Here is a 266939-nt window from a genome sequence, read left to right as displayed (position 1 = left end):
CCCTGGCAAGTGATTTATGGTATTGAAAATATTCCTTAACCCCCCTTCATCAGAAGACTCCAGGGCTGGGTGCAAAACTGAAACAATGTACACCACATATATAAAAAACCTAATAGCAGAAAATGAAAAACAAAAAGTCTAAACACATAAAATGAAGGGGAAATATTTTTATTTATTGTTTACATTCAGTGCTTTTTCTGGGGGTATGCAGAGGTACGCATACCCCAGTCTAAACATTTGTGAATCTAAGTTTGGCCTCATTTCAGTATTGGCCTCATTGGCAGTATTTCAATATGAGTAGGAAAATGAGAGTACCCCTAAACATTTTTTAAAGAAAAAAACCACTGTTTACATTTATATCCTGAATTTCCTGCAAAGAACTCAAGGTAGCACACATGGTTATCTTCTCCATTTTTATTCTCAAAACAACCCTGTGAGGCTAGGCTAAGAGACTGACTAGTCCAAAGTCAGCCAGTGAGTTTCATGGCTGAGTTGGGATTTGAAGCTTGGCCTCACAGGTCCTAACCACTATTTTTGGGGTCTCAAAAAAGAAGCAGAAGCAGTTCTGCCTAAAATTCTATCTAAAATTTCTGGTCAACAGGAATTGGTGTCAGACAATTTTTTTTAAAAAAAATTATTTATTTCCCACAGCACCATCAACATTCATATTGTACTCCACAGCTCTCCATTGGAATTTATTTCAACCATTTCTCACATGGAAAAAGGTAAATAAATAGAGTCTGGCATATCAGTGAACTGGAAATAAAACCTGCAGCTGGTGACCATTAACCATAGACAGTCAAGTCTGCTCCAGCTCCTACCTGCATATCTTCCTGGGAAGGAATACAAGAAGCTGCCTAATACCAAGTCAGACCACTGGGTATATATGATCCTTTTCCAAAGTCAGATTTCAAGCCTAGGGTTTACACATTCTCAGGTAATTTCTCTATGCCTTTACTGCTAAGCAGTAGCACTCAGGTTTGCTAATCCTAACCAGGCAGGACTGGCACTACCATTAGGCAATGTGAGGTAACTGTTCGAGGCAGCAGATGTGGAGGGGACAGCAGCAGCAGCAGCCGCAGCCCCTGGCTCCTGTTCTTTGGTTATGCTAGTAGAGACAAGGTAAAGGTAAAGGGACCCCTGACCATTAGGTCCAGTCGTGACCGACTCTAGGGTTGCGCGCTCATCTTGCATTATTGGCCGAGGGAGCCGGCGTATAGCTTCCAGGTCATGTGGCCAGCATGACAAAGGCTCTTCTGGCAAACCAGAGCAGCACATGGAAACGCCGTTTACCTTCCCGCTGTAGCGGTTCCTATTTATCTACTTGCATTTTGACGTGCTTTCGAACTGCTAGGTTGGCAGGAGCTGGGACCAAGCAACGGGAGCTCACCCCGTCACAGGGATTCGAACCGCCAACCTTCTGATCGGCAAGCCCTAGGCTCAGTGGTTTAACCACAGCGCCACCTGGGTCCCTGCTAGTAGAGATAGCCAAGTACAAAACCAGGTGATAAGATACAGCCCTTGAAGGCTTCCCATCTATTTCCCCACTATATTCCCTGAGCTCAACGCAAACAAAATCCAGAAGTATTCATTGTGTTTGCAAATATTATCATTGTGAAGAAGGATGCACGATGCTATGTACTACAGAGCTGAAATTGCAGTGGTGATTTTACATTATGGCATGTTCATCTTACAATCAGGGTAATCTGAGGATTTTAATCACTTGGATGCAAACTCTTGAATCTGAAAGTTATGTTACAAAAATATGTTGCGGCCATAATTTCAGAGCTGTCTATGCCTACAGAGTAGTATTTTAAAATAAGGAAAGAAAGAACATTATCAAATAATGATCTTCCAACTACGGTATTCAATGCTGGTGTGAAGATGAGCTCTAATCACCGCTAGAGGGAGATAAATCAGCAGACAAAGAATGCAAGAGGTCTACTCATCACTGAAGACATCACTGCATGCATAGCTATGTACCTATCTATGCTGTTACATCATGGAATAATTCTTCAGTAATTTCTGTGTCAAAGTTGAGTTGCTGGATTGCTTTCAAGAGGATTAGCAAATTCATGAAGGGTAAGGCTATCAATGGCTAGTAACCACAATGACCGCTCCACACATCAAACGTGGGGCGACCTTTGTGGGGGGGCACGCAGCCCCCTGATCCCATAGGGCGACTCCCTGTTAGTTTGGGGCTGGCACCACCTTCCCGGGTAGGATGCCAGGGATCTCCGCCTACCCCAGCCTAGTGTCCAATCCTGCCTGGGGAGGTGTTGCCAGGGGATGGCCAGGTAAGGGGAGGGACTTTCTAGCTCACACAATAGAATTTGAATCTTGCCTCCAAGCACCAGTTGGTCCCAGAGCGTCTCCCACCCTCCACACCCTCATTCAAGTTTCTTTTGCAGGTTAACCTTTTTCCACAGGTACACAGGCACTGCTATGTCAAGGTCGCTGTTGAAGGGCCGGAAAGGAATTTTCCTGCATTGGCAGATTTTGCCTTTCCCGTAGCAATACGTCACAAATTTGGCGGTGTCAGGCCTTGGGTGGAAGTCTTTGGCGATTTTCCTAGAGGGAGGGGCATGAGGCGGAGACCCTACCCCCTTGCGGCAACAAGATCAGGGTATTGGGGGAAGCTTTGGCCATACCAATAGGCGTCATGGCTTCCCCCTTCCAGCAGCAGCGAACGGGGGGGCGGGCTCTCTCTGCTTGAACATATGTTCTCCAGAGCCAGCCCCAACCCCCCATACATGTGGATAACCCCGAAGCCTCCCAGAACCCCGGCTGGGGACTGGGACTTACCTTCCAAGTCCCAGACTGCAGAATCCGGGACCGGCAGCCTTGTGACACCGGAAGTTGCGTTCACGCAACTGCCGGTGTCACTTTGCCCTTCTATGGGCACAAAAAATGGCCGCCGCTGGCTTCAAAAGTCACGTCTACGCATGTCCGGAAGTGCATAGACCATAGCTGCCAAGTTTTCAGCATAAGGGAAAATCCCTTTAAAAAAGGGATAACTTGGCAGCTATGGCATAGACGCAACTTCTGGTGTCGCTCTGCCCATCTATGGGCACCAAAAATGGCCGCCAACAACACCGGAAGTCGCGTCTATGCACTTCCGGACATGCGTAGACGCGACTTTCAAAGAAAATAATGGAGAAAAACGGGAGACGAAGTGATACGAGGGATCGCCGGGAAAAGGTAAGTAAAAACGGGGTTTCCCGGGGAAAACGGGGTACTTGGCAGCTATGGACTGGGAAGGATAACGCCCAATGCCTGAATCTTAATAAAGTTGTGGCCAATTTGAATCCCATAGCATGTTGTCTTGCGTCTTTATTCCGCTCAGGGGGTCGCTCGGGGTTTTCAGGGACTCTGCCTGTCCACACAACAACTGTTTTCTCCCTCCACTGTCAGAAGAGGCACACGCCCCTGAATACCAGGTGCTGGGACTCACAAGTGGGGAGTGTTGCTGTTGCACTCAGCTCCTGCTTGTGAGCTTCCTATCAGCATCTGGTTGGATTCAGGATTCAGGATTCGATGGGCCATTGACCTGATCCAGCAGAGCTCTTCTTATGTTCTTAATTGATTTCTTCAGGTTATTGCCACTAAAAGCATCAGAGCAGGACCAGTGAAAAGAAAAGTTGGTGACCACATTGCTACATTTTATTTTTTTTGCACTAAGGCTGTGTACACGGTATGCCTTCAAAGCACATTCTTTCCCTCAAAGAATTATGAGCACATTCCCCCTTAATATGTACATCTTTGTTAACATTGCATGGAGAACTGCATCACACAATAAGTGTGAAGTTCAAAGGATGACTGTGTTTTGGTTCTCATGTTGTTTTGGGAAGCGTACAATTTAAATGCAAACTGAATCAATATCCATTGGAAACAGAATGGTCATTTTTGAATTATTATAATTTTTTGAATGCAGGTCAAGGCAGAGAATTGTGAACTGGCTGAAGGTGAAGTACCTTTCTCAGAGAATTTTGTATACTCTATTGGATTCAAAATGTCTTCTGAGACTCTTCAAACTTCTTTGCAAGGGCTCCAACATCAAATTGCATGAGCAGCATTGCTGTTCATCACACCACCTTACAGTTCCACTTTGGGGGAATGCAATCCCACAGCTAACACCAGTGTTAAACACAAAAGCCAAGTTCTGCAAACAGCGAGAAGTTTCAGGAGGAAGCTGGTTTCCTTTGCCAGGAGGTCGCTGCAATCTTATCAGCATTCTGCAATATTTGTGTTTATTTACAAATATACAGGTGGAGCACAGCTAAAGATGAAGCTTGCAGATTCCAAGAGACAGTAAACAAATTCATAGGAGAAGCTGACCTTATACTGACTCAGATCAGTGGTCCATGTAGTTCAGTATTGCCTACACTGACAGGCACGGACTCTCCAGGGTTTGAGGCACAGAGTATTTTTCAGCCCTACCTGGTGATACCAGGATTGAACCTGGGACCACTGAGCTACAGCCTTTTCCTGGTGCTCCTTCATAGCGTCTCTAGGGAACCACTAGCATCCCCACAATTCTGAGCCTAAACCTCAGTTCTGTGTCCTTCTCCAAGCTGTAGCCTATTGTTCTTTGTTTTCACACCAATTTCTTTGTTCTCTTCCCCCTGGCTGGCATGGATGGGTATCCGGATGAGTAATCTCTTCTGACAACCATCTTGCCTTGTTAGAGTCCCAAGAAGACAAAGCGCCAGAATCGGCTATCAGCATTCATTTGTCAACTTTCAGGAAGCTGCCCACATATTTGCCTTGGTGCAGCATACACTGATAGTCCTGTTTGGAGAAATCTGATAAAAACAACACACACACATACACTGTATTTTTCTGGTTTTGACATTTTGCAAACAGCCCTGGAATTTTTCACAAAAGGCAGGAAATCAGGGGGAGGGCACCTATGACCTACCAGGTGTTGTTAGACCACAACTCCCACAATCTGGCTGAGGCTGATAGGAATCGGAGTCGAGTAGCATCAGGCAGTGATGGCTAGTGCCTGTTAGATCTGGCAGGGTAGAAGGCAAGGAGACAAACATTAGGTGGAGCCAGAGCCAGTGACAGGCAGAGCCAGCTACTTGTAGTTTTTCCCTTATCCTCTTCTTTGCTGAGTTCTACAAGGACAACTGATGCCCAGGATGTCAATATTTATTCTTGCCATCTCATTTTTGACCACATCCAGCTTACCTCCAACCATGGTTCTTACATTCCAGGTTCCTATGCAATATTTTTCTTTACAGCATCGGACTTTCCTTTCGCTTCCAGGCATATCCGCAACTGAGCGACCTTTTGGCTTTGGCCCAGTGTTCTCGAAGCTACGAACATGAGTTTGACCAAACTGCGGGAGGCAGTGGAAGACACGAGTGCCTGGCGTGCTATGGTCCATGGGGTCACGAAGAGTCGGACACGACTAAACGACTAAACAACAAGGACAACACTGCATCTAAGGCAGAGCAAGCTGATTAGCCAATGGGCACCTTCTAGACCGGTTTTAAGAAGGCAGACAGGTGGGGGCTGGCTAAGGGCTGACAGGTTGGTGGGGAAGTGCCCCATTTGCCCTGATGGACTAGTGTCAAATCAATCAGTCAAATTTGATGTGGAGCAGATCTGCAGCCTGTTTTTTAGGGATCACTTTCAGTGCTTCTGCTTGTACAGTACATTGATGCATGAAACAAATATTGCCAAAGAGACCAGAGGTTGCCTCAGAGCTCTCATCCAAAGGCAGTTAAACACTATCATTGCTACACTAGGTGCTCACTGCCCAGAGAAGTGGGGGTAAATGTAACAGAAGGCAGATGTTGCCTCCATGCTTCCAAGATCATTCCACAGTAATTCTCTTTTGCCCCACCTTATTTGGGGAAGATAACCAGGGGCCAGCAGATTAACAGGAAGCAGAGCATCAAGATAATCTCCTGTGATTTATTTCAGGCAACTGTGTGGCTCAAAGTAATCTGCAGCTGGTCCATTGATTGGAGCTGGTGGGTTTCCATTCTGTATGTAGACTGGAGTTGTTTCAAAATAATATTTCACAGTGTAGGGCCTAGGCATAACTGGCCAAATATTTGATGCTGATGAACTATCACTCCAAAACTCGTGCCACTTGCAATGAATAAAATTCTGCATTTTTTTTGAAGGGGTAGTTATGGACAGGACAGGAACATTCATCACTTGTTGGCTATGCCCTGGAAGCCTCTAGGTTACATTGCTGCCTCATGTTATATGTAGGCCTGCCTTTAAGGATGGTTCAGAAACTTTGGCTGGAGCAGAAATTGGTAGTCAGGTTGCTCACTGGGGCAAGGCATTATGAGCATATTGCACGGATCTTGACCCGACTGCACTGGCTTCCCATTAGTTTCCAGACAGACTCTGGTAATATGATTATGGCACCATGAGTGAGGTCAAAATTTGGCACCCCCTTCCCATATTTCTTTCACAACAATTTCTTTTGGTACAGTTGCTTTTTTATGCATCTTCTCAGCAGGTACCTGTATAAGTGTAGGTTGTTGTTGTTGTTGTTGTTTTGTTGTTGTTTTGCGCTCCTCTGCACAGCGTCCTGTGCAGGGGAACCGCCCAAACCACCCTAAACCCAACACTGTTCAAAATGCTAGTTTTGACCTACAGTATAAAGCCTTAAATAGCTCAGGACCGCAATACCCCAAGGAGCATCTTCCCATAGGCCAGTGTTTCTCAACCTTTTTTGGGCCACGGCACACTTGTTCTGTGAAAAAAATCACGAGGCACACCACCATTAAAAAAGTTTAAAAAATTAACTCTGTGCCGCCCTATATTATAATTATGACTGTAAGAAACACTTGCCAAATATTGCTTTCCGGCGGGTCAGCGCTGCCGAGTTCTTAAAAGATCCGGGTTTCTGATCCACCCCACCCGACCCCACCGTCCCGTATCTTACCCTGTGCGTGTTCTCGGACTTGTGAGAGGACGATTTGGTCTTCATGCCTCCGTGAATTAGCAACAAACTACCTTTTGAATGATGGAGATTGAATATTTTAAAAGTAGCTACTTGAAGTCCGCTCGATTTTCCAAAAAAGAGACACACGTGCGGCACTATTAGCTGCTGGGGGCTGCCATCTTGGCTAAAGGATTCTGGGATGATCCTGTCACATGAGGCATGGGGAAAATGGAAATACTGTAATGAAAGCTGATTGGTCTGTGGAAACTAGAAGGGGCGAAGAAATAGGACGCCCAGGGAGGTGGAGTTTGCAGCTGCAAAATCGCCCTTCTCGTCGCCGCACGTCGCGGCACACCAGCCAGCGTCTCGCTGATCCACCCCACCCGACCCCACCGTCCCGTATCTTACCCTGTGCGTGTTCTCGGACTTGTGAGAGGACGATTTGGTCTTCATGCCTCCGTGAATTAGCAACAAACTACCTTTTGAATGATGGAGATTGAATATTTTAAAATTAGCTACTTGAAGTCCGCTCGATTTTCCAAAAAAGAGACACACGTGCGGCACTATTAGCTGCTGGGGGCTGCCATCTTGGCTAAAGGATTCTGGGATGATCCTGTCACGTGAGGCATGGAGAAAATGAAAATACTGTAATGAAAGCTGATTGGTCTGTGGAAACTAGAAGGGGCGAAGAAATAGGACGCCCAGGGAGGTGGAGTTTGCAGCTGCAAAATCGCCCTTCTCGTCGCCGCACGTCGCGGCACACCGGTTGAGAAACGCTGCCATAGGCATTTGGTTGGCCTCTGTGAGAACAAGATGCCAGACTAGATGAGCCTTTGGCCTGATTCTGCAAGACTCTTTTTAACATTTTAACATTTTAAACATTCAGTTAAAAAAAAAAGTTGGAATGAAAAAATACATTTCAGAGGACGATGGATGCATCTTTAGGTCACTTCTCCATCTTTACACTCGCTGACCTTTCCCAGAATGCATCTGCTTTAGGTGGCAACTTTGTGAAAGCACCCTTTGTTGGTAAGGCCTACAGGTACAAAAGCCTGTGTTGTATGGTTATAGCCACATTTTGGAAAGACTTAAAAGATGCAGACTTTGAATACTTGGCATAAGGCGTATTGCCGTTATGGAATAGTATTGTAGCCGCACCAGCTGAGACTGGCAAGAGGAACGAAGCACAAAGACATCTTTCCTGCTTTATTTTGTTTGGAAAACCAAAGACCAGTTCCAAAGGTTTCTGCTAACTTGTAGATCACTTAAGAGCATGTTTTACAGTTGTATACTGTTATAAATCCTGGTGTATGTATGGGAATGCTGACTTTCATAATGTGCTTTAGGAGGTTCTCCAGGGAAAACTCCATTGGGTTTGTTGGGTTATCTTTGTTTCCCAGACAAATATGCACATGATTTTGAAAATAATAAAATTAGAAGAGGAAAACACAAATGCCAGCTTTGAAATTTTTTCTGCATTGGGGTGGAACTTGGTTCTCCTTGGATGGTGTGAGCAGCACAAAGCCCTCACAAGTTTTCTTTCCGCAACCAAAGCCGACTCCTCTTCACACGTGGATGGTGTGCGGTCGGCAGAGCAGCAGGCACTGATCTCTTGTGACAGCTGCTCCTGAGGCTGGCTGTGGAAGCGATTGTCATCGGGCAGCGATGGGAGGAGGGCAATATTTAAGCGCTCCCATAACACACTTGCCCGACTGTACTGCTGGAACGCGACACACAAGGAACGGGATCTAGAAGCTGGTGAGTGGTGGGATGAATGCTTATGAATATCGCCCTTGCATCTGAGTAAAAAATGAACAGGATGAGAGCAGGGCAGGCTGAAGAATGGGGAATATGGTTGGGAGCAATGGGGGAATGTAGGACGACGTTCCACCGTGCGCCGCTGTGACCCAGGGAGTAGGCGACTGATGTGGCTGAAATGTGAATTGTATTTACTTAACTCTAAAACAGTTCATGCAGTTAGCCCTTAGCAATGGTGGGCACTCCACAAAGATAATTCATTGATTGCCAACTGGGCTACCCATAGACAAGATCTATAGACAGTTCCACTGCCAAATTTCAGGGAGTGTTTGCTGCAACCTCCTCCTCTTCCTCTGCCCGTTCTTGGTCACCATGTTCTAACGAGCTCTTTCCCCTTCCTCCCGCAGCCTGAATCAGCCTAAAATAACTGGACAAAGCCACGAGGGGGGAATCAGAGGGGGGAAAGGTGACAGCAACCTATCCTTTCTCTCACTTGCTCTGGGCTATGATCTTCCGTCTGAAGTGTTTAACCCCAGGGTACTTCCGCCTCCTACAAGTAAGCTCAATACTTCTTACGTTGCTGAGTGTTAGAATATTTTAAAGTCTGTGATCTTGAGCAGAATCAGTTCCAAAGTAGTATATTCAGTAGTGCGGTTAGGTAATTTTAGACTCTGAATGAATTGTTACCCTGCCCTTTTGACACCCGTGATGTATATTTGCAGGACCCACCCTATATTTTTGTGATTGTATTTTGTGATTTTAAGTTTCAATTATTTTATTAACGTTGTGTTTTAAATTGATATAACCTGCCCTGGGTCCTTATGGTGAAGGGTGGGCTAATAATAATAATAATAATAATAATAATAATAATGGGAAAGTCTTTAGATCTCAGGTGGAGAACCTGTGGCCTTGCGGCTGTTGCTGGACTACAGCTCCCATCATCGCTGACCATTGGCCTCGTTGATTGGAGTTGATGGGATTTGGAGTCAAACAACATTGCTAACAGCCATGGCTTGTCAGTTAATGCTAACCCTGCCCCACACTTGTTGCACTCTTGGGTCTTCTTTTCACCAAGTGCCAAGTGCTCTATCAAGCCACGTTTTTGTCGATAAGTGGTTTCTCCACTTTCCAGTTTCTAGCAATTTCAAGGTGTGCCGCAACTAAACCTTAGGAGAGCCTTGAGTTTTTCAATTGATGCATTAATTGAAAACTTGCCATGATCCATCCACAGAGTAGCCAAGGAACACTTAACACTGAGGTTCAGTGGGGCTTACTTTCACGTAAAGATGCAGTTAGAAGGGTTGCAGCTCTCGGAGCTAGAACTTATCTCTGTCTTAACCAGAAATTCATTGATTGCAATGGAACTTGTGACACAGCAACAGATACGTATCAACAGTGAGGATCATTTTAGTTTTGCAGTTGACAAAAAGTGACCATAGGCTGCTGCCACTTTAAGCTGGGGAACATCTTGCTTAACCTTATCACCTCTGTCTGTTCTGTTTTATTGTACCAAACCAGTTACCTCCCAGCTACTTTTCCTTGGGGAACAAGAGAGGTAAGAGCCAAAGCTCAGCCACAGAACATTTGTTTTTCAAGCAGAAGGTGCCAGGCTTGATCCCTGGTGTCTCCAAGCAGGACTGGGAAAGGCTCAGCTAGGTGGACCAATGGTCTGACTCTGTTTAGGGGAGGGGGCACTAGTTCAGCAGTTGAATGCATGATTTGCCCACTGAAGGTCCCAGGTTTGATCCCCAGGTAGGCCTGGGAAAGACCCTGTTTGAAATCCTGGAGAGATGCTGCCAGTTAGTGTAGACAATACTGATCTAGATGGACCAATGATTTGAAACAATGTAAGGTGTCTTCCTGTGGGACGCGGGTGGCACTGTGGGTTAAACCACAGAGCCTAGTAGGGCTTGCCGATCAGAAGGTTGGCGGTTCGAATCCCCGCGACGGGGTGAGCTCCCATTGTTCGGGCCCAGCTCCTGCCAACCTAGCAGTTCGAAAGCACAAAGTGCAAGTAGATAAACAGGTACCACTCCAACGGGAAGGTAAACGGCATTTCCGTGCGCTGCTCTGGTTCACCAGAAGCAGCTTAATCATACTGGCCACATGCCCCGGAAGCTGTACGCCAGCTCCCTCGGCCAATAAAGCGAGATGAGCGCCGCAACCCCAGAGTCGTCCGCAACTGGACCTAATGGTCAGGGGTCCCTTTACCTTTAAGGTGGCTTCCTACATCAGCATGTGGGATGGGTGAATGGGGAAGCAGCATTATTCTCCACCCCCATTAAGAAATTGGCCTTCCTTAGCCTAAATCCCACTTGCACATCTTCTGACATCCAGCTTCCATTGTTGTTGTTTTTTAAGCCTGAATATTAACTTTGCACTCTCTCTAAAACACACCTTCACACCTGCCTTCAAACCAGGTTGTCAGTTTAACACTCCAAACTCACATGAACAAGAGCTGGCTAGCAACATGCATCTCTTAGATCACACTGCCTGCTGAACAGAGCTGTGTGTTTCTGGGCAGGGGAGGAGAGGGGAGGATGCTGCGTATGGCTCTGCCACGTGAGATGCTGGCTGGTTCATGCAAAGCCCTGCAGCGCTGGAGACTGCACTTAGTTTAACCATACTCTAGGGTACCCAAATGGGATTTTCAGCATCATCAAAAAGGAATAGATCCACTGGCTATTCCTACACTTGGTACCTGTCCCTGGTACACGAGAGACATTTGAGGAACTGCTGGGAATACCTTTTTAAAGCGTTATTAGTGCAAACACACACAAACACACACCCTCTCACTACCGCCACCCCTCTCTCCCAAACATGCCAGGTAGCTTTCAGATTTCATCTCTGCCTCCCTCCCTCAGGTTTCTATAAATTCAGCTTGCAATCCTATAACCACTCCCCTAGGAATAAGCCACACTGGGACTTGCAGGGGTCCCATTACCTTTACCTATAAAGGATCATGCTGTAAATTTCTGGTGTTCTTGGCTGTAGCACGCATGCGCATGAACTCACAATGTGTATGCACTCTCCTCCACCACCTACCTGGCTGCCAACCGTGGCTGATTTGCTTGACCTGCAGGCAAGGTCCATTGCAAAATTAAACATGCAACCCTATTTCTCCCCCGAGTGTCATATAAGGAAACAGCTCTAATCACTTAATTAACACAAAATTGCTCCAGCAGCCTGTGTAATATCAGCTACTTCAAATTTAATGATGTACAACTAACCAAGATGACAATCCCTGAGGCAAACTCATCAGCAAAGTTCTCTGTTTGCTAGGATGTCAAGAGAGGGTGTGTCTTAAGTCTAAACCGGTGATGCACAATGCAGAAGGTATGGTCTAGTTTGCCAAAATACGGTGTAAAAGTAAACAGAGAAACACTCGTTCTTGAAAAGGGATTTAGCAATTGTTAGCTACTGGAGAGGTTTCTCCCATCAGATGTCAAGGAAATAAACAACTACCTGACTTTTAGAAAACATCTGAAGGCAGCCCTGTTTAGGAAAGTTTTTAATGTTTGATGTTTTACTGTGTTTTTAATATTCTGTTGGGAGCCGCCCAGAGTGGCTGGGGAGGCCCAGCCAGATGGGCAGAGTATAAATAATAAATTATTATTATCAATCATTAAAAAAGGTAGAGGGTTAAAACAAAAACAAAAAAATGGAAAAACCTCTCTCCCGCTGCCTAAAAATGTAATTTGTAATATGGTTTCGTATTTTGGTGTTGGGGTATAATTCATAGTATGAAATTGACCGATTTGCCCTATACAAATGCTGGGTTTGCTTTTGACATTCTAAGGCAGCAATGGGGAAGTCATGGCTCTCAAAATGGTGGCTACATTTCCCATCATCCCTGATTACTGGTCATCCTGAAGGAATTTGGGAGTCCTGCAGCATTAGAAGAACCCATTAGATGAACCCATTAGATCTGATAATAAAGGAAGGGGATAGTCTGAATCTGAAACCATATGAAGAAATAAAAACATATTGCTCAAGCTGGTTACATTATAACCAGATACAAAGTTTATTTAAAACACATATAAAAATTGGCTTCCCTAAAAAGGAATCTAAATTGCAAGAAGTAATAATAAATAATGACAAGAAATTATTGGGAAAAATGTACACATTTTTACTAGATTGGGAATTAAAAGACGAATTAACTAAAAAGGTAATGATAAATTGGGCAACAGATATTGGAAGACCAATCTCAGTAAACCAGTGGGATAAATTATGGAAATTAGACACAAAATTTACAGCCTGTGTAACAATTAAGGAAAACATTTTAAAAATGTTTTACAGATGGCATATAACCCCGGAGAGGATTGCCAAATTTGACAGATCAGGGGATAGTAAATGTTGGAAGTGCAAGGAAAAGACGGGGTCTTATTACCATTGTTGGTAGACATGCCCCAAGGTGGCAAAATTCTGGAATGAAGTATATGAAAAATTAAAAAAGATGATAAAACATACATTTGAAAAAAGCCAGAATTATTCCTTTTAAGTATGGTCCCAGTAGATAGAATAAGAATTCTATCTACAGACAGAATAAACATTTTACTATACGCCTGTGTGGCAGCAAGGATATTGATTGCCTCAAATTGGAAAGAAGAAAAGGTACCGACAGTCCAAGAATGGCAAGAAAAATTAATAGAGTATTTAAAATTGGCGAAACTAACGGCGATAGTAAGAAACATACCTAAGCGCAAAATAATAGAAGAATGGAAATATGTACAAAATTAACTGGAAAAAGAGAATATAGAAAATAATATAGTAACGTGTCTAGAATAGAGATATAAAAGGAGAGGAAAAATGACCAGACAATAGAAAAAATCCAACAAAGAAAATAAAGAGAAATAGCAGAAAAAGCGATTAGATAAAGGGAAGCGTGTTGTAAATAGTAGGAAGGAAATTTTTATCTGTTTTCCACTTACCTTTTTATTCTTATGTTGTGGACCTGTTGTTCTTTTCTTTTTTGTTTGGACTTCTAACTGTTTTCTTTTTCTCTTTTTTTTCCTTTATATAATTTAAGTATTATGATTTTGTAATTATTAGTTATATTATGTTGGAAAGTTGGATATGATTTATAAGACTTACTTTGAGTTAACAAATATTTATGTTTGTATGAACGGATTAGATATGTATGAGTTAAATGGTTTATATGATTTATCTGATTTAGTTAATTTTTATGTTTTGTATGAATGGACTTGATATGTATGAGACATATGATTTAAGGACTTGTAATTTTTTTAAAAGATCAATAAAGTATATTTTTTAAATTTTTTAAAAAAATAGATGAACCCATTAGATGAGACCGAAGGTTCGCCTACCGTAGTTCAGTATCCTGTTCTTACAGTGGCCAACCAGATGCCATCAGGAAGTCTGCAAGCAGACACGAGGGCACCGCTTTTGATGCCCAACAACTCTGGAGAGCCACTGCCCGCCAAGATGGGTCAAGTGGCTTTGACACTGCATAAGGAGGTTCTCCACCCCAGTTCTAAAGGTTTACACCTCAACTTTTCCATCCCTACAGATGCAACTGGCCAGTGGACTGGAGTCGGAACCTCAAGACCGGCTGCTGAATCACCTGGCTTTACTGCTGGCCATTATGGGATTAAGCCTCTCCTATTACAGCGCCCGGCAAATGAGTGAAGAGACCAAACCAAATCCGGAACCTTGACACTTGGGCTGCCAAGCGGCAGCTGCACGGGCCAAAGAGGACTCCAGGAACGCACAGAAAAGAAACAAGGTTGGAGAGAGACCCTGGCATGCACTCTTCGGCACAAGCAGCATCCTTTAGGTTTCCTATGCATGCGCCGGCTGGGTGGCTCACATTAGAAAGCTCAGCGCCAACTTTCCTTGTTCTTTCACAGACGGTGTGTTCCCAGTGCCTCTTTAGCCATGCTAGTTTCATTCTCTCCTCCTGGTCAACCCAGTTATTGCCCAACTTGCTTCATTCTAGTTTCAGGGGGCCACTACCAGGGTTGCAGCCCCCTGCCCCAATTCACCCCTTGATCTGATCCTCATTCAAAGCCCAGAAATGGATTTAAACCAGGATGGCCATGCAGGAAGGAAGCTGAAGAGCTGACCTCATTGCTTGGGTCTAATATTGCCTTAGCTTGTCATAGGAAGCTTTCTGCCTGGGCATGTTAAGATTGCCCTCCAGGGGATGCAGCAGGGAATTATTATTTTGACACTGGAAGAGAATTGGGTCTTTTCTTCACAGGAGATTAACAGCCACACATGGTGGCAGTTGAGCTGGTGTCACCTGCCCACCCGTCAGCAGGGGATGATCCTGCAGCCCAGAACCTCCCTGCTAAACACAAAGGCCACCCCACTTGTTTGATGAACCACCTGAAAGACGACATACATTAAGCGATATAGCTGAAAGATCATGATGAGGCCCAACGGAGAAAAGGGGAAATTGCCAGTTTCTAGAGCAAGCACCCCCAAACTCGGTCCTCCAGATGTTTTGGGACTACAACTCCCATCATCCCTAGTTAACAGGACCGGTGGTCAGGGACGATGGGAGTTGTAGTCCCAAAACATCTGGAGGGCAAAGTTTGGGGGTGCCTGTTCTAGAGTATCAACAACTCAGCTGCTCAGTTTGTGAAGTCAGAAGCCACCTTGTCACGGCAGAGCATGCAGGTGCTCCTCTTAGCATCTTCCTAAGCTGCTAGAGTTACATGCACACTCCTGCCAGTTGCTACCTTAAAGCAGGTATGGCAAACCTTTTGGACCTCTAGGTGCTGCTGAAGTACAACTCCTCCAGCCCCAGCAAGCATGGGAAGCATGGCTGTTATTCAGCAACACCTGGAGGGCCAGATGTTCCCTGCATCTGCCTTACAGCATTGATCTTCAGTGTGGGGTTAGGACCCTCACATGGGTACCAGCCTGACCTAGAGGGGCTGGACCAGTGGTTAAGACAAGGATGGGGAACTTTCAGCTCAGAGAACAAATGTCTGCCCTCCGAAGTCTCCCCAGGCTACACCCCTCCTCGGACCTGCTATACACCCCAGATTGTGTCCTAGAAATCTGATGAAGCCTCTCACTTGTCCAGATGGAAGATGTAGAGGGGTATATGCAGGTACTGTACAAAAGTTAAAATTTGCATTTGTTGCTCTGCCCACTTCTGCCTCCGGCCCCACCCACCACCAGCATGTGGCCCTCGGGAGCTTGCCCAGGAGAGAATGTGGCCCATGGGCCAAAAAAGATTCCCCACACTTGTTTTGAGAGAATAGGAAAGAGGGAGAAAGACGTCATAGATCTACAGTAAGAAATTAAATATGGATCCTTTGTTACAGATGGAGGTTTAAAGGTGGGTCTTTTAGAGACTAAGAAAAAAAGGGGTTTATTCCTGAAGGGCCAGGCCCACCCCCTCACAGTATGTAGAGGGGCAGGGAGAAAAACTCGGATGTGAATAATGCACTGCATTAAAAGGCAAGCGAATGTATTACAGACGGTTGAACGAGCGCATTCGCTGTCTGCTCCCTCCCACTTGACTTGGCCAAAGCAGTGCATCATGGGAAAACCAAAAGGAACTACAGACTGCCTGTTACATAACGGAATATGTGGCCAGACAGCTGTGACCTACATCATGCTTTTCCATGAGCGATTAAGGAGAGGGGGATTTTTAAAGGTTCTCAGCCTTCCGTTTTAAAAAATGCACCCATGGTTTGGGTTTTGCAAGGAGTTTCAAAGGGTGCAAAGGCGCGGGAGGTGAATCTTTCACCTCTTACAGGAAGAGAATTGTTGCCTTCCTCAGGGAGGTTCAGACCAATTTACCCACAGAACACAGGAAGCTGCCGTTTACCAGAGTGGTTTTTGCATTTTGCCCAGTATTGTCTACTTTTGACAGGCAGAGGCCTTTCTCATCACCTGCTATCCACTGCTCCTTAAGCTAAAGATACCAGGGCTTGAACCCTGCATACAAAGCAGGTGCTCTGCCACTCAGCTGTGGCCCTCCATTAAATCTTCAACACAAAAATCTGCCCTTGTTCCTCTCTGGATTAGGCTCTTGCTAAGGCAGCTAGATCTCAAACACCACACTAGCAGATTCATCTGTGTCATACCATCAATGCTAGGAATAAACGTGTTGCACTGTGTACAATAAATCTCTGTTTTAAAGAATGTTGCCTGTGTCGTTTTTGCACCCTGGGAGCAGCTGTTTGCTACATGACCAAAGTCAGTCTTTCCTTAAGCAAGGGTGGGGGAACCCCAGGGGTCAAATGCATAGCTGCCAAGTTTTCCCTTTTCTCGCGAGGAAGCCTATTCAGCATAAGGGGAAATCCCTTAAAAAAAGGGATAACTTGGCAGCTATGGTCAAATGTGAGCCTTCAGACCTCTCTATGTGCTCCTTGGGACCCTGTGCAGGCCACGCCCCTCCCAAGTCACACCCCTCACCAGTTAAAAACAAACACCAAAGATTATCAGAGTTTAGAGACTTGCAACAGATTCCATGATCGGAGCCATAAACAAAGGCTAGAATAGTTCTTGACTCTGTGTCCCTCCTAAATAGATAAGGGAGAGGCAGTAGAGGCGATTAAAAGCATCCCTCCCTCTTCTTCCAAAAGCCTTTTTGTATAGAGGCTTAATCTCTGCTGATCCACAGCGAATGATGTGCTTGTTTCAGCAGATGTCAACAGCTAAACGCATTGCAGCAATATGCACGAATGGCTGTGGCAAAGGATTTATTTCTGCTCCTAGGATGCCAACCATTTATAGCAGGGGTTGGAAACCTTTGGCTCACCAGGTGTAGTTGGGCTCCAGCTCCCATCAACCCTAGCCAGTGAGGCCAAGGGTTAGGGATGATGGAAATTGTAGTCCAGAAACATTTGGAGGGGAGCACGTTCCCCTCCCATGATTTCTAGGGTCTAAAAGGGCTAGCAATATCTCGATTCAACAGGCATTACAAGACACACTGTGTATACAAGATGTTAGGGCCTGACTCACTCAATCACACCAGAATTAAGTTTAATGATACTTTCATATGGCCTAGAACAGGCATCCCCAAACTGCAGCCCTCCAGATGTTTTGGCCTACAACTCCCATGATCCCTAGCTAACAGGACCACTGGTCGGGGAAGATGGGAATTGTAGTCCAAAACATCTGGAGGGCCGAAGTTTGAGGATGCCTGGCCTAGAAAGTGGGCATGTAGTATACACCACGGTGTAACCCAAAATGATTCAATTACTTCCAAACCACCCAGAAATCTGAATATGGTACACAATTGCATGCTTGCCTAAATGAGATGTACATTTGCAGTATCTCATTCAACCACCTAAATAGGTTTTAAAAAACCCCAAAAAGCATCCAGACCTTGCAATGTAATATTCCTTGTTGTGAGCTAGCAGACCATTTGTAAAGAATTATCAACTGATGTTACACAACTACCCATGTCTGCAGGACCCACACTTTGCAACTCTCTCTCTATTGACATCAGGCAGCTGCCTTTACTGTTCTCTTTGCAGAGCCTGCTAAAACATTTTTGTTTAGGCGAGCCTACCCAGACATGTAGATTGCTGACAGGTGTTTTAATCTGTTTTTAGATTATCACTGATTTTTACTACAGTATGTTTTTAACATTTCCACTTGTGGTTTTTTAAAGAGTTTTGATTTTTTTTTCTTTTTTGTAAACCACTTTTGAGGGTTTCCTCCACTTACAATCCAGTGGTATATAATTTTTTTACTAACTAACCAACCAACCAACCATCCTGTGGGAGCAAGTCCAAAGTTTTACTATGTGCTGTGTGAATTGCTCCCTTTAATTGAAATAAGCTAAGGTTGTTGGTGTTGGCATCCGTCTGTCTCGAGAGACAACAGAGTGTGCCTGTGGGCGTGAAGTCAAACTTCTGATTAGCAGCACCGAAGTGACCTCCCTGGGGCGCAAGCCTGGGCTGTGTGTATGGAGGTTTTGGGGCTGCCCAGATGACAAGACTGATGTGGTCTCTGCCTCACTGATGTGGTCCAAATGAAAGCAGAACAATATGTTTGGGCACCAGCTTGGCTGCAGGACTTGCTGGAAGGAGGCGTACAAGGTGCCATCCGTCTTAGGGACTCCACTCCAGATTTGTATAGGGTTGACTCTTTAGCCTTTTCTTCTCCCCAAGATATCCCACAAGGCAGCAGAAATTTAGGACCATAGTTCTCCTTCTCCTGGATGAGCTACCTTCCCAGGTGGACAAGCCCCATCTTCCCAGGGCAGAAGCAACAAAACCAGGCATGCGATGAGGAGGGAAAGTGTGAGGAGGGCACATGCAAGAACATGGCTTGTTCTCTCTTCCACCTATTCTCCCACACAAGAATACCTCATCCCATTCTAACTACAGTGGAACCTTGGTTTACAACTACAGTACCTCTGTTTATGAAAGCCTCTGTTTACGAATGCTGCGGACCCGGAAGTGTTTACATCCGGGTTCCACGGCATTGGATGCGCAGCTCGTTTCTGCGTAGAAGCGATCTATGCAGCGTGCGCAGAAGCGCTCTATCGACGCTTCGCACACGCGCAAAACTGTGCCTTTGGGGAACGAATGCCTCTGTTTATGAATGCCTCCGTGGAATGGATTGCGTTCGTAAACCCAGGTTCACTGTATCTGGCTGCACTCAGAATAAGAGACGCTAAAGTGTGGCAAGATTTCTCTGAACCCACCAATGCACACTTAATGGAGGAAGTGGAGAGCTCTAAGCCAAGTTAGTTGTTCTGAACACAGAACCCAAAGCAATTGTTCCTCAAGTAAGTCATGCAAATTGAATGGTTTCTGGTGTGGCATTTGCTGCTCTTCTTCAAGGCTCTTGAAAGTCTACTTTAGAGCATTCAATCAAACCAAGTGAAGCACACAGCCCAGGATCAGCCCAGCAGGTTGCCAGCTCATTTATTAAAAGGGACTCATTTGGAAGCTGCAGAAAGGTCACATTCAGAGCAGAATGCTGAAAATCCACAGTCACGGCTTACAAACATGAGCCGCTATAAGAGAAGCAATTAGTTACATAAGCAGGTCAATAGGACAGTGGGGAGGTCTGCTCATCCGCTCCCAGACCTCCAGCTGAACTCCATCTTCTGATGAAAGGACAGGATAAGAGTGCTTGTTCCGTCACAAAAAATAAAAGCGACGCTTATGTCCACTGAAGCCATTTTATGCCCCAGATCTACTACCATAAAATAGTTGTGGTCGAAGCCCTATGTCACTTATGCCAAATCACACACCCCTCACCACTGTCTCAAGTTATCTACAGAATTTTCAATTGGGCTCCACTTCTCTCATCCAGATTCCTCCATCTCCTCCAACGGCTGTGTGTGGACTTCGACTTTCTTAGGAGGTATATAGGACCCCATCCCAGCCGCTCTCTCTGCTTCCTCCTGGGTGTATGGCTCCTCACTCAGCTGCTTCAGTCTACAAAGCAAATAAAATCAACTTAATTAGCTGGCAAACTTTGGCGCTCCACCTCCCACCCCACCACTGCTCAAAGTAGACCCATTTAAATTCATGGAGCTAAGTTCGTCACGTCCATTAATTTTAACTAGCATTGGCTACAGCCCATATTCTACCAACTGCATGGCTAAGAGCCATTTAGATGGCAGTACTATAAGTCAAAGAGGATCCACTGATGTACCGAGATGGAAACTGTTCCACTGCATTCTTTCCCATTTCAAGAAATGCACTTGTTTAATAAAATAAATTAGCAACACAATGAATACACTGCAAGTCAAACTGGACATCTAGAATGGATACCATATGATATCAGTCAAATGTAAAATCAAATCAGTATTTTGCCGTTTGTTTGTTTTTCAGGTGACTCTCCCAGGAAACAGACATGCTAAAATGAGTTAACAGTTTTCAGAAAAACAATCCATGAATCCTGGTTTGCACACAATACTAACTCCGGTTCCTTTCCTCTTCTGTGGGTCCTTAAAATATGTATCACAGGCTAAAGGTCAGGGAAGAGAGAAGTACACCATAAAAACTATGTTGTGAAGTGCCAGACACATCTATGCAAAGAGGGAATCCCACAGAGAATGCCCTCTCCCAGGTCACCCCCCCAAACCTCTGACAGTAGCACAACTGCCAAGAGGGCCCCCACTGCCCATCTTTTTCACTTATTTTATAACAAACATGTATTATCTAGACAGCACCCAGGCAACATACATAAAATTAGTGAAGTGCTTTTCTAAAACGTTGGAAGGTTAAGAGATCAGGGTGCATAGACAATCGTATGTGTCTACAGGTGTTCATTCCCTAGAGAAAAAGGCTATGCTCTATAATACGCTGAATTCATATTACCTCTTTTTGTGAACCTTAGATCTGAAGTGATCCTTCATACTTTTTAAATCAACGAAGTATCGCCTGTTGGGGGAGAAAAAAAGGAAAAAAGTTAAGTTGGTTGATGCCTATTGAAAAATAGAAAGTTCATTCCTACAAATCATTTTGTTGAACTACCTTTATCTGTGTCTATTGCAACAGCACCAAGCAAATATTTGAATGCATGAAAATGGCCATCAGAACTGCAGGCTGAGCTTTCATGTCATTTCACATCACCTCAACCCTCTAAATCAGTGTTTGAAACTCCCATTGTTCTAGGCGCATTTTGCAACAGGTAATTTCATTAGTGCGAGCAGCTTCTGAGCTCTGGGCACAGTACTGTGCCTAGGATTTCAGATTAAAACTGGAGAGTGGAAGGAAAGGAGGACCTTTTTATGCCTCCCTACGGTACTTCCAGCTACACTCTGAAGACTGGAAAAGAGACCCTTTTAATAATATTAGGAGGGTGAGCAGGGGAAGAACTAGACCTTGTGAAAAATGAACATATTTTAGCTGCAGTTCATTCATTTTGAGTTTTGTATTCTTGTTATTAAAAAGCGCATCTAGACATTCAGTTGTTGTGCCCGTAACCCAGGTTTAAAGTGCCATTTAGCTCCTAGCTTTCATATTTCAGTTTCTAGCACTGCTCTAAACTTCTCCACTTTTCTTGGCAATGCAGAAGAAACTGCCCAGATTCTCTAACTACAGTTAGGAGTGTGGGATCCAGCAACATGTGCTCTCTCCCAGGAACAAATAGCCCTTCTCATTTTAACCAATTAAGGGATACATCAGTTAAGGTCCTAATGCAAGGGCAGGAAACCTGTGGCCTTCAGGTGTGGTTGGACTCCAGTCCCATCATCCCTGTCGGATGCTGGATGGGGATGGTGGGAGCTGGAGCTCAACAACATCTGGAGGGCCTCTTGTTGGTTACTCCTGAGTTAAGGCATGAATGCTTATCCCATTGTTTGAAACAAAAGATAGCAATAAAGAGAAGAGAGCAGGAATTCTGCATTCTTTCAAAATCCAGTCCTAGCTGTGTGCAAAATATTGTTGTTTTTTATATATAGAAAAACCACAAGTGCAACATATCTGAGTGGAAGGCAATGAAGCACAAATAGAGTACAGTGGTACCTCTGGTTGTGGATGGGATCCGTTCCCGAGGTCTGGCTGGATCCTGAGGTTTTCGCAACCAGAGGATCGCTTAAGCGCATGTGCACGCAGCAAAACCCGGTAAAATACTTCCAGGTTTGCTGCTTTCGCACCCCGAAGTTTACGTAACCAGAGGGTTACGTAAACGGAGGTACTACAGCTGCTGAAATCCACTCTTCTATTCAAGTGTTAAAGGTGCAGGAGATCTGTCCTCCCTTGCATCTTGCTATGGTAAGCACAAGGCTTCTTCAGACAGCCAAAGATTAGATTTGCATCAGGGATAGGAATTCAAGTAGAATAACATTTGCTGCAACCCAAGGAGTATTGGGAGGGGAGCGGCAGTGGCAGGAAAGCCAAACCAGCTCCACCTCTCACCTGCAATATTAAAAGAGGGAAAAGGCCACAGCTCAAGAGAGCACCAGTTTGCATGCAGAAGGTCTGGAGTTCAATCTCCAGGTAGGGATCTGGCTCAGGCAGGCTGTAAACACACCATACATTTAAAGCATATTTCTCCCAAGAGAAATTGTGGGAACTGGAGTTAAGAGTTCTGGGAACTGTAGCTAAACTACAGTTCCCATGATTCTTTGGCGGGGTGCTTTAAATATACGGAGTCTGCGCAGCCCTTCCTGCGTTCCAGTGCACTTACTGCAGTAAGACCCCTCAATCCTACCCCATATGGATATAATTGGCTATTCTGGCACAGGAAACACAACTTAAGAATCTAAAAAACTGCGGCGGGGAACCGTGTAAAAACCCAAGGAAAGGCGTGAGTTAGAAAAAGATAGGCCTCCTTGGGTTTCTGCATGGATAAAGGTAAAGGGACCTCTGATCGTTTGGGCAGGAGCTGGGACCGAACAACGGGCGCTCACCCCGTTGCGAGGATTCGAACAGCCGACCTTCTGATCGGCAAGCCCTAGTAGGCTCTGTGGTTTAACCCACAGCGCCACCCGCGTCCCTTCTCTAGCCTTTCGTATCTCTATGCTGAAAAAAAGGCAGGGTCAAGCCCGAAGCAGCTTTCTTCATTACACAGGCGCAGTAAGCAAAAACGAAGCCGTACGAGAAGCAAACCGAACCCCGCCCCGTCTTCCCCCTTTACGCACGCGCAATGCAGGCAATAGTGCTGGGCGCTCCCAGGCATGTCAGGGTCCGGCTCTTGGCGCAGCAGCTTGGCCGATTTTTCAGGCAGCATATCCTCGTGGATCTGATCCAGATCCCGGCGCCGCCGCTTCGTCTTCCACTGGCGCGCCAAGGAATGTGCCTTGTGGGAGCCTGTCCGGCGACATCTGCTAGGGGCCATACTTCGCTCAAGAGGCTCACCAACGAGAGAAAGGAGGAAAGGGAACTTCCGCTTCCGGTGACTGTTCACGACGTCATCACATGCCGACACCCCCGAAACTATCATAATTTTTTTTTTTTAGGTAGCGATATGTAAACATCGCTTATTAATAAAGCAGCTGTCTGTGCCTGCTGACATTTATTATTGTGGATACCATAACTGAGCTCCCCTGTGTACTTTCTGTCTTCCCTCCTCCGCCCAGTTTAATGGGGCATAACTTGAACTAATATATATCTATTTGAATTATTTATACGTATATCCTGCCAGTCAACAACTTAAATGAATAAAACATATGTAACATAAGCTCAAGAAAACAAGCTGGAATAAAGGTAACACAAGTAGGCTTGGTTTTTTAAATGTTTTTTAAAAAATGTGTGATATCCAATATCATTTCAGTAGGTCTACTCTTGAGTATGTCCTGCTTTGGATGTCACTCGTTAAGTTACTGAAATTCAAATTAAGGACAGCAAGACTTAATAAAATAGACTTTTGACAAAGTCTCCCATGATACTCTTGCAGAGAAACTGGTAAAATGTGGGCTGGACGAGGTAACTTATCTTAATAGACGTAAGCAGTTGCAAGAGCAGAGCATTTTTTATTTATTTTAACAAAATGTATATACTTTACTAGAACAAGATACACCTGAGTGCTTGGTACATGGGATGGTGCCCGTAAATGGTTTGAAACACTGAATGATGCTGGAACCACTGCCCCTCTTGTCCTTCCAGTGGTTTGCTTGGCTGGTCATGGCCGATGCCCATTGGGACTGGTGGGACACAAAGCAGGGAGGTGAACAGTGATAGGCCAACCACCAGGAGCAGGCCCTTTTTAGTAGTGCCACCGACTCAATGGAATGTGCTTTAGAGGGAGGCCTTTATGGCCTCAACACTGACTGCATCTGGGTGTTAGCTAAATACCTGGCTTTTGAGGTCAGTCAACCTGCTGACAGTTAATTTCTTTAAACATAGGGTTTCCCCTATTTTTGAGTGATTGCTGTTTTCTATTTATGCTGACCAAACTGCGGGAGGCAGTGCAAGACAGGAGTGCCTGGCGTGCTATGGTCCATGGGGTCACGAAGAGTCGGACACGACTAAACAACAACAACAACAATAATTTATGCTGACAGGGAGGTTAGGAACATAGGAAGTTACCTTATATTGAGTCAAACCCATTGGTCCATCTAGTTCAGTATTGTCTACATTGCCCACTGCCTGGTGGCTTCTCTCCAGGGTTTCAGACAGGGAAATTCCCAGTCCTAACCTGGAGAGGCCAGGGATTGAAGCTGGGACCACCATCATGCAAGACAGATACTCCACCACTGAGCTATGGCCTTTCCCCTAAAGGCTAGCCTGTTTATTTTTAATTCTGTTCTGTTGTTGTGTGTAATTTTTCAGCTGTTGATGTTTATTGCTCTAATAATTCTGCTATTAGCCACTTGGCCACTTGTTTATAAAATAAAGCAGCATCTAAATGTTAAAAAGGAACTAATATACTGTAAATATAGTCTTGGCCTGTTGATTTCTTGGCATGACTATGATTCTGGATCCACAGCTCTGCCTTGAAAACAAAACATCCATCCCAATTCTTTGTCCTTCCTTGGAAGTCCACTTTAAGTCTTGGAGATGAAAACGAGTGGAATGTAATTCCATAGGGAGATCACGTTGCAGCTCACCACTGATTAATGGCCAGTCACTGCAAGGGATGACCCTTTGACCTGTGTAACTGTTGTTTCTGGTGTTCAGCTAATCCTTCGTGAAGGAAATCTAAACCCTGAGGGCTGGCCATCAAAAGATCTCGTAGCACTCTTTGCAAGCAAAGGGCGATAACCCCAGTGTCCTGGCCAGGTTTCTGTGTGGGTCATTAGATTCGGCTGACCTAAATTTCCCCTGCAGTTTGAATTGGATACGGTGTTCTTTGTTTCCTGTCGTACAACCATTCCTATATATTATTGCCTAACCGAAATAGCAGATTTATGGTGTCCCTCGAAAGGGCTTCAGAATGCCAGTGGCACTCTGGTGATGTAAGTGTGCAAAATTATGAGCAATGTTTCACACGTGGATGGAAGGAGCATAAAAGTCCCTGGGGAGGAAGACTGGACTAGAGATGTAGTAAGAATTGGTCTTGGGGCAATTCCATAGCAAGGTCCCACTGATGGTGCTGGGACATTGAGAAATCAACATTCCATAGATTCTTTGGGCTTCTCCAGAAGTGAAGTTAAACAAATGCTGTTTATTGATTTGCCTGCCTGCTAATTCATTCTCCTGTTTGACAACAGCAGTTCTCACAAAATGGCATATTGGTAACTACAATCTATAGATGAAACATAGAGTAAATAGTAGCTAATGACTATGGAGAATTACAGCAGTCAATTTTACTTGAGAATTCATTAATTATTAATATAATACCACCACAACAGTAAAACTAAATAAATCAACAATTAACAGTTCACTTAGATATATTTTGTGTATAACTTTAACTGGTGGTGGTAACTATTAGCTTTGTGGTGAAAAATTTCTTACTTTTTCTACCATATCTGTATTTTCTTAGACCAGAACTTGCCTGGTACAGGAAGCTGCATAGCGGCTATTGAATAACTTATCTATAAATTTTCCACAACTGTGTTGCAAATTTTTTTTAAAAAAATTAACACTTCACTTAACACATCGGAATTTAAGTGAGCATAACGCTCGCCAGTAGGTCAATTTAAAATACCCAAAGTATCGTCAAACCTAATGACTTTTGTACCTAGCAAATCCCCCCTCAATCTTTTATACCTCAACTGTGAAGGTCAGAAAGCCCCCCTCCCCTTAATTTCTTTTGGAAACAGCCAACCCATGATGGCAAGAATTTAGTCAGGTCCATTAATTTCAACGGGTCAACTTTGAGTAACACTAATATGAATACAACCTATAGTGTCCACCTGGCCTCTACCAGCCAAGGGAGCATCAGCGTTTCTGGATAAGCCCATCCACACTGTCACTGGGCCACAGCTCAGTGGTGGTAGAGCATCTGCTTTGCAAACAGAAGGTCCCAGGTTGAGTCTCTGGTAATGTCCCCTGTCTGAAACCCTGATGAGTCATTGTTAGACAATGCTGAGCTAGGTTTGACTTAGTATAAGGCAGCTCCCTATGTTTCTATGTAGGTACTATGCTGAGAGTTCCCTTAAGCCCAGAGTCGACCCTGGATGAAGAACCTTTGTTCAAATACTGGCTCGTTTTTGAGTTTATGAACAGCATTGTGTGTCCAGTTCTAACACAAAGGATGTGATTTGTAGGCACAAATCTGACCCCCTGCCATATTTTTTTCCTCCTGAATTAAGCACTCACACAGCAACAGTGGTTTCACTTTGAGTGATCCTTGAAGGACGAGAACTCTGTGGGTCACCACACTGCCCTGAGGACTACTGTTCCCAGCGCAACTCAACTCGGGGAGAGGCACACAGTGGAGCATTATTGGCAGCATCAAGCGTAGCCAATAGGGATTTGTGCATTTAGGATGCGGCTGTCAGAGCAGGACAAAGGAACAACCGCCAGTCAGTTAACTACTCGCGATCACGTTACTTGCACCAGGCTGGGAAATCAATAATACATTTACAGGCATGTAAAGGCAGCAGACAGGAATCTGTCATTAGCCACAGGGAGAAGAAAGATGGGCAATTGAAAGACAACCCATCCTTTCATCACTCCTACAATCGGAGCACGAGTTGGGGGTGAAGGAGCTAAGAGAGCTTGATAGTTTTAACAGCGAGCAAAGAACCCGCACCCCTTGTTTGCAACTTGCAGGAGTCGAAGCTTCCTAAACTAAATCTGCAAAGGAGAAGACGACACAGGTCTGTGAGGCTATCAGCCCTAAGAAATAATTTAGCTGCCAGGCACTATTTTGAGAGCCTGTTGCTGAGCTACCGCATTCCAAAGTCCTTTTTTCCGCTGGAGATCAGTTACAGGACTCAGACAATGGAGAGTAAGTAATACAAGAGCGTAGCATTGCCAGAATGAGGTTTTCCTCAAGACTTGAAAGTAGAAGATTCTGCATGGGGGTGGTAGGGGGACTCAGGAGCTGTGTGGGGAGCACACCACTCTTCTGAATAAGAGAGGACTCTACACCAAGCAAGGGTGCAGACAGTAAGCTCAATGTTAGCGAGAGAACTAACTAACAAAGATTCACGTCTCAAATCCGGAATGGAAAGAAGTTCAGTGGGTCTTTTTGGCAAAAGAGCCTGGATATGGGATGCATAAAAGGTGATCAGAGGAGTCAAATTGTTGGGATCTGTGTCCACTGCACTTTCATGTGTTCCAGGGGCATTCATTGACAGAATCCATTGGTATTCTGGGTCAGTCATGGATCCGATTCCTCTCTGTTCTTTGAGATGTACATTGGAAGCTTCTGAAATTTTAATGAAGACACCAGATCCGAGAAAGAGGCAGCCAGTGACAGGTGTGAATTTGCAGGGCGCACAAGCATCTGCCTGAGCTCCTGGTTCCCTGCAGAGCCTCCGAAGCAGCTGGGGACAGAGGCCCAATGGCAACCGGAACCTGACCCGCTTAGACTTGGAAGAGAATCCAAAGTGGTGACTGTAAGCCGTCAGGCTTCCAAACTGCCGGGATCTCAGTTTGGAAGCCTGTTTGGAAGCCAGTTTACTGTGCGACCCTCTAGCTCCTGGGAGAAGAACCTGAGAGTGAGCGGGGCTGTTGCCAGGATGACTCAGGGATTCTGGAAGGTCTACAAGGCCAAAGTTCTACAGACCCTTGGCGGAGAGCTGCCGGATGAGGAATTCCAGGATGAGGTAGAGGCATCCTCAGCTGGGCTCTTTCCCCTCCTTCGGTCATTGAGCATGGGGTAGCAGCAGGCAATGGGTTGCCCTCTCTTAATTTATGGCAGGCAAGGGGAACCTATGGCCCTCCAGCTCCCATCAGCCCCAGCCAGCATAGACAAAGGATGATGGGAGTTGTAGTCTATCTGAAAGGCCATAGGTTCTCTGTGCCTGATTTATGGGGAAGAATAAGAAGTCTATGAAGAGGGGCCATGCCCCCTGGTTAAAGAAAACTCATGATCACATGCATTTTAGTTGATCCATTTATTCATTAACCTACTTCTGGCACTCTCCAGGTGTTGTGCTGGACTTCATCATCCCCGACCATTTGTTATGCTGGCTGGGGTAGGTGGAAGTTGGCAGCCTAGTGACATCCAGAGGGCACAAGGTTGGGGAAGGCTGGCTATTTAAATCTAAGAAATGTGATTGGGGGGGATGCTAAAGGAAGGGGCATAGACCTAAAGAAAGAAAAGAGTCTGTTCTTTGTTTTCAGATGACACAGCTGAGTCTGTCTTGTATATAAAAGCCATTGTCTGAGGGGAGGCATTCCCATTCATTCTCATACCTGACAGAATGCTTCTTCTAAGGTGGAGTTTGCCATCTGTTTGGTTTTGTTTGTTTGTTTTGTATAAGAGCTTGTATTGCAAATAATCAAATGTTTATTAAATAAGTAAATAAACACCTGCTGACCGATTATAGCCCCCCCTTTTTTTTAGCTGATTGAAATATTTCAAGTGATTTATTTAATGGATTAGTTGACAAAAGGCTAAGGCTTTACTAGAAAGGAAATGGACTGTGGTAGGGCAGAAACTACATTATGAAACTGGCGGAGGGAGAGTGGCAAACGCAGACGGCAGAGGAAGGACAGGAGGCCACACCCATAACATACATTTAAAACACTATTATACCACTTTAACAATCAGAGAATACTGGGAACTGTGGTTTGTTAAGGGTGCACAGAGCTACAATGCACAGAGTGGTTCAATAATCAATCCCTCTTCAGTTCAGGCTCTCAGCAGGAAAAAGCTTTTCCCACACTGCCATAGAGTGTAGTCCAAAAGGGCTGGACTATTCCATCAAGTCTCCTCCAGCATTCCTGAAGCTGATTTCTTGTTTCAGAGAGATAACCCTGAACTGATGGAAACCACAGACTCAACCCTGCTGACAGAGGAGGGGTCAAATCCTGTTTCTCAGCTGGCACGGCGGGTAAGGACCAGTACCGGTAGTTATTTCTCTCCAGAACTCAAGTTGCTTTTGAGCTTGGAGCTGCATTAGGTGGTGACCTTATTAGACCCCAGAGCAGGCCTGGTTGGCATAATGCTTGCCTCAGCCAATCAACCCACTAACGCCCTATTGTGTGGTTTGCTGAGTGACTGACAGGTCTCATGTAACCTGCGTTGGTGGGTGCCCATTGGGGCTGGTTGCGCAGAAGGCAGGGAGCTCACAGTAGGTGGCACCAAAGACAATGTCCCCATCCTCCTTCCTGCAGAGTTCTACCAGGCAACACTGAAACTACTGTAGTGACTAGGGTTGCCAGATTCAGTAGAGGACAGGACTTCTGTGCCTTTAATTGCCCTGCTCTCTTTTGAGTCTGGAAACCTTAAAGAGAAACCAGCAGACCCTTTCCTTGGAAATTAAACAAAGGGTTCTGCTGGTTTCTCTTTAAGGTTTCCAGACTCAAAAGAGAGCAGGGCAATAAAGGCACAGAGGTCCTGTCCACTATTGAGTCTGGCAACCCTACTAGTGACTGATGCCACTCCATGGACTGGTTTGTAGGCGAGAACGCTGAGGGCAGACTGAGGTTGGTGAGGCAATGCCCCATTCACCCCAAAGAACCAACCTCTACTGCAAGCAACTAGCAAAAATGAGATGTTTACTGACACCCCCCCAAACAGACTGTGTTCAGTATGCATCAGCATATGACTGTTACCTATGGGGTGGGGTCAACTTATTTGCATTGAGTGTCAATTGCTTATCTGTTCGTTCATAAGTCTATCCTACTCCATTTCTGCATGTATCAGCATTTAAAATAATACTAATAATAATTTGTATGAGAAACTATATTTAAAGACATATTGAATTACATATGTAACTGCATAGCAAAATTTAGATGAGGGCAAAAACATTGAGTGCATGCTCCTGAAAAGGCCACATGAGAACCACTGAATACTGCGTGAAACGTATCTAAACTGTGGTCTATGTGGAGCTCCACTGAGCCATGACCTTGTAAAATAATTTCAATTGCCTGTTGTTTCCTGGGAGGGCTAACAGGACTGCAGACAGAAATATGAACGTGTGGTCATCGTGTTGGGGAAGTGGGGCAAAATACTGGGTCAAGGGAGGGGCTCTCAATGGAAAGCAGCCACCCAACCCCTCCAAGTCAGCAGCATAATAAGTTTAGTAAGTGTCCACAGGCTTGTCAATCATCCCAGGGCTTTGCACACAGAGAAAGCAATAGACTGCAGCCGGAGTACAGGAGCACCTCTCACTAAGCAATTGGGTTGAATCCTGTTCCTTTCGTTTCAGCTCCACAAGTAAAAAGGAATAAAGACTGACTTTTTGTTTTTAAATGAAAGCTAAAAGTTCAGGGAAAGGGCCAGGAATTTCCCACTATCTAGCAGGTATGGCCCTGGGTGTGGCTAGTAGACCCTGATCTCCCTCCTTCTTCTCCCATCTTCCTCTGCAGGTCCAGGGAGTTGGAGTCAAAGGCTGGAGAAGTGTCTCATCTTTGTTCAGCCGGGAAGACGAACATAAGTTGCTGGCTCCTGAGCCTTGTCCCGACCAGTAAGTGAAATCCTTCCCTAATTCCACCCCTCAGGACCAGCTAGTTCACAAGACTGTGTTTATCACATGAGAATCACAACTCTTCCATGGTAGTTTGGCTGGAAGGGACAGAGAAGCTTCCCACTGTAGCATATCCACAGAAGCCTCTGAGTGCCTAGAGTGGCTGCTGGTTCTCACAGCCACAACAGGCTCTCATGGCTGGAGAACCTCCATCCAGCCCTCAAATTGCCCCACACTCCGGGCTAAGAGGGAGCCACCACCTACTCACACACTCATGGCCATGTTTTGAGGAACAAGAATATTACAGTGCTGTTTCCTTTTTAAAAAAAACAACACAAAACTTCCCAGCGTTGGCTCCTCTCTTGCCTACAGTTGGCAAGGAAAAGAGCGGGAGAAAGCTGACATTAGAAGAGAGAGAATGTGGAAAGGAAAGTACGGGGGCAGAATCAACCTTGCTCCTTTCTAGAAACTAGCTTTTGGGTGCTTCCTGAGAATCGGTTAATTGAGCATGCATCAATAAATTGCACCTAAGGAAGTGTTATCCCACACTTTCCAGTGCATTTCCCCGTAACTTTCCTTACTGCAAAATGTCTGATCTTTAGGGGAAGCAGGTTGTTTGCATAAGACCTCCCAATCTGGGTGATTGGCAGGTGGGTGTAGCTTGGGGAAAATGGGGAAAATGGTCTTCCGGGCCTAATTCAGCCCATGGGCCGGAGGTTCCCCACCTCTGTTCTAGACAGAATGCCACAAAGGCATAGGTAGGTTTCCGCTGTGGAACCAGCAACGCTCCTGAAACATTCTTATCGGAAGGGACCCTAGCTCAGTGTCAGAACACAGGCTTCGAAAAAGGTCCAGGTTCATCCTCTCCTCTCCTCTCCTCTCCTCTCCTCCCCTCCCCTCCTCTATTTTATTTTTTATTTGTTTTACCAGGTTCACTCTTCAGGTAGGGCTGAGCAAGACTTCCTATCTGAAAGTCAGGCCCCTTCTGTACTACACGCTTAAAGCACAACCATACCACTTTAACCATATCACAGTCATCAACAGGTTTACCACTTCTATCAGCCAATCACCCATTCCCACCACCCTTCTGAGTAATACCCCTCCCCACCCTCTGACTATACATAGGGTCTGGTGACTTCTGTTTCAGTGTATCTGAAGAAGTGTGCATGCACTAGAAAGCTCATACCTATGACAAACTTAGTTAGTCTCTAAGGTGCTACTGGAAGGATTTTTTTTTTAACCAACACGGCTACCTACCTGTAACTAATACCACTTTAAACAGTCATGGCTTCCCCAAAGAATCCTGGTAACTAAGGGTGCTGAGATATTTGGGGGGGGGGCTATTCCATCCACACAGCTACAAAGTAGTTTAACAATCGCTCCATCTTCCCAGGAAACTCTGGTAATTGTGCTTTACTTGAAGGAGCGTCTCCACCCCCATCGTTCTGCCCGGACACTGAGGTCCAGCTCCGAGGGCCTTCTAGCGGTTCCCTCGCTACGAGAAGCCAAGTTACAGGGAACCAGGCAAAGGGCCTTCTCAGTAGTGGCACCCACCCTGTGGAATGCCCTCCCACTAGAGGTCAAAGAGAACAATTACCAGACCTTTAGAAGGCATCTCAAGTCAGCCCTGTTTAGGGAAGCTTTTAATGTTTGATGGATTTCTGTATTTTAGTGTTTTGTTGGAAGCCGCCCAGAGTGGCTGGGGGAACCCGGCCAGATGGGCGGGGTATAAATAATAAATTATTATTATTATTATTATTGGGGGTGGGATTCAACTGAACTGATTAAAAAATTGCCCAAAGTTCCACTGGAACTTAATTCACATTCATTTTGCCCAGAATTTACAAGAACAGGCATAATTCAGAGAGATTTTAGAATTATGTGAATTAGCTAATCTGAACCAGTTCATTCAAAGCCACTGCCTGCATCTCTTTCCTCCCTAAATTCTCCTCTTGCTTTCACAGCCCACTGGCAGCCAGGCCAGAAGAGGACTCCCCTTCTGAAAAGAAGACATCTGGCCTTTGGGACGTCTTTGCCACCAAGTGGCAGCAAACTTCAGCTCTGGAAAAGGCAGCTTCAAAGGCTGAGAGTGGAGACCAGATGTCTGAGGGCGTTGGGGCAGCAGGAGAAATGGCGGACGAGGAAGCCAGCTGCACCAGCCTGGACAACGACCTCCGAGACGCTGAAGGGGTGGCCTTCAAGTGGAGCTTCCTGACCAGCAAGCTGGCCGAAATAAAGAACAAAAGTGCCTCTAAGAGCAACTAGGAATGAACGTGAAAGAAATGGACTTTGTGACATAAGAGACAACCTATTTCCAAGCAGGGAAAGTGTTTTTAGCCTCTCCGCACCCCCATTTCTCCAGGAATCTTTGACAGAACAGTCAGAGATGATGTGAAAGTCCCAGGGCCAGAGCTCAGTGTTATCTAACCCTCAAAACATTAGGATGCCCCAGATGTGTGTGTCTCGTGTATCAAACCATATCCATTCCATCTCTCCCCTTCTCTGAACATTGTTTTCTTGAGATAAAAAAAATAGACAGGTTGAAGCTTCTGCCAGAGGTTTTCTGCCCAGCAGTCTCATTGTTTTCCAGGCTTGCATGGTTTGACGACACTCTTGTGTGTTTTCTAAGGAAGCTTCCTCCTCCCAAGTGCTGATCACCCAAGCGTCCAATCAAAGTGTGGAGGAGGCAGCAGGGGATCCTGAGTCAAAATAGTGCGTTGGATAGACTGAGAAGTCCTGGGTTCAAATCCCAGATCAGTCACAGAAGCTGTGGGCAAGTGACCATCTCTCAGTCTAACCTCTCTTGTAGAGTTCTTAGGAGGACTGAATGGGATAGCTCCAGGCATTTTGTTCTTAGAGGATGACTGGGCTACAGGGGTTTTCAATAGGAAATAAACAAATCCTTGCATCAAGACCCTTCCTAATGGGACCAGCAATGGCACCCCAACACTGACAGGCTGGCCTTGCAGTTGAAGAATGGCTCTGCAGTGTTTGAATCCCAGGAGCCCCCTCTCTTAAGCAAAAGGGCCTTAGCTCAGTGGTAGAGCACCTGCTTTGGATGCAGAAGGTCCTGGGTTCAACTCCCTGACACCCCCAAGGTGGGGCTGGGAGAGAAACCTTCCTGAAATCCCAGGGAGCCACTGCCAGTCAGTGTAGACAATACTGAACTAGGTGAGCCAATGACCTGACTTGCTAGAAGGCAGTTTCCTAAGATACAGGCTGCTTGACTCTGACATTTAGATGGTCTAATTTGGTATAAATCAGCTTCCCATGTTTCTAGCCTAGGAGGATCTGGCTATCAGCCCAACTGGGCAAGAAGCAGGAGCATAGTCTAAAAAGAGCCAGGTGAGACTGACCAGGGGCTGACCCCTGGAAACCCCTCTACTGGGGCCTTACACTAGATCAGGCATAGGCAAACTCTGGCCCTCCAGATGCTTGGGACTACAGTTCCCATCATCCCTGACCACTGGTCTTGTTAGCTAGGGATGATGGGACTGTAGTCCCAAACATCTGGAGGGCCGGAGCTTGCCTATGCCTGCACTAAATACACACTTGCAATCTAGAACAGTGGAGGATTGGGGCTGCAGATCTTGCTATGGTTATCATCATGCTCTAGTCACACAACTCAAGGCAAACTCCTAGTGAACAACTTGCTCTGACGAAGGCTCTTTCTTGGGCTTCATCACCTTGTGGGGAGCTAGAGCCTCCTAAAGATGGGCATTCTTCTGCATTCCACGGACTCCTGCCTGCCACGTTCTCTGCACAATGGAACGGACAAGGCAGTTTGGGTGGCACTCAGATACTTGAGCCTACAGGAAGTCGCCCAGGGGGATTCAGCTTCAGCTTCTGTCAGCTGCTGATCACCAACATCAGACTCAGAGCCAGGAATGCAACGTCTTAACCAGTGACACTGCAGCTTCCAACTCATTGTCCTGGTTACTGCTGGACTCTGGGATTATGAGACTTAATCCATAGCCTGTCGACAGCCCAGGACTACCACTCACATCAAGGAACTTAGCTTCGTTGGTTCATCCATCCGTCCATCCCTATACCACATTTTCTCTCCTGCTAAGGTTTTCCTTCGGCAGCAGGGATGGGGAACCTGTGGTTGTTGGAATACAGCTCCCATTGTCCCTGACCATTGGACATGCTGGTTACCTGGGCTGCTGGGAGCTGGGGTCCAACAACATCTGGAGGACCATGTTAGCCACTCCTGCCTTAGGGACATGGCTTTGGAATGGCCAATAGATCAGTGGTAGAGCATCAACTTTGTACACACAGAAGGTCCCAAGTTCAACCCGTTTCAAAGAACCAGCTGATGCAGGGGAGAGCTTTGCCTGAAACCTAAGAGCCACTGCCAGTCAGAGTAGACAGTACTGGATTGGATGGGTTAATGGCCTGATTCAGTATGAGGCGGTTTCATATGAGAACTTCCCAAATTGCCCCAGGAGCAGATATTCTTCAGTTACCAAAGTTTCCTCTTTTAGCTGTTGTTGTTGGACTGCAGCTCCCATCATTCCTGATCATTGACCATGTTAGCAGGGGCTGATGGGAGCTGGAGTCCAACAACAGCAGGAGGGCCATGGGTTTCCCCAGCCCTGTTCCAAGGGAACAGAAAGTCACCAAGGGAAGACTCAGGGTTTATCTACACTTACCTTTCCTCCACTCTTTCCATGCATGGTCTGTGCTTTAAAGCTTGGTCGGAGCAAACGCCAATCAATGGAAAACCAAAATTGATATTTGCTCCGATTGAGCACTAAAGAGTGGCTTTTCACAGGGAAAGCTCATGCTTATATATGTGCTTGGACGCAGAGATTTCAATTGTGGACCTATGCCTGGAAAAAGCGAGAGGAAAGGTAAGTATGGATAAGACCAGAGAGAGCATTGGCTTTGCATTCTTGAGTCCATCACTGAAGATGCTCCATTATCCAACTCTCCTTTCACAAAGTATCTCCATCAGTGCTGGCACCATTATCCAGCAAGGAAGGGCCTTTGGGTTTGGGGTGCCCTTTTGCTGCCTTGTTGCCAGCTGGTGACTGGGTGAGCGTGGGCAGTTCAGCAGCCTTTCCTGGGTTCTGGCCCGCATGCTGAGCAGAAAGGGGGCATGCCTTCCTTGACCGTTCATGGTGACCCTTTTATTTGCAGTATCTTTCTTTGGATTTTCATTGACAACTGTATAATAATAATAATAATAATAATAATAATAATAATAATAATAATAAACAGGAATGAGCAAAAATGGTCTCTTAAAATTCTCCATGCCATTCATGGTCAACAAATTTTGAGACTGGGGTTGTTGATGCATATTCTTGGAATGGGGAGATTAAATTCACATAATAATTTTAAATATATATACTGTATATATATAGAAAAATCTTTTCTGGGAAATTTTGGCTCACTTGATGTTCAACAAAACTCTGCTGTTAGGAATGGGAATTGTCCCCTGCCTGGAAGTGCTGCTGCCAGTCAGTGTAAATACAGAGCTAGATGGACCAAGCAGCCTGACTCCATATACGACCGCTTCCTGTGTTGTTCTATGTTCTTTTTGGTGGATGAGCAGTGGTGGGCTGGTGCCCATTGGGTGGGAGGTGGGGAGCCCAACAGTAGGGGGAGGCAGTGCCAACTGATTTTGGTTTTGTCCCCATCCGCCTCCCTGCTGAGTTCCACCAGGGCACTTGGGTGCTGGCTGCCCCATTTGCTCTGTGGCCAGTCTCCACTGGATATGAGAATCAACAGACAATGAGAGAGGGAGCTTCCCATATCCAGTGGAGACTGGCCAGTTAAACCACTTTAAGACTGGATCCGCAGTTGCATCCAAAATACATGGATGACAAAGTTGTAGATGCCATTCTACTGAATGTACCCCAGCTATTCAGGAGAAAGATGGAAGAGGTTGAATTCAACTTTAGTTGTAGCTGAAGATTAGGAGTGCAGCTGAAAGCAAGAGGAAACCAATCACAGGGTATTGAAGTAAAAGGTTCAGGGTGGAATGGATCAAATTGTGCTTGTGTTTTTAGGGCTGTGCTGAAATTTATCAGAAAATAATTTTCTGGCAAATTTTTGAATTCAATCTCTTCTAACTTTCTCCTGAATAATTTAGTCTGCATAATTTAGTCTGCTTCTACTAATTATGGGGAACTTATGCAGGGCCCTGAAGGCCATTAGAAATCCAATTCAGCAGTCCTTTGGGCTTTTGAGATTTGCACTCTTCAAACACTTTAAAAACATGTTCTGCAATCATGAGGGCTAGAAACTTGGGTTTGTTTTAACATGAAAGCAAAGATTATCAGGAGGTGGATTTGAAGAGAATCCTGCTAGTCTCCCAATAAAAGGCAGGTGCAGTTTTGACGTAAGATGATCTTCCTGTATTCCTAGGGCTGCCACCAGGTGGCAGTATTTGTACAGTCTCGGGAAGCAAAAGAGGAACACCTAGGACTCAGCTATACAGCTGAAAACAAAACGTTTTGAATGTATTGTAAAGTTCAATATAGAATTGTGACACTAGATGGCGACTGTGAGCTATAGCAAACTCAATGCATTTTTCAAAACGGTTTTTTAAAAAAACATTTTCACGTTTTTAATATGTGTGTAGATTCCACCCTATTTGCAACTTTCCATGCATTACATGGCAGCAAACCCAGGTTTGTTACATAACACATACGGTTTTAAGAAATAAATAAATAGAGGCAGAGCCTAACACAATGAGACTTGGGACCACCAAACCTTTCCTCCTCCCCATGCTGCGGTCTCATGAAAATCCCCACATTCCCTGAAAAATGTCTATTGATCTGGGTGGAAAGCTACCACTGCTTATTTCTGGAGTGAACAGCATCATTGGGGTGTGTATGAGGGGGTTAGTTTTGTTGGAAACATGGTACAGGATGGAAAAGGTTAAACCCTCCCTTCTCTGTGGTATTGATCACCGGAGCCCTCCTGTAGCTGCTATTTGACAACTACCACCAGCGGCAGATACGTGAAAGGTAATCACACGTTTCATATATCCATTAGTTTGGCCACAATCAGGCTGTGAAGCTCTTAGGGTGCTGAACTTTTACAACAGTATCCACATTTACAGACTTTTCAAATGAAGCCCAGAGCCAGCCCAACCATTGGGTAAAATGGGGCAGCTGCCTCGGTCAGGTGTCAGAGTGTATAAAACCCTGCGTGTCACATGTCTTGATATTAAACTAGCTGTGGAGAGACACCAGCATGATACTCATGGATGATAAGGTACCCACCAGTACTGCCTATGGTGCCCACAAAAGGTTTCAGTAACTATCCCCTCAGAACCCCACAGGGCACAAGAGTCCACTTGCTCTTCCTGCTCAGTTCCTATTTGCACTGGATCAGCCCCTCCTGCAATGAAAACGCCCCCTGAAGCAGGCCCACATTTCTCTGTCTATCTTCCTAACCATTATGAAAAGAGAAGAGGTACAAAGAGCTTCTCTCTGTGGCCATATGTGGCAGTGGGCAGCATAGGTACCTTTCCCTCTCTGAAGTGCCAGCTAATGGGAGTTGCCCCATTATTTTGTGGTCTAGCTTCATTTTCTGTGCTTTCAGATGGGGTAGCCATTTTGTGTTCTGCCACGCCTCACAGGAGCAGCCATTCTGTAATGGGCCCTCATGACACTTGCTCACAATTCCAAATGCACCCACTGGCCCCAAAGATTCGACAACCCTTAATAGTAGCCTGATGCCCCCAACTGCAGTGCAGGATGTTGCCTTTTTGAACCCAATCCCTTGACCGAAGACGACCTAGCAGCTGTCCTAACTGTTTCACCCAAGCTTCATAGAGGGATGCTGGAGCTGAGGAACCCATAGTTGAAGGAGATGATTGGACTAGATGACCCTTGGGGGTTCCTTCAAACCCTGCAATTCTTTGATTCTATAATTTATGACATTTCTGCCAGAAACCTTCGAGATGGAGCGATTCTTCAAAAAGCTTTACTTTTATTAAGAATTCAGGGACAGAGGTAACAGTTCTTAATTGTAAATAAGATGTTAGCTGGCCCTCAGGAGGACCCATCAGTTTCGGATCAACGATGACTTTGTTCTGCTTTGGACCGTTGGAAGCAATATGCCTCTGAATACGAGTTTCTGGGAATCACCATTGGGGAGAGTGATGTTGTGCTCAGGCCCTGCTTGTGGGCTACCCATGGAGGTGCCTGGTTGGCCACTGTGAGAACAGGATGCTGGACTACTTTGGCCACTGGCCTGATCCAGCAGGACACTTCTTACGTTCCTGGCCGATCATTAAGAAAAAGGTTGAGCGCTTCTATTAATACCCATTCATAAAGCTAACCCCATCTTCCTGAGCCATCAAAGCTAGTTCTGAGGAAAAAGAAAAGAGATACGAACATGGATTTTGCTTTGAATATCTGGAGACTCTCTGAGGAAGGAAGGCACAGAAGGAAACAGAATTGGGTGCAGTACTGAGGGCCTGCTCTAGAGATTGTGCAAGTTCAAAGATTGCGTCTGTTCTTCCTGCTTTCATTTCACGGAATGGCTCAGTAGAGTAAGAGTCAAGGGCCTGGCAACCACAAAACGTTTCTCCCAGACTGCATGAAAATCACACAGTCTGGACTGGAGCTTGTATACACCCCACTAGCCACAGTGGTGGCTCTCTGGCAGCTTGTTGCTTGACAACATAGAAGGGCTAAGCCTGAGAAGTGCTTTGTAACACTAATGATCTCCTGTTGATCATGTTTGCATCACGTCCCTCCACAGAACTTCGGGGTTATCCCATGAGATGCTCTGGTTGTATCTTCATAACAACCCTGTGAGGTAGGCTAGGCAAAATGCATATGACTGGCTCAGGGTCTCCCAGGCAGGTTCATGGCCATGTGGAGGATTTGAACCCAAGCCTTCCCTGTCCAACACTCTAGCCCCCTACACCATGCTCGCTGTTGAGAACTGCGGGAGGGGAAGATTTACTCACACTCCTGCATGGGGAACGTATGGCTCTCCAGGTGTCGTTGAACTCCAACTCCTATCAACCTCAGTCCACATAGCCAAGAGTCAGGAATGATGGGAAATGTAGTCCAGCAATATCTGGGGAACCACAGGTTCCCCATCCCTGCTATAGAACGTATACTTTATAAGCTGGTCACCACTACTCACAGCGGGGAAAGAGAGGAGGAAAATTCTTTGTCCCGAACCCCCAAATTTTGCCTTCATAATTTAGGCCTCAGTTGAAAATCACATTGGTCCTGACATGTGTATCCCTTTCTACTTCACAGGCAATGCAGGACTGTTTTAAACAGCATCCATCATACACCACCTGCCATAATTCCATGGTGAGAGACACTCCCTGCTCGGCTTCCCATGTTGGGAATGTTGCCATCATCAAGATGGCATGAACTGGGCCCTTACTTAGGCACAAGACTGGCACTTGCAAGGTTACAGGAACAGTGAGGCCCAGCCGCCTGGCCTTCCCTTTCCTGTGGTAAGAATTGCATTTGAGACCATGTTTCCATTCACACAGTGGACTCCTTGGCCACAGACAGGGCCTGCTGGCAGCTGTACAGCCATTTAATGACACGGGCGTTTCGCTCAATGACAGAGACTGACGTGAGTGGCTTCTCGCTCAGCTCTTCTGCAGACAGCTCCTCTTCGTTGAGTGAGAGACGGTCATGCTCAGAACTGGCTGACCCCACACTCCCCAGGACCACACAGGAGGACCCCAATTCCCAACTCCCCGGCTTGAACCGCTCAGCTCCCAACATCTCTACCAGGTTCTGGTCCAAGCCGCAGTAGTTAAAAAAACGCTCTTTCTCTGAGAGAGGGAGAGAATAACTTGGTGCCAGCTCTCTCTTGGAGTCTGATGGTTCTGGGCTCGTGGAAGAAGAGGTTTGGTCCATAACCAGCTGGGAGCTAGGCTGGTGTCCCAGGCTGCGTTCAGAAGCACGTCTCACGGACGTCCTCATTAGAATGCCTACTGAATTTATGGTCCTCGTTTCCTCCTTTTCTGCCGGCACCCAGACCATGGAGGTTTCTTCCTGCGTGACTTGTAGCTGTCCATCTCCCAACATGCCTCTAGAGGAAGGGGAGGCACCATGCCCATCTCTCAACGGGCTTTGAAACAGCCGCCTCACTAGGCTGTAGCCTTTGGCGTTCTCCTTGTTGACAGCCGAACAGTCCCGTTTCTGCCGGTAGATGACAAGCGAATCAGGCCTCAGCATGCGCCTGCCACCCCCTCTCCGTGCTATGGGCAACTGAGGAGAAGGAGGCAGCTTCTTGGGCCCAAGGCCATCTTGGCCTACCTGAGAGAACTCGCCTTGTTGGTGGAGGGTCAAGGCTCTTCTGCCGCAAGCAGACGACTGGAAGGTGTAGCAGAGCAGCACTGGCTCTTGGCGACTGTTGATAACTTGTTGAGATTTGACGTATTTGGCTTTATCAGCCTCAAGCCTTTCCACGGCACTCGGGGTCCGCCCCCCGGTACTCCCCTCTAGCTGCTTACGGAGGTAGTCGGGCCCTCGGTTGAGCAGCCCAAGAGGGGAAAGTCCTTCTCCGGGAGACAGAGGCCTCATTTTATGTCCACAGTAGTGGGATAATGAGCAACCTTCAGTTTCAGAAGGAGAGTTGTGAAGAGACTTGCAATGTCAAGCTATCTCTGGGAGGTTGGGATGGCCAGAGCTTTGCCCTGAATTGGGCAATAGGTTAAGTTGGTGGTTTCACCACTCTAGGTTTTGGCTGGCTTCTTCAGAATCTGCAGCTGAACTCCTATGGCAGCACTTGTAACCAGCTTCCTGCTTCCTACTTCCTGTCATTAAAACTTCACGCTGTGAAGATTAGGAAAATTCCTTTTCTGTGAGTAGAGGAGTGGGTGGGTTATCAACAGGTCAACAGTCGCCCTAGAAGCAGAGAAGGTGGTCAATTAGTGAAAGAATACAAACTCTGAATGAGATCTGTCAGAGGAAATGACTCTAGAAAGAATGGAACAGTTGGTGACTAACAATAATAATCCTAGCAGTGAATGATTTTTGTTGAATGAGGTGAGCAGTTGTTGGCGTTGATACACTGTTGACCTATAACTGATTCGGTGAATTGCTATGTTTTGACTCAGGCTACATCCACACAGTATGTTTAAAGCACTATGATACCACTTTAACAGCTATAGCTTCTCCTAAACTAAAGCATCCCAGGAACTGTAGTTTGTTAAGGTTTCTGAGAGTTATTAGGAGGCCCCTATTCCCTTCAGAGAGCTACCATTCCTTATGCCATTTAAATGGAAATTGCTATCAGCAATGAGTTTCCTATGCTACCCCTTGTTCCAAGGAAAACTAACCCTGGGTAAGTATCTGGAAGCCAAGGAATCTTGCACCCCTCAGAGGCTGGGGTGGCATGCGACAATATTGACCCTCTAGAGAGGTGACTCACAGTCTTGGAAGCATGAGCAGGGGAAGAATTTCAGTGTTGTGTTCTAGCATCAAAAGACTCCATATTTGAAAACCAGGCCAATGCACCTGCCCCAAGGAAGGTACAGCCAAGAGCCAAGACAGAACTCTAGACAGCAGCACTTGAAGTGGGAATGACCTGACCAGGAAAAGGAAACTCTGCTGGGCATGTTGTCAAAGCGCTCTGATTTTTGTGTGCTGAGGTTCCAAAAGGAAACAAAGCAGGAAAAAATAAAGGAGCCAGCAATCTTATCTTTACAGTCTCAGCCATCCACAGGACAATGCAAACTCTGCCAGGGAAAAGGGGTATCTTTGCACTCCGCTCCAGGCGGTCAGTTATAGGAAGGAGGAGACAGCGGGAGGCTGGAAAAAGCCACCACAGTGTCATGGTTTCGCCTTCACTTCTATGCAGCTTGGAATAATCTAAAGGGGTTTTGGCTTACGCGGGACCTTGATGTCCGCTTCCTTTTCAGAAAGAAATGCCAAGAAACTCGGGAGGTGCCTTTGGACAGGATGGCTTGCCTTTGATCTCAGGGCTAGCAGGGAAGAGCTTAGAGGATTCTGATGAGTCCAGGGGAGAAGCAGGGAGGAAATATGGCAGGTCACTGGTGGAACCTCATTGGTAAGACCCACTAATCCATTGGCTAAGCATGGCAGAATGGGAAGCTTTCTGGCTTGTCAGATTTCATGACTGCTAACCTAGGGTCTAGGGCCCTTCCAGACTGAAGGGGATTGTGTGTGCGCGCACTGTGCAGGTTTATTCTGCAGCAGTGTAGCACTAGCATGTCATTAACACATTAATAGGGCATTGTGGTGGATTTCAACTGAAATGTCCATGCACTAATCCCCTTTATTAGTTGTTCTATGATGCTTCCCCAATGTTATTACATTCATTGCCATCTGAAAGTGCAGATCCAACCTCCAAGGAATGCATTGCTGCTGCCATTGTGGCAGCAACAGCACTCCTTGGCAGCGCATCTCCACCCCTCATGCCACCTCTACGGTGGCCTCTGGGTGAATTGGAGGCTCAGCTGGTCTCCTCCCAGCTCTAGGGAGGAAATGGTGGGGGCTGCCCTCTGCAATCTTCTGGGCTCTACACCTGCCTGGCATAATTCAGAGCAGGCCCCTTTCCCCCTCCCCCCTGCAATGGCCTTTGATTCCCACTTCAACCACTGGCTAAGGTTGATTTGATTACCTCAGAGAATTCTGGGAATTGCATCTCTATGAGGGGTAAACTACAGGGCCCAGAATTCTTTGAGGTGGGAGAATGCATGCTTTAAAGCAGAGTCGGCAAGGCTTACCTTGCCTGGGCCGGTTCACTGCCACGAAGCCCCCTCCGTGGGCCGGATTGTGGGCGTGCGTGAGCACGCGTGCACGCGATTTCCTGCATCTGCAGAGACGCAATTTCCGGTACCATGGAAGCAAGTCCCCGCGCTATGCTGCGCCGGTTTAGTGCAGAGACTCACCAAGTGGCATAGCTGCCAAGTTTTCCCTTTTCTCGTGAGGAAGCCTATTCAGCATAAGGGAAAATCCCTTAAAAAAAGGGATAACTTGGCAACTATGCCAAGTGGGTAGCTCTGTTTGGGGGTGGCTCGTGGGCCGGTTAAACGACCCCTGTGGGCCGCTTGTGGCCCATGGGCCTTAGGTTGCCGATCCCTGCTTTAAAGGTACAATGTGTACGCAGCTAGATTGTAGAGTTGGAAGGGACCACAAGGGACATCTAGTCCAGCCCCTTGCAAGGCAGCAATCTCTTGCCCAACGTGGGGCTTGAACCCATGACCTTGAGATTAAGAGTCTTATGCTCTACTGAGCTATCCCTTGAGTTGTTTTTAGCTGCAACCTCACTTAAGAACCAGTATATATGCAAATATAAATTTTTGTCTCATTCTCATGGTCCTTCTTGTTGGAATAATGCACATCTTTGTTGTTGTGTGGACTATTAATATAATTTGATATAGCTGGGATCTCAGCAGGCCTTAACCAGGTCCTGGCACTTACCAGTAGTTCAGAGGTGGTAAATGCCTCCCCCTCTTTCACTCCTCCCACCCAGTAGGAATCACAGGTGGTTACTTTTCTATTAGTAGAGACACAAATGGTTCAGCAACAGCCACTACACCATACACAGGGGGTCCTGAGAACAGAAGGATAAATGGGATTCACACCAAATATCTGGCACATGCTAAGTAGCCCAAAGCCATTTGTCTCTGGGAAATGCAATGAGTATTTCCTTGCTACGTTAATCTAAATAGATTTAAAGAGTTCTCAGAAACAAATTTAAAAAGCCACACTTGGCCACTTGTTTTTGCAAATACAGTGGTACCTCGGGTTACAAACGTTTCAGGTTACAAACGCCTCAGGTTACAGACTCCGCTAACCCAGAAATAGTACCTCAGGTTAAGAACTTTGCTTCAGGATGAGAACAGAAATCGTGCTCCGGCGGCGCAGCGGCAGCAGGAGGCCCTGTTAGCTAAAGCAGTACCTCAGGTTAAGAACAGTTTCAGGTTAAGAACAGACCTCCAGAACGAATTAAGTTCTTAACCAGAGGTACCACTGTAATGTGTGATGTAAATAGCGGGGCTGGGGGGGGCACTTTTGGAACCTAGGAAGCTGCTTTTTACTGAGACCTTTGGTCTATCTAGTTGAGTATTATCTGTGCTGACAGCAGCAGTTCTCCAGGGTTTTGGAACAGGGGACATTCCCAGCCTCACCTAGAGATGCCAGGAATGGAACGTGAAACCTCCTGCAGGCAAATCATGCACTCTCCCAATGAGGTACGGCCCTTCCCCTAAACATAAAGCGAGATTCTAGTCCTCATCATTCTGAATAAAGGTCTGAGTTAAAGAAGAACGTAAGGCAGCTGTCTTACACAGAGTCAGGCCTTTGTCCATCCAGCTCAGTTAAGCAGGTCAGTGTAGATCCAGCCTGGCTCTTTCTCCTGACTGCATGGGCTTGTCTAGGAACCGAACCCAGGGCCCTCCTGAACCCAAAGCAAGAATCCTACTCCAGAGACCGATCGACCTCAAAGACCAACAAACAATACTGAGGTAGATGAACCAATGGTCTGAAATTCCTCTGGATGCAGTTCTCAAATGTAGCTCCCTAGGGAATTAGGCCAGGGCTTTTCGTCATCCATGCTATTCAAGATTCCTTAAATGCAGATATTGGGGGAAGGGGCGGGTTTCAAAGGAGAAGCTTTATATACGGAGAACATTTATTCTGTCACCAAACCGTGCATTACTAGTTTATCTTATTTAGGGAAAATTATACATAATAGTAGTAAAACCTCTCATTGTTATATATGAGAATGAATAGGGTCACCTAACACCTACCCAGTGAAAGCTATTATCCTTCGGGAATGCCATAACAGACAGGTCTTCAAACACAGCTTCTGCAAGTGGCTTGAGCAACTGTCTGGCTCCTTGAGTCACCCCAAATGTGAGTCCAATGTTAATCCTTATGCAATCAGCCATGTCAGCTTTCCTGTAGCTTCCCAGCCCTATTGCAAGAGGAGAGGAAGCTGCAGAGGGTCCCCATTGCTCCATCCCTTGTAGCGAAAAGACCAGCTGTTTCCTGAGCTGTCTGCTACCCACTGCCTCTCCCTTCCTCTTTGCCCTGTGCAACTTTTTACTTTTGTCTGGTATTTGCCCATGGTTTTGGGCAAAAAGCAGCACTAAGGGCCTCTCCAGACCGAAGTTTTATTGGGGGTGTATTATTTAAGCCACAGAAGATGTGCTGATTGGAAGTGAAGCAGTGTAACTTTGGCAGGAGCAAAGAATATTAAAAGCAGGATTGCATATGGCTGCCCCAATATCATCATGAATGTTGAATAAAAGGGACATCTAGTATATCTGGTTATCAGTACAAAGATAGAAATTGCACATCCTGGAAAAGGCCCGGATTCCTTTGTACAGCCCCTCAAGGGATGCCCCTTTCCTTATACTGGGTCTCCTGTAGAGCCAGCCTTGCACCAGGCAGAGTGTCAGATGCTGGGCAGACTGCGTCTCCTGCGCCCCAACTCCTAGTCATTCCCACCCTTCTGAGCTGGCACCTTCCAGACAACGTATTTATTGATCATTCCTCCTGGCTGTGGGATGTTTTCATGTCTCCTTGTTAATAATCCACTCACCTCACACTGCCAAAGCATTTCCTGTCACTTTTTCAAACTGCAAAAAACTCCGGTATGGATAGCCTTAGGTAGGCCACCATCTTTCATCATGTGCTTCCCTTCAACCCCAGGGGAATAATAATACTAGATTGGCTTATAGGGTTTGAGGAAGGATTGCCAAGATAGTTTATGCCTTAAGCATAGAATCAACTGTAGAGTTGGAAAGGACCACAAGAGTCGTCCAGCCCCCAACCCCTGCAATGCAGGGATATTTTGCCCAACATGGGGCTCAAACCCACGATTAAGCGCCTCATGCCCTACAGACTGAGCTAGCCCAGCACTTAATAAAAGTGCTATATAGGAACACCAAGTCTTCCTTTCAATACTGGGCCATTCTACAATATATTTAAAGCAGTATCATGCCACTTTAAACCATCATGGCTTCCCCCCAAAGAATGCTGGGAACTGTAGTTTGGTAAGGATGTTGAGAGTTGTTGTTTTTTGTGGGGGGGAGGGGCTATTCCCCTCTCACAGATACAACCCCCAGAGTTTCCTGGGAAGAGGAATCGATCACTAAACCATGCATGAAATTGTAGCCTTATTATTGTGTCCATAACATGCTGCAGAATACAAGCATGGGGTTGGGATGGGTTTTTGGAAGACGCCTGTGCATGAATTTGTTTTATGTGTGTAGATCAGTGTATGCTGACCAACGCACAGTCTTTGCACACCCAACAATTTAGAGGAGCCCTCAGAGAGCCAGGACTGGCTGCAGCCGCCCATCATTTTTTTACTCTGTGGCAATGCAAAAAACCCGATTCCTTGCTGCCACGCACTCTGTAGGCTGACCCCAAGAGGAGGACATCCACCTCCTTCTAAACCTTGCAAAGGTCAGCCAGCTTTCTCCCTAGGACATCCTCTCCAGGCTACAGAACAAGACCCCCCCAATTACGGCTGAACTTTTTGCCTCTTGAATCCACAGCTATAAATAAGCACGCCTGGGGCAAGCAGCCTCCCTCCTCCCTGCGACACACCCGCCAAAGGCGGGTTTTAACTACAGGGCAGCCCTGGCCAAATGGGATACCTACGTGCAGCAGACTGAGAAGAGAGAAGAACTCCAAGAGTCGCATTCTGGGTTGCTCACCACAGGAAATACCTGCTAGCAAAGCAGATGGGTGGTCTGTCGAGTTCTGCCTGTAAGGACAAAAATGAAAATGGGGTCTCAAGGCATTAAGCAAAATAGAAAGCTGCCTTATATCGAGTGCTCAGCAATGTCTGCACTGACTGGCAGCAGCTTTCCAGTGTTTCAGGCAGGATTCTCTCCCAGCTCTGCCTGGGGACCTTACAATATTCTACCACTGTGCTATAGCCCATTTCCTGGGGACCTGACAATATTCTACCACTGTGCTATAGCCCATTTCCAGAGGGTGGCACACAACAAGTTTATTGTGTCCAGTGCTTCTGTACACTAAATCCCATTTTGTCACATGCATATAAACTGTTTTCCTGAAGTTTGTGCACTGGTCTTTATTGATTGATCGCAGGGATCTGCCTCCTGCCCTTCAGTTGAATTTATAGGGCATGTTATTTTCAAAATATATAAAAATGTTAAAAGTGGGCAAAAATACACCAAGAATAGCAGAATCTACAAGAGCAACACCAACCTAAAAGATCCATACAATGCAACCATCAGCAAAGATCAAATAGATTGCGGCTGAAAGCCTATACACACACGCTTTCCTAGGAGTAAGCCCTATGGAACTCATTGCATAGGATTGCTCTGTAAATGAAATTAAAAGATCTGAGAAAACAAGAAGGTGTTCACCTCGTACTCATAAAAACCCGTTGTTCGAACCTCTCCATTGTGTCTACCAAAAGTTATGCTACAACGATGCATTTGTTAGTATTTATTTACAGTACACAAGACTCCTGGTTTTTTTGGGGGGGGGGGGTTTCATAGAGCTCAAAAATCTACATGCCATCCAAATTCATACAGCACAAGATTCCTTTGGGGAGATTTCCTAGAGCAGGAAGATCCTCAGTTCATCCAAGTTCATAAAGCACCCCCCCCCCACCTGAGCAGCTAATCGGACACCACCACCGTTCTAAAAAAGTATCCTCTTTGAATGCAGAAGGTCCCAAGTTCAATCCCCGTGGCATCACCAGGTAAATCTAGAAAGATACCCTGTCTGAAATGCTGCATAGAAAGGCAGCCTAGAAAATCCTGATGAGCAAATGGCCTGACTCGGTATAAGGCTGCTTCCTATGACCCAACCTCGCTGGCTTTGGAGGCAGGGAGCCTCTAGAAACAGGTAGGGTTATACCCAAAGAGGCACTCACCTTGCTATCCTGGCCAAAGACATGTCAACGCTGCTTTGCCATCTCCAGCAAAAGATGGGCAGACAGACCAGCAAAGTGAGCTCAGCAGCCGCAGCAGCAGGCTGGCTGGTAAATATGAGCAGGGCAGGAAGACACAAACAAGCTCCCTCCCTCCCCTGCCTTAACCCTTTCTGAACTGAGCTGCCCCAGGCATGATGCTATTGACCCCTTCGATGCCACAGTCTTTACAGTATTGGCCCTCAGAGCCTTCCTGCATTTCTGCCAACATCATTAACCCTTCTGCTTCTCACACATCCCTCTGTGTTGCATTAATCACTTTTGTTTTCAGAAATCCAAAAAGCGAGGAGGACTTGGGTGTGTGCCATTTTTGCATGTGCTGCACCTGCAACAAGTGTAAAACTGACTTGTTGTGTCTGTAAGAAGCTGGTGAAGTATACTGATGGTCGATTCCACATTCAAAACATGTGTAAAGGACATGGTTCCCACTATGAAGCCTGCAGACTAGTTTGTTAAAGGTGCTGGGAACTGCAGCTCTGTCAGGGATAAACAACAGTTGTGTGTGTGTGTGTGTGTGTGTGTGTGTGTGTGTGTGTGTGTGTGTGTGTTTACACACTCTCACACCCCTAAATCAAATATTTTGAGGGTTGTGGGGACATTTGCAAATTGGAGATACTGCTGTGGGCATGACATTCCCTACAACCAAGCTCACACTTCAGCGTAGTGTATAGGTTATAGTACAGGGATCGGCAAAGTTTTTGTGGCTTGGGCCAGTTCACGGTCCCGCAGACGTCGCAGTGGGCCGGAGTGTGCGCGCGCATGCACACGCATGCATGCGCAAGCACTATTTCCGGCACTCCTTCTGGCGTGGAGGAGGCATGCGTGCGCAGCTTCCCATTGGCTGCAGGAGCTTTAGCGCGGTTTAGCACGGGAGCCGACTGAGCGGGCGGCGGGGTCCATGGGCCAGTTATACGACCCCCATGGCCACTTGTGGCCCATGCGCCTTAGGTTGCCGACCCCTGCTATAGTGTATAACACTTCTTTCAAGCTTAATTTCAGCACATGGGATGAGTAGGGAGAGGGGACTTTGTGGATAGAAGGAAAGGCCTTTTGGGGCATATGTGTGTCCACAGGTGCCATGGCAAACTTTGCTGCCCTGAACAACTTGGGCCCTAAATATCTGGACATCCACCTCCATCCATACAGACCCTCTTGATTTTTAATATCGGCAGAGGGGCCCCTCATGGTAGTCCACCACCCTCAGAAGTTCAAGGAATGGCAGCCCGGGAAAGGACTTTCTCTGTGGTTTTTAATCGTATGGTTGTTGTAACCTGTCCTGAGAGCCCCATGGTAAAAGGCTGGTTTGATCAAATAAATAAATAAATGGCCTTGTTGTTGGCATTCGTCCGTCTCAGGAGACAATGGAGGAGTGTGCCTTTAAGGGCGAAGTCCAACTGTTAGAAGATTGCACCATCTGCTGTAGCTGTAGAGACCAATACAGGCGAGACATGTTTTGTTGCAGCTGGGGCAGATGAAGGTATCTGGTTGTGCTGCTGCAGGTGTACCACGGTGTTTCAACTCTCTGCACTCCTCCCAGAAGTCATTCTCCTCTGGTCACCACTATGGATACATGACCTGCCTGTCTGTCCGTTTCCAGGCACTGCAGGGTCATAGGTGCCAAGTTCTGGATTGAAAAATCCGGGATCAGCAGCGCCACGGCACCCGAAGTCGCTTCTACGCACTTCCGGACATGCGTGGAAGTGACTTCTGGCGCTGCGGACATTTTGGGAATGGGCACAGCGGCATCGGAAGTCGCTTCTACGCATGTCCGGAAGTGCGTAGAAGCGACTTCTAGTGCTGGCGTGGCCCCAGTCCCCTGTCAGTTTCTAATATTTTCTATTCTTAGGTTCAGTTCTCCACATTTCCACATAAGTTTAATTTTTGAACAACAACAACCCCCAAACATATAAACAAACACATATCCTCATTTTAAAAATCACCAGCATAAAGTGTACATTTGTATGTGATTTTGCCTAATATATACATTTTTGCACTTCAATTATCCCAAATATAACACATTCTTGTATGTTACTTTCACCAACATGTGCATCCTAATGCACACTTTATACTGGTGGGCATTTCCCTCTCTCTCTACGGGTTTTCTCATACCCCCTCCTTTTCAGAGGATCCTCGATATAAGAAAATCCGGATTGAGGGATGGGAAAGTGCGGGAAGGGAGTCTTTTGGAAGAGAACGTAAGGTGGACAACAGAGAATTAATGGAAGTACAGAAAGCTTACTATCCACACCAAATGGCAAGTCTGATTGGGTGAGTGGAGCCCTGCCCTGCGAACCTCAGACAGCTCCCACTGGCCTGCTCTCTTACTTACAACCTGGCATGAGATGTCGGCTTTCTACCCCTTCTTAGTACAGTATTGCCCTTATAGGGAGGAGAATGGAGACAAAACTAGAATAAGTTGTCTCTGCCTGTTATTGGCTCTGGCGCCACCTACTGGGATCCTCCCTCCCTACAGTGCTACCAGCTCCAGTGGACACCAGTCACCACTGGCCCTGAGATTACAACAATCTACTATATAGGGACGCGGGTGGCGCTGTGGTCTAAGCCACTGAGCCTAGGGCTTGCCGATTGGAAGTGAGCTCCCGTTGCTCGGTCCCAGCTCCTGCCAACCTAGCAGTTCGAAAGCACGTAGACAGGAAGGTAAATGGCTTTCCGTGTGCTGCTCTGGTTTCGCCAGAAGCGGCTTAGTCATGCTGGCGACATGACCCGGAAAAACTGTCTGCGGACAAACGTTGGCTCCCTCGGCCAGTAAAGCGAGATGAGCACCCCAAGACTGGACTTAACTGTCAGGGGTCCTTTACCTTTTACTATATAGGGCAGGTATCAACGTGAGTCTCTTATTGCAGCAAAAGCAGCGTGTTTTAGCACCTTAAAGACAAACATATGCATTCAATGTCCTAAGCGATTATGGACCAGAAAGTCCACTTATTCAGATGCATTAATATCTAATTGTGGCCCTTGGGTCTGTCTGGCACTGACAGGGTTAAGAGCCAGAGCCTCTTTTCTGCCCCACCCTGCCCTGCTCCCTCCCAGTCAAGAGGAAGTTTTGATCATACTCTTTCCTGGGGAGATTTAAATTGCAGGAAGCCTCAGTAGAACCTATAGCAGTTGCCAGAGGTTATTTTTGTGGCTGGTCTTTGAACTGCTCAGAATGTGGCTCCTTTTTAAGAAAAACAATTAGAATATTCTTTTCCCAGTAGAGTTACTATAGCAAATGGAAAATAAAACAAGAGAAATGTTTGAGATATAAAAGACAGGAGATTACTTTTAAACTGTTATCACACAATATATAATATACAAAAGAACTACAAACTGTTTTTATAGATTTTTTTATTTTTATTTTAGACCACTTAAGAGATTTTGTTACAATCAAACAATAATTGACATAAACTGCAATTCCCCCAGCACCAATACATAACAAAGCAGTTCCATTTCTATAAAGAGCCTCTGGACATCCTTTTTATGGTATATTCATTATATACATATAATGTGGTGGTATCAGGGGGGTTGTGCGTAATCCAGCTTTCAGAAGTTTGGGGGCAGTCACACTTTGTTCCCCATCAGTGGACATCCCATAGTTTCCTGCTGAAATCATGTCACTTTTTATGCCGCAAGTGGTCTGGAGGGAATTTTCATCTGGAGATCAAAAGGAGACACAGATGACATTCATGGGCACAGACTTTTGTTAGGGGGAGCAGAACTTCAGATTTGTATTGATTTGCATTGATTGGGGCGGGGCAGCTTCCCTCCCCTGGCTACGCCCATGATGAAGTTGATTAGATATGCTGTTCCAACCCACTACGAAACTCTTGATCTGCAGATATTACAGCCCTAAAGCTAAAATACCCAGACTCTTGTCCTGTGTTAGGCACAAGGCATCCCTTGAGACTGGCCTGGAAGCTGCAGCTAATGTGGAAAGCTGTGGCCAGGTGACTGGAGTGGATATGTACACATTCAGCCTGTGCTGAGGCCAGTGCCAGATTTACGTATAAGCTAAACAAGCTACAGTGGTACCTCGGTTTACAAACACAACTGGTTCCCCAAGTCTGTACTTAACCTGAAGCGAACTTTCCCACTGAAAGTAATGGAAAGTGGATTAATCTGTTCCAGACGGGTCTGTGGAGTACTCAACCTGAAGCGTACTTAACCCGCGGTATGAGTGTAATTGGTCCCAGAAGTCCGTACTTAACCTGAAGCGTACTTAACCTGAAGCGAACGTTCCCATTGAAAGTAATGGAAAGTGGATTATTCCGTTCCAGACAGGTCCACGGAGTACTTAAACTGAAAATACTCAAACCGAGACGTACTTAAACCGAGGTATGACTGTATAGCTTAGGGCCCCACTCTCTTGGAGGCCCCCCAAAAAATTAAAGGAAAAAAACCAGGATGTACATTTCCAAAACATAAGATACAAAACAAATAAAATAAAACCTACAAACAGCAACTGTGTTTTGTGCTGTGTAGGCTTCTATGGTGTAAGTAATGGGCCACGCCTGCTAGCCTGCTCCCTAAAATATCACTAGTTTGCTCATTTCTATATATAGGGTGCCTACATTCTGCATGTGCAAATGGCTTTAGATACGTATTAGGTCCATAAATTACCATATAGCATATATTCAACACAAAAAAGCAGCGACAATTTGTTGTTGACAAAGGACAGCTGAACATATGAAGGGCCCCATTACCTTCAGGAGCTTAGGGCCTCATCAAACCTAAATCCGGCCCTGGCTGAGGCAACTGCACAGGCTGCCGATCAGGTACTGGGCAACGTTCAAGTTCTTGTTATTAACATATGAAGAAAGCCCCTGAACAGCTTTGGACCAAGTTACCTGAAAGATTGCCTGGCCCTGTATAGACCGCAAAGATCACTTAGATCATTTGGGGAAATTCTATGGGTGTCACCACGCCCTACAGAATATCACAGGGCAGTGACCCCAAATGGGTATCTCCTGCCATGTGGAAGGTCCTGTGCTCTGCCAGTCATGGAGCATCACCCATCCGTTGCTTCAGGTGTCTTTTAAACCTATCTATTTTGCTTAGGCTTCCTCTGTTACCTGTTAGGCTTCCTCTGGACCCTGCTATTTCTGAATTCCTCTTTTAACCTGTTTTTGATGTTGCATCTCTGCTTTTTATGATGCTGGGTTTTCTGTTGTTTCATTTTGTATGCCGCTTTGAGATTTTAAATCATTCATTGGCTTTGAAATGCTGCTAAATGAATGAACGAGCAAACACAGACAAACTGGTATCTTGCTCCTTAACCTCCAAAGATTTAAAACTCGCCAGCCAAACCAGGGTCCCTAAGCATGACTTCCTGCTGAAAGATCCCCTTTCCTTCTTCCATTGCTATATCTCCAAAGTGGAAGATCCCGCATGTCCCATCTGAAATAGCAATCTGGGGCTGGGGTAGGAGGTCTCGGTGCAAGGAAACCTTGCAAAAGTAGCTTGAGTGACAGAGACAGATGCTGCCACCGAAGCTTCTCCAGCTGTCCAGATAACAAGGCCAAAGGGCAGGGGGAAATTGCACACAGCTATGTGGAAGGATATATGGGCATCTCTTGCTGAGAAAAGGAAAAGCAAACCATCAGCAGCAATCTTCTTCTTCCTTTGGTGATCACTCGTAGCCGAGTAAGATTGTCTTCCATAAACACGATTTTAACAATGGGTCTGTAAGTGACTGTGGAGGCCAATTCTGGATCCACACGTCCTTTCACAGTGGGAGTTGATCACGGTGTGGATTTGCCAAGCGTGCCTTCCTCTTAGCACGTTTATCCCTTGAGTCCTGAGATCGAGTTTCTTCAGCTATGGCTAGTCAAAATAAGTAGCCTCCTAGAGTGCAGCCAAAGCCTTGATCCGTGGTCTGGCTTGCACAGCACAATAAGCCAAACAACGGCTTACCCAGACTACATAAACATGCATGCTCCCTAAGAGGAGCTTGCATTCACACCTGCCAAGTATGAGCTAAGCCAAGGTTATCCTCACTAACCATAAGCTGTGGCCAATTGCAAACCTTTTAAGCCATGTCTATTACTAAGAACATAGGAAGTTGTTCTATAAAGAGCAAGTCCTTTGGTCCATCTAGCCCAGGAGTAGTCAACCTTTTTATACCTACCACCCACTGATGCATCTTTCTTGATGATAAAATTTCCTTACCGCCCACCAGTGCTCGATGGAAGGAGGATTCAGTTTGTGCCGTAGAACGCTCTACCGCCCACCTAGAATCCTGAAACGCCCACTGGTGGGTGGTAGGGACCAGGTTGACAACCCCTGATCTAGCCGGTGGTGGATGGTACCCACTAGTAGGGCAGAACACAGGGAGGCCAACACTAGGGGGAGCCGCAGCCAATGAAAGCCAGAGTCAACTGAAAAATTCCAGTTTTCTCCCCATACGCAATCCTGCTTTCAATACTATTTGCGCCTGCAAATGTTCTGGGGTGGTCATACTGCTTCATTTCCAATCAGGCAGATCCTGTAATTTGCTGATGAAATCCCATAAATGTTGTGTGTGTTTTGTTTGTTTGTGCGGCATTTGTAGTGCTGCAGCCCAGCGGTGTAGGAGACCGCTCAGTCACCCGGGGTGGCATCCCGCTCCGTAGTGCGCATGCGTCGCGCCGCTACGGAGCATGCACACTCAACGTCGTTCCGTAGCGACGCTGTGCATGTGCACTATGGAGTGGGTTGCTGCCGCCGGCGCTCCAGGGTCAGCAAACCGTGAGCAAGCCATGGAGCGAGGTTTTTAAAAAATCCTCGCTCTGCAGCTTGCTTGCTCACCTGCTAGGCGCGCTCAATGCCCCTCCCTGGCCCGCCCCTTGCCTCTGCCTGAGCAGGAAGAAGCAAAGCACGCTACGGACCGGGTTGCCGGTGGCAGTGCCGGCAAACCGCGAGCAAGCCGCGAAGTTTTTTTTTAAAAGTCTTGCTCTGCAGCTTGCTCGCTCACCTGCTCGGCGCATGCTTTGCTTCTTCCTGCTCAGGCAGAGGCGGGCGGGCCAGGAAGAAGTAAAGCGCACCGGCCAAGCAAGTGAGCAAGCAGCCATTCGCCGAGTGAGGCTTTTTACCGGGCAGCGTCTGACTGCTCGCTCGCAGCGGGGCCAAGTGTCACCCCTCCAGGGTGGCACCTGGGGCGGACCGCCCCCTACGCCCCCTTGCTATGCCCCTGCTGCAGCCTCTCCAGGCAGCAACAATGTGGCAACATTGGGGAAGTAAAGCAGAACTAATAAAGCAGAACAAATCTACCACTGGTGCACTATTCCTGTGTCAAAAAATGTGTTGCAGAATACACCGGAAATAAAACAGCAATGTGAAGGGGCTCCAAATCCACAGGCTAGAGCTGATGTGGAAATTATTTCACACCTAGACTTTAACTGGAGGGGCTACTTTCCCTGGGTGATGATGTTAATAATGATAATAATTATGCAACTTAAGGGAAATGGTCAGTGATAGGGAAATGAGGCATTCAGGCAACAGAGCACACAGGCTTGGCAAATCCTACTTTTGGGAAGCGAGAGGATGCTGGGCTGGAAATAGCAAGCCAGACAAGAACAAACAAATGTTTAAAATAGTCTGACTGCTGCCTCCTGTGGTGTGAATCATCTCAGTTTCCAATAGTGTCTTATTTTCAGTGCAGCAAAACACTCACAAAGGGAAAAGTAAATGACACGCATATCTGAGTGAGGGATTCCCATCAGGAGGGAGCTAAGGATTTGAATTATATATTTGTGGGAAATTGCAGTGGGGGGATGGGCCTAATAAGAGGCATGGGAAAACCAGCTACTATTTTTTCTCTCCCTTTTTGAAGTTTGACAAAACTTCAGGGCTTTTTTTCCAGCTGGAACTCACTGGAACTGAATTCCAGCACTTCTCAAGTGAGCACCATTGCCATTATAAGAGAACAAGGGAGATGTTCTTGCACCTCTTTTTTCTAGAAAAATAGTATCACACAACTTTATTACATTCACACATGGATCTGTGATGGAATATCTCTTATCACCGATTGCTACCGGTATATAAAGATGGAATTATTAACAAACCGACATCGATGTATGCTTGCTTGCTTGCTTATTTATAACAACATTTTTAATACCCCTTGATTGTAAAAACAACAACAACCTGTAAGCAGTTTACAACAATATAAAATAAAGCATTAAAATAATTAATAAAAAGCAGTTTAAAACAGGTATTCAAAGGTGATTAAGATCAACAGTAGCTAGAAAGAGATAAAATGCATGCAAACTTTCCACATGTCTGGATGGGCTTGCTTAAACAAAAATGTTTTAAGCAGACGCCAGAAAGAGTACAATGAAGTCTCTGCCTGATGTCAATAGGCTGGGTGTTCCAAAGCATAGGTGCTGCCACAGTAAAATAAAAATAAAAACGATTTAATTAGTATTATGTGGAACCATTAACAGAGGCAGTTCTGCAGACTGAAGCAGCCAAGTGCGCATATGAAGGATAAAGTAATCCCACACAGGTAAACGGATTCCAAGCTGTTAAGGACTTTGTATGCTAACAGTTATACATTGAACTGGGGTCAGTAGCAATATGCTGACAGGGTCTCACTCCTTTGTGGAGTCACTGTTAGCAAAGGCACTTAAATAACGTAGATGGAGTCCAGAAAGAAGAGCCCCGACTAAACTTTGCTGAGTAAACTGAAGAGAATCAGTGTATAATTTGAGGGGAAAGGGACAGAGAAGTTTCGTGCTTATTAGGTCAGGTTGTATACATAGCAGGGAGGCATTCAACCAAGCAAACAGAGGGAAAAACATATTCTAAAAATCTCTCAGAACTACACAACCAATCAGAGCACTTGCTTCCTCAGTGAACTCCTGCCAGTCTCCTTGGTTGCTGAGCAATAACTCCACTTGTCCCTCTCTTGGCTAGTTGGCTTTAACACTAACAGAATTAACCCCTAAGTTACAAACTGAATGATCCCTGTTGTCACACTTCCAACAGTCACAGCATATACAGAGCCCAGCCTGCCCTGGAATGAGTATTCGGCTTGTGCCAGCAGAGGCAAAGGGCCAATCTTCTTCTCTTCTAATAAATGTAACACAGGAAGGTTTGAATTCCGGCCTTTGTGTCAGTGGACAGCATTGGAGATGAATGGCAAAACTATCTATTTCCCCCAAAAGTATTTTCCAAACACCATAACCGTAAGCGTGCTGTGAGCAGGCATTGTCTAGTTTCTTCCTTTTCCCACACCACTGAGAACAAGACTAAGTCAATGGTCCATCTGGGCTTGTGTTGGGAGCCCGTTCTCCATAGCTGCCAAGTTTTCCCTTTTCTCATGAGGAAGCCTATTCAGCATAAGGGAATTTCCCTTTAAAAAAGGGATAACTTGGCAGCTATGCCGTTCTCTCCTTATATTTTGAGCCACTTCTCAAGTTGTTGCTGTTTTTAAATATAGGTTTACAAACTTTTTGAGACTATAGCATTAAAAAGTCACTAAGATGTGCAAGTCAATAAAAAAATAACTGTAACCATAACTGTGACTACGGTAAGTGACGTAAGGCCCACCTCTCACCCCTAAAATTAACAAACTATACAAGTGTGGCTTCAGTCTACACAGGAGAACATAGCAGTGGGTGGTGGTCGAATGAGCAAAAGCAACAACACTATCTGGATTTTTTGCCATGGACCAGTGTGAAATCTCCATCCCATGGGCTAATCCTGATCTCCCAGGGGGTTCAGTTTGGTCTGTGATGCCATTTCCTCCAAACCATGCCCACCTGTCTATCAGAGCCCCTGAAGGGAATGCACTGGCAAAGCAGCACCCAGCAGGGAGCAGGATTGTTGATGAGCCGAGAAGCCAATCCTGGATGCCCCTTTCCTGTTGGGAACACACTGGTGAAACAAACCCCTTCCTCCACCCCGTGGGTCAGCTTTGGCAGGTGGGCAGGAATACCTACTTATGGATCACCTGATGCTATCGTGACATCAGCAGATTGGCCAGGGACCCCACTTACCTGCCAAAGATGGTCTGCCGAGTAGGGGGGATAAAGATCTGGCCCTCTAGCCCATCATAGTTCCTGACTCCCTGGCCTGGGACATAAAAGTCCTCAACATTCTCATACAAATTGGAAAGTCAATTTTTTAATGGGAGAGGCCAAACTTAGTTAAGAATTTACATATTTTTGAGGCTGCTTGGCTCTGTTGTTTTACTCTATTTAGGATGGGGGTGATACTCAAATATGTCATTTCAACCTAACAAGTAGTGGTTATTTTTGTTTGTTAAACCAAATTATTTCCCTCAATGTCTCAAGAAAAGCAGCTGTTTGGAGGTTCAGCAAAATGCATACTTTCCCCCTAAATTTAAGCTCCCTTAACTGGTTTGTCAACAGATTAAAAAGTCTTTAAATCAGTAGATATAACTGAATTAACTCTGTTCTGCATAACATTCTATTTAGGATCGGGAGAGATGGCTTTGCTGTACTTAGTAAATAATATAGGAGCAAGCAGTGACACACACACACACACACACACACACACACACACACACACACACACATATATATATATATATATATATATATATATATATATATATATATATAAAACACAACTAACTGCAGGCCAACATTTATTTATTTATGTAAATACATTAATGTAATGTGGTTTCCTTGGGCAGTTTTCTGGTTTTGTGCAACTCTGAGGGATCAAAAGTGGATAAATAGACCTAATACCGGGTACCTGTGCTTTTGCACACTTCCTTGGCAGAGTATTTCTTTTTTTAAAGCAAGGTGTACAAAACTATCTGCATGCATGCATGGCCTGTTGTTACTTGATCGGTATGATAGAATCAACAAATTAAAAGGCGGAGACAATTACAAAAGGGAACATCTTCTACAGCTATAAACAGAAAAGACCAAAGTTGCTACTCATATACATGCTCTGGTCTAATTCATATGGCAGGTGTGTCTCTGCCTGAGGGGAATTGGATTAACAACTAACTAGTTCTCAAATGCAGACAAGCCCCAGGTTGTTCTTTTTCTCAATTTGGATCACAGCTATTTTGGGGTGGGGAAACATATAAAACACAGTATTTCATAAGAAGCTACTGCACAGATGTGTATAGTCGCTTACATAGTTTGTACGGGGCTTCCCAAATCAGCGGTAGGTGCATACTGGATGCAGAGTAAAATGTTCAGTTGGTAAGCAGCTAAAATTGAGAGTTGGGACTGCTGAAAGCAAATTTAAGGGGGAGTGTACCACCTTGTGGCTGGCCTGCATATTGCAATCCTTCCAAGAAGCTGCCCCTATGCTGTGTACTGTACATTTATCTATGTACTGTACTGTATTTATTTCATTGATATTCCATCTTTCCCTCCAAGGAGCAAACGGTGGCATACATGATTCTCCCGTTCCTCATTTAATCCCTGCAACAACCCTGTGAGGTAGGTTAGGCTGAGAGGCAGTGACTTACTATGGTAGTTGGCTGGCTGGGTGGCTAGCTGCCAGTCAAGCCCTCTTCCAGGACCTCCTTTCTACCGCCTTCCCCACTTTCTCCATTTACCCAGCCCCACTTCTGTGGCCACTAAGCATGCTCAGTCGTCAGTGAATTCTTTGGGGGCCTTAAGGATTGATTGATGGATTGATTGATTGATACTATGGTCTTCCCCCAACCCTGTTGATACCTTCCTTTTGTGCCTGGGTTGAGTCATTTTGGCTGCCTAAGGATCCATGCTTGGAGATGGCTGAAACATAACTATGCCTGACAACCTTGGAATCATTAGCTGTGACGATATGTGACTGCTTTGAAATGTTTTATTTCTTTTGTTTTATATTGTATTGTTTTGATGCTTTGTTGTTTGCTGCCCTGGGCTTCCCTGGGAGAAAAAGTGGGCTAGAAATGTAATCTATCAACCACTGAGTTCTCAGTTAGCATGTAGGACCTGAGGTAGAGCTTGGGAAAGGGGAGGAGTTTGATTCAGTTTGTTTTTAAATGTGAACGTACCTAATTTGCACTTTCTGAAACAATACAATTAAGTGCATTGCATTAGGGGAAATTGGTTTGCAAAAATGTGTGTATTATAGGCACAATTGCATATAGACGTGTGTACATTAGGGGAAAAAACCACACACTAAAATGCTGGTGAAGTTTCATGAGGACTTTTGCAAAAAGTTCACAAACTGGAGAACCAAATTTAAGCTTTGAAAAAATGGTAAATTGCATTACAAGGGGTTGGACTAGATGACCCTTGGGATCGTTTCCGACTCTACCATCCTCTGATCCTTTGATAAAAGGGGAGAAATTGAAATGGACTGACTCGTCACCATTCCCTAAGCAGAGCACAGGGAACTAAGTTGAAACCTGTGCACTCCGTCATACATTGCCTGTTCTTTCTCCATACCTTAACACAGACTTAGCAAAAAATATGTGCATTTTAAGCACAAGCTAATGCATGAACCAAGTGAGAACAGCAAATCCTCAGTCAGCCTCCAAGATTCAGAACTGAACAGGATTCAGTTCTGAACAGGAACTGAACAGAACTGAACAGGGCGTGACTTTTTATGAAAGCAGTGTTCCAAGAAGGTGCAGCCTCAGCTGTTGCCCAACTTGCCTTCAAAGTTTATCTAACTAACCGCACAAACCAACGGTCTAGCATTACTCTGCAGTTTCAGACGGAAGCCCCGATTGGCTGGCGCGGAGGGGAGAGCACCATTTGAAATGTGTATAGAAAGGAAACAGATTGAAATGAGGAACGAGCGGCACAGTTCTCAACACTAGCCAGGCAGAGTCCACACCTGCAGGCACATACAGGGTAGACAAAAGGCAAGGGCAATCTCTGAATACAGGAGAATCAGCAGAGTACCGCGGTTAGAGCGTTGGACTAGGAGACACCTGAAGTCAAATCTACATGAGGCTACCCCTCTGCCCAATCCTGTTGAAGTTAGTGCAGAATGCTGCACCAAGACAGAAGCGAGACTTTGTCTGCATGAAACACCCCTATGCTCAGAGATCTGCACGGGTTGGGACGAAGTTAAAGGTGTAACGATTGGTATATTAAACCCTTCTAACTTGGGACCAATTTTCCTACAAGATTACCTTTCCCCATATGTGCCCACCTGACCACTTTGATGCGGGGACGGGGACCAGACTGTTCCCAAGGCCCTATGTAATTACCAACACAAAATGTCATAAATTAGTGAGTGCAAGCTTTTGAGTCCAACAGAATTCTGCACCAGGCTGGATTCTGAACAAAACTGGTATGTGTGTCTGAGGGGGAAAAGGCTACCTTAATACTGAAGCCATACTTCCTGCATTGGTCATAAATTTCATTATTATTATTTTGTCGTAAAGCAAGGACAGTTTTGTGAGTTGTCTGGAATAGCACCTGCATTGCCTCTTTTGTGGGTGACTCTTTCAGGAACCACATTTATTCCTCAGCCCCCCCCCCCAGCGCATACACACCATCTGAATAACTGTCCTATACCATTGGGCTTTGGAGCCAACTTCATAATTGGGCCTGAACATCTGAGAGGGTTGCGTAGTCCTTTCTCTCTCAACAAGTTTCTGAAGAAGAGAATAATTGCCAGAAGCACAGCACTGGGTTAAACTTTAAACTGCTGTTTGATTAAGGATGCATTGTTTTACTGTATGGCTTTTTTTTTACCATGCCTTACCTCTCAGTTCAGTGCTTGTTTTTCATCTCTGAGGTTGAATGTCAGTGTCAGCTTCTGACGGACCAAGAAACCCCCATCTAAATCCAACTTCTTGTTTCATTATACATTTCCTTCAAAAACAGTAACGTTCAGTTTATTTATTTTTATTTTCAATTTATTTTTATGCTCAGAGTAGGAAACATGCAAAATGCCACTACAGTTGTACCTTGGAAGTTGAACAGCTTAGTTCCCAAACGTTTTGGCTCCCAAACAACTCAAACCCGGAAGTGAACTGTTCCGCTTTTTGAATGATTTTTGGAAGCCAAACGTCCAGTGGGGCTTCTGATTGGCTGCAGGAGCTTCCTGCAGCCAATCAGAAGCCACACTTTGGCTTTTGAACGTTTTTAGAAGTCAGGCGGACTTCCAGAACGGATTCCGTTTGACTTCAAAGGTGCAACTGTACTCTACAGCTTGGAAGAGGCATTTGAAGTTGGGAAATCAGCACTGGGGAGGATGGGAATGATAACAACCAGATCTCCTTATTGTACCAGACACAGGTCATTTCTCGGACACCAATAAGAGACACTCCAGGTCAAAGCTTGAGGAGCACTGCAGAGCTCTCATCCGCAGAGGTTGCATTTCTCTGGCTAAACCTGATTGGGCAACCAGAACAAACAATGTATATTAAGTAACATACCTGTTGGTGCTTGAACAGGGATAGCATTACCTGAAGAACAAGTATTTATAGGGTGGCTCATCAGTGTTCCCTATCAATAACAATGTTTCCGCATGGAGATTTCAGTGAAGCATGTGCAGAAGTTGCAGATGGGTTACATCTCATGGGGCAGATCTGTTTCCCCTACTCTGTGGCTCTTATTGGCACCCAAAACCAGCCACTTGGAACAGCTGTCTCACCTTGCCTCTGTCAAGCTGCCTCTAGAAACAGTAATACTAGTACACAACAGGGTTTGCTCAAATGGAGCTCATTGCACTCCACATACAACAAACCGAACATTTCAGGGGTTAGGAACGATTTTCTTTCTTTTTATTAAATTTTCATTCTATTTTCTTTTTCTATTGTCACATACATCACATATCCATAACATTCATATTACATTCCCTCTTCCCTCCCCTCCTGGGCTTCCCCCAGCTTCCACTTCTGATTTATTTTTCCCTTATTTCATACTGCTGTTTCTAAAAAAATACACTATATTATTTATCTTCTATATATATTTGCTAATAAAGGTGTGTTTATTTAAATCCTGCCATCAAGTCAATAGCCTTCCTTAGTTTCTGCAAATATACTATAAATGGTTCCCATTCTCTTTCAAAGTCACTGTTGCCTTTTCCCTGAAGTCTGTCCATCAATTTTGCCAGTTCTGCATAGTTCATCAGTTTTTCTTGCCATTGTTCTTTAGTTGGCATTTCTCCAGTCTTCCAATTTTGTGCTATCAAAATTATCGCCGCTGTAGTAGCATACATGAATAACGTCCTCTTCTCTTTCTTAGGAACTATTTTCAGGCTTCCAGGCAACCATCTGGGGGTGGGGAATCGCATGCCAGCAGCAGGAGGGGCCAGAGGCAAAAACAGGCAGTAAAACTATGGAAAGTTTATCTTTGTCCCATGGGCTAGTTTCTACCACATTCACACACTCTTATCTATCCTCTGCCTAGACAAAAAAGAGGCATTACCGTGTTTCCCCCTTTTTAAGACACCGTCTTATAACTTTTCCCCCCTCAAAAAACACAGGGTGGCTTACTTTCGGTGGGATGTCTTATTTTTTTATTACCGGTACGGTTTTTACGGTTCAGGGCACTGGCTCAGGGCGCTGCTGGGCTGTCTTGAGTGCTCGGCGCTGCAGCAGCCCCCAGTTCCGGGTGGCGGGGTGGCAGGCGTCTTTGGCCGGGCCAGGCAGAGGCCGCTGGCTCATGCGCTCCGCCCGCCGCTGCAGGGCGCTCCAAGCTCCTTGGTCGGGCCAGGCAAGGAAGAAGCAGTGAGCCCAGCAGTGGCGGCAAGCACGGAAGTGGCAGGGATGGCGGTGGACGAGAAGGCAGAGCGCGGGGATGCAGCCAGCAAGGCGGGAGCACGATCAGCTGTTAAGCGGAGCTCTTGGAGCGCCTCATCATAGCTGATCGCACTCCTGCAGTGCTGGCTGCATGGAGTGACTCTGTGAGTGGAGGTGCCTGTGGAGGTTGGTTTCCGCGGCGCGGAAGTATGGCTTATTTTCGGGGTATGTCTTATATTTCTCAAATACTTAAAAACCCTGCCATGGCTTACTTTATGACTACGTATTAAAAAAGGGGAAACAGGGTATCTGAGTTCAAAGACACATTCCAGACAGACAAAAACACTCAGGGTATGAAGCAGAACTAATAAAAAAAAATCCAGGAGGATGCCTTAGCCCCTGGGCCTGAGGTTCTCCCACCTTTGCTACATAACAAAGCCACCACTATCACACCCCAAAATCACCATGTGTTGGTCCCAATGCTAATTTTGTGTCAAGAGAAAGTTGGATAGTTCATGGAAATAAATTTGTACAGTATTTAGCACAAAAGAAGCATATCAAACACAATTAATTTCTTTCAATTCAGACTTTATTTCTTTTTAAAGTCACAAACTCAATAAATTACACAATCATTTCTCCTTCCACCCTTTTAAAATAATTTTTTCACAAAATAGAGTTTACAATTTTTAAGGAAAAGCTTTAAAAGTTTGCTTTCTTTCTGAAGTGCTGATGAGTATCTCAGCTGATGAGTATCTCTTTGTTACGCTGGTGAATTGTTTTGTAGCTGCTACAATAGTTTTGATTTTGGAGATTTTACAAGAACCCAAAGCAAACACAAGCAACAACAACAAAAATCACACACAGATCTCAGGGACAATTTTTCAGTGGATAATTAATGAACAATCAAGTTAGCATTCAATGCCAAGGGGCTAAGCACCATGAAAGGAGGTGACCTGGTGAGGCCTCCCCAACTCTTTTAAGAAATAGCAGTGCATTTGGGCGTTAACAGTTTTACTGTACGATAAATATAACTTGCTCTATTACTAGATACTGCACTGTGTCTATGAAGCACATGCAATAATGTATCCAGAATCTGGATTTGCTGAGGATTTGCAAGTGCCAAGAAATTGTACACAGTAATCAGACTAGTTAGGACGTACATGACTGAGAGTTCCTGCTTTTCCAGTCCTCAAAGAAAAGACAGTCAAACTCCTGCAAGTCGTGCTCATTTGTTTGACACATTTTTAAAGGAAATTTGTTGATGGATAAAATTGCAGGAGTGCTTTCCTACCTGCAATATAATCAGGTCTCTAAAGGCACAGGTGGTGCTTTAAAGAGCTTTTTCCCGCCTCTGAACATTTACATTGTAACTGCACAGAAGAAATCTGACTTGTGTATTACCTTTGCATTCAAAGAACAGACATCAATAGGATCCTCAGTTGACAAAATATACTATAGCATAGCATCACACTGAAAGCGGGGCAGACAGATATATGCCAAGTGATACAAGTTGATATTCTCCTGAAGCTTGTCTCTGTGAAATCCAAGATCATTAGATCTCAGTTATTTGGGGCAAGATATAATCTGCTCCAGTGCCTTTCATGGAGGGGGGGGGGTGAAGGTCAATTTACACTCCAATTTCTAGGTTGTAGCTGATGGCATCAAGACTATTTCAACTGAGACAATATAGTTATCTTCCCCAATGAAATCAACACACATACTATGCCAGTTTTCCCTGTGGAAGTTCTATTTACTCATGAAATGAAGAAGTCTTTATTCCTGTCTGCTATCAAGTCCTGTATATGACGGTAATACAAAACAACATAGTGTGGAACTTTTGTTTACCCCGTGCATGGAGAGCCATGGGCAGAGTAGCCTGCATACCCAAAAACCAAAGGGGGAGAATCAAAGTTGCTGAAAACGTCAGAGTAGCAGTCAAGAAAGGGAATGGCTTTCTTGCAGAGTAAAGGCTTCAGTTGTAATGTGGTGCACAGAGAGACAGTAGTGAGGGAGCACCAAGATGGTGGAGGAGGGGTCTAGATTGGCCTTTGGTTGAGTCACTTCTCTGCTCTCTGTGCATGGATGGAGCTGGCTGGGTTGTGCCAAATGTTCTGCATCTACTACCCAAAAGTAATTTAAAAAGTGCCTCTCACATGAGAGCAATAGAATAATCACTATTACTTTGTGCAGAGAACAATGCCCACCCCACCCAAACAGGCAACATTTTCTAGCAAGAAAGAATCTGGATAGTTCAATGGTTATGGTACACTAAGCTTTCAGAGTCCTTCTTCCACAAAATAAGTGAACAATACAAATATCCCATCATCAAGACCACCACTAAGAAGCGACCAAAAAACCTCTGCTAAGAAGGGAGTGGCTAGCATGACTGGCCTCTAAAAGCCAGGGCAGAAACAAAATATGGGAACATTTTTCTCATTTGCAAAGTTTTCAGCAGAATTTGGGAGGTTTTTCTCTTCCCCATGATTTACATTTGTAAAAAATTAAAATAAAATAAAAAGTTGATAAAAAGAGACACAATGCATTAAAGGTAATGCTGGATGTCAAATGCAAAGGATGGGGGCAGCTAGAGACAGATTTAGCACAGATTTAGTCTTTCTTTACCTAAAAAAAATGAACCTGAATGCTCAATGAACTAAGCAATGTGCCACCAGACTACCTATTGCAGCATTTCAAACTAAGAGATTTGCCCAACAGTAGTTTAGTGCTTGAACCAGAGGTTCCCTTTGCATCACATTTGTTTTATCATGTTTTGTGCCATCAACTTTTTTTTCTAAAAGAAAAAAGTGGAGAATATCTATGATGTGGAATTTACGGATGACCCAATTCAATATGAGACAATATAAATAATGGGGATATTTTCAAAAGATGGGGAAGTCAAGTCACTCATACAGACATAAATATATACATGCTTACTCTACAAAGTTGAATAATTTGCATTACCAGCATGCAAACCTTATCTTCAATGGGCATGTCAAATTCTGCAGTATGAAACTGGAATGTTTGAAATATTCCTAGAAAGCAATCACCTTCTAAAATGTCAAGTTTCCTGGTCATGTGGATAGCATTACAGCTGCAGCTTGGAAATATACACATATGATTGTGAAATAAGAACAGCCACCTTGAGCTTTGTTTACAAAAATCAAGAGAAATGCAATGGGGGGGGAATACTGAACCCTGACACCTTAAATTTTGGGTTAAGTCTGTTTTTTGCTTCCACAGAGTGCTGCCCTATTGTTAGATACAATCCTGACAAGTTCAAAGTACTACAGAGGTCACGTGTCCCAATTGCTGTCTTTAAAAGCAATTTTAACTAACCGGAGTTCCAACTCAAAAGCATCTGGGCGGTCCTGTGGATTAGCAGCAAGCATTTCCTTAATCAGCTGCTTCATACGAGCATTCATTGTCTTTTTCTTAACAGGAATGAGTAGCTCCATTTTTGGATTTTCCAACAATGCCTCTCCAACAGGTACAATCGCAGTCCCTTGTTTCACATAACTCCCCAACAGTTCTTTCTTGGTCTCTGTATCTATGAAAGTGATCCTTTCCAACATCGCCCAGATTATAATCCCTAATGCAAAGATGTCTGCTTTGGCAGTATAGTGACCTTCCCAAACTTCAGGAGCCATGTAGAAGTCTGTGCCACAAGCTGTAGAAAGAAAACATTTATTCACGTTCACTGGCTCTTCAGGGTTCTGTCCTGACGCTGAACAAACCTTACTCAGTCCAAAATCAGCTACTTTCAAAGTGGGTTCCAAGTCACTAGCATCCATCCTGGATTGAGAGATCAAGATGTTGTCAGGCTTGAGGTCACGGTGGATGATCTGGTTTTTGTGCAGAAAAGCCAGGGCACTGCTGAGTTGAAGCATAAAGCTAGTATTGGTCTTACGACTAGGCTTTCGAGACAGGAGATATTCATTCATATCACCTCCATCACAGAAATCCATCACAAACCAAAGGTAGTAGGCGCTTCTGGGATCAAAGGCAATTTCACCTTTCAAGGAGGTCTCTACAAGCTGTAATAAGAAAACATTTAAGGAATCTGTTCAGCAAGTAGGAGTCAAGTTAAGAAAGTAGCTGATGAAAAGGAATGCTAGAAACCTATTATCTTTTAATGCATGTATTATAAATACCCCTTTTGTGCTCATCCAATTTTCTTCTTTAAACAGTATTTTCAAAACACAATTGATGCTACCATACATTCAACCAACATTCTCCGTGGAAGCACAGACTTAATTCTAAACCATAGTAGTTTAGTACAAACTCATGAACTTCCAAACATGCAGACATATCATGGTTTGGAGCTGCTTATCTGCTTTTATTTTCTATCTGCTCAGCATTCCTTTCTACAGAGCAAGGGACTCTAGAGGTCTCAGCTGGAACCATGGCTTGTAAACCCACTTCAAGGCATGCTTTCCATTTCTGGCTTGCTGGCTGATTAAAGCAATAGTGTGAACCAACAAACATGACAACAAACCAGTTAAGTTTCCTTTGATATGGTTTGGTGTATTGTGTGAATGAAGCTACAGTATTCCATTATGAGTACTATTATGAGCACTACTGACTCTGGATTAATGGAATATGTATCTGGTGGGACACTGATACACACTTTCCCCTCCATCTGCATGAATGAATGCCGTCAGACTAACCTAACAGAACAATAAAAATGCACAACTACAAAAAATTAGAGGCCTTTGCTTTTGTTCTCAAAGTTATTTTTACTGCTTATTTTACTGCATGAAATGCAGGTTGCTGAGCAGCTGTTTTCATGATTTGCTTGACACAAAGATGGAACTATCTCGTTCTGCTGTCCTTTAAAGAAACTGTTTTTCCTTCTTTAGAATATCAAGTGGGAGGAAGGTGGTAAGAATTAACTGTAGAACATTGATTTAGCCTATAGAAAGACTTTAAAAATATGATTAATTTATTCTTTGACTGGCTTTTTATTTTTAATTTTGTTGTTATAGTGCTGTTAGACAACACAACTCTTTGGAAATAATGTAATATGCATTCAAGGCATGGAAAAATGTATTTCATTAGAGATGATTTGATCATAACATTGCCTAATAAAGTGATGAAGCGGTCAGATACAAAATTATTGAAAGGGTTATTAATGCTTCTTTTCCCAGAATGATCCCAATAGTACTTATTGCTATAATACCACTAACATTCCTGCCATGCAAAAATAATATTATTCAGTGTTGTGCTGGCACGGCTGTCATTTAAGACTGTTGGAAGACCTATTACTTTTGGACAGCGGGATAGTTTTGAGCTGTGGGAAAGTTTTTAATAGCAGTTTCCTATATCTCACTCCTCTTTCAAGCACAGCCAAAGTTTAGAAAAATCAGTTGTATTTACAATCTCATGTAGGTAAAGGTAAAGGACTCCTGGACGGTTAAGTCCTGTCAAACTAGACTATGGGGTGCAGAGGTCATCTCACTTCAGGCTAACGGAGCCAGGGTTTGTCAGCAGACAGCTTTCCAGGTCATGTGGCCAGCATGACTAAACCGCTTCTGGTGCAACGGGGCACCGCGATGAGTGAAATTCAATGACAGCTTTGCGTACAACTGTTTTGTGTGCTTTCACTGAAGTTTCTGCTTCAGGAAAACTGCTTTTATTAATGTTTCCAAAGTGTCTAACTGCAGAAAAACAGAAAAGCAAACACTCTTCTAAAGAACACTGTAGTATACACACTTCTGGCCTCTGTGTCTTTTGTTGCCCTTTCTGCTTCCCTTTACTTCTAACCCACTGTGTTTCTTCAACTACCTGCAACTTCATTTACCTGCAAATAAAGCGAAGAGCTGGAGCCGTGGGACATCTTCTGCACCATGCCATCTTTTTGCAAAACGCATTCCTCCAAGTGAATAACATTTGGGTGTTGGCTCTTGATGCTGCTAAGTGCCCAGAATTCACGCAGGGCAAGCTCTACATTTTCTGGAGCATGGCACCGAATCTTTTTCACCGCAACACGTGCAGATGTTTTCCTCACTACTGCTTCATACACCACACCATAGCTGCCACGACCAACCTCCCGTATTAGATCGTACTTTGGCTGGCTACTCACCATCTTCAAGGTCAAGGTATCTATAAGAACAAAAAGTCAAGCACAACTAATAAATTTCTGGCAGATCGATGTCCTATCACTGATTATGCCCCATCACTGCCATCCCAATGCTATAAATATACACTCTACCCCAATTATGGACCGCACTTCTCAGTTCAGTTCTGTGCTACTGTGTATTGTTGTGTGGTGGCTGTATCTATTTGTCCATGTAGTAATTTCAGACCACACATATTTTTCTTAGGAATATCTATATAACCCACCCCACTTCTAAACATCTGTTAGTATTTAAGACAGGAATTTGCACCAATCTTTTGTTATTTTAACTACAGACTGGCAGCTGTTCTTCAGCAGCAAACCATTTCAATACTGAAGATGAGCATATAAATATACAAGAAACTACAAAGCAGATTTTAACCAAAGACAGAACTCCCATATAGCATGAGACACATACCAAATGTTTTCTATGATGCCATGGTTTTGACAAGAGTAAATGGGTATGATCTTTGGGAAGGGGCATTTTAGTTTATACAGTAGGAGAAACAACTGTCAAAAGCATGTGGCAGGTACAAGATTGTTGACGAGGAGGTGCTTTATTAGATAATCTGTAGGTAATCCTTGGAAACCTTGGAAATCGACAATGATGATATCATGACAACCGTCAGGTGCCTAGAAGTTGGGTGCTCCTGCCCACCTGTCAAAGTTGACCTATGGGGCAGGGGGGGTGGTTCTGTTTCACCAGCATGTTCTCTGCAGGGAATATGTTAAAGCAGCACCCTGAAGGACTGAACTCTCTGCTCATCAGCTGATAGCAGTGTGTTCAATAATGTTCTCTGCAGGCATCTGCTTCCTCAGCACGTTCCCTGTGGGGATCGTGTTCAGCAGGACTGAGGACTGAACCTTGACCCCTTGCCTATGTCACCCAGTGATGTCAGCTGATTGAAAAGTGAGTATGGTTTGGGGGAAATGGCCTTATGGGCCAAACTAGACTCCCTGGAAGGCCGCGGTTGGCCTGTAGGCCAGAGGCTCCTAACCCCTGCTACAAAACACAGAATTCTGGGTCCACTGAATTACACATACCAATTTGGTTTTGCTCCAACTCTCTTAGCCCCCTATCAGCTAGACTTCTCCCTATCTTCATTCCCCAAGTGTCACTTTGTTTATATATACTAGACATTGCTGTGTATCACATCACTGTGAAAAGCAGCATACTTTTACAATTCACTGAAAGGCAGCTCTTCCATATACAGTAATTTAAATTGAGCATATCCCTGTTTTAACCAGTGAAATAATTCAGCAGAACAAGGTCAGGGTTCCATTCCTTTGATTAGTTATGCAGAAGGAGAACTGCAAGCAGTATATCTTACATCACTCTTTCCCAGCCTGGTGTCCTCCAGATATTTTGTACCACAGATCCCATCATCCATTTTGACTACTAGCCATGCTTGTTGGGGCTGACGGGGAGTTGGATGTCTGAAGCATCAGATTGGGAAGGCCAGCTTACACCATCCCTCCATAACCATTAAAAGATACAGGCACCCATATTTCTCTTGCAGAAGTTGGAAGATATACAGAGATGACACTGCAGCTCACCTGCAGCAGTCTGATTCTATTCAACAGGTTAGTGTGCACAGGACTAGATCCAGATTTAGCCAAGACTAATTCAAGCCCCCATAAACCTACTCTACTTATGACAAAGTCTGGATCCAACCCATATAACTGCAGCCTCCTTTGCCATGTCAGTGTTTTCAGTCAACCTGTAAATGGCACAAAATACTTGTTTGCAAAACACATTCTTCACACAGGCATAATGATAAGAAAATGAGGACTGCTTTAGGAGCGGATGGGTGCCCCTATATATATAAAATCACCTGGAGGGAAGCCTAGAAGGAAGGAAATAAAGACAGACAGCACGGGGCCTGGCCTGCTCTTGCACCTTTAACAGTCGCTTACTCCAGAGAAACCAGCAGGCAAAGCTTTCCAGCAGAATTATCACCAGGCAATAGCCGCAAAAGCAGCAGCTGATTAGGAGACAAAAGCAGCAACCCCCGCCCGATGCAAAAAAGTTGGTGACAGACCTACGGGGCTGACAGCCGGTGGCCAACCAGGGATACGACATAGCTGCCAAGTTTTCCCTTTTCTCGCGAGGAAGCCTATTCAGCATAAGGGAAAATCCCTTAAAAAAGGGGATAACTTGGCAGCTATGGGATACCACCGCCGCTAGACCTGCAGCACTGAGCAGGTGGCCGTGTTTACTTCCGTATCATTAAAAAAAAAAAAAGTTCACCTGCTGGTACCCCATCTCTCTTAAAGCGACAGAAGGCCAGGCTAGGACAGCTTGTTTCGGGCTCCCTCCCCGCCCAGCCCCTGGAAAGCCAACCCGGGTATTCGTCACGTAACGTGTGAACCGGCGCTCCGGACACGCGAACACCCGCAATTTCCCACGACCGCCTTCCCAAAACAACACGAAGGCGTGTGAAGGGAGCTATGAAGCCTGCCGGGCGTCGAGCTGCCTGCTCCGAGCGCCCAAGGCCAGGGACGCTAGCTCGGGGCTCCCTCGGGCCCAGGCCCCTGGGACGCCCGGGACTCTTGGCTCGGCCTCTAGGGCCTGACGCGGAGCGTCCTCGGAGCTCCGGGCGCTGCTCCCATGCCAGGACTCGGCGCCGAGGCCCGAATGTGTCAAACATTTACCTCAGAGGCGCTGCAGCGTTCTCTTCTCCTGGCCGCCATTATCATCGGGCTCCCTTCCCCCCTCCTGCCGCCGCCGCCGCCGCCGCCGCCGCCTTCGCTTCTCCCGGGTTCGCCGACACACCCCCTTCTGGGCCAGCTTGCGCAGGCGCGCACCCGCGCCAAGGACAGAACGCTTGCGCGCGCGCACAACCAGACAGACATGACAGGCCGACACCAAACTCACCGCCCCCTCTTTTGATTGGCTGCTGAAACGGAGAAAGGGGGCGGTCCGCCTCCTTTCCCTTCGCAACGCGGAGAGCGCGCGCGCCGCTTCTCATTGGCTGCTGAAGCCGCAGAGCCGGTGTTTCGAGCTCCGTTTCCCACCCTGCGCTGAGTTTGGGCAACCTTGGGTTGCTCGCGGAGCGAGAACGGCTCAAAGTCCGCTAGGGAGAGTTTGGAGGGGGGCGGTTTGAGGGGCGAGGGAGAGATTGCATGCACTGCGTGGAACGTTGCTACAAGCAAGCAGCATTCTTTGCTACGGGTTTTGTTTATTTATTTAATGCAGTATTATTTCCCGTGCTTTATTTGCGAGACGTTTTATTACGGCTGCTGCTATTAATTGCTCCTGCCTGATGCATTTGGAAAACCCTTCTTATACTATGATGATGATGATGATGATTAATGCGGATTGCTCCTGACTTTGACTAGCACGCTTCGTATATTCGGGATCGCGATGCGCAGCTCCGAGGAGCGCGCCGATGGGCTTGCGCGGCGGGCCTTGTACATTTGGCAAAGCTGGGGAGCGTTTGCTTAGTGCGCGGCTTGGGAACGGGCCTGGAGCATGAGAGCTCCCTGGTAGAGGACGGGAAGCGGCGGGGAGACGCACGCCGCTTGCCTTTGCGTGAGCGCAGCCGCCGCAAACCGCGTTAAAGCGTGCGGAGGAACGGCGGATTATGCACCGCTTTCGAGGCGGCTCCTACAGGCGATTGCGGAGAAGTGCACGGCGCCTGGTGAATAATGAAAGAGGTTGCGCAGAAATGGGGAGCCTATCTGCACGCACCGCCACCCCTTCCTCCCGCCACCGCCACCTCCCAAATTAGGTGCTGAGGCCTATTTGCAATGGTGCGCTATAAGCCACTTGTCACCGCTCTGCTCCCGGCTGCCTCCTACTTGCTGTCTTGCCCCCTGCAAAATACCTACCGTAGCTGTCACCCAGAAGTCTTGCTGCTGCATTCCCCGCTGGATTTTTGTGCATTTCTCATATTTATTTTTCTTCTTTCAATTAGATTCCTAGCCAATGTTTTCTTTTTGTTGTTGTTGCTGCTTAAAAAAAATTGGAATCTCTTATTTGTCTGCCTTTCTTAAAGAAAGGAAGAAGAGAGGAAAGAGTCAGCTGTCCTTATATAAACAGCTTTTGCAACTGAGGAAGCTTAGTGACACCTTTTGTTATCCCCCCTCTCCCCACCATGCCATGGGGACATGCTTCTGTGGCTGCTGCAGACACATGAAGGTTGCAATCTGATGGTAAGATCTTTCCCACCCCTCTCCTCCTGAGAATGGAGGGCTGTTGGTATCTTCCCTTAAAGGGACACCGTCTTCCCATTTTTCTCGTATTAAGGGAGAATGGAATCACTTTTATCTATATGGCATCTGGGGTGGGGGTGGGGGTCTGTGCTTCAGGGAGAGAGAAGATGAAGTGCAGCTTTGCAGAAGGACCTGCTGTGGATTAGAGGAGCTCACCTGTCAACTGCAGAAGGATCCGTACAGACCAGTACCTCCATTGAATTTCCACTGTAGAGCTGCTTGGGAGCAGCTCCACAATTCTTACTAGTAATATTAAGTGTGCAGCAGCTGTGAAGCAGGCAAATCTCATGCTAGGGATCATTAGGAAAGGAAATGGAAATAAAACTGCCAACAGCATAATGCCATTATACAAATCTATGGTGCGACTTCATTTCCAATACTTATGGTTGCCTCACCTCAAAAAAGAATTTGTAGAGCTGGAAAACACTCAGAAAAGGGCATCCCTTAGGCCCTTTTCAAAAAGGGATAGATTTTTAAAGGATTTAACCCCAAAGTTGTTGAGCTTTTTAAGGGTTTTATCCCGGGGCATATACTGCCACGGGGGGCCGGATTAAATTGACTGGCAGGCCGGACTAGGCCCCTGAAACGGACTTTGGACATGCCTGCCTTAGAGTGACTCCCCAATGAAGAAAGGTTGCAGCGTATTTAGTTTACAGAAAAGGTGAGTAAGAGGTGACATGTCAGATGTTTATAAAATTATGCATGTCATGGAGAAAGTGGATAGAGAAGTTTTTCTCATAATGTCGTGGACATCCATTGAAGCTGAATGCAAGAAGATTCAGAACAGATAAAAGCTGTTATGTAGTTAAACTATGGAACTGACTCCCACAAGAGGCAGCGTGGCCACTAACCTTTAGAAGAGGGTGAGACAAATTCATAGGGGAGGGTGTGATCAAAGTCTATAGCCGCCATGGCAATTCTCTGCCTCCAGTGTTGCAAGCAGCAATGCTTGTGAAAACCAGCTGTTGGAGACCACAGGAGGGGAGAGTGTGCTTGGGCTTGAATCCTGCTTGCTGGTTTCCCCACAGGCATCCAGTTGGCCACTGTAATAAGTTCTTAGTTCTAGCTAAGTTGGGAATGCAAAGCAGTCATGCTTGCTCGTTGAATCTCTGCAGGAGAAAGAGGCAGAGGTGAGCTCAAGAAGGAGAAAGTGCAGAAATGAGGGCAACAACCCTAAGAAATAACAGTCTAGCATTTTGGGAGAGGAGAGCGGTCAGCACAAATTAGGTCAGAAATGGAGGTTTCTCTGCCTGTTTTCTCCCCCTGCAAAGCTCCATTAGTCTTAAGCTGAGTTTGAATCCCAACATTCCAGTATGGGATGAGTGCCACAAAATCCCCATCCTTGGTCTAAAAGCGTGATGCAGCAGCATTGCTCTAGCTAAGCAGGTCTGGTTGGTCCTTGGACCACTTGGGAACTACAGTAGAATATAAATGTGATGGATGCATCTTTAAAAAAATCTGCTCTATTAAAGCTTAGGTAGAAAAAGTATGAATTTTTGGCACTGTTTCTCAGCTCCCTTCATGCATACTATGGGGACAATACAGCTCTGCCCAAAAGGCTTATTAAAATAAAAACAAGGGAAGCGTTTCGAACATTCCAGCATCTAGAAACGGGCTTAATTATTACTTTTTGTCCATGATACACACTTACATGTTGGAAATGACATGTATCCTGCATGTATAAATGATCGTGTGAGATAATTACACACCTGCATTTTGCCATATGCTGTGCAGTGCTTGTTTCATGTTATATTTCATGCTGACAGGGCAATCCTATGCATGTCCGCTTAGAAATATGCCGTGTTAAGTTCAGTGGGACCTAGTCCTATGGAGTAAATTTATATGGGATGGGTTGGGATCCTGTGGCCCTCCAGATGTTGGACTACAGTTCTGTTCTAAGCAAAAATCTGCTCTTATTCCCTTATGGGGTACACAAGAGCCTTATTGGGTTCTCCATCGGTCGGAGAATATATAACAGAGGCCAACCAGAGAAGTTTGAGAAGCAAAGCCTTTATTTGCTGTTGCAACAGGGTCCTTCCCCTCACGCAGGAGAACAAGGAAGGAACCCAGAACAAAAGAGAACCTCCACTTTTATCAGTTTTCCCATCACCAAGAAACGCCCCCAATACATCATTCCTACATCACAGCTATGTAATCAATAACTCACAAAAAAGGAGGGTTCAAGGTAGAAATCTGAGCACTTTTGACACCTCTCCTAGTCCTCCTATCACCCCTCCCAGGTGTGAATTCCTAAACACAAAGAGAAATTAACATTTTCATAAGAGTTGATCACTGTCTTTTGTTCAGAGGAGTCTTCCATTGTGAATGAGATACCATCGACAGGGAATTATGGCTCCCAAGTTGCTAGTCATGTGGAAATGTGCGCATATGCTGATCCTTAAGCCTTCCTTAAGGCAGGGTTGAGTCCAAGCGGGAGGGGTGCGGGTCTCTGGAGTGGAGCAGAGGCGAAGAAGGTGGTGTTGAGAGGGATTCTGGGTAACTGCAGCTGTCAGGTTCGGTCACCCCTCTCTGTTCATTAGTAATGGTGTTCTGCAACCCCCTTATAATTTTCTATAACAGTTCCCATCACCCCCACCTGACATGGCCAGTGGTCAGGGGTGATGGAACTGGAGTCCAACGACTTCTGGAGAGAGTGGTTTCCCGCTTCATATATAGGGTTACTGTCTAAGCCAGTGTGAGCACCGTGGGACTTAGGTGGTATCTACATTCCCATTTACTTTGCATCCAGTGTGCACTCCCACCCTGATTTGTGAGGCAGTGTACACATGGTGATAGGCTCTACCCTGTATCTATCCCATCATTTCTTATGGTATTCTGTGGTTTGTTTGGTAGTTTGAGTGCAACTCAGCTGGCGGAAGAGGGGCTTGCAGTGCTATTTTTCTATGGTGCCGGAACTCACCATGTACACCTCCCTTGTTCTCTTAGAATGGCCATGGCCAAGGCCTGAGTGCTGCCAGAACTGAGTTCCTATGTGTTCCCCCTGGGAAAAAGCCCTGGTCGGGGCATCCAGGTTCCCTAGACTATTTTACCGGTATATCTTGACTTCTGATGAGCTTTCCTCTTACCTTCGGTTGTTCAACTGATATGTCTTAGGTTGCACCCTGCTTTACAGATTCCTGCTCCTCTCGTACTTTTCTCTTGCACCTCAAGATAAGAGGTCACACTGGGACTGTCTTCTGAAAGAACAAAGCAGCCTGCATGATTGCATTGTTCTGCTACCGTATTGGCTAATAAGCTAAACTAGAACCAGAAACTTTCCTCTCCAAGTGTGCATTTCCTACAATAAAATGCTTTGTTGTTTTTCTTACCTATAAACAGTGCTTTTTTCAGGGGGCGCTCAAGGGTACTGAGACCTCTTTTTTTGTTCTTAAAAAGTGTGGCACTTCCTGAAACAACTTCATGCTGAGTACCAGCACCTATTTTTCTAGAAAAAAAGCATTGCCTACAAATACCGTGTATTCCGGTGTATAAGATGACTGGGCGTATAAGACGACCCCCCAACTTTTCCAGTTAAAATATAGAGTTTGGGATATACTCGCCGTATAAGAAATATGACCCGGCGTATAAGACGACCCCCAACTTTTGAGAAGGTTTTCCTGGGTTAAAAAATAGTCTTATACGCAGGAATATACAGTACCTCTGTGTGAGATTGCAACAGGTAAAACTCTGGGCCCTAACCACTCCTTTGACGCTGCCTCACCCCACAGACCAAATGGGTTCCAATAGGTACCGTAATTGGCAACCAAATCATCCAATATGTTGATGCACCCCCCCATCCAGTATTTTGATGTGTTTCCCCACAAAACCATCTTCGATTCAAATGGAGATAGAAGAACTACCTAGTTGTGTTTTAAGCTCATAACATGTACACAGCCTTACTTGCAGGTTAATACACGTTGCGCTGTGAATTACAGCCTTAGTAGAAACCTAGTGTTGTCACCAGCTAAGTTTTACTCAAAGTACAGTGGTGCCTCGCTAGACAAATTTAATTCGTTCCATGGGTCTTTTCTTATAACGAAAAATTCGTCTAGCGAATCCCATAGGAATGCATGGAAATTTTTTTTTTGAATTTTTTTTTGCCCATAGGAATGCATTAATTGAATTTCAATGCATTCCTATGGGAAATCGCTATTCGCTAGACAAATTTTTCATAAAACGAATTCGTCTAGCGAGGCAACCTCCGCTCGAAAAATCCTTTCGTTAAGCGGAAATTTCGTTAAGCAGGGCATTTGTTAAGCGAGGCACCACTGTATACTCATTGAAGTAATGGACCAAACTTAGTCGTGTCCATTAATTTCAATCTGCTGAGTAGGAGAACGTAGGATTGGGTACAACTCTAATATATAAAGTGGGTCTCAGTGGTTAGCCATTTGCTTATCCAATGGAACAGCACTCAGAGCCATTTTAGAATATGCAGATTTCAAAGTAATTCTGGACATGTCAGCAAGCTTCTCTTTCCTCGCCCCTTTGTAGATCCTCAAGAGGCACACACACAGCACTCAAAAATAGTCACAGCAGCTGTTAACAGAGTGCATGGTGGGAAGGGGAAAAACCAGGAGTGTTTGGGGGTTTGTGTGTCAGGAGGGGGCGCTTTGCAGCTTCAGAAAGAGCTGGAGCTCTCAGGTAGGTGAAATGTTGGTTCATAGTTCCTAGAAGAGGATGCTGAAAACTGTCCAGTCAACAGAGGATGATGAAAAAGAGAAAAGAGGGCACTGAAAAATCAAACAACCTACTGGTAGAACTTAGTTATAAATAATAATAATAATAATAATAATAATAATAATAATAATAATTTATTATTTATACCCCGCCCATCTGGCTGGGTTTCCCCAGCCACTCTGGGCGGCTTCCAACAGAAAAATAAAACACTGTAATCTATTAAACATTAAAAGCCTCCCTGAACAAATAATTTCTACACAGATCTCTAAAATTGGGTGGGAAGGCTTCTTTTTCAGCCCGAGGACCACATTCCCTTCTGGACCACTTTCTGAGGGCCATATACCAGTGGTGGGTGGGGCCTAAAGCAAATGTGGGTGGGGCAACAAACACACATTTCCCTTTTGTCCAATAAGCTAGTTTCTACCAGAGGTGGATTTAGCAGTGCAGAGCCTTGGAGACACCACAACTACGATTTACAATGGAGCGCGAGAGGCGGAGGGGTTCTGAATTTTGGCTTCGCCCAAAACCCTGCTGAAATTGGAGACCCCAAGGTCTGCTACAGCTTCTATGTGTATTCACCCACCCCTCTTTATCCTCCACCCAGACAAGCAGGAGGCACGATCAGAGTTGCAGACAGGCAAAGCCACATGGAGAATGATGCAAGACCCATGTGGGGCGTGGCCTGGGGAGAGTTCGGAGAGCTACATTCAATCCCCCTCTCCCAGTCTCTCTTCTAAATATTGCAAGTTTGCTCCTGATAGCAAAGGTTTGGCCCCACATTTCTAAAGTGTGTCAAGATGGGCAATGCCAGTAAGGATTCTCTCACAATGTGCTTACCATGGGATTGGGGTGGGGGGTGTAGAATGGATCACTGTTTTCTAAAGCTTCCATCCTATACACACTTGCTCTCAAGGAAGCTCCTTTATCTCTGTGGGACTTGAACTTGAAAGCCCATCCAAACTCTCTCTTAGGTCTAGGCTTATTTACCCTGCTATGATTTTGTTGGTGAAATACCGTATACTCAGAGTCCTGTAGTGACTTCATGCTCTTTATTGCAGCTTGTAAAACTGAATGAAATGCCCCCCAAATCTCAGGCTTTTATATACATTATTTACACAATGAGTCCCATCTGATTGGCTGATTCTGCTTCCCTCCTGGAGCCTGATTGGTCTTTTCCTGCAGGCCAATCAGTTGTCGCATTCTACGATCCTACCAGCCTAATAGGCTGATTAACTTCTTCCTGGAGCCTGATTGGTCTTCTCCTGCAAGCCAATCAGTTGTTGCATTCTAGGATCCTACTCGCCTATTCTAGGATCCAAGCTTAGTACATAACAGTTGGGGTCTTGCTTTCCCACCTGACTGCTTGTCTTAGATTTTACAGTCATACCTCGGTTTAAGTACGCTTCGGTTTGAGTATTTTCAGTTTAAGTACTCCGCGGACCCATCTGGAACAGATTAATCTACTTTCCATTACTTTCAATGGGAAAGTTCGCTTAGGTTAAGTACGCTTCAGGTTAAGTACAGACTTCTGGAACCAATTGTGTTTGTAAACTGAGGTACCACTGTACTCATTTTTTTTTCAGGAGAGGACCACTGAATGGCTGTGATTTCCCATTAATCCTTCTAGTCCATTTTTTGGTTGCCTCCTCCTCTGGCCTCCCATGACAGCCGGGTTGAGCATGCACATTCAATTCCTTGCCACTGCCGAGGAGACGTCTTTGCACTAGACTCAACTTTCTGCATAAAATGGAGCTCCAGCGACCACGGCGGGGGAGGAATGCCTGTACATGCATTTGATTTTTTTACCGCTAAAGATCATTTTGCTGTCCCACGACAGCCAATGGAAATAAATGTAAGTGGCATGCAGATCACACTGCCACAAAGCACAACTAGCACTGTGCAGTGGAAGCGGATCTTGTGTTGCAAAGTGTTTAATTTGCTAAGGAAAAGAGGCCTTGTTGGTCCTGTTCCTTCTGCAATGTGTCTTTTTTCCAGTTACATTTTCTACAGATCAGTTTCATTTATTGAGATATTAGTGTTACATTAGGAAGAAAAGTGAGAAAGAGGTGGAGGGGGCCATGGTGAGGGGTGGTGGTGGAGTTGGGTGGCAATATTTCTGTCTTACTTAATGTATGTGTGGGGTTTTGTGTCAGACTAAGGAAAATTCCCACAACACTAAACAGGTACACACACAGAGACCTGTTTAGCATGGAAAGCATCAATAGGTAAACTGTTCCTTCTTGATGTAAGAAGCTCACGTCATGGACTCCACCAAAATGGCCAATCCCCTTTCTTTCAAAAGGCCTCCAAGCGTAGTGATCTAGAGCAAAAGGAAAGTTGCATTTCAAAGATGAATTATATAGAAATCATTCACAATCTGTTCAGAGTGGAAGCATTGGCAGGTGGCTGAAAAATGGGTGAACCTGGCCATTAATGAACCCTCAAGCCAGAAGGGCACAGAAGGACATGTCCATACAGCTTTGGGTGTCTTCAGTGGAGTAAATTAGAAGCGTTGGGTTTTAAGCGCTCTCTCCAGAAGGCTATTGATGATTGAAGAGTGAGTGACGGCTACCAGCTGCTGGCTGAGAAGCAGCAATTCCACCCCACTGTAAGAGAAGTTCCCAGAAGGCAATCACTTTTTAGTAAACAAGTTCTCTTTATAAATCCATGGGTTTCTGGGGCAGAAGATCTATTTCAGAATACTTGCTAAGAGAGATTAGGAAGTATTCATCAGGATATGCACAGTTTTAATCTCACTTTTGCCATTCTGGCCTTAAGTGGCCGACGTCATCTTTTGTCTCTCAGATGTTCTCCCATCACCAGTATGGGGATACTGATTTGTTTCCAGTGTATTAGTAAGGAAGGTCACTTAGTGGTATATTTGCTCTGCAGACGAAATGTTTTTTGCGCTACTGAAATATTGCTGTGCAAGAGGATGCACTAGTGGGTTGCTGGAAAGTCTGTGGCTGTGGCACGATGCATAGTGCAATCTTCTGCACCGTGAGCTTTCTGCTAGTTCAACTGCTGCACAGCATTCCACCATTGAAACGGGTAGAACTTCACTGTAAACTTGGATATTATTGCACTGTAAGATTTCTTTAACCAGCTGTTATTTTCACACACACACATTTCTATGCAGATGGAACTCACTTTGGGGACTTAGAAATTTGAAACAGAAATCAGTATACAAATTAAATCAACTAATCACATGCGCTTTTCATCTCACATTATCATTTTATTGCAATTCCTAGACCACCCATTGACCAAAGTCCTCTGGGCAGTTTACAAAAAAAATCAATAAAATACACAATACAATAAAACCAATGAAAACCACCTCAATAATAACATTAAAATACATAGTGGCCCTTGCCCTTGTATCACTCCCAAAGTGACTCCCTCAAGGAGTGAGGCTGTTTGGTGTTTTCGCTTTGGCTGCAGCATGTCAGTGACAGTCCACTGCCAGTGTTAGCCTTCCAGCTTAGCTGTTGCAGGAGAGAACAGTTGAACAGCAATTCCTGCTTTAGATTCATTTGCAGGCACATGATGATCACACAGTAATCACATGACAGTCTGACCATTTAAAACTTTTTATCATGCTGTGGCTCTTGCATCACTATGTACCACTAGTTGTCAATGAAGATAAACCTCACAAATGATGAACCCTTTCAGCTCTTTTAGATTCAAAGGAAGTCCTTTTCCACACAGTACTGATTGGTTAACAAGAAGGATATCCCACTTAATCAACAAAAGCAGGGCAATCCAACGTGGTGCCCTCCAAGAATGATTGGACTACAACTCCCATCAGCCCAAGCCAGCAGGGGCAATGGTGAGTGCACAACATTGGCTACCATAGCTGCCAAGTTATCCCTTTTTTAAAGGGAAATTCCCTTATGCTGAATAGGCTTCCTCGTGAGAAAAGGGAAAACTTGGCAGCTATGTTGGCTACGTTTGAGAAAAAAGTGCAGCTGAACAAAGACCTCTAAGTGGTTTACATATAACAATAAAAAGTGATGAAATCAAACATTAATAAACTAGCAGGTATAAAAATTTCTTTGAAAATATAAAGTCAGAAGTTTAAAAATGAACATTCATAATAAAATTACGTGTCTGGGTTAGCTTGCCTACATAAAAAAAGTTTTTCTCAGGTGCTGAAAACAATATGGAGGACCCACTGTCTGCCTAGGGTTGACCGACCCCTACGCAGGAGAAGGAGGAAGTGATTGATGGGAACCAGGGCCAGAGGAGACAGGCTCTCCCCATTGTATCTCAATGTCAGCTGCTTCAGAAGGGGGAGTAGTGATGTTGGTCCCAGCGAATTGAGCAGATGAGACCAAGAGTGGGTCCAACGGTCAAAAAGGCGGTTTCTGCACGTGCCATAGAGGGAAGTGAGGGACAGATGGGACTTGTCAACCTGGGAAGGTAGCCCGTCTAGGAGAAGATACCCTCTGATCCTAAACTTCTACTGCCTTGTGGGATATCTTCAGGAGAAGAAAAGGCTAAGGAGTAGACCCTGCTACACAAACCCAGAGTGGAGATGATTGGGTGGCGACTTGTACACCACCTTCCGACACCTCCAGCAGCCAAGCTGGAGCCAAACATATCGCTCTGCTTTCCTTTGGACCACATCAGCAAGGCCTGTGTCTGTGCAGCCCAGGACCTCCATACACAAACTGCCCAGGCTTGTGCTTCAGGGGAGGTCACTTTGGTGCTGCTAACACAGCAGTTTGTGGAGACGCACTCCATTGTCCCCCTCCATTGTCTCTCGAGACAGACGGATGCCAACAACAGCAAGCATGTCAACATTGACAGATAATGAAACTAATTGACTGGCAGATAAGTAAATGCCCATGGCCAGGGATAGATATTGAAAACTAAAACCTTGACCTCAGCCAGAGGACTCTGTCAATTTTCACTGGGGGTGGAGGAGAATGAGGAGGCGGTGGGGGAAGTCATAAAGTTCAGGTCGCAACTCATTCACTAGGCAGATATGCGAGAGCCCAGATCAACACCTCTCCAAACAACAGCTGAGACTCTCCCAGGCTGCACAACAGATGTTAGTGTTGCTTAACTCTTCTGGAAATGAGAGAGAAAAAGAGAGAGAACTATAAACCGATACGTCCAAAACAGTGAATTTCTGTCTTACCCATACTGTTGCTGTCTGAGAAAATGTGTCTACACTGTCAGGGACACCTGTGCCCTCCCTCAAAAGTCACAAGAACTGTATTGCACGGGAGAGCAATGGTGTAACTGTACCCCCATTCTTGGAAGATCCAAACAAACAAAATCAGGCCTGGCAAAAACACGTTCTGGCCTTAGAAATAATAAACAGGGCAGGCAATGTGATCTGTGCTCCTGAGTGAGTTTCTATTTCTGGTCTTCAGCCGGTCACTTGCAAAGCCCAATCCTATGTCTGTTTACTTGCAAGTAAGCCCCATGGGGTTCACTCCCAAGTCAGTGGACGTTGGATGCTTGCAGCCTTGGCCTTGGGATTGTTTTCTGTACAACTTGACTGTGCTCTTTTTCTTGCAATGAAACCTAGGGGATGTGTCACCCTGCAATTAGCGTGACCAAGTGAATGGGCTCCTGCACCTTTAATAGACTGTGTAGAACAGCCATTGCCAGCTTGGATGATAAGCTACACCTGCTGAAATTCCCTCTCCTTCACAACTATGAAAGGTGCAAGAGCTTTGTCTACTTTGGTCCTGGGTCACCCTATGCGAGTCTCCTTATTAGATCTGGATTGCTCAGCTTTTAGCCAGGCTGCACAGACTGAAATATATTGCAAGCTGCTTCTGCTACTTCTCCTCCTTCCTCCTCCTCTTTTTCTTCTTCCTCTCCTCCTACTACACCATATCTTTCGGAAAGTTGTTTGCCTGTTCTCTATGCATTTAGACACTTCTTAAAATATCATAACCAAATTTTGTATGATGGTTCCTGAGATTTTCTTATATGGCTGGGTGCCATTTTGAATCATGATGGTGGACTGCACCTTTAAAAACTGCATGGCTTTTAACCACTGAATTCAAAACTTTGTTGTTGTTGTTGTTTAGTCGTTTAGTCGTGTCCGACTCTTCGTGACCCCATGGACCAGAGCATGCCAGGCACTCCTGTCTTCCACTGCCTCCCGCAGTTTGGTCAAACTCATGTTCGTAGCTTCGAGAACACTGTCCAACCATCTCGTCCTCTGTCGTCCCCTTCTCCTAGTGCCCTCAATCTTTCCCAACATCAGGGTCTTTTCCAGGGAGTCTTCTCTTCTCATGAGGTGGCCAAAGTATTGGAGCCTCAGCTTCATGATCTGTCCTTCCAGTGAGCACTCAGGGCTCATTTCCTTAAGAATGGATAGATTTGATCTTCTTGCAGTCCATGGGACTCTCAAGAGTCTCCTCCAGCACCATAATTCAAAAGCATCAATTCTTCGGCGATCAGCCTTCTTTATGGTCCAGCTCTCACTTCCATACATCACTACTGGGAAAACCATAGCTTTAACTATACGGACCTTTGTAGGCAAGGTGATGTCTCTGCTTTTTAAGATGCTGTCTAGGTTTGTCATTGCTTTTCTCCCAAGAAGCAGGTGTCTTTTAATTTCGTGACTGCTGTCACCATCTGCAGTGATCAAGGAGCCCAAGAAAGAAAAATCTCTCACTGCCTCCATTTCTTCCCCATCTATTTGCCAGGAGGTAATGGGACCAGTGGCCATGATCTTGGTTTTTTTGATGTTGAGCTTCAGACCATATTTTGCGCTCTCCTCTTTCACCCTCATTAAAAGGTTCTTTAATTCCTCCTCACTTTCTGCCATCAAGGTTGTGTCATCTGCATATCTGAGGTTGTTGATATTTCTTCCGGCAATCTTAATTCCGGTTTAGGATTCATCTAGTCCAGCCTTTCGCATGATGAATTCTGCATGTAAGTTAAATAAGCAGGGAGACAATATACAATCTTGTCGTACTCCTTTCCCAATTTTGAACCAATCAGTTGTTCCATATCCAGTTCTAACTGTAGCTTCTTGTCCCACATAGAAATTTCTCAGGAGACAGATGAGGTGATCAGGCACTCCCATTTCTTTAAGAACTTGCCATAGTTTGCTGTGGTCAACACAGTCAAAGGCTTTTGCATAGTCAATGAAGCAGAAGTAGACCTTTTTCTGGAATTCTCTAGCTTTCTCCATAATCCAGCGCATGTTTGCTATTTGGTCTCTGGTTCCTCTGCCCCTTCAAAATCCAGCTTGCACTTCTGGGAGTTTTCGGTCCACATACTGCGAACTCCTAGAAGTGCAAGCTGGATTTCGATGGGGCAGAGGAACCAGAGACCAAATAGCAAACATGCGCTGGATTATGGAGAAAGCTAGAGAGAATTCAAAACTACACCGATTCTTTGGTTTCTTAGAATTCCCAAGCAACACCATGTACAAGGCTGCCACTTAGATATATTTTATTGTAAGCTAACGCTGCTACTGAGGACTCAGCTACATTAGTTAAAAAATAGTGTTCTGAATGCATTATAAACATGCAATGACAGATGGCGCTGGAGAGCAAAAAAAAACTTTGCGATTTTCCATAGAGTCTTTGGTATAATTATACCCTTTGGTATAATGATTTAATTTCTTACTTATTTATAGTGTTCCTTTTCCTCTGTGTAGATCCATCCCTGAGCTATTACCATATGTTAATAAATGCATTAGGCAGGATCTGTGCTTTAGCTGCAACCCTACAATATAGGGGTGAGGAACTTCAGGCCTGAGGAACAAACATGGCCTACTAGGCCTCTCTATCCGGCCCTCAGGACTCTCCAAAGGCCACACACCCTCCTCAGCCACACCCACTCTCCCCAGGCCTCGTCCCTCACCAGCCCTACTTCCTACCTTCCTTTAATGCTTTTGGCTGACTGGAATGTAAGTGGATATAGGAGAATAGCTTTGATCTGGATTCAACCCATTATTTATTTTTATTTTATGCATTTACCACCACTTTTCAGGTATGCAGCCTCCTAAAGCGGTTCTACAAAGATTTTCAAACAATACAGCATTAGTGAAGATACAGTATAGAGTATAACTGTAGAAGACGACAACAGAAGAGCATTTGAAAAGCCATCAGTCAAGCAAAACCTCCTGAAATTTGTTTATTTACTACATTTCTCTCCTGCCTTTCCTCCCATGTAGTGCACATGGTTATCTTTCGTGCTCTCCATTTTGCCTTCACAACAATCCTGCGAAGTAGGCTGGGCCATCCCAGCAGCGCAGCTCTCCCAAAGAGTTGAAAGGAGTTTGCTAGACCAGCCTTTGCTAGCACCCTCCAGATTTGGACTGGTGGGCCTGATGGAGTGGTTTGGACTGTTTTGGACTGGTGGGCCTGATGGAGAATTGTAGTCCAAAACACCTGGAAGGGCACCAGATTGGTGAAGGCTAGTTAGGGGGCAGGGTGAAGAAGGCTTCACAGGACCGGCTGTCCCCTTGGTCTTGCACCCAAGTTGCTTTCTTACATGAGGTTGGAATGCGTCCCCGGAGAGTGCCAACCCGATTAACACGAGGCTCTCTGGCATGACAGCCCTCTGAGTCACTGTGCTAAAATTGTGCTGTTGCCTCCCCTCCGCACCCCTTGGGCTGCCAATATTTACAGGTCTCCGTGTAGATCTGGAATAATAACCTGTTTATCGTTTGGGTCCCCAGATGTACTGGAATGTGAAACCCTGGTCATATGAGCTCTTGGGTTGCACCCAACACTTGTCCTGCCCAGTTAGAGCCATTGAAATGAATGAGCATGACTAAGTTAGGCCCATTAACTTCAATGGGTAAAACTTTGTTGGATAAAATCCAGCATTTTGGTGGTTGTTTCTGCTTGAACTAAACTCACATCTCTTCAGGTTTCAGGACGATGCTCCAGCCCAACTCCTGGTAGCTCAGTTGGTAGAACAAGAGACTCTGAATCTCGGGGTCCTGGGTACTTTGGACAAAATATTCCTGCATTGCAGGGGTTGGATTAGATGACCCTTGTGGTACCTTCCAACACTATAATTCTATGAAACCTATGAAACCCTCCAAATTAGCCCTCTCTCTAAGAGCAGCAAACTGGGAGCATATGTATTTCACAAACTGCTGGAACAATGGGAAACTTTCTATTTTCATGCATTTCATGCTATGCAGCAGCAATGAGGAACCTTTAGCCCAACAGAGGTTGCTGAACTACAACTCCCATCAGTCCCAGCAAACATGACCAATGGCCAGGGATTATGAGAGCTGTAGTTCAGTAACATTTGCAGGCCCAGAGGTTTCTCACACTGGCTAGATAGCATACAAATTGCAGGTTCATTCTCATTAACGTAGCCAAAACATCACCAACTGTGCACAAGGGGAGGCAGCAACTGGCTTGGTGAATCACAAGGTTTGTAGAAGTGCAAAATATATTTTTTAAAAAACTCTGAAGGACCCCAAAAAAACAGTCCAATGAGTACTGAGCAGACTTAATGACACTGACTGAATGTTTGAGGAGAACTGAAAATGGGGGGGGGGGCAGGGGATGGAATGGAGTATCCTGGGAGAGAGAGTGGCTGGCTGGCACCATGAAGGGGGGCACTCCACACTGCAACATTTCATCACAGGTGAAATATTCACCTCAGCTGATTTTAAACCCAGGCGAAGGTGACAATTTTTACCAGGTTAATCATTCACCTGAGGATGCTGGAGTGCTGAGCCCCAGGAAAACAGCATTGGCACATCTGGGAAACCCCCCAATAGTAGTGACGGTGCTTCAGAATATGGTCATCATTTTCTCATCACATGATAGTGAGCAATCCCTGAATTTCCTGTGGTCGAGGGTGCAAAAGCAGCCCTTATGCAACTGCCAGAATCGGCTTTCCCCAACCTAGTGCTCACCAGGTAATTCAGACCACAATTCCCATCAGCCCCGAGCTCCAGCATGATCAATGGCTCCTACGGACCAGGGACATGTTGCTTCGAGCTGCTAGGAGTTGTAGGCCAAAACTTTTGGAGATCCTCACCAGGTTGGAGAAGGCTGGTTTAAGTTCTTTCTGTCATCCTGGACCAGCGGAATGAAGCTAATCATTCTAGGAACATGCCTTTTCCAGGCCTTATAGTCAATTTGTCTGCCTGGTTGAAGTGTGGCGCACCTTTTGCACTCCAGAGGTTGCTCAGCTGCGACTCCCACCATCCCTGGTCCCTGGCCACACATCTGGTCTAGCCTCATGTGGTCGTCTAATCTGAATGACCAGGGCTCTCCAGGACCTGAAGCAGAATTCTTTTACATCACTAGCTACCTGCTGTTTTTTTTAACAACAACTAGCTACCTGCTGTTTTTTTTAACAACAACAACACAGCTGGAGATGCCAGGAACTGAACCTAGGACATTCTGTGTGCAAAACATATCCCTCTCATACACACAACAATTTAACAATGGTTATATATCCAGTAGCTGAGCGAAAAGCATTAAGTCATGGCTGGGTGTGTGTGTGTGCCCTCCATATGTTGTTGGACTCCAACTTCCATCTTCCCTGACCATTGGGTATGCTGGCTGGGGCTGGTGGGAGCTGGTGGCCCCAAACCACAGCTTGGTTATCATTGCATCAAGTCATTGCTAGGTAATAGTTCAGTGCTTCCTCTTTCCTAGAGAATTCGGGAAATGTCCCAGCCGTGGCAAAAAGGGGTGTGGCTGGTGATAGTGCCACAGGCCATACAGAAAAGTTGCATTTCTATATTCTAAATAAGCTCTTTCCTGTTGGCTTGCCAACTTTTGATTGTATAAGAATTCACACCTAACATTTAAAGCCCATGGCTTTCCCCAAAGAATCCTGGGAGCTGTAATTTTGGTTGAAGGTGCTGGGAATTGTATCACTGGGAGGGTAAAACTTTTGATCCCCCCCTAAAGTTATTGGCATGTCTTCGCAGGAGTATCTGGCCATTTTCCTGAACTAGATTCTTCCATAGCATCTAGAGATCCCCAGAAAACAAATGCGCTTGACTGTTCTTTTAGAATAGAAGCAGCCATCTCCCCATTTCCCCTGTTTTAGTTTATCCCCAGCATTTGGCATTCAGGGGTAGGTTGCATCTGCACTTGAAGGTTTCACTGGTGGTCAGGACAGCTAAATGAAACCTCCAGCTCCAGATGCAGTCTACCAGGTAACAGGGACAAACAGCATGGGAGAGCTGTTGCCTCTGTGCACTGCTGGTGCAGCTGCAGAATAGCTGCTGTGCTGTAGAACAGAACTGAGTTAGAGAGCTAAAGTAAGGGGTTTCCTGATGATCTCTTCTAGACAGCTCAGATTTCCTTCTACTTATGCCCTTGATTCACAACACCCAGTATTAGGGGGATTGCGGCCTTACAATTAGGTAAGGATTATATCCAGTTCCATACCCTCCAACATTTCTCCAATGAAAATAGTTACATCCTAGACCTATTTAATAATACCGGCAGTAGTAGTAGTAGTAATTGTAATACCCCACCCTTCTGACTGGGTTGCCCCAGACACTTAGCACGGCTTCCAACATATATGAAAACAATAAAACATTTAAAAATTTTTTTTTAAAAAAAACTGCCTTCAGGGCTGCCTTTGGGGCGGTCAGATAACTCCATACCATCCAACATTTCTCCAGTGAAAATAGGGACGTCCTAAGGAAAAGCGGGACATTCCTGGCTCAAATCAGAAACCAGGACAGCTTCTGTAAATCTGGGGCTGTCCCTGGAAAAGAGGGATACTTGGAGAGTCTGCAGCTCCTGCCGTGCCTCGGTTTGTCCGGTGTCCTTAAAAGAAGTGTTGTAATTTGCACTTCTTGGGTGGGAAAGAACATATAACCAGCCCACTTCAGATAGTGGCAGCAGTGCAGTGCTTTAAATTATGGCAGCAGTGTCAGGAAGAGCAAACAGAGGCGTCTTATTTGTGTTTGGCAAGTTCCCCAAGTTTTGAAATTCACGTTGCTACAATCCACTATGAAAGATAACATGGAGGTGGGGAGAGTTTTCTTTTCTTTTGTTCCTAGACCCACAGCTCCTGGGCTTGGCTAGCTGTCTCGGGGCAGAAATGTTAATAAAAGAAACTCCACCTAGTAACGGCTACCGGCATTGGGCAGCAAGTTCAGCGTAAAGCTGCTAATTTTGTCCCAGCTGTTACTTGGCTCCCTGCAAAACCCATCAGCGAAGTTCTTTAAGAGGTTAGAGAGGAGGCTGGCCAAAAATAGAGCTGCAGGCGCTCAGAGGTGATCAGTGTCTGCAGTCCTTGAGATGCAAGCACTGCGCTGTGTACATAGGGCCACCCCAGTCATTGGGCAGATAGTGCAATGTTCCGTCTTGCTGGGGGTCTATCATCACGCAGCCATTTGCTGGTGGGGGGCAGGGAGATTTTCTAAGACTGGCTCGTTTTAGATTTTGAAACCTGGGTAAGGTCAAAGGGGGAGGGGGAGCCAATGGAGGCCAGGGGGTGGAGTTCGGCAGACTCAGGTGGGAGAGGGTGCAGAGCTCGAATGGCCCAAATCTCACTACTGTGGCTCACACTGGCAGCAGCAGCAGCAAACTCAAACGCCCCCTAATTCCAGCAGGGAGAGGTGCACAGAATCAGATGCCACCACAACACGATCCGTTTCTTTTGGTCTTTGGTTGCTCTCATATATATATAATTGATGGGGGTTTTTGGGGGGGGGAGCTGTTGTCACTGTCCCAGATAAATCACTGTCTTATTTTATCCCTGGTTTTGTATTGGATGATGCCTTATTAATATTGTGTTGAGCTCTTAAGAATTAGAATTACAGAACTGGAAGGTATCTTGGAGGTCATCTTGTCTAACCTACTGATCAATGTCGTTTCCTTGAACTGTGATTATGCTTCTTGCCTCTCTTGATTGAGAGATGGGGCTTGGAAACATCTGGATTTTGCACAGCTGGAATGGAGGCTGGTACAAAGATAAGAGTCATGTTTGTTGCTCCTCTTCCCTGTGCCTCTTACCCTGCCCAACACTTTAATATAGTGTCATAGACTGGGAAAGTAGATTTTTCAGCAGTCAACAGTTAGTCTGTTCCTTGCTCCTGGACTCCCACTGGTGATACTGACCTAGAGATAATTTCACTACAAAATTCACCACTGCCCCTCCTCAGTCATGGACCTCCTCTCTGTGTATTCCGTTTCTGCCCTATCAGAGAAATGGGCTCCCCCCACAGAAGGATCAGAGGTGTGGCTTGTTCTGTTTGCATGGAACAGTAAACAGGGTCCTTTCATTCCAGATCTTTGTGGCATCTTGCAGGGGCCAGTAAAATCTTCCATTTATTTTTCAGGGAAATCACTTGACCCTCTTCAGAACATGCACACAAGTTCCCCCAGCCCACTCTCACAGATGTGAGATCTTCCTGGGAATCATTGACTAATGTCAATAAAGATATACCGTATCAGGAAATTGCTCCTTAAGTTGAGCAACAGACATACCTGGTTTTTCAGAGGCTCTTTGCAAGGATGGTCCAGGACTAAGGGGCAACATTCAATTCAATTTGCATTTAAAATGAATTCACCTAATTTGCACTTTCTGAAATAATATAAAAATGGAAACAAAGTCATTCTTCGAAATTCATGCGTCTCTAAATTTTGCATTTCAGTTGTCCAGGCAAGTAATGTGTTGAAAAACACATTTGCTAGTGTAAAGTATGCATATCAGTGCACATATAAGTGAAAATAATTTACCCAAAGGAATTATGCTAGAGGAAATTGCTTTGCAGAAATACGTAAAATTGCATACAACTTCCCTGTTAATCAATATTTTCACTCCCTCTCCCAACTTTTTAGCCAATCAGAAGGATTTTAGTTCCCCCTTAGTTGCCAAGTTCCTAGGATGAAGAGCAGAAAGGAAGTTCAGCAGAACAATATCCCTTTAATATTTAAAACTTGTTTTTTTGCACTATTGACCCTCCTATGCAAACTGGCCTTCAAAGTAAAAAGCAATCATTTTGCAACCCAACTTTTACGACCAAAAAACACAAACACAAAATGGCCAGACCTCTTCTTTCACCTGGACTAATGGTAGCTTCCTGTGTTTTGTTCCCAATTTCCAGCTGACAAGAGTTTTGATATAAAATGTAGGTGTCAAGCAGACTAAAGTGGATTAGTCTTTGCTAGACGTGAAACTGTTTTCAGGATGCAGAGGCTACAGGGACCAATAAACAACCATGCCTCTTTCTCGGGGCCTTGAGTTTCTCTCCATAGAACTGTAAACCTCTAATGTCCAAAGGACAGCTTCAGGCATTGTCAGAAGCATCAACAGCTGGTTAGTGCCATTGGGTTCTTCTTTTTGATCTCCCGCCATCTAGGTTGGTGTCCCCCCCACTGCCTCTTGCAGGAGCGAGTGGCATAATTCAACTATGCACTGCATGAAGAACTACTTTCTTACCGTATATCTGTCATGACCCTTCCAACCTTTGGCTTCATTGGATATCTATGAGATATTATGAGAGCGAGCAAAAAACGTTTCTCTATCCACTTTCTCCATGACATGCATAATTTTTGTAAACTTCTGTCACGTCACCTTTTAATCACCTTTTCTCTAAACTAAAAAGTCCCAAACACTGCAACCGTTCCTCACAGGGCAATCGCTCTATCCCCTTAATCATTTTGGTTGCCCTTTTCCAAACCTCTCTTCTGAACCTAAGATATCCTTTTTGAGGCGAGGTGACCAGAACTGTACACTGTATCCCTTCCCTCATGATCTCTAGTATGGGATTTGCCTTTTTCACAGCTGCTGCACACTAGGCCAACGTCTTCATTGAGCTATCAGCTACGACCCCAAGCTCCCACCATAAAACTGGTGGTCTGTCCTGTAAAAAGTCCTGCAGACTTTTTACTCTCAGTGGATACAGATCAGAGAAGAGAGGGCTGCGGCTTGAGATATGGGCAATGGGGCTGAGAGATTCCAGAGCCAACAGTAATAGGAGGAGGAGGAGATGTTAAGAGTCTGTGGAGGTGCTGAAAATAGCAAACAATTTTGTTGAGTGCTTTGAGTTTAACCCTCGGTTTTCTGGAAGTCAGGGGTGACAGGCGGGCTCATGTTGCCTCTTTTAACTCCCTGGAAAGTGTGACTGTGTTTACACAACGATGTCTCCAATTTCTTTGTCCCAAAAGACACTGCCGGCTGCAGCAGAGGAGGAAAATAATATACATCCCTGGAAGTTGACTTCCCAGCCTTCGAACAAATTGTCCTCAGCCTTGTTTACAGACCTCTCTCTGGAGGGGTCACCCCTCCCCATGTGACAGAATGTCAGCCTTTAGGAAACACGACCCTCTTCCCAACTGATCCTGCCAGCCAAGGCACATGTGACTCAGATGATATAAATAGAGCAGAGGAGCTGTCTCAGACAAAGTGCAGAAGCCCAAAGGTTTGCTTGAAGGGTCAGCGCACACAGTTCTAGAACCCAGACGCAGACGGTAAGACCGTCCGCACGGAGTCTCTCTGCAGTCGCTTAAAAAGAAAAGAAAAAGGATATAATTTGGAAGCACCGAAGGGGGCAATGGATTACCAGTCGAGCATCATCCGGGACTCTAACCCCATGGAGAATCTGGAGAAACAGTTGATTTGCCCCATCTGCCTGGAGATGTTCTCCAAGCCTGTGGTGATCTTACCATGCCAGCATAACCTCTGCAGGAAATGCGCCAACGACGTCTTCCAGGTTAGTATTGGCCAGTCCTAGCATTGGCCAAGGTGTGTGCTGGGATGACCGGGGGGGGTGTTGTGGGGGTGCTGTGGGTGTGTTTTAGGTGGGGGGAGAGCAGCGGGGAGTTATGCCACTTAAATGTATAGACCACCTCTGTGCAAATTAAGATGCAACCCAACCTAAAAAGAAGAAGGAGGGGGAAAGGGTAGAAGATCTGGGTTCATCCCCGAACAATATCCCCCGTGTGGTGTGCATATCTCAGGTTTGTGGATTCTACTGGGAGGGGGGCAGTTACCAGAACCCTGAGGTCCCCCCTCCCAAGTGGGTACAAACTAATAGCTTCACTGAGCTACAATTCCCAGCACCCTTAACAAACTACAGTTCCAAGGATTCTTTGGGGAAGCAATGAACTGTAAATGTGCTTCAAATGTACAGCCTACATGCTCCTATCCATGCTTATTCAGAAGCAGGTCCCACTGATTTCAACAGGACTTCCTTCCAAGAATGCTTGCCTAAGACGGCAGTCTTTGACTTATGGCCAAGTGAGCATGGTTAGGGTCCTAGAAAGAGATCAACAGCCCTCCTCACATGTTACTCATGTGCAAAACCTAAGTGTACAGAGCAGGGAAAGGGAGCCTCCGTCCCAGGGGCCAAATGCAACCTTCTGGGCCTCTCCCTCTGGCCCTTGGACCTCTCCCAGGTCCCACCCTTGTACTGCCACACACCCTGTCCCCAGGCCACGTCCCTCACTGGCCCTGCTTTGCAGCCCCCTTGGGTGCTTCTGCCTGGCTGGAATGTGCCCTTGAACTCTGATATTGTTTATTGCTTTCCTAGAGGGGTGTGTGCGAGAGTGTGTGTATTAAAATGAGCCAACAGCAAAAATTACCTGGGTTGCTCCACCCACTTTTGCCTCTGGTCCCGCCCACATCAGGACACCTGGCTGTGCTGGTATACCGATCACATGGAGCCTCTTCTAGAGAGCAGGAGCTCATGCGTTGGGCTTTTCTCTTCCACAACATACAGCTGTGAAAGAAGAGAAGATGTCAGGGGTGGAGCTTGAAAAGTCCCCCTGCTCCTCATGCTTCTTATGCCCCTTATGCACACCAGTAATAGGTGAAGAGCCTACTATGCCATCCTGTCATCCTTGGGTGGGACTTTGTATCTTAAATCATAGACCTATATGTCAATAGCAACAGAATTTTTGCTCGTTAACCAATCGGTTGCATAGAAACAGTAACAAAATTGGTATATGCAAAATGCATTAACCCACTACAAAGTGCACTATTCTGTTACAACTGCCTGTCACTTATTACCATTCATTATAATCTAAAATGGTAAGTGCATGAGCCTGAGGGATAGCTCAGTTGGTAGAGCATGAGACTTAATCTCAAGGTTGTGGGTTCGAGCCCCATGTTGGGCAAAGGATTCCTGCCTTGCAGGGGGTTGGACTAGATGACCCTCACGGTCCCTTCCAACTACAATTCTATGCTTCTATGTCTTCTGCTTCCATAAAGCCATTTAAAATTTAATACCCTGTTGAAAGCCGCCCAGAGTGGCTGGGGAGGATAGGCCAGATAGGGTATAAGTAATAAATTATTATAAAAGTTTTCACAGCCCTAAGTGTCACATAATAGTCTGGTTCATCCAATATGTACCAGTTTCTTATTTATCCACTTATACAATGAAGAATGGTCTCCATCATAGTGTTATATACCTACAAATACTCAAAGGCCAATGCGCCCCTTTTATATGAGTGTGGAAAAGATTTCCCTTGACTCGAGAAAACCAAGCTCTGTCCCCAGAAGGACTCAAAGATACCAACGGAGCCAGAGAATTCCATGAAACCCCTCTCCCAACTGCCTGAATACCCAGCCCCCAAGATCAGGTTGTCAAATGCAACGTTGCCATTTTCTAGTTGAAAATAAAAAATCTCAACTCAACCTTGGTGCTACATGGCCTGGAATTGCCAGCAGGGAAATAGCTGTTTAGTCTGTTGTGAGGCCTTAAAACAGGAGTAGCCAAGGTGGTGCCCGCCAGGTGTTGTGGACTACAACTCCCATCAGCCCCAGCCAACATGGTCAGGGAAGATGGGAGTTGTAGTCCAACAACGTTTGGAGAGCACCACCTTGGCTGGTACACCTGCCTTAGACTTAAAACTTTATTATGGGATTCACTTTTGTGAACTAAAGGAAGTGCACTCCAATCCACAAAAGTTTATGCCATAATGAAACGGTTAGTCTTTCACAATATTATTTGACGTTTTACAGAATGATCCAAGTAGGGTTCCCCTCTGGCTAATTCCAAGCGCAGTTCCGTGTTCTTATTTCATCCCTGAACAGAATGTTATGTTCTGAAAGAAATCACCCTCTGCCCAATCCCATTAATTGATCTATTGACTCAATAACTGGAAGGACAAGATGAGCCAGCATTGAGGAAACTCATTAGCAGCATTGTGCCAAAATGCAAGAAGGAAACGAAAAAGGATGTACTGTATCAATGTACTTTAGTTGCAACATGAGTTAAATATAATGAAAATCATGATAACTGTGAAATATCCTTCATTACTTTTGCCAGGGGTCTCATCCCCTTGAAAATTCAAATTTCAGTTTGTTGAAGTGCACCAAGACCACTTCCCAAGAGAAGCTGTGGCCAGGAGCCAGTTGATAAGAGTGCTGGGCCTCTAGGGGGCCTGTTTAACTTCTTACACCGCCTTCCCAAAGTGTGTTGATTGTTGTTGCCAAACCTCCAAGGCAACAAAACAAGGAGAGGCAGGAAGGAAAACCCAGGGGCAGAGGAGAAATTGGATTCTGTTTGCTGGGACAGGGAGATTAAAGTATTCCAAGGGTCTTACAGTTTGACAGCCAATTGTGGTTGGGAAGGCAGGGAGTGAGGTGCTTGTTGAAACCCAAACCAGACCTGTTGTTCCTTATCACCAAGGGCTGCTTCTCGCAAGATGGCTTCCTGCATAGGCATAATTTCCATCCAGGAAAACCCACATGTCCACTGGGTCATGTGACAAATACATGTGTGAATGTGTCATTTGTAGATTTTTTTTAAAAGAAAAGAAACTAATTACAGTGGTGCCTCGCTAGACGAATTTAATTCGTTCCACAGGTCTTTTCTTATAACGAAAAATTCGTCTAGCGAATCCCATAGGAATGCATTGAATTTTTTTTGAATTTTTTTTTTTGCCCATAGGAACGCAATAATTGAATTTCAATGCATTCCTATGGGAAACCGCGATTTGCTAGACGAATTTTTCGTAAAACGCATTCGTCTAGCGAGGCAACCTCCGCTAGAAAAAACATTTTGTTAAGCGGAAATTTCATTAAGCAGGGCATTCGTTAAGCGAGGCACCACTGTAATACTTTCATGGAGGAGAACCATCTGGTGTGAAGATACCTCATGAGCTTCTAGAAGCAGAGTTTTAGGGAAAGCCGGTCCACAGTTTTACCTAATGCGTTTTTGTGCATCGCAACAGTCAGAAAAGTGCAGATTTCAGAGGATGCTGGTGTTTCAGATCTCATGTTGCTTTGGAACGTGCAAATTTATTTTATTTTTTAAAAAAATAAACTTATTTTTTTGCAAGAATTTACAATTTGCCATACACAAACCAAAAAATATATAGTAAATAATAATCAAAAATTATCACAACCTAACAAAAAATACAACAAATAATAAATAATCTTTGCTTAATCGAAAGGCAATTTACATCTCATCAACCACCCCCACCACCCACCCTCCACCCACCCTATTGTGTTTTCCGGCCAGTCTTATATTGCGCCTTTTTACTCTTCCTTTACTCATATGTATACCTATATCCTCTCTGTCCCTTTTAATATTCATTGGTTTGGGCCTTCATATATCTATTGATGGAACGTGCAAATTTGATAGATTCTCTTTTAAATGAATTGAATTTCTCCCCCATCTCTGGCTGTCACAGACTTCTTCTTCCTTTATGATAAGACCCTTAAAACAGCCCTGCTAGATACTCTAAAGGCCTACCCTAGCCCTGCATTCTGTTCCCACAATGGCCAACCAGATGCCTCCAGGAAGCTCACGAACAGGGCAAGGCAGCAGTGACCCTTTCCTGCTCTTGCGTGGCAGTAAATGATAATCAGTGACATACCAGATCCAAAATCTGGAGAAGGTGCATAGTCATAGTGATGAGCAGCCATGGATAGACCTACAGAATCTTCCTTCCCACCAGCATCCATTTTGTACTGCTGGCAGTTCATGGTGCAGTCACAAGAAGCTATTGTAAAATAAATAAATTCCAACACTGTTTCAGCTCCTCTTAAATAACAAAACACTTCTTTCCCTTATAATCCCCCACTTGAACCATCTCTACCGGTAACACTGAAATTAACCTGTTGCTCAAAAGTTGGATCTGAGCTCTGCTAAAGAGGATTGGAGCAAGTGGCCTGTTCCTATGAAGGGTTGTCCAACCCATTCAGATTTGCTCATCAACAGGCTGAAAATTAATCAAGGGCTGGAGCGGCTTCTCTCACAGTCATTATCTAATGGATGTGATTTGCAGCAGGCGCAGGATGGACCAAAAGAAAGTACTTCACACCCCACACTCTAGCTTAGATGGGCTTTTAAAAAGGAATTAGGTCAGGGATAGGGAACTGGGGAGCTCCAGTTATTGTTGGACTCAAGCTCCCATCTGCCCCAGCTAGCATGGTCAATGGCCAGGAATGATGGGAGTTGTAGTACAGCAACATCTGGAGGGTACCGTGTGTTGTCCATCTCTGGGTCATAGAAATTCATGGAGCATAGACTTAAATTCAATGGGTATTATCCATGATGAAGTGTGGGGCACCTTTTACACTCCAGAGCAGGCATCCCCAAACTTCGGCCCTCCAGATGTTTTGGACTACAATTCCCATCATCCCTGACCACTGGTCCTCTTAGCTAGGGATCATGGGAGTTGTAGGCCAAAACATCTGGAGGGCTGCAGTTTGGGGATGCCTGCTCCAGAGGTTGCTCAGCTGCTTTGGACTTTAGTCTTATTCAGCAAAGAGCTATTTTTGCGTTCTTCAGTTCTTGTCTTTATAAGTTAGGGATGGGGCGGAAATCTGCCACTTTCAGTTTCTCCTGTTTCTAATCTTAAATTCAATTCACATTTCTGCAGCAACTTGCAGTTATTATTATTTTAATCCTCATGAAAAGTCTTCAGCATTTTAGTGTAGATCAGGCATAGGCAAACTCCGGCCCTCCAGAAGTTTGGGGCTACAATTCCCATCATCCCTGACCACTGGTCCTGTTAGCTAGGGATGATGGGAATTGCAGTCCCAAACATATGGAGGACTAGAGTTTGTCTATGCCTGGTGTAGAGCTCTCCTTATATACACATTTTTTGCAGCTTTGACTCGTGTGCTCATTTTTGCAAGCAATTACTGTATCTCCTAGTACAATGCATTTTTGTATGTTATCTTCACAAATACATTGATTTTTATGCACATCTCCCCCCCTTATATATGCATTTTTGTTACATTGGTTGTTGAACTGCATCAGAAAATTTGGAGGTGTGAATGTTGATGGATGGCTGTGTTTTGGTTCTCATACATTTTCAGAAAGTGCAAATTGTGATGAATTCAGCTTTAAATGTGAGGCGAATCAAACTTCTCCTGCATTACTAGTTAAAACAAGAATAGTTACTAAGAAGTTACTTTAAAAAAGGAATTCTTGAACTGTCAAACTAGGCGCGGAAATATTAGAACTTTGGGAAAAGAATGTTTTAACCGGGAAAAGTGACGTTGGATTTTATAAATAAATAAAGGACTAAGAAGTAATTAAAGGATTGAAGCAGACTTGGCAAGGAATGTGCGCCATCTTTGGGAAAAGACACCATGCGCCCTCCATTGTAACCTGAGAACACAAAGGAATTGGACAGACATAACAATGAATACCCAGCTGGATAACGATAGACTGCAACTTTTGTTGCAATTAGTTCAAGAGCTGGGAGAAGATGTTCAGGAATACGGGAGACAGACACAATGTCTTAAAGAAGTGATACAAAAGTTTCCCCTAAATGATACTTTGGAATTACAAGATGAGACAGAAGAGCCGAAAATTGAAGAACCGGAGCAACTTGTGGGAGAAGTTGCAAAGGACATTGAGCTTACGCAGATGGCTTCGACTCAGAATCCTGGACTCTCAGTGGGAGAGGGAGTCCAGATTCTGGTCAAGGTTAATCAGACAAAGATAGAAGTTTTGAGAAAGTTATGGCTTTGGGGGGGAGAAGAGAAGAAAGTCGGGAAAGGGAGGTGGAGAAAGAGATTTGAACAACAGAAGAAAAAGTGGAAAGAGGGAGGGGGCATGGAGTGGGTAAGGGATGGAGTGGGGTGAAAAATAAAATGAATTTTAACAGGGGATGATTTAAATGGTTTGAAAACGGATTGTTAAAAGGAGCTGGCCAAAGTTTGCAGGGAATCGCCAATCAAGGGAAGGAGGGGGGTGTTTAGAAAGGATTCAATATATTATACAGTGATTTTAGTAAGTAAAAGATTGGGAATATTTTTTAGGGAAATTATAGGCTAAGGGGTTTTAGTTTAGATATTTGATTGAATATTTTTGGATAGAAGTTTATGTAAGATGAACATAATTGATTAAGTAATAATTTATGTTACGACATAAGGGTAATTGATTAAATGAGAAAATTGCTGAAGTGGGGTTTAAAATGAACTCGGGGAGGGAGGGACGGGGAAGCCGAAGTTATGTTAATGATTATTAGATAAGATTTAAAGAATTTTTTCTTTTTCTTTTTGCTGTTTCCTATTTTTCTTTTTTCTTGTTTTCTTTTATTCTTTTTTTCCTTGTGCCTTTTTTTTTAAAAAAAAGTTTTATTGTTCTTAGGATAATTGCTTATGTTATGATGATATGAAAAATGTCTAAATTGAAAATATTCAATAAAAATTATTTGAAAAAAACAACAAGAAGAATAGTGAACCGGTAGACCTCCAGGTTTTACCAGTATTCAGCTACAACACAGGTGGGGAAATCTCAGCATCAGGAAGACATGTGAAAAATCCAAAAAGAGTAGATAACATCTGGTCGGATCATCCACTTGGCCAGCTTTCCAATGTCATGCTCTGATACAAGTGCAAAGCATGATGGGGTTTTCCCATCCCATAAGGACAACTATGAATCATTCTTTCAAGGGTCACCGGATAACTGTGATGATACTTGAATAGTTGAGCCCTCACGTCATCCTTTCCAGGCCAAACAGTGGTAGGATTGGTAGTTTTGTGGGGTCCTTTGTGATTTATTTATTATTATTTATTGGGAAGATTACTGAACTTTGCCCTTACATTGTTGATGGCACTTGCAGGCTGCTAACCCATACTGGCAAACGGCCCGGGGGACTACCATATCAGGGGGACGGTTCCGCTGCCCCTCCTGCCGCCACGAAGTCATCCTGGACCGCCACGGAGTCTATGGCCTGCAGAGGAATCTACTGGTGGAGAACATCATTGATATCTACAAGCAGGAATATACCAGGTTTGTATCACAGCTGCCTTCCTCCTGTTTGCCATAGCTCAAGGGGGAAGTCATAGCTCAGAGGCAGAGCATCTGCTTTGCATGCAGAAGATTCCACATTCAATCCCCAGCATCTTCAGGTAAGCCCGGGAGACGCCTCGTCTGAAACCCTGGAAAGCTACTGCCAACCAGTAGACAATACTGAGAGAGATGGGATAAAGGCAGCTTCCTGTGCTTTGAGGGAGAAGCATGGTTGTCATTCATATTTGGGAAGGATCCATTTGTTAGAAAGCGGGCAGGAAAAAGCAGACCTGTACAGGAACACTGGGAGGACTATAGGAACCCAGCACACATGCACCAATCCATTTCCATTAGAGGAAGTGGAATTATTAGAGAGGTATCTGAATATAGTAGGGGAGGCACTGATGATGCTTTGTGGGGGAGTGGGGTGTCATTAAGTCCTGCCCAGAGTGAAGAAATAGCATTGGCTTCCAAAAATAAGATCAACAGCTCTGCAGAGCCAGAGTTAGCTTCTTGGACACTTTGGCACGCACAGAAGCAAGGTCTAAACATAACCTCAGTGTGGAGGTTAATATTAGAGAGGTGCTGGGAGTCATTCCAATTCCTACTGTACAAAGAGATGGCCAGGGTCTAGTATGTCAAATCCATCCCCCATTATATTCTTGCAGAGAAGCTGGTAAATGTGGACTGGATAAAGTAACTGTTAAGTAGATTTGTAGCTGATTGACAAACCCAGAGACTGCTCACTAACAGTTCCTCGTCATCCTGGAAAAGAGTGACAGGTGGTTCTATCCTGAGTCCGTTGTTGTTCAACGTCTTTATAAATGACTTGGAAGAAGGAATTGAGGGGATGCTCATCAGATTTGCAGATGAGCAAACCAGTGTGAACTGAACACACAACTATCCTTTGAAATCTGCACTTCTCCAAATTTTGTGATGCAAAAAGCATGCCAAAAATGAATAGATGAGCGAAAATGATGTACAAAACTACATCATATGGGGGAGGGGGAAGCTTGCAAAATGGATATATTAGGCAAGATGTGTACAAAGATGCATAGCTGAGAAGAAATGTGCACACGAAAAATAGTGTGGCCTTTTTAAAAGGAAAAAAAATATTAGTTGATGTGGAATTGGAATGGGGAAATGAGAAGCAGAGAAAGACAGAAATTGACAGATTTGTGCATCTCTGTTGTAGCGGTTGGTTGCTGATGGAGAAACACACCTGAGCCACTGTTCCCATTTAACCAAACTCACATGTGAACTCTGGCTTTATTCCCATAAATAAAAAGACGTCATTAAGATGAGAAAAGAGGAGGGAATGTGTGTGCTTGTCTTTAAACAGAAGTTCATTATGTCCAGGACTAAGGGTCTCATCTGTCCAACTGGCTTCTTTTGTGTTTTCTCCAGCCGACCCCTGAAGAAAGGAAACCACCCAATGTGCAAGGAACATGAAGATGAGAAGATCAACATCTATTGCTTAACTTGTGAGGTGCCCACCTGCTCCATGTGCAAAGTCTTTGGGGCTCACAAAGACTGTGAAGTGGCGCCCCTTCAAAGTGTCTTTCAGGGCCAAAAGGTACCAGCTGTTGCTTTCAACGGCTTTACACTCGTTTTCAAACTTTTTATTGATTGATTGATTTATTAATTTTTGCCTCCAGAAAACCCTTCCCCCCCCCCAATTGGCTGATCTGCAGGGGAACTCCAAAGCCCTTGCCATGGAAAGTCTGCAGGTTGTTGAACATTATTACAAGAGCAGGGAACCTCAAACCTAGGGGCCAAACACGGCCCTCCAGTCTTCTCCACCCAACCTTTGGGACTCTCCCTAGGCCACCCTTTTGCACCTCTATCCAATTGCCAAAAAAGGGACCCTGCTTTCTTCACAATGTAAATAAATAACCCTACCGAAACCTCCCACACATGGCTGGCTTGTTGGTGGTAGGGCATAAGCTGTCTTTCAAGGAAAGCTGTTGTTCACCATTACTGATCTTCTCATTGAGGAATCCTTGATAAGCTTTGGAGGAATCTCAAGGGGTAGTTAGACCATTTTTTATTCCAGAGCTAATTGTCTTATTGATGAGGAGGGGACTCTTAAGGTGGCAATGGGCATTATTTCACTTGTGGCAAGCCAGACCTGCTATGTTTTGGTACCCACCCGCTCAGTCTCCCAAGTGGGGCCCTGGATTTCTGCCCCAAAGTCCTACCTGGATGGCGCAAGTATTGGACACTACCACATTAGAGCGAAAAGGGGACCCATTAGGAAACCTTGGTGCATTGCCCAAGGACAAAAGGGTTCAGTCCCTTGACCTTAGAGGGGTTCACATCTCATTGCTTGGCATGCAGATGGAGAAGGAGGGAGCATCTCCCATTTGGGCTGAGAGGTGATTGGAGACATCAGGAGGTGCTGCGCTGTGCCTTTCAGGAATAGCCTTTGACCGCTAACACAGCTGGTATGGATATACACAGATGACTGCAGTCTCCAAGCAGCTACCAGCAGATTATATTTAGAGTCACTTGAGAGCGGTGGTGGACCCCTCAGAAAGGCATTCAGTCCCAAAGGAGCAGCTGTGAGCAGGGCTGGGTGGCTGGAGGTCTTTCCCTGGTCTTATTGGATGTGTGCCATGATTTATCTCACAGGAGTCAAACAAATCAATCACTGGGTCCCTTCCCCACTGCAAGCACAGCGAAGGGCCATAGCCCAATGGTAGAGCATCTCTTTGGCATGCAGAAGGCCCCGGGTTCATTTTCCGGTGTTGAGAGTAGAACCCGTGTGTGGAAGTTGCAGCTATAAAATAAATAAACCTGCCATGCAGGGATAAGTTGATCACCTAATGGCTTCGTCACCATTCACAGCTCACAGTGCAACTCATCCTTCTCACCACAAAGCTAGGTTGAGCTTTGGCCAATGTCAGTTGCACTGTTTGCGTCATGATAGGGACAAAACAATTGCCCCAAGGCCCACTCACCCAACCAACCCAGGCCAAGCTGTGCACGGCACATTGTCCATGTGAGAGCCACAGTTCAGACAGCTTTTTGGATCCCTGGAGGAGGAGGAGGAGGAGGAGGTGGGGGCGGCGGCAGGGTGTGTGTGTTGCCAAGCGTCCAGGTGACAAAAGACCATCTGTGCTGGCTTCTGCTTGGTGAAAAGCACATTGTCTCCCAGGGGCTGAAAGGATCATGTGAAGGTGTCTTCAGAAGCCATCAGGTCTGCAAGGTGTTGAATTTGCAGGGAGCATGAGGAGAGGGGTTTGCAGAAGCAACCACTGAGCTGAGGTTTTCTTAGCAACATTCTCTGTTTCCTTAATAAGTCCTGCCTCATTCTTTCAGAGACATGGGGTCTTGGGCTGTGATGTGCTGGGGGCAAATGGCACCTGAGTTAATAATGATAATGATAAATGTTTTCTGCACTGTACAACCCCCTCCCAAGTACCTGCCACCAGTTTACAGTCTAACTAGACATGGCATGAAAGGGAAAGGGGCTAGAGGAGAAAGGGAAGCAAGCCAATCTAGGCTGGGGCTGTTTGTATTACAAGTCCCCCCAGCCCTGTCCTGACCCAAATTAGAGGGTTCCTCTTTATCTCCTCTATTAGGACCTTTCATTTATTCCCATAGCCATCCCTTCTTTCACTATTATCCAGAGAAACAGCATGGCATGCCCTTTCTCTCGAAGGGGAAGGGGCACGCAGGATTCCAATCTATTTTTGTTGCCTTCTCTCACACACAGACGGAGCTGACCAACTGCATCTCTATGTTGGTGGCAGGCAATGACAGAGTGCAGACGATCATCAACCAGCTGGAAGAGTCGTGCAAAGCCACCGAGGTGAGGAATGCAACAAATGACTGAGCCCTTGGAAATCTGAGCGGCGGAAGGGAAACTCAACTCTGAGAAATGGCTGGTGCAGGTGTTGACAGGCCGGGGGGGGGGCGTTGGGGAGGAGAAAGATGTCTGCCTGTCTCCGAAGTTCACTGGCTTCCCTCTTTTTCCAAATCTGGACAGCTAAATCAGGGGAGAAGTCTGCTACTCCATTTAGGCAAAGCAGTCGCTGCAAACCCGCCATGTTCCTCATCCACTTCTTTCCTCTCAATCCCTGGCAGGAGAATGGCCGGCAGGTCAAGCAGGACTTGTGCGAGAAATTTGAAGCCCTCATTGCCACTGTAGAGGAGAAGCGGAGTTGGCTGCTGGAGCGCATCTCCAAGGCGCAAGAAGAGAAAGTTGGCTTCATGCAGACCCTCATCCAGCAGTACAAAGACCAACTGGAGCAGTCTAGCAAGCTGGTGGAGAGCGCCATCCAGTCCATGGAGGAAGAGGCAGGAGCTGCTTTTCTCTTGGTGAGGCAAACCTTATGGCCAACCAGGTGTTGGCTGGACTACAACTCCCATCATAACTAGCCATTGGGGTTGCTGGTGGGGGCTGATGGGAGCCCAGCGACATCTTGATAGCTATAGGTTCTCCAGCCCTGTGCTAAGGAAGTGGAGTGGGCGGCCAACTCCTCTTTGTCTTCTGGCTGGAGACCAAGACCAGATTGCCCTCCTGCTCCCTTCCATAGCTGCAAGAAACTCGGTGCAGCAGGCCTTGACAATCATAATCATAACTGCAGGATTTTCTTTTATGACCATTGTGGGTCCATCACTGGCAGTAGGGAGGGATGGTTGCTTGCACATCAGGAACCTTTAGCTCTGCCGAGGCACTGTTTTTCTACTGGAAGTAGAATTTAAAAGGCTGATTCCACATGGGGCAACATACCATTCCATCCATGTCCAGCAACGGCCATCCTCCTGGCCTAGATCAGGGGTGGGGGGAACCCTGCCGGCCAACTTTGACAGATGGACTGGGCAATCCAGCTGTCAGTCACATGACACCGTTGTGATGGCAGATGACTCACAAAGCAGGTTGCCCTGCCCACCTGCTGAAATCCCTTGCGCAGGGTTCTCAAGATGTTGGAGGTGCAGCAGGAGACACCCAAAACAGCTCACAACAGAGCCATTTGCAAGTCTCCTCCAGGGTGGAAAGGAGCAGCACAAGGGGACTTCAAAGAGCACTGCTGGGAGCAAGAAACCGTTGACATGAAATAGAAACTGCTTCCCCCTCCTTGAGCAAGCCACCCCCCCCCACCTATCAGCTGATGGGTTGTTGGGAGCCCACCTCACTTCAGCAAAGGAACAATTGGGAGCCCATTTTAGTCTCCTGATCGTTCCTTTGTAGCCTCGCCCTTCCCTGTTCCACACTGTGCCACCCTCTTCGCTGCATCTCCCTCCTTCTTCCAGGAAGCAGCAGCAACTCACCTGCCAGGCGGCCAGGTAAATGTCTCCACCCCACCATCTACTATTAAATTCTGCTGAGTGCTAGCACCAATCACAGTTGAGGGAGAGAGGGACTTTACCCAAAATAAGTCCAAGGGAGACCTTGCGTATCCTTTTTCAACTCTCCACCTGCTGCTTTAGGAGACCCAACCTCCAAACTGGCCTCTAGATCAAAATATTTGAAAAGAATCACTTAGCATATGCCAAATACCATATAAATGCTATCTCAGTAGTTCCAACAACAACCCTGGAAGGTAGGCCACTATGAGACTAAAGGAGAAACACAAGTTCTAATCCCCCTTCAACCAGAAAACTCATTAGAAAACCTTGGGCTATCACTCAGCCTAACCTACCTCATAAGGTTGTTGTGAGGATGAAATAGGAAGGGGAAACCATGTATGTTGCCTTGGATCCCTGGAGGAAGGGCAGATGATCAAAGCAGGTCAAACTTTTAAGATACTGCCTCTAAGGGGTGGGTGGAAGCAGTTTTAAAGTGAAATGTCTTTATCCACTAATGATCACTCTCTGTCCCCCCCCCCTCTCCTCCCTCTTTCTTCCTCATTCCAGTCTGCCAAGCAGCTCATTAAAACGTAAGTCCTGGAACATAATTTTCTAAATTGCAGCTTCAGTGTGCAAATAGTAATGCTGTTCTTCTCAATGAATACAGGATCCTAATGAGAAGTTCTCTCTGATTGAAAGCTTAAAAACAAGGCTCCTTTTCAGAGCTGACCAGCTTAGAAGGGGTGTGCTGTTTTTTTGTTTCTTTGCTGAGTTGTAATACTCCTCCTTGCAGAAATTGAGAGGCAGAATAATGATCATAAAGTATGCTTGATTCAGTTTGCATTAAATGTGAACCTTCCATATCCCCACTTCCTCTTGTTCCGCTTCTTCCACACACCCTCCAGAAAACTTCTCTTTAGTGCTCTATTGGAGCAAACAGCAATTTGGGTTTTCTCTGGACTGATGTTTGCTCTGATTTAACACTAAAGAGTGGGTTTTCCCTGAGAATGGAGCAGGGTAAAGAAAAGAAAAAGGCTTGAACCCATGCCTAGAAAGTGCAGGTCAAGTGGGAAACTGCTTGGACTCCTGCTTTTTAGGCACAAAACAATCGGAAGTGTGGATCAACCCAATAGGTGAACCAAAGCAAAGCCATCCTTTGAAATAAATTTCAGGATGAGTTATAACCAAAAATGAAGCAACACAATGGGTTAATGAAGTTCTGGGAACACTCATCTGGGAAGAAGCCCCACTGAGCATACTTGTAGAACTTACTTGTGAGTGAATTACACTGCACAGGTGTGGTCCTCTACCTACTTACCTGGGGGCAAATCCCATTGAATTAAGTGGGGATTGACTCTGAGTAGACATGTATATGATGGCATTGGGAAACGCACTAAGAGCAGGAAGAAAAACAACATCTCTTTCCATTCTGTTTTCTCTGTAGAATTATCGAGGCATCAAAAGGGGCTCAATTGGAGAAGATTGAGCCAGGTTTTGAAAACATGGATTATTTTACCATAGACCTGGAAAACATTGCAGAAGCCTTGAGAAGCCTTGACTTTGAGGCAGGTATGGTAAACATGGCACCTTTTCAGTGTTCTTGTCATTTAAAGAATCTTTTCCCTCCAATTAATATTAACAACAACAACTTCCAAAATAATTTACAGATCAATAAAACCAAGACCAAGTCCCTACCCCCAGAATTCCAAATATACAACAGAAATGGAAACTAGATGAGTCAGTCACTAATACAAAAAAATCATTACAAGTTATCTCTCAAGCTATACTAAGTACTATTGCATGCCAGCTGTCAAACACCACCTATCAAATACTGACACCAAATTTCCTTCAGGGTTTCCTTGAAGGGGTCACATGCAGTTGTCAGATATACAGTGGGACCTCGGTTTACGAATTTTCGGTTTACGAACGCCGTGGATCCATCTGGAACAGATTAATCCACTTTCCATTACTTTCAATGGGAAAGTTCGCTTCAGTTTATGAACACTTCAGTTTAAGTACTCCGCGGACCGTCTGGAACAGATTAATCCACTTTCCATTACTTTCAATGGGAAAGTTCGCTTCAGTTTATGAACAGACTTCCGGAACCAATTGTGTTCATAAACCGAGGTACCACTGTATGGTGCATGCCTAGTAAATATTGAAAATATGTCAAGTGTTCTCCTGAGCAAACATTCATAATGGGAAATTTGCCAGAGAAAATTCCTTTTGTGTCTCAATCGCCTCTCCCAACTGCTCTGTGGCTAAGGTCCATTGCTCCCTACTAAGGACAGCTGCATCACCTTGTTTTCTGTTATTAGAGAGGTTGAGCAGACTAATGAAACTGCCTCTACTTGTAAGCCAACTGTCCTGCAAAACAAAGATAATGGATTATTAGCACAGTTAGAAATAATAAATAATATTTTCAAATACTGCCCCGTTAGGCACAAAAGGTTTTCAGAGAATCCCATGCATTGTTGCTTATGAGGAAGAGATCATAGCTCAGCAGTAGAGCATGTGCAAAATATGCAGAGCATCCCAGGTTCAATCCTCAGTATCTTCAGGTAGGACTGGAAGAGTCTTCAACCTGAAACCCTAGAGAGCCCCTGCCAGTCAATGCGCTCTACGTGGGGCTACCTTTGAAGGTGACCCGGAAACTACAACTAATCCAGAATGCGGCAGCTAGACTGGTAACTGGGAGCGGTCGCCAAGACCACATTAACACCGGTCTTGAAAGATCTACATTGGCTTCCAGTACGTTTCCGAGCACAATTCAAAGTGTTGGTGCTGACCTTTAAAGCCCTAAATGGCCTTGGTCCAGTATACCTGAAGGAGCGTCTCCACCTCCATCATTCTGCCCGGACACTGAGTTCCAGTACCGAGGGCCTTCTGGCGGTTCCCTCGTTGCGAGAAGCCAAGTTGCAGGGAACTAGGCAGAGGGCCTTCTCAGTGGTGGCGCCTGCCCTGTGGAACGCCCTCCCAACAGATGTCAAAGAGGAAAACAACTACCAGACTTTTAGAAGACATCTGAAGGCAGCCCTGTTCAGGGAGGCTTTTAATGTTTAATAGATTACTGTGTTTTATTTTTCTGTTGGAAGCCGCCCAGAGTGGCTGGGGAAACCCAGCCAGGTGGGCGGGGTATAAATAATAATAATATATTATTATTATTATTATTATTATTATTATTATTATTATTATTATTATTATTATTATTATCAGTGTGTAGACAATACTACCGGTAAACTGGGCAGACCAACTGTCTGATCTGGTCTAAGTCACCCTTCTGTGTTCCTTTGAAAGGATAGTTGTAGTGAGCAAACTGCTTTCCTCCCAGTGTTTTCTGCGAGGAACCATTGAGCACAGATGTTTTTTCATGCAGACGGTCTCCAGTTTGGTTCTTGGCATCTCGTTTAAAAGGGATCTGGTAAAAGGAAATGGAAAGACCTTAGCCTCAGCCACTGCCATTCATCAGAGTAGACCAGGGGTAGTCAACCTTTTTATACCTACTGCCCACTAATGCATCGTTCTTGATGGTAAAATTTCGTTACCGCCCACCAGTGCTCGATGGAAGGCGGATTCAGCTTGTGCCATAGAACCCCTTACCGCCCACCTAGAATCCTGAAACGCCCACTAGTGGACGTCAGGGACCAGGTTGACAACCCCTGGAGTAGACAATAGGGGAGCTACCATAATTGTTGGCTGTGCACACACCATACATTTAAAGCACACACATCCCTAAAAAATCATGGGAAGTGTAGTTTGTTAAGGGTGTTGTAGCTCTGTGAGGGGTGAACTACAGCTCCCCTGGTTATTTTGGGCTGGTGGTGTACTCTAAATGTATGTGGTGTGTTTGCAAGATCCTTCCTAACTGAACTCCTGGCATCAAATGTCAGTAGATGGTTCCTTCGTAGAAAAAGGTGGTTCTAAATCTCCTGCATTGTTTATCTCTCCGCCCGCCCGCCCCCCCCAAAAAAACCCTTTTAAGATGAGGAAGATGAAGAGCTGAATGAGGAAGAAGAAACAGAAGAGGGAGACCCACAAGATGAGAAGGTGGATGGTACGTGCATAACTGGAGCAAGCCTGAGCAAGTGAAAGAGAAAGGTGGATGTTGAGAAACTCTTTTAACTTTGGCTGCTCAGAGTATCCACGTTCTTGCAGAGGACTGGTGTTTGCGTGGCACCTTGAATCATGGCAGTGCTATTTTCATTTCAATACCGTGAGGGGGGGGAAATGGCACCCATGGGATGCCTTTTTGAGTTTTGCCCTTCCAGAACTTCACAGCTTTGGCTGCCATTGATGGAGGCAAGGAGATTCACAGTGCAATGTCACCCTGTCACTGGAACGCTGTTCTCAGCAAAGAACGCAGGCTAGATGAAAGAGAGGTCCCATCTGAACTATACATTTAAAGCAGTGTCATACCACCTTAAACAGCCATGACTTCCCCCAAAGAATCCTGGGAACTCTTTGAGAGCTGCAATTCCCAGAGTTCCCTTGGAAGAGAGACTGATCAACCCCTCTTCCCAGGGCACTCTGGGAATTGCTCTGTGAGGGGAAGAGTGCTCTGTGTAACTTGGGGTGAGCTACAGTTCCCAGAATTCTCTGTGGGAAGCTAAGTGGTATAAATGAGCTTTAAACGTATGGTGTGGATGGAGAAACAGTCTGCCCTCTTACAAGGCAACTGCCATCACCTGTTGGCCATATTAGTTGGAGGCAGAGCTGATGGGTTTTGGGGTCCAATAACAATTGGAGGGTCCACAAATTCTCCATCCTTTCCTTGTGTACTAAACTGGTTTCACTTACATGTATTTTCTACCTTTGTTTGTTTCAGGTCCTCAGTAACAAAGGAGGAGGGGAAAATGAATTCCAGAGGGAAAGGAGAAATTCTGCCTGTACGGACCGGGAAGATTTGGGGAGGGGGAGGAAGAGGGGTGTAGTGGGGTGGGACGCCCAAATTGAATGCCCAACAAGCAATGAGGAAAAGGAGCAAAACGAAGTTCAGCTGAAGAAGAGCCATTTGAGATGTGGAATTCTTGGCAGTCCAGAAAGAATACTTGCACAAGGACACTTTTATACACGGGTGCAAAATGGAACCTTTCATACATTTTATATGTTGTTGGTGTGCATGTTTTTGTACATAATTGTCATGCACTTGAATTTTTTTTGTAAAGAAAAAAAGATAAGCTTTTTCTCCCCTCAGTTTTTTTTTTGGGGGGGGAGGAGCATTCAGAGCACCCTTCCGCAGACCGAAGGATGCCAATTCTGGGAATTAGTTAGAGTTACTTTGCACTGCTTAGACTGGTAGGAAAAATGGGAAAGTTTTAGGGTTAGTAGACCTTAGCAAACCAACCGTACCAATAGTTTTAGTCAACTTTTTTGATCTTGGAAGAAGGATCTGATAAAAGAATATTATCTGCCTCAATGCCTGTAGATGAACTTTTAAAGGTGTCTGCCGATTTTACTTCTTTGTTGTATATAGTTAAAATAAAATGAATTCCAGTTTTATCTCAATTGGTTATTTATTTCAGCCAACCAATCTCTATTATTATGATCACAGATCAGCCACTAAGTTGCTGTACAGTTAAACAAATGCAGTTTTCAGGCCAAGAAAAGACTATTAGGAAGAATTACTTATTTAGAATATTTATAACCTGCCTTGCAAACAAATGATCCATACTTACCGTAAGTTATAATACTAGTTTGGGGAACTTTTGGTTCTCCTCTAGATCAGGGGTGGCCAACTCCCAAGTGATTGCAATCTACTCACAAGATTTAAAAACTGGCAATGATCTACCCCCTTTTTTGGGGTTCAGGTCAAAGTTGTTGAGCTTTTTTGAGGGAGGAGGAAGGCCTGTTTTTGGGGGGTGCAGGGCTGAAATGTTTTTTTAGCTTTTTTAGGGGAGCCAAAGTTGTTGAGCTTCTTTGGGGGGAGCCAGTTATCTGCCAGTGATCTACCGGTAGATCCCGCTCCACCTGTTGGACGTGCCTGCAATGTTGCTAAACTACAACTCTCATTAGTCCCAACACACTGGTCCTGAGTCGTTTAAGGCTGTATAGGTCAAAATCAGCATTTTGAATTGGGCCCGGAAACTAAATGGCAGCCAGTGCAGTCAGGCCAGGATTGGTTTAACATGCTCAAACCATCTTGACCCATTGGGCAAACTGGCCACTGAATTCTAAGCTATCTGAAGTTTCCAAACAGTCTTCAAAAGCAGCCCTATGCAGTCATCCAGGCACATCCAACTGGCTCCCCCCAAAGAAGCTCAACAACTTTGGCTCCCCTAAGAAAAGCTCAACATTTTTGCCCTGCACCCCCCCAATTGAGGCTTTCCTCCTCCCTAAAAAGCTCAACAACTTTGACCTGAACCCCCCAAAAGCGGGCAGATCACTGCCAGTTTATAACTCTGTGAGTAGATCGCAGTCTCTTGGGAGTTGGTCACACCTGAGTAATCTAACCTAGGGGTTACCAGAGCATAAGGAACAGCATAAGTTAGGCTGTCCCTGCCCAGATAGGGGCCCAGCTGGGGCACCAGCCAAAGCTGATGGAAGGCACCTGAGCCTCAAGCAATAGCCAAGGATCTAGAAGTACCCCCAAGCTACTTACCTGCTCCTTCAGAGGGAGTGTAACCCCATCAAGAACAATAACCTCCCATGATGAATGGGAACTGACTTACCTTTCTGGGAGATAAGAAGGATAACCTCTGAATGGCCCTTGATCTGATGGCGGGGGGGGGGGGCAGAGATGTTACAATAATCCCTGTGGTCACATCCACACCATACATTTAGGGCACAAATCTTTCCCCAAAGAATACTGTAGTGTGGGAGCTGTAGTGTGTTTAGGGCGCTGGGAATTGTAGTTCTATGGAATGTAGTTCATTCTTTGGGGGAAGCCAATACTGTTCAGGTGGTCTAAATGTACGGTACATTATATGTATGCTATGCGGTGGATGGGAACTAGACAGCTTTGGATAAAAAGGATTGGCCAAAAGTGCAGTGAACAAGCTAAACCACACAATGGCTAAAAACAGAACCTCCATTTTCCAAGACAGTATACCTTTGATTACCAGATCCTGAGAACAAACAGCAAAGACCAGCTAGCTGAGCTACCATACAACTGTGTCATCGCTTGCCAGCTCTTGAAATGGACAATTGTAGTATCTGGGGGGCTGAAAAGCAGTGGGTCTGGCATCTCTTAAAATTATTTTCTTCTGGTGGATTGTTGGCAAACGGCAGCCCTGACTGGGTGGTGTGAACAGCATGACCATAAGGCACACACCAGGCCCAGCAATGCACATAATTTGTGGCATCTCTCCAGTCAAAATGTTGCAGCATGGAATGCTTCTGTTTCACACCCTTACCTCTTTCAAGTTCCATTATATACCATTATATTTGCATTTCAGTCCTCATTGGGCTATATTTGGGGGTGTCCCCACCCTGCAGGATTTTAAAGAGCCAGTGGTCCAAGTCCCCTTTGAGTGGACCACAAGTCTTTGTAGCAACTGAGCATCCATCGGTACTGGACCTAGCAGGGCTCTCCTTATGTTGGATAAGACACAAACAAGTCGAAGTTCCAGTTTTGACCTTGGAGTTTCTGGGTTTGCGCCCCATCTCCTGAAAAAGCAAACAAACCCGGAACTCCCCACCACCACCCTTTTGTGTGCGCGCGCGAGGGGGAAGGTTGGGATCAGGGAGGGGTCGGCGTCTTGCTCTGTTCGCGTCTACCAGGTCAGCCGGCGTTTGCAAACTTTGCAGCCGGGCCGCCCCGGCCGCCTCCTTCTCCCCCTGCGGGGCTTTGCGCACGAGTCAGCGCCGTTTTCACACGGGCTGCTGCTCGCCCAGCCGAGATAAGAGGCAGCTGCCAGCGCGCCGGCCTTACCGGGTTGGAAGGCGGCGGAGGAAGGGGGCGGAAGGCCGGAGAGGTCGAGGCTGAACGGGGGCCTCCACGGGGAAAGGAGCGTCCGTCGGTTTGCACCTGCCGCCGGCGAGGATGGAGCCGGGCTCGGGAGAAAAGAGCCAGCTCCTCAACGGGGTGGAAGGCAGGTGAGTCCCGGGCAGCGGCCTCCGCGTTTCTTTCCCCCACCTTGCTTTCTGCTCCTGCAGTTCTCTGCCCCGAAGGCAACGCGGACGCTTCGCGCCAATATACGGTAGCTCCAGATCCTCCCCAAACCATTTACCACCTCGCTGCTTCCCCACAGTGCAGTCCGATTTTAAGCATGTTTACTCCGGCATAATAGCAGACTCCAAAGGGCCCAGATCCCTTCTGGCTCGCACCCCAAGTTGATAGGCAATACCATTCAAATAGTGTTCGCCTTGTGATTGATTATGCCGGGTGCAGCTTCCTCCCCCCCCCCACAATATTTTATTTAAGTTGATACCTTTGTAGTCGGGGTAAGTCCCGACAGGTTAAGGATATGATGATGATGATGATGACACTAAATAGGTGCAAGATTGGACTCTAGGTGTGCAAACCTGTGTTTGCTCAGGTGTGAATTGTGTTGCGTTCAGTGGGAGTTAGGCCCTAGTGAGTGCCAGGTAGAGCCTTGCAGCCTTATCTAGGTCGCTGGCTTTGGGAGAGGGGGGTCATCACAGCCTGCCCACCTTAACCTGCATAAGAGTTTGGGGGCTCCATAGAAGCCTTCAGATCCAAAATTGTGCAGGCAGACCCTCCCAGTACAGACCCTCTTACAGTACTGGGCTGGAGCCCAAAGAAGTGTAATGAACTTACAAAAACGAAAAAGAAAAATCCTGCCAATTCCTAAAACACGGGTGGAGAAGCTGTGCCCTTCCCCCCAATGTTTTTGGACCCCCAATTTTGCCAGTCCCCACCAGCAGGACCATGAGCCAGGGATGGCTTTTCTGATTGGTTTTGGCAATTTACACCCTGCTTAACAGCACTCCTCTCTAAGTAGTAGTAACAGCAAGCTCAGTAAATGCCATGGAGATAAAATCAGTTAAAAGCTAACTCTAAAATAAAAAGTAGCTTAAAATGACTGCTGATATGGACTCCGGAAGTTCAACAGGGAAGTGGGGGGGGGCTATCTGATATCAGCTGGGAGGGGACAGTAAGCTTACAACATCTGGAAAGCCAAGGGTTCGCCATCTGTGGTCTAGAATCAAATCAAGAAGTTAAACTTTTCCTGGCATAAAATTTCAGGGAGGCTTTATCTGTTGAATGTTGATATCTGTTGTGCATTTGTTAAAGGCAAGGGAGGCAGCTTTGTGTGAAAAAAGGATGGCAGCCTCAGGCTCAAGCCCTCCCAGGGTGCGTGTTCAAAGAGTAATTAATCACTACTGTACTAAGTAACTTTGACATCCTTTTTTAAACTGCAATAATGGTATCTAAAAGCAAGGTAAAAGGGTTGTTCCTGTACACCCCCACTATACCAGGGAAAACCTATGAGCGGCGTGTGGGTTCTGTTCTTGTAGCAGAGACTGCGAACAGAGAGTGGGATCAGAGGGTAGGGATTGTTCCAGTTTAGTTAATGTAAAAATGGAATCTTGTGTAATCTAGCATAAAATGCTTTGCAGCAGGGTGATGGCAGCATTTCAGGAAAAATGCAGGGCTGTTTTGGAGAGAGCCCTGGGCTGCGACATGTATTTGTAACTCTTATACACCACCCTCCTAGAAGAAGCACTGGGCAGACCACTCCCCCCCCCACATTATCCTTACAACAACCCTGTGAGGTAGGTTGGGGAAGAGAGAGTTATATGCCAAGGTCACCCAGCGCGTGGGCTAAACTCTATGCGTTTGTTCTTGTTCTATAAAGAGCATCTGCAAGGAAGCAACTTCCAGGCAAATGTGGCGAAAGCTTAAAACTTTTTCTCTGCCTGCCCTTGTTCTGAGAAAACTTGCCTCTTGGAAGCAGCTGTTGGCATTTCAAGGGCACCATCAGAAGCTTCCCTTGAAATGTAAATTGCAACTTTAGAGAGGAAAAGGGTTGGGTTTTTTTGGTCAGATAAGGTTGCATGGAGAGAAAATAAGCTCCTCCCCACCCCACCCTCAGGGTCCCAAGATTGCTCAAGCTTTGCAAGAGATGCTGTATTTGTCCTTAAAAACTTACAAGTTGCTATATACAGTACATTGAAAAGCTTGAACTTGGTGTGATATACAGAACAAAACCCTTGTATGTTAACTGCATTATTGCACTCAGCTTCATGGCTGAGTGGGGATTTGAACCCTGGTCTCCCCTGCCCTCCTTTGGCACTGTAGAAACCGAAATTGTTTGCCTGGGTGGATAGTAGGAATGTGTGTGTGTTTGTGTATGTGTGTGAGAGAAGAACCTCTGCTCCTCAAAAAGTAAGAGTCACACCCATCCATTGTTCTGCCTGTGTCCCTCTTGCCTGCCTTTAGCATGCAGCCCTCAGAGGTTGCCTGTGAGTGATTGCAAGAGGCATTGTCACATTGCAAGGGCACATTCCACCCAGGAAAAGAACACCTGGGAGGGGCAGAGCAGGGCTGGTGCTGCAGGACAAATTACCTGGGGAATGAATGGGGCTTGGTCAAGGAGGAATCAAGAGGGCTGGAGGGGAAGGGCTGCATTTGCCCCCTGGGCCTGAGGTTCCCCACCCTTGACTTGAGTGGTGCATATGTGCAGAGGCAACAGGAGCCAAATTGCTTGGTAGTGCTGCCTAATTCCTGGAGGGCATGTAAATCAATCTCATTCACTCAATCTCACACACAAGCAAACACAATAATAAATGTGATCAAGATACTATTTATTTATTAGTTTACATTTCTTTCCCACCAAGGGATACATTTCTATCCCACCATGTTGCCCAGAGTGGTTGGAGCAACACAGTAAAAGTAAGAAATTATTATTATTATTTATTATTATTATTATTATTGGCTCAAGGTTATGTACCTAGTTTTCCCACACTCCCATTTTATCCTCACAACAACCCTGAGAGGTAGGTTAAACTGGGAGACCCAAGGACCACCCAGTGAGCTTCCCATGTGAGGACCTGAATCTTGGGCTTCCTATGTCCTAGTCCTGCACACTAATAGTGACTTTTGTAAATTAAATTCATCAGGAGCTGAAGTAAGGCATCCCGTTCCAGCATCTGCTGTTTTCTGCTTTGCTTTTCCAGCTGACATTCAACATTGTGTGGCTAACTAACATACTTGGTCCTTATTGGACATCTTTTGTGGTGGTGGTGGGGGTTATTCAGTTTATTGTTGTGCTTCTGCAAATTTAGAGTTTGGGGGACAGCAGCATCTCTGCCTGAGACAATCTCTCTCTAAAAATCTTCTCTTTATGACACAGGTCTTATTTAGGAGTTGTGGGTAAGAATTTCCCGAACCCAATGGTCGGCTACGTTCCGGACCTTTCCTCCTTCGAGCTGGGCCTGAACGGGAACCAGCACTGCCATTCCAGCTGGGCATCCAACAGCAGCTACGATGCTGAAAAAGAGAGAGCTCGGAAGAAGCTCTACCTCGCCTCGGCCATCTGCTTGGTCTTCATGGTGGGAGAAGTTGTGGGTAAGGCTCTTGACGCTTTTTGACACAGCCCTGTTTGCTTGCAGAGAGCTGTCGGGTTGTGTATCATGACTGTGTACAAATTATCATCATCTATCGAATCATAGAATTGTAAAGTTGGAAGGGACCTCGAGGGTGTTCCAAGGGATACATACAGAGGCCCAGAGGGCAGCATTTGGCCCACAGACCTGAGTTTCCCCAACACTACTGGAATGCATGAATCCTCTGTACTCAGTGTTGGAAACTCGCATTGCTCTAGGCACATTTTGCAATAGGGAATTTCATTGGTGCAAGTAGCTTCTGAGTTCTGGGTGTAGTACTGCGCCTAATATTTCAGATTAAAACTGCAGAGTGGAAAGAAAGGAGGACCTTTTTCTGCCTCCCCACTTCCAGCTACTCTCTGAAGACTGGAGAAGAGACCCTCTCAAGAATATTAGGAGGGTCGGCAGAGAAAGGACTAGACCATGTGAAAAATGAACATAATATTTTAGCTGCAGTTCATTCATTTTCAGCTTTGTATTCCTGTTATAAAAAAGCATGCCTAGACATTCTGTTGTCTAGGATTAAGGTGCCATTTAGCTCCTAGCTTCCACATCTCAGTTTCTAATACTGCCTTCTGCCTGTTGGGCTCTCTCTCCCCAGGGGGGTACCTTGCCCACAGCCTTGCCATCATGACTGACGCCGCCCACCTCTTGACGGACTTCGCCAGCATGATGATCAGCCTTTTCTCTCTCTGGATGTCCTCTCGGCCCCCCACCAAGACCATGAATTTTGGCTGGCATCGAGCAGGTAACAACATCCTGGCTACTAAGGAGTAAGTCTCAGCGAATACAGTTAAGCAGACTTCCAAGGAAGCCCACCTAAGGTTGTGCCTGCCGGCTATGTGGCATTCACACTGTAGTAGATCAAATACAAACTTCTGAGCAGGGAATATAGAGCTGTGTTGGTGGGGCATGCTGATTTAAAAAAAAAAAAAAACCCAGCACAATTGGGGGTGTGTGTGTGAAAAGTTGCAACATGATCTGGGAATTCAAAAGATATGTTGGTTAAATTAATGTAACTTAGTTTTGCTTGGTAAGTAAAATGTGTATAAAATTGCATAGAAATAATTAAAAATGATTGCCAAGTACTTGCAGTTGTTGTTGGCATCCATTTGTCTCGGGAGACAATGAAGGAGGGTGCCTTTGGGGGTTATGTCAAACTGCTGGAGAGTTGCAGCGCCTGCTGTGGCTGTAGAGACTGACGTAGGAGCAACATGTTTTGTTGCAGCTGGGGCAGATGAAGGCGTCCAATTGTGCTGCTGAAGATGCAGCTATATTATTATTATTTAGCATTACCTGATATTTTTCGGAAGGTAGAATTAAAAGTGTTTGGGTTTCCGAAAGCAGAGGGAGTAATGGATCTCACTTTAACCCAGAAAATAACTATGTGTGTGTTATCTCAGTGATGCAGGGAGGACTGAGTTGGGGACGGTAAGATTTGCGGGCCCAATTCACATGAAACTCCTGCACATGGGAGAATTTACACACAGGTCCCAATATCTCCCGTTCCCCCTCCAATAAGGTGCTTAATGCCTTTATTGTTGTGATCTGAAACAGTTCTCAGCACATAATTTTTACTGTTGAGGCTGCCTGCACAAATAGAGTAGCACTGAATCGGGCCTCTTGCTGCCTTGTGCAGTTGGTCGGTCTGTCGCAAGAGAATGTATTGGAGCAGTCTAACTGGGTAGCTTTATTTGGTGGATGTGCTCCCGAGTGTATGCACCTAGGACCAAACGCTCAGCTAGTAGCTGCTTGGGGAGTAGTTGCTCTTCGCCTGCCATTGAAACCTAACCTAACCAAACCTTCCTGGCTTTCTCTACAGAGATCTTGGGAGCCCTGTTGTCTGTGCTGTCTATCTGGGTGGTGACTGGTGTCCTGGTTTATTTAGCAGTGCAACGGCTGCTCTCGGGCGAGTACGAGATAGAAGGGAATGCAATGCTCATCACCTCTGGCTGTGCCGTGGCAGTAAACATCATGTATGTAAGCATGCTCAGAATGGACTTGAATGGGCACCTAAGGAAGTTGCATAAACTGGAGATTCTCCTCAGATGCGGGTTGACCCTGGCAATGGATTTTGGGCCGCATAGATCAGTGGTTGTTGTTGTTGTTTAGTCGTTTAGTCGTGTCCGACTCTTCGTGACCCCATGGACCATAGCACGCCAGGCACTCCTGTCTTGCACTGCCTCCCGCAGTTTGGTCAAACTCATGTTCGTAGCTTCGAGAACACTGTCCAACCATCTTGTCCTCTGTCATCCCCTTCTCCTAGTGCCCTCAATCTTTCCCAACATCAGGGTCTTTTCCAAGGATTCTTCTCTTCTCATGAGGTGGCCAAAGTATTGGAGCCTCAGCTTCACGATCTGTCCTTCCAGGGAGCACTCAGGGCTGATTTCCTTAAGAATGGATAGGTTTGATCTTCTTGCAGTCCATGGGACTCTCAAGAGTCTCCTCCAGCACCATAATTCAAAAGCATCAATTCTTCGGCGATCAGCCTTCTTTATGGTCCAGCTCTCACTTCCATACATCGCTACTGGGAAAACCATAGCTTTAACTATACGGACCTTTGTCAGCAAGGTGATGTCTTTGCTTTTTAAGATGCTGTCTAGGTTTGTCATTGCTTTTCTCCCAAGAAGCAGGCGTCTTTTAATTTCGTGACTGCTGTCACCATCTGCAGTGATCAAGGAGCCCAAGAAAGTAAAATCTCTCACTGCCTCCATTTCTTCCCCTTCTATTTGCCAGGAGGTGATGGGACCAGTGGCCATGATCTTGGTTTTTTTGATGTTGAGCTTCAGACCATATTTTGCGCTCTCCTCTTTCACCCTCATTAAAAGGTTCTTTAATTCCTCCTCGCTTTCTCCCATCAAGGTTGTGTCATCTGCATATCTGAGGTTGTTGATATTTCTTCCGGCAATCTTAATTGGTACCATGCTTTATGGGCCAAAACAAGTCTTGTGTTCATTGTGGGGAATCTCCAGCCTTTGGTCCTGCCCACTGACATCAGATGGTAGGAAAAGGCATGGCTGCCTTCTCTTTGAAGTCCCTTTGCAAGCAGTTTCTATTGAAGCATCCTGGAAGCTGACTTTAAAAGTGATATTGTCACTTGAAATGATAATGAAGTCAGGTGATTAGCCTGCAGGGATGCGTGGAGATAGAGATGCCCCACCCAGTGCCCCACCCCTGTGCGAAAAGGATCAGGAAGCTGGTAATAGAAAGGACTTTAGCCAGAGGCCCTGGAGAGACACTGCCCATTAAGGGTCTACATTACTGGGCTGGGCAGACCACCTGAGCTGGTGTGAAGCAGCTTCCTGGGTTTTTGCTTCCGGATGTCAGGGGCTGAATGAACAAAAGCCTCTGGTCAAAGGAAGAGCCCAACTCTCTTGCCCCCACTTCTGAGTGTTTTTACTTTCGATGTTCTTCATTTAGTGCAGGGGTAGGCAACCTAAGTCCCGGGGGCCGGATGCAGCCCAATCGCCTTCTCAATCTGGCCCACGGATGGTCCGGGGATCAGCGTGTTTTTACATGAGTAGAATGTGTCCTTTTATTTAAAATGCAGCTCTGGGTTATTTGACCCCCTGCCCCATTTCCACCCTTTTCTTTTTTTCCCATATGAGGCTGCATTTTAATTTTAATGTATTTAATCTTGTTCTTATGTTGTATTTTAATCAGTTGTTTTATATCTAGTGTTAGCCGCCCTGATTGGGGAGGGCAGGTTCCTGACCCCTGGTTTAGTGCAATTATCAGATTTCTGTCCTGCCCTTCTTCCTGAGGGTTCCCAGCAGGGTGCCAAACAACAAGTAATACAACTTATATACAGAATGCAAGAGGAGTTGAGAAGTCAGTGTGGGATTTAGTTATTTAACTGTAGCATTATTTCTCTGCTCGTCAGCTGGGGAAAGGGTTGCAGAACTGCATCTGGAAGAATTAAGATAGTTTCTGCCCAACGCAGTCAGAAAGAAATGACAGAGGAGGAAAAAGCAATGGGGAGGGAAGAGGAAAATAAAGAAGCCCAGATACGAATTTTTAAAGGAACTAATGACAACCAGCTGAGGCAGGAAGAGAGTTCAGGAAAGATCAGAAAGCAGAACGAGCGGTTTGGCCCTGCTTCCCTTCTTTGCCTCTGCTGCAGCCTGATGCTCTCCTTTTGGTAAAGGCTTCTCTCCCTGCCCACTTTTCCTTTTCCTTTCTCCCTCCAGAATGGGCATTGCTCTCCACCAGTCAGGGCATGGGCACAGTCACGGCAATGGGCATAGTCATGGCAGTGGGCACAACACCAGTGTCCGGGCTGCTTTCATCCACGTGGTTGGGGATTTCCTGCAGAGCATTGGAGTCTTGGTGGCAGCCTACATCATCTACTTCAAGGTACAGTAAAGCGGTCTGGAATAATTGATAACTGCAAAGAATATTTATTCCATGATGGAGCAGCTCTGCCGACTCCTTAAGGGGACAACTGCTGCTGTTACCATGTTGGCTCTGTAAAGAACAAGCTTGTTTGGGGTCAGTAATAAGTTAGGTGCAGAGCACAGCAGGGAATCTGCAGTCCAGTGGCAGAGCATCTCAGGTTCGGTCCCCAGCATCATCCCTCCCTGAAACCCTAGAGAGCTACTGCTGGTCATTGTAGTGGGTACTGATCTAGATAGTCCATTGAACAGACTCTGTCTAAGGCAGAGAGGCTCATGGTTTTCTTTCTCCTTCGCCTTCTTCCTCCAGCCAGAGTACAAATACGTGGATCCCATCTGCACCTTCCTGTTTTCCATCCTGGTCCTTGGAACGACCCTAAGCATCCTCCGAGATGTTGTCCTTGTGTTGATGGAAGGCAAGTCTCTCCTTTTGAAGTAGGGGAAAGAGATTGGAGCATCAAGTTGGACTGTGCCATGAATTTTCTATGTATGAGGAGGAGGGGGAGCGGCTACTTGGTGTGTGGGGGACATTGCAAGTCAAAGCAAGGCATTGCAGCACTTTAAAATGCAGGATGTCGTTTTACTTTTACTTTGTTCGACTTCTGTTGCATTCTAAGGGTTTGGGTAGTAATGTGTTAGTTACCGTATTTCACCTTGTGTCTCCTTGTCCCCATAGCAGCTGGAGGGACACACTGTTTCAGTCTGGAAAATAGGGTGGGTGGGAAGGAAGCACCACACCTCTGAGTCTCTGGAAGGTCCCTCCCTCTCCAGCTGCTGAAATGATAGGGTGGGGAGCCTCAGGCCTGGGGGCCAAATGAGGTCCTCCAGTCCTCTCTCTATGGAGGCATCTCCTCCCCCATCGTTCTGCCCGGTTCTGAGGTCCAGCTCCGAGGGCCTTCTGGCGGTTCCCTCGCTACGAGAAGCTAAGTTACAGGGAACCAGGCAGAGGGCCTTCTCGGTAGTGGCACCCACCCTGTGGAATGCCCTCCCACCAGAGGTCAAAGAAAACAACAACAATTACCAGACCTTTAGAAGGCATCTTAAGGCAGCCCTGTTTAGGGAAGCTTTTAATGTTTGATGGATTTCTGTATTTTAATGTTTTGTTGGAAGCCGCCCAGAGTGGCTGGGGGAACCCGGCCAGATGGGCGGGGTATAAATAAATTATTATTATTATTATTTATTTATGGCTCTCAGGGCTGGGGGAAAAGACCCCCAAGGAAACACGAAGTCGTCTTCCATGGTATAATCCAATCAAACCATGTGTTTTAGCTTTGCGCAAGACAAAGAAGCAGTTGTGTCGTCATGTTGTCCGCTTCTCACCAGCATCTCCTCCTCCACCTTTGCTTCTTTGCAGCCACCCCAAAGGGTGTGGAGTTCAATGATGTGAAGAGTATCTTGCTGTCCATAAGCGGAGTGAAAGCCTTGCACAGCCTCCATATTTGGGCCCTGACGGTATCTCAGCCCGTGCTGTCTGTCCACATTGCCATCAGTAAGTTACACTCCTGAGCAAGGAGGTTTTTTTTTTCCCTGGGGGTTTGGGGAGAAGGGGGGGGGGGAGAAAATATAATAAATCGGGCTTCTAGTTGTGGTCCAAAAATATCTGAAAGGCACCCAGGTTGGCAAAGGCTGTTCTAAATAAACAAGTATAACTGAAAGGTGGGAGCAAGTTAGTTTCTCACAGAAACAAATGAGGGGACTCGTGCCTGCACCCCCTGCCTTGCATCTCACGTTCTACGAATGCTAGAAACTTACTTTGTTTGGGGGTGTGTTTTTTTTAAAAAAAAGAAGAAATATGGGCATCTTGTGTTACATCTGGCAGGGGAGAGGCAGTCCTTCCTTCCTTCCTTCCCTGCCCACATGGCTACGCATGCCTCGATGAGTTGCAGGTTTAGGGGTTACAAGCTGCAGTCACTGTAGCTGAGGTGGGTGTTGGATTTTGCAACTGGGGAAGAAAAGCATGTGGGCATAGACCAGGCACCCCTAAACTTTGGCCCTCCTGATGTTTTGGACTACAATTCCCATCATCCCTGACCACTGGTCCTGTTAGCTAGGGATCATGGGAGTTGTAGGCCAAAACATCTGGAGGGCCGCAGTTTGGGGATAGACAGCGCTGGCACCCAGAAAAGCCAGGCTTTGACTGGGATGGTCTGCCAACCTCCACCTTTGATCTAGCAAGCATGCATCCTCCTCCTCCTACCCAGTGGCTGGATGGCTTAGGCAGCATGCTGAATATCTTCAACTGCCCCTTACCCCCAACCCTGTGCTTTTTAAAAAATAGAACACTTTGTATTTGTTTAATAATAATAATTAATAATAATAATAAATAAGTAATTTATTATTTATATGCCATCCATCTGACTGGGTTGCCCCAGCCACTCTGGGTGACTCCCAACAAAAAATAGTAAAAACACAACGCAATTTTTTATTTTTAAACATTTCTAAAACGTTTAAAAATCTCTCTTAAGCAGTATACAAAAATAACACTGAACGAAGTAAGACTATCACAAAATCAGTGAATGAAACCCAGGAACTGGTTAAAGACAGGCATTTGGAAATAACGGGGCCCAATTCAACAGGTCACAGAAAGCACAGGCAGAAACAAAAACAAAGCAAAAAACATCTTCACAACTAATGGATGATTTTTCATATATACCAGAGGGTGCTTGTGGTGGTGCGGATGGGGGAGAGAGGCTCTGAAATTGCTTGGATCCTGACCAGTTTGTGGGCTTTGTCCTTGGTGATGTTTTTGTTGCCATTGACTTGATTACATAATCACCTTCATGAACAGTCCGTTTTGATCCTTTCTGGGGAAGAAGCTGCCCTAATAGGCAGCTGTAAACCTGCTTTGCAACAGGCAAAACTTAAGAGGGTATGTAGGGGTGCTCTCGCAGATATCTGGGGCCCAAGTAGGGCCACAAACGTACTGTGAGAAAGGCTCCCAGATGCATGACTTAGCATGGCGGAAATAAATCCACTTGTGCCGCCTTCCTCAACATGGCACCACCCAGATGTTTTGAACTACAACTAACAGTACACCATCTCCCCTCACCCTCGGACTTTGTGTCAAATAAACGGTACCTGTCTTCCTTTTGCTGCCCTCGCTTGCTGGCCTCCCTTTCCAGACAAAGACGCAGATGCTCAGGCTGTCTTGAAGGAAGCGAGTTCCCGCCTGCAGGGAGCCTTCAACTTCCACACGACGACAATCCAGATTGAGAACTACTCCGAGGACATGAAGGACTGCCGGGAGTGCCAGAGTCCCTCTGACTGACTGTTTAGAAAATAAAGAGAATCTGAGGAGAGTTGTAGAGCAGCCTGCAGATGGATATGCAGCCTTGTCAAAACTGCTACCTCAGAATTCGTTCCAGTGTGACCGTTACTCAGGGCCAAGTAACTCATTCAGAGTCACCTAAGTGCTGATGCTTAGTTTGTTGGGAGCAACTGAAAGTACCACTGCGCTCTCTCTCTCTCTCTCTCTCTCTCTCTCTCTCTCTCTCTCTCTCTCTCTCTCTCTTGTCTCTCTCTCTCTGCTTCTCCCTTTCTTTCTGTTTCTCTCTCTCTCTCTCCTATAGTTTTATAAGTACTGTACCTGAAAATAAAACTCTGGGATCTTTCTGTTTATTGATTTGGCTGTAATACCTCCTCAATGCAAGGAGTTTCCTCTTTCTCAGGGGAGTTAGGATCTTTCTCCTTGTATCTAGAGTGGAGATGGGAGAGAAAGTCATTTCAGTTTGCATTTCAAGGCAAACTTGCATAATTTTTGAAGCGATACATGGACTAAAACACCACCCATTGTTAGTAATTTGCACTTCTTGGCTGCAGAACTGCACTGCAAAATTCCAAGTAATGTGCTCAAAAATGCACCTGCTAAGGGAAAGTGTGTTAGCTAGTTAGTTATTTTTGTGCATATAATAGGGTTGCCATATTTCAAAAGTGAAAATCCAGACACAAAAGTTTTTGAGCTTTTTTAAAAAAAATTATTTTCAACACAGAAAGCCCTGTTGCCATACATCTGGGTTTTCCCAGGCATTTTGCCATTTTCCAGAAATCCTGGACACTATTTACAACAACCGATTCCCAAATATGTTCGTGGAAACCCAGATGAATGGTAGCCCTAGCATATAACATACAAAAATATATTATTTTGGGAGAAATTGCTTTGTGGAGATGTGCATGTTTGGCAAAATAGCATCCAGAAGGGGTGTTTTTCGTGGTTTTTTTTTGTTTTTGTTATTGTTTTTTTGAGAGAGAGAGGCTCCCTAAAAATGCTGATAAATTTTCATGAGGAGCTTTTTCTTAAGAAAGAATACAAACTGATGAGGAGAGGTAGAGAACTGAAAATTGGAAGAATGAGAAACCAAGAAGATGCTGACAGTTACGTCCATCCCTTATCTACAGTTCAGGGCCAACTCCAGGACTGAGGAGAGCCCTAGCCATAGAATTGCCTCACCATTTAAATTTCCCACAATGCCCTGAAATGTCCAACGTAGCATCACTCTGAGAATTTACAGAACTGGCTTCACCGCAAGCTTTTAATAACTGGTTGAAGCCAAAGTTACTCACACAACAGGACTTCGCTGTCCTCTTTCCCCCTGGGAGCAGATTTTGAGGGTTGTGACTGGGTGGTAGTGGAAGGTGCAGCCTGGCTGTGTAAGTCCACCCCACTCATGCCACCGCTGTTGAGATACAAAGCGATGCTTTCATTGTTATGTACCGTTACGCTGTTCTGAGGGCATGGGAATAGGGTGAGGAAGCTGTTATAAATTGTATTAAGAGTGATCTGTTAAAATGGGGGGGGGGGGAGCCCTCTGCTCTTATGCCTTTGACAGCAGTCCAATGCAGAACTTAAAGCAAGTCATGCTCTGAATGGCGTGGAGTTAAGGCCTCACCTGTTTAATTTCCAGTGTGGCAGAAAAAGCCTCACCTTAATTTCTGAGAATCCAGCTGCCATTAACATCACAGGAGCCCAGTCAGTGGTGGTGAGAAGGCTGGTCACACTGGGTGGGGGTTTTTTTGGGTGGTGGTGGTGGTTCTGGAACTGTAGTCCCCTGGCAGGATCTGGTGATGCCACAGAAACCATTCTGAGGAACTGTGGGAAATTAAAATGGCCTTCCAGTCAGCCACAGCTGATAGCAGCTCTAGTACTGCTTCGAGCACCAGGTAAGCCTGTGGGATGGGTGGCCATCAGAGGACACTTGGTCAGGGGCTCCTCACAAACAGCAGCCAGCCTGGGTTTAGGAAGCGAGCAGGCTGCAAGTGTGACGGACCAGGCGTGGCCTTGCAAAAGACAACAAATGCCTAGTGCTCACTGAGCCTGATTTAAGTCACTAACCAACCACTAGAGGGCAGCAGAGGCTTACCTTAAGCTGTGCTGTTGCTCACAAATGCCCCAAATATTCCTTCTAGACCTTTTAAGTAACAGGTTCGGGCTTTATGTTGGGCAAGGACCCACTGAATTAAATTTCGATTAGCAGCCAGTTTCTCACCTGGGAGAGATCTCTGCCTGAAAGCTCTGGATATCTGCTGCCATTCAGTGTAGACAATATTGAGCGAAATGGACTAATGCTCTGGCTTGGCATAGACAGCTCCCTAGAGAGCAAGGTATATTACTTCCCTGACCTCAATACATGGTAAGTTAGTCCTTGCTGGCCTTTTAAGAGCCTTCCTGCTTGTTTGGCTTAGGGGAGGGGAGGGGCTTGGACTTCTGCCCTCAAGTCCAGCCCCCGAGGGCAGGCGCTGCTGCATGAATCTGTGTCATAAGACTTGCACATTTTGCGCCGTGATCCCTCCAGCGTGGCCGCATGCCTGGTGTGCTTTGTGCAAAAGGTGGAGGAGTGCAGAGCCTTCCCCTGTGCTGTGATGACCCCAAAGAGGCCAGCAAGTCACAGCTGCTTAAGGCAGCATCACATGAAATGCTTTTTCTTTTTGCCCTCAAACCTCCCTGTTAGAACAGCTCTTGCTGCCATGCGACTTTGCAAGTGCCGACTGTGTTGCTGTTTTTGTGTTGGATGAGTTCCAGTTAGTAAGGCTTGAGAATGTGGATAAGGTGCTTGCGTTGATCTGAGCGACCGCTTGCATTCTGGACCCTTGCCCCCTCTTGGCTGATCAAAACTAGCAGGGAGGGGGCAGCTGGCTGGGCCAGGGAGGAGATCAATGCATCCTGCAAGAGGGGGTGGTCCCTGCCTGCTTGAAGGAGGCAGTGGTAAGACCACTCCTCAAGAAACCCACCCTGGATTCAGAAAATCTAAGTAAGTACCACCCAGTTGCTAATCTTACCTCTTTGGGCAAGGTTCTTGAGCAGGGGGTTGTGGACTAGAGCCAAGCACTCGATAAGAGGAAACTGATGATAAATCCACTGATTAAAGGCCACTGCATTAAACTAATATTTCTCCTGGAACTTCGTGGCTCAGATTGATGGATGGATTGGTTACTATTTATAGCCCACCCACCTTATCATCTTGTGTCAGGGCTGATGACATATTTAGTGAACTGCCTGCCTGCTTTGTGCAAAACTGGCTTTCCCCTTCTTATTTTACAAGATTACACATGAAATTACAATAATAATCATAATAATCATACTGCACAATGCAGGTAACCACACATTTTTATTCCTCATCTTAATAGTCTCACTATATATTACTGTGGGTTTCACCAATGTTAGTCCTCCTCAGAGTAGTCCCATTGAGGTTATGGTTCATTACTTTCAATTGGTCTACTCTTGAGTTGCACTTTGTTGGCAGCAACACTTTGATTACACAAAAAAATTCTCTCCCGTTTATAATTAATGTTTATGAAAGAATAAGCTGTATTATGATTCACAGTGCAACGTTTTATTCTCTTTATTGCCAAAATCTAACTTAAGTGTCAAATACTGTACTTAATCATTAGATCCCAGCTCTTCAAAGTTTGTATTTTTGTGGGATTCACAGAAGTGGTGCCAGTTTATCCATTTCTCTTTGTTTACATCGTTTCCTCAACAGACGGGTCTGACTTGGAGAGCATATAAAACTGATACATGCTTATCTCTGGATACTGAACCTCCTCGCCCATCCATCTGTCTGTCCTTGAGAGTAGTCATTAACCAGCTTTCTATTTTGAAAAGGCTGAAGTAGTGAACAGGTTTAATAATCAACAGCACTGGCCCCAACATTAGGCAGAATGAGCCAGCTGCTTCAGGGGGTGGATGCTGTGGCTGGCAGGCAGCAACAGAGGAGAGGCAATGGAGAATGCAATTGTTTGCACCACACAGCCTGCCCTGCCCTGAGCCTAGCCTGTTCTCCTAAACCAGGGGTCAGCAACCTAAGGTCTGTGGGCCACAAGCGGCCCATGGGGGTCATTTAACCAGCCCACGAGCTGCTCCCAAACTGAGTCGCCCAGTCGGCAAGTCCCCACATGCTGTGCTAAACCATGGCACCAGAAATCACATCTGCGCATGCGCAGACGCAGGAAATGACACACACACACACACACACACACACACACACACACACACGATCCGGACCACAGCAGGATCTCCGCTGGAGTGAACCGGCCCAGGAGGGGTAAACCTTGCCGACCCCTGTCCTAAACCACGTTAAACAGGGAACCTTTGCCTGTGTTTGAATAAGATTCAGCTGCCAATCTGGTCAGCTTTTGCGCATAGAAGTATGTGTGGGTGTGCCACCTTGTCCTTCACTTCATGCAGCAAAATGGCTTATCACATTTTTTTAAAATAGTGCCTCAATCATACCACTTCTGAAGAAAAGTGCATGTTCAGGATCCCTTACCTGTGAACATGGGACAGGGAACCTGCATTCTTCCAACTATCCTCGGGCTCCCAACTCTCACCAGCCCAAGCCAGACGGCTCACAGGGCTGATGAGAGCTACAGTCCAGCAACATCTGGAGGGCCACGAATTTCCCATCCCAGCATCAAAGCACAGCACTTATACAAGTGTTCTGTTGCTGTTCCTACACACTTTGGCTGAGCTGCCAGAAGATGAGCCTGTTTGGATGTGGGAATCACACACACACAACCTGAACCTCTGCAGCAACCTAGTATAAAGAAAACTGGCTTGGAGAGGCTTGGGGAATGTATGCTCAATTGGAGATTAAGCTAAATAAAATGTTATTGCTTGTTTCGGGGGAGCGATATACTAGGACATCCAATTCTCAAGTAAGAGACCTATATAGCAACAGTGCTTTTTTTCTTAAAAAAAAAATGCTTAGGGGTACTCTCATTTTCCTAAAGGGACCCCTGACCATTAGGTCCAATCATGACAAACTCTGGGGTTGCGGCACTCATCTCGCATTATTGGCCGAGGGAGCTGGCATGCAGCTTCCAGGTCATGTGGCCAGCATAACAAAGCTGCTTCTGGCGAACTAGAGCAGCACACGGAAACGCCGTTTACCTTCCCGCTTGGAGCGGTACCTATTTATCTACTTGCACCTATTTATCTACTTGCACTTTGACGTGCTTTCGAACTGCTAGGTTGGCAGGAGCTGGGACCGAGCAATGGGAGCTCACCCCGTCACAGGGATTCGAATCGCCGACCTTCTGATCAGCAAGCCCTAGGCTCAGTGGTTTAACCCACAGCGCCACCTGCGTCCCATTTTCTTACTCATATTGAAATACTGCCCCTCAATGAGGCCAAACTTAGATTCCATTTTAGCTAATGGGGGCTTCTGCTGCTGCCGCTCAGCCGGAGCATGATTTCTGTTCTCATCCTGAAGCAAAGTTCTTAACCTGAGGTACTATTTCTGGGTTAGTGGAGTCTGTAACCTGAAGCATTTGTAACCCGAGGTACCACTGTACATAGATAGATAGATAGATAGATAGATAGATAGATAGATACATAAATTGATATAGATAGATTGATAGATGATAGATGATAGGTGTCTATAGATAGATTCATAGATTGATAGATCCATTAAAAATATACATACATACATACATACATACATACATACATACATACATGATAGATTAGATATAAACAGATAGATCCATAGATAGGTAGGTAGGTAGATGATAAATAGATAGATATAGATACGTCTATTGATAGATAAATAAAAATATATAGATACATACATACAAGGTAGGCAGGCAAATAGATCCATAGATAGATAGATAGATAGATAGATAGATAGATAGATAGATAGATAGATGATACATACATACATACATACATGATAGATAGATATATTACATCTATAGATTCATAGATTGATAGATACATAAAAATATATAGATACAAACATACATACATACAAGATAGATAGATCCATACATAAATTGATTCTGATCGCCGAAGAATTGATGCTTTTGAATTATGGTGCTGGAGGAGACTCTTGAGAGTCCCATGGACTGCTAGAAGATCAAACCTATCCATTCTGAAGGAAATCAGCCCTGAGTGCTCCCTGGAAGGACAGATCGTGAAGCTGAGGCTCCAATACTTTGGCCACCTCATGAGAAGAGAAGACTCCCTGGAAAAGACCCTGATGTTGGGAAAGATGGAGGGCACTAGGAGAAGGGGACGACAGAGGACAAGATGGTTGGACAGTGTTCTTGAAGCCACCAACATGAGTCTGACCAAACTGCGGGAGGCAGTGGAAGACAGGAGTGCCTGGCGTGCTCTGGTCCATGGGGGGTCACGAAGAGTCGGACATGACTGAACGACTAAACAACAACAACAACAACATTCCCATTCTCATTCTCATTGTTATTCCCGTTCTTCTCATTCTCATTCCTATTAATCGGCAGCCTTTGCATTCCTGCAAACCACCATCTGTTTGTCACACACACACACACACCCCGGAAGTGCATCTGGGGAATGTGGGACACGGCCCCATTGCCATGGCGACAACGGTCTTTTTTTGGAAAAGAAACAAGTAAAACGTCAGCAGGCAGCAGGGATCAATGTGCAGCCGGGGGAAGGCAGAGCAGGAGAGAGAAATTGTTCTTGCAGTGGTTTGCAAACAGAAAATTGCAATGAAGGCCAGTTGCAATGGAAATTATCTACCGTATATATCTCGATAGAAGGGTAAATAGATCCATAGATAGATAGATAGCGCTCCAGTTGGAGAACAGCCTTGACCAAAGGTGTCATGAGCTTTGAAGACACTTGAACTCAGGACGCAAGGGAGAAACGTGCTAAGAGAAAGGCACAGCTGGCAAATCCACATCGGGATCAACTCCCGCCTGGAAACCAATGTCCCCACTGTGGAGGGACCTGCAGATCCAGAATTGGCCTCTACAGTCACTTACGGACTCATTGGTCAAACCGTGTTTATGGAAGACAATCTTATTCAGCTACGAGTGATCGCCAAAGAAGAAGAAGACAAGATAGATAGATAGATAGATAGCTCCATAGACAGATACATAAATTGATAACATAGATAGATAGATAGATAGATGATAGATAGATAGATAGATAGATAGATAGATAGATAGATAGATAGATATAGATACTTTGATAGATTCATAAATTGATAGATACATAAAAATATACATACATACATACATACATACAGGATAGATAGATCCACAGACAGACAGATAGATAGAGATATGTCGATAGATTTATAGATTTATAGAAGGCGAAGCATTTAAAATATAGATACATACATCTATATATATAACGAAGCCCCGTTCATCCCTCCCTCCCTCTGCCCCCTGCATCCCTCCCTCCCTCCCCTCTCTGCCCCATCTCCTTCTTCCCAGGCCCTCTTCCCCCCCCCCGGGGGGGCAGCCTCGACCATCGCTCTCTCTGCCCCCCTGCATCCCCCTCCCTCCCTCTCTGCCCCATCTCTTTCTTCCCAGGCCCTCTTTTTTCCGGGGGGGCAGCCTCGACCCCCCCTCCCTCTGCACTGCTGCACCCCCCCTCTCTGCCCCATCCCCTCCTTCCCAGGCCCTCTTCCCCCCCGGGGGGGCAGCCTCGACCCTCCCTCCCTCTGCCCCCCTGCCCTCTCCCTGCCCCAATTCTCCATCCTCTCCCCCCTCAGAGCATCTCCCCCCCAAAAGGGAGAACTGGGGCGGGAGGTGGAGAGAAGGATCCTTGCAGCTGGAGGAGAAGCGACCACGCCGGCTTCGCTGCTGGGGAGTTCGGGGAGGGGTTGTTTTTTGGGGGGGTCCCTTCCTAACCCTGCGGGGGGGAGTTGCGGGTCGGTGGGGGGTGGGGTAAAACATTGCCGGGGTGGAAATGTCTTGAGAAGGGAGGCTTGGCTTTCCTCCACCCCTGCTTTGTATTGGGGGGGGGGAGATTTACGGGGTGGGGGTATTCTCTTGAGAAGGGAGGCTTGGCTTTGTATTTTGGGGGGTTACATCATAGGAAGATTTACGGGGTGGGGGCGAATCTCTTGAGCGGGGAGGTTTGGCGTTCCGCAGCCCCCCTGCTTTGTATATTGGGGGGCACATTCTATAAATATTTGGGGGGCACATCCTAGGAAGATTCGCGCGGGGGACACAGCGAATCTCTGGATTTCCTCTGCCCCCCAATTTCTTCAGCCCCCCCACCCCATCCGGCTTTGATCTCTCCCTCCCCCCCACCCCAAGCTCCGCCCCCCCCGCCCGACACGAAGCACTGCCGCATTGACTGGCCTCCTTCTCCCTTGCGCGGGTGCGCGCCTTTGCAGGGGGATTTCTGCACCGCGGACAGCGCCATTCCGCCATTCGCCCCCCCCCCAAAAAAATCATTTTTTTGCGGCTGTTTGCAGGGGGGGCATTTTAGCACCAAAGAAAGCCGCGTTTTGCAAGGGAGATTCAGCACCTAGGACAGCGGCGTTGTGCAAAGGGGGCAATTCAGTCCCGGGGAAAGCTGCGGTTTTTTGCAAGGGGGGCAATCCAGCACCGGAGAAAACTGCGTTTTTGCAGGTGGGGCGCAATCTAGCACCCGGGAGAGCGGCGGCTTTTTGTAGGGTTGCAATCCAGCACCAAGGACAGCAGCTTTTGCGGGAGGGGCAATTCAGCGTCGGGGAAAGCTGCATTTTTGCAGGGGGGCAATCCAGCACCCGGGAGAGCTACGGTTTTTTCTTGCAGGGTTGCAATTCAGGACCACGGACAGCGGGGTGTTGCAAAGGGCTAATTCTAATCCAGGGAGAGCGGCAGGTCCCCCCCCCCAGAGGGGGCAATTCAGCACCCGGGACAGCAGGCGCCTCTCCTTCTCCCAGACCCCGGGGCAATTCACCGCTGGCTGGGGGGTTGCCGGGCAGCGCCGGGCGATGGTGGGGTGAGCGCCATGCGCCTCCTTCTGCTGGCAGTGCTGGTGTGCTTCTCGGTGGCCCGCGCGGGCTGCGAGCCCAAGGTGATCAACATTGGGGCGGTGCTCAGCACCAAGCGGCACGAGCAGGTCTTCCGTGATGCCATCGGCCAGGCCAACAAGCGGCACGGCACCTGGAAGATCCAGCTCAATGCCACCTCCGTGACCCACAAGCCCAATGCCATCCAGATGGCGCTCTCCGTCTGCGAGGACCTCATCTCCAGCCAGGTAGGCAGGGGGGGGGGACCCGAAGGACCAAGCCAGGAATGGGATGGGCCTAGAAAGGGCCACCCAAGGACCCCTGGGTCCTGTGGACTGGGCTGTGGGCTTGGGGCACCAACATTATTATTATTATTAGTAGTAGTAGTATCCGCCTATCCGGCGGGGTTTCCCCAGCCACTCAGGGCAGCTTCCAACAAATATTTAAAACACATTAAAATGTCACACATTAAAAACTTCCCTGAACAGGGCTGCCTTCAGATGTCTTCAAAATGTCTGGTAGATGTTTTTCTCTTTGACATCTGGTGGGAGGGTGTTCCACAGGGTGGACGTCACTACCGAGAAGGCCCTCTGCCTGGTTCCCTGTAGCTTGGCTTCTCGCAGCGAGGGAACCACCAGAAGGGGCTCAGCGCTGGACCTGAGTGTCCAGGCAGAACGATGGGGTTGAGACGCTCCTTCAGGTATACTGGACTGAAGCCGTTTAGAGCTTTAAAGGTCAGCACCAACCCTTTGAATTGTGCTTGGAAACGTACTGGGAGCCAATGTAGGTACTGGGAGCCAATGTAGGACTGGTATTATGTGGTCTCGCCGGCCGCTCCCAGTCACCAGTCTAGCTGCCGCATTCTGGATTAGTTGTAGTTTCCGGGTCACCTTCAAAGGTAGCCCCACGTAGAGCGCATTGACTGGCAGGGGCTCTCTAGGGTTTCAGGTTGAAGATGCTGGGATTGAACCAGTCTAGCTGCCGCATTCTGGATTAGTTGTAGTTTCCAGGTCACCTTCAAAGGTAGCCCCACGTAGATTGCATTGCAGTAGTCCAAGCAGGAGATAACCAGAGCATGCACCACTCTGGTGAGACTGTCTGGGGGCAGGTAGGGTTTCAGCCTGCATACCAGATGAAGCTGGTAGACAGCTGCCCTGGATACAGAACTAACCTGTGCCTCCATGGACACCTGGGAGGAAGCACCACCCAAGGACCCCTGGTTCCTGTGGACCAGGTGGTGGGCTTGGGGCACCAACCTAGGGGCTGGTTGGCCCTAGAAAGATGGCGTGCAAATTTATGCCATGACAAAACGATGGTCCATCAAGGTTTTCAAAACCACATGTTCCGAGGATCTCTCTATGAAGTATGGCAGACATGTCCAACAGGTAGATCACAGGGTGTTTCTGGTAGATCCTGGTTTATCTCTGCCCTCTCCCCCCCCCCAGTGATCTCCTTAGAAGAAAGCAAAAAAAGCAAAACAACATCAACAACTTTGGCTTCCCACAGCTAGAATTTTTTTTTACGACAATGGGTAGATCACTGCCAGTTTTTTAAATACTGTGAGTAGTTCACAGTCCCTGAAGTATGGGATAGGTAAAAAAAACCTATTGGAAAGGAAAACCCCTTTTGTGGTTATCCCCATTACAAATACGATGGTAGGATTGCAAGTATCTTTGTAAGTTGAATAATAAAAGTCATCGTAAAGAAGATTTTTAGTAAGGGAATAGGATATTATATTTAAGCAGTGGTTTAAATATAATAAATATAGAATTCAGAAATAATTGTCAGGGTTGATGGAAGTCAGGCTTTGATAGCCAAAATGTGTATATAAGAATGGAATTTGAGATGGAATTTCATAATATGTTATGGACAAATGAATAAAAATTATTTAAAAGAAAGAAAGAAATTATGAGTGTGAAAAAAATTAATGTGAGTAAGAAGTGGGTAACATAGAAAGTGTTACTTCAAAAGGATTGCAGGAAATGGAAATTAAAACCGTATGAGGAAGGGAAAGAATATGTGAAGGATTGGCTACATGATGATCAAATTAATGAAATGTTTAAGGATAATTTTAAAAAGAAGGGATTTGGAGTTGTTCAATCTAAGTTTGAGGTTGAAATATTGAATAACAAATAAAAAATATTGTCCAAAATGTATTTTTTTTTTTGCTGGAATGGCAATGGAAAGAAGGTGAAGTTGGTAATGATTCGTTGGGCCAAAATTTTGGGTTATAATATAACGCTAGAAGATTGAAGGTGATGTATAGGTGGTAAACTACACCGGTTAAAAATTAAATGTATTTTAATATTCTGTTGGAAGCCGCCCAGAGTGGCTGGGCAAAGCCAGCCAGATGGGCAGGGGTGTTGTTGTTGTTTAGTCGTTTAGTCGTGTCCAACTCTTTGTGACCCCATGGACCAGAGCACACCAGGCACTCCTGTCTTCCACTGCCTCCCGCAGTTTGGTCAGACTCATGTTCGTAGCTTCGAGAACACTATCCAACCATCTCGTCCTCTGTTGTCCCCTCCTCCTAGTGCCCTCAATCTTTCCCAACATCAGGGTCTTTTCCAGGGAGTCTTCTCTTCTCATGAGGTGGCCAAAGTATTGGAGCCTCAGCTTCAGGATCTGTCCTTCCAGTGAGCACTCAGGGCTGATTTCCTTCAGAATGGATAGGTTTGATATTCTTGCAGTCCATGGGACTCTCAAGAGTCTCCTCCAGCACCATAATTCAAAAGCATCAATTCTTCAGCAATCAGCAGGGTATAAATAATAATAATTCCTCCTAAGGAATCCTGGGTCCTCTGGGCCAGACCGTGGGCTTGGGACCCCCTTCCAGTCCTAAAGAATCAGCCTAGGGTCTCCTCGACCTGAAGGACCAAGCTCTTGGCATAGGGCTCCAGTTCAGGGACCCCATGACTTTTAGAAGCCAACCTAGGGGTCCTTCAGCCCTAAGAGACTAGCCAAGCCTTGACCCTACTCAGGAAGGTCCAGTGACCCTATGGGTCAGGCTCTTGGCTTGGCGGGGCCAGCCTAGGGCCCCCTTGGCCCTAGAGACCAAGCTCGGGATCCTACAGCCCTAAGGATGGACCTAGAGACTTCTTGACCCTACTAAGGACCATCCAAAGACCCCTTGACCCTCTTGGCTTGGGGGACCAGGCCCCCTATGGACCCCTTGGCCCTACTAAGGACCGCTCAGTGACCCTATGGGTCAGGGTCTTGGCTTTAGAAGCCAACCTAGGGGGCCTTCAGCCCTAAGAGACTAGCTGAGCCTTGGCCCTACTAAGGACAGCCCAGTGACCCTATGGGTCAGGCTCTTGGCTTGGGGGCCCCAGTCAAGGGACCCTTGGCCCTAGAGACCACCCTACAGACCCCTTGGCCCTACTAAGGACTGCCCAGGGACCAGCCAAAGACCCCTTGACTCTATGGACCAGCCTCTCGGCCCCCTTGGCCCTAGAGATGAAGCTCGGGACCCCCTTCCCATTTTAAAGAATCAGCCTAGGGTCTCCTCGACCTGAAGGACCAAGCTCTTGGCTTGGGGCAGCAGCCCAGGGACCCCTTGGCTTTTAGAACCCAAGCTAGGGGACCTTCAGCCCTAAGAGACTAGCCGAGCCTTGGCCCAACTCAGGAAGGCCCAGTGACCCTATGGGTTAGGCTCTTGGCTTGGGGGCCCCAGGGACCCTTGGCCCTAGAGACCACGCTCGGGACCCTACAGCCCTAAGGACCAACCTAGAGACTACTTGACCCTACTAAGGACCGGCCAAAGACCCCTTGACCCTATGGACCAGCCTCTCGGCTTGGGGGCCCCAGCCAAGGGACCCTTGGCCCTAGAGACCACCCTACAGACCCCTTGGCCCTACTAAGGACCGCCCAGGGACCAGCCAAAGACCCGTTGACTCTATGGACCAGCCTCTCGGTCCCCTTGGCCCTAGAGATGAAGCTCGGGACCCCCTTCCCATTTTAAAGAATCAGCCTAGGGTATCCTCGACCTGAAGGACCAAGCTCTTGGCTTGGGGTAGCAGCCCAGGGACCCCTTGGCTTTTAGAACCCAAGCTAGGGGACCTTCAGCCCTAAGAGACTAGCCGAGCCTTGGCCCAACTCAGGAAGGCCCAGTGACCCTATGGGTCAGGCTCTTGGCTTGGGGACCCCAAGGACCCTTGGCCCTAGAGACCAAGCTCGGGACCCTACAGCCCTAAGGACCAACCTAGAGACTACTTGACCCTACTAAGGACCGGCCAAAGACCCCTTGACCCTATGGACCAGCCTCTCGGCTTGGGGGGCCAGGCCCCCTATGTACCGCCTTGTCCCCTAGGGGACTTTTTAGCCCACCCGCCTCTCCCGGGTGGGGTGGGGGTCCAACTGGAATAAAATATTGGGGGGAGGAATGTGCAGGGGTCAAGCAAAGCTTAATTTCACCTCATTTGGAACTCCCCCACCAGGATGGGAGACTCAATGGCACAAAAAAATATCCCAGGATTATTTGGGGGGGGTTAGGCTTTTATTGGCGGGGGGTTTCTCATAACCTCAGATTTTCATTGGTTCTTATTGGTTTTATTGTTTTTAAAAATTGTTTTTGATTGCTTTTGTTGGGTTTTGGAATTGGTTTTGAATTGGTTTTATCTGGGTTATTTTTTGCTTTTTTAAATTGGTTTGATTGGGGTTTTAAAAATGGGTTTCCGATTGGTTTTAAAAATTGGTTTCTTATTATAGGTTTTTTTAAAAACCAATTTAAAACCGCCGCTCGCCCCCTTTGGGGAAACCGGGAGCGCTGAATCCGGATCGAATCCAGATCGAATCCGGACTGCAGCAAAGCGGGCACGTGCAGGGGACGTGCAAAGGGGCGGCTCTCTTTTTTGCGGGGGGGGGGGGGAGATTCTCTCTCTCTCTCTCTCTCTCTCTCTCTCTCTCTCTCTCTCTCTCTCTCTCTCTCGTAAAGCCAGGGTGTTTTTTTAGGGGGACCCCTTATGGGCGTAGCAAATGTGGGGGGCAGGTGCCCCATTCTAGATCCATCAAAAAGTTCTCTCTCTCTTTCTCTTTCGTCCTTTCTTTCTCCTACTCTCCCCCCTCTCTTTCTCTCTCCCCTCACCCACCCACCCCTCCCTCTCTCTTTCTCTCTTTCTTTCTTTCTCCTTCTCTCCCCCTCTCTCTTTTTCTCTCCCTCCCTCTCTCTTTCTCTCCCTTTTTTCTCTTCCTCCCTCGCTCCCCCTCTTTCTCTCTTTATTTTACCTCCATCTCTCCCTCCCTCTCTCCCGCCCCCTCTCTCTTTCACTCTTTCTTTCTCTCTCCCCCTCTCTTTCTCTTTAGTTTTTTCTTCTCTCCCTCCCTCCCTCTCTCCCTCCCTCCCTCTCTTTCTTTTTCTCTCTCTTTCCCTCTTTATTTCTCTCCCCCTGTCCCCCTCCCTCTTTCTCTCCCCTTTTTTCTCTTCCTCCGTTGCCCCCTCTCTTTCTCTATTTTTTTCTCCCTCCCTCCCTCTTTCTTTTTCTTTCTCTCCCTCTCTCCCCCCTCCCTCTTACACACCCACATATTGGGACCTTAAAAATACCAAACACATCCCATTTCCCAAGGAACAAAGCGGGTACCCAAGGCATCAAATGGCGCTATTTACGTCCTAATAATAATAATAATAATAATAATAATAATAATAATAATAATAATTTATTTGTTATTTGTACCATGCCCATCCGGCTGGGTTTCCCCAGCCACTCTGGGCGGCTTCCAACAAAGATTAAAATACATTAAAATGCCACACATTAAAAGGTTCCCTAAACATTCACGTCTCATTTTTGACCCTCCCCCTCTGTCCTTTTCCCTTTTCCCTTCTGTGATGGAACTCATATCTGGGGACTTCCCTGGCTTTTTGGGGGGCCCACAGAGGACCAGTCTGGATAGTTGGCCTTCGGTGAAGATTTGACATTTTCTTCCCCAAACCGTTTTTGATTTGAGTTTCTCTTGAAATGAGACTGCCTTTTAACATTGTATTTCATCTTGTTTTTAAGCTGTATTTAAATCAATTGTTTTATATCTGGTGTTAGCCGCCCTGAGCCCGGTCTTGGCTGGGGAGGGCAGGGTATAAATATTATTATTATTATTATTATTATTTTAAGTTTTTAAAGAGAAACTTTATTTAGATTCTTTAAAAACATGCAAAGAAAAAAATCAACTAATCAAAGAATATACGAATATCATAAAATCCAAGACAAAAAGATAATCAAGTAATACATAAACAAAGAAAGAAACAAATAAATAAATAAATTTGAGATTAAACATTAAAATTGACTTCCAGTTGTTTATACATTGCTTCCTTTAGTGATTGTTCATATCCTGCTAGATCCTGCTAAATACATTATCTGATGGAAAATACCAAACCAAGAAATTTTAACTAAATCTATCTTTCTCCCTGTGCATATCTCAGTATAAGCAAATCACCAATTCTGTTTTATACCATCTTTATTCAAATAATCTTCAACATATTTCCACTCAGCCTTAGATTTTTGTTTAGCTACATTCCTAATGGAATATTATTATTATTATTATTATTATTATTATTATTATTATTATTACTTTGAAGCCATCAAAATTGCAAACCTGACCTACCTTTGAAGGCGTCCCCCAAACTGAGCAGAAAAGGCCATTTGTAGGAGAAGCCAGCAAGGCAGTAGGATGTTTCCATGGCAACCGCATCTCAGTTGCTTTGATTGGGCAGATCCTCTCTCCATCGATTGCTCTTCGCCTCCGTCTCGCCAGACCATTTCATCATAAATAGTCCCCAGAGGGGAAATCACATTTAGGCCTTAAATGTGCGGTTAAGGAAATTGGATTATCTTGCATGCTGGCTCGGCAGACTGTTCTCTCTCCACCCGTCAAAGGCTGGGCATTCGAGGACGCCCATATTTTCATGGGAGAAATGTTGGAGGGGAAGGAAGAAGGTCTGTAATTTCTTTTTTGGGGTGACAGGAGGCGGGCAGGTGTGGAGGACTCCCTAGTCCTGAATGGGGTAACTGTGCCCCTGAAGGACCAGGTGCGCAGCCTGGGAGTCATTTTGGACACACAGCTGTCCATGGAGGCACAGGTCAACTCTGTGTCCAGGGCAGCTGTCTATCAGCTCCATCTGGTACGCAGGCTGAGACCCTACCTGCTCCCAGACTGTCTCGCCAGAGTGGTGCATGCTCTGGTTATCTCCTGCTTGGACTACTGCAATGCGCTCTACGTGGGGCTACCTTTGAAGGTGACCTGGAAACTACAACTAATCCAGAATGCGGCAGCTAGACTGGTGACTGGGAGCGGCCGCCGAGACCACATAATGCCGGTCCTGAAAGGCCTACATTGGCTCCCAGTACGTTTCCGAGCACAATTCAAAGGGTTGGTGCTGACCTTTAAAGCTCTAATCGGCCTCGGCCCAGTATACCTGAAGGAGTGACTCCACCCCCATCGTTCTGCCTGGACACTCAGGTCCAGCGCTGAGGCCCTTCTGGTGGTTCCCTTGCTGCGAGAAGCCAAGCTACAGGGAACTAGGGAGAGGGCCTTCTCGGTAGTGGCGCCCACCCTGTGGAACAGCCTCCCACCAGATGTCAAAGAGAAAAACATCTACCAGACTTTTAAAAGACATCTGAAGGCAGTCCTGTAAAGGGAAGTTTTTAATGTGTGACATTTTAATGTATTTTAAATCTTTGTTGGAAACTGCCCCAAGTGGCTGGGGAAACAAATAATAAATTATTATGATTATGATTATGTATATAGGTCCATAATTTCACTGGGAAAACCTCTATCCCATAGGTCTACGCCATCCTGGTGAGTCACCCACCGGCTCCCAATGACCACCTCACCCCGACGCCCGTGTCGTACACAGCCGGTTTCTACCGGATCCCGGTCATCGGCTTGACCACGCGGATGTCCATCTATTCGGACAAGGTAAGCCCACAGTCAGGACCTGCAGTTCTCCTTGACCTCTGGTGAGAGAAGGCCTCAAGCTCCTCCTCTGCCCGGTTCCACGCCGCTTTGCTTCTCGCATGGAGGGATCCACCAGAAAATCTTCAGAGATAGACCCCAAGGGAGTCCAGAATTCCTGGTCCATTAGAGGCCATATCAGACTGCCCCCTGCCCCTCAGAAACAGTCATTCTCAGATGTTGACATCCATCCATCCGTCCGTCTTCCAAGCTCCTTCAGGCCCACATCACCTTCAATGGTTGAAAGGACGCTTGCTATCTTTCCCATACTGGTGAGCACCTAGCCCAAACCTTCTGGTGGAAAACTAGAGCTTGGTTGTTGTTTTTGTTGTTGAGTCGTTTAGTCATGTCCGACTCTTTGTGACCCCATGGACCAGAGCACGCCAGGCACTCCTGTCTTCCACTGCTTCCCGCAGTTTGGTCAGACTCATGTTCGTAGCTTCGAGAACACTGTCCAACCATCTCGTCCTCTGTCGTCCCCTTCTCATTGTGCCCTCAATCTTTCCCAACATCAGGGTCTTTTCCAGGGAGTCTTCTCTTCTCATGAGGTGGCCAAAGTATTGGAGCCTCAGCTTCACGACCTGTCCTTCCAGTGAGTCCTCAGGGCTGATTTCCTTCAGAATGGATAGGTTTGATCTTCTTGCAGTCTATGGGACTCTCAAGAGTCTCCTCCAACATTATAATTCAAAATTATAATTCTTCGGCGATCAGCCTTCTTGATGGTCCAGTTCTCACTTCCATACATCACTACTGGGAAAACCATAGCTTGAAATAAACGGATCTCGGTCAGCAAGGTAATGTCTCTGCTTTTTAAGATGCTGTCCATGGATCACTGTCTTGTCATGGCGAAGGGGCTTGAATAACTCAGAGAAGCTATGAGCTATGCCATGGAGGGCCACCCAAGATGGACAGGTCATAGTGGAGAGTTTTGACTAAACGTGATCCACCTGGATCAGGAACTGGCAAGCTACTCCAGTATCCCTGCCAAGAAAACTCCATGGACAAAGACAACAGGCAGAAAGACTAAGCCACTATAAATCAAAAGTAATGTGGATTTGTTTTAATTAAAATGTATTTTACCTCGTTGAGTTTATAATGTATATATTTTATTTATAATGTCTGTTCTGAAATTGTCGGGTCTGTTATGCCTAATAAAGGTTATTGAATTATGGAAATATGTTTCCCTCTATGATGGTAAGAGGAAGGTATTTAGCTCTTCCAAAATCTGAACGTTTCTGTAAATGTAGTAAGAATGAACTTGACCATTGGAGCATATCTTCTTCTTGTCCTGTAATCACGGCACTCATGCTAGAAGGCGATTGTTAAATGCTTTACAAATGGACACATCAACCTCTACATTACCAGCTCTTCAAAGATTAGTACCGAACAGTAACGACAAAGTTGCTTTGATAGTGGCTGGGTTTTTATGCTCAGTCCATCCAGAAAGACTAAGCCACTACAAAGAAGATTACGGGATCTTAATAAAAAATAACGTGGATTTGATATATTGTTTTAATTAACATGTATTTTACCTCATTGAGTCTGTTCTGAAATTGTCGGGTCTGTTATGCCTAATAAAGGTTATTGAATTGAATTGGACGCCACCTCTGTCTCCTTGTCTCCGTAGAGTATCCACCTATCTTTCTTGCGCACGGTTCCCCCATACTCACACCAGTCCAATGTCTGGTTTGAGATGATGCGCTTCTACAAGTGGAACCACATCATCCTGATCGTCAGTGATGACCATGAGGGCCGGGCGGCCCAGAAGAAGCTCGAGACCCTCTTGGAGGAGAAGGAATCCAAGGTCAGTAGCTCCCCGCACCCGCCGCGCTCCTCTTAAAAGTCTCAAGCTTTGTCGTCCGTGCGTAGATTGATGTCTGTAAAAAACACCTTCTCTCTCTTCTTCCCATTGTTAAACATTGACCCACCCAATGCTCTAAGCACCAGCCGTTTAAGTCCCTGACCCAAAAGTTTGTTACTCTTTATTCATTTCACTTGCTTTGCCATGGTCGAAAAAAAATCTCCGACTACATAATTTTTTTTTAAAAAAAATGAAATCTGAAACGGACAATAACGGGGAGATGAGGGGGAGACGTAACCTGGAGCTCGGCCCCAAAAACCCGTTCCTTATTGGGGCAGCTGGTAGGAACATCTAGGAGAGCATCTCCTAGTAGCACCTAGTAGCTGGTAGCATCTAGGCGAGAGTAGACTTGGATCATAGAGTTTGGAAAGGACATTGAAAGGCCATATGGTCCAACCAAGGCAGGAATCTCAATGTGGAATCATAGAATTGGAAAGGGTGGTCTGGTCCAACCAAGGCAGGAATCTCAACGTAGAATCATAGAGTTGGGAAGGAGCCCCAAGAGAAGCTGGTGAGGCAGGGGTAAGCAGCTCTCTTGACATGTTTCCTTCCCCATCTCCAAGGAAGCGCGTGGTCAACACAACAAACTGATCAGTAATATTGATCATAACTTTATCCTAGATACCCCCATCCATCAGACTGGGTTGTCCCAGATGTTCCAACCTATAGAAGGACACCATCAAATGTCCAACCATCCACAACTTTTCCCAACTTTTCTTGAAGGTCCAGTTCCTTCTCTCCTGGGTTGGGGGTGTTCGCAGGACTCCACTCCTCTCTGACATTTCTCCCGTGAAAATACGGACGTCCTATTCCATCCCCTCTGACATTTCTCCCCTGAAAATAGGGACATCCTATTCCATCCCTTCCAACATTTATCCAACGTAAAGTTCCAGAAACTCGCAAGGGACATTCACCAATTGAAAGGAGAAGTAGAACTTGCAGGAACCCCCATAGGAAACTGCATAGGAAACCCCTGTAGGAGATCTTGTAGGAAACCCCCTTGGGAAACTTTATTGGAAACTTAATCAGAAATCTTATAGGAAACCTTGTAGGAAATTTAATAGCAAACCTTGTAGGAAACTAAATAGGAAACCTTGTAAGAAACTTTGTAGGAAATTTAATAGGAAACCTTGTAGGAAATTTAATTGGAAACCTTGTCGGAAACTTTGCAGGAAACTTAATAGGAAACCTTGTAGGAAACTTTGCAGGAAACTTGATAGGAAACTTTGTAGGAAATTTAATAGGAAACCTTGTAGGAAATTTAATAGGAAACCTTGTAGGAAAGTTTGTAGGAATCTTAATAGGAAACTTGTAGGAAATGTAATAGGAAACATTGTAGGAAACCGGGTTTTTCCGTGCTCCTCTGTTACGGCGCCCCCACAATCCCCCCGGCCCAGATCAGGCGGAGTTGGCTATGGAATTTGCTTTGAGTGCCCGTCTTCCTTTTTTCAACTGTTTATAATCTTCTTCTGTGTCTGCATATTTTCTCTGTGCACATTACCCATCAGAGTAAAAAAAGGAGCTATGACAGCCTCGAACAGCTATCCTATGACAACAAGCGCGGACCCAAGGTATCTTTGCATGGAAAATGCACGCCGCCCACCAAACCTATAGAGCAAAAAATAAAAATAAAACAAATTTAATATACCGGGCCGCCTCGGCCCATGGGCACCCCACAAAAAATAAGAATAAATTTTAGATATATCTATATATATATTTAAAGGGAAAAAATTAAGAATGTCTCTCGAGCCAGCGAGCAGACTCCATGTTTTTTGTTTTTTTTGGGTCGCACGTTCTTTTCTGTTGGGATCTGCTTGGTTTGACCTTGACCTTGAGGAGCAAGCCAACCTTGGATGTCTCTCTTCGGGAGACCCTGCATGTGAAGCCAGAGCGAATTTGCAAGTTTATTTCCCACCCACCCCTGTTTTCTCCTGGGACCATCTGATTCCCCCTTCCTGCTCTCCTCTTCCTGCTCCGCCCCTTCCTGTCCTGACAGGAAACGTGAGATGCTCACTTCAATTCCCTTGGAAAGGCGGAACCCTTGCGTGTTTTCTCCCCCCCTCCTCCCCTTTTCCTTTTTTAAATTTTTTTTTTTTACTTTTGGAAAAGCAACAGTCAACTGCATCGCGAAACCAGCCAGCCAACTGATATATGGATATACGCAGTTGCCGCCAGGAGGAGCTCCCTCGCCGTCGCAAAGTCGGCGGCGGCGGCGGAGCCAAAAAGGCAGTACGGCAATTCACTCCTCATGAGATGGCGGGGGTTCTGCAGATTTTGCAAATTTTGCAAAAATAATATAAAATTTTGCAGATTTTGCAAAAAGTAGTTTTTGCAAATTCTGCAAAAAAATTAATTGTTTGCAAATTTTGTAATAAAATTGTTTGCAAGTTTTGCAAAAAAAATAGCTTACACATTTTGCAAGAAATATATATATATTTTTGCAAATTTTGCACAAAAAAGAGAGAGAGAGAGAAGAAAAAAAGTGAGAAATCAATTTGCCACGGTGGGTGGAATTGTTTCGGCGGCTGCTGTGTATCTCTATATATGCCTTTTTTTCCTCTTTCCTCTACCAATGCACGACCTTCTTTTGGGGATGGAGTGACCTTCTGTTTGCATGCCCTGTGCAACAAGAAAGAAAAATGATTTTTTAAAAAAATATATAATAAAATAAAAAAATAGATATTTTTTTTGGAAGGGGGGTGGGGAGGAAATAAACCCAGTAGAAAATGGAAAAAAATAACGGGGGGGGGGATAACCGAGAAAAAAAAGGAAGGAGAAACGACCAGGTAGACCTTGGAAAGAGAGAAGGAAGTATCTTTCTGAGGAAAAGCATGGCTCTCGCATGTGGGATCAGGGCAGAACTGGACTGACCGGATTTGCTCGCGCCAACCTTGCAGGCAGAGAAAGTCCTTCAGTTTGAGCCGGGCACCAAGAACGTCACGTCTCTGCTCCTGGAGGCCAAGGAACTGGAGGCCAGGGTCATCATCTTGTCTGCCAGGTAAGGGACGGCCAGCGGGGCGAGGTTGGGATCAGGTGAGTGGAGGAGACCCAGATTTTTTCCACCCCCATGCCTTCTGACCTTTCTCCCGTAAAAATTGGGACCTCCTCTTCCATCCCATCCAGAATTTATCCCATGAAGATAGGGACGTCCTATTCCATCCTGTCCAGAACTGATCCCACAAAAATAGGACTTCAACCACCCCTTCTGATGTTCCTACCATGAAATTATGGATGTCTGCCATCCCCTCCGCTGACGTTTCTCCCATGGAAACATGGACCTCCTAGAATTTATCCCATGAAAATAGGGACATAGCAAATTTGTTGAGGAGTGGAATAGTTTTTTGATTTATCTAAACAAAAGGTGCAACCTCAACATGATTCACACACTGGAATAACTTGTAGAAAAATATTTTTGTTATATAGCAAACAAAATATTAGATAAAAAATCAGAATAAAAGTCTTAGATGATTGGTTTCAAATTAACAATTATGAACTTCATGTTTATCTGTAAAAAAAAAAAAATTCCTTCAGTAGCACCTTAAAGACCAACTAAGTTTTTATTTTGGTATGAGCTTTCGTGTGCATGCACACTTCTGCACACGAAAGCTCATACCAAAATAAAAACTTAGTTGGTCTTTAAGGTGCTACTGAAGGAATTTTTTTTTTTTTTACTTCGATCCAGACCAACACGGCTACCTACCTGTAACCATGTTTATCTGTGTATAATATGCATAAAATCAATGAAGAGTTGTGTTAGGGAAGTCAAAATGTTCATGTAATTAAGTTCTATAAAGTAGTTTCTGAGTTGATAAAACTAACTGTGTTATTGTTTTTTTCTTAAAAAAACAACTTTAGGTTATATATTATATGTAATAGAACTTATATTATATTGTTTAGTAACTATGTATGATGTAAGGATTTATTTTTGAAAAATGAATTTAAAAAATTAAAAAAAGAAAGAAAAGAAAATAGGGACATCCTATTCCATCCTTTCCAGAATTTATCCCATAAAAATAGGGATCTCCTATTCCACCCCTTCCCGAATTCATCCCATGAGAACAGGGACCTCCTATTCCATCCTTTCCAGAATTTATCCCATGCAAATAGGGACACCCTGTTCCATCCTTTCAATTCAATTCAATAACCTTTATTAGGCATAACAGACCATTGCATTTCGAACATACCGGTACTGTATTATATATAAAATATTTAAAATATGGACTCAACAAATAAGGCTTATATTAATTAAATCATTAACTCTAGAATTCAATACTAATCCATAAAAAGATTAAAACTTCTCATAATAAACCTTAGTTAAAACAACAATTGATATAAATGATATAACAGTTTTATAATGCCGCATTAGTATTTAACCAAGATCCCTAAACCTCTTTAGGATAGCTTAATCTTTCTATATGACTGAACTTAAAAATTCGGTTAAAATTGAAGTAATTTTATAATTACTATCCGATAACAATGTTTGAATAGTTGGAAGCATAGACCTTTCCATTTGTAGGGTATCTAATACAGTAATTGACTTCTAGTGTTAGTGCGAAAGTTGCAAGAGAAGAAAATATATTCCAATGTATCCAGTTCCTTCTTACTGCATTTACATAAATGTTCAGATTTTGGGAGAGCTAAATACCTCCCAAACATGTTAAATATACTCCACCCCTTCCAGAATTCATCCCATGAAATTATCAACTACTACCATCCCCTTTGACATTTCTCCCATGAAAATAGGGACCTCCGATTCCACCCCTTTGAGAATTTATACCACGAAAATAGGGACGTCCTACCATGCCCTTCTGACGTTTCTCCCACCAAAATATGGACATTCTACCACCCCAAAAGCCTCCTTCTCTTTCTCCAGTGAGGACGATGCGACCACCGTGTACACGGCTGCTGCCAAGGAAAACATGACTGGTCCCGGCTACGTCTGGCTGGTGGGGGAACGGGAGATCTCCGGGAATGCCCTCCGGAACGCCCCAGAAGGTAAGCTGCAAGTCCTCCCCGTGGTCCAGCTTCCCAGTGGTGCTCTCCTTCCATTCTCCAAGTCCATTTCGAGGTCTCTGCCTTGCAGCGGGTTTGGCTGGATGACCTCCTTTGGGGTCTCGGCCAACCCGATTGTCTGTCTCTACCCCACCCCCGTTTCAGGTCTCATCGGTCTCCAGCTCATGAACGGGAAGAACGAGTCGGCTCACATCCGCGACGCCGTGGCCATGGTGGCCCAAGCCGTCCATGATTTATTTGAGAAGGAGAATATCACTGACCCGCCCAGGGGATGTGTGGGGAACACCAACATTTGGAAAACAGGGCCGCTCTTCAAGAGGTAACAGTGTGTGGTGGTCCCATGGGGAATCCAACAGGCGAAGTCCAGGTCTGGTCCACAGTCCAAAGAGTCAATGTCGAGTCACTTTAATTTTTTATTATAGCCATATATGGACCAAGGGTATGGAGGACATCCTTATTCACTATTCCCTCCCAGAATTTCCTGAGTTGTCATCCTGGGACCAAGATAATATTCACGACTCGATTCTAGCCAAAAATGAAGCTGTGGACTTGGCATTGTCCAAGTCAGCTCGTCTTTCAATGTGGTTCCCTTGAGTGAAAGCAGTAAGGTCTTTTGCTAATTATTTGGGAGACCTGACGGAGCCTGCATTAAGAAGGGCTTTTTCTATGGCCCACTTCCATACTTTCCTCCAGGGTATATAATAATAATAATAATAATAATAATAATAATAATAATAATAATAATAATAATAATTTCTTATTTATACCCCGCCCATCTGGCTAGGTTTCCCCAGCCACTCTAGGTGGCTTCCAACAGAAAAATAAAATACAGTAATTTATAAAACATTAAAAGCCTCCCTGAACAGGGCTGCCTTCAGATGTCTTAAAAAAATCTGGTAGCTGTTTTCTCTTTGACATCTGATGGAAGGGTGTTGGCAATGTTTCCCGGCCATTGGCCGAAGGATTCAAACGGACTATCGTCCGTGGGCCAGACATGTGCAGAAGCCATTTCCGGCACCCCGGACATGGGCAGCACAGCACCGGAAATGGCTTCTGCACATGTCCGCGGCTGTGCAGACGCAATTTCCAGCGTTAGCACAGGTACCATTTTTGGTGACGCTCGGCGAGTCCCCGAGCCACGCTGTGCCGGTTTAGCACAGCGGGCGAGGGACTCGCCGAGCGGGCGACTCGGTTCACAGGCAGTCCGTGGGCCGGATAAATGGCCTTCGTGGGGCATATCCAGCCCATGGGGCGGACGTTGCCAACCTATGCCTTAAAATCCCTATTGATCAGTGCCTCTGTTCCTGCAATATGAAAGAGACAGAGGACCTTATACATTTCTTATTTCAGTGCCCCTTATACGATTCAATAAGATCTAAGCTTCTTTCCTTGATCCCGCCCTCCATTATATCTAAAAATGACTGCTTGAAATTCTTATTAGTAGATGCAAATCCTCAAATAACACGTGGATTGGCTGTTTTTAATTCTGCAGGCATTGAAACTTAGGGATTCCTTGATAGGGACTGTTATCTAGAACAGGACAATTAACACACTTATTCATTTCTAGAACGTATTAATTAAAACCCATCCCTGTTCTTAGCTGCTTGGTATCTACCAGTAATTCTATAATCGGCCTTAGGAGTTTTAAATACTAGCCCTATATGTGTTATTGTTATTCATGTTTTATTTTGTTATGTTATGCTTGTAGCTCAGTGCTATTTATGTAATTTATCATTTTATTGTTTGTATTCGGCATTACTTGTTGATGTCGGTCGGGATTCTGCTATGGCTAATTGCTAATGCAATAAAGAATTTTGACTTTGACTAGAGTCAGTCCGATGTAGCCGAAGCAGGGTGCAGGGCAGGAAACCAGGCAAGGTCAGGATCAGGAACACAGGCAGGATCCAGCAAACAGAAACATTTCTCCCATAACCTGGGGTGGGGTCTGACTGCCTTTTATCTCTGACGGGACAACAGCCGGTCCAGATCCCCCAACGACTCACTACCCTGTCTTGCCCAAAGGCGAGCACTCCTCCTGCGAGTTCTCTCAAGTCTCTCCTTCTCTCATACCTGGGTCTCTGCAGCTTGGACTCATCATCCATTACCCATCATCCATCATCTGTCATCTCAATATTCTGCTCCTTAAAAGCTGGGCTAAGCACTGGACATTTTGTGAATGTAAGTTTGGCACTCAAACTTAGATGTGTGTCTGGAGGCGGTTGGAGGATGGATGGCGGCTAACAGATTGAGGTTGAATCTTGACAAGACAGAAGAACGTACAAGGGGGTGGTAGGACACCTGTAATCTCATGGTAGAAAGGTCAGAAGGGGTGGTAAAACATCCGTAATTTCATGGGATGAAGGTCAGAAGGGGTGGTAAAACATCTGTAATTTCATGGGACGAAGGTCAGAAGGGGTGGTAGAACGTCTGTAATTTCGTGGGAGGAAGGTCAGAAGGGGTGGTAGAATGTCCGTAATTTCGTGGGAGGAACGTCAGAAGGGTTGGTAGAACACCCGTAATTACATGGGAGGAACGTGAGAAGGGGGTGGTAGGATACCTGTAATTTCATGGGAGACCTTTCCAGCGCTCCGCCTCCCGATCCATCCGCCTTCTCCCCAGGGTGCTGATGCAGACGAAGTATGCCGATGGCGTGACAGGCCGGGTGGAGTTCAACGAAGACGGAGACCGCAAGTACGCCAACTACAGCGTCATGAACCTTCAAAACAACAAGTTGGTCCAGGTCGGCGTCTACAACGGCAGCCACGTAAGTCTTCCGGGGGGGGGGGTAGAGACCTGCCTTTCTGACCTTTGGGGGTCCCTTCCGACTCTATGGCCATTTAACCAAAAAGGCTGGCGGAGAAGGTCCGGTCTCAACGGTTCTCTCCTCACCTCCGCAGTTCCTGCCCAATGACCGCAAGATCATCTGGCCTGGAGGAGAAACCGAGACGCCACAGGGCTACGAGATGTCTACGAAGCTCAAGGTATCGTCTCTGTTCTGCCTTCCTCTCTCATGAACCTCAGCCTGGCAAGGAATGGTTGAAGGAGCTGGAGGAGGGGAGACCAAGGAGATGGGAGAGCCACCTTCAAACGTCTCAGGGTGGTTGAGAGTCTAGGAGGCAAGCCTTAGAAGGAACGTTTGAAGAAGATGGCCATCTTCAAACATCTCAAGATGATGGGGGGGTCTAGAAGCCGAGCCTTGAAGGAGATGGTTCTCTTTAGCCCAGAACAGAGGAGACTGAGAGGAGATGCTAGGGCCACCTTCAAACATCTCAAGATGTTTGAGGGTCTACAAGGCGAGCCTTAGGAGGAATGGTTGAAGGAGATGGCTCTCTTTAGCCCAGAACAGAGGAGACTGAAAAGAGATGTTAGGGCCACCTTCAAACATCTCAAGATGATGGAGGGTGAATGGTCGAAGGAGATAGGAATACTTAGTCTGAGGAAGAGGAGCTATGAGAGCCATCCTCAAACATCTCAAGCGCTTTCGCCTGGAAGAGGGAACAAGTGTGTTTTCTCCCACACCAGAGGGTTAGGACTCAACCTCCAAGAAAGGAGAGCCTGGGCCAATGTCAAGAAGAAAATTGCCTTCGGCCGCAGGGTGCAAGCGAGCAGGCTCTCCTTCCTTGGAGGTTTCCAAGCAGAGGTTGGATGGCCATCGTTCCCGGGTGCTTTAGTGGAGATGGTTGCATCGTGGGGCGGGGGGATTGGTCTAGATGACCCTGGAGCCCTTCCAGCTCAACCATTCCTGAATTCCCTGTTGAGATCCCGGCGTCCAACTCTCCCGTTCCAGGAGAAGGTAGCAGAGGGATCGGTAAGCCAGCCTGGCTTGGAGGGGGACCATGTCCCACCTTCTGACTTTGGGGAGTGTCTCCCTCCCTCCACAGATCGTCACCATCCACCAAGAGCCCTTCGTCTACGTGAAGCAGACCCTCGCCGATGGCAAGTGCAAAGCCCTCACCAACAGCACCGGCGGCTTGGTCCAGCAAGTCCTCTGCACGGGGCCCAACGTGACCATGCCAGGTAAGTCTCAAACCCAGGGCCGGGCCGTCAGGTCAGACGCTGTCTCCATTGGGCGGCAGCCAGCTCTCCTTCCTGGAAGGCTCTCCAGGGAGGGCTTTCTCTCCTGGATGCTTGAGATGAGACCCTGGGGAGTCTAAACCAGGCTCCCTCAACCTGTTGTGGGGCTACAACTTGCATGATCCCTCAAAAAGTGTATTTATTTCAGTAACACAACTTAAAAGGAGCAAGATTGTTACTAGCACAAGTCTGAAAACAACAACAAATACCAACAGCAGAAGAGTGGCAGCCAAAAATAATGGAATATGCGGGGAATAGTCAAGTTAACAGGGAAAATTAGACAAGAAGGTGATGAAAAATTTGATAAGGAATGGAGGAAATTTATGGACTATATAGAGAAGATATGTTGAAAGTGAGAATATCAGTAGATTTGAAATAAATCTCACAAAGCGATTGTATTCTATAAATGTGTACAGTTTATTGGTTGATTAGATGGAAAATGGCAATAGAAGATTAACAGTGAATATAATTTTCAAGGATTTTTGGTTCAAAATAGATATTAATAAATATTAAAAGATTAGGCAAGAAAGGGAAAGCAGAAAAGCAGAAAAGCAGTGCGTAGGAAAATTTGTTTGTAAGAAGACAGTCAAAGGAAGAATGGAAGTCAGCCGTGATGGAGTAAGGAGAGGATGTGATAACAAGAATGTGAAATATGTAAAGTAAGCAATGATAGAAAATATGGAAATAAGAATGTAGAAAAGATAAAGTATGTAAAGTATGGGTATGATGGAAAACCAATAAAAATCATAACAATAAAAAAATCATACGTGGAATGGAATCAGCTGGAGGGGCGAGGTTGAGGGAGCCCGGTCTAGAGGAACCCCAGATTCCCTTCAGATGATTCCGTTCCATAGATGATCAGGAAGGAATCCAGATTAGCAGGCTGGAAATGAAACAGATCAACGGGGGAAGAAATCAGGAAGCAATCAACCTTGTCCTAAAATGGTATCTGCTTGATGGAGCGATTTAGAAGGTCCTCTCCGCCCTCTGCCAGAGGGATTGGACACATTCCAATTTGCCTATAAAATGAAAAGATCAGCAGAGGATGCCATGGCGATTGCCCTCCATGCTATTCTTGCACATCTGGAGCAGCCGGGGAGCTATGCCAGACTGCTTTTTGTAGATTTCAGGTCAGCATTTAATACTATTCTACCGCGATGTCTGATGACTAAATTGGAAAATCTGGAGCTCCCACTATCACTCTGTGGGTGGGTATTGGACTTCCTGTCAGATCGCTGCCAGAGGGTTCGGTTGGGCCCTTATACCTCTAATATGCTTAGGACTAACATAGGAACACCACAGGGATGTGTGCTTAGTCCGCTCCTTTATACTCTCTATACGTATGATTGTGTCGCTGCTCACCCTAGTAATAGGGTTTTCAAATTTGCAGACGGCACAACCGTGATTGGGCTCATCTCTGATAAGGAGGGTGAAACGGACTATAGAGATGAGGTGGAGCGGCTTACAGAGTGGTGCAGAGTTAATAACTTGCTCATAAATACGAGGAAAACAAAGGAGCTCGTGGTGGACTTCAGGAGACAGAAGAACGAGATCCAGCCAGTTTTGATTGACGGAATCCGTGTGGAGAGCATAACAATGTTTAGATTTCTAGGCACTGAGCTACAGGAGGATCTGTCTTGGAGTGTTAATACAAGGGGGCTTGTGAAGAAGGCGCAGCAGAGACTGTACTTTTGAGAATTCTAAGGAAAAAACATCTTCCACAAAAGTTGCTGCTTGCCTTCTATCACTGTGCCATACAGAGCATGCTCACATATGGTTTATGTGTGTGGTACAGAAACTGTACTTCTCAGGATAGAGCAGGGCTGTGCAGAATTATTAAAACAGCAGAGAGCATTATTGGCTGCTCACTCTTCACCTTAGAACAAATCTATACCACCAGGTGCCTTAGAAAAGCACTAGACATATCAAGAGATCCAATGCACCCTGGTCACCATTTCTTTGAGCTCCTGCCATCGGGACGGAGATATAGAACAATGCAGGCAAGAAAGAGGCATCTCAGGAACAGTTTCTTCTCTAGAGCGATCTTGGCCTTGAATGGAAAGTCTGGACTTTGAAGAGTCATCTTATTTTACTTGTTATATTGTATCATATTGCACTGTTTTAATTAGGGTTTTGTAGTAATTTTGGATTATGTGGAATGCTTTATCTGAGAGGATGTGGTAACCGAGTAATTTCCTCGTTCCCGCAAGGAGACAATGACAATAAAGATTATCTTAGAAAGGCCCCGCTTTCTACTGCCCACGCAGGTCGCCCCAGCGTCATGCTCTGCTGCTATGGGTTCTGTATTGACCTCCTCATCAAGCTGGCCAAGACCATGAACTTCACCTACGAGGTCCACCTGGTGGGTGACGGGAAGTTTGGCACCCAGGAGCGGGTGAGTGGGTCTCTGTAAGCCTCCGACTTCTCGGTAGACCTCCGTGGGTCCGTCCCTTTCCCTGGGGATGGACAGGCACCGTCCCGTTGAGAACGGGGACCTAAACTTTCCATAGAGTGGTTGGCTTTGCCCATCAGCTTTCCGCCCACACTGGGGTGACCCAGTTATTATCTCCAACATTCATCCCATGAAAATATGGATGTTTTACCATCATCTCCAACATTTCTCCCATGAAATTACAGACCTCCTTGCCCTTCTCACCCCAGCTCTGTCTCGCCGCAGGTGAACAACAGCAACAAGAAGGAGTGGAATGGGATGATGGGGGAACTCTTGAGCGGACAGGCCGATATGATTGTGGCTCCTCTGACCATCAACAATGAGAGGGCCCAGTACATCGAGTTCTCCAAGCCCTTCAAGTACCAGGGACTCACCATCCTGGTGAAAAAGGTACGTCAACGGGGCAAACGGCCACTAGGCGTCGTTGCCCTCCCAAGGGCTTGGTCCACCAAGGTGGCCACACTCTGCTTTGGTCAAGCCCTTCCTGTTTTCCATCTCCTTCCCTTTACCAAATCCCAATGGAATTTCTCACGAATATAATGTCATGTAATATAATATACAATCAGCACCCATCAAAAAGGTCATATGTGAGGATTTGATGATGGCCCACCCTTTAAACGCCTGAGGAAGTCTCCTCAAGCTTTGTGAGGAACCCTACGCTGCCCCCGCCAGGGTCTCCCCCCGGCCACTGACGCCTGTTTCCGGTTCTCCCTTGCAGGAAATCCCCCGCAGCACCTTGGACTCGTTCATGCAGCCATTCCAGAGCACCCTGTGGCTTCTGGTGGGCCTCTCGGTCCACGTGGTGGCTGTGATGCTGTATCTCCTGGACCGGTTCAGGTAACTGCGGCTACCCCCTTGGTCTTCCTGGTTGTCTCCTCCTCCTCCCTCTTTCTCCTCCTCCCTCTTTCTCCTCCTCCCCCTCCTCCTACCTCCTCCTCCTCCTTCCTCCCTCTTCCTCCCTCTCCCCTCCACCTCTCCTCCTCCCCCTCCCCATTCCCCCTCTTCTTCTTATCTGTCCTCTTTGTCCCTTCCCCGGTGGAGAACATGGGGAGAATTCACAAGCGACCGCACCATAGAGTGGCAAAGGAGCCTGCGGGTGTCATTCAATCCAACGTTCTTCGACGTAGGCATCTCAACCTAGATCCATAGGGTGGTGGTGTTGGAAGAAGGGACCCCAAATGTAATCCAGCCCAGCCTCTTTGCAAGGCAGGATGGGGAGACCAGAGGAGCCATGAGAAGTTATCCAGCTCTGCTTCCTCCCACCTACGAATGGGGGCAGGGACAAGGAACGGAAGGTTCCTCAAGACATACCCAAATTACGTACCCATCAATGATGCAAAGGGACCTCTCTCCACTGGCTTGGCCTAACTTGTTCCACCTGTGAACAGCACGAGGGAAACCAAGGCATCCTTGAACCCCTGTCTCCTCTGCCTACCCGGACCTCTGGAGTTCCTCACACCCGTGAGGTCCAGAAACTTCTTTTCCATGGGGCATCTTCCATGGGGACAGACAGCTGACCGCTCGCCCCGCTTGCTCTCTTTTCCAGCCCCTTCGGCCGCTTCAAAGTCAACAGCGAGGAAGAGGAAGAGGACGCCCTGACTCTGTCATCCGCCATGTGGTTCTCCTGGGGAGTCTTACTCAACTCTGGCATCGGAGAAGGTGAGTCTCTCTCATGGGAACGATCCAGCTGTGTCCATCCATCGAGGCTGCAGAGCAAAGGCTTGGGCCGTCGAGACCCCATCTCACCTTCTCGGACATTTCTCCCGTGAAAATAGGGACCTCCTGGATGAAAATAGGGACTTCCTACTGTAGTGCGTACAAAGGAACCTTAGTTCCACAACTTCTCAAGGATCACAAACACAGGTCTATCCTGGTCTGAATAAAGACATTGGATTCTTATCTCATTATACACGATAAAGCTATCTTTAGCCATCTCACCGCTTGCTTTTTCCTGTAAGACCAATTGCAGTTGTTAACAGTCGTCAACAGCTATCAGTCAGTCAATCACCCCTTCCCACCACCCTTCTGAGTAATACCCCCCCCCCACCCTCTCACTATATATAAGCATCTGGGGACTTCTGTTTCAGTGTATCTGAAGAAGTGTGCGTGCATGAAAGCTCTCTGCTGTTCAGTGGAGGCGGCCCCAGGCGCAAGCCTGGGGCTGCCTCCTCCGCACCTGTCACTGTTGAGCGGCTTCAGGCCACTATCCCGAAGCGTGTGCGTGCCTCCGGAGAGCAGCCTAAAGCTGCTCAACAGCTGACAGGCACAGTGGAGGTGGCCCCAGGCTCACGCTCCCCGTGCGAAGCTCTGGAGGCACGCGGGGAGTGCGAGCCTGGGGCCACCTCGCCACGCCTCGCAGCTGTTTTTTTCTACTTTTTATTTTTTTCTACTTTTTATTTTCTATTTTCTATTTTATATCTTTAATTATTATTATTATTATTATTTATTAATGGAGGGACGCCAAAAGGTGATCTCGCCTAGGGCGCAAAAAACCCTAGCACCGGCCCTGCCCAAGTCTTGGAGCCTCACCTTCAGGATCTGTCCTTCCAGTGAGCACTCAGGGCTCATTTCCTTCAGAATGGATCGGTTGGATCTTCTTGCAGTCCATGGGACTCTCAAGAGTCTCCTTCAGCACCAGAATTCAAAAGCATCCATTCTTCTGCGACCAGCCTTCTGGATGGTCCAGCTCTCACTTCCATACATCACTACTGGGAAAACCATAGCTTGAACTAGGCGGACCTTTGTCAGCAAGGTGGTGTCTCTGGGAGGTCCTACCGTCCCCTTTGACATTGATGAAAATAGGGAGGTCCTACCATCCCCTTTGACATTGATATGGAAGTCCTACCACCCCCTTTGACATTGATGAAAAATTGGAGGTCCTACCATCCTGTCCGACCTCCATGATTTCTCCCATGAGAATAGGGACGCCCATCTCAGCTTCCTCCTCTCTGGGTTCTCCCCCAGTTTGATGGTCTTCTGGAGGGGTGGCACTAGAGAGCTTGGGTGACGTCTCTTTCCCCACGGCTTCGGCCCTTCAGGTACTTGAGGACCTTCCCGACCTGCCCTTTCTCTTCCAGGCGCTCCCCGGAGCTTCTCTGCTCGGATCCTGGGGATGGTGTGGGCCGGATTTGCCATGATCATTGTGGCATCTTACACTGCCAACCTGGCAGCCTTCCTGGTGTTGGACAGACCCGAGGAACGGATCACAGGCATCAATGATCCCAGGGTAAGCATGGAAGGGGAAGGCCAACCCTCTGAGGTTTCTCCCATGAGAACAGGGACATCCGACCATCTCCTCCAACATTTATCCCATGAAAATCCCTGGTGTTGGACAGACCCAAGGAACGGATCAGGGGCATCAGTGATCCCAGGTTAAGCATGGAAGGGGACACCAACCCTCTGAGATTTCTCCCATGAGAATAGGGACGTCCATGGGTTTAAGTTAAAGCCATATGAACAGATACAAGATCAGTTCACAGGATGGTTACAATATTACCAAGTAAATGATCTGTTTAATGCTGATATGGGACATCGGTGGCGCTGTGGTCTAAACCACTGAGCCTAGGGCTTGCCGATTGGAAGGTCGGATGTTCGAATCCCTGCGATGGGGTGAGCTCCCGTTGATCAGTCCCAGCTCCTGCCAACCTAGCAGTTTGAAAGCACGTCAAAGTGCAAGTAGATAAATAGGTACCACTCCGGCAGGAAGGTAAACGGCATTTCCGTGCGCTGCTCTGGTTCGCCAGAAGCGGCTTAGTCATGCTGGCCACATGACCCAGAAGCTGTATGCCAGCTCTCTCGGCCAATAAAGCAAGATGAGCACCGCAACCCCAGAGTCGTCTGCAACTGGACCTAACGGTCAGGGGTCCCTTTACCTTTACCTTTAATGCTGATAGCAGAAATTTAGGATTTGAGAAGAAGTCAAAATTTCAAATCGAGTTGTTAGGAAGCAGAAATAAATTATTGTCAAAAATGTATAATTTGTTATTAGACTGGTATACTCAAGATGAGGAAATGAAAGAAGTTATGATAAAATGGGCAATTGATCTTGGGCATATTATTGAGTTTGATGCATGGATTAAATTATGGAATGAAAATTAAAAGTTTACGGCATGTACAGCATTGAAGGAGAACGTAATGAAGATGATGTACCGTTGGTATCTGACACCTGTAAAATTAGCTAAAATGTATAGAATGAAAGATTAGGCATGCTGGAAATGTAAGGTATTAGATAGTGATTTTCATCACATGTGGGTTGAGCTGTGATAAGGTGAAAAAAAATTGGGAGCTGATTCATAATGACTTAAAAAGGGCTTTTAGGTATACATTTCCCAAAAAACCTGAGGCTTTTTCTGCTGGGGCTGATGGGTAATGAAATAGCAAGAGTAGACCAAAGACTGTTCATGTACGCCACAATAGCTGCGAGAATATTGTTAGCTCAAAAGTGAAAATCCCAAGAGGTACCTTCGATTGCGGAGTGGCAGACGAAGATGCTGGATTACATGGAGATGGCCAATCTGATCAGGATGATTCGAGATTCCAGAAAGAATGGAGTAAATTTGTAGTGTATGTAAAGGATAATTATAAGAATTTGAAGACACTAGCGGCACTGAAATAAATCCTACAATACTGATTTTTAGCTAAAGTAGAAAAATGTACGAGTGGAATTAAATAAATTGCCTGCTGAGGGGAGGGAGGGAAGTCTAAGCTCGGCAGAGCTATTTGTTTTATCATTGTTGATTGTTGTATGATGTTAAAGAAAAGAAAAGGAGAAAATAATAAAAATTTATTGGGGGGGGGAGAGAATAGGGACGTCAGGCCATCTCCTCCCACATTTCTCCCATGAAAATATGGACATCCTATCACCCCTTCTGACATTTCTCCCACCAAAATATTATTATAACAACAACAACAACAACAACAACAACAACAATTTATTTATACCCCGCCCATCTGGCTGGGTTTCCCCAGCCACTCTGGGTGGCTTCTAACAGAATACTAAAACACAATAACCTATCAAACATTAAAAGCTTCCCTAACAGGGCTGCCTTCAGATGTCTTCTAAAAGTCTGGTAGTTGTTTTTCTCTTTGACATCTGGTGGGAGGGCGTTCCACAAGGCAGGCGCCACTACCGAGAAGGCCTTCTGCCTGGTTCTCGGAGCTTTGCTTCTCACAGTGAGGGAACCGCCAGAAGGCCCTCGGCGCTGGACCTGAGTGTCCGGGCAGAACAATGGGGGTGGAGACACTCCTTCAGGTATACTGGGCCGAGGCCGTTTAGGGCTTTCAAGGTCAGCACCAACCCTTTGAAACGTACTGGGAGCCAATGTAGGTCTTTCAAGACTGGTGTTACGTAGTCTCGGCGGCTGCTCCCAGTCACCAGTCTAGCTGCCGCACTCTGGATTAGTTGTAGTTTCCGGGTCACCTTCAAAGGTAGTCCCACATAGAGTGCATTGCAATAGTCCAAGCAGGAGATAACCAGAGCATGCACCACTCTGGTGAGACAGTCTGCAGGCAGGTAGGGTCTCAGCCTGCGTACCAGATGGAGCCTTCTACCTCCCCTTTCCTAGTTGCGCAACCCCTCCGACAAATTCATCTATGCCACGGTCAAGCAGAGCTCGGTGGACATCTACTTCCGCCGCCAGGTGGAGCTCAGCACCATGTACCGGCACATGGAGAAGCATAACTACGAAAGCGCGGCTGAGGCCATCCAGGCCGTGCGGGACAAGTGAGTAGGAACCCTTCGAATATTCCGGGCAGGCGGGTTTGGGGAAAGAGGCCTTCGTCTGTGGGGCTCATATTTTATTTTATTTTTGACCAATTAATTTCCATGAATTTTGACCAATTAACAATATATTTTTTTGACAATTAATTTCCATGATCGTTGACCAACAAACAACCCACTCGCTGGAAGCCAACCCAAAGGCAAAGAATTTTCACTGGGATTTGGCTGGGATTTCTAAGAAATTGGCTGGGATTTCTGAGAAATTTGGCTGGGAATTCTAAGATATTTGGCTTGGATGTCTAAGAAATTTGACTGGGAATTCTAAGAAATTTGGCTGGGATTCCTAAGAAATTGTTTGGCTGGGATTTCTAAGAATTTTCTGCTGGGATTTCTAAGAAATTTAGCTGGGATTGATAATCAATTGTTTGGCTGGGAATTCTAAGAACTTTTGCTGGCATGTCTAAGACATTTGGCTGGGATTTCTAAGAAATTTAGCTTGGATGTCTAAGAAATATGGCTGGGAATTCTAAGAAATTTGGCTGGGAATTCTAAGAAATTTGGCTGGGATTCCTAAGAAATTGTTTGGCTGGGATTTCTAAGAAATGTTGCTGGGATTTCTAAGAATTTTTTGCTGGGATTTCTAATAAATTTTGCTGGGACTGATAATCAATTGTTTGACTGGGAATTCTAAGAAATTTGGCTGGGATTTCTAAGAAATTGTTTTTGCAGGAAATTATAATAAATTGTTTTGCAGAAAATGGTTTTGCGGGAATTTCTCAGAAATGGTTTGGCAGGAATTTCTAATGAATGCTTTTTCCAGGAATTTCTAAGAAATTTGGCTGGGATTTATAAGAAATGGTTTGGTGGGAATTTCCAAGAAATTTGGCTGGGATTTCTCAGAAAAGGTTTTTCAGGAATTCCTGATAAATGGTTTTGTGAGGATTTCTAAGGAATGGTTTTGCAGAAATTCTGAAGAAATTTGGCTGGGATTTATCAGACATGATTTGGCTGGGATTTCTCAGAAATTGTTTGGGGAAAATTTCTATGGAATGGTTTTGCCGGGATTTCTGTTCTTTTCCTTTTTGGGATCACTTTATCATGGGGAAATGATACGTGGGAAGAGGGGGAGGGAAGGATTTTATAATTTGCTGGGAGCGCCAGAGCCCTTTTCCCGTTGACCCTTCCTGCTGGTGTCGCCTCCCAGCAAGCTCCATGCCTTCATCTGGGACTCGGCAGTCTTGGAATTCGAAGCTTCTCAGAAGTGCGACCTGGTGACCACGGGAGAGCTCTTCTTCCGGTCAGGATTTGGGATCGGGATGCGGAAGGACAGCCCCTGGAAGCAGAACGTCTCGCTGGCCATTCTGAAGTCGGTACCCCCTCCCGGCAGGGAGATGCTGGCAGTCTGGGGGAAGGCAGTAGGGTTGGGGAAAGAACAACGGGCCCTCTGAGCATCCCTGGTCCCATCCCGGAAGGTCGTGGAGGAGAAACATTGAGGGGCCTCTTTTCATGGGAGAAAGTTCCAGCCACCCCCTCTGGCGGAAATCAGGGGGGACAGGACGTCCGGGGTTCAAACCAGAAAGTTGCCGGCCCCTCCGACGTTTCTCCTCCCCCCAAAATTGGGGTGTTCTGGGGTCAAACCGGAAACCCACCATCCCCTCCGACATTTCTCCGACCGCCCCCCAAATTGGAATCGAATCCAGAGACATAAAAGAGGGAGTCCCATTGGGCCTGACCTCCACCGGATCTGTCCAAGATGGCTGACGAGCCTTCTAGGCCAAGTTCCTGATTGGCACTCCTGGAGCACAGGAAGATGTCCAGGAAGCAGGGAGTGGCCTTTTCCTGGGGTTCCCTTGGGTCCCCCCATAACAGATTTCAGGGTCGCAGGGCGGGGTTTCCCCTGGCCTTCTGCCCACCCCACCCCCGCTCCATATTTTATTTAAGATGGCGGGACAACCCCGCTTCAGCTCTCTCCTCCCGCCCGCAGCCTCCATGAAAACGGCTTCATGGAAGAACTTGACAAGACTTGGGTGAGGTACCAGGAGTGCGACTCGCGAAGCAACGCCCCGGCCACCCTCACCTTTGAGAACATGGCAGGTAGGTTCCTGGACCTCCCCATCACCTCCCCCCCCCCCGGAGCTCCCTTCCCTCCGGAATCAGAGAAGAAGGTGCACGAGGGACGCCACCCCACCCCCTAGGGGTCATCCAGTCCAACCAAGTCTTCACTCAAGCATCCAGCATAATAAATAATATATTTATTATTCATACCCTGCCCATTTGGCTGTGTTTCCCCAGCCACTCTGGGTGGCTTCCAACAGAACATTAAAATACAATAATCTATTAAACATTAAAAGCTTCCCTAAACTGCAGCTGCATCCTTCCAACACAGTTCTCCGACCATTCTCCCGCCTTCCGTTTCCTTCTCAATATCTTCCTCCCAGGGGTCTTCATGCTGGTGGCCGGAGGGATCGTGGCCGGCATTTTCTTGATCTTCATCGAGATCGCCTACAAGAGGCACAAGGACGCCCGTCGAAAGCAGATGCAGCTGGCCTTCGCGGCGGTCAACGTCTGGCGGAAAAACCTGCAGGTAGGACAGGCCGGTTATGGGGGGAGCAACCCACAGAAACCATCCAGGGGGAAAACAAAACAAACCCAAAACAGGTGGATGTCTTCTAATTTTCTTTCTTTTTTGGACGTTCTTTTCCGTTTCTCATCTCTTCACCCCAACAGTGACTACCGTGCCGAAGGGGAGTAGCGCAGGGGGAAACCCTCTCGGTGGCCTCCACTTACAAAGGGGAGGGGAACTCCGTAAGGGTCACTCCTTCCGGGTGGAGGGTTGGTCTGGATGACCCTTGGGGGACCCACCCCACTCGTCCTGGGAAGGCCTTTGAGTGCCCCTCCCCTCCTCAATGGGGGGGGAATTCCCCAATGGAAATAGGAGTTCTTGTTGTTATACACACCAATAAGAGTCAGACCAAGAACTCAGGTCAACAATACCATTCCATCATGAGAATAATCCCTATTAACAAACCAATTGTGAACATAGAAAACATTTTTTTATTTTTTTATTAAATTGTTTATTTTTTCATATTATACCAATCACCAGCAACCCAGACACAAAGAAAGGTGAACCCCCCCCCCCGGCAGTCGATACATCTGATATACATCAACAGTGTTGTTGTTTAGTCGTTTAGTCGTGTCCGACTCTTCGTGACCCCATGGACCATAGCACGCCAGGCACTCCTGTCTTCCATTGCTTCCCGCAGTTTGGTCAGACTCATGTTGGTAGCTTCGAGAACACTGTCCAACCATCTTGTCCTCTGTCGTCCCCTTCTCCTAGTGCCCTCAATCTTTCCCAACATCAGGGTCTTTTCCAAGGATTCTTCTCTTCTCATGAGGTGGCCAAAGTATAGGAGCCTCAGCTTCACGATCTGTCCTTCCAGTGAGCACTCAGGGCTGATTTCCTTCAGAATGGGTACATCAACAGTAAAACATATTTAAATCTGTCATTTGTACAATTCTCTATATATATTCACATTCCATTAGGTTTATTTAACTTTTAACATTTTAATTACCCCCAAATTGTTGTAAATACACAAATAATTCACCAACTTCTCCAGCCAGTTCTCCTCTTTCTCACTGACCTTAAATCCTTTCATTCTACATATCTTCACCATTAAATATTCTAATATTCTAATATTGTTCTATTTTTTCCTCCATTGGTTCACCTCTATTTTTTCTGCGTTTTCCCACTCACTTGCTATAACCTGTCTGGCTGCAATTACTATCAAATTAACCCATTTACATTCCTCTTTTGTTTTTAGCTCAGTGTTCTCCAGGCTAATAAGAACCATTAATTTAGATATTTCCACTTTCCTTCCCACAATTTTTGATATTTCTATACCTATCTGTTTCCAAAAATTATTAACTAAGGGACAATCCCACCACATGTGACTGTAAGTTCCCATCACTCCACATTTCCTCCAGCAATTTCTACCATTTTTGTACCAGCTTCAACCCCTGCTCCTGGATTATGTGAACACAGAAAACAAAATTACATGCAACCATACAGAGAATAATTGGGAACACGCTGACCTCCTTAAACTTAGCTGACGAAGGCTAAAGACAGTGAAACAGGGTTCTGTCCTGGCTTCTGACTTTGGATAATTGTGGACGCGACTTTATTTTAGAAGACTCTCACATCAAATGCGGTATTGATATATTCTGACTTCAGGTTATTTTGCTCTTTATCTGACTTTCAAAGACTTTTACCCCAAACACCATCTTGTTATTTTGCGTCAAAAGACTCTTTAATGAAACGGGAACCTGAATTATTCAATTAGATACCAGTTTGTAAATATTATTTAAACATTAAGTTTATTAGGGAAATGGTATGGTTGCATGTAATTTTGTTTTCTAATTTTGTGGTATCTGAAGAAGTGTGCATGCACACGAAAGCTCATACCAAAATAAAAACTTAGTTGGTCTTTAAGGTGCTACTGAAGGATTTTTTTTATTTTGTTTTCTATGTTCACAATTGGTTTGTTAATAGGGATTATTCTCATTATTGAATGGTATTGTTAGCCTGAGTTCAAGGAAAATTGGGGTGTCCTATTCAGTCCCCTACAAGGAAAATTGGGGCATCCTATTCAATCCCCTTCAAGGAAAATTGGGACGTCCTATTCAATGGAATAAGGGCGTCCTATTCAATACCCTTCAGGAAAATTGGGACGTTCTATTCAATTCCCTACAGTGGAAATAGGGGTGTCCTGTTCAATCCCCCACAAAGAAAATTGGGACTTCCTATTCAATGGAAAGGGGGCATCCTATTCAATCATCTACAAGGAAAATTGGGACGTCCTATTCAATGGAAAAGGGATGTCCAATTCAATACCTTACAAGGAAAATTGGGACGTCCTATTCAATCCCCTACAAGGAAAATTGGGGCGTCCTATTCAATGGAATGGGATGCAGGTGGCGCTGTGGTCTAAACCACAGAGCCTAGGGCTTGCTGATCAGAAGGTTGGCGTTTTGAATCCCCGTGATAGGGTGAGCTCCCGTTGCTCGGTCCCAGCTCCTGCCCACCTAGCAGGTCGAAAGCACTTCAAAGTGCAAGTAGATCAATAGCTCCTGCTGCAGCGGGAAGGTAAACGGCGTTTCCGTACGCTGATCTGGTTCGCCGCAAGTGGCTTAGTCCTTCTGGCCACATGACCTGGAAGCTGTACACTGGCTCCCTTTGCCAGTAAAGCAAGAAGAGCGCCGCAACCACAAGAGTCATCCGCGACTGGACCTAATGGTCATGGGTCCCTTCACCTTTTATTCAATCCCCTACAAAGAAACGTCTTATTCAATGGAATAGGCGCGTCCCATTCAATCCCCTACATGGAAAATTGGGATGTCCAATTCAATCCCCTACAGTGGAAATTCAGATGTCCTATTCAACAACCTACAATTAAAATTGGCACATCCTATTCAATCCCCTACAGTGGAAAGAGGGGCATCCTATTCAATCCCCTACAAGCAAAATTGGGACATCCTATTCAATCCCCTACAGTGGAAATAGGGGCGTCCTGTTCAATCCCCTACAAAGAAAATTGGGATGTCCTATTCAATCCCCTACAAGGAAAATTGGGACATCTTATTCAATGGAATAGGGGCATCCTATTCAATCCCCTAAAAGCAAAATTGGGAAGTCCTATTCAATGGAAAAGGGGCGTCCCATTAAATCCCCTACAATGGAAATTGGGACGTCCAATTCAATGGAATAGGGGCATCTTATTCAATCCCCTACAAGGAAAATTGTGGTGTCCTATTCAATGGAATAGAGACGTACTATTCAATCCCCTACAAGGAAAATTGGGGCATCCTATTCAATTTGCCTACAAGGAAAATTGGGACGTCCTATTCAATGGAATAGGGGTGTCCTATTAAATACCCTACAGGGGAAATTGGGACATCCTATTCAATCCCCTACAAGGAAAATTGCAGCGTCCCATTCAATGGAATGGGACGCGGGTGGTGCTGTGGTCTAAACCACAGAGCCTAGGGCTTGCCGATCGGAAGGTCGGTGGTTTGAATCCCCGTGATGGGGTGAGCTCCTGTTGCTCGGTCCCAGCTCCTGCCCACCTAGCAGGTCGAAAGCGCTTCAAAGTGCAAGTAGATCAATAGGTCCCACTCTGGCAGGAAGTACATGGCGTTACCGTGCACTGATCTGGTTTGCTGCAAGTGGCTTAGTCCTGCTGGCCACATGACCCGGAAGCTGTATGCTGGCTCCATTGGCCAATAAAGCGAGAAGAGCGCCGCAACCCCAGAGTTGTCCACGACTGGACTAATGGTCAGGGGTCCCTTTACCTTTTATTCAATCCCCACAAGGAAAATTGGAATATATTATTCCCCTACAGTGGAAATTCGGATGTCCTATTCAACACCCTACAATTAAAATTGGGACATCCTATTCAATCCCCTACAGTGGAAATGGGGGGGGGTCCCCATTCAATAACCTACAATGAAAATTGGGGCGTCCTATTCTATTCAATCCCCTACAGTGGAAAGAGGGGTGTCCTATTCAATCCCCTACAGTGGAAAAAGGGGCATCCCATTTAATATCCTACAATGAAAATTGTGGCGTCCTAATCAATTCCCTACAAAGGAATTTGGGGTGTCCTATTCAATCCCCTACAAGGAAAATTGGGACATCTTATTCAATGGAATAGGGGTGTCCTATTCAATCCCCTACAAGCAAAATTGGGACGTCCTATTCAATGGAATAGGGGCATCCTATTCAACCCCCTACAAGGAAAATTGGGACGTCCTATTAAATGGAATATAAGGCATCCCATTCAATCCCCTACAAGGAAAATCGGGGCATCCGATTCAATCCCCTGCAGTGGAAATTGGGATGTCCTGTTCAATCCCCTACAATGGAAATTTGGATGTCCTATTCAATCCCCCAACAAGGAAAATTGGGGTGTCCTATTCAATCCCCTACAGTGGAAATAGGGGCGTTCTATTCAATCCCCTACAAGGAACATTTGGGCGTCCTATTCAATCCCCTACAGTGGAAATTTGGACGTTCTGTTCAATCCCCTACGAGAAAAATTGGGATGTCCTATTCCATACCCTAAAAGTAAAATTGGGATGTCCTATTCAATCGCCTACAGTGGAAATAGGGGTGTCCTATTCAAACTTCTACATGGACAATAGGGGCATCCTATTCAATCCCCTACGAGGAAAATGGGGACGTCCTATTCAGTGGAATAGGGGTGTCCCATTCAATCCCCTACAAGGAAAATTGGGACTTTTATTCAATCCCCTACAGTGGAAATAGGGGCATCCTATTCAATCCCTACAAGAAAAATTGGGATGTCCTATTCAATCCCCTACAATGAATATTGGGACTTGCTATTCAATCCCCTGCAAGGAAAATTGGGACTTCCTATTCAATCCCCTACAAGGAAAATTGGGATTTGTTTTCAATCCCCTGCAAGGAAAATTGGGACGTCTTATTCAATCCCCTACAGTGGAAATTGGGGCATCCTATTCTATCCCCTACAAGGAAAATTGGGACGTCCTATTCACACCCGGCAAGGAAAATTGGGGTGTCCTATTCAATCCCCTGCAAGGAAAATTGGGACGTCCTATTCAATCCCCTGCAAGGAACATTGGGACGTCCTATTCAATCCCCTACAGTGGAAATTCGGACGTCCTGTTCAATCCCCTACAAGGAAAATTGGGATGCCCTATTCAATGGAATAGGGGCATCCTATTCAATCCCCTGCAAGAAAAATTGGGGCGTCCTATTCAATCCCCTACAAGGAAAATTGGGGCGTCTGATTCAATGGAATGGGATGCGGGTGGCCTGGGGTCCAAACCACTGAGCCTAGGGCTTACCGATGGGAAGGTCGGCGGTTCAAATCCCCGCAACGGGGTGAGCTGCCGTTGCTCGGTCCCTGCTCCTGCCCACCTAGCAGTTTGAAAGCGTGTCAAAGTGCAAGTAGATCAATAGCTCCTGCTGCAGCGGGAAGGTAAACAGCGTTTCCTTGCGATGATCTGGTTCGCTGCAAGCGGCTTAGTCCTGCTGACCACATGACCCGAAAGCTGTACGCCAGCTCCCTCAGCCAGTAAAGCGAGAGGAGCGCCATAACCCCAGAGTTGTTCGCGACTGGACCTAATGGTCAGGGGTCCCTTTACCCTATTCAATGAAATAGGGGCGTCCTATTAAATTCCCCACAATGGAAATTCGGACGTCCTCTTCAATCCCCTACAAAGGAAATAGGGCCGTCCCAGGGTCCAATCAGAAACCGGGACAGCTCCTCTCCATCGGGGGCCATCTATCCCTTCGTCCCGCCCCCACCCCGCCCCCCAAGTGAGGCAGGCTTGAATTTTTGCAGGCAACCCCGAGCACAATAGTCACTGCCATTTTTCACTTGCCAACTTTCTAGAGAGGAGAAACCCTTCCCTGGGGTGAAGGCGGGTCCGGTCCAGGGTTTTGGGGGGGGCGAGATATGGGGGGCCAGGATTTTTGGGGGGGTGGCCGTCGGCCGAGCATGCCCCTCCCCCTGCGGCCGACGACCAAGCCGACGCACCGGAGATCCGTTTGACAATGTAAGACTTTTCCGCAGGACGAACCTTCCGGCCACTAGTACAAATGCTAGAAGGTAGGCAAGTGGAAAGATTTCTTTGTTCAATAAATAAAAAAAAAATTAAAAATATACACATCAAAAAATCAAAATATGACCAAAAAAATTATATGTGTGTGTGTATATGTATATATATATATATATATATATATATATATATATATATATATATATATATATATATATATATATGTATATATGTGTGTATATGTGATATGTATATATATATGTATATATATATATATGTATGTATGTATGTGTATATATATATATATATGTATAATATATATATGTATATATATATATACAGGTGTTTCTTTTCAAAGTATTATTTGAAATCATGGGTGGGGTATAAATAATATATTATTATTATTATTATTATTATTATTATTATTATTATTATTTGGTTTCGGTGCCCCTTCCGCCATGGCTTTTTCTGGCGCAACGCCCCGGGAAGCCCCACGCCGCTACCTCTCGATTAATATATGTAAATATATATATATAGATATATAGATATATATATATATGCGGGTATCTACCCGTCTATATATATTTAGATATAGATATAGATGTAAAGCCGGGTGTTTCTTTTACAATTATCCTTTGAAATCATGGGCGGGGTAGAAATAATCTATTATTATTATTATTATTATTTGGTTTCGGTCACCCACCCCCGCCGTGGGTAGCCACCTGCCGATACCTCCGGATCAATATATGTAAATATATATATATATATGTGGGTGGGTGGGTATCTATCAATATATATATTTAGATATAGATATCTCCATCCATTCAATCCTATCGCTGGCTTTTTTTTCCCTGTGCATGCGTGGGTGCGGGGAAGAGGGGGGGAAACGGGGGCGGGAGGAGGATGTGGATCGATATCCGCTCGGCTCCCCCAACCCCGGACGCGGAGGAGCCAGACCTGGTCTCTCCCCCCCCAAAAAAACCAAATCCAATGGTGTTTGGGGCAGGGTGGGGTGGGGTCAGAAACGGAGTCCTCCAAGGGGATTTCAGATCGGGGGCCCTCCAGATCGTAAGTCATCCAAAGACACTAAAAAAACAACAACCCCGAAACCAGGTCTGGTTGCCTCCCGGCCAACCGCTCCCCTCAATTTCCTCCCCTTTTAACCCCTCGTTCACCGCCCACCCGCCCCTGAACCTCTCGCCCCAGCTTTGCTTCTCCCCTCCCCCCTTGAATCCCACCCCCTCTTTGATATTTCCGCTTGGGGTCATCGCGTCCCCCCCCATCCCCTTCCCTCCGGAAAGCAGCCCCCGCCAGTTTCGGGAGAACCCCGCTAAGGTGACCAGACCCCATCGGAAACCCGTCGGGGTTGAAAAAAAATAAGAATAATCTGGTAACCTTACTCTATCCTTCTTAATTCTTTTTTAATTCTGGTTTTTCTTTCTTTTCTTTAAATTCTGATTCCCTCCCCCCATTTTCTCCCCCCTTTAACATACAATGACCTCCCTTCTCTTTCAATGCAGTCTTCTCTCTCCCTCCTGGCCGTAGGATTCACCTTGAGAAAAGGCCCCAATATTTTTTATGTAGTGGTAGGTGAAAAGTGTCTCTCTCTCTAGAAGCTGGAAGGAAAGGGGTGCGAGCAGCTGGCAGGGACCCCCCACAAATAGGGTGGGCCCCACCTCCTCTTCAAACTCCCAAGAGTTACTGCAGGAACCCCAATGTTGCTCATACCTGCACCCGCCCCAGTCCTGCAAAGGGGTCCACCCCACATACAAGGTCCTCACGTACAGTTGCCATCGGAACAATCCTGAATTGGGCAATCAAAACCAAAGGAACAGGAGGAGCTCCTACCTTTCCCTTTGATGGTCCTCCCATGAAATTATGGACCTGCTACCACCCTCCCATGAAATTATTGACCTCCTACCACCTGTTTTGACGTTCCTCCCCTGAAAAGATGGGCGTCCTATCCTCCTCTCCGACCGATGCTTGGAGTGCTTCCAACGCCATCTTTGAGACCCAAGAAGCCCCCAAAGTTGCCCTCTCAGCGGAAATCTGCCTGCTTGGCCCCGGGGATGGGATGGTTTTGAGGGCAACTGTACGTACTCTCTGACATTTATCCGGGGTGGTGGTGGAAGAGGAACGTCCGTTTCCACCCCCTTCCATGAAAAGAGGGACTTCTGATTCCATTCCAAGAGGGGTGTCCTCTTCCACCCCGCCCCATGGAAACTGGGTACACCCTCCGATGTCCTCCCCGTGAAAAGGACAGTGGATCTGCTCAGAGTCTGGACCGCCCCAACCCCATAGGGTCGCTCGGAGGGTCATCGCTCATCAGAGCGGCCTCTCTGGAGTTCAGCCGCCCCGTAGGGCAGGAGGAGGACAAGGTGAGGAAGGCGGTCCAGGAATGCGAGGCGCAGGGCGGTGCCGGTGTAAGATGTAGAGGCCCAAGCCACCGGCCGGTGATCTAATCGCTTATATACATGTTCGTTTTAGGATAGAAAAAGTGCTAGAGCAGAGCCAGACCCTAAAAAGAAAGCCACATTTAGGTCCATCACAGCCTCCCTGGCCTCCAGCTTCAAGAGACGTAGGTCCTCCAAAGACACGGTAAGAAGAAGACAAACGGTTATGCCCTCCTTCTCTCTCTCTCTCTCTCTCTCTCCTGCCATCCCATCAACCCGCCCCATCCCATAGCTGCCATGGCCACATGTCCGTCCAAGGTCGGCCGTTCCGTCCTCCGTCAATCCGTCTCCACTGTCTGTCCCAAAGATCTAGGGCTTCCTCTTCTTCCTGGCAGCGACTTTCCCCCCTCCGTGGTTTGTTTTCCTTTCTGTTTCGACCCAGATTTTTCTTTTTTCTTTTCCCTTTCATTCCTTTGGGAACCGGTCCTCCCTGTCCTGATTCCCACCAGCAAACCAGTACGCCCTGCTGTTTTTCTCTCGTCCACCCCCTGCCCCACCGTGTCCCTCTACCTGTGGTCATTGTATGGCTCCGCAAGCGGCCACCGCCGGGACTTCCTGCCCTCCCCCACATACACACCGTCCTCCCCCGCTGCACTTCCTGTGGGATTTGGGCCTCGCCCAGCACCGTGTCTCTTGTCACCTTCTGTACCTGTGCTTTTTCGTCCGTGGCTTCCTTGGAAACAATGAACCAGGGAGAGGCGGGGGGAGGGGTGCCAACACTTCTCCTGTGAAAATAGGGACATCCTGTCGCCCACTCTGGCATTGACCTGAAGGAAATGGGGACATTCCCTTCCAGGGGTTGACAAACCAAGCCCCCCCCCCCAATCCGGATCAGACCCAGCTGGGTCCTCAATCTGGCCAGAACCCAAGATTATCAGCAACAGCAATGGGACTCAGCCGCTCAAAGGCCGTGCCCAGTTTGCCCCAGTGGTGTTGGATGGGCAGGGATGCCCTGCGCTGTGATCCAGGCGTGGCGTTTGATTGGCCAAACTGCCGCCTCTTGGCCCCTTCCTCCCGCTCCTGCCGCCCTGGCACTCCTAGGGTAAGGTTGCCAGATGTCCCCATTTCCTGGGGACAGTCCCTGTGCAAAATCCGTTGAGATTGAAAAGCAACCCCGGATCCAGTGACCTTATTATGGGCCAGGGACAAGCTTGCTCTGCCTACTCGCGAGAAGAAGAAGCAGCGGTGGTGGCAGCAGCCCTTAGGAAGGAAAGCGCAGCAGCTGGAGCTGGGGCTGGGGTGGGTGGGGAGGAGGACTCTTTGACCCCCTCGCCTCTTCTTCCAGTTCTCTCCCCCCAGGTCCCGCTTCTCCAGCCTGCCACAAGGTCTGAGGGAGAGTGGACCAGCCCGCTGCTAGGAAAATGGCCGTCCCCTGTCCTATTCCAGAGCCTAGAGCTTGCCGATCAGAAAGTCGGCAGTTCGAATCCCCACGACGCGGTGAGCTCCCATTGCTCGGTCCCAGCTCCTGCCAACCTAGCAGTTCGAAAGCATGTCAAAGTGCAAGTAGATAAATAGGAACGGCTCCAGCGGGAAGGTAAATGGCGTTTCCGTGTGCTGCTCTGCTTCGCCAGAAGTGGCTTTGTCATGCTGGCCACATGACCCGGAAGCTGTACGCCGACTCCCTCAGCCAATAACGCGAGATGAGTGCCACAACCCCACAGTCATTTACCTTTACCGTCCCCTCTGACATTTCCCCCATGAAAATATGGATGTCCTATTCCATACCTGCCAACATTTCTCCCAGGAAAATATGGACGTCCTATTACATACCTGCCAACTTTTCTCCCATGAATATACGGGATGAACCCTGGACCCAATTAGAAACCGCCATGGCTTCTTCAGATCTTGGGCCGCCCCTGCAGAATAGGGACCTGGGGCTCGCTGCTCCGTTAGGATCCTTCATCGCAAGCGATTGATAGGCTGGGAAAGAGGTCAAGGAGGGACAACCTGAACTTCCGAAATCGGCAGGTTTTTCCTGCTGTTTTCCTATGTGCGGGCAGTTCCCCAGCCAGATTTGGGGGAGGGGGGTATTTATTGTTATTATTACTGCTACTATTACTACTACTACTACTTAATTAATTCTTATTACATTATTTATTTATTATCATGATTGTTATCATTTATCATTTATATTTAGCATTATCATCAGGTAGATAGCCATGTTGGTCTGAAGCATTAGAAATATAATAATGATAGTAAGAATATGAATATGAATAATATGAATTCATATAAATATCATCATCATCAGGTAGGTAGTCGTGTTGGTCTGACAAAGTAGAAATATAATAATAATAGTAATAATAATAGTAATATTTATATACATGTATCATCATCATCATCATTGTCATTATTATCATCAGGTAGATAGCCGTGTTGGTCTGACGCAGTAGAAATATAATAATAATAATAATAACAACAACAACAACAACAACAACAACAACAACAACAACAACAACAACAACAACATATTATCACCATCACCACCACAATTATTGTTGCCAAAGAGGCATAAAAATCCCCTCCCACATTTCCAGATGAAAAAACAGGTGATCTACGACCTCCTTCGGCGTTTATCCCATGGAAATACGTACTTCCGACCGTTCCTTCCTTCCGACATTTCCCACGTGACAATAGGGTTGTCCTCTTGGATTCCAGATTTGGACTATAAAGAAGACATAAAATCCCCACGGAAACATTTGACTGGGACTTCAACTCACTTGCAGAATGAATCAGGGGCTGCGGAAAATCATGAAGGACGTAGTAATTATAATAATAACAACAATAACAATAATAATGATAACAACTTTTATTTATTTATTTATTTATTTATTTATTTATTTATTTGTACCCCGCCCATCTGGCTGGGTCTGCCGAGCCACTCTGGGCGGCTTCCAACAAAGATTAAAATACATTAAAATGTCGCACATAAAAAAACATCCCTAAACAGGATGTATTAGAAAACACAGGAAGGAAGTGAAAGGCTTCTGGGAAATGATTTAGAAGGAGATGAAAAAGATATTGAAATCATATGTATGTATGTATAACAGAAGCATTTTTTACTTGGCATTGTAGCCGCTGACATTAAAGGACACGAAGGATAATTGTAATCTTTTGAAATGCAGTAGAACTTTGAGATGATTAGGATTCCCTCCAATCTCGAAGCATGGGAAGTCACCTAAAAAAATCACAATAATTTACAATTAGGCATAATATTGGGATTCGTTGGATTCTTGGATAATTTGTAGAATTTGGAATATATCATTTGGTTGGATTGGAAATTTTTAACAACAACACCAGCAACAAGTTGTTGTTGTTGTTGTTGTTGTTGTTGTTGTTGTTGTTGTTGTTGTATACCCCGCCCTCCCTGGCAAAAACCGGGCCCAGGGCGCCTAACACTATTTTAAAAAGAAAAAGGAAATAGGGACATCCCTGCGACGCGGTGAGCTCCCGTTGCTTGGTCCCAGCTCCTGCCCACCTAGCAGTTCGAAAGCACATCAAAGTGCAAGTAGATAAATAGGTACCGCTCCGGCGGGAAGGTAAACGGCGTTTCCGTGCGCTGCTCTGCTTCGCCAGAAGCGGCTTTGTCATGCTGGCCACATGACCCGGAAGCTGTAACGCCGGCTCCCTCAGCCAATAAAGCGAGATGAGCGCCACAACCCCACAGTCATTTACCTTTACCCTCTGACATTTTCCCCATGGAAATATGGATGTCCTATTCCATACCTGCCAACATTTCTCCCAGGAAAATATGGACTTCCTATTCCATACCTGTCAACATTTATCCCAGGAAAATATGGACTTCCTATTCCATACCTGCCAACTTTTCTCCCATGAAAATACGGATGTCCTTAGCAAAAGCGGGATGAACCCTGGACCCAATTTGAAACCACCATGGCTTCTTCAGATCTTGGGCCGCCCCTGCAGAATAGGGACCTGGGGCTCGCTGCTCCGTTAGGATCCTTCATCCCAAGCGATTGATAGGCTGGGAAGGAGGTCAAGGAGGGACAACCTGAACTTCCGAAATCGGCAGGTTTTTCCTGCTGTTTTCCTATGTGCGGGCAGTTCCCCAGCCAGATGGGGGGGATTTATTATTATTATTATTATTATTATTATTATTATTGCTATTACTATTATTATTATTATTATTACTACTACTGAATTAATTCTTATTACATTATTTATTTATTTATTATGATTATTATCATTTTTCATTTATCTTTATAATTATCATCAGGTAGATAGCCATGTTGGTCTGAAGCATTAGAAATATAATAATGATAATAAGAATAAGAATAAGAAATCTGAATAATATGAATTTATATAAATATCATCATCAGGTTGGGTTGCTGTGCGTAAGAGAAACCTGGTGGACAAGCAGTGGCAAGGACAGGCCCATCTGTGTCGTCCAACCAAGTCTCTGTCACACATGCCAGGTCAAATCCTCCATCCACAATCAGGTCGTGGATGGCAGTGGTTTTGTTCATCATTGACCTGGCATTACACAGCAACACTTTCAGGTCATGTGGGTTTCCCTTGCTGATTCCAGTATCCTTCTGGTCAGGACCAGACCTGGAGGCAGGGATAGTCCTCAAACAACGACTAAACCTGCCTCCTCGGTAATGACATGGTCTGGTCTTAGCGTAACTCCTCCTCCTGCCCGTGATCACTGAGATCCCAATACACCCCCCCCCGTGGAACCTGCCCCATTCCCAGGCAGCGCCAACCCTATCCCCCTAAAAAGCAAAATACAAACCATACAGTAACTTAACAAAAGAATAAAAATAGAAACAAGACAAGAAATAATTATACTAAAATTAAACTACTCCCTACCCCAACAAAACATTTGCCCCAGCCCAAACAGAAATAAATAATAATATAATATCACAAAAAACCCCACCCTTCAAGGTGCAACAGATTAAAACACAAAAGGCATTTAAAAGCATTTGGTTTGATTGGAATTTTTTAACAACAACAATAATAACGATAATGATGATGACAATGATAATAATAAAATATAAATAGTAATAAAAATAAACAATAAATAAATAAATAATATTTTATTTATACCCCGCCCGCCCTGGCCAAAACTGGGCTCAGGGCAGCTAACACTATTTTTAAAAAGAAAAAGAAAATAGGGACATCCTATCATCCTATCATCCCCTCAGACATTTCTCCCATGGAAGTCCCAGCTGGTTCAGCAGCAGTCCTTAAAACAGGTTGTTTATTATTATTTATTTATTTATTTATTTATTTATACCCCGCCCTTGGCTTCCCCAGCCACTCTGGGCGGCTTCCAATGAAATATTAGAATTCAGTAGTCCATGAAACATTAAAAGCTTCCCTAAACAGGTTGAAGGCTATTATTATTATTATTATTATTATTATTATTATTATTATTATTACCAGTCTACTAAATGTTGAAGATAGACATTTCCAAGTACTATCTAAACCCACCTTGTTGTTGGACTACAACTCCCATTATGGCTCACTGCTGGTCCAGACTGGAAATTACTAGATTTCTCAAACTTCCTCCCCAAAGAGACCACAAATCCCATCACATTTTAATCAATGTTTTATATTTGCTGTTAGCCGCCCTGAGCCCGGTTTTTAAACCAGGAAGGGTGGGGTATAAAAATTATTATTATCATCATCATCATCATCATATTTGTAGTAGTAGTAGCCCATAAATCCAGACCATAAAGGGAGAAAACATAGTAATACTAATACTACTAATAATAATAATAATACCTTGTTTCCTTAAAAATAAGACATACCCATAAAATAACCCATAGCAGAAATTCTAAGCATTTGCACAATATAAGCCATACCCTGAAAATAAGACATAGTGATAGGTGCAGTTCTGAAGGGCGCCGAGGAAGAGGCAAGGCTGGACATGTAATAAAAATAAGACATCCCCTGAAAATAAGCCATAGTGTGTCTTCTTGAGGAAAAATAAATATAAGACAGTGTCTTATTTTGGGGGGAAACACGGTAGTAGCAGTAGTAGTGGCCCATCTAACCAGAATATAAAGGGAGTAAACACAAATAAAAAGCAGTTTGAAATAATGTCAACACATTCCCATCCCCTTCTTATTTATTTTTATTTATTTTAAAGACATTTTCCAATTTTCTTGTCCGTTTCCCATGACAAGTTCTTCCTCGTTGGACGTCCCAAGCCATCACTCCACGTCCGTCCGTCCGTACGTCCGTCCGTCCGTCCGTCCATTCATTCCTCCCTCCCATCCATTCTGCTGAATGTCCGTCCATTCATTCCTCCCTCCCATCCATTCTGCTGAATATCTGTCCCTTTATTCCTTCCTCGCATCCATTCTCATATATGCAGATAACACAACCCTGATGGCAGAAAGTGAGGAGAATTAAAGAACCTTTTAATGAGGGTGAAAGAGGAGAGCGCAAAATACGGTCTGAAGCTCAACATCAAAAAAACCAAGATCATGGCCACTGGTCCCATCACCTCCTGGCAAATAGAAGGGGAAGAAATGAAGGTAGTGAGAGATTTCACTTTCTTGGGCTCCATGATCACGGCAGATGGTGACAGCAGTCCCGAAATTAAAAGACACCTGCTCCTTGGGAGAAAAGCAATGACAAACCTAGACAGGATCTTCAAAAGCAGAGACCTCACATTGCCAACAAAGGTCCGTCTAGTTCAAGCTATGGTTTTCCCAGTAGTGATGTATGGAAGTGAGAGCTGGACCATCAAGAAGGCTGATCGCTGAAGAATGGATGCTTTTGAATTCTAGTGCTGGAGGAGACTCTTGAGAGTCCCATGGACTGCAAGAAGATCCAACCGATCCATTCTGAAGGAAATCAGCCCTGAATGCTCACTGGAAGGACATATCCTGAAGCTGAGGCTCCAAGACTTTGGCCACCTCATCAGAAGAGAAGACTCCCTGGAAAAGACCCTGATGTTGGGAAAGATGGAGGGCACAAGGAGAAGGGGACAACAGAGGACGAGGTGGTGGGGCAGTGCTCTTGAAGCTACCAACATGAGTCTGACCAAACTGCGGGAGGCAGTGGAAGACAGGAGGACCTGGTGTGCTCTGGTCCAGGGGGTCACAAAGAGTCGGACATGACCAAACGACTAAACAACAACAATCAATCAATCCCGTTATTCCTTCCTCCCATCCATTCTGCAGAATATACATCCATTTATTACTCCCTCCCATCCATTCTGCCAAATATCCGGCGATTCATTCCACCCCCCCATCCATTCTGCCGAATATCCATCCCTTTGCGTGTGGAGACCTTTTAACCACCCCCCGAAATAAATCCAGACCAGGCTCAAATCTTTGGTTTGGTTTTTGGCGGAATTGAGGCCAGCACTTGATGATGACAATCAAGTGAGTGGTTGCATAGGCTCTGGTTCGACTAGCTCCCTGCACCCTTGCAGGCGGCGCTGACCCAGGGCTCCAACCATAGGTCAGCCTCAAGTGAACACCTGGGATGGTGGCAAGCAGGGGGGTCTGCTAGGCCTCCACCCACATGTCCCCTGGACTCAGGTTCAGAGCACAACCCCTCACAGGGTTGACCAACCATGAGTCCGTGGATTCCTTTTAGAGGAATACCCAAGGCATAGGGATGGCTAGGCATCCTGCCACCCCTATCCTCCTGAACCAGAGCCTATCCACAACCTTCCAAGCTGTGACAATTTGCTACGCAGCAGGTGAAACCCAAATGGCACCAGCCAATCCGCCAAGTGGGGGGAATACCTGCCGTGCCCCTGTCCCAACGGCAGGCGACACATGGCAGTGTAGCAAGGTCAAGTGTGCAAGCCCTCAAATTAGGGAGAGCTGGGCGGGTCTTCCGATGCACTGAGCCCGAAGAAGAAGCTCAGGGGCATGGGCATGGGCTTCAATAGAGGTCCCTTGATCGCTTTGACTGGCGTCCCTCTGGCCCAATTGCCCCCCAGATCGAGGGAGTGGTGGCTATCCAGATGTGCCCACCCACAACACAGGGTCTGGTTGCCAGGTTGCACCGCAACATGTGCCCTCTTGTTAGGGAGGACCCGATTTATTCCTTCCTCCCATCCGTTCTTCTGAATAGCCATCCCTTTATTCCCCCCTCCCATCCATTCTGCCGAATATTCATCCCTTTATTCCTCCCTACCATCCATTCTGCCAAATATCTGTCCATTCATTCCTCCCTCCCATCCCTTCTGCCGAATATCCGTCCATTAATTCCTCCATTTATTCCACCCATTTATTCCATATTCCATTTATTCCTCCATTTATTCCACTCATTTATTCCAGATTCCACCCGTTGCTTCCCCCATTGCTCTTTGGTTGGGAATTTCTCTTTCATTCAATCTTCCGGCCTATGCAGTTGCAATCCAAATGGTTTGATCCCCATCGTGAGTCATATTCGCTCTTGACATTTGCAGAATTCATGCTCTTTCCAAGGAGCAGGTTGCACAAAAGCAATCTGTCCAAATTATTCCCTTGCAAAACCAGTTTCTGATCCAAATTTGCAGAATTCCCGCTGTTTCCAAGGAGAAGATTGCACAAAAGCAATGTGTTCAAATGATACCACCCAATTTTATTTAATTTCAAGATATTTCCCCAATGGCACATCATCATTTCCAGCACGGTCACCACACGTGCGAGAAAGTTCCCTCTCCCTCTCAAAACTCCCGGCACATTTTTTTACCCTCTATTATGCATGTTTGTGAGTTCAACCGCATTGCCCCCCTTTTGCATCTTTCTAAACGTCCCAGATGTTGAAAGGTCCATCTGGGGCAAAAGCCAAATTCTTGGCCATCTTTGAATTCTTATTTTTCGTCTCTTTTTTTCTTTTCTCCCCCAAAAGGACATCTGTCACTAGATATTGGGCGGGTGCTCTTCCCAAAGGGAAAAGGTCTCTGCCAGAAAAGATAGCTTCGCCCATTCCAAACTTCCCCCTCATGACTCTCAATTCATTCCTCCCTTTCGTAACTGCAGGAATTTATTAAAAATGTCTCCTCTCCAGTGGTGGGCATTTGCATAGCCTCCGGTGATTCTCCCATGGAAATAGGATGTCCTATTCTATCCTCTCTGACATTTATCCGGTGAAAATAGGGACGTCCGATTCCATCCCCTCCAACATTTTTTCTGATGAAAATAGGGACTTCCTATTCCACTCCCTCCGACATTTCTCCCATGGAAATAGGGACGTCCGATTCCATCCCCTCCGACGTTTCTTCCATGGAAATAGGGACGTCCGATTTCATCCCCTCTGACATTTATCCGATGAAAATACAGAAGGGACATCCAATCCACCCCCTCCAACGTTTTTGCGATGGAGCTAGGGAACTCCTATTCCATCCCCTCCAGCGTTTATGTGATGAAGATAGGGACGTCCCATGGAACAGCGGGACCTTCTGGGATCCCGGCGTCAAATTGGGGTGGATTCTGTCTATCCTGGGAGAGAGGGGCGCTCGGAGGGTCTGCTTCCCATTCTAGGCATTCCAGCATGGAGGGCGGTGGGAGGAGGAGGAGGAGGAAATGCAGCCGGGCGGCGTTCAGCTTTTCCGGGGTGGTGGTGGTGGTGTCTCCTGGGCTTCGGTGCCAGGTTCGAAGCTGGCTTTCAATGTAATAGACCATCCCTTTGATGCGCCTGCTCCCTACAGACGGCCCCGCGATGCCACCACGCCCAGAGTCCGTGAGCTGCAGATAAAGCCCTGTAGAGAATCCCCGCCTTCAGGAGCTGATCGGCACAGGGTGGGCTCTTGTCGTGAATGTTGATGCACTTTTGTCCTGTATCCAAAGTCCTGTATGGTATTGTGATGCTGCTGCTGGTGGTGGTGGTGGGGACCAGTTGTCCCATTCTGGGATGTCCCAGGAAAGGACAGGGGGAGATAGGTAGGGTGGCCGCCTTGGAAAAAGCAACTTATTTTTGAGCCAAGTTGCCGAGCTTTTTCTCGGAGGGAAACGGGGAGTTTCTCAGCAGCCGTGAAGGGAAAGTCGTCGACGTATTTCGTAGAGAATTGACCCAAAGTCTATTGATTTCTAAGGGGATTTGCTCAAAATCGGCAAGGTATTGAAGTTGCCAGGCAATTTTGAAGGGAATTCGCCCAAAATCGGCAAGGTATTGAAGTTGCCAGGTGATTTCGAAGGGAATCTGCCCCAAATTGCCAAGCTATCAAAGTAGGGTTGCCGTATTGGGGGAAAAGTGACAAAGGAGCTTCTTTTTCCTTAGGGGGGGAAATTTGAAGTTTCTGAGCTATTCTTAAGGGAATTCGCCTAAAGTCGCCGAGGTACTGAAGTTGCTGAGCGATGTACAAGGGAATTCAGACAAAACTGTCCAGGTATCAAAGTTGCCCTAAGGCAATCTGCCCAGAGATCGACACTTCCGACGTACGCCTGGCTTTTCCCGGACATTTCCGCAATTTCCCCCGGACGCTATTTTTTACGGATCAATCCGGGAAATCCTGGGCGTAAGGGAAGCCGACAAAACCCAACTCCATCTGCTGTGAGAGAATACGATACGCCGAACGTTGAGAGAGAGAGAGATGTGAGGAAAGCTAGCCGGATGGACAGGCTATAAAGCAACGCACAGCATCTGAGCCTCAAGACATTCAGAAAAAAAAAATATTTATTGAATTTATATACTGCCCTATACCCTGGGTGTCTCAGGACAGGTTCACAGAAAAAAATCAATATATAAAACCACAAAATACATAATAGAAATAAAAAACAACCACACAATAGCCCCACTACCACATATATACAGCCGTGCAAGTTTCTTATCTATTTATTTATTTATTTATTGGCCAAAGAGGGCAGGGTATAAATAAAATTTTGATTATTATTATTATTATTATTAATGAGATGAGAGTTCAATCGTTCAGCTAGGGAGTTTTTAAAAAAGGACACAGAGAACTCCGGATATATACATATTAACACTATGCTATACTATATATATGCATATAGTATATATATATATGGGGTGCGGGCGGCGCTGTTGGTTAAACCACAGAGCCCCTAGCGCTTGCCGATCAGGAGGTCGGCGGTTCAAATCCCCACGACGGGGTGAGCTCCTATTCCTCGGTCCCAGCTCCTGCCAACCTGCAGTCCAAAAACACGTCAAAGTGCAAGTAGATAAATAGGTACCGCTCTGGCGGGAAGGTAAATGGTGTTTCCATGTGCTGCTCTGGTTCGGCTCCATCGGCCAGTAAAACAAGATGAGCGCCGCAACATCAGAGTCATCTGCGACTGGACCTAATGGTCAGGGGTCCCTTTACCTTTTTTTAAATTCTATCTACTGTAATACACAGAGGACTCCAGATATATACATATTAATAATAATATATATATATAAAGGTAAAGGGCCCCCTGACCATCAGGTCCAGTCGTGTCCGACTCTGGGGTTGCAGTGCTCATCTCGCTCTATAGGCTGAGGGAGCCGGTGTTTGTCCGCAGACAGCTTCTGGGTCATGTGGCCAGCATGACAAAGCTGCTTCTGGCGAACCAGAGCAGCGCACGGAAACGCCGTTTACCTTCCCGCCGGACCGGTCCCTATTTATCTACTTGCACTTTGATGTGCTTTCGAACTGCTAGGTGGGCAGGAGCTCACCCCGTTGCAGGGATTCGAAACGCCGACCTTCTGATCAGCAAGCCCTAGACTCTGTGGTTTAACCCACAGCGCCACCTGGGTCATTAATATAATATAATATAATATAATATAATATAATATAATATAATATAATATAATATAATATAATATAATATAATGAATATAATATATGGTCATACTCATAATTGTGTCAGCATATCGAGACATCAGTTCTTTGCGTTACTCCGCTCTCGAGCTGTTCCACGAATCAGAAAGAGGCATTGGGTGTCTCATTCTGCTCTCACAGCAGACGGATTGGCGCTGGGTTCAACCCTGTTCCCTGCACCCTGCATCTTCATCGGAAACAGAGCCCCTCAAGAGGAGGTGCAAGCCACCTTGGGGGGAAAGTGACTTTTTTTTAGCCAAGTTGCTGAGCTTTTTCTCGGAGGGAAGACTGGAAAGTTTCTCAGTGACTGGAGGGAAAGTTGTCAATGTATCTCGAAGGAAATTGACCCAAATGTGTCGAGGTTATCGAAGTTGCCGAGCGATTTCGAAGGGGGTTTGCCCCCAAAATTGCCGAGGTGTCGAAGCTGCCAGGTAATTTCAAAGGGCGTCCGCCCAAAATGGCTGAGTTGGCGGGTGCTGCTTTCCGGGGGAGGCGCTGTGCTGCGTGGGGGGCCCTGCTCCATGAGGCTGCCGCCCGGGGGAGATCCCTGAGGGACGATGCGCTCCAACCGGGAAGGGGCTGAGCCGAATGGAAACGGGGGGGGACGGGGAGACAGGTCAGGGTTCCTAAAATTGGTAGGGTGGCCCTATGTCAGGGTCCCTAAAATGGGCAGGGTGGCTCCATGTCAGGGTCCCTAAAACGAGTAGGGTGCCCCTATGTCAGGGTTCCTAAAACAGGTAAGGGGGCCTTATGTTTATGTTGACAGCCATGAACGCATCTCGGTTCGGGGAGGCGCAGCATCATCCCTGAGCGGTTTCCCGTCGGGGGTGGGGGCGGCATGCGGTGGCGTGTGTCTCGGCCACGCTGGCCCACCTCTGCCTAACCGCCGCCCCCCATGTCTTGTCTTTTGTCTCCCCTGCAGCAGTACCACCCCACCGACCTCGCAGGGCAGCTCAACCTCTCGGACCCCTCGGTCAGCACTGTGGTGTGAGGGCCACCAGCTCGGGAAGGGGCGGGGCGGCGGAGGCTTGGGGGTCCGCCCCCCGCACCGCTTCTTTCCTGCCCACCCCCTCTCGGACTACCCCGGGGGCCTCGGAATGGACCAGTTCTTCTTCTTTTTCTTCTCACACGGACCTCCCTTGGGGACTGGCGCAAAGGAGTTGGCCCCGCCCACTGCACCGCGGACGGAGACCTGGCTCCTGTATGCCTCCGGCACCCGGGGCCCATTTCCTGCCACCCCTTGGAAGGACGATCTCCCGGGGAAAAAATCCCGTCTGTGGACGTTGCTCCTCTTCCGGTTGTCCACGTTGGGGCTTGCTCGATTGGAGGGGGCATCTTCCTTCCCTCCTTCCCTCCTTTCCTTTGTCCCTCTCTGCCATTCTCTTCCCTCCCTCCCTCCTTCTCCTTCCTTCCTTGCTTCCTTTGTCCCCCTCTCCCTTTCTCCTCCCTCCCTCCCTCCCTCCCTCCCTTTCCTTCCTTCCTTCCTTCCTTCTCCCATTTGGTAAGGACATATTTTCAGGAGAGTCAGGCAAGGGACCAAAAGGAAGGCGGAGGGAGACGTTCCAACATTTCCACCCCCTGCAAGGAAAACTGGGACTTCCTGTTCCATCCCCCTTCTGTTCTGGCCCTTTCTGGGATCCTGTTCAAATATCCGTTTCCACTCTGAATATTTCCCTTTTAATAAAAAACCTTTCCAGGGATTCTCAACCACTCGTTCCCTGCTTCCTGCCATTTCCCCAACATTCCTGCTTATTCCCATGGATCCAGTGAGCTGACTTCGTCCCTTCTTAGAGATCCATTCCTCCACTGACCTTCCCTTTATTTTATATTCTGCTGTCGGAAACCCAGCCAGATGGGTGGAGTATAAAATTATTATTATTATTATTATTATTATTATTATTATTATTATTGATACTGATATTATTGTTGATATTATTAATACTATTATTGTTGTTGTTATTGTTATTATTATTTTCCCGAATCCTGCTAGCATTTTCCCTGGTCTGAAATCATTTCCTACACATTTATCTCACATCTGGAATTGTGGGCTGGAATTTGGGCATCTCTTCCCGAGGATTCTGTGGATTTTCTGTACGATGATTATGACAATAAAATGTGCCGTTCCAAACATTCGTCCAGCGCTTCCCTGGGTTCCTCTGTACATATTTGCCATGTGGTTGGGTAGGTGGGTGGGTGTGGGTGTGGGTGTTGTTGTTGTTGGTTTTTTGCAGGATTTTTCATTTATTTTATTGTTACTTTTCAAATGCTCACTGGAAGGACAGATTGTGAAGCTGAGGCTCCAATACTTTGGCCACCTCATGAGAAGAGAATAATCCTTGGAAAAGACCCTGATGTTGGGAAAGATTGAGGGCACTAGGAGAAGGGGAAGACAGGACGAGATGGTTGGACAGTGTTCTCGAAGCTACGAACATGAGTTTGACCAAACTGCGGGAGGCAGTGCAAGACAGGAGTGCCTGGCGTGCTATGGTCCATGGGGTCACGAAGAGTCGGACACGACTAAACGACTAAACAACACTTTTCAAATGGATACATTTCCCATTAGTTTCACAATCCATTGAACATTGCAAAAAATGAATTTGGATAGGCGGAAGATATTAGGAAATAAATTTATGGATCCACAGAAAAAGGGGAAGGGAGTAGATAGATGAAGTAGATAATTATATGAGCAAGTGAAATGAATTTAAATTTATTTCCTAATATCTTCCGCCCCTCCAAATTCATTTCACTTGCATCTAATTATCTACTTCATCTAATAATCTATTTCATCTAATAAACTACTTCATCTACTTCCTTCTCCCTCTTTCTGCAGTTCCGTAAATTTATTTCCTAATATCGTCCGCCTATCCAAATTCATTTCACTTGCTCATCTAGTTATCTACTTCATCTAATAATCTAATTAGCCGATTATCTACTTCCTTCCCCCTCTTTCTGTGGTTCCTAAAATTTATTTCCTAATATCTTCCGCTTATACAAATTCATTTCACTTGATCATCTAATTATCTACTTCATCTAATTATCTAATTATCAACTTCCTTCTCCCTCATTCTGCAGTTCCGTAAATTTATTTCCTAATATCTTCCACCTATCCAAATTCATTTCACTTGCTCATCTAGTTATCTACTTCATCTAATAATCTAATTATCCGATTATAGACTTCCTTCCCCCTCTTTCTGCAGTTCCTGAAATTTATTTCCCAAATATATTTGAAAATATCTCCCGCCTATCCAAATTCATTAGATAATTAAATGAGCAAGTGAAATTCATTTGGATAGGCAGAAGATAGTAGGAAATAAATTTATGGATCCACAGAAAAAGGGGGAAGGGAGTAGATAATTAGATGAAGTAGATAATTAGATGAGCAAGTGAAATGAATTTATATTTATTTCCTAACATCTTCCACCTATCCAAATTCATTTCACTTGCTCCTCTAATTATCTACTTCATCTAATAATCTACTTCATCTAATTATCTGATTATCTGATTATCGACTTCCTTCCCCCTCTTTCTGTGGTTCCTGAATCCCCCCCCCCCAAAAAAATCCCCCCCAATATCTTCTGCCTATCCAAATTCATTAGAGATTAGATTAGTGTGTGAAATTAATTTGGACAGGCGGAAAAGATCAGAAAATAAATTTAAATTCATTTCACTTGCTCATCTACCATATATACTCGAGTATAAGCTGACCCAAATATAAGCCAAGGAACCTAATTTTGCCTCAAAAAAACTGAAAAAAATTATTGACTCGAATATAAGCCGAGGGTGGGAAATGCCGACAGTGGTCTCCTTCTTTGCTCCACAGGGACCCACGGGTTCTGCCCGGCAAACTAGGTGGCTGAGCAGCCTCGCACCTGGATTTTTCCATAACAAATCTTATGCCTTTGACAGTAGTCCGATGCAGAACTTAAAGCAAGTCATGCTTTGAATGGCTTGGAGTTAAGGCCTCACCTGTTTAATTTCCAAAGTGGCGGAAAAGCCTCACCTTAATTTCTGAGAATCCAGCTGCCATTAACACCACAGGAGCCCAGTCAGTGGTGGTGAGAAGACTTGGCCACACTGGGTGGGGGTTTTTTTGGGTGGTGGTGGTGGTTCTGGAACTGTAGTGCCCTGGCAGGATCTGGTGACGCCACAGAAACCATTCTGAGGAACTGTGGGAAATTAAAATGGCCTTCCAGTCAGCCACAGCTGATAGCAGCTCTAGTACTGCTTCGAGCACCAGGTAAGCCTGTGGGATGGGTGGCCATCAGAGGACACTTGGTCAGGGGCTCCTCACAAACAGCAGCCGGCCTGGGTTTAGGAAGCGAGCAGGCTGCAAGTGTGACGGACCAGGCGTGGCCTTGCAAAAGACAACAAATGCCTAGTGCTCACTGAGCCTGATTTAAGTCACTAACCAACCACTAGAGGGCAGCAGAGGCTTACCTTAAGCTGTGCTGTTGCTCACAAATGCCCCAAATATTCCATCTAGACCTTTTAAGTAACAGGTTTGGGCTTTATGTTGGGCAAGGCCCGCTGAATTAAATTTAGATTAGCAACCAGTTTCTCGCCTGGTTAAAAAAAAAAAGCCACTGCAAGTAGCAAAGAGTAAACCTCTTAAGTCCTGGGTTTGATTTCTGGCATCTCCAGGCAGGGTTGGGAGAGATCTGTGCCTGAAAGCTCTGGATATCTGCTGCCATTCAGTGTAGACAATGTTGAGCGAAATGGACTAATGCTCTGGCTTGGCATAGACAGCTCCCTAGAGAGCAAGGTATATTACTTCCCTGACCTCAATACATGGTAAGTTAGTCCTTGCTGGCCTTTTAAGAGCCTTCCTGCTTGTTTGGTTTAGGGGAGGGGAGGGGCTTGGACTTCTGCCCTCAAGTCCAGCCCCCGAGGGCAGGCGCTGCTGCATGAATCTGTGTCATAAGACTTGCACATTTTGCGCCGTGATCCCTCCAGCGTGGCCGCATGCCTGGTGTGCTTTGTGCAAAAGGTGGAGGAGTGCAGAGCCTTCCCCTGTGCTGTGATGACCCCAAAGAGGCCAGCAAGTCACAGCTGCTTAAGGCAGCATCACATGAAATGCTTTTTCTTTTTGCCCTCAAAGCTCCCTGTTAGAACAGCTCTTGCTGCTGTGGGGCTTTGCAAGTGTCGACTGTGTTGCTGTTTTTGTGTTGGATGAGTTCCAGTTAGTAAGGCTTGAGAATGTGGATAAGGTGCTTGCGTTGATCTGAGCGACCGCTTGCATTCTGGACCCTTGCCCCCTCTTGGCTGATCAAAACTAGCAGGGAGGGGGCAGCTGGCTGGGCCAGGGAGGCGATCAATGCATCCTGAAAGAGGGGGTGGTCCCTGCCTGCTTGAAGGAGGCAGTGGTAAGACCACTCCTCAAGAAACCCACCCTGGATTCAGAAAATCTAAGTAAGTACCACCCAGTTGCTAATCTTACCTCTTTGGGCAAGGTTCTTGAGCAGGGGGTTGTGGACCAGAGCCAAGCACTCGATAAGAGGAAACGGATGATAAATCCACTGATTAAAGGCCACTGCATTAAACTAATATTTCTCCTGGAACTTCGTGGCTCAGATTGATGGATGGATTGGTTACTATTTATAGCCCACCCACCTTATCATCTTGTGTCAGGGCTGATGACATATTAAGTGAACTGCCTGCCTGCTTTGTGCAAAACCGGCTTTCCCCTTCTTATTTTACAAGATTACACATGAAATTACAATAATAATCATAATAATCATACTGCACAATGCAGATAACCACACGTTTTTATTCCTCATTTTAATAGTCTCACTATATATTACAGTGGTATCTCTGGTTAAGAACTTAATTCGTTCCTGAGGTCCGTTCTTAACCTGAAACTGTTCTTAACCTGAAGCACCACTTTAGCTAATGGGGCCTCCTGCTGCCGCTGCGCCACTGGAGCTCAATTTCTGTTCTCACCCTGAAGCAAAGTTCTTAACCCGAGTTACTATTTCTGGGTTAGTGGAGTTTGTAACCTGAAGCGTTTGTAACCCGAGGTACCACTGTACTGTGGGTTTCACCCGACTGGATTGTCGTAGGACTAACTCAGGGTAGTCCCGTTGAGGTTATGGTTCATTACTTTCAATTGGTCTACTCTTGAGCTGCACTTCGTTGGCAGCAACACTTTGATTGCAAAAACATCGTCTCCCAGCCACTCACCGTTTATAATTAATGTTTATGAAAGAATCAGCCGTATTATAGTGCAACGTTGTTTTCTCTTTATTGCCAAAATCTAACTTAAGTGTCAAATACTGTACTTAATCACTAGATCCCAGCTCTTCAAAGTTTGTATTTTTGTGGGTTTCACAGAAGTGGTGCCAGTTCATCCGTTTCTCTTTGTTTGCATCGTTTCCTCAACAGATGGGACTGACTTGGAGAGCAGGATCTCCGCTGGAGTGAACCGGCCCAGGAGGGGTAAACCTTGCCGACCCCTGTCCTAAACCACATTAAACAGGGAACCTTTGCCTGTGTTTAAATAAGATTCAGCTGCCAATCTGGTCAGCTTTTGCACATAGATGTATGTGTAGGTGTGCCACCTTGTCCTTCGCTTCATGCAGCAAAATGGCTTATCACATTTTTTAAAATAGTGCCTCAATCATACCACTTCTGAAGAAAAGTGCATGTTCAGGATCCCTTACCTGTGAACATGGGACAGGGAACTTACATTCTTGCAACTATCCTCGGGCTCCCAACTCTCACCAGCCCAAGCCAGACGGCTCACAGTTAGGGCTGATGAGAGCTACAGTCCAGCAACATCTGGAGGGACATGAATTTCCCATCCCAGCATCAAAGCACAGCACTCTTGCTTAAGAACGTTCTGTAGCTTTGCATGCAAAAATGTCCCCAGTTAAATTCCCTGTTATGTAACTGTGGCTTCATTTACAGTGACATAAATATTCCCATCAATGTGATTGATTCTAGAAAATTCTACACATACAGTGGTACCTCTGTTTACAAACACAATTGGTTCCAGAAGTCTGTACTTAACCTGAAGCAAACTTTCCCATTGAAAGTAATGGAAAGTGGATTAATCCGTTCCAGACAGGTCCATGGAGTCCTTGAACTGAAAATACTCAAACCGAGGCGTACTTAAACCAAGGTATGACTGTAGATGTTCTGGCTGGGATCATGTGAGCTGTGGTCCGAAACATCTGGAAGGCACCAGGTGGCCAAGAGACGCTAAACATACCAGCCTATCCCAGGCAGCGATCAAATTCCACAATCATCACACAATTGAATATTCTTAAGAATTTTTGTATTCGTAGGGTAATATGTCCGATGAAGATCACGGAGTTTCGATTACCAGAAGGCCTGCCATTAATTTTATTTCACTTAGCAATTTGTTATGTAACCGTTACATTATTCACAGTGGCATAAATATTCCTATCAGCATTAGGTGATAGATTTTAGAAGGATCTGCATGTAGTACCGTAGAAGATTCTTTGCACAGAGCTCAGCCTGGGCTGGGCAGTCCAAGCCATTTTTCTGCCTAGGGACTGGGGAACCCGGGTTCAAATCCCCCCCACTCAGTCATGAAGCTCACTGGATGTGACCTTGGGCCAGCCACTGCATCTCAGCCTTTCCTACCTCACATGGTTGTTGTGGGGATTAAATGAGGAGCAGGGGAGAATCATGTTGTGGGGATTAAATGAGGAGCAGGGGAGAACCATGTATGCCACCTTGAGCTCCTTGAAGAAAAGGGCGGGGAATAAATACAATAGATATAGATCAGATAGATAGATAGATCAGATAGATAGATAGATAGATAGATGATAGATAGATAGATAGATAGATAGATAGATAGATATAGATAGGGCTGTCCATTCATGTCCAGTTTAAAGACAAAGAACCAGAAAAGGTAAAAAACTGAGCCCCTGGGGAAGCAGACTTGAGTGGCACACAGGTCACATGGCCAGTCTTCTCCACTATGATGAGATATATTGCATTTCTTGTTTAAATCGTTTTGTGTGTGTGTGTGTGTGTTTTTCTGAATCTGCACACATAGTCACATAAATTAGCATATTGAAATGTGCATCCTCCTTTTTCCATGATGCCTAACTGGCCCCTACCTTTCTTCTTAGGTGCTATCAGAGAGCTTCATCAGAATGATTAAGAGAGACTGCTGATTTTAGCTTTTCTTGATGCAGAATTTGGGCTCATGTGGTACATAAATTTGTAGTGTTTGGGCTAAGCTAAAGGAGCATTTAAGGCGAAAGATTTATACGATCTGAAGAGAAACCAGAGTATAGGAGCATTTAAGGGATGTGGGTGGCACTGTTGGTTAAACCACAAAGCCTAGGGCTTGCTGATCAGAAGGTCGGCGGTTCGAATCCCCACCAGGGGGTGAGCTCCCGTTGTTCGGTCCCGGCTCCTGCAGTTCGAAAGCACGTCAAAGTGCAAGTAGATAAATAGGTACCGCTCCGGCGGGAAGGTAAACGGCGTTTCCGTGTGCTGCTCTGGTTCACCAGAAGTGGCTTTGTCATGCAGGCCACATGACCTGGAAGCTGTACGCCGGCTCCCTCGGCCAATAGAGCAAGATGAGCGCCACAACCCCAGAGTCGTCCGTGACTGGACTTAATGGTCAGGGGTCCCTTTACCTTTACCTTTAAAGGAGCATTTGGTATTCAAACCAACTGTCCTTTTTGTGTTGTGAACTGTAATGTGATCTTCAGATGAAGGGCAGTATACAGATTAAATAAATAAGTAAATCCTACAGCAATAGGTGCACTCTACCTCCATATTGTTTGGCCTTTACTCTCAAAGCAATGGAAAAAAGAAAAGGATGACTGCTAAAAGTAATTATGCAGACTGTCATTATTATCTTTTGCATTGTTTAATGCTTTGGAAACCTTTATTTGTTAAAAACCTGTGTTTCTTCTTTTACTCTCCTAGGAAAAAAAGGTGGTTTTAATTCTAAATCTGCAACCTATTAGCATGAGCATTTGTGGAAACACCAGCTACAAATCCCTATAACCAAGTGGCAGCCCCAATTTCTTTAAAAAAGCATAAATGGCCCTAGGTCTAATCTTCCCCACTGTAATACCTAATCATGAAAGAGTGGATTCTGCCAGTTGAAAATTCTAAAAGGAATGAAACACACGGATGTGGGAAACGTTGCAAAACCCCCACCAGGAAACACTCATGCTAAGGAATTATTTATGGCTCCTTTCTCCTCCCTAGGCTTCATCCCTGTCTTTATAAGCGTCTCATTTTTCACAGCCTTTTACCAGGAGAATATTAACCACAAATCCCACCCTTAAAAAACCCCAGTAGTCTTTTGGCAGACATAACAGCAGCTTCTTACCTCTGCCCCTCCTCCCCCAAGTCTCATTTTATCTACTGCATTTTGCAACAGGGACCTGGACCAAATCAATTGCTTGCAAATTATGCAACTGAGTAGATGCTCTTTAGCCAATTGCCACCTCCCAGCTTGAAAATTTCACTGCCATACAAATCAGATTTAGGTGGAATAGGGAGGGCTGGGCTGGCATGAGACATGTTAATGCCCCAGGTAGAGCGTCCAAATAATGGATAGGAACACAGGAAGCTGTCTTTCACAGAGTCAAATCATTAGTCCACCTAGCTCATTACTGTCTGCACTGACCGGCAGCAGCCTTCTGGAGTTTGATGCAGGAGTCTCTCTCCCAGCCTGACCTGGAGATGCCAGGGATTGAACCTGGGACTTTCTGCATACAAGGAGATGCTCTACTGCTAAGACCTTTCCCCGCTAGTTAGCATGGAAGTTCTGTGCTAGCCTCATCCAAAGCAGTGGTTCAATGGGGATTGTGCAGGAGAACTGTATCCTGGATTGACATCCCTAGTGGGTCACTGGGGTTGTCAATTGGCTTGGGGGGCGGGGGCGGAAGCCAGCCTCTCCTGTTCCTGTTTGAGCTCCAGAAGCCCACAGCCAAAGCTTTTTAATTGCACCTAGTGCCTGCTTAAGCTGTGAGGAGCAGTTACCCCTGCCAGGATGTCGATGAACTGCAATTGCCATCATCCCTGGCAACTGGCCATGTTTGCTGGTGCTGATGGAAACTGAAGTTCAGCAGCAACTGGGCAGCTCGTTCCTGCAGATCAGCTTTCCCCAACCCTAGTGCCCACCAGATGTTGGACTACAACTCCCATCATCCCTGGCCATTAGCCATGGTGGCTTGGGTTGATGGGAGCTGGATTCCAAAGCACCTGGAAGGCACCTGGAAGATTGCTGCTAAAATGGACAACTACAAGAGCTGGTTGGAAAGTTGACAACCACACTTCCCAGGTCTGTCTGCCTCCTCCCCTGCTGCCTCTCGTGCAAGTCTCTTCACTTCCTCTTGCTGCCTCTGACAACAGGAACCCAAAGGAGGAACCAGATTACATAACCCCCAGATACTGATGTTTGCAAAGTTTCCTCTTTCTCTCCACTTGCTTGCTTGTTATTGCTAAAAAGCAGCAGCAGCAGCAAAGGTCTGCTGCAAACAGTGAGGACAAAATGAGAAATCTATCCTGCTAAAAATCTATCCCATCTGCCCTGCATCCAATCTCTTGTCTTTGATAATAAGCAGAAATTTAGCAGGTGGAATATCTTCTCACTGCAACTGCATGCTGGGAAATACTTCAACTACTGAATTTTCACCTGCTTGTTTTCGAAGGCAAAAAGAGAGGCCTTGTTATGCATTGCCACCCATTCATTCATTCATTTCCAAAAATTAGCACCTCTGAACATACGCAAAGTACATTTTACCTGCTCAGGAGAGAGAGAGAGAGAGAGAGAGAGAGAGAGAGAGAGAGAGAGAGAGAGAGAGAGAGAGGTTTTAAGGACAAATAAGTGCTTTTCCTTTCGTAGGGTTGCCATATTTCAAAAAGTGAAAATCTGGACACAAAGTTGCTGGGTTGTTGTTGTTGTTTTGTTAAATCTGAGCTATTTTAAAGAAAATTCACCAGACTTCCAACATCAATTGCCATATGTCCAGATTTTCCCGCACATTTCAGCGATTTCTGCTCGGACACTGCTTCTGACTTCAATGTCTGGGAAATTCCAGACGTAGGGCAACCCTACCTTTCCAATAGTAAGCAGTTTAAAACAAATAAACATACTACTTCTCAAATCACAGAAGAACAAAGGGTCCTCCCAATCCCCTTACCTTTTCTGAGGGTCCCTTAATCACTGTTTTTAGACAGCTACCACAGACGCAAAAGATTTGGCTAAAACCAGTGGTGGCTGGTTTCCATTGGGACCAACAAGGCTTGAATGCAGAGAGCCAAACAGTAGGTGGCGCCAGAGCCCACTAATTGTACTTTTGTCCATATCCTGCTTCCTTCTGAGAGCTGACTGAAAGATCAACATTGAGACTAAGGAGGAGGAAGGTGACATGCAGTTTTGCACCCTGGACTGGATATAAGTAGAAAGGCAGGCAGGTGCTGAAGGCAGACTAAGGCTGGACTAAGGCACTGCCCCATTTGCCCTGATTCACCAGCCTCCACTGGCTAACAGTGCATGAATCAAAGGGTGGAGCTAGCATATTTCATGATAGGACCCCCAACCTTTTCCTCCAATTCAAAAACCAGGGGACAGAAAAAAACCAATGCAAGAACACATTGCTTTGAGCATGTGCAGAGTGCTTCCACCCCACCCTCCCAGTATCATCCATCCATCCATTCATTCATTTTAAAACTGCATCTGCTGGAAAGCAGGAAATAACAAAGAAATTGAACAGAGGTGATATATATTTATGGCGTATCCTCCTGTAATTCTGGCATATTAGCAGCTGGGTGACATAGTAGATCAGGCAAATAAATTCCGAGCTGCTGAGGTTACGTCAGAAAAAAATGCTGACAATTCTAGCTGAAGTAAAGACAATGAAAAAACCGTCCTGTTAAAAACAACCAGGGAGAGACAGAGCCAATTCCTGCAAACCTTTATTTGTACTGGTAAAACCCAATAAAGACTGAAAATTCATCTGGCATCTCCACAGCTACCAGCAAGACGAGAGCATTCCTCCTTTCAGTATCGAAAGTTAGAAGGCTCTGGGGGTCTGTAGTCTCCTTCCTTGCAATGCTACTGATGGAATAGGCCCCAGCTCAGCAACCCACCTGTGTGCCACAGCACTGCAGGTACTCCCAGTGTCCAATATGGGGAGGGCTGAGTCTGCCAGTGCTCCTTCTGCACCATTTCTTCTCCCAGAGGGAAGAGGTCTCCTCCTGCTCTCTCTGGAGCTAGGCTCTCTCTAGATGTCGGTACTTTTTCCGTAGCACGGACACCTGGTCCTTGAAGAGCACAGGGTCCAGGCGGAACTGGGAATGCACCAGAGGCATGTACCCAAACCAGGCTGCAAACTGATTGACACACTCCTGGCGCTGAGAGAAATGAAGGTTCCCATTGGATGGGGGAGCGCTCTTCAACAGCTGCAGGGGAAAACAAAGGCAGGCAATGGGAGGGAGAGTTCAGACACATTGCTGTGAATTAACACACACACACACACCCGCAAAAAAAAGGATGCCATTCAGAAGCCATGCAAAGGTTCGTGGCTTCTCCTCTCTGCAATTCACATAGAGATTTCACATAAGGGCTGTTCACATGTTATACTGAACGCAGGTATAAGCTGACTCTAAATGCACGTGGAAGTTTGTGTGAAAGAGTGAGCACTTGTTGATTTGTACAGCTCAGCCATTGTGTACACAGGCTGTGAACTCATTGAGCCTTGCAAGTGAGCATGTGTACGAGTGTACAGCTTAGCTATGTCTGCGCACAGGCACATAGCTGGTACATGTATTGAATGTTATGTGTGAACACCCCATGCGGGGACGGAGTATTTGTCTGTCTAGCCTATGGAATGAGAGAGACATGTGACTTTGTTTGCATTTTAATGAGTAAGCACCTAATTCCTTCAAAAAACAATGCACAAACAACAGCTATCGGTCAAAACTCGCACTTCTCTGGCTGGGACTGATGGGAGTCGTAGTCTGGAATATCTGGAGGGCACCAGCTTGGGGAAGGCTGACATTTCAGGGGTCCAAATGACTATTGGAGGGGAAATGATGTGGAAACAACCCTTGTTCAGATCTTTCCCCCTATACTCCCCATGTTGGCCAGTAAACACCTTGTACCTGCTGCGAGGGACTCTCTCTGTGCTGCTTCTTCTGGGTCACTTTGATGGGAGGTAGCTTGGTGACAGCAGAAACCAGGAAGTTCATCAGTATATCTTCACAGTTGGCAATCTGATCAACAAGGCTCCTTAGTTTAGCAGGCAAATAATTGGTGAAGAGGCTGTGATAATACCTGTCGAGGGGGAGAAACAGAGGCATCGTAAAGTGACAGGAAAGGAGAAACAGGTGCATTAATGCCGTCTCCGGATGGTTCAGGGCATCAGTGGTCTAGTAGGGGCAGATGGGGCTGGTGCTCATTGGAACTGGTTGGGCAGAAGGCAAGGAGGCCAACAGTAGGGGGAGCCAAAGCCCAACAGCAGCCAGAACCAATGACAGATGAAGTCAACTAATTATATTTCTGTCTTCTTCTTCTTCTTCTTCTTCTTCTTCTTCTTCTTCTTCTTCTTCTTCTTCTTCTTCTTCTTCGGCAGCAGTGAGACTAAGGAGGAGGAAGGCAGGCAAGTGGGGGTGGGTTGAGGGTGGACTGAGGTTGGTGGGACAGCACTCAGTGTCAAAAGACAGTCGAAGCGAGGGGTGGGGGTGGAAGGAAAAAAAACAGAAAACCAGGAGGGGAGGAGAATGGAATGGAGCATCCTAGATGAGAGCACAGCTGGCTGATTGGAAGGCTGAGCAGGAGAACACTGCAACATTGTGTTGCAGGCTCCACTTGTAATTCTCAGTAGTGATAGCTGAGATTGGGGGGGGGGGTGTACCTGTGGTAGAATGCAGCTGCGGTGAGGACCATAGAGAACTCATTGGTCCATTTCGAAGTATAGCTCCACTGGTTCTTGCTGGCATCCCAGAAGTGGCTGCGCATAGGGAAGCCTACAATCCGGTCGGGGAAACTTCTCCACACCACAAAGGCAAAGTCAACCTGGAGAGTCAGGAAGAGAGAGGAGGAGGAGGATAAGTGCACCATTCTTCCAAGAAAGGATACTGCTTCCCAGTCACCATCCCTTCTCCAGCATTTTTCAGTAGATTGTAAAACAAGAACAGCCAATCCAACCATGCAAAGAAGAGCAGGTGGTATCTACTTCCCAGGACTGTGCCACTTCAGAATGCAGTGGGGCAATCACATGTTTGAATGCTTCCATTTTGATAAGAACTCCCTGCACACAGAAAGGTAAGAGGAAAGGATTTGAGCCTAGCTTCCTCCTTGAAACGCTAGTCTTCCATGTGCAGGGGATTTCTTGTTGTTGTTTAGTCGTTTAGTCGTGTCCGACTCTTCGTGACCCCATGGACCATAGCACGCCAGGCACTCCTGTCTTCCACTGTCTCCCGCAGTTTGGTCAAACTCATGTTTGTAGCTTTGAGAACACTGTCCAACCATCTCGTCCTCTGTCGTCCCCTTCTCCTAGTGCCCTCAATCTTTCCCAACATCAGGGTCTTTTCCAGGGAGTCTTCTCTTCTCATGAGGTGGCCAAAGTATTGGAGCCTCAGCTTCACGATCTGTCCTTCCAGTGAGCACTCAGGGCTGATTTCCTTCAGAATGGATAGGTTTGATCTTCTTGCAGTCCATGAGACTCTCAAGAGTCTCCTCCAGCACCATATTTCGAAAGCATCAATTCTTCGTCAATCAGCGTTCTTTATGGTCCAGCTCTCACTTCCATACATCACTACTGGGAAAACCATAGCTTTAACTATACGGACCTTTGTCGGCAAGGTGATGTCTCTGCTTTTTAAGATGCTGTCTAGGGGATTTCTTAAGGGTGTGATTTCCAGCAGGTACTCAGGGGCACACTGCCTCCAACTGAAGCTACGGTAGTAGCCAATGATAACTTTATCCTCCAGGAATTTGTCTAATCCTCTTTTAAAGACACCCAAGTTGGTGTCTTTAAACAGGTGATTGCCTGTTTGAGAAGTGACCTACTAAGCATTTTGCTGCATTTGCTCTGGGAAAAGTCAACACGCCTGTATATTTTTAAATAAAAGAATGACATCTTCCCCACCCAAGCTGTCTACTCCTCCAAGCCTGAAAGAATGGTACTTCTCCCTTGCTCACCACTCCCTAAAGCAATTAAATGCATGAGCCTCAAAAGGCCAGGGCTTCAGCTCGGGGGCAGAGCATCTGCTTTCCATGCAGAAGGTCCTCGGTTCCAGGTAGGGCCAGGAGAATGACTCCTTCCTGAAACCCTGGAGGGCTGCTACCAGTCTGTGTAGATAATACTGAGATAGATGGACCAGTGATCTGACTCTGTGTAAGTTACCTTCCTATGTCCCTATCACCAGCTCGACTCCCTCAACCATTCCTCATAAGGCTTGGCTTCCAGAGTCACTTCTGTGAACCACCTGAATGAAGTATAGGGGCCACTGGTGGTCTGCAGACCAAACTTTGGGAACCCCTGTTTCAGAATACTTATTTCCTGCTTTACAGACCCTCCCCCCGCTGCCCAAGGCTCTCATGGTGGCATACAAACAATATATAGGAAGGTGTCTGTGGGATTTTCTGCCCGAAATGCCAAATATTTATACTGCCTTGTGCCTGCTATTCATCTTGACTTGGGAATGGGGGCGATATCTGCTGCTCCACCTCAGACAGCAAAATGTCTTGGACCAGCCCTATCTGAAACAGAAATAGCACAGTGCCCAAATGATGCCAGGCTGATGCAGGCGGCATTTCCTGCTCTCATCCTTGGCCCTCCCTTGTGTTGCCAGGCAGCAGGTCCCCACTGAGGACCTTTGCGGCAAGGGAGTGAGGCTGAGCAGCTGGAACTCACTCAGCTCACGATGATGAAAGCAAAGGTCTTCCCTTGCTGGCAGTTCACCAGCTGAAAAGGAGAAATTCTATCAAGTTGCGGGAGAAGGAGAGAGATGGGAGTGCAAGGCCTCACTAAACAGCTTAGCTAAAAGACCAGCAGCTTTTGACTCATCTCCCAAAAATTTTTCCATTCCTGTTGCTCACTACAATAACTTTATTTATCTAAGAATTAGTGCCTAAGCTTGCTTTTTTCCTCCTCCCTCCCAGCCTCTTTTCCTTTTGTGCTGTGTCTCTTCAATTGTGAGTGTGAGTGCAGGGCACGGCCCATCAAATATTATGCCCTTTGGCATGCCCATATATTATGGGTGCCCATGTCTGCGAGCAAACCATTAAAAGGCTCAGGAGAGCTGCCTCACCTCACCGGTTGAGAGGCTGGTGTGTTCATCCAGACTCAGCACCGCATCTGTCCCAATGGCGGAGTAAGGCAAAAACCGGTCACTAACCTTCAGCAGAAGAGAAGGAGACACAAGAGGGACATGGATCAAAATGACAGAAGAGTATTATTTAGGTACATCAAGAAAACAGTATTGAAGGAAGATTAAGAAATGACCATTCATTTACTTCATGCAGCATGAATGACCATAGATCAGGCATGAAAAAAGGAATACCAAAAGGAGAAGAATGATTAAGTAAAATCCGGCATATTGCCGAAATGATTACCGTAAATTCGCAAATAATGGTTATGGGAAGACATGGTAACACCTTTACTGAAAAATCAGAGTTTGCTTATTTCCTATTGGAATGAGAGAACTCGGGGCAAAATAAACCAATATGTTACTATGAAGAATTGTAAGAAGAATTCTATTTGCATTTATCCTGGGTACGTTAATGCCAATGTTTTCACTTCTATATCTCCTCCACGGCAGTCAAAGGCAACTTACCTTGCTGCTGCCTTGGATGATGGTCAAAGGTACCGCCGTCTGCGGCCATTTACTGCTCTGTGGGGGTGGCTTCTCACAGCTCCATAAAACTAAAATCTGTATTTAAAGAAAGAAGAAGAGGAGGCATATCACTCACAGAATGATGCATCAACTGTCACAGACAAATGTGCACGCACACACATTTCCAGAACCCCCTCTACAACCCTGTAGTGGGGTGGGGTTGCCTTTTACTTTGTACAGATCATTCTAAGGCTAACGACCCCACCCCAGATCAGGAGTGAGGGGGAAGGTTGCCTTTTCATCTTAAGAGATAACGCCTCTTCCTGCTTTTATCTCAACACTAAGATCAGAGATAAAAGATCCCTCTGACTGTTCTTTAGAGAGGATCTCTGAAGAGCAGTCAGGGGGATTTTATATCATGAGATAAAGTGCTCTTGCTGTCCTCCAGAAGTGGCTCTCTAAAGATCAGGCAGAGTGCTTTATCTCCCAATCTGATTGGCTGCAAGGGCTGGCAGGCCACTTCCTGTGGCTTGGTGGGCTAGATACGGCCCCATAGGCTGCAGGTGAAGCATTCTTGAAGTAGACCATGTGATGCTGGCCCTCCACCTTTGTCCAAGCAGCTGACTGAAGGTTGGAGGAAGGTGGATATAAATGTATTTTATCTTGCTTATGTTAAAGGGAGAGAAAATTAAAAGGGGGGGAGGGAGGTGATATAGGACAGAAGGATGGCCCCTTTGCAGGTAGTGCACATTTCTTAAAGAGCTTTAGGGTGCTGGAAGATGCTTTTATCTACCTGGAGTTCTCAGATAAAAGATAACTTTTCTCCACTCCATCCTAACTTCAAAAGGCTGTATATGATAGGTCACCAGCGGACCACATTTTAAAAACAAACAAACGAACCAAAACTGGCTTGCTTTTGGGACTTTAAGAGAGGTTTGGTCTGCAGAACTCAGCAAGTGAAGCTAGTTAATAGCATTGAATTAATAACCAGTCTCCAGCTTCATTGCTGCAAATCAAACAGCTTTAAAGGGACAACTCAGGTGCAAAAGTTGGCAATCCTATCTGTATGTAACCAGACAGCCTGGGCTTGAGGTTTTTTTAAATATGTTTGCATGTGTGTGCATTTAGATAGTAAGGAAGGTGTGTTTGCCTCTGTGTGTACATACAGTAACTCCCTCCGAAACCCATGGCCAGGCCAGCTCAGCCTTCTTCTTCACCAGCAAATAAAAGTACCCTTACCTTGATTAACCTTTTTAATCAAACAGGCCGGGGAGTTGCCGGTATAAAAACAAAAAAACCTGGAGAGAATAGTACTGTATAAAGTCTCCTATTCCTTGGCCTGTGGTTGTTAAATATCAGGGCCAGGGATGGTGAAGCCATTTCAGTCTATGAGTTGCTGTACCTTTCCGTGTATAAGATTAAGTTTTTTTCCTTAAAAATCATGCTAAAAAGTGGGGGTCGTCTTATACATGGGTACTAGTGCATAGGGTGGGCGTTTTATTGGTTGCTGCTGCGTCTGTCAGCGGCTATTGTGCATGTTACTGGTTGCTGCGTCAATGGGTGGTGTGGATTGGCTGACACCCTGGCAGTTGGGTGGGAGATAGGCAGTGTCTTCTGGCGATGGGACAGACAGGAGGCAGATTTTGTGACGTGTGTGGGTGAGAAACAACTCAACAACTCTGGGCAATCCTCCGCAAGAAAGCTCAACAACTCCGTGCCATCTCCCCCCATTTTCTTAGGGTCCCCCAAAATAGCGGGTGTCCTATACATGGGGGCGTCTTATAGATGGAAAGGTACGGTACATTCCCTTCTAGGCAACTTTCCAGGTAAAATTCCAGTAGTGGGCGGAGTCAGGGGCAAAAGTGGGCAGAGCAAGAATATTGACTTACACACACACCTCCCACTGAGGCAAGCAAGAAGCATTATCAGGCTGAAAGAAAACCTTCCCTGCCTGCATGAATGGCGTCATGTCAGGTTTGGGCCTTGGGCTCCGTTTTATGAGAAACTTTCCCTGGATTGATGGCAACTGTCTTTGTGTTTAGCCTACCCACTATCCTGCCCCACATCCTATTTCAAAGGATTTATTTTTATGTTTGTATCTCTAATATTTTTTTTCCTTTTAGAAAAGAATACTTACCGCCGACCATATAATTACCATGCTAGAAGCAATTACAGTTCCGCTCTAATAGATGACATCTAGAGTATGCGCTTTAATACAACCTCAATATTATTACTAAAAGCAAAGCATCGTTGCTAATAAAAGACTCTCGTGGGGGAGAGCGCCTATTGTAATGGGTCTATTTCGTTTAATTTAGCAAGAAGGCTTTATATTTCTCCAGTGATTTGAGTTTCCCACTCCACATCTTCTTCGCCTTCTGCATGAGCTAGAAAGTTAACGCAGGGACATAGGAAGAGGCCTTTTGCAGCAGGCGAGCGCATCGTTCCATCGACTCAGCATGATCTACGATGGCTATGGAAGGGGCTCTCGAGGGTTTCGGACAGGGATCTTTCAGAGCCCTGTCTGGAGAGCTTGGGAGCTGAACCTGGGATCTTCTGAATGCAAAACATGTGCTTTATGGGTTTAAAGCACAAGGCACCCCCTCCTTTAAAAAAAGAATCCTGGGAACTGTAGTTTGTTAAAGGCATTGGGAACTGTAGCTCAGTTAGGGGTAAATCACAGTTCCCAGGATTCTTGGTGGGGAAGCTATGTGCTTTTAAATGTATGGCGTGTACACTTAACTACAGCAGGCATCCCCAAACTTCTGCCCTCCAGGTGTTTTGGACTACAATTCCCATCATCCCTGACCACTGGTCCTCTTAGCTAGGGATCATGGGAGTTGTAGGCCAAAACATCTGGAGGGCCCCAGTTTGGGGATGCCTGAACTACAGCATTTCCCCAAGGATGCAAATAATTTTTCTCATGAGGCAAACATCTCTAGCAGCTTTAACTTATGTTAATTTGGCCATCCTGAAGCTATTAACATAGAATCATAGAGTTGGAAGGGAATCTGAGGATCATTCTAGTCCAACCCCCTGCAATGCAGGAAACTGCAGCTGTCCCTCACGGGGATTGCCATGTATTGTGCAGGGAACTCGTGGATGAGAAGAGAAATTATTGTGGTGGGCTACCTTACACTTTTTTCCTTTTCCTTTTCAGAGTTTCTTGCACTCAGTCATGAACTCAAGGAAGGTGCCTCTTAGGCCACCTAGCAAGCTTCCAGCTGTGAGTTTATTGTGCAATTTCACACGGGAGAGCTGTTGTGTGATCTCAGTGACTTGTATGTGCATGTTAGCGGCAGGTTCCACAGGGTATCATCATCGCAATGGAATGCCAGCCCATACTTTCGTTACACTTAATGCAGATTTCCCCATACCATGGAGAATCCTATTTGTAAAAATGAGCCACGGTGCATCTTCTGTCACAGTTGGTGTGGAGGGGTGGGCAACTGGTCACTTGTGAGGTTGTGTTTCATTGGCTGCTCTCTATTGCCACACCCCTATTTCCACTTGCCCAATATGGACATTTTATTTTCAGAGGCCCAAGTGACAAAAAGAGGGTTCCTACTTCCACTGACTGGTGCAGGCTGGAGGCATGTCTGTATTCAAGAAGCCAGGTTGAAGGAGCTAATTTCTCAAGGTCTTCACAAAGTTAAAAAAAAGGGGGGGGGAACTATATCAGCCTTTTAAATGCTAATGATATGGTAGTTTTGCACAAGACTGGCTATCACAATTCCGCTATTTCATTGCAGGTTGACTCAGCTAAATATTCGTCCTGCAGAGTCCATATTATTATTTTTAAAGACACAAAATGGAGATGGATTTTGCTCCATCCCTAGAAAAAGCACAAGACTCCACTTTGCCAACCAAAACATGATCCTCGGTATCGTAAACAATAAAATAGTAGGGCAGGGAGGACCATGCACAATAAAGTCTCACTGAGTTACAATCCCCAGAAACTTTAGCAAACTATACTTCCCACAATTCTTGGGGAAAGGTGCTTTAAATCCCATGGTGTGTACACAGCTGAGATGTTTTTTAAAAAATTAAGAGTAGCAAATCAGAAGGGAAGAGCTGAATTTCCACTGTGCAGTGTGCACTGTGCTTGTTTAGAACTGGTTGCCTCAACTCCTGGTTGTAGCTGGTGCCATGCCATTGTGGATGACACCTCAATACGCACTGCTTCTGCTTGGGTAAGACCAGAACAGCTGCATTTTTGTGGGCTTCCCCTGTTCTTTCCCGCCCTACCTCAGGGTTGTCAATAGGTTGCAGATCAATATCTTGCTTTCTCCTCGCAACCATCTTATGGGTTGGTATTCCAGCAACATCGTTGGGAGGCAGCCCAAAGCCACAATCTTTTGTGGCATGACTGAACAAGGGAGCTGGGCCTCTCTCAGAGGCCAGCCCTACCATCAGGTAGAATGAAGCTGCAGCCTCAGGCTACTGGGTGTCATTAAAGGGCAAACCGGTAGCTATTTCTTATTATCGCATTCTTTTAGAAGCAGGGAGGTATACAGGGGGGTGTTCCATCTGCTTCATGGGGCATAATGACTTGACCTGCCTTGAGTGTGATACACTTTGATTTGGGAGAAAGGATGCACCATTTGCTACTCGGCTTCAGGCAGCAAAATATATTGGGTCAGCCCAGCCTCTCGCCAGAGAAAACCCAGTCTTCTGTCTGCCACATGCCACATACCACCTAAGACTGAACATATGTACTTTGAACAAGTTCAGCTGAAGTAAAATGGACCCCCTGATTAATCTATAAATTCACTTTCTCTTAGTTCCCTCCGACAAGTTCAGTTCTCAGCTGGCAGAGCATGAGACTCTTAATTTCAGGGCCGTGGGTTCGAGGCCCACATTGGGCAAAAGTATCCTCCATTGCAAGGGGTTGGACTAGATGAGCCTCATGGTCCCTTCCAACTCTATAATTCTATGTTTCTGCATAAAAGTATAATTATTTTTAAAAATAAATAAATAAAGGGCCTTATGAAATTTCAGTAGCATTTTACTGTGATTTTTTCCCTAAAATATACTGTACTTTCATGTGTCATTCCGTCCAACAGACACATTTTTGCCAAGCCATTCCCCCTAATACGATGCATTTTTGAATGTCACTTTCACTGACATATTTTTTTATCGACACTGTACACGTTACTTGGCTGGAGAGCTGCCTCTCAGAATTCGCAGAAGCACACATGTGGAAAGAAAGCTGGCGTACCAGTTTGCACACTGCTTTGGAAAGTGCAAATTTAGTTCACACTTCATATGCGAGGTTAATCAACTCTCTCCCCTACCCCTACTTCAGAGTAAATGTGGCCTGGATCTAGGGTGCAAGGGCATCCTAGCCCGCCATGCCCGGGCCAATTTGTTGCTGTGCATTTCTGAGCACCTGGGGTGGCCTGAGATGGGTGAGGCCTGTTGGCAGAGTTCTTCTTCAGCAAGACATAATTGCTGACAGGACTTGCCCCGCAGGTAGAAGGAGAGGTGAGCACCTGCTGGCAGCGGCGGTGGCTTTATGCCCACCCAAGTGCTTCCTCCAAGCTGCCAAGCATTCCAGGGGAAGAAATCTACCATCTCTGACATTTTGCCTTGGTGCATTTGGGTGCATATTTATGGAGGGGCAGAAGAATGTCTCACTTCATCAAAGATTACTGGAGATTTGTTTTTTTTAAAGGGGAGCAGCAGTAGTACAGGAATTGTTACATTGGCACCATCAAGGCAGGACTTTAGGGCAGAAGCCCACAGCCCTGTTCAGCAGAATGAGCACAAGGACCACCCAAATGCAGCAGAGTTTGTGTACCACCATTTGATGCAAGTGATGTAATACATATGAGCATATAAAACAGGTCCAGGGAAACCTTTGAGCCTCCAGATGTCGCCGAACTACAACTCCCATCAGCCCCAGCAGACATGGCCAATGCCCAGGGATGAGGGGAGTTGTAGTTCAGCGATATCTGGAGGGCCAAAGGTTCTGCAGGCATGATCAAAACAGTTCCTCTCCCCTCTGCTCCTCTGATAACAGCATTAAGACCTGGATCTAAAGTTACCTTACTCCACTGAATGGTGGAAAGAATAAAGGTGGGGACAAGGTGGTAGAACCTAGAAGTCAGGGTGTGGAGTTCTCCCAGAAAGCCACTGTATTACCGTAGGACAAGCCACACCTCCTGCTTACCTGGGCGCAGTACTGGGACCCGGAGACAGCTTGGATGAGCTTGAGGATGGGCTGAGAAAGGGAGACAATAGGCGAGACAGCACGGATGAATGCTGTAAATTTGTTGGAGGGGCTGGATCCTGTTACAGGGGGAAACAAACACGATTAGTATGAAATACCAAGACTGCTCCTCGTGCCCCACCTTTTCCATGTAGCCCTGCCTGTCCCAAGGAACTTGCCATCTGTAATGCAACACAAAACAATAGAGGAAAGGGCAAAGAGGGAGAGGAGGGTGGAAAGGAGTGGCTTGGGGGATCGTTGGGGTGGAATATCGCCCATCATGTGATGCTCCTGCTGCTAAAAGAATCGCACTGGCTGCTCAAGGTGTATAAAGCCCTGTACGACTTGGGACCAGGAAACCTAAAAGATCATCTCAGTACCTATCACTGCACCCTGCAGGAAGGCCTCCTCCAGCTGATACCATCTCATCAGGAGTTCAATTAGGCATGGCATAGGAACTGGGTCTCTATTGCCGAAGCATAGCATGTGGGTATAGGGGGACCATGGCCCCTGGTGCACATTTTTGAGCGGATACAACCAGGTACCCCTACGACAGGTACAGAGCCTTTGCAGCTGAGGCACGGAGGCAGGTGGGTTGGTCTAGTGGGCAGGTGGGTGGAGGCAGAGGGGCAGGAGCCTGTTTGGGGCAGGCTCCATTCACCCTCTGTGTGGGCTCTGCCTGGGCCGTCCTGGTGCAGGCCCCCACCCTTGCTGCCCAGTCCATTGGGGGGTGCAGAACACTTGCCATGCCCCCGGCACCGGCAACCCACACTATGCCACTGCTCTGTTGTAGCAGCACCTACCCACCCATTACGTACCAGACAGTTGGCGTTGCTATTATCTTTTTGCCCCCTTCTCTATTTCTAGTGCACACCTCAGCAGAAGGTTGAAGGACAAACATGGAGGGGAGGCATCTGAATGTGCGCTCCCACCCATCAGCGGATGAGCAATAGGAGCGCACCTTGCTCAAGACTTTCAAACGCTCCTTGAGTTTCTCCTCCAAACCTCTGCTAAGGTTTAAAGGAGAAGTGTGAAGGGTGGGTATGAATGCACCTCCAACACTCCCCCTCTTCTCCTGAAAACCTCCACAGTTTGAAGGAGAAATGTGGGGGGGGGGTCCTGAAAGCCCTTTGTAAACATCCCTGTGTGAGGATGTTGACAAAGGGCTGTTTGAAAGCTCTGCAATTCACTTTGAAGCCTTGTCAATCTGGCCTTCAAAGGGAAGCATCACCTGCCATCACTGTGGCATCAGGTGTGACTGACAGGTGGGCAGCCCTGCCTGCTCTACCCTTCATAACTTCGTTTAATCCCTTCCATTGCTTTCAGGCTCCTTGGGAATATAGGCTTGTTTAGGTTGCCTCTGTGCAAGGATGTGCCCTGATGGTGCAGTAATAACCATCGTTCCCTCTAATAGCAAGCGCAGCTGCCGGGTGCTGGCAGAACTGTAGCTAAAATGGGAGCACTGGGGGAAAAACAAGACGATAAGCTACAAGGTTTACAGAGGATATAGCAAAAATTTGTAGGGGGAGTCACCCACTCAGGCATCACAGTAAGGACTGTGCATAAATAAGACAGTAATTGTTATTGTAATAATTAAGGATGCGTGGGAATTTCGGTTCAGTTCATGCTTTCCAAAGTATTATGCAAATTTTACAAAATAAATCAAAAATTGCACTTGTGATTCAGTTATCCAACCAAGCCACATGTACAGTCAAACCTCGGTTTACGCCTACCTTGGCGAGCAACTGCTTCGGCAAGCGACCACCACGGACCCGGAAGTGTTTAGATCCGGGTTCCGTGGCATCGGATGCGCAGATGCGATATGCACAGCTTGCACATGTGCAGAAGTGATCTGCACAGCACGTGCACAGAAGCAATCTATCGGCGCTTCGCGCACATACAGAAGTGTGCCTTCGGTGAGCGACCGCCTCCGCAGAATGGATTGCGGTCGGAAACCAAGGTACCACTGTACAAAAATGTGCATATTAAGAGAAAATACACATAAAAGTACACATATTGGGAGAAATAACAATACAGAATGTATCATCCTGGGGGGGGGGGAATTGCTAAAATGGAGAAAATTTTCATGAGGATGATGTGGAAATGAACTTAAGGTTGGTGGGGGGGAGAGAACAGAAGGGAAACTGAAACTGACAGATTTATCCATCTCTAATGGAATAAAAAGCAAAGTGAAGGCATAATGTGATGTGTTAAGTGACAGTGGGGGTGGTGGCGGGGGGGGGGGGAAGAGTCCCATACCATGTTGCAGATAGTAGAAAGGGAAGTCATTGAGGTGAGTGGAGTATTCTGGCAGTGCCAGCAGCCCTCCTGGAAGGGCGTTCCAGAAGAACTTTGGGCGGGATTCCTGATGAAATATCCGATCCTTTATGATCTAACAAAAGAGAAAGAAAGCTGTCATCACGCAAGCAGCATTACGCTCCTGAAGCTGTCAGCACCTGGCAGGTGATGAGAGGGTGTCACCTGGCCTATGAGATCATCTGCAAACTGCCCTCCTCACTTCAAGGTAAGGAAGGGTGGATTAGGGGCACATAGACACTCAGAGTCTGAACTGCAAGCCAAGAAACCCCAGTTCAAAATTCACCTGGGGGGGTGAGCTTCCATAGTTACCTTATGGCAGGTGGGGAAAAACTTTGGGGGGGGCTTTTGACCTCTGACCTGCTGGCCAGTCTTGGCCTGCAAGGGTGTTCAATTTGACCCAAAAGGCTATTCCCCCCTGAAACCACGCCTACCTGATGAACAGAGTCCATAGCTGCAAAGTGCTGGTCCACCTGCACACTCCCTGCAGGGAACACACACTGGTGATGCAGATAGCAGGACTGAACCCTACACTCATCGGCTGATGAGCAGAGCATTTAATCCTGCAGAAGACTGCTTCACTGCTGGCTCCTTCCCACATGGTGCCTGATAATTGACAGATGATTGACACCTGTCAAATTTGGCCTGGGAAGTGGGGCTGAAAAAGAACTGTCCCATCGGGCCAGAAAGGTTCCCCGCCCCTGCTATAGCCCTTCCTACAATGGGGCAAGAACCTCGCTATATTTTACATGCATGCACAAAGCAGCACATGAAACAGGCTGCTCCCGGTCTTTGGAACTGCCTCCCTAGAGAAACTAGACTCCTTGTCCTTCTGCTGGCAAGTGAAGACTTTTTTGTTTCAATAGGCTTTGGGGAACTGGCTGCTTTCAATGGAAGGGCTGTTTTATTGCAATTATTGGCATGGTCTAAATATGTACTGTATATGGTTTTACAATGACTGTTTCTCCTATGTTCTTAGTGGTTCTTATTATATGTAAGCCACCTTGAGTCCCATCAGGGGAAAAGATGGTATATAAATAAATATTTAATAATAATAATAATAATAATAATAATAATAATAATAATAATTCCAAAGGCCCCTTTGGAGGCAGGCAGAGAAAAATGGAGAGGAACATAATAAGCAAACACACAGGGAAACAGGGACTGGTGGCTATCATTCTCTTATCTGTTTTTAAAATATTGGTTAATATTCCCCAGGAGTTGAGAGGGGAAGGGGTCAAAGCAGATTAGCTGTTTAGAAGAGGGAGATAAACAAGCAGAAATGGCTTGCTAGGAGCCGCGAAGCCCGCTTCCCAGCAGGAGGGCCCCTGCAGCTTACTGGGAAGAAGAGTCGGTGGGGGAGACGCAGCAGGGAGATCTGCACAATGAAAATGTTCAGATGGAGCAAATTTGGTGTTCCTGCTGGTGCATTTGCACCTCACCAACCATCTTGCTGGTCACCTGCGGGGAAGCTAGCGTAGCGGCTCCACCTCACCTGACAAGCAGCTTCCATTAGCAAGGAATGAAAAAAGGCTGCCAACAATACTTTATCTGTATGTGCTATTTCTCTCTCCAACCCAAATTTCCCTGCCTTTTTTTTTTTTTTGGAGGGGGGTTTCAGAATTCCTGTTGAGCAGAACCCTGGATTGGTGATTGTCACCTGTAGCCAGACTCAGCATCTCTTGGGACAGTTTGCAAAGGGAAGTGGTCCCCGTGGGTAAGGACCTGAGCCTCTGCCCTTTTGCTGAGTTACCTCAGGGAATATTTGAAGGCTCAGGTGTTCAGGTTTAGACAAGCAGCTGTAAACTGCAGGGGTTCATCTAAGTTCTCACCACTTTGCTTATCCTGCTGCTAACCAGGCATGGAAACAAACAATGAGGTTGTCCTAATTCTTTCTATTCCTGCCTGGACTGAAAGGAACCAGCTCTTCCCCTTTTTGAGAGACTTTCATGGGGTAGTCAGTAGACAATGACACAATTACAGGCACTGATCAGGCTGACACCTGTTACAGCACTGGATGCAGCCCAATTGCTCACTGGGCCTTAAGGGAAATGTGGTCTGTGTGTTTGCTTTGAAAAGCTATGGATCTAAACACCATGTTAAAGTCTGCAATTCCGCTGATTTCCTGAAATTCTAATCTTAATTTATTTGCAGCTGACCTCTTGGAATATTAATCTTACTTATCTTTCTCACATTGGAGACAAGGTACTGCCAAGAGTTCAGGACTGAACCAGCAGATCAGGTGTTCCAAAACGATTTCCAGGCTTCACCTGCAGAGGCCCAGAGGCCTTGGTACAAAGCATGTTGCTTTGTTTTCACTGTCTTCAGTTTTGCAAGGTTTGTTTGACTTGTCTTAATCAGTACATGGGGGATCCGAGTATGCTTTTGGTTCAGTATTGCCCCAGACACCCCTGATCAATCTCTCTAGTCTTTCCTCGACCACAACAACAGCCATTCATTCATCAACAACAGACAAATGGCGGGCACGACACAGCACTATCAAGTTATGAATGACATGGAAAGAGTTGATGAAGATCCCTCCTCTCATAATATTGTAACTCAGGGTAAAGTACTGAAGTGGGTGGGCTGTAGGGTAGGCTGTGTATATAATCTGAAGGCACATGGGACCACCACCTTGCTGAAACTAAGCAGGTCTAGATCTGATCAGTGCCTGCAATGTTGGGTTCTATTATGTAAGAAAGGTTGGAAAGAAACTTGAGGTGTTTTTTTAAAAAAATATAAAATGCTTCAAAGCAGAGAAAAGGAAGCACTATTTCACTTGATGCACTTGCAGGGTTCACTGCCACCAAAACACCATGATGACTCCTGGCTTAGGTGGTTTTAATATATTTCACAAATGCATGGAGGAAGATCAGTCTACCAGCAACTATTAGTCATGATTCCTACAGAACTTTCCCATCTAGAGGCAGTCTATCTCTGAACACTGCTAGCTTTGGGGGGGGGAGGGGAGGGCAAACAAAGGGAGGTTGTTGTCTTCAGGTTTTCCTGGATGGCTTCCCAGAAGCATTTGTTGAGCTGCTTTGAGGAAACAATGCTGGACCAGGCAGATCTTTCGGTCTAATGCAGCACAGGTCTTCTTACAGTTTCAAATAAAAGTGTGCAGTGAAAATGTTTTCAGTTTCCTTTAATGCTGGGAACAGCAGGGCAAGGAGTGCAGCTCTGGAAGTTCCCATGCATCACCAGGCTTCCTGATCAAGGCATAATTTCCCGTAATTTTTCAGCCACTAAACAATGCAGAATTGTCTACAACTGTTCTATGACCAGCAATAGCCATGGCCTCTGGAGACATTTCCTCTTATTCCTTTCAGTTTCACTGAAAGGTGATGCTCACTTACATAAACGGATTATTATTATTATTATTATTATTAAAAAATGCTGTATGTGCAAGCCAAATGACAGGCTTTTCCTCTGCAAATCTGTCCAGTCAATGAGGACTTGGCATGGATGATAAAATGGTCTCAGAGGCTGTAGCCAGGGAGTGGTTGCCAACATCATATGCCCTGCTGGCAAACATCTGCTGTAGCTCTGCTGAAAGCCAGGTTCTGAACGCCATGGGCATTTTGGTTTGTTCCAACACGGCAATTCTTGGTTAGTGTGTCAGACCCCACCCAGCTGTCTCTTTGGGCCCTCCACGGGTAAGGAGATAAGGATCTGGCCGGCCGGCCAAAATAGATTCCCCATCAATGACAAAGTCAGCCTCCTGCAGTATTCCTCTCTTCAATCCAAACCATTCAGCAACAATTAACATTGAACAAGGAGCTGGCCCATCGAAGGAATCAGCTGCCCAGGCTCTTGTGGCTTACCTCAAGGGTGGTTTGCACAATCTTCTCCACAGAGGAGAAGTATGCTTCCCACAGGAACTGGGTCTGCTGCTGGAAGGCCAGGATCTTGTCGCTGTGGAGACATCGGACTGTAGATGGAATCTGTGAGGAGGTGGGGGGGGGAGGAAGCAGAGTGATTTATGACCAATCACAAATATATACCCAACATACTGGCTTTAAAACCAGGAGCAGCGGGGCCCCTCAGAAGTGAAGGGTAAAGATGTTGAGTCAGCCAAACAAGCTGCACAGCAGGCATTGCCTGAAAGATGCATCGTGCAGGTTACATTTTTCATACTTGGGAAGTCTGAATATTCTGAACTTGGGGGGAGGGAGTCTATAAAACCTTTGGAAATGACATTTTGTGGTCAGGGCAATGAAATAAGTTACTATGCGCTTCAAAGGGAGACTCCGGCATGATACCACTATTTTAAGAAATACAATATTATCACCTATGACCTGAATCAAGAGAACAGGTTTTTTAACCCAATATAGATGTTAATTGCTCCACCAGTGCCAGGAATTTTGTATTACCATTAGCAATGCTTAGGTCACTGTACATTTAAGTTTTAATGTAATGGTCACAGCCTGTAGTTTTTGCATTTCATTATTCTGACCTCACCACTAACTATTGTGCAGGGGGTGGGGTGGGCAGGCATGCACACGCGCGCACACACATAAGACCTTCCAATTTAGGCTTGCACTCCATACATCAACTCCAGTCCACAAAAGCTCATGCCATAATAAAAACTGTTAGGCAACTTCTGCATCTTATATTTAGGACAGGATCATACCACTTTAACACCCATGGCTTCCCCCAAAGCATTCTGGGAACTACAGTTCGTTAAGGGTGATGAGCATTGCCATACCTTCCTGAAAAATGTAGCTCTGTGAGGGGAATAGGGGTTTCTGAACAACACTCAGGACCCTTAGCGAAACTACAGCTCCCATGAATCTTTGCAGGGAAAGCATGGCTGTTAAAACCAGTGCTTTAAATGTACGGTGCAGACGGGGCCTTAGTTGGATATCACCAGTGCTTTTTTATCTGGGGGGATGCATACCCCTAAACATTTTGTGACTCTTAAGTTTGGCCTCATGGAGGGGCAGTATTTCAATATGAGTAGGAAAACGAGAGTACCCCTAAACACTTTTTTTTATAGAAAAAAAGCACTGGATATCACCCTCTGCAAATAACTGCTTAGATGTCTTTCATTATTTCAGGCACTGCTCCTGTCAATGCACCCATTTCCTTCATGGACTCTTCAGATGCACGATCTGCCAAGAACCAGTTCAGGCCAGAGCCGTGATGATCTCACAATCTCGCCTGCTGCTATACAGTAAGCCTACAGTGCTCGGTGTGAAAAGCACAGCCCTGCACAGAGGACCGCTTATGCTGTGCCTTCTTGTACCAGGCTGCCGGCTGGGCTTGGGTTGTTAACACAGTGCAGGCATTGTTACCTGCAGCAGGAGCCTCTCATCCCCGACGATGGCTGATTTGCTCCAGTCGATCACCTCTGAAAATGGCAGCTCCCAGCCGTTGCTGAGCAGCACCGGGATGCAGGCGGCCTGGATCAATGAGAGACGAGGAACAGAGATCAAAGAGACAGAAGAAAGAGAGCTGTGCAAGGGGTGAGGTGGGGAAGCAGGCAGAGGTAGCTTTAGGATGAACAACAGAAATCCATGCATGCTTCCTCAAAAGCAAGCCACACTGTGCTCAGTGGGGATTACTTCCAGGTAAGTGTGCACAGGGTTGCAGCCTTTGAAATTCCTGCTGTGCTAGGAAGAGTGATTTAATTGCAACCTCTGTGTATCATACAAGTGCTCTGTTGCTGTTCCTACACACTTTGGCTGAGCTGCCATAAGATGAGCCTGTTTGTACGTGGGAATCACATACACACAACCTGAACCTCTGCAGCAACCTAGTATAAAGAAAACGGGCTTGGAGAGGCTTGGGGAATGTATGCTCAATTGGAGATTAAGCTAAATAAAATGCTATCGCTTGTTTCAGGGGAGCGATGTACTAGGACATCCAATTCTCAAGTAAGAGACATATATAGCAACAGTGCTTTTTTTCTAAAAAAATGTTTAGGGGTACTCTCATTTTCCTACTCATATTGAAATACTGTCCCTCAATGAGGCCAAACTTAGATTCACAAAATGTTTAGGGGTATGCATACCCCCAGGAAAAAAGCACTATATAGAAATGTGGAGGGGTTTTGCTTCTTTTGATAAGGCTTTCCCTAAATTAATAGCTGGATGATGATGATGATGATGATGATGATAAATAATACTCAGACAATTGATCTTCCCGTTATGGTTTTCAAGAAAATTGGTAGGGGGTGGCAGAGAGTGGAGAAATGTCTCCATCACTATCATATACCCTCAAGGAGAATTCCAAAAAGCACACATCTCTGTTGAGCCATTATTTTTCAGTATATAATACAGATATGCATACACATTAAGCTTTAATGGCAGATCATCAGTCAGTTGGAATGCAACAATTTTAACTTAGAAATGCAAAGAATGTTACCATTAAACTGCTGGTGTGAAGAAGTAACCCCATCAAAGGAAAGGAAAGAAGTAGCTAGGTCTTGCTTGGTTATTTTGCTCTTTCCTTAACTTCCTCTGTGCCAATCTGTTTCAAATAAGCCGTATTATCACTTCATTCACTGGTCAGAGCCAGGTGAGTCCAGCAGTTATCCTGGTACTTCAGCAGATGATGGCACTACTCCTGCGCTTGAAAAGTCTTTCCTGTGTCCTCACCCGCCATTACACCATTTATTGAAAGGAACTGAGCTTGCTGAAGGCATATCTACTCTACAAACTGTCGTGGCCTCCACAAGAAATCCTAGGAACTGTAGTTTAGGAATTGTGCTGAGAGAAAGCACTGCACTTTCCGTTTAAAGAATTACATCTCACAGTGTAAGGAAATGAGGAAATGGGAATGACTCGTAAAACAGCTGATACCTGCAGTGCACTTGAGGTGGGGCAGGTAGATCTACATTACAAATTTTGATTGCTTCAGTACCATTTTCTGATAAAGACAGCAATGAATGAAACAAAAACTAACATTCCCACCCACCAATATATTTAAAAGGATAAATCCTCTGAAAAGCAAAGAGCTGAAAGAGGAAGCAGGGAAGAAAGTTTCTTTCTTCCACTTTCCTTCTTCAGCTCTCTGTACTGTACCTTCTGTGAGAAACAGTTGCCTGATAAACAGTAACAACTATTAAACCGGTTTATATCTGTAAATACAAAAAAAACACTTTTTGTTGTACCTGTAGTGCTTCTAGAAACCGGAAGGACCCCAAGCGTCTCCCTCGGGGAATGATGCAGAAGGTGGAATTGTGCAAAAGTTCCTGGTAGTCAAACCTGGGAAGAAAAGACCCAAACTTATTTTTCAGAAAGTTGCCATTGGTAGCGCTGTACTCTCCCCTATGCCGTTGGACTCATGAGCAGAAGACTTTGACTGAATAGCACTGGCAGGGGAAATAGAGACATTCTGGGATCAAATCAGAAGCTGGGATGGCTTTTGGAATCCCAGGATTGTCCCTAGAAAATTGAGGCACTTGGTGCATATGCAATCAATAGATCAATGTTAATAAATATAACAATATCTGGAGGTCGCCATCACACTAGCTATCCCCAGTAGAGCCAGTACGGTGCTAGATGAACCAATGGACTGACTCAGTATGTTTCTAATAATAATAATTACCGTATATGCCCCTGAGTTGCCTGTTTGGGGGCTGGCGTAATTGGCAAACAACCAGCTCCCAGAAAGGGTCTCAAAACAACTACAAGACTCCAGTGGTCTCTCCTGTTTCCACCATTCTAAGCAGCTACTTTGAGCACACATTGCACATCAGGTCAGGTCCAAGGTGGGCCCAAGATGTACATCCTTCCCGTATGCGTTTAAGGCACTGTGGAACAAAGAATGCACTCACGGCCCAGGGAATGGCTGACAGAGAAGTCGTGTGTGCTGAATGTGACGCAGCTCAGGGGGAGCGGAAAGCTGAAGAGAGACAGAAGTTTCCACACAGCTCTGCTAAGGGTGCCGAGTTTCCCTCACCACACACATACAAATATCTTAAGTACGGTTAGGGAGGGAGGTGGGGGGGGGCAACAGAGGAGCTTTGTACATGGAAGGATTTCCCACAGGATATGTGCATAGTTATATTTCATGGCTTCTCTTCCAGGCCCAGGGCTGCTTAGCTTGTGAATGAGAGCGAAGCGCATTCTTACACGTGGCTTCAAGCAGCTCCTGCTTCAGACAGGTTTGTAACGCAAACGTAAAGCCTGCGTTTCGGACAGAAACGATTGTTCACATTACAAGTGCCAGACGTAATTTTCCCACTGGGTTTGGGCCAGCCCTGTTGTTAAGCAAAAGGAGGCCGTCACCTGGGAAAGCCAAGTAACATGAAAGGGCTGCAAATAGTTATGTACCTGTTTATTATTGTCATGGTTTGAATCTCAGGAAGAGGTGTTTGTGGGATTTTCTGCATCAGGTGAAAAAATAACTGGGCCAGTCAGCCCAGTACTTGACTAGAGGTTGGGGAGCCAGTGCCGCCATCTGCGGCTCTGCCTGGGCAAAATGCCTTGGTTTGGCTCTGTCCTGGGCACAGAATCACCCAGAGGGTGCTTTCTACCATAAACAATATAGTTTGTTTTCTATAAACGTACCCCTGCAGGTTATCTGTTTAGGGTGCCAGCAATTTCTTTTAATATACCCCAAGCAGTTTGCAATTCCAGCGTGTTAGTTAAGTAGATTCATTTATTACATATAATGGATCTCAGGGAAAATGCAATAGAGGACTAAATGGAGTGAATTAACAGTATAATAGTGATAAATGTCTCCTTCCGTAAGGGAAGCATTATTCTGCATTTCATGGAAAATATATTTTTCACACGCACACATTTATTTATTACAAGGGCTGTGTAGCCTCGGCCTCCAAGGAAGAACAAGGCAAGGGGAAGTCCAGATGGGGCGCAACCATTGACCAGAAATGGAGCTTGCTTCCCCACTCCCTGACAACAAAAGCACTCTGCTCCAACGGCCAATTGCCCTGGGACTGCAGAACTGAAGAGAAATATGCTCTGGCCACAGCCATCGGCCAGGGGACCAAGGGCTGGTTGGGAGCTGCTCCCTTTGCCTCCTAGGAAGAACATCAAGCTAAAGAAGAGACCAACTTGGTCCCATCCATCAGCCAAAGAAGGAGCAACTAAAAGAAGCTTTCTTCCCCCACTCTCTACCAAAAAAGAACACTTGGGCTCAAGTAGAATGTGCAGAGAAGTCTGATGGAAATGAATTTGCCAATGTTCACTTATGCGTCCCACATCTGGATCGGAAATCAATCCAGTCAATACGTTCAGTTTGTTGTTGTTGCTTTCAGTCCAAAATGATATATAATTGATTATGTTCACTCCCCATTTGCATTGCATTTCCTTAGCATTAAAATGTATGGAGTGGAAATTACAACACAATTTACACTTTCATTCATTCATTTATATAATGTCCCACCCTCCCAAAGGAGCCCAGGATGGAAATTATGTAATTATGTAAATTACACAAGTTATGTAATCTCATCGCGGCGGGCAGCAAGATGAATAACAGAGTTTTTGGCAGAAGATGAACCGCTCTAGAACAGAAACGGTGCCACATGTGACGAATATGGGATGGAAAACACCCGTAGCCCCAACTGCCAGTTGCCCTGGGACTACAGAGTTGAAGTTTTAATGGTGTGGGTTTGACACATGGATGCACACATGTGTCCTGGGAAAGCCAAGTGCTCAGCCTGCGGAGATTGGAGAAGTAAAGGCACGCTTAGTGTATCAGAGCTGTGGAGCCACCCTCCTAACACTGACGTTGCTGCTGCTTGGCTGGACAGGGACAGAGAAGGGTTGTGGCAAGGTGTGGGCCATGCAGCTGCACCAGTGGAACAACAAATCAGGCACTCCTGTTGGTGGACCTGCATGGCCCAAACCTCACCAGCATGCCACCCTTCCCCTCCCCTGTCCAGGTGTTGTGGGAAAACTCCACACCGCTGTTAGAAGTGGGTCTGAGACCTTCAAAATAAAATCTGAACAAAATTGGTGAAGCAGCAAACAATTTATTGATTGCAAAAGCGTTCTTGCAAGAGCGGGTGTCCAAAAGTAGTCACACCCCAAAATTGGCAGACACAAGCTTATATCCCCTATACCCGAAGCGCAGGTCCCTCCCTTGTCCCCCCCCCCTTGGGTGGGGACTACAAAGTTTTCAGCCTCTCACGACCGCCTAATTACCCTATTAACATTTTTCATTATTTCCCTTATTTGGTCTATTTCCTTTACAACTACATGCTAAGGCAAGCAAAAATAGCTGGAGATAAGTATGAATTGATCTCTATATTTGCTGATGCTTGTCTACTTATCACACCCACATTCTGACCACTAGCAGGTATCAGCAATATGCCTGCTTCTCTGAGATTGCCTAGCGCCCTTGTACAACGCAACATTATGCCTGAAGTTGTCCAGTAACTATGGTGTTGAGCAAAGCAACATCATAGCCGCGGCCTTGTGGCTTTTATATGAAAAGCAACATTTTCATTTCTTACACCATTACTCTAATTTTGGCAGCTACCACCCTTGATTACCTTTGGTCCATGTTTCTTATGTTTTTACACATTGACTCATGTGATGAAGCCACATCCCAACCACTAGTGGGTGTAAATGAGTTCCATATCAGCGAAGCATACAATAAACAGCATTTCAGTTGCAAACGGCCCTTATCTATGAGCATCCTAACCACAAGCTTTTCTAAAGGTACGCCCTAGGTGAGCAAGTCTGTGATTACCTAGCCATTTGCAACCTTATTTATGGTCTTTTGAAGAAGCACGTTCTTATTCCTCACAACCACCAAGACCAAAGCCACGGAAAACACAGGTAAGCAGCAGCGACACAAGTGCTGGTAAGACACCTCTGTCACACCACACATGCTGCTGCCAGGTTGCAGGGCTTGGGTTTTTCATCTCAGTCTTGAGCTGGCCATGCTATTGCTGTTGCACTCTCGGGATCTGGATTATTACACTGCCATCGTCCCCTGTTAGCCGTGGCTTTAGATCCCTATGTATAAATCCAGGCTGATGATGAGGCCTGCACTGCAGTCCACTCACCTGGAGTCTTCATCAGCCCTTCAAACCAGGAAGAAGAAAAAGGAAACTAGTCTTTCTGTTGGGCAAGTCAATGTCTTCTAAACATCTTCCCCAGTGCACAAAGGGCTCTGTTGGGAATGTTCCTGGTTCCTGGAACCTGGCAGCAACCACCATGCTCCATGAAACACCCGGAGATGAAAGAAGCCTCTGTGCGAACTTCACAGTGAGAGAGGTAAATTCACTGCAGGCTGCCTGTGTAACCACAGTGGAAAATCCAATATTTACATTTGCTCTGGACACACCATCTTGTGTTCCAAACTTGTGCTCCACCAACAAGCAGCACAGTGGGGCAGGAAGAACAAAGGGGCCAGTGTGGGGCACGGCGCCGCATGGAATAGTACTCTTCTTGGCTTTCAGGGAGGAGGTCAGCTCCCCTCGCACACAAAACATTGAGGGGAGTGCAAGGCTGAACAGATTGCTGGGTTATAAAGTTCTCCAACCACTCCAACCCACCCTCACCCTTAAGAAACTTAAGAAACTTTGGGTCTTAAGAAAACAAAGAAAAACCCTCTACCAGTCTGCAGTCTCATAGCATAGTACAAAATCTACTTGCTTGTGTACATCTCTTGGGTTGTTTCTTAAAAGCCACAATAGTTTCCTTAGCAGCAAATCTGACGACATTCATTGGACCACCATCTTATTCTGACTGTGCTTCTGGTTTAGGATCTATTCATGCGTGTGTGGGCCTGTTTCACTTTAATGAGGGATGGAAGAGAATTTTGTTTAGTCCACATTTAGAGAGTTTCAGCTCATTTTGACATTTCTCTCTACTTCTTTTTTTTTTTAATCACTTATACCAAAATTGAAATAAAATTTTGCACAAACTTTAAATTGTGTAAAATTGCAGGTTTTTTTTATTTCAAAACTTGTCAAAAACACCTCCACTGTTAGAGGCAATATGTTTCTGAACACCAGTCTATGGAAACCACAGAAGGGGAGAGGGCTGTTGAGCTCAGGTCCATCTTGTGAACTTCCCAAGGGCATCTGACTGGCTATTGTGAGAACAGGATGCTGGACTAAGTAGGCCATTGGCCTGATCCAGCAAGATCTTTGCATGTTCTTAAAGTGAACTGACCTGACTCACAGTTCCCAAATTTAAACCTGGATTAGAACACAGTTATCAATCAGATTGCACATGCCTCTGAACTCTGGGAATCGAAACTCTGTGAGGGGAATAGGACGCCTCTTAACAACTTTCCGCGCCCTTAACAAACCACAGCTCCCAGAATGCTTTGCAGGAGTCATGTCTAGGATTGCTTTAAAGGCATGGTGTGAACGTGGCCCTGCTCTAAGCATGCAGCAGCAAAATCCCCCCCCCCACTAGCCACTTCAGGCTGTGAGCGACTAAATGACTTCTGGTGTTCAAAAGGAATTTTTTTAAAGAATGGACCGTGTCAGCGCTGGAGCCCTCAGACTGCCTTGTAAGTACTTCTGTTTCTTTATTTTATATTTGCGTTTCCACACAGACCCTAAGGATCCCCCCTTTTAAAATCCACACAGAAGCATGTACAACCGGGATGTACGTGACCAAAATGGCCAGTCCATCCCTAATCTCTCCACAGTGAGGAGGACTACAGACAGGTGCCTCCTCGGCCTGCTTTCTATGTGCTGCTAACAGATTATGGGCAACTTCAAGGCCCCTCTTGCTCTCTCCTCCTCTTTAAATCAGATTTGGCCCAGCAGCCTTCAAACAGAGGATGCCATCGGTAAAACAGGAGACAGTGCCCACCACTCTGTTAACTATTCTGGTATCTGCACCCTAACTCCTAGCTTGTTAAAATGGTAGGGGAAATGTGTGGCATCTGAAAAGGTATTGTAGAAGAACCCTATTCCCCGCACAGAGCGCCTGTTCTCATAGCAATTTTAACAACTATATTAGCTTTCCCAGAGAACTCTGGGAATTGTAGCTCTCCGAGGGGAATTGGAGGCCTTCTAACAACTCTCAGCACCCTTAACAAACTACAGCTCCCAGGATTCTTGGGGGGGGGGAGGCATGACTGCGGTATGATAGTGCCTTAAATGTATGGTGTGGAAATGGCTTTACACACATGTAAGCAGCATGAGTTTCTCTTCAGTCACAAACCTACACCTACAAAAATGGCCCTGAGAAATGGCGCAAGATGCAAGTGACTGCCGGCAGACCTTACAGCAGTGCCCATGGAGCCCTGGGCAGGAGCAGAAAGACGTCTCTGTGGCCAGAATGCCCCTCTGCAGAACCAACGTCAAGCTGTTGGCGGGTATCCAGCAGTCTCTACAGCTGCCAGTTCTTTGGCCGACATACCACACCAGAGTGATCCCGAAAGCACTCCACAGTTGGCAGGCCTGACGTGATATTTCTTTTGGAGCAGTTCCTCTGCTTGTTGGCTGGCACTAACAGCTCACAGCCTTTCCAAGCCTGCTAAAAGGGGCTGAAATCTGTGTTTCCAAGCCTGCTAAAAGGGGCTGAAATCTCCGTGGAACATCCGTGGAACATCCTGTGTTTGGGGGAAAGGACCATCAATAAAGTCCCTCCTTTAAGGAGCTGTGCTCTGAACCTCTGTCCCACAAAGGCCCCAGACAGATTTGCTGAACATTTTAGCATAGTGATGTATGTGTGTGAACAGCAGCATTTATTTATGTTAATTATAAAAGTATTTAGATACCGCCCTTTCATAAAAATATCAGGGCAGTGTGCAGCAATCTAAAAAAAAATTTTTTAGAAAACAAAACTTTAAACCCTGGCTTGGTAGTGTGCTTTGGCCTCTGCCTTTGGTCAGCAAGTCAAAGCAGTTATATATCCCGGTCTCATCTTGCCCCCACCAATTCAGCAAAAAAAATGAGTTGCAGCAGAGAGCTGACTTCTCCCCTCCTTGCCATAAAGAACACAAAGATGTTACTAAGAACTAGTGCCTGAGTTTTGTTTATACTCACAGTCAATCAGTAAAATTAGATCCAAAGTTGCACTACACTTTGGAACCCCCTGCCTATTGACACCAGGCAGACACCTTCCCTCTGCTTTCTTATGGCACCTGATTAAAACAGTTTTGTGTAGGCAAGCCCACCCAGGCATGTAGAAGTTGCGTGCATTTTATTTATTTTTAGCTACTGTTGATTTTAATCATCTTTTGAATATTAGACAGCTGAATCTTAATTCAGCATGTCGGAGGGCACTGACATTCACTAACCACTCTTCTTGACACCTGCTTGCTGCTCATCCCCCCAGACATTGCAAGGCCACCACAGTGCATTATTTCAGTTGAGACCTGTTGGGGGCTGTATTCTAGTAAAGCAGGAGAGGCCAGAAGCCAAAGCGGGCAAGGCCAGAGAACATGGTGAAAATGAGGCGTGCACACACAGACAGATGAGTTTTTTTGGTGGGGAGAGGTAGGCTGTATGCCTTGTCTCCCTTCTAATTCCTGTAATAGCCAAGCTAGCTTCCTAGTGAGGTGATTGCCTAATGGTAAGGGGCCATGTTATGTACTGAGCTGAATCCTAGAACAATAGGATTCAGAATCAGCGGGAGCTACCCAATCCAACTCCAGGTGGAAGTGAATCCGCAACCTGATTGGCCTGCTGGAGCAGCCAATCAGGCGGCTGGCAGAAGTGAATCTGCTACCTGATTGGCCTGTAGGAGCAGCCAATCAGGCTGCAGGCAGAAGTCAATCCACAATATAATTGGCCCACAGGTGTAGCCCTGAAGTAGCCAATCACGCAAGGCCCATTGTGTAAATAATGTATATAAGCAGATGGTTTTGGGAAAAGAGCCATTCTTCTTCTCCTCTTCTCCTTGATGACTATGAGCTGAATAAAGAGCATGAAATTCACTCTCGACTCCGAGTACATTTCACTGGCGACGAAGGTGGGATCCTGCTGAGCTGACCGCCACCACGCACTGCACCGCAGCACCGCCACCTGCTGCACCGCTGCATCGCACCGTGCATCCAGGCTTCAGCTCCAGGACCCAAGGAACCCAGAATGGCAACCGACAGCAGCTTCTCGCCATTCAAACCAGCATCAGGAGACTGGGAAGGGTACGCCGCCCGTTTCAACTTCCTCCTGCAAGCGAAAGAAGTCACCAACGATGCCATGAAGAGGGTGACATTCTTCAGCGTCTGTGGAGAGGAGACGTTTGAAATCGCCCGGGCTCTCCTTGCACCTAGAGATGTCGCTACCGTCTCTTACAAAACAATAATGGAACGGCTGAAGGAGCACTTCTCACCACAGCCCTCGGTGGTAGCTTGCCGAAATGCCTTCTACGCAAAGCGGCAAGCCCCGGGGGAAACCATAACTGGGTTTGTGACCTCCCTCCGCCAAGCCGCCCGGCTATGCAACTTCTCAGAGTTGGAGAACATGCTTCGTGACCGCCTCGTCGGTGGCCTGAGGGACGAGATGTTGCAACGACGCCTCTACGCAAAAAAAGACCTCACGTTCCAGATTGCTCTGGAGGAAGCCCTGGCAACCGAAGCCGCCAAGAGGTCAACGCAAGAGGCACGACCGGCCCCGCCATCCCAACCGAGGGTCTACCACGAAGACCTCACCGACGAATCCGAATCTGACAGGGAGGAAGTACACCGAGTACAGCGGCGCACTCAAGCAGCACACACACCACAGCAGCCTCGACGAGAAGGAGGGAACTGTGCAAGCTGCGGGGAGAACCACGAGAGGAGGACCTGTCGATTCCGCAACGCAGAGTGCAGGCAGTGCCGAAAATTGGGACACATCGCCCGGGTGTGTCGGGCTCGACTCACCCGTCGACAAGCATCAGATGACCGACCCAGGAGCCCCAGGTCACACGGCACCATGCACCAAGGCAACTCGACGGAGATCACGGACTACCAGGTATTCCAGTTACCCCATCCCAGCACAGAGAAAATTTATATAGAGGTACAGATAGAGGGAGCCCCATGCCGCATGGAGCTGGACACGGGTTCAACTCTATCCATAATCTCGGCCCGAACATTAAGGGAACTGTGCCCTAATGGGGGTCCCAAACTAAGGCCGGCCCCATTCACCCTCCGGGACTTCCAGAAACGTAAGGTCCCTACAATGGGGGTGGGGACCTTCAGGGTGCAATATCGAGGGCGAAAGCAACAATTGGACTTGCTGGTAGTTAAGGGCCCCTACGTTAGCTTACTGGGACTGGCATGGTTTGGACCTCTGGGGCTAGCCGTTACCGGGGTGAACCGCACTAGCTTACAAGTGGACGTGGACGCCATATGCAAAGAGTTTCCAGGGGTTTTCGATGGGGCATTGGGACGATATACAGGACCCCCCATTGCCCTACAGCTAGACCCCGCTGTACGACCCATCAGGCACAAGGCCCGCCGGGTCCCGTTCGCCCTGAAACCCCGCATAGACGAGGAATTGGACCGGCTCGTGGAGCAAGGAGTGCTGGAGCCGGTGCCCAACGCCCCCTGGGAAACTCCAATTGTCACACCCGTCAAGCCTAACGGTTCGGTCCGCATCTGTGCAGACTACAAATGCACCATAAACAAGGCTCTCACGGCCCATGCATACCCAGTGCCAGTGGTCAGCCATGTCCTCGCCACCCTGGCTGGGTCAAAAATCTTTGGCAAACTGGACTTGGCCCAAGCGTATCAACAGTTGCCTGTGGACGAAGCCACAGCAGAGGCTCAGACGATTGTGACGCACAGAGGGGCATTCAGAGTAAAGCGGCTGCAATTTGGCGTTAGCGTGGCACCAGGCATATTCCAGAATCTAATGGACTCTCTCCTTAAAGGGATTCCTGGCATCACCCCCTTCTTCGATGATGTACTGATCGCCGGGCCCACACCAGAAGAATTTGAGGACCGCCTCCGCTCCGTCCTGCACCGTTTCCAGACGGCGGGCCTCAAGGTGAAGCGGGAAAAGTGTTTACTGGGAGTGCCGCAGGTGGACTTTCTGGGATTTAAGGTGGACGCAGAAGGGGTCCATCCAACCAGTGACAAGGTACGGGCCATTTGTGAGGCCCCAGCGCCCAAGAGCAAGCCCGAACTTCAGTCATTCTTGGGACTATTGAACTTTTACCATGCCTTCCTTCCCCATAAGGCAGCGGTAGCGGAGCCCCTACACAGACTCCTAGATAAAAGGGCCCCTTGGGTGTGGGGCCAGCGACAAAGGGCCGCATTCCAGGCAGTCAAGGACTTGCTCGTCTCGAACTCGGTCTTGGCACACTTCGACGAGAGGCTGCCAGTGGTGCTGGCATGCGACGCCTCTCCCTATGGCATCGGCGCTGTCCTGGGACACCAACTCCCGGATGGAAGAGAGGTGCCGGTGGCATACTTCTCCCAGACGCTTGCTGCAGCCGAACGAAACTACTCACAGATTGACAAGGAGGGTCTGGCAATCGTGAAGGGCGTAAAAAAATTCCATGATTTCTTGTACGGGCGGCCCTTTACCATAGTGACTGACCACAAGCCGTTGCTTGGCCTGTTTGCCCCCGAGAAGCAGACCCCCCAAGTGTTGTCTCCACGTGTCCTCAGGTGGTCAATTTTCCTTGCCGGCTACCAGTATGCACTAATCCACCGCTCTGGGAAGGCGATGGGCCACGCAGACGCCCTCAGCAGGCTACCACTACCAGAAACAGGACCCGACCCAGCGCCTGCGCAAGAGGTTATGACCCTGGAGCTGCTTCCCGACCGACCCATTCAGGCACAAGAAGTTGCGCACCATTCCACAAAAGATAGGGTCATCTCCCGGGTCCTGGACTGGGTGTGGCGAGGATGGCCCAGCAGCAGCCCCGGGCCAGAATTCGCTGGCTACACAAACCGCAAACATGAACTGTCGGCCCACAAGGGGTGCCTGTTATGGGGAAGCAGGGTTGTTGTTCCCCAGCCCCTCCGCAAAAGGGTCCTCACAGCCCTACACGAGACACACCCAGGGGTAGTGAGGATGAAGGCCCTTGCCAGGAGTTATGTGTGGTGGCCGGGGATTGACAGAGAGATAGAGGCCTGGGTCCAACACTGCCAGACCTGCCAAGAATCCCGCCCGGATCCCCCAAGGGCCCCAGTCCAGCCCTGGGAGTCCGCCCGACATCCATGGTCACGCTTGCACGTGGACTTCGCTGGCCCCTTCCAGGGAAAAACATTCCTCATAGTGGTGGATTCCTACACCAAATGGCTGGAGGTCGCACTGGTACCGTCCACTTCTACAGCGGCAGCCATCCGGGTACTACGTAAGCTTTTTGCAACCCACGGGCTCCCTGACACCCTCGTCTCGGACAATGGAACCGCATTCACGTCAGAGGAGTTCCAGACCTTCACAGCGCAGAACGCCATCCGCCACATCCGCTCAGCACCATTCCACCCTGCCACCAATGGCCAAGCGGAGCGCATGGTGCGGACCACCAAGGACAGCCTCCGCCGCATGACACAAGGGGACTGGGAATACCGCCTTGCCGCATTTCTTCTAGCACAGCACAGCACCCCAAGCACAACGACGGGCCGGAGCCCAGCTGAACTACTAATGGGCCGGCGCCTTGCAACTAGACTGGACCGACTTCACCCCGACAGAGCTCAGGATGAGGTAGTGGTGGGGAAAGGCAGGAACCCCCGGACATTTGTGGCCCAGGACGCAGTGTACGCAAAGAATTTTGGGGCAGGCCCAGCATGGGTACCCGCCACAGTCACCAAGGTGACCGGTCCCGTGTCGTACGAGGTACTAACGGAAGGGGGGCAATGTTGGCGCCGCCACTGCGACCAGCTACGGCGACGATTCCCAGGAGGAACCCGGGAGGAGAGCGGGACAGAGGGGTCCCAAGGGGACAGCAGGGCAGTGAGGCCTGTAGAGCGAGAGGGGTGGACAGGGGAAGCAGAAGCAGTAGGCACAGAGGGGCGCCCTGAGGCTGGAAGGACACCGGAACCAGAGCCACAACCTAGTGGTTCAGTGGCGCCAGACCAGACAGCCCCGGCACAGCCAGCAGCCTCGGAACACGAGCCAGAACCAGAACCCCTGACCAAGGAACACCCCAGGCCACAACGCACACGGAGGCGGCCAGCAGACCTTGGGGACTACGAATGCAACTTCCCGGGCAGGACTGGAACTTAGAGGGGAGGGGTGTTATGTACTGAGCTGAATCCTAGAACAATAGGATTCAGAATCAGCGGGAGCTACCCAATCCAACTCCAGGTGGAAGTGAATCCGCAACCTGATTGGCCTGCTGGAGCAGCCAATCAGGCGGCTGGCAGAAGTGAATCTGCTACCTGATTGGCCTGTAGGAGCAGCCAATCAGGCTGCAGGCAGAAGTCAATCCACAATATAATTGGCCCACAGGTGTAGCCCTGAAGTAGCCAATCACGCAAGGCCCATTGTGTAAATAATGTATATAAGCAGATGGTTTTGGGAAAAGAGCCATTCTTCTTCTCCTCTTCTCCTTGATGACTATGAGCTGAATAAAGAGCATGAAATTCACTCTCGACTCCGAGTACATTTCAGGCCATTAAGGGAATAAAGGAAGCAAAAAATGGGTTGAGGGCTCCTCCCTCAACTGATTGGTAGTTAGAAAAAGAAGGGTGAGAGCTGAGAGTGGAGTGATGTGAGCGAGAATCAAAGCAGCAAGCTAGGAAGCAAGAGAGTCAGAGCATGCTGCGAACCCTCCATTGTAGGCTCAAACTGTAGATATGTGTAAATAAACTGTATACAGTATCGTAAAGACACCACCATCTGCACTCAACCTCATTCCAAAGGAAACACAAACCCTGGTTAATTCTGCCTGGAACCCCTAGAATCTCACACTGCTCGGAGATTGAGGTGGCATGCAGCAATACTTTTATAACATAGCTTCTCAGGCCCAGGATGAATTAATACGCTTGTCACACAACTACAATATTTGCTTAACAGAATGCATTCTGCCTCCCAACCCCTGCCCTTTCAAATGGAGACAATGATTCATATTGATGGCACCCAGTATAAATGAAGAAACAGGTATGAACAGATAATCCTTTTTCCATACCTTGTCACAGACTCGATTATAGTTGCGGTCCATCCCATGTTTTGCAGATTTAAAAAATGCATGAAAACCCCACATTTAAACTGCACGCATTTTATCTGTGTGCTTCCCCTAAAATATTCTTCTTTTCAGTACATTTCCCCCAAAGAAATTCCTCAAAATATACAGTTTTGTGCACCCCCCCACACAATGAAATTGCATCATATAATTCAGAGAAGTGTATAGTTTGTGTGACAGCTGCGCTTCTGATCCACATATAAATCCATTGCTGACAAATTAGATTGGTTCGCTTTAAAATGCAACACAACCAAACACATTTCACCTCCATCTCTGTGAAGAAACAGCTTAGCTGCTCCTGCCATCAGCTTACGAACTAGGAGGGATTTCTGCAAGACCCAACATCCCTGAGGAGTGTCCTTCCCTGACTTGTACTTGTAATAATCTGTGGCCTAATTCGAGGACTCGTTGAGCAAAGGTAGCTGTGGACAGAATTAGCTGGACCAGCCTCACTTTTCATGCATTTTAACAGAATAGGCAAGGACTTGAAAAGAACCTAAATTCTTTCCCAACCGTCACAGGCCCCAAGGAAACTACAAGGATGTAGGCTGTTTGACTGTTCCTTAAAAACAAAAAGTACAGAAAAGGAGCGGAAGATGTGAAACCTCCATTCTGGCTAGCTGTAGAAGCACCAATGCAACAAGGTGAAGTTTTGCTCAGAGGCAGGTCTGAGGGAGCAGGCATGAGTTGAGAAAATCCTTTAGTCTTTCCTGAATCTACTGCAATTTTATTGGGCACCCCCAAATTCTAGAATAAAGGGAGTCCTCTCAGGCACTTTGGGCTGATTGACATCAGACCCTCCAAGTGTCCCTTTTTTCAGGGCCAGTTCCAGATTTACAGAAGCCGTTCTGGTTTCTAATTTGATCCTGGAATGTCCTGCTTTTCCTTAGGACGTCACTATTTTCGTAGGAGAAATGTTGGAGGCTATGGAATTATCTGAACCCTGAGCCAAGGAGATAAGTAACTATATAACCTAGAAGATAACTGAAGGCAGCCTTTTATAGGGAAGTTTTAAAATGTGTAATGCTTTATTATGTTTTTTTATATGTTGGAAGCTGCCCAGAGTGGCTGGGGCAACCCAACAAAATTGTTGCTGTTAATGTTTTGCCATGAGAGCAATTTTACCTTTACAAGACCCATAGATTTCCAGGAGAAATTCCACCGGTCCCTTGGATTTTATGCTGCCAGTGCTTTCTCTGGGTGGTATTCAACTTAAGCTTTACTCATGTTCATTGATTTTAACGGGTCTACTCTGAGTAAAACTCAGTTGACTATCACCCTCTGTTCTTGCTCCCATTTACTTCACTCAAAGTAGAGCCTTATAGCCCACTGTAGGTTACAAAACCCAAACCCATGAGGCACAGGAACAGTAAGCAAAACTCACATACCCAAAAATATTTGGGGCCTGTATCAAATTACAGATAGGAGCAGATGGTTGCACAAGTTAAGAGCAGATGGAATCTGCAGGAGTAATGTGGATATTTAAGCATGCCCACAGCTCAGTATGTGCTTTTGCTTTAGCGGAACTGTATATTTCACTCCAAATCCTATTTTGGTCAGAATCTGGCAGTAACTGTAATTATAACATTGCTACGAAGTAAAAAAAAAGTAAGGCAGTAAATGAGCCTAGACAGAGCTGCTCCTAATGGGGAGCAGAGGTGATGAGTGCAGGCAGAAGATCTTTTTTGACTACAGTACTTTTTTTGCTGACTTTTTCTGAACTGCTTTGTTGGGACAGACAAGTGGAGGGGTATCATCTGAAAGCTGAGAGGGAGTGTGGTGTAGACCTGGGAGACCAGTGTTCAAATCCTCACTCAGTCATGGAGCTCAATGGGTGATCCCAGGCTAGTCACTCACTCTCAGCCTGACCCACCTCACATTGTTGATTATGAGGATAAACTGTGGAATAAGAGGAATCACAGACGCCGCCTTGAGCACCTTGGAGGAAAGGTGGGATGGAAATATAATGAAAATAAAGGGGCACACTTTATCTGGGGAACCTGCATGCAAACATCCAACGCCCTTCTCCCTGCCGATTCCTGGCCCAGAGGAACAGCATACTAAAAGAGCACTGTTTTGTTCTCTCTTTTTTTAAAAAAAAAAACTTGTCTACTGCCTTCCTTTCTAGCTTCACAGCATTGTCAATGTCAAACTTAGAATTACTGCAAATTCTGACCAAAGTAGAATTTGGGGTGAAACATGCAATCCTGCTAAATTCGAAGTGCATACTGGAGTTAGGAGCATGCTTAAAGATTCACATTACTCCACAGGTTCCATCTGCTCTTATTTGCAAAGCCATCTGTTCCTATCTGTGAAGTCATGAAGGACCCAAATCTTATTGGATATGTGTCTACTTCACCAGCAGTCACTGTGCACCATGGGTTTCATAGCCTATGGCAGCTTTGTCAGCAGCCATTATGCACCAAACCCTCACAGACCTATTTGCATGCCCAGTAGCCAATGTCCCGCTGAGAAGAGCACTTGGCAAAGACCACCATGTTTCAAGCCTTGATAGGTCATGAATGAATGTGGGCCTACAGAAATGAGCATGGCTGCAGGGTGAAGGTACAGCCAAGAGGCCGGGCAAGACTTGGGGAAGCTGGGACTGAGGTGAAGATCCCAAGGCAGGAAAAGAGAGAGGGTGCAAGGAGAAAGTTGGGGCAAATCCAGATGGAAGGGGGAACTGGGGCCAGAGTTTGCTCACCCACTCAGCTACAGCCTGTGTTTGTAGACACAGATCCAGTCTTACTGTTTACTATTTTGTGTTCATCCTGATAGCTGACCTGAATCAGAACCTAATTTCTGAACAACTAGTAATAGTAAAAGATTTCCTATAAATATTCTTAGTGCAGCATAAGTACAAAAGCTCCCTCTTTATTTGTGCTTTGATGGAACCTGTTTGTTAATACAGTTCCTTGGACAAGAGGTGAATGGGGGACGTTTTAAAGCTTTCCCCTTCTTTGACAGATCAACCCCTGGCAATAGGTGCACTGTTAGGCAAAGTTCACCCTGGGAAATTGGGTGGGGCTGTTGCCAAAAAACAATTGCTCTTCTATCAGCTGTCACAGACTACCACCACTCCCGCCAACCCAGAAAACTGCCTCACCATGGTAATGGAGCATGGGGTCACCAGATGTGAAACTGACCTGCAGTAAATGCACGACAGACCAAACAACAACAACCCTGCATCTTCCACAAGTTCTAGTGATGGCTGTGGTTTTAAGAGAAAAGGACTAGACAAATTCATGGAGGATTATTGGTGGCTATTTGTCACGATTGCTTCAGTGGAACTTCCACACTGAGAAGCAGTGTATCTCTCTGAATAATGGATGCATTGCTTTCATGCCCTGCATACATATTTCTGGGAGCCTACGTAGACAGCAATTATTGGAAGCAGAATTCCCCTGGATCCTTGTACAGCAGAACATTTCTTACGTTCTTATACAACTAATTACAGGTAGGTAGCCGTGTTGGTCTGCCATAGTCGAAACAAAATTTAAAAATTCCTTCCAGTAGCACCTTTGTTGTTGTTTAGTCGTTTAGTCGTGTCCGACTCTTCGTGACCCCATGGACCAGAGCACGCCAGGCACTCCTGTCTTGCACTGCCTCCCGCAGTTTGGTCAAACTCATGTTCGTAGCTTCGAGAACACTGTCCAACCATCTTGTCCTCTGTCGTCCCCTTCTCCTAGTGCCCTCAATCTTTCCCAACATCAGGGTCTTTTCCAAGGATTCTTCTCTTCTCATGAGGTGGCCAAAGTATTGGAGCCTCAGCTTCACGATCTGTCCTTCCAGGGAGCACTCAGGGCTGATTTCCTTAAGAATGGATAGGTTTGATCTTCTAGCAGTCCATGGGACTCTCAAGAGTCTCCTCCAGCACCATAATTCAAAAGCATCAATTCTTCGGCGATCAGCCTTCTTTATGGTCCAACTCTCACTTCCATACATCACTACTGGGAAAACCATAGCTTTAACTATACGGACCTTTGTCGGCAAGGTGATGTCTCTGCTTTTTAAGATGCTGTCTAGGTTTGTCATTGCTTTTCTCCCAAGAAGCAGGCGTCTTTTAATTTCGTGACTGCTGTCACCATCTGCAGTGATCAAGGAGCCCAAGAAAGTAAAATCTCTCACTGCCTCCATTTCTTCCCCTTCTATTTGCCAGGAGGTGATGGGACCAGTGGCCATGATCTTGGTTTTTTTGATGTTGAGCTTCAGACCATATTTTGCGCTCTCCTCTTTCACCCTCATTAAAAGGTTCTTTAATTCCTCCTCGCTTTCTGCCATCAAGGTTGTGTCATCTGCATATCTGAGGTTGTTGATATTTCTTCCAGCAATCTTAATTCCGGCTTGGGATTCATCTAGTCCAGCCTTTCGCATGATTAATTCTGCATATAAGTTAAATAAGCAGGGAGACAATATACAACCTTGTCGTACTCCTTTCCCAATTTTGAACCAATCAGTTGTTCCATATCCAGTTCTAACTGTAGCTTCTTGTCCCACATAGAGATTTCTCAGGAGACAGATGAGGTGATCAGGCACTCCCATTTCTTTAAGAACTTGCCATAGTTTGCTGTGGTCGACACAGTCAAAGGCTTTTGCATAGTCAATGAAGCAGAAGTAGACGTTTTTCTGGAACTCTCTAGCTTTCTCCATAATCCAGCGCATGTTTGCTATTTGGTCTCTGGTTCCTCTGCCCTTTCGAAATCCAGCTTGCACTTCTGGGAGTTCTCGGTCCACATACTGCCTAAGCCTGCCTTGTAGAATTTTAAGCATAACCTTGCTAGCGTGTGAAATGAGCGCAATTGTGCGGTAGTTGCAGCATTCTTTGGCACTGCCCTTCTTTGGAATTGGGATGTAGACTGATCTTCTCCAATCCTCTGGCCATTGCTGAGTTTTCCAAACTTGCTGGCATATTGGGTGTAGCACCTTAACAGCATCATCTTTTAAAATTTTAAACAGTTCAGCTGGAATATCATCACTTCCACTGGCCTTGTTATTAGCAATGCTTTCTAAGGCCCATTTGACTTCACTCTCCAAGATGTCTGGCTCAAGGTCAGCAACCACACTACCTGAGGTGTACGAGACCTCCATATCTTTCTGGTATAATTCCTCTGTGTATTCTTGCCACCTCTTCTTGATGTCTTCTGCTTCTGTTAGGTCCTTACCACTTTTGTCCTTGATTATGGTAATCTTTGTACGAAATGTTCCTTTCATATCTCCAATTTTCTTGAACAGATCTCTGGTTTTCCCCATTCTATTGTTTTCCTCTATTTCTTTGCATTGCTCATTTAAGAAGACCCTCTTGTCTCTCCTTGCTGTTTTTTGGAAATCTGCATTCAGTTTCCTGTATCTTTCCCTATCTCCCTTGCATTTTGCTTGCCTCCTCTCCTCCGCTATTTGTAAGGCCTCGTTGGACAGCCATTTTGCTTTCTTGCATTTCCTTTTCCTTGGGATGGTTTTCATTGCTGCCTCCTGTATAATGTTACGAGCCTCCATCCATAGTTCTTCAGGCACTCTGTCCACCAAATCTAAATCCTTAAACCTGTTCCTCACTTCCACTGTGTATTCATAAGGGATTTGATTCAGATTGTATCTTACTGGCCCAGTGGTTTTTCCTACTTTCTTCAGTTTAAGCTGGAATTTTGCTATAAGAAGCTGATGATCTGAGTTACAGTCAGCTCCAGGTCTTGTTTTTGCTGACTGTATAGAGCTTCTCCATCTTTGGCTGCAGAGAATATAATCAATCTGATTTCGATGCTGTCCATTTGGTGATATCCATGTGTAGAGTCGTCTCTTGTGTTGTTGGAATAGAGTGTTTGTGATGACCAGCTTGTTCTCTTGACAGAACTCTATTAGCCTTTGCCCTGCTTCATTTTGAACTCCAAGGCCAAACTTACCAGTTGTTCCTTTTATCTCTTGATTCCCTACTTTAGCATTCCAGTCCCCTGTAATGAGAAGAACATCCTTCTTTGGTGTCATAAGTAGCACCTTAGAGACCAACTAAGTTTGTTATTGGTATGAGCTTTCATGTGCATGCACACTTCTTCATACTAATGAACCTCATACCAATAACAAACTTAGTTGGTCTCTAAGGTGCTACTGGAAGGAAATTTTTTTATTTTATACAACTACCATAAGTTATGCACTCATGCAGAGGAAGATTGCATGTCTGAAAATATTTATCGTGGAGAAAAGAGGAAGGGGGGAATCACCTGTGCATGCACATGCATTATTAACCCTCCTGGGTGTTCTATAATCATAGTGCCACATTATATTAGTTATATAGGTAGGTAGCCGTGTTGGTCTGCCGTAGTCGAAACAAAATAAAAAAATTCCTTCCAGTAGCACCTTAGAGACCAACTAAGTTTGTCAACATGGCGTAATAATGCGTACAAAAGTAAATAAAAATGGGTCATGGAAGCCAAGTGAGTGCCAGTTCTTGTTTTCACTGTTTCTACACTTACAGGCACATGGGGGAAAGGACATGTGCCCCAGTGTGCCCCACACTCTTGGGCAGGGATGGCTGCCCCTATGTTGCAAAGCACCACTTTAGCTAGTGCCCATCAGGCATCTTTGTGCCATTAGACTGTTTTCCCAACAGTGAGCTATGGCTGCTTCTGATCATTTAATAACAAGGCAGAATTGATGCAGCTGACAGGGCAGGTGTGTGTGTGTGCATGAGACAGAAGCGAAGCATCCAATAAGTACAGGGGGAAAACAGTCTGTGCAGAGACATGGGGCGGAGGTGTCACTGTTTGAATTGCCTTGTGAGAAATGCAAGGGGACCATTCCACATCCAACCCTTTGTCTGCACATATCATCTCCCCAGTAGGGATGGGTGAAGCTGTCAGTTTCAGTTTCTCCCCGTTTCTCATATTTTCCAATCTTAAGTTCAGTTCTCTGCATTACTGTTGGCAATGAAAAAGAAAAAGTCCTCATGAAAATTCATCAGCGTTTTAGTACAAATTTCTCATAATATACAATGCCTGTGTGCCATTTTGCCTGATACACACTTTTTGTGGAAAACTCTTTCTCCTAATATAACACATTTTTGTACACTGTTTTATGCACTCTTTGCCCTAGTGTGTGCATTTCTATACATATTTGGCTGGATTACAAAATTCGGAGAAGGGCAAATTTAGAAAGGTTGTTTTGTTTCCATTCGTGCTTTCTTTCAGAAGGTATAAATTAGGTTGATTCAGTTTTAAGTACAAACGAAATCAAATTTCTCCTCCATTCCTAATTCCACCAGGCATACTTGTGTCATTAGAACATTTCCTCATAGGTGAATTCTGACTGCTTCTCATCGTTTAATAGCAACACAGAATTAATAGCACTGGGCCGGGGAACATTAAATATCAACAACATGTCCAATAGCTATGAGAAAACATCAGGTTTGTGGAGAGACATGGGGGAAGTCACTATTTGAAATTGCTTTCGAGAATATGCAAGGGGGCCACTCCACCTTCAGCCCTTTGCCTACACACTTGTCCTTTCCCCAGCCACTTTCTGCAGGGGAAATACTCTGAAAGACAGAGGTCGGCAGAGAGGTTATACTACTGTATACTGTGGGCATATGTTCAAAAGCACCAAATCTTCTTTCCCCTCCACCCACAATTAAAATACTTGACTTGACCCTGCAAATCCTGGTCACTTGCAAGAAAGCTGAGGCTCAGCAGGGCATCCGAGTGCAATCTTCGATTTACAGCCGCTCTCCCTGGGTCATGCCCTGGCCCTCATGTGCTGGCAGACGTCTGAACATGTAGGGCAACCTTCATAGCATCTTAAGACAGGAGTGGGGAACAGTTCCCCAACCAAACGTCATTAGTCATCATCATCATCATCAATTACCTGCCCACCCTGTAAGCTTCTGAGGTACAAAATGCATATATAAGGGCACAATGTGAAGGGGGGGGACATAGATAACATACAAAAATGCATTATGGTAGGGGGAAACTGTTTGCAAAAGCTTGTGCATTCAAGAAACTACATTCAAAAACCTGTTTGTAAGGAAAAATTCACACCAAAATGCAAATGAATTTTCATTAGGATTCCCCCCCCCCAAAAAAAAAAATCTGCAGAAACGTGGAGAACTGAATTTGTACAGTATAGAAAAAACTGAGAAACATAGAGAAGCAAAATTGACAGATTCATCCACCCCTAGTGCCCTCCCATTTCTGGAAGGAGAGCATATTTTTGGCAAGAGTGACAGAAGTCAAGACCAAAGTCGCAGGGAATGTAGCCAGCCTGTGTATCTTACTGTAGCTTAGCCTCAAGCTTACTGTACAGGCGAGCAAGGGACTGTGGTACTTCACGATGCAGGTCTGGGAGTGGGATACCTGGATCACTTTGTGGTTGTAATTTGCTACCAGGTGTGTGTTTTATAGTAATGTTTTATTGTTTTTCTCTCGTGCACCAGTTTGCGGTTTTGAACTGAAATGAGTACAAAAAGAGTTTAATTAATAAACAAAAATTTAAAATGACAGCACTCCTCAATGTAAATCAGTGAACCAACACTGTGCCCTTCAGATGTTGGACTACAACTCCCATCAGCCCCTATCAGCATGGTACACAGCCCTTCATCTGTAGACTTTGTGTTATTGTCAAGTTTACCTAGGGATGCATTTGAGCATGCAATCTCATCTCATCCCTTCCCAGGTCATCGAGAACCCAGTCCCATAAGGACGGCACCATGCACTACCCCTGCACCCCTTTATCAGCCTATTCTCTGCACTCACTTAGGGTACAGTTGGTACTGGTTTCCCCAGGGCCATCACACTACAGCCACCCTTCTCCAAATCAAATGGCCATGGAACTCTAATGGCCATGGAAACGATTGCACACCTCTGAAAGAAATAAAAAACAAATTGCTGATTGCTGAAGGGGAGAAAACATAATACTGGGGAAATGGTGTTATTTATTATTTTGTCACAGAAGCGAAGTGGGAACATGGCATTTTGCTAACTCAGGTGGGGATTCTCTGACCCGGCAAATTCCTTTGTTGTACATGATGGATGGATCCCTGTCAGTGCTGAAACCTGATTATGTCAGGGGAAGAGTCTGTAAACACCCCCCCCACACACACACACACAAAAGAGAAGGGGCGGGGAGAGAGAGAAAGAGGAAAATAAGAACAATTCCTAAGCGCTAAGGCTTGTATCCAGCTATGTTTTACTCAGAGTAGCCCCACTGACCTACATTAGTAATGTTCATTAATTTCAGTAGTCCAGTTCTGAGTACGACTAGCATTGGATATAACCATGATGCTGCAATCCACTTACCTGGGAGAAACCCCCACTGAGTTAAATGGGACCTACTTCTGGTAGACACGGGTAGGATTGCAGCCTAAGAAAGGGAAAGGGTCGTGACTTTTGTAGTCCTGTGCATGCTTACTTAGATGCAAGATGCACTGAATTCCACATATCTTGCTCCTGGGTAAGTGAGCACACAATATGCACCCTGTATCCCTTTCTGAACTGTTCACCTTGGACTTTGGGAAGTTTATAATACCATACCATTTCCCAAAAGGACTGTAGGTTTTGTGGGGGGTGGGGATAGAAACCGGGTTGCAGTTCCACTTCAATCCTCATTAGTACTTTCTGGTATTAAATTGAACTGGGGGAAACCAGTTTGCTCACCCCTGGAATGCGGCCCCCAGAAGGTTCTCTCTGAGAGATGCGGCCCTCATGCTGAAAAGGGTTCCTTATCCCTGGAATAAAAGATGGAAGAGGAATGTGCATCAATGTGTTCTATGATAGGAAGGATCTCATGGGTATGTGAATAGAAGCATTAAGAAGAAAGAAGTATCCCCATTTTCCACCTGTGAGATGCTGCAGAGTATGTGGACAACCTCACCACACCTCAAAGGTTGTGTCTAACAACAGAGGAAACCTGTTTTTCCAAGTTAGGAAATAATTTGTGTGTCACATGTGCAAAGAAATATACAGATATTGTGGTTCTGTAGGAGCCTTTAAGCTGCAAAAGCCAGTTAAAACTCGATTACGGTAACCTGGCATGACTTCAGACTGCTTAGAAAAGCTAATTTGGTCGGTTTTTCACAGGACAGAGATATTGCAAAGTGACGCATATCCGGTTTGGGAATATTCACATTTTCTGCATGGCTGCCTCATCATGTGAAAAAAAATGATGGCAGAAGAGACCCCAGGCGTTGTGGGTAGGGGACATCAGACAGTTATATTGAAAACAGAAAAGGAAGTGGAAATTGCAGTAGGTTGCATGTTCATATGTGGTCAAAAATGGAAATCGGAGAAAGGAATATGACTGGCATTCGTTCACACTGTTTTTTTGGTCAGGTCCACAAAAGATTTGTAATTAATGGCATTTTTCATGCTGCTTGGATGTTTCCTTTGCTTTCAAGGTAGTTACATAACTTGTGTTAAATAGCAGTGAGCAAGACAAACAATGAAGTTTTTGGCTGAACTCTGCATTGTTCAGAAGCTCCAATTTAGTGCAATTCAACATGAACAGATCATATAACACCAATTCTGTTGCAACTACAATGGCTGCTTGTATGTTTCCAAGCTCAGTTCAAAGTGCTGGGGGTTTTTTATGTATAAAGCTCTTTACAGCTCAGGAACCCAAAATCTTCCAGAATGTCTATCCCAGTATAGGTAAAAAGGTACCTTTATCTCAGTATGAAACATACCCAGGCCCTTGAATCTTCCTCTCAGGTCCTGGAGGGTAGTGACAAGGGAGAGGGCCCTTTCAGTTGTGGCTCCCCATCTATGAAAGGCTCTCCCCTGTAAGATGCACCTGGCACCTTCATTCACATAGTTTCAGTCTCAGGTTTATGATAAAGATTATGTTGCATTGTTACTAGTGTTGCCAAAATGCCCTGTGGCTGTTATGGGGTTTGTTTCGTTCTGATTTTATGGTACAGTTTACATCTGCTATGCCTACCTCTGGAAGCCTTTGGGTAACAAGTGACCCGTCCCTGTTTTCTTACATCCCTATTCGTAGGTCAGGAGATGTGTGGGGCTCTTGAGCATCCCTCATCAGGGTCCCTGCCCAAACCCTACCAGCTCTTTTAATCCAGGTCCTATCAAACAAAGCTGGATCTACACAAGCAGGAGAATGAGATAGTAGAGTCCTAACGTGGCAGAACTGTCTGTACCACTTCAGAGTGCAGAAATAGAACATTTACCCTGCATGTAAAAAATAAATAAATCCTAGGACAGGAGAAGGAGAAGGACTGGACTAGAATCTTTCTTCCAGATGTGCTAGACTAGTTATCTACCGTACTTGCAGGGAAATTATTTGTTTATCATACATTATGAGAGAGCATTAAAAATGGTATCTGCTTTACAAAGCAGGGCTCTACCCTCTCACTCTGCTGTGAATACAGATCTGGCCTTAGCCACAAACTCAGTGGATGGTTGTAGGATAGACAACCCACTGTTATCTCAGTTTCAGCCTCTCCAAATACACAGAAGGGATAATAATACTGAATCAATCCAACAAGGGGGAGCAAACAGCTGCAAAAGGCATGTAAGATAAGTTTAAAAACAGCTGTCCAGAAATCCTGTATCCTTTATTCCCAATGCATTTCACACTTTGCTTTTTAACTTTACAATGAAGCAGATGAGCTTCTGCTCATCTGTAAACACTGACTCGGTGCTTATGATTAAAATAACCTGGAGCTCTTACCAGCCAGAAAGCTTGTGTTAACTGTGTAAATCACAAGTTGCATATCCTCTAACATTTCGCTTAAGAAAATAGGGGCGTTCATATATGTGTAACTCTCTTATTCTTACACAAAGATTTACAACTTTAGAACACGCACGCGCGCGCGCACACACACACAGTGCACACTGAAATTAGCTTTCGTATCATTGTGTGTTAGTTAACTATAACCATTTCCTTCTTCAAAAAAATAAGAACGTGTAATCTCACAATTGCTCTTATTATTATTATTATTATAGAGCTTTTGTTTTCATTATAGAGCTGGTGGAATCTGCAACAAAACATTGCAGGGTGGAGTGCGCCTGCTTAAGGTGCCTACCAGCCGGACATGCCCTCTTCAAGGGTGCACCATTCCGTTCCCCCTCTTTCCTGGTTTCCTCTCTCCCTTCCTCCAACAGACACTCTGACAACAGGCATTTTGTAACCACTGGACCTGCTCAGGTCGGTCCATTATTCCTGGTATGGTTTATTCTGAATAAGGACAGGGGAGAAATGTTATTCAGTTTGCATTTGTCTGGAGAAATCAAACCATAAGCTCTGGTTTGCGCATGGCACTAAAACAAACCATGGCTTAGCTCTAGCTGGTGCAGCAGCAGCAGCTTGACCAGGGGAGGAGCTGAGTTAGTGTGATTTTTGCACGCACACACCCAACTTGCTCGTTCATACTGAGCCCTGATTTGATTTAGTGTTGGGCCAATATATGTGAACCAAGTGTGCATATTTGACTCAGGGGTTTCAAGGGCTTACAACCTTCAAACGTAATTCTGTGCTACACATAGAGGGAGATCATATGGACTTCATGGCATAATGCAATCCATGCTCCCCCACCTTCCCGCCCTCCCTACGAGGAGGCTCAGATGCATTTAAGACGCAGGCTGGGAATCAAGAAACCCCCCATCTCAGAAATATCTAGTTCTGGGCCAACAGGTCAGTCTCGTTTAATCAGAACTCGCTTTCTCTCTGCCTGGAGATTAGTGGCTCTTGATTTGATCCAGCCTGCCTCCTTGCAGAGCAGGCTGCATATATCCTAGAACAAATCTATTGGAAGTGATGTTTTCATTAGAAAGCCATATGGCGGCTCTTAACTACGATTCTGCTTTCTGCAGGTGGTCAGACAGAAGGTAGGCAAATCTGCCTGGTTTCTCCTTTCCGAGAGACCGGCTGCCACGAAAATGATACCCACGCCTGCATCTGCAAGCGAGGCCCAATTAGCAGGAAGAAGACTCACCAGGGACTCTTCCGAAATAATTCACTCCTTCCCCTCACTGGTAATTCCAGAAGACTTCCATCCCCAATAGTCTTGTCCCCAGTCATTTGCCCCAGCTGCACTGCCTTGCCAATGACCAGAGTGGGGCTTTCTGTCCCTTTGGGATCCCCTGTGAGGTTCGCAACACCCTTATCACGCTCCACAGGCAAACTGTTGAATCCTCTTTCACAAGGAAGCCATGCCCTTTGCAGGACAAAGGGCTACCTGCTACAGCTACTGCCTGACTTTCGGGAAGGGCTGTAGCTCAGGGGTAGAGCAGAAAGTCCACAGTTCAACCCCTGGCATCTCCATGAAGGGCTGAGAAAGGTTGCTGAAATCCCTGGAGAGCCATTGCCACTCAGTGTAGACCATACTGAGCTAGATGGACCAACGGTCTGACTCTGTACAAGACAGCTTCCTATTATCCTCATGCCAAGGAGAGGGGGATTTGCAGTCTGGGGTTAGGGATGGGGAAGAAATTTCAGTCAGTTCATATTTAAAGGTGGACCTACCTAATTTGCGCTTCCTGAAACAACACACAAACTGAAACACAGTTGTCCTTCAAAATTAAGACTTCTCCAGATTTTGCAGTGCAGTTCTCCAGGCCAAGTGGTGTGTACAAAAATGCATAAACTAGGGTAAATGTGCACAACAACTTACATTGTAGTGAAAATAGCTGTAGTGAAAAGTGCATTGTATTAGGGGAAACAGCTTTGCAAAAAAATTGTGCATTAGGCAAAACTGCATACAAAAATGTGTGTGTCAGGAGAAATTTGCACTAAAGCATTGGTGGATTTTCATGAGGTTTTCTTTTTTAAAAAAATATTGCAACTTATGGAAACATGAACAACTGAATTTAAGATTGGAAATATAAGAAACTGAGAAAATATGAAACTGGCAGATTCGCCCATCCCTACCTGAAGCCTGTGCGGAAGGGTGTGGAACGTGTGGCAGTAGCTGTGGCCTTTGGTCAGCAGGGAAAGAGACCTGGATGACGTTGTCAGGACTGGGTGGCTGTCATTTTAGCACACAAGAGGATGCGTGGAGGGGGGGTGTTCAGCAGCGGCACATGAGAGTGAGGCTCAGACATGGGGAGTTCTGAGTAGCGGTTCAGACCTAGAATGGGAAGCTGGCAGTTTGGGGAAGGTGCTGGCATTGATGGAGATTTGGGTAGGCAAGATATAAGGGTTGTTCAGCGGTACATTCAGGGTTATGTATATGTGTACAAAAATAGTGTAGCTGTACACTCATATAGTAATTTGTATGTAATGATCAGCGCGTGCCCTGTCTGTGTACCTGTGTGCATAATAGCTGGGCTCGGCTAATGAACAGCTGTTACACAAACAGTTGTACATGTGTAGAAATAAGTTATCCCTGAGCTTCGTGCAAAGTGTGCACAACCTTACTTAGAGCCTGAAACCACCTGAGATTATATCAACACTACAAGCTTACATTGGTTTCATTCCAGCTTGCTTTTATTTTTTATGATTTGATTTATAAGCACAACAAACAACACACACAGAGACACACACACTTATTTACCACATACAGTGGTACCTCGGGTTACAAACACCTCGGGTTACAAACACTTTGGGTTATAGACTCCGCTAACCCGGGTGTAGTACCTCAGGTTAAGAACTTTACCTTAGGATGAGAACAGAAATCGCGCACTGGCGGCGCGGCGGCAGCGGGAGGTCCCATTAGCTAAAGTGGTACCTCAGGTTAAGAACGGTTTCAGGTTAAGAATGGACCTCCAGAACGAATTAAGCTCGTAACCAGAGGTACCATTGTACCGGCTTCTTTAACATATTTTTGCAGTGCTGTTCAGCACCCTTGTGTCACCCCGCTACCCTCCTCTTGCTCTTTGGTACCATTTTTCTTCTTCTTTGCCCTCACTGTCCTTGGCCTCACTTGCTTTTGTTCTCATCCCATCCGATTGACAAAATCACATGGTCTGCCACTGCCAATGATGTGACGATACTCTGAGTAACGTGGTCCCACCACTTTACGCTCATATGGAAAATCTGGTAGGTTGTTATTGCCAAACAGACTAAACAGCAGCAAGGGCAAGTGAGGGCAAGGACGAAGCTTAAAAAGAATGCCAAGAAACAGTAGTTAAAGAAAGAAAAGAGCACCCAAACAAAGCAAATGTTCAGTGGGGTTTGGGGAAGGGGGTACTTGCACTGGCTTCTTTGAATGTGTCTATTTCGAAATGAACATCTTTGATGCAAACTTTGAACAAAGTGGCACCAGCTGATGCACACGGAAATGAGGGACACGTGTGTGATAAATGGAGTTTTAAAGCGAGAAGACAGGAGTGCCTGGTGTGCTATGGTCCATGGGGACACAAAGAGTCGGACACGACTAAACGACTAAACAACAACAACAACAACAACAACAACAACAACAACAAAGCGAGAACAACAACAACAAAGCGAGAATTAGTGGCCACACAGTACTTGAAAATCCTCACCAGCAAAGTAAAGGGCACTGCTCATTTTGACGCTGTTGATCTGGCAACTGTTTGATGACATATGTACTACATTAACAAACGGCATCTCTGTTCCCATCGTAGCATCACAGAGTGTCTCAGCTCTTGGCAAGACAATCGCTCATCTCCTCTTTGCAATGATGCGTCTTTGCCTCCTCTTGGGCTTTTCATGCAAAGATACACAGATATGAAAAATGCACTGCCAGGCGTGCTTGGGCCTAATGTACTGAGATGTGAATCAAGATGCAGATGTTTTCATTAATGAGTGCATCTATTTTCTCGACATTCCTACAGTACATTTCCTTGGTTATTTCTCACATCTTCACATCTAGGGTCCAGAGGGGAAATGCCTTAAGGTTTATCTTTTATTTTTTTTAAAAAAAAAAAACCAAGAATAGCTCTAAGGACCAAAGGGGCTCTTGGAGCCAATGAAAGGATACCTCTAAATTTCTCAGACTGGTGGTTTCAATAGCAGTGTTACCACGAACAAGCCACAGCAGGCCTTAGACTCAAGCACTCTTCTTCCCTCTTCTGCTCCCAAATGGCTGAGGGTGGCAGACTGAGTAGGTGTATTAATGTTCTGTGTCTGCTTCCAACAAGTCCTATGAGGAAAGGCTGAAGGAACAGGATATATGTGGCCTGAAGAAGAGACAACTGAAATGGAACAGGAGAACACTCTGCAAATGCTCAGCCAGAAGAGGGCAAAGACATGTTTTTTTGCTGCCCCAAGGTGGAGATGGCCAAACCTGTCCATTTCTCTTTCTCTCAGTTCCTAATTTTTCTACCCTTTAACTTCAGTTCTCCACATATTTTTTTGAAAAGAAACTCCTCATGAAAAATTGGTGCAAATGTCTCCTAATATGATGCGAGTTTAGTGGTGGAAATTTCTCCTATATATTTTTGCATGCAATTTTGCCCAAAACATTTTGGTAAAACAATTTCTCTTCATCTAAGACATTTTTGTATGTTATTTTCACTCATATAGACACACTTTGCACTAATATATGCAGTTCTATACACACATTACTTGGCTGGAGAACTGCACCGCAAATTTTGGAGAAGTGCAAATTTCTAAAGATGGCTGTGTTTCGGGAAGTGCAAGTTACATAAATTCAAATTTGAGAATTGAATTGAATTGAATTGAATTTCTCCCCTAGTTGCACAAAATCCACAGATTCCTAAAAAGCTATGGCCAGGGGCAAAAGTTAGTTTCACAAGGGCTGCTTGAATGGGGGAAACTGCAGGCCAAAAACAGGCAGACACAAATCTGCCTGAGAGCTCACCAGGGGGAACTTCCCTCATCCCTCTGCTGAGCAGAACAGCCGGCACAGATCCCTACCTCAAATGTCTCATTTACACTTCAGATTTAGAGCTAGTAAGAAATGGCATGAGGCCCTTCTGAGCAACAATACAAACCCCTGTTTCTCGCTTTATCCATATCCACATAAATGAGAGAAACCCTTGTCTCACCAACATGCTCTCTGTGCATGCCAGAAAAGGCAGGGAAGGAGACTGTTAACAACCACAAATAGCAGCTTGGTAGTAAGCAAAGGTAACGTTTGTGGACTCCCTGGAAAAAAGGCAATGTGCATGGGAAACAAACTCTTAATCCGCTTTTCAAATGTAAGAGCTCAAACCATGCTGTAGTAAGTCCCACTGTGTTCAATGGGGTTTACAACACAGCTTTTCGAAAGGAGGGAAAGGGGCTTTGATATTGTGCAAAGCTGGGGGGGAAATGACTCGGCAGACTTGCGGTCCTGGCAAGTAGGCAAAAAGTAGTCCATGTGCTTTGCAACTGCAAGCGTGTAATTTTCAGGATGCAAGAGCATTTTGAAGTTTGGGGCTTTAAACTCAAGTCCGCCGTAGGGCAGGTTTTGCAGTACAGCAGTGCATTGACTTTATTTGCATTCTTCTGCTGGGATTACTCTTTTGTATGGACAGGAAAGATAATGGATACTACGAAAACTATTCTTAAAAGATACTTGTAAAGTAAACAAAAGATGATAAAGAAAATGGAAGGTGAAATTTCAGTGACGTTACTAAGAATCAAATACAGAACTGTTTCCATGGGAAACAGTGTTTGTGTTTACCTGTGTGTTAGTTAAGCGTGTGCGACGGTGTGTGGATCTTGCCTCACCCACTACTGGAATATGACCCCCAACAGCTTTCCACAGGGGTAATGTGGTCCAAAAAAGGTTCCACACTTCTGGTGCATAGGAATGGTGTTGCCTTCAAAGCTGTTGCCCACCTTTGTCTCTCTGGCTTCTGAATCTCTGACTTCTGTTAGTGTACCCCCCCCTTTCAAGGTTCCCCTCGGTTAATATTGGCCTCCTTGCTGAATAAACCAATCCAAGCATGCAGCCCTCACACTAAGCAGCGCATGCACAAAGTTACTTCTCCCACATCAACACCACTTGCACGAACACCAGCGCTCTCCACCGAAGAAAAATATCTCTGTGCGGAAAGAGAAAGTGAGGTTGAGATGGGAAAGGGAGGCGTGGGGATGGGAGAAGAGTGGGAAGCTGAGTGTCAAAACAGGAGGAGGGGAAATCCAGCAAGGTGAATGCTCATTTTAAAAACAGCAGCAAACAAACAAACGCAATGGATTATACTGAAATCTCAGAACGACAATTACTGAGCGCGAGTCTGGGCTGACGCGATGGGGCGAGGACCCATTTAATAATGCATGAGGCGGCGAGTGTCTTTGTGCTGCTTCTGCCGATGCCTCCGTCATGTGGAGGAAATGAAAGGGGAAAAAGCCCCATCACTTCAGACTTGCCTTTAATTAATTCCTTGGAGTATGAGAAGGAGCCCAAAATAGTTACCAGGAAATGTTGCCACTGTACTCTGGAGAAGATGTGCAGCCTGCCACGAGGGCAGGAAAGCAAAGGACAATCCCTAGGCCCTGTCTCTTTCCAGGAGACCCAGGCACTGGGGTCTGGCAGGGCTAAGACTGAGGAGAAGGATGAGGGAGGAAGTCAGTTTGGGTCGCATCCTAATACAAACCTACCTAATTTGCATCTCCCCCCCCCAAAAGGAAAAATCTGTGCAAACCACAATGTAGCTATCATTCAAAATGTGCACTTTTCCAACAAGAAATATACAAGAAAATGCACGTGCTAGGAAATGCGCATAAAAATCCATGTTATTGAAAATGCGCACAAAATGCTATTTTTTATTATTTTATTAATATGTATGCATATTAGACAAAAAATACATGCAAAAATGGGTATATTGAGAGAAATGCTGGCTTAAATTCTGATCAAATTTCATGAGGACTTGAAAAATAAAGAATCACAAGTTGATGCAAAAAGGTGGTGAACTGAACTTAAGACTGGAAAAAATAGAAACTAAATTTGATAGATTCGTCCGACCCTAGGCAAGAGTATTGGTACCCATTTCCACAGCACCTTACCAGAATGTTGGGACCTAGTACGTATCCTATATGTCCCTCTTGGGGGTGGGGACACAATGCACAGTCACATGACATGTTATTTGACCTCTGAGGCCTACTAGAGCCCTTCAGAGCTTCTGGGGCTAATGGGAGTTGGAGTCCAGCAACCTGCAAAGGTTTCTCACACCTGGGTTAGCAAATAGAAGTTTATACGGTCCAGTCAACGCCCTGGATGCTGCATTCTGCATTTGTTAAATGTTTTATCCTTATTTGTTTTAACAAAAGCTGCTTCTGAAAGCACCGGCTGGCTCTTCTGGACAGCTGGCAACCTAAAACCAATCTACTTTCCTGTATCTGAGAAACATTGAACAATGTTTCCTCTCTCTCTGCCCACACTCCCCATCCACTCTACCATATGCAATGACCCCTGATTGCAGCTTTCTCGTAACACACTCAGCCATATTCCCAGGCCACTCGGTTCCTTCCAGCCAAACGGTGCCACCATAAATGCCCTTGCCTTTGGTTGCTAAGAAGCGACAGGACCTTTGTCACCTCACCTTCATCCCTGCCGCTTGGTCGCTGCACTACAGCCCCAGAGACCAAAAACAACAAGCAAACGGGATCTCACTCTCACACTCTCGCTCTCTCTTTCACACGCACAGCACAAGATGAATTGGCTTCTCTCTCCTGTTCTGACAGATACATTATCTCATCTGGCTGGTTTCACAGTTCATAGGAGAACCGGGAAGTAAAGCTTGCTTTGCAATTAACATCCTCTCTGTGCAGAAAGGCAGTGGCCAGGATGGATAGGGAAGCAGCAGGCAAAGAGTGTTGGAGATTCCCCCTTTGAGGCAGGACTAAAGAGACTTCCCAAAAGCAAGCCATTTATAGTTGAAATTCTATGCAAGTTTACTTAGGGGTGCAGCCTACTAAGATCTACTCAAAGAAGACCCATTGAAAGTAATGGACAGAAGTTAGTCTACTCTGAGTAGGACTAACATTGGCTATAAAAACCATTAGCCAGAAGTAAGTCCAACTGTGTTCAGTGGGGCTCATTCCCAGACAAGGGGCCACAGGAATGCAACTTCACAATTAAGCCATATTGGCCAGCTGGTGCCCTCCAGGTGTTGCTGGACTGCAACTCCCATCATCCCTGGCCACTGGCCATGCTGACTGGGGCTAATGGGAACTGGAGTCTAACATTTGAAGGGCACCAGGTTGTGGGAGGCTGTCTTAGCCTGTGCACCCTCTCGAAAAGATGGTACAGAAAGGCTATTCAAAAGCCATTTCGGGAACTTAGTAGGGTGTGAGAAATTACAGAACAGCACCTATCTGATAGCAAACACAAGAAATAGTCTCTTGCAGTACCTGAAAGACAACAGTTTTATTGTGGCTTTCTAAGACTACATCCCACTTCCTTGACAGCACTCAATCCATCTGATAAAAGAGGCTCCAGTCTGCCGATGTAACAATTCACCTGTGAAGCCTTTGGAGACTAGGGATGAGGAAGATATTTGATTCAGTTTGCATCTGAAGGCAAACTTACCCAATCCATACTTTCCAAAACAATACGTAAACAAAAACAACAACATCCTTGGAAACTCACATTTATCCAAATTTTGCACTGTGGTACTCCAGCCATGTGTTCAAAATATGTTCAAAAATGCATGTGCTAGGATGAAGTGCACATAAAACATCATATATTAAGGGGAACTAACACACCAAAACTCTTTGCATTGGGAGAAATTGAATAATTTTGTAAGCAAAATTGTGCATGATCAAAATTCACATTTAAATGTGGATGGATTTTGATGAGGACCTTTTTCTATTTAAAAAATGATGTGGAAAACTGAATTTACGGCTGGAAAAATGAAAGGAACACCTAATTTTGACACAAGACTCTTTGTTGGTCCACTTATGAAACATTCCAGCCTCCTATCAGAGTATTCTCTTGAGGTGCCACCTCTCACAACTTAATTATCTCCTGTATCTGATAATTGAGCTCTGTGCCTCTGTAGGGAAGCCTAACATGTGGTGAGGCTTTACCCTTTCAAAGAATCCTCTGGAGACACTCCCAACTGCTATTTGATAACTGCCTTTATGATGATGCAATTCCCCCTTTTCCCCATCTTCTATCACTTAACCTGCCAGTATCTCCAGATTATTCCTAAAGATTGCCAAATGGTTCCAAGGCTGCTTGACCCACACCTTACACTGCCCAATGGTGGGGCTTGCCCCATCTCTCTTGTACTCCCCCCACCACACACACACACACACACTTGCTTCACTAAGTACGTAAGAAGAGCCTGCTGGATTAGGCCAATAGTCCATCAATAGTGTTGGGACTGAGCTTTAAAGCCCTAAACAGCCTCAGTCCAGTATACCTGAAGGAGCGTCTCCACCTCCATCGTTCTGCCCGGACACTGAGGTCCAGTGCCGAGGGCCTTCTGGCGGTTCCCTCGCTGCGAGAAGCCAAGTTACAGGGAACCAGGCAGAGGGCCTTCTCAGTAGTGGCACCCGCCCTGTGGAACACCGTCCCACCAGATGTCAAAGAGAAAAACAACTATCAGACTTTTAGAGGACATCTGAAGGCAGCCCTGTTTAGGGAAACTTTTAATGTTTAATAAATTATTGTATTTTAATATTTCTGTTGGAAGCCGCCCAGAGTGGCTGGGGAAACCCAGCCAGATGGGTGGGGTATAAATAATAAATTATTATTATTATCTAGTCCAGCATCCTGTTCTCCAAGTGGTCAACCGGATGCCCCTGAAAGCAGGAGCTGAGTGCAACAGCCCTCTCCCCCCTTCTAGTTCCCAGCAATTGCCTCTGACTGTGGAGGCAGAGCATAGCCATAATGGCTAGTAGCCACGGATGGCCATTACATCTACAAATTTGTCTAATTCTCTTTAAAAGCCATCTAAATTGATGGCCATTGCTGCCTCCTGTGAGAACATGTTCCACAGTTGACAATGCACTGTACAAAGCAGTTCTTATTTTGTTTGTCCCAAATCCTCCAACATTCATCTTCACTGAATGTCCATGAATTCTGAGAAAGGGAGAATAGGAGGCACTGCTTCTTCCACCCCTACAGAGGAAACGGCGGGGGCTGCCCCTCGGGTCTCCTGAGCTCTGCACCTTCCCAGCATGATTCAGCATGGGCCCATTTCCTCCTGCAACAGACTTGGATTCCCAGTTCAACCATTGGGCAAGGTCAATTAGATTCCCCGCCATCCCATTCCTGATGTAGATCTTCACTCCCCACTTCTTCCGTGGTGGACAGGATACCATTTTGTGGTTTGCCTCAGGTGCCAAAATATATGGAGCTGGCACTGGGCTAGTTCATACATTCTGGTGCTCCTCTCCCTTTTGCAACTGTGCATGACCCTTCTGTTTAGAACACTCACCTCACACATGGCATGATGGTAGGGTGTCTTACATTGCCCATTCGATACCAATGTCTTTGTCTCCAGTTGTTCAGACATCCTGGGCCCTTATAGCTTAATCTCACTCTGTTGTTCTCTCATGATGTTGCAGTGGACCCCCTGGAAACTCTGACAGAGCCCAAGACTCTGGGTGCTCTCCAACAATCTGACAGACGCATTTTCCACCCTCCTGCATTCACAGGAAACATTTGGTATGTGCAAACATTTATTTGGAGGTGTAACATTTAAGGCCTGCAAATATTTGAAAATGCAACCTTCAGGAATGTGGGGCCCATAAAATCAGGCTCATTAACCCTCAGAATCCACGAGGGTGAATTATTTCCTCACAGCGTTCAGAGATCTGGTCATGGTGCGAGCCCTAAAACATCCTGAGAAGTTTGATTCAATGTTACAGGGGGCGTGCTGTTTTGCTGTGCCAGGTGAAGAGGCATCACCCTCTTTTAGGTTCTCCTATAGCCTAGAAGTAGTTAACAAAAGGTGTTTTAATAAATAGCCCATTAACCTGTTCTTGAGTACTAAAGCATTCAAAAGAACGCAATGTGCCTCTTCATAACTGGGAACCTCGATAAGGCAATGTTTGCTAAGTTAACACTTAGTTCCACTAAGTTCAAGGTGCTGGTACTGCTGTACCAAGCCCTTGCCTGGTATTGAATCCCTTCCTCTTTCAACAAGCCTTTAAAGTAGAGCTGTATCCCAGTTTGCATCTGCACTGGATTTGAATGATTTTATATCTGAAATTGGTTTTTATGTCTGAAATTCTATTTCTTAAAGTGCATTTAACATTTAATTTCCCTCCTCCTACCCCACCCCGCCCCAGACATTCCATGGAGGTTAGTATGTTCCAGTTACTTAAGTAGCAGGTAAACTTATGAAATACTTCATGCTGTTGGTTTTGATCTCTGTCCAGATCAAGCGTCTCCTCCATGTCTTCTTAACAGGTTTTTCCAAAATGAACCATGAGTTGATGGTGGCTACACTGTTTATTCAACACATAGGAAAATACCAATACTAAACTATTTCAAAGTCATTCTTGCTTTTTGTATTCCGCAGTGCTCCAAGTCCTCTCTTTGAGGAATATATATTAAACTGATTTTTGGAACTGGGATTGTCGCTGCTGCACTCAGGCCCCCCTTGCAGGCTTCCCACAGCCACCATGTCAGCCATTGTGAGAACAGGATGCTGGACTAGATGAACCAATTGCCTGATCCAGCATGCTCAACTTAGGTTCTTATGTCCCTAAGTTGTTTTGTTGGTTTTTCCATTAGGGCTACGCTCTACACCCTCTCCCACTGTGCCACTAAATTCATGTCGGTAGCCATCTTCCAAGGTTGAGTAATTAGCAGTCTAGTGAAACTGCTTTTATTGCTGGGGTTTTTTATGGATAAGCACTTTGAGCTGTTTCATAGAAAGCGATTTGTGCATAGAATTAAATAAATAAAATACATAATTCTTACTGTCTTGAAAGGTGCTCATGGCGGGGTGAGGAAAGCAGCATGGATTTAGATTGCAACTGTGCATATTAATATGCATGTGTACTATGAGATTTCCTTACTCAGATACTTAACTGAATAACATGTGTGGCATGCATGTCTCTTATAAGAACATCAGAAGAGCCACGTTGGAGCAGGCCAGGGGCCCATTTAACCCACCATCCCATTCTCACAGTTGTCAACCAGGTGCCTGTGGGAAGCCCACAAGCAGGGCAGGAATGCAAGAGCTCTTCCACTTGTGTTCTAGTATTCAGAAGCATGCTACCTCCAGCTGGCGTTAGAACCTAGCCATTGTCTCTCTTAGCCATTGCTAGCCTTATCCTCCAGCATCACTCCCAAAATTACAAGAAAATGTTACTGGTGAATAGAGATAGGCCACGTGCACACCATACATTTAGAGCACTATTATACCCACATTTAAAGCCCTGTTACACCACTTTAACAGTCATGGTTTTCCCCAAAGAATCTTAGGAATAATAACTGGTTAAGGCATACCCTCCAACATTTATCCAATAGGGACATTCTAAAGAAAAGCAGGACATTCCAGGATCAAATCAGAAACCGGGACGGCTTCTGTAAATCCAGGACTGTCCCTGGAGGAGGAGGAGGAGGAGGAGGAGGAGGAGGAGGAGGAGGAGGAGGAGGAAGAGGAGGAGGAAGAGGAGAAGGAGAAGGAGAAGGAGAAGGAGAAGGAGAAGGAGAAGGAGAAGGAGAAGGAGAAGGAGAAGGAGAAGGAGAAGGAGAAGGAGAAGGAGAAGGAGAAGAAGAAGAAGAAGAAGAAGAAGAAGAAGAAGAAGAAGAAGAAGAAGAAGAAGAAGAGGAGGAGGAGGAGGAGGAGGAGGAGGAGGAGGAGTTTGGATTTGATATCCCGCTTTATCACTACCTGAAGGAGTCTCAAAGCAGCTAACAATCTCCTTTCCCCTCCTCCCCCACAACAGACACCCTGTGAGGTGGGTGGGGCTGAGAGACTTCAGAGAAGTGTGACTAGCCCAAGGTCACCCAGCAGCTGCATGTGGAGGAGCGGAGACGTGAACCCGGTTCCCCAGATTACGAGTCTACCACTCTTAACCACTACACCACACTGGCTCTTGGAGGACACTTGGAGGGTCTGTTAAGGGTACCAAGAGATATTAGGAGACACCATCCCCCCCCCCATTCCCTTCACGGAGTTACAGTTCCGAGAATTCCCTAAGAAAGTTGTTGTTTAGTCGTGTCCGACTCTTCATGACCCCTAAGAAAGAGGGGGTGACTATTAAACCACTCTGGAATTGTAGAATTAAGGGGAATAGGAGTCTCCAACAGCTCTCAGTACCCTTAACAAACTACAGATCCCAAGACTGACAGATTCGCCCATCCGTATATCAGGGAGATCAAAACGGCAGCTCCAAGTCATCCAGCAATGATCACTGCAATGCCTGCAGCCATGGGCAAGCCTGCAGGAGTCCCCCAAAACCTGGAATCAGTGCTGATCATTAAGGTAGTCTCTGTACTCAGATCTCTGTGCAATCGGTATGAATTCCAAATGTCACTCTTCTCTCTGTAAAAATGGTGATGACCCCCACTATGTGTCAGTAGTCTAATGCTTTACTATCTGCCTGACAATGTCAGAAATTTCTCTGATATCAAATTTCATTATCTTTTCTCCCTTCTTCTTCCCTCCGGCTTCTAAGTATTATCTTTAATTTGTATTTTTTTTTCTCTAGACGGTTTAGTGATTTGAATTTTAACCTCTGAATGAATTGCATGTTTTGTTATTCTGTTTTACCTGCACGGCTTAATGTTACAATGAACATTAAAATAATAATTTTTAAAAGAGCTGAAATCCACATCAGAAATACGTTGCTTGGTTACTATTTATATTCTGGTTCCATTTAGTTAAAACGATTGCTTAATGTTTTCAAGATCATAGCAGATGCCAAATTAAAAATTAGTGGATTTGATGCATTTATATATTCCACATTATTCTTGTACACAAATGCCCAACCTTCTGGGGCTAGAAACTCTGCTTGGTTTATGGACTTCCCGTAACAATCAGGGAACAAACGAATTAATTTGAACATGACCTCAGATTTCCAGAGGCTCAAGTTGTAAAACATCCCATTTTACCTCTCCCTTAATAAGGACTAGGAATAGTCCTTATTATTAATTCTTTCTGTACTATGCCAATTCTTGTTTGGTGATTTATGATGTTAGATATTTGTGGATTATTCTGTTAAACTATTGTGTTTTCATCATTTTGACCACATTGTTTTTATTAGTAAGCTCAATGCTCAGAGGTAGGAAGGGAAAATAATATGACAAAACAAATAAATAAATGAAAGATGCCAATCATTCATTGTACCATCAGATACTCCTCACACCTGCTGAACACGCATGCCAGTGTTGTGCTGTGGTCACTGTTGAACTAGAACCTTGGAGCTCACGTTTTAAATCCCATCTCAGTCATGAAGCTCGCTGGGTGAACTTGGGCTGGTCACTGTCCTTCTGCCTAACCTTTTCATTTGATGTTTTAATGCAGATTGTAAACTGCTTTGAGATTCCCCCCCCCCTAAAAACATAAAGCAGTATAGAAATGAAATGAATAATAATAATACCTCACAGGGTTGTTGTGAGGAAAAAACGAAAAGGGGTTGAACCAGGGAGGAAAGGTAGGATTTAAATTTAATAATAAATAAATGAAATAAATTCCAAAATGAGATACAGTTTTCAGTCAACTTCAGAGAAGCATATTTGACTGACTTAATAAATGCAAGAAGGAAGAGAGGGAATGGGATACTTTCTCCTGGAGCGGCTGGCAGGTAGGCCAGCACTCAGAGGAGCCAGTCTTCTGGCATCACAGTTTTCTGAGACAGGGCACAGCACACACAACAAGAGTGCACTGGTAGAGCCAATCCAGTGTTCCTACTGGTCTGCTTGCACTGCACCGATCTGAGAGTTGTTAGCAGCCCCTTATTCCCCCGCACAGTTCTAAATCCCAGAATGGTTTCACAGTCCATCACTCTTTCCAAAGGAATTCTGGGAACTGTAAGACAGTGAGGGAAATGAGGGTTTCCTAACAATGACTGGTTCTCTTAACTCCTCCCAGGATTCTTTGAGGTAGCCATGACTGTTTAAAGTACAGTGGTACCTCAGTTTATGAACACAATTGGTTCCGGAAGTCTGTTCATAAACTGAAGCGTTCATAAACTAAAGCGAACTTTCCCATTGAAAGTAATGGAAAGTGGATTAATCCGTTCCAGACGGTCCGCGGAGTAACCGTTCATAAACTGAAGCGAACTTTTCCATTGAAAGTAATGCAAAATGGATTAATCCGTTCCAGACGGGTCCGCGAAGTACTTAAACTGAAGCGTTCATAAACTGAAACATGGGTGTAATTGGTTCCGGAAGTCTGTTCATAAACTGAAGCGTTCATAAACTGAAGCGAACTTTCCCATTAAAAGTAATGGAAAGTGAATTAATCCGTTCCAGATGGGTCCACGGCGTTCATAAACCGAAAATTCATAAACCGAGGTGTTCATAAACCGAGGTTCCACTGTACTGTAGTATGATACTGCTTTACTCTATATACGCCCATTTGACAGCTTCAATTTGTGGAACTGGCACATAATGTGCCACAAAATGCCCTCTCCACATTTGTAAGAACTCAATATTTTAGTGTGGCAGCCCCTACATTTTGGAACTTCCTGCCTACTGATACCAGGCAAGAGCCGTCACTCTACTCTTTTTGGCGCCTGCTAAAAACATTTTGTTTAGACAAGCCTACCTAGTTGTTTAGAAAGTTGACGTAACTTTTTGAAAGTCTTCCATTGTTGTTGTTAATTTTTCTTATTTTATTGCTTTTTCTTTTTTTGTAAACAAGGGTGTACAATTTTTTTATGAAATAAATAAGTGCATTGTGCCAGGTGGGTCTTGAGTTTGAAACAAAAGGGCTGCTTCGTGCATCCACATTCGTCACATGAGAATTTCTGCGTCAAGTGACGGTGTGCATGTGCAAATGACTCACCGGAGGTCAGGCACCCACACACAGGAATTTCATATTCCTTCTGCATCGTCTCAAAACCCAGTAATCTAGTAGAGTCTGTTCACACATCTGGCAACGAGCCATCAAGTGTTGTGTAATCAAAGCGATGTCCTTTCATGTGTGAACTGGCAACCAAGAGCTTTTTCTAGGTTGAGTGTAATCCAATATTTACTACAGAAAAATCACACAATGAAAGCATGATTCATCACGGCTGGAGGCCTGGTTTTTGTTGTTGCTGTTGTTTGTTTTTAAAAGAGTCCTGTCCAAGAAAAAGAGGAGCAGGTTATCTCACCTTTAATTTGGCTAGATTATTTGACCTTTCCCGAAGAGCTGCCTGGGAATCCCTGAATTTCTAGACACTTCATCTTCTTCCACCCCATCAAGAAAATTGAGTAGTGGTGTACTTGGGGATGGCGTGGAAGAGACAGGAATGATCACGGAAATTATTCGCCATCTGTTATGTTCCTTGAAACTAAGAGTTAAGCTCTATGCCAGCAGAAGCCTGCTGATTTCAACAAACTTGAAAGGTCAGCAAACAAACCAAAACCCCTGATCATTTATCCCGGGCTTTGGTCATTCAAACCCCCTAGCTTTCCTGATTCAACATATATATCATGTGGTGAAATTTCATCTGTGTCATGACATTTTTGAAGGAAGGCACACTCCCAAGCCTTCAGGTTTTTGGTTAAGCAGGTACAAACCTTGATTAAAAAAAAGAGCTTTGCATTGTGGAACCTCAAAGTTTGACACGTTTATTATAGCACAAGATTTCCTGTGTCTAATGAAGTGAACTGTATGTCACCAAAAATTATTATTATTATTACTAATTTAATTTCTATTCCTCCTTCCTCCAATAGCAGCCCTGGGCAGCAAAACACCAAAGTAGTAAAACAATGCCATGATAAAATAATATAAAACCATATTGGAAACATATTGGAAAAAATTAAAACATCTAAATTTTTTAAAAACAGGCAGAGTTCAAAACAGCTAATAATTGCAAGGCCCTAGTACAGTACCTTGAAGTGGGCCTAGTAGCTTTCAGAACCGGTAACACAAGGTCCTGTCAGACTGCCCCACTAACCGGCCTAGCAGCTGCATTCTGTACCACCAGCAGCCTCTGGGCTGTCTTTTGACATAATAAATGTGCTAGTCTTGAAGATGTCACAAGAGTCTTCTGCCCAGACCTAATTTTTTATCAAAATGCCTGGATTTCCCAAAGATCTGGGGTCCAGGTCTTTTAAATACTTGAAGTCACAGTGAAGATTTTATGCACTCTTTAAACACCATTGATCCAAGCTTTAGCACTGCTGGTATATTCAGCAAAAGAGACTAACCCTCCTCATTCTTCAACAAGAAGAATTTTACAGGATGACCAGCTCAAACAATATCTTTAATGCTTATTGAAGTCCAAAAAGAAAAATAATAATAAATCAAAGAGTGGTCAGAAAGGCCCCAGGACTCACATACAAGAGAAAAAAAGGGGAATCAACTATCTTCCAGTTTTCAAAAGATTGCTTGCCTGGTCCCTTTGAGTAAATTCTGACTTGCCCAGGGCTAGTAGCTACTTATAGTGTTGTCTTGCATCTCATCCAGTATACAATAAGCCATGGTTTCCCAAACTTGAGTCTCCAGCTGTTTCTGGACTACAACTCCCATCATCCCTAGCTGATGGGAACTGTAGTCCAAAAACAGGTAGAGACCCAAGTTTGGGAAACATTGCAATAAGCAAAGAGCTCCATGTCACAATTGAAAGAATACCAGATTGTTCTCTCTAAGCTTTAGAATCTAATGGTCTGCATGGCAAAAGGGGATAAAATATTATTAAAATATCCAAATCATTTAAAGCAGCCTTCACCAACCTGGTGCCCCCTAGATGTTTTGGACCAGAACCCCCAGCAGCCCTAGCCAGCATGTGCTTCTCTTTTGAAAATATTAATATCCTACCCAAGAAATAGAATAATAGGTTCACCCTGTGCAGGCATCCTCCAAGAGAGTAAAGTCAACATGCAGGGGGTGGGATTGTACCCCTGGCTGTGACCTCTAGGCGTTGATTGGGCCTTTTGCACAACTCGGCTAGGCATTGTGAAGAGGCTCTGTACACAAGGTCTGAACAACACGTTGGAGGTCAGAGGGTGCAATTCCATCCCCTCTCCATGCATGGGCTGTATCCACTTCAAGGAAGTCTGGGCAGGGCTTTGTTCTGTCTATTGCATGACAAATAAATAGGTGATTCTCTCTGTAGACCAGAATATAACATTTCAACTTGACTTCTGAAAATTGGATTTGCCATATAGTACCTATCTACATAAGTTATATCATTTTTTGTATGGGGCATCACTCAAGAATTTATCTTGGTTAGTCACGTAGACAGAACTTTGTCCTATAAGGTGGCCCAAAAATATTTAAGTGAATAAACCAAAGGGAATTAAAATAATCATAAAGATGTATCCAATTGTGTCACTGTGTGAACAGAATGGACTTCTACATGTGCAACCAGAACTTTCCCTTTCTCTTTCTTTCTTTATTTCCTCCCCCACCCCCACCCCAATGGACTCCCTATGTGTATGTGCTCTTGAAAGTTGGCGGACTCTCCAGAGCAGATTTGGCCCTCAATCATCATAATATAATTTTAATAATAATAATAATAATAATAATAATGTATTATTTATACCCCATCCCATCTAGCAGAGAGAGGAAGAGGAGAGACTCCACTGCAGAACAACTCACAGAATTTCCTGGTCATGTCAGTTAACATCAGAGGCGGCCCATGACTAGATGTTAGTGACAAGGCACTTTCTTGAAAGTAGTGATAATCTTGTAAACCTCCTTGATTATTCAGCATTTGGCAACTCACCCATCAATGGTTAACACTATTTCGGATGGGTTAATGACTGACGCATCCCAAATATTATTAAAACAAATGACTGGGACCAGTGATGCGCTTAAGACACAATCCAAAGACACACCCCACTTATTTACACATGTTTACTCAGAATTAACTTTCACCAAGTTCAGTGGGCTTGTTCCCTACTCAAGTGTACACCACATTACAGTAGCCTTCATAAGCCTGTCCGACTACGATCAGGGAGACCCGTGTTCAAATCACCGCTCAGCCATTAATTCTCTCACCTACTTCGAGGATAAAATGGGGGGGGGAACCACCACATATGCCATCTTGAGCTCCTTGGAGGAAAGTTGGGATATAAATAAATTATACAACACCCATCAGCTCCAGCCAAAGGCTAGGGTTGCCAGACTCAATAGAGGACAGGACTTCTGTGCCTTTAATTGCCCTGCTCTCTTTTGAGTCTGGAAACCTTAAAGAGAAACCAGCAGACCCTTTGCTTGAAAATGAAACAAAAGGTCTGCTGGTTTCTCTTTAAGGTTTCCAGACTCAAAAGAGAGCAGGGCAATTAAAGGCACAGAAGTCCTGTCCTCTATTGAGTCTGGCAACCCTATCAAAGGCTGTATTAGAGCTTCAGACTTCCTTAAGTCCCTTATAACTACTTTCTCATCTATGTGCTTAGCTCCTTCTCACTAAAATCAGTTATGCAGCTGTCGTACTCACACTTATTTGAGAGCAAATCCCAGTGCATACTGTGGGGTTTACTTCTGAATAAAGCATGCATACAATCAGGATCAGACTTATAGCTGCCTTACATCACCTGGAACATGATGGGTTTTTAATTGCCCTGAGTCATTCGTTAGAATACTGAGAACATGAGTGCACTATTTTAAATTGCTTTAAAAGAAAAATTCTTAGCATTCATTGGCTCAATAGTTTTTGAAATAATGATGGCAATAACAGATTAAGTCTTAAGAAGCCCAGAGACAGTGAACAGAAGTCCAAATTCATTATGCATTTTAGATTCTGATAAAATATTTCTGAAAAAGGGTTTCAATTGGATCAATAATTCCAGAACAAGAATCAATGTTATGTCACAGATGAAGTATCCAAAACATCTAGTGCCTCGAGTCCCTATGCCTTTCTGAAAATGATATGCAAGTTATACCAATTTGCCTAAAATAAAAACACGCGGACTATCTGAAAGTAAAAGAGTAACTGCTGCCTGCAGTGTTGAACATGAAGCACTTTTATTAAGGCCAATTAGCACTGAAAGGAAGCCTGCAAGTCAGGCTTAGCTGTTCAGAAGAGAAAGAAAGAAAGAAAAAGAAAAAGGAGGCAAATATTTGTTTAGCCGTCTCCAAGATGCTATAGAAGAACATAAAAGACTAAAGAAGATAGTTTACGCCCAGTAAATTATGCAAAGTAGTGCAGACCACATAAGTTTGCATGATAAAAATGAAGAGTACCAAGGCTTGGATATAGAAACGGCCTTCCGTCTTCTACCCCAATCCCAGAAATATGGGAGTTGGCTGCAGAGACTCAGCATTGAGAGGATAGCACTCTGCACGTGTTAAGAGGCACACTCTTCTTTACTATCATTTCACACATCCAGAGCTAAGCTCTGGCGGTGACAAAGCTTCCAGGGACAAACCCTATTGAGGAGTGGCTCAACCAAAGCCCTAGAAGTTTGAGCAAACAAACCTGGCAACATTCACACAAGGTTATGCTGACACATCATTACATTAGGGTCACGCTACAAATCCACGTAACAAGGCTTTCGAGATATCTTAGCTTTTTGATCCTGGAAATTCTGTCACACTTGCATTTTTTAATTGCTGAGTCCTCTGTTTGCCTCACTGCGTGAACATCTGCACCTAAGCATATTAGAAGCAAATTATAGGACTCACCCAACACATTTCAATGCCTGAGGTGAGAAATAAAAATCACACCTCACACATGCTTATTAAAACGGGACATGGCTGATTGGGAAATTGTTTTGTACAAGCCTTGTTGGAAGGAGTACATGCTCTTGGCACAGGACTTCTGCAGAATTTTCCTGTGGATCCTGACCCATGTTGATCATAGCCGCTGGCATCCCTCACTACTGCCCTAAACCTTGCCTTGTGGTATGACCTGCCCCAGAGAGTCATAAAAAGTATCGCACTTACTTTTCGTAGTCTTTATTATCCTTGTCACACCGCTTATCCTTGTGTTTCACCCAGTCTTTGCCATGTTTACATGTGGTCAGGGAAATTATATCTTTGCCATTGTGGATATGGTGGAGGGCATTCCTGGTGTCTGAACCAATACCGGTCAGGTACCTTTTCCCTTTGAAAACCAAGAGGTACTTTTTCTTCGGAGGGACAGAGGTCTTTTGCAGCCAGCCCCTCTCCCCACCTTTCCGGGGATGGTCCTTTGAAAACAAAGGGATGGAGATATCAAAACCAGGCCGGAAGTTCTCCACGTAAAAGCTCGCCTTGGCTAGGATAGCCTGACCAATGTCAAAGCCCAGGTCTTCGGTGTAATTAGGCCACGTGCCAGAATAAAGGTTAAATATGAGGTGGTTGCGGCCATCGTTCCAAAGAGGGAAAGCTTGGATTTTTTCATTGATGTTGTGGACATACTGTACAGAGAGGTGGTCCCTGTCCAGAGTGTCAATGTTTAGGACAAAGAGACAGGCTTCTTCGGGATTGGAGGTATAATACCGCGACTCTTCAATGGACGTGATGATTTTGAGGTAACTTTCTGAGACAGGGTCCCCTCTTTCCAAGGGGTAGACAAAGACTTTGAACCCATGCTCCCTACACTTGGAAAAATCAAAGCAAGTGTCCATGCGGCATCTGCTGTTCTTGTAGATGCTTCTCCTCAACTCCCTCCGGGTTTTGAGGGACAGCTCAGCATGGTCCCCATCATCACTCTGGAGCTCTTCAGGATCTGCAAAGTTCTTCAGAAGAAATCCATCTGCCCAACGGGGCCAGCTCTTTAGCCCTCCAGCTTTCTTGCTAGAGAAGAATGGGAGGCGCCTGATTTGGTCTCCAAATAAGAAAAGCAGAAGCCAGGTGGCAAAGAAAGTCATGAAAATGTATTTTTTCCGGGCCTGCATAGGTTCATACAGAACCCTCAACTCTTTCTCTGAAAAAAGGAGGCCAGGTTGGTCATTCAGTCAATCCAGAAAGGAAAAATTATTCAGGCAGCATTCAAAAGATGCAAGTAAATCAACTGGAGATAAGCAGGAGCCCAAATCTCAAAACTAGTGGAGAGGGGTGTCAATCATGCTGGTAGAAGGACCTGGAAAACTGTATTAACCTTTCCAAACCCTTTCCCATCTTCTCTCTCACACACACAGGCACCGGTGCTCCTTCCACTTTTTGAAGTTCGGTTTCCTCCTTTTCCTGTGCCTCAATGGCAACCCTTTCTTCTCCTTCAGAGCAGCACCACTTAAGTTCTGCTATATGCAGCCTACCTTATCTTTGAAGATGGCAAAGCATTGCCGGGTAATGTTTTTTAATCGCAGTTTGCAACCACCCTGAACTGAAATGATTGTTACTATTTTTCCCCTTGCCACTTCCTGGTGTGAGTCTTGTGCTGCGGCTTTAAATCCACAGTGAGGCTGCCCTCTTTTTCCTCCCTCTTCAGATTTAAGAAAAAAGCAAGTCGCCCTATGCCTTTTGTATATTGCTTTCAAACCACTCTCTTGCCCAGTCTGCGGTTGCAGATTTGTTTTGTTGCTCTTAAGTCCCGGTATCAGTTTCGGGGACGCCACAGCCCTGCCTCTTTCTGCTACGCACACCCCTCTGGGGAGTTCACCCTGTCCTACTCTCAACAGATCAGCCTCTCTCTGGATATCTGACTCTGTAGCCTGAGGGTCGGCCTCTCCTCACACGCCGGCCGGATCCGAATCGGATCCTTTGCCGTTAAAGACTCGCACCGGCGGACTTCAGCAGCTTCTGCCATGGACGGAAGACCCACCGAGCCACGGGTTCCGGGGCCACGTTTCTCAGGCGCCTCGTCAAGTGTCAAGGAGTGTCTGAGATGCCCCTTTTCCAGCGATGTCCATCGACCCCGCTTCTTTCTCTCCCACCCCCTCCTTTTTAGCTTGCTCAGGAGTTACAACAAGCTTACATTCCCAGCCTCATTACAGAAGCCTTTTGGAGGTCCTTTAAGACTAAGCTGCGTTTTTGATATATTAATCTCCTTCTCTTTCCCTTGATCTCCTTTAGTTTATATTCCCCCTCCCGCGCCTCCTTTCTCTCTGATTGAAGTTATTTCTGTCCCTGAGCGGTTCTGTTTCGCTCTCTTAAAAAAAAGGAAAGAACAAAAAATCAACCTGTCACTTTTCTCCATCGGCTCGGACGTTAGAAGAACCCGATCCCCGCCTGCTTTTGCCCCGTGGGATCTGATCCCTCTACTTGGAGTTGCACTGGCCTCATGATATGCGCCGGGAGAATTCCTCGGAATAAATCCTGCGGGGCGCCAACCCTGGGCTCAGCACCGCCGCCACCTCGCCACACACCTAACTGTCTCTGGATCGCTGCGTGCCGCGCTCTCCTATGCCATTATTCATTCCGCGTCACACTCCGTTGACCGGCCCTCTTGCTCCAGTCAATAAAGCAACAAATGGCATTCACCTCTCCTCTCCTCCATCCTGCATCTCGGCTGCTCTTAAACCGCTGGACCGCTCATCTCTCTGTCTGGCAGCCCCATCTCGCCTCCTGCTAACCAGCATCTGGTCCTTGCACACAGCGTTCCAATTCCACCTTCACAACATTCCACCCCGGCCACGCCCCCCTCGCCTGCCATTCGCTCTCCGCCTACCAAAAAGGCGTGGCTGCCTAATAACCCTTTCCTCGCCTTGAGGGGTGGAGGGGAAGACCTTGTTTTTGTGGGGGGTGGGAATTGAAGCCTTTTACATTTTTTCCCTTCCCATTGGCTGCTGCCAGTGCTGCTCCACGTCGAAAAGTGCCGGTCCACGTGGCCAGAGTTGCCCACCACCCAGGCAAAACGGTAGCTCGGCGGTGGAGCACGTG

The 266939-nt window shown here is 45.8% G+C and overlaps 8 protein-coding genes across 19 annotated transcripts; 4 read left to right on the top strand and 4 right to left on the bottom strand.

Annotated features, from left to right (window-relative positions):
• Positions 1 to 19514: 19514 nt before the first annotated feature.
• ZNF593 (zinc finger protein 593) lies at positions 19515 to 23429 on the bottom strand. Its single transcript, XM_035120737.3, has 3 exons — positions 23220 to 23429; positions 20953 to 21015; positions 19515 to 20064 (listed from the first exon to the last, which is right to left on the bottom strand). The coding sequence occupies exons 1-3, from the start codon at positions 23414 to 23416 to the stop codon at positions 19932 to 19934; spliced, it is 393 nt and encodes a 130-aa protein (XP_034976628.1). The 5' UTR covers positions 23417 to 23429; the 3' UTR covers positions 19515 to 19931.
• A 3651-nt stretch (positions 23430 to 27080) lies between these two features.
• C6H1orf232 (chromosome 6 C1orf232 homolog) lies at positions 27081 to 33599 on the top strand. Its single transcript, XM_060275787.2, has 4 exons — positions 27081 to 28238; positions 29385 to 29471; positions 30952 to 31049; positions 33014 to 33599. The coding sequence occupies exons 1-4, from the start codon at positions 28152 to 28154 to the stop codon at positions 33312 to 33314; spliced, it is 573 nt and encodes a 190-aa protein (XP_060131770.1). The 5' UTR covers positions 27081 to 28151; the 3' UTR covers positions 33315 to 33599.
• A 5380-nt stretch (positions 33600 to 38979) lies between these two features.
• Positions 38980 to 49023, bottom strand: FAM110D (family with sequence similarity 110 member D). Of its 4 annotated transcripts, XM_035121022.3 has the most exons (4): positions 48891 to 49023; positions 47639 to 47744; positions 44444 to 44576; positions 38980 to 41902 (listed from the first exon to the last, which is right to left on the bottom strand). In XM_035121022.3, exon 4 carries the CDS (start codon positions 41576 to 41578, stop codon positions 40526 to 40528), a length of 1053 nt encoding a protein of 350 aa, XP_034976913.1. In that variant the 5' UTR covers positions 41579 to 41902; positions 44444 to 44576; positions 47639 to 47744; positions 48891 to 49023; the 3' UTR covers positions 38980 to 40525. The 4 variants fall into 4 exon arrangements, with proteins under 4 accessions (XP_034976913.1, XP_034976914.1, XP_088528466.1 ...); XM_035121023.3 differs by lacking the exon at positions 44444 to 44576; XM_088672340.1 differs by lacking the exons at positions 47639 to 47744; positions 48891 to 49023 and adding an exon at positions 45775 to 46523.
• Positions 49024 to 65137: 16114 nt separating this feature from the next.
• PDIK1L (PDLIM1 interacting kinase 1 like) lies at positions 65138 to 74570 on the bottom strand. Of its 2 annotated transcripts, none has more exons than XM_035120711.3 (3): positions 73337 to 73502; positions 70367 to 70668; positions 65138 to 68600 (listed from the first exon to the last, which is right to left on the bottom strand). In XM_035120711.3, the coding sequence occupies exons 2-3, from the start codon at positions 70649 to 70651 to the stop codon at positions 67860 to 67862; spliced, it is 1026 nt and encodes a 341-aa protein (XP_034976602.1). In that variant the 5' UTR covers positions 70652 to 70668; positions 73337 to 73502; the 3' UTR covers positions 65138 to 67859. The 2 variants fall into 2 exon arrangements, with proteins under 2 accessions (XP_034976602.1, XP_088528465.1); XM_088672339.1 differs by lacking the exon at positions 73337 to 73502 and adding an exon at positions 74516 to 74570 and having other exon boundaries at positions 66183 to 68600.
• Positions 74571 to 94969: 20399 nt separating this feature from the next.
• On the top strand, positions 94970 to 113510 carry TRIM63 (tripartite motif containing 63). Of its 8 annotated transcripts, none has more exons than XM_088672337.1 (10): positions 94970 to 95222; positions 100993 to 101402; positions 102544 to 102713; positions 104121 to 104289; positions 106435 to 106530; positions 106806 to 107039; positions 108579 to 108601; positions 109456 to 109580; positions 111994 to 112065; positions 112837 to 113510. In XM_088672337.1, the coding sequence occupies exons 2-10, from the start codon at positions 101115 to 101117 to the stop codon at positions 112845 to 112847; spliced, it is 1188 nt and encodes a 395-aa protein (XP_088528463.1). In that variant the 5' UTR covers positions 94970 to 95222; positions 100993 to 101114; the 3' UTR covers positions 112848 to 113510. The 8 variants fall into 8 exon arrangements, with proteins under 8 accessions (XP_088528463.1, XP_034975550.1, XP_034975549.1 ...); XM_088672336.1 differs by having other exon boundaries at positions 95087 to 95222; positions 111994 to 112109; XM_035119659.3 differs by lacking the exon at positions 100993 to 101402.
• A 419-nt stretch (positions 113511 to 113929) lies between these two features.
• On the top strand, positions 113930 to 127534 carry SLC30A2 (solute carrier family 30 member 2). The gene is made up of 8 exons (XM_035120868.3): positions 113930 to 116045; positions 119270 to 119484; positions 120124 to 120270; positions 121345 to 121498; positions 123713 to 123878; positions 124227 to 124332; positions 125271 to 125405; positions 127039 to 127534. Exons 1-8 carry the CDS (start codon positions 115993 to 115995, stop codon positions 127182 to 127184), a joined length of 1122 nt encoding a protein of 373 aa, XP_034976759.1. The 5' UTR covers positions 113930 to 115992; the 3' UTR covers positions 127185 to 127534.
• Positions 127535 to 135991: 8457 nt separating this feature from the next.
• On the top strand, positions 135992 to 187663 carry GRIN1 (glutamate ionotropic receptor NMDA type subunit 1). Its single transcript, XM_088672333.1, has 20 exons — positions 135992 to 136376; positions 143896 to 144030; positions 145694 to 145870; positions 147436 to 147498; positions 148825 to 148925; positions 150801 to 150922; positions 151085 to 151259; positions 153560 to 153704; positions 153838 to 153921; positions 154822 to 154957; positions 157282 to 157409; positions 157692 to 157856; positions 158185 to 158303; positions 159013 to 159125; positions 160544 to 160692; positions 163031 to 163188; positions 164390 to 164551; positions 165170 to 165279; positions 165624 to 165769; positions 186881 to 187663. Exons 1-20 carry the CDS (start codon positions 136128 to 136130, stop codon positions 186947 to 186949), a joined length of 2706 nt encoding a protein of 901 aa, XP_088528459.1. The 5' UTR covers positions 135992 to 136127; the 3' UTR covers positions 186950 to 187663.
• Positions 187664 to 197860: 10197 nt separating this feature from the next.
• EXTL1 (exostosin like glycosyltransferase 1) lies at positions 197861 to 266646 on the bottom strand. The gene is made up of 12 exons (XM_035118061.3): positions 266541 to 266646; positions 264081 to 265044; positions 218388 to 218481; positions 216568 to 216675; positions 215095 to 215214; positions 211214 to 211346; positions 208916 to 209034; positions 202744 to 202839; positions 202219 to 202305; positions 199818 to 199978; positions 199066 to 199237; positions 197861 to 198363 (listed from the first exon to the last, which is right to left on the bottom strand). The coding sequence occupies exons 1-12, from the start codon at positions 266554 to 266556 to the stop codon at positions 198175 to 198177; spliced, it is 2259 nt and encodes a 752-aa protein (XP_034973952.1). The 5' UTR covers positions 266557 to 266646; the 3' UTR covers positions 197861 to 198174.
• Positions 266647 to 266939: the final 293 nt, after the last annotated feature.

This window comes from Zootoca vivipara, chromosome 6 (genome assembly GCF_965207765.1).
Source record: "Zootoca vivipara chromosome 6, rZooViv2.hap1.1, whole genome shotgun sequence".
NCBI lineage: Eukaryota > Metazoa > Chordata > Lepidosauria > Squamata > Lacertidae > Zootoca > Zootoca vivipara.
Note: the sequence above shows the minus strand (reverse complement) of the source record. Positions and strands in the feature narration are given on the sequence as shown.

What these genes read in the sequence shown, in the direction of transcription:
- TRIM63 (XM_088672334.1), top strand. Translation starts at nt 101,115, where the DNA reads ATGAATACCCAGCTGGATAACGATAGACTGCAACTTTTGTTGCAATTA. An exon ending in GAGTCCAGATTCTGGTCAAG is followed by an intron (nt 101,403 to 102,543) that starts GTTAATCAGACA and finishes TGGCACTTGCAG; the next exon opens with GCTGCTAACCCATACTGGCA. An exon ending in TACAAGCAGGAATATACCAG is followed by an intron (nt 102,714 to 104,120) that starts GTTTGTATCACA and finishes TGTTTTCTCCAG; the next exon opens with CCGACCCCTGAAGAAAGGAA.
- SLC30A2 (XM_035120868.3), top strand. Translation starts at nt 115,993, where the DNA reads ATGGAGCCGGGCTCGGGAGAAAAGAGCCAGCTCCTCAACGGGGTGGAA. An exon ending in CTCAACGGGGTGGAAGGCAG is followed by an intron (nt 116,046 to 119,269) that starts GTGAGTCCCGGG and finishes TTTATGACACAG; the next exon opens with GTCTTATTTAGGAGTTGTGG. An exon ending in CATGGTGGGAGAAGTTGTGG is followed by an intron (nt 119,485 to 120,123) that starts GTAAGGCTCTTG and finishes CTCTCTCCCCAG; the next exon opens with GGGGGTACCTTGCCCACAGC.
- ZNF593 (XM_035120737.3), bottom strand. Translation starts at nt 23,416, where the DNA reads ATGGCCCCTAGCAGATGTCGCCGGACAGGCTCCCACAAGGCACATTCC. An exon ending in CACTATTGCCTGCATTGCGC is followed by an intron (nt 21,016 to 23,219) that starts GTGCGTAAAGGG and finishes CTCCCCCAACAG; the next exon opens with GCGATACTTCGTTGATTTAA. An exon ending in TCTAAGGTTCACAAAAAGAG is followed by an intron (nt 20,065 to 20,952) that starts GTAATATGAATT and finishes TTTGCTTTGTAG; the next exon opens with ACTGAAGCAGCTGAGTGAGG.
- PDIK1L (XM_088672339.1), bottom strand. Translation starts at nt 74,570, where the DNA reads ATGCACAAAAATCCAGCGGGGAATGCAGCAGCAAGACTTCTGGGTGAC. An exon ending in ACTTCTGGGTGACAGCTACG is followed by an intron (nt 70,669 to 74,515) that starts GTAGGTATTTTG and finishes TTGTTCTTATAG; the next exon opens with ATACCTTGACCTTGAAGATG. An exon ending in GCTCTTCGCTTTATTTGCAG is followed by an intron (nt 68,601 to 70,366) that starts GTAAATGAAGTT and finishes TTCTTATTACAG; the next exon opens with CTTGTAGAGACCTCCTTGAA.
- GRIN1 (XM_088672333.1), top strand. Translation starts at nt 136,128, where the DNA reads ATGCGCCTCCTTCTGCTGGCAGTGCTGGTGTGCTTCTCGGTGGCCCGC. An exon ending in GCCCAACGTGACCATGCCAG is followed by an intron (nt 154,958 to 157,281) that starts GTAAGTCTCAAA and finishes CTGCCCACGCAG; the next exon opens with GTCGCCCCAGCGTCATGCTC. An exon ending in CAACTCTGGCATCGGAGAAG is followed by an intron (nt 159,126 to 160,543) that starts GTGAGTCTCTCT and finishes TTTCTCTTCCAG; the next exon opens with GCGCTCCCCGGAGCTTCTCT.
- C6H1orf232 (XM_060275787.2), top strand. Translation starts at nt 28,152, where the DNA reads ATGACTCAGGGATTCTGGAAGGTCTACAAGGCCAAAGTTCTACAGACC. An exon ending in ATGAGGAATTCCAGGATGAG is followed by an intron (nt 28,239 to 29,384) that starts GTAGAGGCATCC and finishes TTCTTGTTTCAG; the next exon opens with AGAGATAACCCTGAACTGAT. An exon ending in TTTCTCAGCTGGCACGGCGG is followed by an intron (nt 29,472 to 30,951) that starts GTAAGGACCAGT and finishes CTTCCTCTGCAG; the next exon opens with GTCCAGGGAGTTGGAGTCAA.
- FAM110D (XM_035121022.3), bottom strand. Translation starts at nt 41,578, where the DNA reads ATGAGGCCTCTGTCTCCCGGAGAAGGACTTTCCCCTCTTGGGCTGCTC.
- EXTL1 (XM_035118061.3), bottom strand. An exon ending in GGTTTCTAGAAGCACTACAG is followed by an intron (nt 216,676 to 218,387) that starts GTACAACAAAAA and finishes TCATTGATCCAG; the next exon opens with GCCGCCTGCATCCCGGTGCT. An exon ending in TTGTGCAAACCACCCTTGAG is followed by an intron (nt 211,347 to 215,094) that starts GTAAGCCACAAG and finishes CTCTTTTGTTAG; the next exon opens with ATCATAAAGGATCGGATATT.